The sequence below is a fragment of the Hyperoodon ampullatus genome (assembly GCF_949752795.1).
Source record: "Hyperoodon ampullatus genome assembly, chromosome: 13".
Taxonomy (NCBI): Eukaryota; Metazoa; Chordata; class Mammalia; order Artiodactyla; family Ziphiidae; genus Hyperoodon; species Hyperoodon ampullatus.
Genome location: NC_136926.1, coordinates 78923908 through 79212265, shown reverse-complemented (window position 1 = coordinate 79212265; position 288358 = coordinate 78923908). Strand labels below are relative to the sequence as shown.

Genomic DNA, 288358 nt, shown 5'->3' with positions numbered 1-288358 from the left:
AAATCTTAAAATTAGGAGTGTGTGTTCTCCAACTTTGTTCTAATTTATTCTAGCTATTCTAGTCCTTTTATTTTCTATTTAATTTGTGTATGAACTGGTTAGATTTTTCTTTTAAAAAATCATAAATCCGGGAGAGATTTGGATTGAAATTTACAATTAAATAATTTTGAGTTTTTAAATTTATAAACATAGCTTGTTGCTCCAATTATATAAATCTCAAATTTCTTTGACTAGTGTTTTGTAGTTGAAAGTACCTATATTCCCATATTTTATAGAATGTTTGGTGTTTTGCAGATGGTACTGTTTTTTAACATCAAAACCTAATTAATCATTACTAGTCTATGGAAATACAACTACTTCTATACATTGTCCAGTATCTTGAGAACTTGTAAAAGCCAAATAGTTCTAGGGTCATTTTTGCTATATTTCCAGTCTTCTTCCCATCCTTTGTGATATTGTTGTATGTATTTTAATTTTACGTTTGCTATGAAAACACACCACATCTCTATCTTTTTACTTTAGTTACTTATCATTTAGATCAATTAAACCTGGGGAAGAGCATGAATTTTTATTTTTATTTATTCCTTTTCCAGAAATTTTCTTTGTAGATATTCATGCTTTTCTCTGTTTTCACATACCTCTTATGTGAAAAACTTTCTTCAGCATTTCTTGCAGTACAGGTCTACTTGCACTGAATATTCTGTTTCATCTGAGAAAGTATTTATTTCTTCCTACTTTGTGAACTATATTTATGCTTTGAATAAAACTCAGTGTTAACATTTTTTTCTTATCACTTTAAAGGTAGTCTATTTTCTATTTGTTTGCTTAGTTTGTGGTGATATCAGCTAAAATTCTTAAATTTCTGCCTCTGTGTGTCTTTCCTCTGTGCCTTCAAGTCTCTCTCTTTATTTTTGATTATTTAGCAGTTTGAATATGTTCTGCTTAAGTGTGCAGGGATTGAGGCAGGGGCATGTTTTATTTATTTTTGTATTCATTCTCGTTGTTTTCTCTGAGTTTAGGGGAGCTGTGATTTGGTATCTGTCATTAATTTGGGAAAGTGTGTTATTATGTTTTAAAATTTTTTCCCCATTCTCTCTCTCCCTTCTCTTTTCAGAATTCCTATTCCACATTGGTTAGACCATTTGATAATATTTCAAATCTCTGGGATACGTTTATTCTTATTTTTTCTCTCTTTGAACTTTGATTTGAGTAATTTTGTCACCCTCTTGCCAAAGTCATTTATTCTTTCCTCAGTCCACTGATTAGCTTGCTAAACATTTATTTTTCTTTTTTTCTTTTCATTTGCAGCATTGCTACTTTTTTTCTTGTAGTTTTCATCCCTCTTCTAGAATTATCCATCCGACCTGCATATTGCCTACCTTTTAACCAGAGCCTTTACCATATTCATCATAGTTATTTTAAATTTCCCGTCTGATTTTTCTAACAGGTGTCTCATATCTGAATCTGGTTCTTTTGGTTGTTTTGTCTCTACCAGGTGTTTTTGTTGTTCTGTATCTTTTTCTATGACTAATGATTTTTATTGAATTCTGGACATATTCATAGACAGCAGAGATTGAAATAAACACATTTTAAGCTTGAAAATTGGCATGTCTTTCCTTCATTAAATCTGTAGAGTGAGTCATTGAGTTAAAGTCTTTAAGTGCTACTCTGTGTTTGGGAATAGTTGCTTCTATGGCTAGTCTTAGTGTACCATATGCTTCCTATTGCCTTTACCTTGAATGTCACCTTGTATTTAACTTGAGGGCTATTTGCCAGAGAGTTTTCCTCAGTGTCTTTTCTACGCTCATCTTTAGGTCTTCCCTTTGTGCTGCACCTCAGAGAGAGTTTGTCTCCATCCATGTTGTTTACCTTCCCTTAGCAGTAAACTTTAACTTGCAGTGTGACACATTTTAGCCTGATGGTGAGGGACAGGGTGGGGCAGGTCCTAGGTTGTTCTGAATAAGCCTCATTCATAGGCAGTAACTGTCTTCTTGGATCTTCGGGGTGTGGCTTTCTCAGTGTTTTCGCCCAACCCTAGTTATACGTTTTTGTTTAGCTTGTATTCTTGCTCTCCTCGTGAAATGAGGAGAGCAAGAATATTATTATTTTCCTGTTCCTTTTCCCCAGTTGAAATGAGTTTTTACCAGTTCCTAAAGTGTGATGTTTATTGCCATTCCTACAGGAGCCTAAGCCTTTTTCTATGCAGGAGAACTAGAAGAGGAGGATCTGGGAGCAGGTTTTATTTCTCACAGTGCCTGCTCTTCCTCTTCCCCAGCCACATGCCATGAAAATTGCTTCCTCAAGATCCTTGTCAAAAACTTTCGTGACATTTGTGCAAAGAAGCCTATGAATGAGTACAAACTTTGCCAGTGCTTTTTTCCCTTGGGGTTTTTATTCTATGGCTAGCAAACGTTTATCCTTCACAAATTCATTAAAAATGTTAGACAAATTTTTCTAACCAATGTCCGGCAGCATCTGGTACAGTCAGTTAAACAAGGCCTGGTGTCCAGTCTCATCTTGGAGAGGCACTTCTCTGTCCTTACATTTTTGATTAGTTGGTTGCTCTTTGACCCCAGGTCTCTAGGTTCAAGAAAAACTATAAATCTCAAGTTTGCTTGGCTGTTGTTTTTGCTTTTGAAAGAATGGGGGTGACCCTCTGCCCAAGCTTTCTACAACTCGTGCAAAAGCCAGAAGTTCACCTGGAGGCATATTACATTTAAAATAAAAGTTAAAGTTCTTTCCATGGTAATGGGAAAGTTGCCAGGTAGACACTAGCTAGTTATCCTTCTATTTTTTTATGGTAGCCCCTAAGCATTCATTTAAGAATTGTTAACATAATAAAAAAAGGTTTTAAACAGTTTTCCAAATTTCAGTTATACTTCTGACCATGGTGTGAAGGCAGTACTTAGAGAGTAAGGTTCATTGTACACTAAATGGATATACAGTAGAATGTCATTTGAAAGCTGCTGTTCATTGTGTGTTCACATAGATAAGCAATGCAAATGTGATGATGAAAGTGTCACTACCCCCAGGTTTGAAGAGTGCATGTCTGTAGGGAGACAATCACAGGAACAGAGAAATATAGTAAAAGGATACTGCATGCTATCATAATCACATGTATAAAGCTGTCCAGGAAATGTAAACAAGGGGAACTATCCCAGTATTAGATATTTAATTCCTTTGTCCTGTTGGAGCCTAGTCTAATATTAGAGTCTAGTCTCATATTAGTTGTACAGTTTAAACTGTGATAAGGCTTAGCCTAGAAAAGATTAGAGAAAAAATAGTTTCATTTTATCCTGACAAAGCTTGGGATAATTCCCGTCATCTCCTCTCTGTCTTCCTTGATCATGAGCTCCCTTCCTAATAGGAGTTCACAAAGGAACTGCCAGAGAAATAGAGGAAAAACAAAGGGAAAATGGTAACAGAAACAAACAAGAGAGTATTCTGAGAAGTGAGTCCAGTGTTATCATTATTTGGTTCTAGAACACATTTTGTACTGTAACCATTTTCTTATGACTTACAGTTGAAAAGTACAAAGCTTGCCCTGTTTTCCACACTTCTGGGAAGTCAGAATCCCCACGGATCATTCTGTAGTTTTCCAGAGCAAACAATTCTCTGACAGAAAATGCAGAGTATTGACAACAAGTTGATTATTTTAATAGCAACATAGAATGCCTCTCAGTGCTTTCTATGTGCTGATTATCTTTATTTGCTAATCAACATATTATTTCCTTTCATTCACAAAGCTTCTTAATTAAAGGAGATTTTTAAAAATGATATTTGAATCTACAAATCCTCAGCAGATCAAGATATTTACATTTCAGAAATGCAACATTAACATAAAAATTCCATCTTCATGTATCTTTCTGTCAGGATAAAAACTCAAAGGAAAATTGTAACTCACAGGAGAGTTGGGCATAGCAGGGCTTTAAAGACCTCACATATAAAAATCAATGTATGGATTGTGCGTTGTTTCCTCCTACATGAGAAATACAGTATGGAGAGTGTTATTCTTTTAAAAATCTATTTATTTCTGAACACATTGTGAAAGAAAGAAAAAATAAGATGAAAATCTCAAAAAAGGGAAGTTATTTAAAACTTATTTTGTGGTATGTATTTGTGCAGTGAAAGAACACAGAATTCTATGCCTCAGGAGTGCTAAGCAAGGAGCAGCTAAAAAAGATTTTTAAGTAATAATCACACTAACATTGCTGAATTTATGAGATATAAGTAAGGTAAATTTTAAAATAATATGCAATCTTTTTATGTTAGCAAAAAACGTGTACTTATTTTTCATGACATTTATTTTATATGGGTTTATTATAGAACGATATTACAACAAACTCTAATGAACATATGTAGTGAATCGTTGATGATACTCTCTGTTTTGAATTGGTTAAAAAAGATAACTCAGAAAAATCCATTGAAAAATAATACCTAAGCAGCTGAAGGAAAGATGGAAATTAAAAATCTACAGTGACACCATAGATAATTTTAGCTGCTCAAATGCAAGACACAAATTAGTTTGATGCCTTCGGGCATTCTTCAAGTCCCTATTTGCTGAACACTTCCTGGGTACCAGACCCTGTAAAACGTCTGGCAATTGTAAATATACAGGTAAGATACTTATTCACAATCTGATGAAGAAGAAAGATAGTAAATCAAAAACAGATAAAATTATATAATATTATATTAATATAATTATTAATATAATATGCAATTATATATAATATGCAATTATTATATGTAATGGTGAGGTATATTTTCAAGAACTAATCAAACTAGTACAATGTGTTATATGAATATACAATAGAAAATTCTGATCTTGACATGAGAGTTTAGGGAAGTGAAATTTGCATTGAATACTGAAAGATACATGATAGTAGGCACAGAGGAGAGCAAGAAGTTCTCAAGCACCGAAGAGAACCTGTGTGAGGATTTGAGGTAGAAAGGCGCTCAGCCTATTTGGTCAGCTGAAATAACATCATTATAAATAGGATGTAGTGAGTTAGGAGTATAGGAGTTAAGATTGTAGCTCAAGAGTTAGACGTCCAGGGGCTTCCCTGGTGGCGCAGTGGTTGAGAGTCTGCCTGCTGATGCAGGGGACGCGGGTTCGTGCCCCGGTCTGGGAAGATCCCACATGCCCCGGAGCGGCTGGGCCCGTGAGCCATGGCCGCTGAGCCTGTGCGTCCAGAGCCTGTGCTCCGCAACGGGAGAGGCCACAGCAGTGAGAGGCCCGCGTACCGAAAAAAGGCCATAAAGGCCATGCTGAGGAATTCTATCTTAAAAATAAAAAAGGAAAGCTCATTCACAAAAATATTCAGAAAAACATTAAAAAACGGCTAAGTAATCTGATTGAAATTCTATAGAAAGGGTGCAGACTATAAAGAATATCACTTCAAAGTCTAAAGTTTGTATTAAATATATTTATCACTGTAAAATAGAACTCTGATCAATGGAAAGGCTTTGTTTTGAGAACCTTAGTCTCCACATTTGCAGGTAATATAATACGTAATTTTCTCCATGAAATTCAGAAGGGTATGAATAAACAGCTTTATTCATCTAACAGGTTGATCTAAGCTGCTGTGAGAGTTGATATTATATTTCTCACATATAGACAATTCTGATTACTCAATATAAATTTCTAAAATGTCTTAGTTTCTACTTCAGTAACCATGGTAGGTAAATTCCTCCTAATAATCTTTGTATCATTTTAATAGACATACTGTATATAAGAATGTGGGTAGGGAAAGGCAGAGCCTCCTGGAGATGTAGACGTTAATATTCAACATCACCCAGTCACAATATTTTGTAATAAAAATATTTTTTGTGTCCGTGAAATTACTAATTTCTTCATGTTATTCTGAAAACCCTAATTATTAACCAAAATATTAAATGCTGAATATTAACCCTAAATACCTAAATACCAAATATCAAATCTTAAAATAGCTAGTATCATCTTGATTCTATTTAAAATTTAATTTATTGTGGCACATTATGTGCTAATACATAACTAATACATAACAAACAGAACTTCTGTCTGCAGTTAGATTGTAGAAGTTGATGACAGAACACTATAACAATTAACAAAATCAGATAAATTGAAAAACTTATTTTCTTAAAAAATGTCAGAGAGCCCTGGTTGCAAAGGAGCTTAAGGAACAGAAGTGTAGAGACGTACAGGAGCTGAAAGGCTGTTTTCCTGCCTGGAAGCACTTGAACTTGAGCAGGGGCTGGCACTAGGGCACCTGCCCTGGTCAGAGAGACTGTAGCTGGAAAAGAGAACCAGAGAACCAAGTAGACATACAGAAGAGTTGTTATTTTTCCTTCTGTTTACTCTGCTCCCCAAATCTTAGACTTTTGGGCCTTTCTTATTCGGGGGAAAATCTCAACTCTTAGCTGTTCATGTATGGCCTTTTCCTAACTTCTGTGTTCTCTTTTGAATCCCCAGTTGGTGGGTTAGATAATGCCCTCTTTAACCCATGTTTCACTAAAACTTTCATATATATATATATATATATATATTTTTTTTTTTTTTTTTCCCACTTGCTGCCATAGAATAATCACTCCTTTAAGGTCAGGGACCAACGAGTGAGGACTGGTTTTTGTTCTAGAGGATAGTTTTCTTGAGCAAACTCAACCTGCACACTATCTCCCTGGTGATCTGAATAGCTGTTCTTTCTTTCTACTCATCTTTAAATCTTCGAGCTGCTGCTTTATTTATTGTGGTCCCCTCGTGGTCCCCCTGGCCTGTACAGTTGAGTGCTGAAGGGTTTGGAAGCTTATACACTCAGAATTGTGTGCTCACACCAGCTCCTCTAGGGTTCTCCCAGCCAAGTTTCTAGCCATTCTGCCAGCCTCAGTATTTGTCATCTGATATTTCAAGCCAGTATGTCTTCCACTTTCTGCTGCTTAAGCTGCATGTGGGCTGACGAATGCACTCAAAAAGGAGCAAACAAGAAAGTCTCAGTTAAATTCTGTCCTTCAACTATAGAATCTTCTTGTGTTTTGGGCTGCTTTTTCCTTGTGTCCCAGGAGTCTCCCCGTTCATACACAGTTTAGCTTTGGAGGGAATTTCTAATCAGAATGATGTCTTGTCCCTTCTTTAGCTAACTTATTCAGGATCATAACTCTAGGGCCTGCAACAGATACCTAGTGGCCTATACTAGACACTCACTAAATATCTATTGACTGACTGGTTGTTCCCTGTCGATACAATGCAAAAGTCTGTCCAAACCCTGTGTTCTCATTTGGGAGAGATTGGTGCTATTTTATGGAATTTGAAGACGATTTGATAGGAATGCTAGAAAAAGAGAATGTTTTTAATAGACCAGAGCAAGTAACCTGTTTTACAATTCCTGGGATTAGAAGATAGTTAATAAGATCAGGCAAATTACAAGATTAATAGTTACCTTTTATAAATGTCATCATAGATGAGCCAAAGTATATGCTCTCCTTGCAAAAACCAGACATTCTTCAAACACTAAGAAATGGGTCCATCTGCAGTTCATACACTTAGTCAATGCCAGCTTTTAATCTGTTGTACTGTATCCAACTCTAGTTACTTAACTAAGAATTATATAAGAAAAATGATCAGCATGTGATATTGTATGGGGTTTTTGGTAATATCTCCTAATATCTACTAGTTTGGAGACTTTCCTTACAACTAACTTATATAAAATATTGGTTTAGAGACTTGGATAAACTTTTAGGTCAGTGAGACAAAGCAAAATAATGTTGCACATTTAATATTCATTTACAAAACAATAGAGAGTGATTATTTCTTTTTTACTTTTAATTATTTTATTGAAGTATAATTGATTTACAATGTTGTATTAATTACTGCTGTACAGCAAAGTGATTCAGCTATATATATATATATATATATATACACACATTCTTTCTTAAATATTCTTTTCCATTATGGTTTATCATAGGATATTGAATATAGTTCTCTGTGCTATACAGTAGGACCTTGTTGTTTATCCATTCTCTATATAAAAACTTACATCTGCTAACCCCAACCTCCCACTCCATCCCTCTCTCAATTCCCTCCCCCTTGGCAGCCACAAGTCTGTTCTCTATGTCTGTGATTCTGTTTCTGTTTCATAGATAGGTTCATCTGTGTCATATTTTAGATTCTACATATAAGTGATATCATATGGTATTTGTATTTCTCTTTCTGACTTCACTTAGTGTGATAATCTCTAGTTGCATCTATGTTGCTGCAAATGACATTAATTTCATTCTTTTTTATGGCTGAGTAGTATTCCATTGTATATATGTACCACACCTTCTTTATCCATTCATCTGTCGATGGACATTTAGGTTGCTCTATGTCTTGGCTATTGTGAATAGTACTGCTATGAACATAGGGGTGCACGTATCTTTTTGAATTGTAGTTTTGTCCAGATGTATGCCTAGGAGTGGGATTTCTGGATCATATGGTATTTCTGTTTTTAGTTTTCTGAGGAACATCCATACTGTTTTCCACAGTGACTGCACCAACTTACATTCCCACCAGCAGGGTAGGAGGGTTCCCTTTTCTCCACACCCTCTCCAGCATTTGTTATTTGAAGACTTTTTAATGATGGCCATTTTGATTGGTGTGAGGTGGTACCTCATTGTAGTTTTGGTTTGCATTTCTGTAATAATTAGTGATGTTAAGCATCTTTTCATGTGCCTATTGGTCATCTGTATTTCTTCTTTGGGGAAATGTCTACTTAAGTCTTCTGCCCATTTTTTGATTGGGTTTTTTGTTGTTGTTGAGATGTATGAGTTGTTTGTAGATTTTGGCAATTAAGCCCATCAGTCACATCATTTGCAAATATTTTCTCCCATTGTGTAGTTGGCTTTTCATTTGGGGGAGTAATTATTTCTGAATCCAATTTAGTAGAAATTTGATTTCTATTAATAGATTTATTAAATTTCACAAGGGTTAATTTCATGCTCTTCTAATATTTTATTTAAATGCTTATGATTGATTCACAATGCTTGAAGGACAGGAAAGATTTGAATTAAAATATAAAGAGTCACTATTATCAATTCAAGTGAAGATGAAACAACTTAAATTTCTTGGAAATTAATCTGAAGTTATAATTTTGTTTATAAATATTAAGCTTTTATTCAGGAACACGAGAAACTAAGAAAATTATATATGTACATATATTAAATATATAATTTTACTTATTTATATATATATTTAATATATGTATTAACTACATGTATAAATATTTTTTCAATGAGAAACAGAGCTAATAGAATTATTTAAAATATTAAGAGACCCCAGATAAAATCAATTTTCCTAAGTCATATTGTTTAGAATTTCCAAATCGTTTTTACAGGAATTTCTTGATTATTTTATTCAGTTCACATCATAGTAAGTATTGGGTTAAAACCTCAGTTTTTAAAATTCACTGTCTTTTTGACCCATTAAAAGCAAATTAAGTTTTTTGATCTCACATTCTCATCAATTAACAGGAATAAATATCACTCTCCATGGGCAGTTTTGAGAATCAATTACATTTACTTTTATAAGACACCAAACAGTTGATGCAGACCTTAGTGAGCACTGAGAATTTTCATTTGAATCAGTAAATATTTTATCATGGCTCACAGAGTTATTCACATATTTATAAAAAAAAAATCTTAGAAGTTCTAAACCTAACAAGAGTTAAACCTAAGTCAGTTGGCAAAGCTTTTCACTGAAAACACAGGTGGCAGAAGAGTAATTAATAACAACTTGTGTTACTCCAGATTGTAAAGCTGAAGGATTACTTACATGTACGTTGGTATGAAAATAACTTGGTTTACAACCATAAAATAAAAGAAAGCAAAATTTAGCTCAAATGATAATTGGTAAATGACCCATTCATACATTCAAATGATGAAACATCCAAACCAACAACAGTGTGTAGGACTTCTGTAAATAAATTTGGTAACCTAGGCCAACAAAGAACTCTCTTCTGGCTCAGTCCTACTCTCCGTAAATTCCATGGCAGACCAGTCTGCAATACACTGCATTTTTCTTTCTGTTTTTCAGTTTCTCTTGTGATTCATCCAACACAACCATTCATTCTTCATCCTTAATGTTCTTCTATGACTACTCAAACTCACATGTTTTGATCCAAAATTAGGGTCTCTCCACGGCTTTTAAGAAACTCTTATTTTCTATTTCCTCTTACTCTACATTGGAATAAAATTGTTCTCCAGTGGACAATTTGATCCAACCTATTATCTTCAATTTAATGTTTGAAGAATAGAAGCCCTTGACCTTCACTGTTTTTTCCTAAATAATATATTGCATTTATTTGAGAAAAAAACTAAAGTTTGTTTTATGTCTTCAGTGTTATGTAATAAAATTTCACTTTCCTAGTCATAAGAAATAAAATCCTATAAAAAGAAACTTTTTGATTATAACAGTGATGAATGCTATAAAAAATCACAAATGTGTAATGAATGGGATATTTTTTGAAAGTTCTTTATAAAATACAGAATGATGCAAGAGGATATATTTTTGACTGATTCATTTCCACTGGTACTCTCTATAAAGTCAACAGACATAATAAAAGTACTGAGTTTATGTTAACAGCATTTATATGAGTTTTTAATGATAAGTAGTGTTACTAAAAATATTTTCAAAAATAATTACAAACTCTAGCAAAATATTAGGAGGATAAGAGACTGATTCACTTTTCCCAGAAGTCTTTATTAGGTTCCATAGAGGAGAGCCTGAGACAGGGGTTTGGATAAATGTGTTTTATTGAAGTGTGGCAAGTTGTCCAGTCCACATATGTTCTTTCAGAACCTTGTTTGTATCTCATTTCAAGAGTTGAAATTAATTAAATCAATTTCCTTTCCCCCTTGAACCTGGATAGGCTTGTGGTAGCTCAAACTGGGAGATGTGGTAGAGACAATGCTTTGTGACTTCTGAGGCTAAACTCTGAGAATGCTAGAGCTTCTGTCTGGCTCTCTGTCTTGTGACTCATGCCTTCAGAGTGTTGAGTTAATATGTAAGAAGCCACCATGCTGGAAGGATTATGCAAAAACACTATGTAAAGATAGTAAGAGGTGTCTAAATGAGCATCTCTGTTCCAGTTTATAGTCATTTGAGTTTATCCAGCATCAGCAAGAACCAGCCTTGAGATGATTTTAGCTACTCAAGTCACGGGTGAATAGAACAGATAAAAACTGTCCCCAAGCCCTACCCAAATTTCAGTTAGTGAGCAAAATAAATGTTATTGTTTTAAAGCCACTGAGTTTGAGGGTGCTTGTAACACAGCATTATACCAAGAAGGCTGCTCTTCAAGCAAAGACGAAAGGGATTAAGAGAACCAGAGATATCTGAGCAAGGGTGAGGACCCAGGTTTGTCTACCCTTAGGCTGATCCAAGTGGGATGATGACTCTTGAGTGTAAATTACGCTGCATAGATGTCCCACCTTGAGGTGAAGAAGCTAACCCTTTTTACTCCCATAAGAGTTAGTCATTGGCTGAAGGATACCAGGTGTGGAAGCCTGTCAGATGAGCTGGGCTTTAGTTGGTCAAGGGAAATACTTTGTAGAAAGAGGCTCTATGAGCCATTAGCAACTAATGCTCACAGAATCTAGGGGTCCTGGGTCAGTCAACAAAAGCATCAGTTATCCCAGGAGACCACAAACTTGAGATGACTCTTATTGAAGCTAAGTAATAGCAGTGTAAGAGCTATCTCATAGAAATAAAATATCAAAATGTGGTAACATGGTGGAGTGAAAACACAGGGTCACAAGACTAAGACTTGAGACTTGGCTTAATATTAAACTTAATTCAAACAAGCTCTCCTTTCTTCTTTCATTAAACATCTATTGAGCATCAAAATCTGGCCGAGGGCTTCCCTGGTGGCGCAGTGGTTGAGAGTCCGCCTGCCAATGCAGGGGACATGGGTTTGTGCCCTGGTCCGGGAAGATCCCACATGCCGTGGAGCGGCTGGGCCCGTGAGCCATGGCCGCTGAGCTTGCGCGTCCGGAGCCTGTGCCCTGCAATGGGAGAGGCCACAGCAGTGAGAGGCCTGTGTACCATAAAAAAAAAAAAAAAAAAAAAAAAAAAATCTGGCCGAGAATTTCCATCTATGATTCAGCTTATATATTCAGCCACTTATTTGATGTAACTGCTTGAGAAGACTTCAAATACTTTCAAATCGAACACGCTCAAAATCAGTTATGGCATTCAGGATCCTTGATGGAAAACTCAGTCCTCTCTCACCGTTCTGTATTTCCAGTTGTTTAAGGCAGAAACGTAAGAGAGATTCTTGACACTTGCCCCCCGCCATCCCATTTCACCAAGATAGCTCTCATCTTTCCTTCTCTATCCCCACAATAGTCTCAACTTATGATCTCTCATCTTGAATAGCTTTTTAAATGGTTTCCTAGATCTCCACCTAGGTAATTTCAAATTGGGTATTTCCAGCATGCTTAAAACCTTAACAAGATGCCTCATTAATCTTTTGTGCATAAGTATAATCTTTGGCATGGCTTGCAGCAGGTACCTTCCTCTTGCATCTTTTGTCAGATCCAGCCTCCTTTTCTGTGAGTCTGCAATATGTGTTTCTTGGATTATTTTCCCAAACCAGCTTCTTAGCCCGGAATTCTCTTAGAAAACTTCTTTCCAATTCATCTTTCAAATATTGAATCAGTGGTGAATTTTCTCTCTTTCCCCTCAACAAGGACTAAGTCAAACCTCCATATTGTATCTGGCACTCTGTACCACCCCTGCATAGTATTTTTCAAAGTTGAAACTTTAATAATCTAATTGTGTGATTATTTGATCAATATTCATTTACTCCACTGGGTTGAAAAAACAATAATAGCAGGAACCAGGCTCATTTTTGTTTCCTGATGTATTCCCAGCATTTAATACTATTCCTGGCAAATGGTAAACATCCAATAAACATTTGTCAATGAATCAATCAATGAAAATGAGGTAACGTTTTCTGACTTCAGAAAAGTGTATCCATGGCTAATATTACTCTTCTTTGAGAAAATCAAGGCCACTTACTTTTTCTGAACAGTCATTTTATGTTCAGAAAATCCTATTAGTTACACATGCACTTAATGCTTTTCATGTGCAAATGGAGAAAATAGAGTACAGATGCTTTGCAATACAGGTTTCTTTCTCTTTCAGAAATCTCTTTGAATGCTTTAATAACATGAATTCTAAAAACATTACACATTAATATTTGAAAGTACTTAGTAATGTCAGGAATAATTATCAAGTAATCTATAAAAGCATGTAATTACTTTGTGCTGACATGGCACTTGTAATGTAATTGCTTGTGGAGGAAAAATACTTGAGCACACATAAAAAATGAAATTACAGAACCCTGGGTTTAAAAAAAAGACACAAAGGCTATTTGTTCTATGCTAAAAAGAATAATGTCATAAAAAGAGGAAAAAGAAAGAGTGAGATAGACAAGATAACAGTGAAAGCAGGCGTAGGAAGAGAAGACTAGGGAAAAAACAGCAACCCCCACAAAGAAAGAAAAATAATTTTAAGATCTTAGAATGTGCTCATTTTTAAAATTTCTGTATGAGACTAATTTCTCCCTTACTTTTTCTGTTTTTGAAAAAAAAACACAAGGGTACTGTCAATGAGAATGGAAGTATGATCTTCCTACCTTCTTCAAATACATATGTATATGTATAAATAACCTACAATATTATTTTCACATATATTTTGAAAACTCAAAATGATATATGATGGAAAAAAGCCAACAGATGACTGCATCATCTCATACCTTTCCAAGTAGGCTGAAAGAATTTGGCCTGTTGTGAGTCTTAGTTCAAATGAGCTACTCTAAATGCCTCATTAACATCAATAATGCAAGAGTGACACTGGCCCGTGCATCAGACAAAGTGTGATTGGGCAGCAGGGTCTTACTCTAGGGCCTCACTTTTTCTAATGCTCGAAGGCAGTGGAAGTATCTCATTTCTTCATATTGAATGTCTATGATACTTGTTTAGATTAGGAAATGTGATGTGTACAAAACAAATGGAAACAGATGGCAAGCCAGCATCTCTTTAAAAATCTGTTTGAAAACTAAGGGAGAATTCTGTTCTCTTTGCTTAAATACATTCCCATATCTCTCTAGCTTGGGTCATTGTTTGTATCCCAAATCAGCGAGGAGTTCAGTGTGATTTTTATCTAACTGTAGTAAGCACAACTGAGTTTCATTCTGCTTAACTGGACAAGAGAAAGCAGAGATGTTACAGAACCAAGGAATATCTGCTTGATGTTAATCTGGATTTTAGTGGTGGCTTCACGTTTTTCCCACGTTACTCACTTGTGGTAAATTGGGATGTTACAGCTTAGGAAAGAACATATTTTAGAGCCTCAATCCTGGCTGTAGAGCACCTTTCAAAATGTGGTGGGGTGAATCTGTGATACCAGGTTATGGCCAGAGCCCAGGACTTTAAATGTTTTAAAATGTAAAAGTCAAAAATTAAATGAAACCATGTATTACTCAGGGTCCATCAGTGAGGCAGAGCCAACAGGACAGGGGTTGGGGGAGGCAGGGACTAATATATATACACACAGACAGACACATGTTATATACACACGCATGTATATGGAGAGAGAGAGGAGATTATCTATCTATCCATATTATACCTAGAAAGATTTATCTTAAGGAATTGGTTCATGTGAATGTGGAGAATGGCAAGTCCAAATTCTGCAGGGCAGGTGGGAGACCCAGAGAGGAGCTGATACTGCAGCCTAAGTCCAAATGCAGTCTTCATTTGGACAACATGAAGGCAGGATCTTCTCCTCCTCATACCTCTTTGAGTTTTTTGTTTGGTTGATTTTTTGTTTTGTTTTGGCTGTGTTACGTGGCATGTGGGATCTTAGTTCCCTGACCAGGGACTGAACCCATTCCCCTTGCAGTGGAAGCATGGCGTCCTAACCACTGGACTGCTAGGGAATTCCACCTCTTTCAGTTTTCACCTAAGGCTTTCAACTGACTGGCTGAGTCTCACCCACATTAGGGAGGGTAATCTGTTTGACTCAAATGTTTACTTTAAATATTAATCTCATCTCAAAAAAAAAATACCTTCACAGCAATATCCTGATTGGTGTTTGACCCAATATCTGCGTACCAATGGCCTAGCCAAGTTGACACATCAAATTAACCATCCCAAGGCATGCTCCTTAAATTTTCAGGAAATGAAAAACAATATGCTACATTATATGTATTTTTATCACAATCTAGGGAGAGTGTGTGGCATTTAAGGCAATGAGTGGGTTACCATTGAAAATAAATCCTTTGATATTTAATTTTCATGTTAGAGATCCTTGATAACTACATGTCCAGAATGGGAAATAACATAAGAAACTGACTGCTTATCAAATAGCTGTTAGTTAGCGATGTCTGCCACTGACAATAACTTTTTTTTTTAAATTGAGTTCTGGGGAGAGAGTATGCTGTAAAAGTGTGAGGGAAATGATTTAAAAATTAAAAAGAATAATAAACACATATACCCATAACAGGTGTACTTAGCAACTGTTATACAAGCTTTATGCTTTAGGATTTAAAATTTAAAATATGTGCAGGAATACCTGAAGTCCCCTTTCAAACTCAATTCTTTGCAGAACTCCCATGCCAGAATGAGTCATTCATTCTGTTTGGTTGGATTCTTTCAGTCTGTTTCCTGTATTTTATATTCATACATATTTATTCTTAAAATATACCTTGTCTTGATTTATAGAAGCTATAATCTTTTGTTACAAATAAAAAATAAGATATATAAAAAAAGACATCTATTGGTCTCACAATTAAAACAAATAGGCTAGTCTTCACAATTACTCTTAAATTCTCTTATTCGTTGAATTCAGAGATTACATTGACCACTCATGGAGAAAAAATACATCAGGCCATTCATTAGTATTGTAAACAAAAAATAAATATGAATGTTTCATTATTTTGGAGTAGAAATGTAAATGCACATTGATCCTCATGGTGAAATTGTAAAATAAATTATGGATAAGAAGTACACTCTAACAAAAAGGTAATGTAATTTTCATCTTTATTTTTGAATTTTATTTTGTTTTTCTTTTTAACAAACTATTTTATTTTTGGGTGCGTCGGGTCTTTGTTGCTGTACGCGAGCTTTCTCTAGTTGCAGCGAGCGAGGGCTGCTACTCTTTGTTGTGGTGTGCGGGCTTCTCATTGTGGTGGCTTCTCTTGTTGCAAAGCACGGGCTCTAAGCACACAGGCTCAGTAGTTGTGCCTCACGGGCTCTAGAGCTCAGGCTCAGTAGTTGTGGCACATGGGTTTAGTTGCTCCACGGCATGTGGGATCTTCCCGGACCAGGGCTCGAACCTGTCCCTTGCAGTGGAAGGTGGATTCTTAACCACTGCACCACCAGGGAAGTCCCTGAACTTTATTTTCAACGACAAGCACTTAACCTAGAGACTGGAAGAAAATTAGAGAAAATAAGAATGGCTAGTAGAAAAATGGATAAAATTTGTAAATTGACATAGAACAAATAAAAATGTAGTAAAATCATAATTCTGTTTATTCCTATATTAAAAATATTTAAAGCACTAATATTTGCATATAATTATTGAAGAAAAAACTAAAAGTTTTCTTCTTTATTTTCATTATCTTACCAGATCAATTTTTTTAAGATGAAATTTTGATATACTCTCTAACCTCACGTAAAATCTAAGTATTTTTCAACTATCCTAATTTCTTTTAGTTTATGCTGTGTGTGTTGTGATACAGTACAGAGAGAGCGTATTCTACACAAGATGGCCTGCATTATATTCCAGCACGGCCATTTCCTCCTGTGTGTATTTCATCAAATTACTTAGTCTCTATATGCCTCCATTTCCTCATCTGTAATATGGGAATAACAATAGTAATACCTGGTAAAGGTGAAAATAAAATTAACATGCATGAAGTGCTTAACATAATGCCTTGTGCAAAGTAAATCCTTTAAAGTATCAGCTGTTAACATTCAAGCATTGCTAGTAGTTCTGGTATTTTTTTCCAAACTAAATACATATTCCCCAGCCTAGCATTGAAGTCCTTCCACGACGCTGATCCAGCTTAATCTTTTAGACGTTTATTATAAATATGCCTGTAAATAAACTAATGTTTGTTAGCTTTTATACTATTACTTGCTGGAATTACCACCACAGCATCAAATTACGGCTTAGAATTTAAAACCTCTACAGGAGCTTGCTGCTTAGGTAGAAAATTTTTCTAAATTATCACCTTGTTATCCATATGATGTTTGAAAACATGGTTAACAATACTAATATGTAATTAACATATATACACTACTATATATAAAATAGATAATCAACAAGGATCTACTGTATAGCACAGGAAGTCTACTCAATATTACATAATAACCTATATGGGAAAGGAATCTGAAAAAAAGTTGGTATATGTATAACTGAATCACTTTGCTGTACACCTGAAGCTAACACAACATTGTAAATCAACTATAATCTAATATAAAATATTTTTTAAATTGATAGAAATAAGAAAAAATAATACTAATATTTAATGGAATCACTAGTCATGAAAAAATTTAATATGATGAAAGAAACACATGCTTTCTTGTTGAATCAAATCCACACAATGGTCATGCTTAACTCACATACTTCATCCTTCATGAAACACAAACAGTAAAAACAGATGCTTTTTCACTTAGCCTACCCCTCTGGAATCATTTCCAGTTACAGTGGCAGATGTGGCAAAAGATTACGCTTATAAGGATGGATAAACCTGTGCAAAGGCATCTTAGTCAATAGGAACAACACGATTGTTCAGTGACCTCAAACATTTTGTCAAGACATTAAATATTCTCTTGTTGGTTACAAATGCATAGGGAAGTGAAAAAACAATAGTAAAATGTTTACTTTGTACCTTAAATTTAAAATAGTAGAATACTGAGAGCCAGATTGTTTTATTCTTAGTAAAATCTTTTTTTAAATTTTAATTTTATTGGAATATAGTTGATTTACAATGTATTAATTTCAGGTGTACAGCAAAGTGATTCAGTAATACAAATACGTATATTCATTCTTTTTTTAGATTCTTTTCTCATATATAGGTTATCACAGAATTTTTTTTTATTAGTTTCTGCTTTATAACAAAATGAATCAGTTATACATATACATCTGTTCCCATATCCCTTCCCTCTTGCGTCTCCCTCCCTCCCACCCTCCCTATCCCACCCCTCCAGGCAGTCACAAAGCACCGAGCTGATCTCCCTGTGCTATGTGGCTGCTTCCCACTAGCTTTCTACCTTACGTTTGGTAGTATCACAGAATATTGTGTAGAGTTCCATGTGCTCTACAGTAGGTCCTTGTTGATCATCTATTTTATTCTTAGTAAAATCTTATCCAGATTACAAAGTTCTTGCTTCCTTCTCATGACAGAACTTACATTTGGAGAGAGCTTTCTTTGGATCATTTAAATATTTTAAATATTCTATCTTGTGACTTTATTCTGGCTTATTCGTTTTACATCTTTTGCTATTCTTTTAGTTACTACCCCACAAATTAAGATATATATACATACTTGATTTACTGAAGTCTAATATAATTTAGTTCTGTTACCATTTGCCAGAAAAATACAATGTTTTCAGAGCATTTTAACTCCATTAATCATCTTCTCAAGAGTAAAATATGTCAAACAATTTTTCATATAATATCGAGTATTCAATGAACCATTACCAAGCTTACCAGTAAATAAGCCCATATGACTGAAAAAAAGGAAAAAAAACAGACCACTTGACATAACCCATAGGAGGTTTAGATATCAGAATACTCAGGCAAAGTTCTTGAAAGATGTATGGTTTATGTATGCCAGAAATTAGATGATATAATAAGGAATTACATCAGAGAATTCTATAATATAAAAAATATCAAATGGAAATTTAAAATTTGAATAATGCAATAAATAAAACTTGGAGCTGAATAGATGAATCTAACAGCATTTTAAAATAGAGAACAAATTCATGAACTGGAAGATCAGTGCCAAGCTGGCATTTTTCCAACAGTATGAATTTGCTTTACCATCTAAAATTCAAACACTGCAAGTTGCCACATTGGTAGAATAAGGGGGAAAATATATGCACTTAAATACATAAAAAAATGTATCCAGATATACAGTCTTGGATAAAAATCTTAGGATATTAAGAATAGAAGGCAATGTGTTCAATATTATTTTTTTAAAAAGAGACATATTTGGGAAATAAAATTACAACGGGGTAATTCAGTTGTGCTTGGCTCTCATTTGGCAAAAATATTGTACTTCGGCTAGTACCCAAGCCTCTTTTACCCTCTGTGCCTATAACTGAAGCTTAATTAGCATGAGTTGTTTGTGCTGTAATCCCAAACACTCCCTCTGGTGGCTACCTGAAGATAGAAGATGATTTACTGTCATATCTAAATCCAAACAAAAGATATATTTATGAACTTGGGAAAGATAATATTCTTAAAGTATATATAAATATCAAAAAATTTAAGTAAAATAGTGATTAATTTGACTACAGTCAATTTAAAAACATTCTGTGTAAGCAAGGAAATAAGAGCAAAATTTAATATCTAGGTATATTTAAAGAATACCTACAAATCAATGAGGAAAACTTAATCAAATTAGAAAATTGGCTAAGAACAGTAATAAACAATTCATAAAATGAAAAAAAAGTGAAGGGAAAATAAACACGTATTAATCAGGATAAATCAAATAGAAACAATGAAATATTTCTCATTCATCATTCTTGCAAAAATTAAAAGGTCTGACATTATCAATTTTTAATGAGGATATGGGGGAATGGATACTCTCCATACACTGCTGGTGAAGGAGTAAAATGGATCAGCCACCTTGGAAAACAATTTAGTCTTATATAACAAAACAAAAAAATGCGTAGTCTTACTAACTGAAAATACTTCTTAGGCAAACTGCATAAGCTTTGTCTCAATTTTCTATTTGTAAAACAGAAATAATACTGGCACCTCTTATAAAAATATTATGAGGATAAAATGAGTAATCACGTGCAAAGTATTTGAAATACAGTGCTATTATTTTATGATTATTATTATAAGCTAGGGGAAACTAATACATATGTACATGAAGACATTAATGAGTAAACATTGCTGGTGTTGTCTGAGTATAATCTAATTATCCATCGTTAAGATAGTAATATAAATGAGCTATAGTCTCATTATTTAAATATTTCTAGATTAATTCAACAAAAAGTAAAAAATTTAATTAATATATAGCTAAACAGGGCATTGAGGCTTAAGTGGTATGAGTGGTTTTCATTGGTCAAATGGCAGAGAAATCCATGTTTAGTATGGCACAATGCCAAAAACCAGAAAAGTCAGGAGAGAGATTTTATTCAGGTATTTGCAGTGGGAGACACCTCAGATCCTAAGATTAGCATATCTGGCAGGGTGGTTTTGTCATAGTCATTTACAGGGAGGCGTGGATAATTTTCAGGTGGACTGATTTACCATTGGGGTTATTCTGCAAGTAGAGGACGTTTCAGTCCCCTACAGGACTAGAACAGGATATGTTTTCTCTGTGTTTAGCTAGTTTCAGGGGGACAGACAATTCTGAATTTGTTTAATAATGATTTGGCAAAGAATGAGAAGTTGGCAGGTGCAAAGCACGTGCAGGAAAAGTGGTGGGTCTGTGCTGCCCTTGTCGGTATTACTTAAAAAACTTTTAAGTAGTCAAATAATACCATAAAGTGTGTATACACACACACAAACACCACTTATGTTTACATGTGAAATTAGAAAGGGAAGGCTGATGATTTTACACAAAATGTACGATAAGGAATGTCTCTGGAGCAAGGGAAAGGGAACGTTGTTTCTTGTATTAGATACCACAGGGGACTTCAGCTTTATTATTTATTTTCTTAAGAATAAAACAAAGTATTCATGAAAAAATCTTGCCTTTTTTTCCTGACCATTAAGAATAAATTTGAATGTCATTATAGTATTATTTTCAAGAGATGAAGGAAAATAAGTGGAAATAGAAGAAAGAGAAGTGAAAGTTAAGGAAAAACAGGAGAGATGAGGAAAAGATGAGCTCAAGAATGTCAAACTTGCTGAAGTGTTAGGTTAAAGGAGGAGAGGACTCTCTGCTTTGGTGTCATAAAGAACTGAAATCTTTAGTGAAATAAAGGTAACGGAGTCAGAGTGAAGTGCATCAAGGAAAGAGGAGAATGCTCTTCTTGCAGACCGGTTGCCTTCTTGTTGTCGTCACATGGCAGAGAGAAAACTCTGCTGTCTTTTCCTCTCCTTATAAGGACACCAGCTCTATCAGATTAAGGCCACACCATGATGACCTCATTTAAGCTTTATCACCTCCTCACAGGCCCTAGCTCCTAATACGGTCACGTTGGCGGTTAGGGTTTCAGTATACGAATTTGGGGTGGGGCACAAATATTTAGTCTGTAACATACCCTGATCACAAGAAAGATCAGTTAAATTGGAACCAGAATTCTTCACAAGAATTCTGCATTTTTGCTCTAATTTAAACTCGCTACTCACACAGTGCCTGGCACCTAACAGGACTCCAATGGCATTTGTTAAAGAATGAATCGGATCCATAGATGGAGGCCTTATAATTAAGTCGTTGCCGTGAAAACCATGTATAGTTGGGTGGGTCTTGTCTTATTTTATCCACTCTGACATACTTGGTCTTTTAATTGGTATATTTAGGCCATTTACATTTCAAGTGATTATTGATATAGTTGGGTTAATATCTACCATGTTTGTAACTCTTCTATTTGCTGTCCTTGTTCTTTGTTTCTCCTTTTCTCCTTTATTTCTGCCTTCAGTGATTTCAACTGAGCATTTTATGTGAACCCTCTCTTAGCATAGCAGTTACACTTCTTTTGAAAATTTGTAGTGGTTTCCTGGAGTTTGCATTATATATATTTAAGTAATCTACGTCCACCTTCAAGTAACACTGTGCTGCCTTATGTGTAGTCCAGATAATTTATAACAGAATATCCCCAACTCCTCTTTCCTGCCCCTTATAACACTGATGTCATTTGTTTGAATCATTCACATCCTATAATCACCCACTACATTGGTACTATTATTATTGTACAATTATTTGTTAGGTCAATTAAGAATAAGAAAAAGAAATCTTTTATTTCATTTTCCATTTCTACACTTTTCCTTTCTTTATGGAGATCCAAGTTTCTGACCTAACTAACTCATTTTCCATCTGCATAAAAATCAGTGTTTCTTACAGGGCAGTTCTAAGGTGATGAATTCCCTGTTTATTGGGGGGTTTTGTTTGTTTCTGAGAAAGTCTCATTTCTCTTTCATTTTTGAAGGATAATTTTGCTGAATATAGAATTCTAGGTTCGTGGGGTTTTTTTCTTTAAATGATTTAAATACTTCACTCTTCTTTCATGCATGGCTTCTGACAAGGAGTCCACTGTAATTCTTACTGTTTCTATATAGATAAGGTAGTTTTTTTCCTCAAAGTTCTGCAGAAACCACTTTCTCTTTGGTTTTCTGCTATTGGAATATGATATGCATAAGTACAGCTTTTTGGTATTTATTCTGCTTTGTGTTCTCTACGTTTTCTGGATCTATGGTTTGATGTATGCCATTGATTTTGGAATATTTTCAACCACTGTTACTTCAAATATTTTTTCTGCTCGCCCTCTTTCTTCTCCTTCTCGTATTCCAGTTATAAGTATGTTACATCTTTTCACATTGTCACACAGTTCTTGGTAATTCTTTTCTTTTTTTTTCCCCAATTTTTTTCTCTTTGCATCTCTGTTTTGAAGTCTCTATTGCCATCTCTTAATGCTCACAGATTCTTTCTTTTGGCTGTGTCTACTCAACTGGTGAGCCTATCAAAAGCATTCCTCATTTCTTTACAGTGTGTGTGACTTCCAGCATTTCATTTTGATCTTAGAGTTTCCATCTCTCTGCTTGTATGATCTAACTGTTCTTGCACATTGTCTACTTCTTCTATTAAAGCTCTTAGTATGTTAATCAGGCTTACTTTAAATTCCTTGTAAAAGAATTCCAAAATCTGTGCCATATCTGAGTCTGGTTGTAACACTTACTTTGTCTCTTAAGACTATGTTTGTTCTTGCTTTTCATAGCACGCTTTTGATTTTTGTTGAAAGACAGACATGGTGTATCAGGTAATAGAAAATGGTGTAATGAGTCTTTAGCATGAGATTTTATGTTGATCTGGTTGAGTTGGGCTGAGTTTAACATTTGCTGTAGCTGTAGGTATAAGAGGCTTCAATTTCTTTTTTGTGTTTTTGTGCTTGTCTCTCTGGTTATCTTTGGGTTTCCCTAAAACCTTCTTAAATAGAGTCTGCATTTTACAGATTTTACAGCTGTAATCCACCATTGATGTACTAGAGTCCTGTTGTTGTGGTGGGAAGATGCAGGGTTATTTATCCTATAAAATTATGATTAAACCTCCGTGTTCTATGTGGCCTAAGTTCCTTGGCTGTGACCTTCACAGTTGTGTCTTAGCTTTTTTTTCCCCTTATGTGACATAAGGCTAGAGAGGACTAGAGTCAGAGAAATGCCCTCTCTCACGTGGGATAAGGCTCTGGCACATTGTTGCTCCTTAGAGATCAGGCCTTAGTTATGGACAAGACTCTGGGTATATTTCACAAATGTTACTCTTCCTATTCCCCCCCACACCCCCGCCCTGCCACACCAGGGCCTCTTTCTTGTCTCTCACCGTGAGAACCTAGTAGGGTTCCTAAAAGTAGAACCTGTGAAAATGTGGGGCCCTACTTAAGACTGGGGCCCCCATATTTTCTTGTTCTCATGCTAGTCTACAATCAGCCTCTAGCAATCTGTCAAAATTAGCATGACATGTTCTTACCAGTTTACAGCCCCGTGGCTTCTGCTTCTGATAAGCTGATCATGGCTGTGATTCTCTGGAGTTGCCTGTGTCTCCAGATTTCAGGTGGTGGTTTGCCCTGTGACCCCAGTTTTCAGCTAGGTTCAAGAAAAATCATTGATTTTTAGGTGGTTTGGCTTTTTCTTGTTGTAAGGACAAGAGAAAAGACCAGTCATTCTTTGTTAGGTCTTTAGATGAATTCTTAACATCTTAATAATACAAATAAATCTGCACCCTGGTTTTAATAGAAATGAAAAGAATCTTTAATTTGTGAGATTTGAGGAAAAGGATCAAAATGATTTGTAACAATTTGGCATGGTGACTGAAACTTTAATGTTATATACGATGCTTTTAATGAAAAATTGCTGCAAGAAAGCCAATGTTCACTCACAGAGTCCCAGAGACTTAAAAACTGTTAAATCAGTCTGTTATAAAAGCCAGAAAAACATAGGTTCAATTCCTGGATCTGAGCAATTTCTCTGTGCCTCAATTTGTAAAGATTTCTAAAGTTTCAATTGTTAATGGCCATTTGACAGAATATATTCACTTACTTGGTCTGGGCCGTTTTCTTTTTTGGTTTTAAATTATGTTCCAAGTGCTATTTAAGCACTTAAAATATTCAAAACAGGCAAAAATCCCTGCCACCATAGGGCTTGCATTCTCATGAGAAGATAGAGAAAAATAAGTAAAATATGTGGTATACTGGAAAAGGGAAAGAAAGATCCAAAGGGGAAAAACGTAGGGACTCAATACTTGGGAATGCAGTTTTAAGTAGCATGACCAAGAAAGGGTTTTTTTTTTTTTTAATTTTGTGCTGAAGTATAGTTGAGTTACAGTGTTGTGTTAATTTCTGCTGTACAGCAGAGTCAGTTATACATATATATACATTTTTTCATATTCTTTTCCATTATGCTTTATCACAGGATATGTAATATAGTTCCCTGTGCTATACAGTAGGACCTGTTACATATATTCTATTTGTAATAGTTTGCATCTGCTAATCCCAAACTCTCACTCCTACCCTCTCCCACCTCTTCCTGCCTTGGCAACCACCAGTCTATTTTCTACATCCCTGATTTTTTTTCTGTTTCCTAGATAGATTTATTTGTGTCATATTTTAGATCTCACATATGAGTGATATCATATGATATTTGTCTTTCTCTGTCTTACTTCACTTAATGTGATAATCTCTAGGTCCATCCATGTTGCTGTAAATGGCATTATTTCATTCTTTTTATGGCTGAGTAATATTCCATTGTATATACGTACCACATCTTCTTTACCCATTCATCTGCTGATGGACATTTAGGTTACTTCCGTGTCTCAACATCGCTAATTATCAGAGAAATGCAAATCAAAACTACAATGAGGTACCACCTCACATAGGTCAGAATGACCATCATTAAAAAGTCTTCAAATAACAAATGCTGGAGAGGGTGTGGAGAAAAGGGAACCCTCCTGCACTGTTGGTGGGAATGTAAATTAGTGTATCCACTGTGGAAAACAGTATGGAGGTTCCTCAGAAAACTAAAACTAGAATTACCATATGATCCAGCAATCCCACTCCTGGGCATATATCCAGACAAAACTATAATTCAAAAAGATACATACACCCCTATGTTCAAAAGAAACGGCTTTTAAAAAAATAACATTGGAGTAAAAGCCTAAAGAAAATGAGGGACTCAACCATGCAGGTCACTGGGAAAAAAGTATTCCAGGCCAAAGCAAGAGCAAGTGCAGAGACTCTAAGGCAGGTATGTGCCAGAATGATAGAGAAACCAGGAAACTAGTGCTGCTGGATCTGAGTATAAAAGGAGGAGAAGTCAGAATAAAGGCAGGGTGGGGGAGGAGAGGAAACTGGCTGTCTCACAGGTTCCCTTGGGTCTCATAGACCATTTTAATATTGCAAGGACTTTAGTCGTGAATCTGAGTAAGACTGAAATCCATTGGAGGGTTTTGATCAAAGAACTGACATAACATGACTTCAGTTTCAATAAAACCACTCAGCTAGCTGTGCCTGACAGTGAGCAGAGAATTGAGAGGATGTAAAAGAAATAGCTTGAGCATCTCTTCGAGGAATGTTTCTAGGTATTTACTGGAAAATAGAGCTTCGTGTCCTATCGAACGCCATCATGGCCATGACAAAGGGTGAAAGGAGTAAACTCTGGGACTGATAGCAGTTGACTGGAAGGAGATGCAGGAAAAAGGAAGGAGTGCAGATAAGAAGTAAACACAGGCCTCCTGCACTCAGTTCCGCGGTCCCAGGAGCAGCATCATGACCTCGTGGCTGGGGTTAGAGGCTGGCAAAGGAGAAGAGGGGTCAGTGCAAGGGGACGTAGAGTATCCCAAAAGGAAAAAAGTAATAAAAAACATGGAGTTTTGCTAAGATATGAGACTGACAACAGCTGTGTTATTTTGATTCTAGTGCACTATCTTAGAATCATCCAGGCGCTTTTATACAGCATTAATTTTTTCTTACCTGCTACCTAAGACAGAGTTGTCTTGCTATTTAGTCTGAAAGTTCTTTAGTTTGTTTGCTTGACTAACATATAATTTTTATTATTCCCTGGGCCACTTCCCCAATGTTTTCGTATAAATACTTCTTTCAGACACATTAAAATGTGACCTCATTTTCAGATAACTATGCTTCTCATGTGTATCAGCCCAAACTGTTTAGTAATTCCAGAATGACATATTTTATTCTGGCTGCATATAACTTTAATTTTCTATTGTGATAAAAAAAACAATATAAATTCCTTTAGGAAATGTGTTCCTGGGAGAAGATAGAAACATAAGTGAAACATGAAACTGATGAGAAATGAGAATCCACTAAACATTTGCACATTGACTTGAGAGCACTTGCAGCTTGTTGCTGCATTTTCTAAATTAGGATTTGATATAGTGAGGCTTTTGAGATATCTTCTCCTGTATAAGAGCATCATTAAAGTTATTCACACTACATCTGAAGTCTTAGATTGAGAACCATCATCGCTCTGTCAAAGTACATGTTAACTAATTGGTAACAGGGGAATAGATGGTGTGAAAAAATACACAAGGTATTAAAGGTAATTTATTTTTTGAAAGCAGTTGTTGAGAGTTTGACATTACATTCAGTTAACACTTCTAGAGACTTTTAAAATCCTTCTCCCTCCCAGCCAGGACACAGGTTCTCTACTTTCACAGGCTTATGAACAGACATTGCTTTTTGATTTTCTTTCCATGCATTTGAATAGAAATTACAATCCACTGCTTGCTGTCTTTGCCAGATGTTATATCAACATTTTTAACAGCTGTGATGTCCTCTAGATACAAATTTAAAATTCCAACCTTTCAAAATGACAATTATTGTCAATATTTCAAACTTCTCTTTGGTTAGAAGGGAAGATCCCAGAGTAGAGTTAAAAATCTATCCTAAACAAATTCTGGGAGAGGAGAAAAGCTTATGCAATTGGCAGTAAGCACCATGAACGGAGGTTGTATTTCTTGTTACACAAAATAGTCTACCTTTTCCAAAGAGCAGACGTTTTAATATAATTTCAGCAGTTCCTCTGCTGGATGGTGGCCACCTTTTCTGTTAATAACACTTTCATAACTGAATTCTGATATTTAGGTTGAAAAGCAGCTGGAACTGGGCTTCACGGGAATATTTTAGAGGTTGGAAAAAAGTGCCCAGGTCTTCTGCCTCCCTGCTCCTGTGATCACGATGCTCTACCATCGTGGTGTCTAAAACCTAAAATAACTTAAAAATAGCAAATTATTATTTCTCATAATTAGAGATAAAAGTATTCATTGGCCAGATTTTAAATTAGAAATGAGTCTGATTATCTTCTTTCAGCAAGTAACTTGTAGCAAATGGAGGAAGGATCCTGAGCCTGAAAAGAAAGAGCACCGTGGTGGTATCAAAATAGAAATCAGGGAGAGGAAATAAACTTGAAATGAGTGATACCATTCAGATCATCAAAGGAGAATTAGCCATATTTTCTCACCATGTTGTGAGACTTGCTTCTGACCTCATCTGCCCTCGTAAGGCACCATAGTTCATTGCACATATGTTTTGATTAATGTAGAGCATAGACAGGTGTATGTATAAAAATATGTATGTATAGACTGGATAAACAACACGGTCCTACTGTACAGCACAGGGAACTATATTCAATATCCTATGATAAACCATAATGGAAAAGAATATTAAAAATGTATATATACATATAACTGAATCACATTGCTGTACAGCAGAAATTAACACAATATTGTGAATCAACTGTACTTCAATAAAATAAATACATATGTATATAACTTTTTCTTTAAAATTTAATAAACATAATTCAAAGTGACAAATTCACCTCAGTGAATACTATTTATACATATCAACACATAAAATTACAGAAAATGCAGATTTAAGTAGGGTGTGGATATGTTGGATTCAATTTATCATCACTAAATAATTGTGGAAAATAACAGAAATGGCTAAAGTGTATTGATCTTCCCTAATGCTGCTCACGTCCTCTGCCTGGTGTTGTAATATCAGCAAATAATTTTTCCAAGAGACAAGGCAACAATATTTTTTTTGCATCAGAGCTTAAAAACCAAGTAAACATCAACTAACCTTGCAGAGTAGGAAAGTAAGTAATCTAGCCCACACTTGGAGCTGAACTCCTAAAAGGCTACACCCTAGTAGTAGGGAGGGTCTGAATGAAAACTGCTATTTCAGGAGCTGTTGTTTGCCTTTATGATATATCAGTGGACCAGACAACCTCTAATCTTGAAATACAAGAGTCAAGTACTATCAGCACTCACAAGCATGTGGAAAAAATAAACCAAAGCATTATCTAGAGGAATAGAATGTTATTCTAGGGCTGATGCTATTCACATCTATTTTTCTTAAGTACAGTGTCTGGTATATAATCAAATATGATCAAGAACAGGTAGCCACATGACAAAATGAGCAAGAACCAATTCCCCCCGAAAAGAAGCTATTAAAAAAAAACTTGAAAAATTCAACAATTAACTAGAAATCCTAAAATTAATGTGGCAGATTTGGAGAAAACAATTAAAAACTAAAGAAGAGGAAAATACAATAACAAATTTAATAAATCAATGGATGAGTTTAGCAGATTAAAAATAGCTGAAGAGAGAGGTGTAATTCATGTGAAGACAGGTTAGAAGAAATTATGCAAAGTGACTGGCAGAGAGGGAAGAGATGGGGAGAAAAGAGATGACTTGGAATAACTAGCATGTATTAAGTGGATTCCCAGGAAAAGGATAACAAAAATGAGGTAGAAACAATATACAAACCTTAAAATTTGTAGATTAAAAACACCAATTTTCAAATGCAAGAATTCCAGTACATTCAATGAAAGATACTATAAATAAATTCACAATTTATAGAATTTCAGAAAGTCAGATACAAAGAAAAAAATATTTTAAATGAACCCCTCTAAACCCAGATTATTTTTAGAGTGTTGAAAGTATAAAGTTCTCTCAAGGGCAGTAATGAAAGTCAAAAGACAACTTAACCTATGCTTGATGATAAATTCACCCAAATTCTTAGAGTAAGCCAATAAAATTTTATTTCTTGCCCACATCTCTATTCAGTTAGGACTGGATGAGTTTTCCCCATACTGTATGCATGCCACCTGGGATGCGGAGCCACAGAAAGGAGGGCAGAAGTATTCTGAAAGATGCTTTTAGGAACTGTGTCAGAAAGTGCCTTATTTCATTTTTGCTTGTTTCACATGGGCCAGAACCCAGGTATTTGGTCCATACCTAATTACGAAGGAGTCTGAGAATGTGGAAGACACATTATTTCATGACCCATAGCTCTGTCTCTAGATATAAGGTACCCTTTTGGTCATATCCCACAAACAGAATACAGTTAACTTCTTCTGGGAGAGAGACAATACAAAGTCACTTTCAGTCACTGAGTTCAGCTCAAAATCCAGGATCTATAAATAATGTCCTATCTTCAGAAAGTGAAAGAATTGAATAAAACAGCGTTATTTTCCCATAGCAATGTTGTAATCCAGCAGGTAGTACATTGATGTTTTCCTGCTATGTGGGGTTGGAGGGACTGCTAATATTATTGTCCTACTCTTGCCTGTTTTTTTTATTTGTTTGTTTTTGTTTTGTATAGTTCTCATCTTTCATGATTTTATACCACATTTGAAGACATTTGGGGTTAGGCCCTTTTAAAGAAGCCAAACATCTTTCTTAGTCATTTCCTGTCATTAGAAGGATGAGTCCATACAAGTTGTATAAGATTAAAATTTCATAGGCTTGTAGATAAAATACATTGTTCATTGAGGCTAGAATGTTTTGTTGTTGTGTTTGAAGGTCATATGATTAATACTAGAAAATATTTGAAGTATATTACCAAAAACTTTTCAATAGTAGCGATTTCAGCATATGGTTAAGTATCTGGCAAACCAGCAGTTCAAAATGAATATATTTTTTAAAAAAATATGATAGAGTACCTTATCAATAGATATAGGATTGGAAAAGTAAGAAAATATTTAGTTTATGGAATATTATAAAAATTATAATTTAAATATGTTGTAAGAGTAAATTACCTAAGGATATCTCATAAAAAGAAACTGTTACGTTTTTACTTCATCATTTGGAAATAGGGTGTACATAGTCCATTCTGATTCTACCACTAAAATGCAAGTGCCAATAGATTTTTATCGAATTTTTTTATTCAAGAACAAATCTATTCCATTACCAGTCTCTGAAAACACACCTTTTTTTAAATGTAAAGTATTTGCAGTGTATTAAACGCATTTAGTAAATCATGTACATATATATAAAATTTATGTAAATGTTCTCTTAGAGAAAAGTTTAGGAAACACAGGTGTTGCTATTGCTTCCTATGAGTTTCTATGAATATATTCATGATAAGGTCTCTGTGATTTGGGAAGAAAAACTGTTTTCTGGTTCAATTCAAGAATCTTGTGCCTTCAGGGTCTTTATTCTAACACATAATTACCTTGCTAATGATTAAGTAAAAGAAGTGTAAACTGTATGGTCATTTTAAAAAGTGTGTGCATGTGTAGGTATGTGTGTGCATATAGAAGTTCTTAATGAAAAGGAAATAACAACGACTCACCTATATTTTCTGAGAATTCAGAGGCCAGTAGTCTTACCAGGGTGCTGAAGGAGGTAGGAATATAAATTGGAAAATTGAAGTTATTTGCACCTTGACTGATATCCCTGAAATGCAAAGGAAACATAAAACATTTCCTCTTGCCCAAGCTGCCACTGGATGTTGAGGAGAGGATTTGGCATATTGTTAACTAACTTCCTGCTTTAATTATCCAAAGAGTAGCTTAATATCCCTGCAACTGCTAATCCAGCTGGCTAAATTCACTGGGACTAAAATTCATAGGTTTTAATGGTTCACCTCAACAAGAAATATCACAGCTCCATATTTTAATAAGAATAATCATTAACATTCACTGTAAATGATATCCTGGCAATATAAACTTTAAAAAATTTAGATTCTTTGTCATGAGAACTTGGCTATTTTAAATCTGCTTCTCAGTAATTGAGGCTCCTGGCCTTGAAATTGAGTAGTGTCCAGGTAATACCACTAATGTACTTAAATGTGTAAAAATGTATCTCATGCTTTCTACAAACCTTCTCATTTCATGAACGTAAGTGGCCTCATTAGCCAAGATTGCCATGGGCATAAAGCATCAACCCAGTCTAAAAGTGCACCTTAAAGGTTTTAATAATTCTTGTGCAGCTTTTGAGAATTTTAATGTTTTCTTTTCAACTGTCGTCATTCATGAAATTAACAAAAGAAATGAAGAAAACCTTTCTACAGCATAGGAAGAACAAGGTAGAACTCAGAAATTCATGCCCGAGTGTAAACATGGTTTCTCTGTCTCTTAACTAGAGATACTATTTTAAATTGTCTGAAAAAGATTTTAGAGGGAAACTGAGAGGCTGACTCTTTGAAGTAGCGTCTCTAAGGGGAACTCGTGAATAAAAAAGAAAACTCAAAAAAGCCTAAGGGAAATAGGTACATAGAAGTGACAGAATTTTACTACTCGCTCCCCATTTGTCATAACTTTTTGTCATACAATCCCATTAATAATAAATAATTGTTTCTAATTGAGATTCTATTGAATGATAAGGGAGCCTGAGTGTGTGTCCTATTTAAAGGGAAAAAAAACCCATAAGATTAATCTTTTGAAAAATCCTCAAACTGTGTAATCAGTCAGTGTTTAATTTACAAATCAAATTATTCATCCCCCAATTATCATGAGTTTGCTTTTAAAATGCATAAAGTGGTGGCATTCAAATTTGGGATGAGATCACATGTGCAATTCAGTGTTACATATGCAGGTGTCTTAGCTTCTCTTTTTACCAACTAATCTGTTTTAATGATTGTGAGGACCAGGTAACTCTCACTTTTAACAAGGTAGGATTACTGGCCTGCCATTTACCTCATAACTCAGCTCTGTCATCTACTCATTGCCTATGGCTACAATCCCATTATCAAATTAAAGGCTGTAAAGAAACTTCTCTTCTTTTAATAACTGTATAATCCTCAGGCCAATTATACACTATATTAATAACAGGCTTCTTTCTAGGTCACAGGAAGTCATGACCTCCCTGGGGTCTAGGTCCTTGAAATAAATAGGAATTTTTGGTAATGTAACGTCACCCTGAACAACCTAGCAAACTCTACTAAGAAGAAAATTCTTCACTTGTATCTTCTCTTCCGACACTCAGGTTATTTAAGCCTGGTGCCTAATATTTACTGAATCCATGAGCCAGTCAGCGAATAAGGCCAGAAAAATTAAGGTAGCTTTGCCTGACCCCAAAGCCCATACTTCTTCCCAGCACAACACAGCAAACACGTGGCGGGGCCTCCATCCTGAGTCCTGATTCATATGTCACGTGCTCAGCTGAGGGTTTGTTCATTTGTTCGTTTGACTCTTTCTTTCCCAAATTCTGAAAAGACTTTGCTTTCTCTCTTCTGCCCTCTAAGTTGCTACACGGATTTTTTTCTTCATTCAATGTTAATGACGTATGTAAGAGTTTTATTTTGTCAATGAAACAAATTCAAAATGAAACATTTATTTGTGAGGCTAGTAAATGTCGGATTTGTTAAAGTCACTTGTGAGCAGAAAAAAAGATAAAAGCAAAATCACTGAGGGGAACAATGGGACATTTTCCCTAACATGGTTGCGTGAGAGAAGAGTAGCTGAATTGTTGGAAGGTAATTTTGAGTCCTCTCCCACTAGTGATTTCTGACCCCCAAATTGATCCATCTCTAGAGTGCCTTCCATTGAATTTGCTTTGTTAAGGAATCCTTTCTCTGTTTTGGAAGCTGGGCCTTCCTGCAAGCATTGTGGTTTTATAAAGAGTGATCAGTTCCCTCTGCTCCATCCACCTAACCAGGTAGAGGTGTTAAAGGAGAGAGTCTGAAGACAGGTCAGGTAGGGAGGAGAATCCACGTTCTAGCAATTACTAACAAGGAGAACTTGGGCCAGTTGATCAATCCCTGTAAGCTTCAGTGTCCTCATCCACTAAAGCAGATAAATAGAGAAACTATCTCATTTTGCTGCTTGTTATCATATTACTAAATGTGATATACATACTGTGCAAAATGTTAATTTGAAAACATTGTGTAAGATTTTGTTATCTAGTCTACTAGGCAATGAGCTTAGAAAAGTGAAGGTAGCTAGCGTGCCTTCCCCTGAAATGTTTGCTGCTTATTTGGAGAGTCATACAAGTCTGTTAGAGGTTACCACATGGGAAGAGTTAAATGTTAAACAAAGGTTAGTTGAAGGATCTTTTGGAAGCTTATGGGTGGGGCACACTGCCTGTCTTTATGCTTATTGTGTATTTTGGGGAGCAGTGGTGGAGATGAAGAAGAGGGAAAGAGGAGAGGAGAAGGAGAGCCTTCTGGAAGGCTGTTTGAGAATGCAATCTTTGTTTATGAAAGCGATTATTTCCAGCCATGGTTTGCACTTAGCGCAGAAGTATCTGATATAAAATAGAACAGAATTTCCTAAAAGAGAAAATAAGCCTGAATATTTTATCTAGAAGTGACTTAAATAGGTGGGTGAAATGTAAGTAGAAAATTAAGTTTACATTATGGTTCATTTCATATTTAGTTGAAAAGTGCCAAGTTATCTTCTTTACAGAAACAATTGTCATGAATGTAATGATGAGTTTTATTAAGATAGAACTCTAATGCTTATTTAAACCTTCGGGGACTACATTGTTTAAAGAATATAATACGTTAGAAAAGCTCTCTTCCTTCTTTACCGACTTAACTCTTACTTGCTCTTAGAACAAGTTCATACATCACCTCTTTTGGAAAGACTCTCTTGAACTTCCTTACACCTCCACTCAATGGAGCCTGATTTATATGCTCACATATTATGACACTGCACTACCACTATTGGTTTGCTAATATTTCCTGCTAGACTTTACCCCATTGAAGTAATATAATCTATTCTTTTTCTTCTTTGCATTTCCATTACCTAGTACTTGACTATATAACCCTTAATAGAAGGTTGTTGTCTTAAACAGTGAAAGCATTAAAATAATTAAGGTACAATTTAGTGAAATGCATGTCATAAAAATCCTGGAGATTTGAATAATGCCCCTCCTCCCAAAGATGCCCAAGTCATAATCTTCTGAACCTGTGAATACATTACATTATGTTGCAAAGGGACTTTGCAGATGTGAGGAAAAATACAAAGCATGAGATGGGGAGATTATTCTGGATTATCCTGGTGAACCCCAGATGTGAGGAGGGGTTACTTAAACATGGACTAGGAGGGCAGAAGAGGAGAGTCAGAGGAAGCTGTAACTACAGAAGAATAATCAGAGATAGAATGTTCCTGGTTTTGAAGATGGAGGGAAGGGGCCATTAGAAACTGGAAAAGGCAAGGAAATGGATTCTCCCCTTGAGCCTTCAGAAAGATACTCAACCCTGCTGAAAACTTGATTTTACCCTAATGATGCCAGTGTCAGACTTCTAATCTACAGAAATGTAAGACAATAAATTTGTGTTATTTGAAGCCAGTAAATTGCAGATGATTTGTTATGGCACCAGTAGGAAACTAATACATTTAGCCACTCTGACTGTACCATACGCATGTTGATTTTTACTAAACATAAGGTCTAATATTACCTTATAATCATCTATATCCACAAAAATGTCATACATTGTTATGAACTTTAATATAACTTTCAAATCTCTTTTCTGTAACTTTTAAAAATTAAATATATTACATTGATCAAATAAAGTAATATTTTTTAAAAACTCAAATATTTACAAAAAATTAACAGTAGTCAATAAGTAAAATTTTGACTTTTTCTCAGAAAATGACACAAATACTAAAATACAAAGAATAAATCCCATTGCTAACACAGTTATGATATAAGATGGCTTGAAATATGCTCATTGCTTGTGTATTTAAGTAGTATATGATTACTTATAATAACTCAGTTATTATAATTAAATGAGTCAAATTATGTCGTTTATTTTAAAATCAAGATTCTTATTCTAATCAATTTTATAAAGTAATAATACTGATATTCTTACATGATAAATAAATAGCATAAAAATGTAGTACATATATATGTGTTTATGTGTGTGCTCACATCTATATTCTCAATAATTGCTTATGGATTGAATTACTATTTCTTACATACACACGTGTCTATTTCCCATCTATAACATAGTTTCTGTAAGTTATTTCACATCTAAATCATGTTAGACACTGTAGAAATGGAACAGTATATAATAATTGCCTTAAATCGTCATTTCATAACATACACAGATGTAATTGTACCAGAATAGATGTGAATTATATCTGAATACAAAATGAATAGTTGAGATTATTTTTATTTCCTGCAGTATCTATTAAAAAATCCTTGAATATACATGATACCTATATCAAATAAAAATATGCAGTTCAGAATATTTTCAATTAATAGCATTTTCCTCTAAAGATCATTTTTGATAGATTCAAAGAAAATCCATAGATATGAAATTGGCTCTAAATTATCAAGAAGTTTATATTTTGTCTGAGTTTATATTTTGTCTGAATTTCACATTTAATTTTTTTGCGTATTTGTCTTGTCATTATCAAACCTCTTAGAGATAGTATGATTCCATAAGAAACCTGTTTTTCAATCCATTTGTCAGAATGCTGATTGGATTGAGGTCTGCCTTCCTCTACACTCTATGCCATGTGAGAACTAGGATTGGACTTGTTCTGCTCAGCATAATATACCTTCTTCCTCCCCCCACCCACCCCCCACCCCCAGTAATTGTGACACAACTCTAACAGGAGCTAGATAAGAATTTTTTAAATACATGAATAAATAAACAATACATTGTAAAGCAGGATATTGAGAGTTTAGTAATTTTGAGTAATGAGAAGCCATTCCATTAAACTACCCTGAAATTCTGATTATTTACTACATGCAATTCTCAGACCTTTATCAAAATAACATGTTTATCATCATTGCCTTCCTCAATATTTTTTTCCTACTTCTTGGACACAGTTTGGGGTGAAAATGTGATTATAGTTAGTTTAAAGATAAACTGAGGCAAGTTGTTAAATGACTCAGCCAAGGAAAACCCTAATGTCACAACTAGGACTAGAACTCAGTTTTTCTAATTATAATAAAAATACATAGTTCTCTTTGAACTAGGTTTGTGTTTCTAAAACAGCCTGACTCAAATATTGACATGGGCATTGTCTTGGTTTTCTGTACTAGTACCAACTTTTAAAAAATTTCTCTTTGGGGACATAATCAAGATCCTGTCATCTTGAGATCTCAGATCTGAAAGAACATATAAAAACTGAACAGTTGGTTAAGGTGACATATTGCTAGGGCATTAAAACTCTCATAGCTCAGAAAACAAATTAAGAAGCAATACAAAAACTAATGTGTCAGTTCAAGGTAGAGAAACTAAAGAAATGTGATGAGTTCATCTAAATGGTTCCAACATCATAAATTCAATATTTGTTCAAAAGAAAGTTAATGATGGAATATCAAAAAGAAGAAATTTCTACTAACATAAAAGTTAGACTTATGTTAGAATCTTAAGATTTGATATTTTAATAAAATCCAAAAAGAAGACGTATATTAAGTTATGCATACATAGCCCTGAAACTTTCTACTTAGTTCCTTTTTAATCAGCTTTATTAAGGTATAATTTACATAAAATTCACAAATTTTAAGTTCACAACTTGATTAATTTAAATTAATATGTACAGTAGTGGAGTCCACACTACAATCAAGATTTCCATGACCCAAAGAAGTTTGGTTGTGCCCCCTTTGCAGGTAATAACCTCCCTTGCCCAGGCCCCTGATAACTACAGCCAAATTTATTTCCCTATACTTTTGCCGTTTTTAGGGTTCTCTATATATGAAACTATATCGTCAGTAGACTGTTGTGCCTGGCTTCTCTCACTGAATTTAATGTTTTTGAGATGCATCTATGCCATTGCATGTATCAGTGGTTGCTTTCTTTTCAGTTGGTTCTTATTTTCTGTGTTCTACCAACTTCCTTGTCATATTTTAAATAAATATTTTGTATAAAAATGCTTTACAATAAATGGTATAATTAATTTAAAATCAGTTGCTTTGATTTTAGCAACAAAAGAAAGATCCCTGATCTTCTGCCCCTAGTCCCTTTCCCACCCATAGCTAGGACCATAGAACTTTTGCTTTCATAATCTAGTACCGTTATAGGACCTTAAAAGGAAAACCTTGGTTCTTCTCTGATCTTGACCAACAGCCTAAATCTATGTTCTCTCCTTGGCTGATCTTCTTTAAACACATTATGCTATTCACTCGTATACTGAAGATTGACAAAATTGTAGCCTCAAATCTGTTTTCCTGAGAGTCAGACCCTTATCTATCTTCCTCTTGGTCATACCCACTAGAAAGTCCCCAGACAAATCTGTCAAGAACTGTAAAGTATCTAAAATTTTATCTGACTTGCAAGCTAACAAGTTAGCCTGTCACAATTTCATGGATCCTGGTAGGAGACATGAGACTCTGAGGTCAGAAACAAAGGACTTATTACTCATGGCAGAGCAGGGAGCAGGAACTTGAGGTTGTGTCAGTCCCCCCTCCCACTCAAGTCCCATCAGGCAAGGGACTGACCCTGGTAGATGCTGTACATACAATAGATTGTGTCACAGCTGAGACCCTGTGACCTTAGGAAACTGCATTTTTAAAAAAGGCCTGCAAGGAAACATGCCCAATCCTTGCCCAAATAGAATCAGTGATTTTATTATCCTAGACAACAAACAAATCTGTCCTGTGCCCCAGAAGAAGACACTATATCTATGTTTGGTGTGCATATATCTTTAAAAAGACAACCTAGAACAAGAGTTATTTCAGGAAGAGCAGAAATGTGAGAGACTCATGGAGAATTATCTCTCAACAATGTTAAATCTCAAACTCCCAAATGTAATGTCTTCCTTAATCTTTCAAAAATGATCCCCATCAACTTATCTCAATTAATACCATCCCCCAACCTAAAAATATGAAAATCTTACCAGACTTTATTTTTTCAAAACTCAAATACAGTTCCGGTCTCGTTCTTGGAAATTGAACTCTAAGTGTCTAAATATTTTTCAAAATTATCCCCTCCTCGGCATACTTTCTGTGTATGCTTAATTTGAGTCCTCATCATTGTGGTCCTTAACTGTTACAGTCTGGATTGGTGGTTCTCAAAATGTGGTCTCGAGACCAGCAGCATCAACATCAACAGAAACTAGCAATGTGAACCCTGGGAGGGGAGCCCTCTCTAGACCTACAGCATCTCTAAGGGTGGAGCCAGCACTCTGCTTTTGCAGGTCTTCTAGGTATCCTGAGGTATGTCCAAGTCCTAGAGCCACTCTATTGCAACATATCTATTCTTCCTTCCCTTAAATGTATTCTCCTGTCACCAGAGCGAGCCAACAAAAACACCAATCTGGCAATATCTTTTCCCTTTAAAACTTTTTAACATTTTCATAGCCAGAGGATAAAGCCCAGGACTCAGCTTAGATAAGCTCCTCTAGAAATCCCTTCTGGAAGCCTCCGTCTGAGGAAAACTCTCCTCCACACCCTCAGAGCACCTGGACATATTTTCAATAAAACCCTTAAATGTAGTTAGAGCTGAGGCTCAAGTTAGACACCCCGGGATTGAATATTTGCTATGCCACATACTGTTTGTATATCTTTGAAGTGACATATTATCCTCTTTAAACTACCTTCAGTCTCTGTAGAGTTGGGACAGTAATACCTGCCTCGGAGTGAATGTATTTAATTCAAATCCCTAAACACTGCATTCCACTTAATAAGCACACATGAGGTTTTTCATTACTTGTGAGTTACTTCAGTATTTACTATTTATAATAGTATTTTGATTACTGTGACTGATCATTATTATGGCAATTATTCTGGCAACATTTAACATATTATGTTGCAAGTAGAGGCTTACCTGACTCTGCTTTTCCAAGTCTGAGCGATAACAGTAACCTTGACAAAAGAGTGTTTTCAGTTAATGTTTGTGAACTAAATTCAGTAAATGTACCATCAACCAAACAACAAAATAAGCAAAATACCTATAAGATCTACATAAATAGAAGTTCATTCAGGGGAAGAGTAGTGTATATATTTAAGTCACCACAGGTAACAAAATTTCAACTTATATCGATTGAGTGCTTTTTATGTGCTACCCAGGAGAATACAAAAATGGATAAAACATAACTCTTGTCCTCAAAATGCTCAAGGCATGTGGGGGGACACATCCCAGTAAATAGATAAATTACAGTGACGTATTGTGTAACAGTAAAGTGCTGTTGAAATTACACAAAAAAGTTTGACAGGAGCACAGCCTGGGTGGGTAGGAATTGGGGAAAAACTGTACCCAAACTTGTAAACTAAGGTACTGCATATTGAGGATATCAAAAATACAAACTGGCGGCAAAATGGACGATTTCGTCTCTTGAAATCCTTTCTTTTTTTTTTTTTTTTTTTTTTTGCGGTCCGCAGGCCTCTCACTATTGTGGCCTCTCCCGCTGCGGAGCACAGGGCCCTGACGCACAGGTTCAGTGGCCATGGCTCACATGCCCAGCCGCTCCACGGCATGTGGGATCCTCCCAGACCGGGGCACGAACCCGTGTCCCCTGCATCGGCAGGCGGACTCTCAACCACTGTGCCACCAGGGAAGCCCCTCTTTTTTTTTTTTTTTTTTTTAAACTGCCCAATAAGGTTGGTGACAACAGCTTCCTGCTGCTTGGAGAAGAAACAACTCACCCAGGAAATATTTCTCATTCAGTTGGGACTGAGAATCGATAAAATCTTGATAAGTGCTGCATTGGGAGGTTTGCCAAGAGATATTTCTAACCGAACAGCACCTTCAAGAAGTAGGTCACGCGTATACATCTACATCAGGGCCAGAGCACTCTCTGTCCTTCCAAGAGTAGAACTCTTTAGCAGAGAGGGTGTCGTGCTTCCCCAAATAGACCTATTTTAACGGTCTGCTAATCAGCTCAGATGTGACTGAGGCTATCACACATCAGGCATAAAAAATTATGACTAGAAACATTGCAAATTGAATTATCCACCAAAAAATGAATAAAACCAACCTCCCCAATGAGGCTTTTCAATTAGTCTTATAATTTCAAAAACCTATGAAAACGTTGGATTTTCTGGAAGCTTGAAAATTGACTTAGTATCTATTTACGTCAGGCACTCTGAAGACCTGAGAATTTCACCAAATGTTTTCCCTCAAAATTATATGACAGTGTTATTGTAAACTGTGTTAAAATGGTGAAATGTCTGCATAATGCCTGAGTTTTATAAACGTTCTTTTCTTAAAATTGCAGGCTGTTTTGCCTCACATTAATTTTCAATTTGGAATAGTCACCACTTACCAACTAGACTTTCAAACAAACTTATTTCATATAAAACAGTGATTTTCTAGAGTAAGTAATTTTTTTTTAAGCTACACATCCTTGTAGAAAATCTGATAGGAACAAATTCCGAAGTACCCCTAACGTACAGCAGTGTATCTGCCATCTTATGTCACTTTTCGTAACCACACATTTTCTTATAAAAACAAATTCTGAATTGTGTTTACAAAGGGTTTACAAACACATACTGAATATTTTTGGATGACCAACTACAGGCAGGTGTTCAGTTACGTGTCAATTGAATGAAAGCTACCATCCACAAGTATCTCCTCATGTGGCTTAGGACGCACGTCTGCTAAAACAAAATTTTCAGGTTTCCATCCATCCTCTTGTGTAACTAAATATGTTCCTGCGTAACACTCCTGAACGCTTCTGGCCATATATTATCCTGCTGTCTCCCTCTGATGCTATGTTACTATGATAAATCATCACAGTGCACCACTGCCCTGGTGAGCTGTTGCTTCAGCACACCATTGAAGCTGTCACGTGGATGATGAATGAGAAAGGCATACTGATGATGTTTTACGCAAAAGACGGTGCTGCCCTGGGAATAAAATGTTTAAGAGGAGATTCAACATAATTACCCAATAAAAGTCAACCTGCACACAGCATGCTAGGAAATGCATTCATGGCTATGGTAAATGACTTCCCTTGAATGTGTGGTATTTCTTGTGCTACTGTCATAAGCCTCCTTCCCTGAGCTATAGATTGATGGAGTATAAACAGTTTTTAGTGGAAACAAAAGCTTAAAGGGTGAAATAAAAATTTACCTAAAATTCAAATGTTTAATTTAACTCTGAGCATCTGATTATTTTCAACTTTAGGATAATTTGCCCAGGAAGTTGATTGGTGCTGAAAATTTTTTGTTTTATAAGAAGAAGTAATAATCCCTATTTGTAATAACCATGCAGGATTTTCCTAGGAAAGTATCAATACCCTGGCTAAAATCAGAGATTACATCAGTGTTACACTAAACCCTTATGATGTAATATTCAAATGTTAGAAGACCTACCACCTTAATCATGACTGCTGGGAAAGTGTACCAAATAATTCATTTAATTAATTTTTTCTGGTTTATTAAGCCCACATGCTGTGAACCACTCTTTTTTTTCCCATTTTTAAAAAATTTATTGAAATATAGTTGATTTACAATTTTGTGTTAATTTCTGCTATACAGTAAAATGATTCAGTTATGCATATGTTTTTATATTCTTTTTCATTATGGTTTATTATAGGATATTGAAAATAGTTCCCTGTGCTATATACACTAGAAACTTGCAGTTTATCCATTCTATATATAATATCAATAGTTTGCATCTGCTAATCCCAAACTCCCTCCTGATCCTCATTCATCTTGTCTAAGGAAAAAGAACTTAAGAATTTAGGTTTATTAAGGTTCTCAGAGAACTGAAAGATTGACTCTATACCCAGTTCTGTATCCAAGTCAAGGCTAGATAAATATTTGCTGATTTGAGTTAAACTCCAAAATTATTTATCCCTTTATAATCTGTGATCTGTGCTCTAGTCCATGATGGGAAATGTCAAATAACCCAGTCAACTGAATGAAAAGTGCAGACAGTATTCTAGAGGGAGAAAGGAAAATTTTTGTTCTCAGTTTTAGGATGTTTTTATTCCAAATTAAGGCCTTTTAAAAGAAGTTAAGGGAAATACATTAGACCATCATGCAATCAGTTACTACTTTGCTTATCCTTCCAATAAAATTTAGTTGACATGAAATTTAATATTTGTTCATATTTGGTTCTGATTTTCTATGAAAAATCAAGGCTGGTAGAGGTATGTTTAAAGAGAATCATCAAAAGAACAGCTTTGAAACTTACATTTGCTGGAACTGTTAGAAAATGTAGACTAGTCTCAAAAGAAGCCACAAAACTTGTCTTTAGTTTTTGCTTTATTATTTTTCCTACCTCCTGGAATATTCTTAAATTAGTTTTTCTCTGGAAAATTAACAATTTAAAACATCTCAATCTTAATAGGGTTTTGGTAACCTCATACTCCTTTGTTTAAAAATCTTTACCTCTTCTGCTGAATAAAACTTACCATCCTGACATCCTGGAGGTACAGCTAAATTGCTGGCCACTTGTTGGAATAAACCTCTCTTGCAACCATCTGCTTTCTGGCTGAGGCCAACAAATGCTCAAAGTCAAATATTAACTCCTAGAGACTTGGGCTCTAGAGACATCTGGGGATGATTAGAAATAAAACACCCTGTGACATTATTCAATGCTGCCTTTCTGTTTGATTGTTCAATTTTTTTTTTTTTTTTTTTTTTTTTTTTTGTGGTACGCGGGCCTCTCACTGTTGTGGCCTCTCCCGTTGCGGAGCACAGGCTCCGGATGCGCAGGCTCAGCAGCCATGGCTCACGGGCCCAGCCGCTCCACGGCATATGGGATCCTCCCAGACCGGGGCACGAACCCGTATCCCCTGCATCGGCAGGCGGACTCTCAACCACTGCGCCACCAGGGAGGCCCCAATATTTTTTTTATCTGTAATAGACTTAGGAGGTCTAAAGAGCCGATTTATTTAAAAGCCGCTGGAGACAAAACCAGTTGCTTATACTTTTTCTTGAGTCTGATCTTCATGTTTCAGATGTTTTGGTAAAAGTCCAAGAAATGTAGCCTTAGAGGCTAAAGTACAAAATATCTAGGAATTGAATTCAGTCCACTCTGACCTTTCATTCAGTACTTTGGAGGACTTCCTAAATATCAGGCACTGTGTAACAAAAAAAATAACACAGTCCATGGGGCTGGTAAAAAGAACCACACCAAACTGATACATTTTTCTTATATTAAAATAAAAAACCAAAAACTGGAATTGGTTTTTCAGAGTATCTCCTAGATTAAAAGAAAGATACTAAATAACATTTGAAGGGATTAGTTGATACCACAATTATCTGAGAAAAGCAGTATATCAAATAATGCACATGATAAACATTCTGATTGTATAATAATGTACAGTTTTTTGTTTCATGCCATTTTTGTAGACATGGGCAGCTCAGATTGTATGAGAGTTGAAAAATGTTTATTTCCTTAAAATTTTGTCTACTTTCCTTAATTATTAGGACCATATGTTAGGAAAAAAAGAAGGAAATACATTTAAAACATAAGGGGAGAAAGACCACTTTTTATAGTAATTATTTGTTTATAAATATATTTCTCCACTGAACTGTAGTTGCTTAGGATCAAACATGTGTTCTTACTCTTTTTAAATTCTCTTCCAAGTCAACATCAGAAATCAAATAAATAAATCTTGAGTAAGTAGAAATATGCAAAAAAAATCATTAAAGACAAAAATATGAAGCATCAATACTATACATTCTATAATATTTATTTTTAGTATAATATATAGATATATCAGTAGATCTAGTTTTGATGAGTATAACAGTTTAGACATATGTAATTACCCATCACCATATATAGGTACTCAGTAAATATTAGTTCTTTCTTAGAACTAATATGGACACAGTTTAGAGAATGTAAAGCACTATAGCCTAGAATCATCTCGTGTAGGGCATTGGAGCACACTCTTCAAACATTGATTAGCATAGTGTAAAGGAACGAACACATACTTTGCATTCAGATACACAAGATATTAGTAACTGTTCCACTTTTGAAAGTGTGAATTTGGTGAATTTCTTAACATTTTTGAATCTCACAATCTTTATATCTAAAAGAGAAATAATAACGCCTACCTGAAAGTGTTGCTACAAGTGTACAGTAAGATGACTTTAGAGAGTATAGTTCTGGTGGGAAGGAGGTGCTTGGGGATGTTAGGTGCATCCCTAATTCAAGTAAACCAGTTCTATAGATAATTATATGTTTACATTGGTGTCACAGTACTCTGTTATGAGACTTTAGGTGAGGTTATTCATATCTTTGGTATTCTGTCAAAAATATATAGCTACTTTATATTTACATAGCACAAGTGCTAAATAATCTAAAAGTTAGTGACAATTCAGAGCACAAATACTAAATATTGGAGGGGGAAGTGGTCATAATTGAGTCTATGGAAATGAGGAATTGTTAAAATAGTTAACACATCCAAAGCACAAAGTCTTTCTATTATACTAGGAGAGCATGTGTGTGTGTGTGTGTGTGTGTGTGTGTGTGTAATTTGCCTTGCTGTACTTTGCAAGACTGTTTTAACCTGCCAGAACCTAAATGACTGCTTTTATATACCAATACACTCTTCCAGATATTATCAACTTGTTTATTGAGGTTCAAAACCATAATGTGATTTAAGTAAAAGTCTTTTGGTGAAAACTATTGAAAGGTAGGTTTTTACATAACTTTTATGATTATTGCAAATCTGAAAATCCTGTTTTCATAATAAGAAAATCTATGATATATCATTTGAGCACAGTATGGTGTGTTTTTTAGGAAGATGTCATTTTGAATATTATTACTCTGGCCTTATACGTATGTGGTTCAATTGAGTAAAAGCAAACATTAACAAAAATAATTCAAAACAGATTGGAATCTGAAATAGAAATAATGAAGATTGAACAGTGCTGCACGAATGTTATTTAGCAATTTGGGCTCTCCCTTTGTTTTTTGGGGTTTTTTGTTTTTTTTTTTAACCTTTTCTTGATGAGTCTGTCTAAAAGTTTATCAATTTTATTTGGCTTTTCAAAGAATAAGCTTTTAGTTTCATTGGTCTTTTCTATTTTATTCTTAGTCTCTATCTCATTTACTTCTGCTCTGATCTTTAAGATTTCTTTCCTTCTACTAACTGAGTTTTGTTTGTTCTTCTTTCTCTAGTTGCTTTAGGTGTAAGGTTAGGTTGTTTGAGATTTTTCTTGTTTCCTGAGGTAAGCCTGTATTGCTATAAACTTGCCTCTTAGAACTGCTTTTGCTGAATCCCAGAGGTTTTGGATCACGGTGTTTTCATTTGTCTCCAAGTATCTTCTGATTTCCTCTTTGATTTCTTCAGTGATCCATTGGCTGTTCAGTAATATATTGTTTAGCCTCCACATGTTTGTGGTTTTTGCAGTTTTTAGCTAAAGTAATAGAAGAATAAAGTATTTTCTGAATTATAAGAAAAAGGACATAAATAGAAAATGCCTTGTTATAATAATTCCAGCTTTTAAATTATAGTACTCCTTCTGCTTTTTATTGGGGTAATGATACTAACTTCTCTCTGATTTTAATACTAAGGAAAGAAATGCCTTGATATTTGTGAATGTCACTAATACTATATTATATATTCTATGTCTATCTAATCTAAAACAATGTAATTATCCATATACCTTGAAAAATATTTCTCATCCTTACCCTCATTCATCAGTATTTTAGAAATCATTCACTTCATAGTAAGTAGTAAGTCACATGACTATAGCACTGAACAGAGTTCGTTTCACTGAAATGAAAATTAAGTTATTTTTCAGCTTGATTTCTTGTAAGCCCACCCTAATGTTATCCTAATAGTCTGACTGATGATTCAGGCTATATAATTTTGTTTTTCCTGACTTCAATTTTTTTTTTCAACAAATGAGTCTTAGTATAAATAACGTGACCCAATATAGTACAACATAAGGTGGTTAAGTAACACTTTTATAACAAAAATACTTCATGTTAACTCATAATACGGTTTTGCTGTGTGGACTTGGAGTACAATATTGTAGCAATTTGTAAGCTCACAAAAAATTTGGGCAAAAATAGGAATATGTTACTTTTGTGGAAGAAGTTTTCTGGCAATGTGTAGGTTAGAGGGCTCAAAACACAACTAGTGAGCAATAACTACATGCAGTCTTGACTACAGATAACAACCATGCAAAGGGATTATAAAATGCATTCCTTTTATACTCTTCAGTTTGTTCTCCTTCAGAGCTATATCTTTGAGCAAAACGGTTTAATGCTCTGACCCTGCACTCCTATATGCTCCTGAGTCAACATCCTCATGGGATCATTGGAACATGTGGTTGCAGTTTTTCTTTGTGCTTCATGGAAAGCTTCCTGTTTACTTGTTTGGCTCTGGCAAACAGTGAGTTTGCCTATTTCATTTCTCACTGAGTGGCCCACTACGCTCAAAACTGAATCTTATAGAAATCATCATACAGTATTGAGCACAATTATCACACACACACAAATCCACATTTGACCACACAAATCCTACTGACTGTAGGGGTGGGAGAGTGGATAGTGGCAGTTAATAGACCCATGAAAAGCAACAAGAAACATTTAAGATGGTACAAAAATAATTTATTTAAATCAGGGCTACTGAAGCAAAGAAGAATAAGGTGTTGGGATTCTGAAGAGGCGAGGTGACTTTCTGAGGTAGTTCTTCTCCTGGAGCAAATGGTGAACATTGGCACAGGGCAAGAGATTAGGAAGTAGAGTTGGGCCACAATAGCTGTGACTGAGGACAGAGAAACTAGTAAAGCTTTCCGTAATCATGGAAAGTTTGGAGAGACAAAAACTCGGAATGTGGCATCTCTCAGAGACAGAATCAGTTTCCTCCACAAGTTAGTTACTGAACTCTGAAACCAGACAGGAGAGAAGATTAAAACTCTATACAAAGAATCTCTGAAAAGCTGTGTTTAGAACAATCTCTTGTGATGCTAAGACAACGATTACAACAAACGTATCTCAGGGAGCAGGGTTCTGATAAACACACAGGCTTTGAGCTTACAGGATGCCTGCAGCAGAGGGGAAAATTAGACTAAGCTTTACCAGAATTTACCTCACCTGTGCATTTTAAGCCTTTAATCAAAGGCAGTGATTTCCTCATCTACTCCCGTGGTGCTCTCTTGCTGCCTTTGGGACCACTCCTGAGGGGACTGGAAGACAGGTTGAGGAATAATTCATGTGTCTGAACATTTCTCTACATATGTCTCTTCCTGTTCACAATGCACTCTGGATTTTATGAATGTTCACAATTCATGCATGTCCAACACCAACACTAGCTGTATTCATCAGTGGAACCCACAACAGTGCACTGTTTTGACCCAAAGGGTCCTATTCACCAAGATGAAAATAGTATAAAGCGGTATATTTTACATTGAAAACTAATATATGGTAATTTTTTTAAATTTAAAGGCAAAAATCTTAGAATTAATAAGTGAACCTCACAAGAAGTTGGATACAGAGTCAATAGGAAAAAAAGAAGTCACTCACCAGGAAAAAAGAAAATCAGATTTTCAGTGATACTATTCAGAAAAGCATAAAAAATTATATATCAAAGACAAAATCTAAAAATGCTGCAGCTGTAACTGAGAGAAACTGAATAAAATCTAAATAAAAGGAAGAACATTCCAGTGGTCATGGACTGGAAGACTCAATATTATAAAGATGTCACTTGTCACTAAATTATCTAAAGATCCAATTCCAGCACTGTTTCTTCATTTTGTAGAAATAGAGAAACGAGATACATGGATCCAAAGTCCAAAAAAATTAAAATCTTTAAGGAGCCAAAACTGGAACACTTACAGCACCATATGTCAAGGCTGATTATAAAGCTACAGCAATTAAGACAGATTGTGGATGAAGTGGATAAATATATGAATGAAATAGAATAGAGTCCAGAAACAGACCCGTTCTTATTCAGTCATCTAATTTATGATCTTCCTGAAAAATAAATATGGACCCCTCTTCACATCACAAAAAATAAGTAAATCTGCACTGAGTGTTGATTTATATGCGACAGGTTGATGATGATGATAAAGATTTTACAGGCAAATAAGAGAAAAATCTTAGCGTCCAGATAACAAAATTTCTTAATTAGAACATGAAAAGTATTAACTATCTGGAAAAAATATAAATTGGGTTGGGTTCAGCTAAAGAACTCTGATCATTAAAAGTTACTGCTAAGTGAATAAAAATATAAGCCACAGAGTAGGAGGAGATATTTGAGAAATACATATTCAACAATGACGTCAATGAAGTCACATAATAGCTCCTAAAAATCTGTCAGAAAAGAGAGAAAATAACTTAAAAAATAAAATTTGAATATGCATTTCACCAAAGAAAATACATAAAAGCCAATTAATGTATTAAAATGTGTTCAATTTCATGATTGTCAGTGAAATGCACATTAAAATCATAATGCAATAATACCATACATCCACCTGAAAGGCCAAAAGGAAAGAAGCACAATATACCAACTGTGAGCAAGTAAGTGGAAGCAAACAGTACACTCCTAACTCCTAGTGGAAATGTGAATTGTCCTGACCACTTAGGAAGACTAGCGCCATCTACAAATCTGAAAATATATATGTCCCTTATGCACTAGCAATTCTCTTACGATAACAAGGATATTCAAAAGAAATGCACACCTATGTTCATCAGAAGACATTTACAATTACTTTCTTAGCAGTACTATTCCTAGCAGCCAAATTGGGAAGAAAAAAAAAGGCCCTAAATGGATGGATAATGTGTGACATGTTTGTACAGTCAATACTGTATTGCAGTGATGAAATAAACTACACGTTTCTCCAAACATGGATGGATCTCACAAACTCAGTGTGGAGTGCAGGAAGCCAAAACTCGCAGAGCACACAAGTGGCATGATTCTATTTATGTCAAGTCCGAAGATGGACCAAACTGTGTTAGAAGCCAGAATAACCAGGACCCTGAGAGGAGGGGACTCTTGGTCCCTGGTAACGTTCCTCCTCTTCAGGGTCCTGTGTGGAGGGGGTGTGAGCTTGGTGAAAAGTCACTGATCTGTACCGTTACGGTTTGCTCACTTTTCTCTGTTTCTCTGTTTCTTCAAAAACGTTTACTTATAAAAAATAAGCAAATACCTCCAAAGTGTTCTTTGTGCTGCAGCACGGGGGCTCAGTGTCCTTGGGAGCTGACTCTGGGTGGGGATCATCACCCAGGATATTGATGAGCTATTCTTGGGGTCACAGCCTCATGTGCTCGGGAGAGAGTGGAAGCCGACTTGGATGGCAGAGAAGGCGAGCTGAGACACCGGCACAGCGGCCCTGTGGCGGGAGCTTTGAGGCAGGACAGCTAAGACTTCTCCCAGCTGGTGTTGAGGGGGCTCTGACCTTCCTCCCCTTGTGGTGACCAGTCACTGCATGTGGGACGCCCCTGGAGGAAGACGTGGTCTGAGTGAGGTCGCTGCTGTGACCCAAAGCGGATAACAGCAAGATCACCCAGCTCCCAGCGCCCCTGTCTGAAGGTGGGGTGTGAATCTTCATTCCTGAAGGGGGCGCTGGGCAGCTAGTCACAGAGCCCACCGCACAGAAAATCCACCTGAGGGCTCGAATAAAATCAAGTGGGACAACAAAGGGAAATGCAACGTTCAATCATGTTAAAATACGAAGCTATCTCCCATTTAACCATCCTAAATTCTCAGGAAAATTCTTCCCTATAATGAAACCTAATCTCTCATGAGGCAGTTTGAAATTTATTTCAATCTAGCATCAAAAAGTTGAAGAGCTGCTGAACGAAAGAAAACTGTACTTCTCCCTTTTCAAGGCTGGCACCGTCATCTACAGCCCAACAGGGAAGATTTTAAATGCTGAGCTAAACATTTCCATTCAGAAAGACTTTTGCATTCTGTCTTAAGTTGTAAAGCTTTTTTTTTTTTTTTTTTTTTTTTTTGCGGTACGCGGGCCCCTCACTGCTGTGGCCTCTCCCGTTGCGGATCACAGGCTCCAAACGTGCAGGCTCAGTGGCCATGGCTCACGGGCCCAGCCGCTCCGCGGCATGTGGGATCTTCCCAGACTGGGGCACGAACCCGTGTCCCCTGCATCAGCAGGCGGACTCTCAACCACTGTGCCACCAGGGAAGCCCTTAACTTGTAAAACTTTGGAAAGCATCCAGTGGAGTAGCAACCTTCTTTCATTGGTCATGCTTCCCATAATAAGAAATGAGACATGAGGTTTTAATGAGGTTAAAAACTAGAAATATCACCCTCTTAAACAAATTACCAAAGTTTAGACTTAATATCTCCCAAATTCTAAAGTGAATACTTGGATATTTTTGTTGCAGAGTATGGCTTGGTTATAATCAGAGTTATGGATGAGGCTGATTAAAGGCCTATTATGCTTTGTTTCCTTAAGGTTGATTGAGATAGTCAGAATGCCTCAAATGCTTACTTTGTATTATGTATGCATATTAATTACTCTGTATATTATCATAAATCATCCTTCCCACTAATGACACACTCTTCACACTAATGAGTGAAAATGACAGGAGCAAACAAACTAATCTATAGCAGGAAGGCGCTTGATGATTTAGTAAATTAAATGAAGCTGAGACCTATTTATCTTTCTAACAACCATCTGGGTTATTTTGTTCCCTACCCCTGTGCTACAAATGCTGCCTACATCTTAGACCACAAGAAAATTCTGTTATTCTTAGACATTCTTAAGATACCGCCGGAAAGTAGGTGATATGTTATCACTCATAAAAGGCCAGGTTATGGTGTCAGTTAATTAATCAAACCTGAGCAAGACAGAACCTTGCTAAACTAAAGCCTTCCTGTCCCCCTAGAACTTGATGTGACAAAGGTCCTGTCAGGTAATTCATGCCCTTCTCTCGAATTTTACGTATTCCCAGAGTTCAGGAATGGCTTTCCACATTTATGAATCCTATCCCTATCCCGTGGTATGGATGTTGCAGTCATTTACTGAAAGCTTACACTTTGCCAGGCACTGTTCTAAGTGTTTACATTCATTATCCATTTAAACCTCCAAAAGCCCTATGAGATAGGTTTCTAGTCTTAGCCCTGTTTTAAAGGTAGAGAAATAAAGTACCTGAGAAGGGGCAGTACTTTGCTCAGGTGTCCCAGGAAAGAGAGGATGGTGGGATTGATCCCAGGCAGCTATCCAGGCAACAGAGACCCTATACCTAGTGGATGAACTACACTGCCCTTGCTGTAGTTTGAAAAGTAGTCTTCAAATAAACTTGACTGATCAAGAATATGATTTTCATTCATCCTGGTATTTCCATATGAGTTCTGCATAGTAAAAGAACATGTTTTCTGTCCATGGCGGTAGAGGAGGGAAGAATTGTTGTCACAGAGTTCTGCTAATGGGAGACTGTGACCTGCACACCACAAGGCTCGGAGATGCTCCAGAGGGATGTTCCGAGGCTTGGACCAATGTTGTAAATGCTCTGTTGCATCACTGTCATAATCATCATCCAGTGGCATTCTCTTTTCCCTTTTCAAGAGCACATGATCTCTTGGTTGATGAAGGCATTGTGATTTTTAATTGCCTGAGTTATTAAGTGTGCCTCAAAGTTCCTGTCCTGAACAGCTGCAGGTGATTGTACAGCTTGTACTTTTTACTTAGGAACTGCTGTCTGTCCTTTTTCCCAGAAAGGAGAGGAGAGATCCCACTGGAGCTGGGGCTGCAGCTGATGCCTTTCAAATGAAAAATTCAGAGCCTTAATTTTCTTTTTCTCCCAAAGCACTCTAGCATCTTCCACAATATTCTAGAAACCTCAGTCTTAAGGAAGGAAATTTAGAGAATTATACTCTCAGTCAAGACATAATATTTAGTATGATTTTTTTAGGGGGAAAATTACACTCCTACTTCCTGTATTGTCTCTGTGTCATCATCACTGTCTGGCCCCTTTTCCTGGGTTGGGTGCGTGTCATAAAGAATAAGATCGGTCACAAAATCAGTATACAGTTCCCATGCACATACTTAGAGTAAATTATATTGGTCTACATTAAGTGAAAGCTGTGCCTTTCTAAAAAGCTGAATTTCCATATTTAGAAAAATAATAAAATAAAAAGTTCATTTGATTTTCTTCCTTTTCCAAATTTAATACATAAGGAAAAGCAGTTTCTGATATATACATCATGTTTTCCTTACTGCCTAGAATCCAAAGAGGCTCAGAATCAAATGTAAAACTCAGTCTCTGAGGGCTTCCCTGGTGGCACAGTGGTTGAGAGTTCGCCTGCCGATGCAGGGGACACGGGTTCGTGCCCCGGTCCGGGAAGATCCCACATGCCACAGAGCGGCTGGGCCCCTGAGCCATGGCCACTGAGCCTGCGTGTCCAGAGCCTGTGCTCCGCAGAGGGAGAGGCCACAACAGTGAGAGGCCTGTGGACCGCAAAAAAAAAAAAAAAAAAAAAGCTCAGTCTCTGAAAGTAAATATTACTTTTAGGTGATTTATTTACATTCTTCATGTTTCTCTTTGTCCTGATTTTTTATTTTTAGCTTCTTGTTAAAACATGAGTTGAAATGTGTTTTAGAAAGAGTCAACGAATAAATAAATAAAATTGAAATATTTAGAATTAATAAGTCAATGGGCAGAAAAATATTCAATAGTACACTTTGGATATAAAAGTTGTACTTTGGTATGTACAGAGATCATAATAATTATACATTGCTTATATTCATATCCTGGAAGTAAAACTTTTGTTCTAGTTTAGTTGTAGATGCAGGCATAAATATAAATATGAAAACCACGCAACCCCCAGTATGTCCATTATCCTTTCACTTGTACTGTTATGTGTGAACTGCATATGCCAATTTTATTCTGAAAATACAGTCACTGTAGCTATAAAAATAAATTTCAGTAGATACAGGTCATTTAAGCAAACAAATATTGTATTTTTAAATTAGATTCACCTTTATTTCTACTCATTCTGACAGAAAATAATTTTTGCTTACTGTTCAGAGGAATAATGATCTACTATCTTCAGTGGGAAGAAGAACTCAAAACGTCATGATGGTGATAAAAGGAAAGCAGTAGAATCAGTAGTGGTATGGGGCTGAGGTTCAGTGCAGAGAGGGTTCCATGTGAGTCTGGTTGTCCACGGTTTGGGGGTGAAGATGAGGCTGAGACTAAGTCTTAGAAAGTGACTCCAGTTCAAGCCGATGAAATCAGGAATCCTGTCGGCAGAGTTGCCAAAGCTGGAATGTTCAAGGCTTGAACAGGTTCATGTGAGGGCACCGCGAGGAAATTGGTGTCAAAACAGTGTCTCACTAAAAGAAATGGCAATTATGTAAATAGAAATTAAAATTTCCCCTTGCTTCATACCTGCCCCTGGATCCAATTTCTTCTCCATTCATTTCTGCAGAGAAACAACCTCTTCTAATCTCAAAGTTTAATTGTCCCCCATGGTCTCTGTGCCTATGGAAAAGTGACAGACTCTCTGTGCCTTAGTTTCCTCATCTGTAAAATGGGATGGCTGTCTCTAACCCATGAGGTCCTTGCAAGATTCAAGTGGATTGATGCATGGGAAAACAGTACAGTGTCTGGCACGTAGGACGCCCTCAATAAACATCAGTCATTATGTCAATACAAAATAAAAAGCTCCATGAGCTCATGTATACTTATAACTACACCAAAAACTCTCTTTCCTCATCAAAGTCTAATGACATCTCTTGCTATGCAAACTTACTCAATTTTAAAGTTCACATCTCTCACTACCATTGTTCTTTAATCCACTCCAATATCTGTTGACTTCCTAGCATTCCACTTAGATTGCCCTTAGTAATACTATTGATACTCTGCATGTGACCAAATCCAGTTATCATTCTGTTCCTCTTACCTAACTTGGCTTCTCAGTGCCATTGGACTCAACTGTCAATCCCTTCTTGGCTTGAATGAAACGACCTATGTGTTCCGTGTTTTATTCCCCTAAAAATCTACTTTTCTAGGCCTGCCTTTTCTACTTGATCTTGAAATTTTGAGTATTTTGAGCATCTTGCCCTTTTAACAACATATGTGAAGAATATGTACCTATTATCTCTCGGCTGCGAAATTGCAGGACAGGACAAGAACTTTACAAAATACGGCTCTTAGACCTCTGTTAGATGCCTCCTTGGTGGTCTCCAGAAAGAAAATAGTAGAAGATGAGAAAAGGGGGTTTTGCTGTTCTTCACATCACCCCAGCAACTCAATCCAAAGCTAGCCCTCAGATAATTTTGGTCCTTCTCAGAATCCACCGCATTGAACACCCTCCCGTACCAGGGGTAGGAACCCTTTCTCCAAGACCTTCTCTCTCCTTTGTAACTTAGTATCTTCCCTCTGTTTGAGTTTCCAAATGGATTTCCATTTCCGTGACTGAATCCTGACTGAATCTTGACTGATAGACCATTTTGTGTTGAAAACTCCACACTTAGACATTCAGCCCAGAACACATGTATTTAACTTTTTTCTTCTTACAGCTTTACTGTGGTATAATTTATATGCCATTAAATTCATTCAATATAAAGGTACAATTCAGTGAATTTTAGTAAATTTACAGAGTTGTGAAACCATCTTCACAGTCGAATTTTACAACCTTTCCATCACCAGTCTACCCCACCTCCAAAGTATTCCTGTGTCCATTTGCAGCCACTCAATTTTCACATTCATTTCTAGACAGCTAATTTTTTTTAGTTTTTCTATAGATTTGCATGTTGTGAACATTTCTATAAACAGAATCAGACAATAGATAACCTTTTGAGACAGAATTCTTTCATTTAGCGTAATATTTTTTGAGGTTCATCCGAATTGTATTATGTACCTGTACTTCATGAATGTATGAATGACATACTTCATACTGTTCCAACCCCTGGCATAGTGGGAGTGCACGGTTGTCAGTGCACATGGTTAGGTTGGTGTTAAACTGTAGAGATTCATATGATTATTTTTCTGTTGATCCCAGGTGTCATCATTTCCAACTGGACTATTGCAGTGTCTGTGGTCCTTGTTCATGTCTTACCTATCTCTCTCTGAAGGAAACAATTAGAGTCACATTTATAAACTTCATATCACATCCTTTCACTCCTTGCTTAGTATCACCCAATGGCTTACTTGGAAAATTCAAGATCCTTACATTGCCTGCAAGGACATGCTTGTCTCGTTGTTTTTCCTCTTCTACTGCATTTTTTCCCCATCTCTTATTAATCCCCTCTAAGTTACCAAGCTCATACCTGTTTTGTGCCTTTTACTAGTGTTATTTCTTCCAATGAGATTGAGTTTCCTCTGTCTTTGCCTTATGTTCCTCGGTTCTCAAACTCAGTGTCACCTCTTCAGCGAGAACACCCCTGAACTCGCTAATCCAGTAGGTTCTCTCCTAGTTTCCATGATTTGCAAACGTGCCAGGCACTGAGCTTTGCAGTGGGCCTGTGATGGTGAGTGCCGATGTGGATTTATCATGAAAGTAGTAAGGCTTAAACTTCAGAGCCCCCTCATTTGCATGAACCCTACCCAAGACTCTTGGAAAAGCCCCAAGGATGTTCACAGGGTGAGATGTGTTTGCAAAAATTTAACTGCAATTGGTTTGGACAAAGCTAAACCTACATTCTGGTTTATTCTTTATCAGGCAGTCACTAATTCTTCAAGCTATGCCATAGTAATAGCCATGGACATCTATATACTTTTTATTTATTTACTTAAAGAGAACCCGTAAAACTCATACCTACTTGGGATGAACAAACCTGTCATAGGTGACGCTTTAAAGTATATAGCAGTACAGTTTAGTGAAAAAGACATTAAGCAATGAATAATACATGTTAGTGCAAAAATTACTGTGCTGGAGAGGCACATGATATCATGAAGTCTTAAATAGGGAAGATTAAATCATTTAAATAAATCTGTCAGGTAAACATAAGAGGAAGATTATCATCAATTCTTTAAAGATAATGAATCATAGATTGAAAACATTGTTTTACTAGAAATCAAAGCAATACAAATTAAAATAATAGATACTATTTATCTATCAAATTGGCAGGATTGAAGGATAATATTGATATTACATGATGGAGACATATTTATATGATACTTTCTCCCAGAGTTGGGAGGAAATTGGCTGTATGTATCATGAACTTTCATAGGTTGTATAGACTTCGAGCAGTCTACCAAGGGTAGGAGAAGAATTTATATGCAAAAATCATGTATTTCAATGTTATTGTTTACAGTAGCACAACTTTAATAACTGAATTCAGTAATGGAGAAATGGTTAAACAAATTGTGTCAATCCATATGATAGTCAATTCACATTTTACTTTGTAAGATTAATTAAAAAGAGAATATGCATTATGTTAGGCAAAATAAAAGGATTGAAAACCTACATACACAGCATGATCTACATTATATATAATTACTGGAGACACATGTACCAAACTGATGATGGTAGTTATTTTTAGGCAAAGAAGTAATGCATCGTTTTTCATTTCTTTTTTTAATTTTCTATATTTCAAATTTTCTGTAAAATATTTATAGGCTAGGACACAAACACTATATCATGTAAGTACCTTAAGCCCTTTTATTAGAGAGGACATGCTCAGAGGACAGGCTTCTTGGATGGAAAGTAGTCTGCATCCATTCAGGAAGCCAGGTTGAAAGAAGACAGATTCATCTTGAGGGATAAACCCTGCCTTCATCAGAGGTTCCCTTCTCTGATATTCAGATGGTGTCTGGCCATTAGCATGATGCTTAAAGATGCTGACAAGAGATGTTTGAAACAAAGTTTTTGCATTGTTAATGAAACTACAAGGGCAGAATCAAATGATTCAGTGGAACTCGGGATCTTGGGAGAGACCAATAATGAACACTAAATTTTAATGTAGTCCACAGTAACACTGAAATGCATCATTTCATTTGCCGTTAATCTGATAGCTACTCAGAGGTCTTTAAATTCTTAGGACAGGATGCCATTTAACGACAAGGACAGGTGACTTTAATTTAAATGATCACACTAAAACATGGCAGGGGGAGAAAATCAGGGAGGGATATATGCGAAGAGATATGGGAACTTTAGAGGAAATCATTAGAGGCAGAAAAGCAGGGAAAGGAATGTTTTTCACAGAATTTAGCAAGCCAGTGATACTCCAGTACATGTTTCAGATACGACACACCTTTTTGAAAAAGTAGTCACAGTTTTCAAATTAAGAAGTCTTTTACAGATATCTGACAGGAAACATTATAATCAGATTGCACCAAGGTTTCTTCCAGTATTTATTCAAATAAAAACCAAATCTTTTAAAATCACAAGAGAAGCCCTGTGAAGGGAGCAATTCAGGGTGAGATCTGAGTCGGAACGTAAATTGTCAGAAACTGGCAGCGTTCAAAAAATAATTCTGCAACGTCTCCTGTAACACATTTCACGGTAACAGAATACTGTGAATTTCAAAGTTACACTTTGCAGCCCGGGTTCAGGAGCCAGCCAGGTGGCATAGTAGGATGAGAGATGAATCCAAGACCCAGGGCACTATTCCACACTGAACTAAACGTTTTGAATTGATTTTATTTTTAGCTTTGTAGTTAATGTCCCCAAGAATTCAAAGGCAGTGCTTCCAGCTGAGAGGAAAATAATCACCCCCTCCTCCCCCCGCTCCTCCCATCTGCCCCCCAGACAGGGCATCTGATGCAGCCTCCAAGCCAGGCGCTTTCCGGAATCCCGTCGACCCCATGTCGTGCCCGCTTCCTGAAGCAACGTTATTTGTTTTGCTTTTGCTGCTTTAACAACTTCCCACCAACATAGTGCTTTAAAAATCCCACAAATGTATTACCTCGCAGCTTCTGTGAGTTTGAGTGGATTCTCTGCTTAGGGTCTCACAAGGCTGCAGGTGGTGTTGGCAGAACCGGTTTGTCATTGGAGTCTGAGGGGAGAAATCTGCTTCCAGGTTCATTCAGTCATTGAGGTTGTAGGACTGAGGTCTGGGATTCTTGCTTGCTGCTGGCCAGAGGCCAGTCTTTGCTTCTAGAAACTGTCCCCATTTCTCTTCATGCTTTCCACGTGGCTCCCGCCAGGAGTGGGGACGAGACCCTCTCATGCTTCAAATCTGTCTGATCTCTCCTTTTGCCACACCTGTCTGACTCCAACTAGAGAAAATTCTCTCTTTATAAAGACTTTCGTGGAGACCCAGATAACTCAGAATAATCTCACCTTTTAAAGGCAGTGACCTTAGAGGACTTCCCTGGTGGCACGGTGGTTAAGACTCCACACTCCCCATGCAGGGGGCCGGGGTTCGATCCCTGGTCAGGGAACTAGATCCCACATGCATGCTGCAACTAAGGAGCCCACCTGCTGCAACTAAGACCCAGTGCAACCAAATAAATAAATAATTAAATAAATAAATAAGTAAATAAAGTCAGTGACCTTAAAATAAATAAATAAAATTCAGTGACCTTAATTACATAGGCAAAATTGCTTTTGTCTTGCAAATGCAACATATTCAGAGGTTCCAGAGATTAGAACACAGACATCTTTAGGGAACCATTTGGCTTATTACACAAAGAAGCTGGATGGGTGCCAGGTAACTTATTATTGGCTTTCTTTTTTGCATGTGTACACTGAATTTACAAATTATTAGAATGAATTGATGGAATTCAACCAGTCCTATAATGGTCTGTGTCTTTTCAGAATATCTTTAATTGCTTGGTCATTTAGGATTTATCAGAGCTTTAAATTATAAATTCATCAAATCCATCAGAGCCACAGGATTTCAAAGAAAATTTTACAGCATTTGCTATTTCATTTATCAGTGTTTTGACAAAACCAACAAGCAAATCAGCTGACAAGAATCATTTCTTAGGTGCTGCTTTTCTGTCATTAAATTTAAGAAACCAAGTAAATATCAATAACCGATATTTTATTAATTTCTCTCTACCATAAAACACAAAATCTTTTCCAAATTAGTTAAAATACATTAGAAAAATGGCTAGCATGTATTCAATTTTAAAGTTTAAGTCTATTTTTGAACACAGACCATTTCTGTAATGCCAGACCAAGCCTCCTGAGAGCACATATCATGCAGGTTGGACCAGGCATGCTGGGACATATAATTTTCCTGCTAATGTGGGAAGGTCTGCCCCTTACTCTGAAACTGGCCCAACTCTGGGAAAATCTGAAACCCTTTGTACCAAGTGTCTTAGCATCAATTCAGCCTTGCTCACCACTCCAACCCTCTGTTCTAGTTGTAATTGAGTCTCTGCTATTTTTCCTCTTTGAACAAATTATGCCTTCAAACTAAGTTATACAATGACTAAGACTTCAGAACGTTTGCTCATGCTAGCATCCTACCCACATGAATTTCCTATTATTGTTATAGCACTTGACCACCAATGTAGTGACTTAAAATAGCACTAAATTATTATTAGTTCTGGAGGTTAGAAGTCCAGAATGGGTCTCACTGGGCAAAAATCAAATTGTTAGCAGGGCTGCACTCCTTTCTAGAGACTCTAGGGAAGAATCCATCTCCTTGCCTTTTCCAGGTAACCCTCATTCCTTTGTTCATGACCCGCCATCTTCAAAGCCAGCAAAGGCCAGTGATGTGACACTTTCTCAGAGCACATATCCCTGACGCTGACTCTGCCTCCCTCTCCCACTTCCAAGGACCCTTGTGATTATATTGGACCCATTAGTATAATCTAGAATAATCTTCCTATGTTAAGGTCAGCTAGTGAGCCACCTTAATTCCTCTTTGTCATGTAACATAACACATTCACAGGTGCTGGGCATTTGGATGTGGGCAACTTTGGGAGGTCATTATTCAGCCTCTATACGAGTGTTAGAACACGTTATGATAATGAAATTTTCTTACATCACCATGAATAAGATCATCACCTGTAGTAAAAACAATGTATTCAGAGAAAAAAATATAAAAACTAAAATTTATGTTAAAACTCTATCACAATTCAGTACTTTGTTTATAATCATCACAATATCATCACTTGGTTTTTCTTTCTAGCTTAGAGCAGCATCCTCTTCAAACTACACCTCCAGCTTATGTACCTCAGCTTCTTCCAACACATGTGAGGGAACAGACAGTTGTCAATCATGAACTTTGTAGATATCACTTTTTGGTAAAAAAAAAAAAATCAAAACTGGACAGTTTTTTTAATATTACTCAAAATGATTAAATTGAACAACTCATTGGGGATATTGTTTTTATCCTCCTAATCCCAGATATATTCCTTTTTCTGCCATTGTTACCTTTTAAACTCTGAACCACTAGATGCGGCAATGATCATCTCTCACGTATGCCTGAAGCTAATATTTCATCTCATTCTCTAAGGGAAGGCTAACAATACCTTTCAGAACAAAGACCATTCCTTCTTACTATTAGCAGAGGAAGAAATCAGTGAAGATAATGTTTTACACAGTCTATTTGGGGTGGGAGGGTCTGGTTTACACTGACCTTAGGAATAGGAATATAAAAAGAGTCACATTTGAACTACAATTCACATATGCAATAAAATCTAATAATCATTAAAGTATAGGCCCAGAGCACCACTGATACAAATGTGGGTTATTACACACGGTATAATCAGCAAAAGACAATAACGACACTAAAATTTTAATAATTACATTTAACCCGTGGTAATTTATCATTTACAAAAGTAAAAATAGAAACGTTCTGGTGAACATCTGAAGATTGTAATTACAAAGCACTGATAGCAAACCCTGAAATTTTTAGGAATTCCTCCTACTGTATTTGTCTATCTGTTCATTCAGCTGTCAGCAGCAAGCGTCACAACTAGAATTCATAAAAGAATATTGATTTCGAATCCTCAGTAAACATCTTTAAGCACTTAAAAATTAACATCTGGTTTAAGTAAGCTTTAACAGCTAATTTTAGATTTACTAAAGAGCCAATGGTTATAGGTAAAAATAAAATATTTGTGAATATATTCAAAAAAACAAGAAGAATTTCTATGTTTGGCCCCCTTATGGCCTGCTCACAGGATATTCATTGCCAGTGGTATACAGATAAACTGGGACCCTGAAATATAATAGCCCTGATCTGCAACATTTACTTATTTCTATGATGACATACTCTCGCCGGTGCTGATTCATACTGTCCACATGCTACCCATGTGACCTCAAATGCTGTCGCTGAGCGGGTTGCTGAGAACACAAGCAGGCAGTCTGCTCACCTGAACGGTTTGGAGCCGGCTCCTGTAAACTGCAGAGTCCAGCCAGGTATCATACTTGGAGAAATATTGTTCTGCAGTTAGTGTATATCACTATCAAGTTCCAGTGTCAGAAAGACTTGGATCAATAGTCCCAACTCTCTTCTTTGATATCACACAATTGAACACTGTCTGTAAACCAATTAACTCATCTTTTAAGTGAGAATAATACTACCTTCTTAATAGTTTTGTTGTGAAGATTAAATTATGTAACATATGTGAAGCCATAATATCTACCAGATGCATAACAAATATTTATCATCATTGTTACGGATCTGTTCTAAAGAAACAATACTGACTCAGATTTAGCATGTTAAAGACAATTACTGCAAAATACAAGTCACTTAACAACATAGCATGGTATAGAGAAAATTCCTGTAGTTTCAAGACTAACACACACTCATGTACACATAGCCCAGCATCTCCAGTAGAACCACTATGCAAGTGCCTGTAGTTATAAACTGATTTCAATATTCAGATATAGAAAGGGATGATGAATATAAGAACATAGTTATTTATAAGCATCTTGCCTCTGACTAGGTAGTCTGAACTGTTGCTCTAAAACATGGAAGTTTTACTTAGCAAAAGATAATTGGATTAAACCATTCATAAACGGTTTTCTAAGAATCACTAAAAGAAATAAGATGTGAAGTTTTTGAAGATACTCTTTTATATGAACAATCTCAAACACACACAATATTTGTTTGAAAACATAGTCTACATTTCATGAAGTTGAGTGACTTGACTTTGCTTGAAAGCAAATTGTATTTTGTTTCGTGAAAGTAATAGTGTGACATTTATAAATTTTAAATGATCCCTATTTGAAATTTGGATGTCATGCATATAATTATAATATATAAAATATATGTTACATATTATCCTCCATGCTCTATAAATATATTAATCTGGATTATATATAATCATTATATATGGAATTATAATCTGGATGCTATAATATGATATACTAAAGTGGAATACAGTGAGCATAAAAGAAGCAGTATAAACAAATACTTATTTGCTTGGTGAAGAGCAGGAAAAATGTGTTGTTTTTTTCTGGAATCTCATTTTGTTGGTCTACATTAATTTCTTTTTCTAAAAATTTTAATACATGACTTGTAAGGTTTATTTCATTCCATAAGGACTAGTCCTGATACTGATAAATGAATAAAGCTTAACATCAAGCCTTTACAAATTTTCCCAATATTCTTAATGGCAACAATCATGTGTATTTATATATATGTGTATCCATCACAATCCAAATCTATTCCATTTCAAAGTTTGAATATTGAGTTCAGATAGTCTATTTAGAGTGCAAAAAATATTGTTTCATTGTCTTTTATTCCTAAATTTCAGATAGCAAGTAGTGAGACCTAAAGATATCAAGCAACTCATCTGAAAATGTATTTGGTTCCAAATTTGAATAGTGATTCCTGGAACTACAGGTAATAATAATAATAGCCCATATTATTACTTGCTATGTGCAAACACTCTGTTAAACACTTTGTATCATTTAATTCTCATTGAAATCTTATAATTTAGCGATTATTACCGGTACTATGTCATAGATATGAAAACTATAATGAAACAAGGTGAAATACTTTTTTCTTCATAATACAGACAAGTGATAGAGCTATGTTTCAATCCTTAGGTGTGTGTAACTTCAAAGTCCATAATATAAAACACCATGCTAAATTGTCTCTAGTTTCATCTGAGATCCTGGGTCAGTCCCATTCTGTGACGTAAGCCAAAAGGTTCACATCATGTGCTAATATTCATCTATTCTACACTTGCTTTTAAACACCAACTATGCAACAATTAGTGCTTAATTGCATTTGACAGAGGCCCTGCTCTTCAGATGTTTGGGACAAAGTATAGAGGTGAGAGATGAAGTCAGGTTGAAATGGGAATATCTTCATCAGATATCAGAGATAGTTCAGAGGTCTCCCAAAGGAAGTGACTTTTCAGCTATGCTTTGAAAGATAAGTACAAAATAAGCAGAGAAGTCATGGTAGGGGAACATTAGGTAAACAAAACAAGAAATACAAATCAGAAACGTTTGAGATGACCTGACTCACTTGCAGATTGTTGCTGTCAAGAGTCGTAAAAGCAGCACACTAGAGGTTTCAGGTAAAATATTATTTAATATAGAAAATAAGAGAATTACAAAACTTTGGAAGAACTAGATGAGCTTCTGACAGGGCAAAGGAAGTGTCTAATGATTTCAGGAAATAAGAATGCCACAACATTTGCATGAAATTTTTCACGAAACTAATACCAGTGACTTCAGGTGAATGCAGTACTTCAGTAGATATCTATAGCAGGTATCATAGTCATTATTAAACCTCTGTTGTCTACGGAATGTCACACACCTGGCAGCCTATGTCAGAAGAACATTGGTGTCCCTGCTTCTATTCCTCCAGCCCTATCTTGCACCAATGGCTTACACTAACAGTTTACAAATGGTGGTGTCTGAGAACTGTAATTTCTAGCCTCTGAGCTATAGAGGAAGGCTTAATTACTAGTGTGGGCATGATTCTCAGTAACAAGAAAAATCACCCAGCACAGAGGTCAAAGGGTGCATGTGGAGCGGTGGTGGGAGAAGAGGTACAGAAGCAGCCAGTGATGTTCGCCCATTAGGTTCTACATATGAAAATGTTTTATTTATCACAGAAATTAGAAAAATCCTTTGAAGGATTTTATGCAAGAAGTTGCCATGATCAGATTCACATTTTAGAGAATCATTATGGAAACAAGTTTCAGGTTGAATTGGATGGGCTGGGGTTTGGGAATGGATTGGATACAGGAATATTCATCAAGACATTATTACAGTCATTTAATAAGTAAGAAACTGAAATAAGATATCATTCCTGGTTATAGAGAAAAGGTAAAAAATATTCCAAGTCTTATCGAGAAAGGATATGCCTGAGCTGGGGATCAGTGGGGGAAAGGAAGAATCTCTGGCAGCTCCCAGTTTTGAGGCTGTGTGTTGGGTTCAGGTGTGTTCCACGTGTCTCTCATGCAGGTCGTGAGACTGAAGATGCTGCGGCTACTGGGACATGTTCTCTTGACTGATTAAATGAGCCACACAGGCCTATTTAAACCTCTGCTTGTATCAAGTCCTTATCATATTATGTTGGCTACATGAAGTCACATGACTAAAATCTTAATTAATAGTTGGATCATACATACTTCTAGTTAGTGAAAAGCACTGAAAAATCACAGGAAAAAAGTAGGGATGTATAATTCTACAGGAAGGAAGTGAACGGGTCAGGAAAATCTGACAAAGCCCTCCCAGTTAGCTCTGTAAAACAGCTGCACTGTTCCACGTGGCCATGCTGGGGCACCTTTCCAACAGCCCTAATGATACTTGACACGTCAACCATGTTTTTTGTTTTTTTAAACAATATGAAGAGTATTAATTGAAATCGACCATTTTAACAAGGTTTTGTTGGTTGAAAATCAGTTGGAGTAAACTTCATAGTCTTCTTAAGCATTTTTGTCTTGTATTCTAAATAGTAGATGTTCATTTACTTTGATAGGCATAGATCACTTTCCAAACAGCAAGTAATCTGTTAACTTTGTCTATACTGTTCTTTTAAACAGATCACTTTACATTTGATTTACTCAAATTCATTAATTTTTTAGTGTTTGGTGGTGAGGTTTTCGTTTTTGTTTTGGATCTTGTTTAACCAGTTCTTTACCATGTAGAACATGATGACAGTCTCTTCTCAAAGTGGTATTACCTACATAGTAATACTTGTCACATTTAGGGTTCTATCTTTCTGGAGTCAACAGTAAGGATTAAGTTTTATTTTTCTCCTCTTAACAAACGAGTTTTCCCTAAACATGCAAGAGTTCATGCTTTCCTTTTGATTTGGGGCCACTCTGTCATAAACCAAAATCTTGTAAACTTACATCAATACTTCCAAATCATATCTGTTACTCTTCTGATTAGAAACTCCAAGGCTTTTATACAGTTTCGATGTATGTTCTTTAATGTGGAATTTATTCCAGAAACATCTATTGAGCTTCTGTTTCAAAACTGTGTCAGAATTAAGTACTCTCTCTGCCATTGTGAGCGTCGGGTATGACTGCCATTGAACAAATAATTACAAGCTAATGGTGTTATTGAAAGGAAAAGACTCAAATGCCCTCGGAGTGGGCTAGGGGTGCCTGTGGAGTCTGGGGGGGAACAGAGTTCATTGCAGGAGGGACATTGCACCCGAGAAGGCTAAGTAGGAGTAGAATGTGGCCAAATGAGGGACAGAAGACATTTGAAGCAGGTTTTAAGCAACTGAAACACGGTTTTGAAGGGCCTGGAGTGGTGGACCACTTCTCCAGTGCACTTGAAGCAAAGACAAGGAGAGGAGGTCTCCCATTGTACAGAACTGAAGGATGGCTTCATCCCTCGTGGGCTCTGATCTCAGTAATTCAGCTGTGCTTTACATCTCTGGCTTCCATGACTCATGAGGTGTCAGACTTTCCCATTTCAAACTAAAATTCACCATGTTGGAGGCCAGATACTTGAATTATGCTGAATGTTAATCTATTTTATTCTTAATACCTGTGCCTCTAGTTATATGTTCCTTGCTTAGATACATCTATATTCACTTTGCCATTTGATTCTCTACAGAGCAGTTAAAAACACGTTTTTTTTTAACATCTTTATTGGAGTATAATTACTTTACAATGGTGTTTTAGTTTCTGCATTATAACAAAGTGAATCAGCTATATGTATACATATACATATATCCCCATATCTCCTCCCTCTTGCATCTCCCTCCCACCCTCCCTATCTCACCCCTCTATGTGGTCACAAAGCACGGAGCTGACCTCCCTGTGCTATGCGGCTGCTTCCCACTAGCTAGCTATTTTACGAAAAACACCAGTTTTAAGTACTAAATTATAGGACTGTATAGGTTTACAAAAAATTTGTGAAAAACATTCTAGGGTTGAATTACTTTTAAAGTAAGCTTAACCATGGTTAACATTTAGCCCTTAATAAATTCCTGTGGTCATAATGAATAGGGTAAACAAAGCAATGATAATTCAGAAATCATGGAACATATATAATGTTAACAGATATTTGAATCCCAGGGCCAGATATAACTTAGAAAACTAGTTTATACATTATTGTTCAGCTTAGTACATACACTGTGTGTTTATAGTTTAGATTCTAGAGAGACATATGTAGATAACCATCAACCACATGCATCCCTTTAGCACATTCTTCTTTCCTCCATTTCTGTTTCCTCTGCTCAGTGATCAATCAATTGCTGCTCAGTTCAGACACAGAATCGAGCACCAAGGGACCATGACTGCAAAGCAGTGTTAAAAGTTCATGAATCATAGCAGCTAATTCAGACCTTCATACATGACAAAAGAAAAGAGACAGCCTATCCATAGTTTTCATATTATACCAGAGTGGAGGACTAACAAATATAGACAAGTGTTTGATGTCATGCCAAGCATTTATTTTTCCTATCCATGAAATTTCATAGACGGATAAGTTAACGTTTTATGTTGCTATGGCAGTCTCTGTAGAGCTGTACACAAAATGCAATGTGCATCCAAGCCATACACAGGAGAATTGAACTTGTGCCTTTAGAGGGAGAGGAGGTAGGAAATGTGGCAGTTGGCCAGAAGCAAGGGTATATGAGAGTAAAATTACAGGATGAGGATTTTAGAGACTTAAGGCTGTGGCAACATTTAGACAATATTAATTGTGAAACGAGGGTAAAGGAAAAATCCATCCACTGGCTATATTTATACATCATACATGAAGAAATTGAGACAGTTTAGTAATTAAAGGAATATTTGAGCTAAAGTCAAACATGAAAACCAGAGGGCATAGACTAAGGACAGAAACAGTGCTCCAAGGATGTGAATATTTTCTTTTCAAATGGGAGCAACCACCCTGTAGTGGAAATGATGAGAAGCAATTAGCATGAAGAGTTTTCAAATGCTGTTAAATGATCACAGCCTTTGAAGGAGTCATAAAGTTTTGATCATTATAAGGACTATATACAGCACTTACATATTTTCAACACAATTTATGGTCATTAACTAGTAATTAGCAGAAAAGGTTTCTCACTCCGGGGAAATAAATTGAAATACATTCTTTGCCCTCCTTACTGTATAACGTCTCCCATGTCACTCCTCTTAGCTTGCAGTGGATTTAATTCCTTGTTTCTCTCAGTATCTAGTGGGGATCTAAAGCTTTATGTTTTGTAGTATTGTATTTACAGATGATTTAAAACATCCTTAAGAAGTTAGTATTTAAACATCATTAAATATTTAGTACTGAAGGGATGTTAAAAGTTAGCTTCTGTTCTATGAGAACAGCATTAAAGAACACAGCAAAAACTTATTAGAACCAGAGCAGAACCAAAGTAAGAGAATCAGGAATTGAAGGCTTTTTCTCGAGGAAAACTATGGCTAATGAAAGTATACTCATCATTGCCTTGCAAGTCAACTGCTTTTATTGACAAGCACATAAACTCACCACAGGAGGTATTGAGGGTTATAGTAAGGAGGGAAACCAACATAAACATTAAATCTCACAGTAATAATTTAAAGTAAGTATTATTAAGTTAATTTACAGGTGGAAAAACTGAGACTAAGAAAGGTTAATTTAATAGTCCAAAGGATAGGGTACATGGATGTCAGAACAAAGATTCCAGGTTTATCTGATTCGAAATATCCTTATCTTTTTTCACTACATCGCCTGTACCACTTTGTTACATGCATGAACAGTGTCTAAGGCTGTCATGCTCTAAGGATTGTACTTCCTGAAGAAAATAGCACGTCTCCAAATTCTTTTAATATAAACTTCAAAACAAGTATTTTCCAAAATGAGTGGAGTAACGGAATAAGGAGGGAAAACCAGAGTCATATTGCTGTTGAGAATTCTGCTTTGTGGCAAAGCATGGGGATTTTCTGATACTGCCTTGTGCTGTTTCTACAGACAGGAAGACAGAGGCACATTCAAATAGAAAACTGGGGTATTATATGGTGCTTCGGAAATGATTAGCCAGCTGCCAAGGGTAATTCACATCTATTAATTCTTGAAGTGCCTCAAACATGACTTAACTCTTATTATTGTCTTTGTAGGTTCATGTTCATGCCATGTATCTAAGGCGATACTCTGATGGATTGATCAGAGTTCCCATTTATATAGCTATCATTTCTCAGTATATTGAAAGCCACTAAGTATTGGAATCCACTGTATTGACTTTACCATTTTATTACAGTATATTGAATTGTATTCTTTGAGATTCTCATTTCCAAACAGTGAAAGGAATAAATATAAACTATGTCTGACAGGTAAAGAAAGGACAGAGGAGATCAATCCTCTTGAACTTGTTAAAATGACCTTGAGGCCAGCTATTATCTTAAAAAATTATAGAATAAAAATTATTATAAAATTATAAATTACACATTAACGATAGTATAAATTTTTGTCACTGTCACTAAACAACTCTCTTTTGTACCTTCTCATTTAGGGTGTATATATATCTGTATGTGTGTGTGTGTGTGTATAAAACATGTATTATTTTAAATTGAACAGTTTTCACTATTAAAGTTATTGCTAACTCAGTATTTACATACACTCTGTATAGGCTGAGAAGTAGGCAAATGAAAAGAATTAATATTAGGATGAAAATATCAGTTACTAGCCCATTCTTTTTTTTATTACTGAATCACATGTTCATCTTTACTATGTAATAAAAAACAGTTTTAAAATAAAAAAGACAAATAATGAACAGTGTTAACAGTATAAAGATAAAAATCATACAAGCTTTTAAACCGGTGCAGAAAAAATCATTTGACGAAAGTCAATACCCATTCATTAAAACCTTAAAAAAACTACTGTACTTAAAAAATAATAAAATAAAAAGAAAGAAACCATATTATCTGATAAAAGAGATCTTAAATGCAACCTAAAGCAAACACTGTACTTAAAGACAGAATGTTGAAAGCTTTCCTTATGAGATTAACAATGAGACAGCAATAGCCACTATCGGTATCTCTAGTCAACAGTTTACTGGAAGTCCTGGTGAGAAAAAACAGTAAAATATACAGAAATTGGAAAAGAGAAAATAAACTGATAATTTGTTTTGGACTTTCTGCATACATAATCCTATTATTTGAAAATCATTAGCCCATTCTTTTGCTTAAAATTTTCAGAAAAAAAAAAGTTTAAACTTACTTTACAAAACATATTTTGCTGTATCCTCAGGTGCATATCCTAAATTTGATATCATGCAGTTTCCTGTTGATAAAGATTGTGACCATATCCTTAAATTGGACTGATCCAAGGAGTTTTGTGTGGGGCATCCGTTGAACAGACTCACAAGACTAATATTTGAATAAAAGTAATTAATCAGTGGTAGACATTTCCCTAGGTACTTCATTTTACGGCAGTCTCAGGCTTTTTCAGTAACAAAGTAAGATTATTTATAGCAGTGGTTCTCTAATTTTGGCTTGATCAGAATTGCCTAGAGGGCTTGTTAAAAGATTGCTGGAATTCACTTACAGGTTTTCAGATACATTAGGTCTGGGAATAAGGTACAAGTTGATGGGGGATGGAGCAGAATTTGCATATCTAAACAGTTCCCTATAGAAGCTGTTAGCTTCTGCATAGTGACCATGCTTTAAGAACTGCTACTCTAGAGGAAGTTACTGAAAGTGTTCAGCCACTGGAATATTCCATAAAATATTTCATAACAAAATATACCAGACTTGTCATAGGAAAGTAATTGTGAACCCATATTCAAAAATATGATTTTGTTTTTATGAATAATTCACAATGTAATTATTTCAAAAGACTTCACCATTAGGTGAAGACATTTTATGATGCAAATGTATCATGTAAGTATTTCTTTGAGCTGATCACACAGATAAATCTATTCAGGCCATAAGGTAAGCTAGACCTCATTTGTTTAAATTAAGCAATGAGGCTAAAACATTGGGATGCATGAAATGCAGAAACCCAAATTGTATTCTGTTCAACATTTATCATTATAGAAAAAAATAATAAAACAAAAGTGACAGTTGTTTATTTCAGCTCTCTCTGAGATTTTTTTAACCTTATAAACTGACAGATTTTGACCTTTGTGACCTCTTGTATGAATCACCCACTTCAACTCCTTGATGGGAGATAAAAATAGTAGAATACAGAAAATAGATCAGACACCGGTTATAAGCAGGCCATTTCCTCATATATATTTGAGAATGATCAATATGACAGGACCTGATAAAATAAGACTTTCTCAGCTTAACTTTTTTAAAATGGAAGGAAGTGATAGATTGAAGCAAGACAGACATGTTTCAGTAGGGGAAAATATTAATTTGATAAGTATATTGCTTTAAAGTGAACTTCTATTTTTTTGTTTTGAAACTCTGGAGTAGCAAGTTAATGAAAGAAACCTGATAAAATCATAATTCAACTAAAGGATGAAAGAAAAACATAAAAATTCCCTTTGACCAAATAAAAGGCAAATTATGGATTAATTATCCAGGAACCAGACCCGAAACAGAGAAATAATGTTTAGGGCCCAGGACACACTTAATGTGTATCATTATTGTGGGAAATATAATTTAATGCCCTAAACAAAGTATAGTTAGGAAGCTTCTGTTTGATTTTCTTTTATTATTGTGTTCCCCTCTTCCTGCTACTGGTGATGATAGGTTTTTATAGTTTGAGGTTGTAGTTATGAATTCACTTCCTCAGAATCACCCAGCTCCCTTTCTATATAGTCCTGCACTATGAAACCATGACTGACGGTGATAAGGGGAACAGTGTAGAAGACATTTGGTAGCGCCAGTGCAGATATATCTGGGACTCACTAGATATATATTATTCCCCTAAGTTGAGGTGGGCCATAGCAGATTAACCATGGATGCTAATTATTAATTCCCAATCATTTTCCTGAACCACATGGGAATGAAGTGAGCCATGGAAAACATCAAACTGTTCAGTTGTAATAGAGAAGATAATCAATGACTTGAAACAAATGCTAATGATAGTCCTGTGAATAGATCCAAAGCTGGCATCTGGGGAAATGTGTGCAGATGCAGTAAAAATGTACAGTGTAACAATTCCAGGAGTATTAGAGAGTAAATTCCATGTCTTGAGTGGCAGAGATGTTCAAAATAAGTATAGAAACCACAAATGAATTTATATCTCAAGTGTGGAAAAATGAATCAGCATAATAAAAACATAATACCATGTGTAGAAGAGTATGGCCCTGGGGGCCTTTGGATGGCAGGACTGAGAAGCGTGTAAAGGAAAAAGAAAGTATTGAAATGTTTACTTAGGTCGAAATGACTGCTATGTAGGTAAAATATACATGGATTCATTACATGGCAAGAAGGATAAAAATTGTGCAAATCAAAACTCCTACTACTGCTCACAATGGAGTAACAGTAGTGGAGACTGGATTTACTCTCCCACCTGAAACAATTACAAAACCAGAAAAAAGATAGAAAGCAATAGCTTTCATGACATTACACACCAAGCAATGAAACACAATGATCTCTGAGAGACAGAAAATAAATTATGTGAACTGCAAAATTTCCTTGGACATTTCACCAAAGATACCTGGATAGCAAAAAAGCACATGAAAAATGCTGAAGGTTTTTACCCATTAGATAAGTGCAAAGTAAAATCACAATGAACTCCTACTTTACATCAATATAAATGTCTGAAACTATTGTAGTTCAATTATATCTCAATAAAGCTATAAAAGTGTAAAACTATTAAAAAAGTAAGTAAATAAGTCTGTACATAAGATATTGCAAACATGACATACCTCTATTGGAAAATGTCAACTTTTTTTGGAGGGGTGGGGAGATTAGTTGTAGGAATCCAAAGAGTTATAACCGTAGCTCAGAAAGTAAATGCTTTTGGTTCTGCAGAACTCCAAAAAGTTATCTCTCCAAAGAACAAAACTTTTGGATTCATGAGAATGAAACTTACCTTTATGACTAAGAATGTGGAAGCCACGTTTCAAAAATAAATTATATGATATAATTGGAAGGTTTGGGAAGGAAAAAGAATTAGCAATAACTGGAAAGTTAATAAGAGCAAATTAGATCAGTCCTTCAGTTTTTTCATATGACAAATCATGCAACCCCAGCTGTGTGCAAAAGGGTAAGACTTGCCTGGCAAGTTGCCATGTCTAACTGTAACACAAAAAATCTCTGCACTTTGGTTGTTTCAAGCCATTCTATTAAAGGTGTAATTGCTGAAATCTTCAGTGCCATTCATTCTTTACAGAGCATTAGTCACTGTGAGTTTGATTTCTAGGATCAGCTTTGGAGCCCTAGCATCCCATTCTTTGAAAGGTTTGTAAAAAATCTCTTATTGCTCTCAGGAACAATCTGTGGTATATTGGACAATAGGGGAAAACTGTAACATCAGATGCTTTGATTACCACCTAGAGTTACTTTAAATGTGTCTGCAAGAATCATAACCAATAACGCTAATTAATAGTGTATATTTATTAATTGAAATACAGTGATACTCTTCAGGAGTTCATAATATCTGTTAAAATATTTGGGGATGAATATAGTATCTTGAACTCAAAAAGCTGAAGTTAGGTGAAATATATATAGAGAGAGTTTGTAAATCTCTTTTTCAGCGAGTGTACTTCAGAGTACAAAGGGAGTCTTTTCTAAGTCCTAATTTCCTTGTGTATCATTCTGAGCAGAAGAACATTAATGACAAGAGAGGCAAGCATTTATGATGGAAAAAGACAGCTCTCCAATAAATTGTGTTGGGAAAACCGGACAGCTACATGTAAAAGAATGAAATGAACCCATTTTCATATACCCTATACAAAATAAACTGAAAATGAAGTAAAGACTTAAATGTAAGACCTGAAACCATAAAACTCCTAGAAGAAAACATAGTATGCTCTAAGACATATGTCTTACTAATATTTTTTTGTATCCATCTCCTCAGGCCAGGGCTACAAAAGAAAAAATAAACAAATAGGACTACATCAAACTAAAAAGCTTTGCACAGTGAAGGAAACTATCAAAATGAAAAAGCAGCCTACTGAGTGGGAGAAGATATTTATAAGTAATGTGTGCAATAGGGGTTAATATCCAAAATATATAAAGAACTCATACAACTCAATATCAAAAAAGAAACAATCCAATTAAAAAGTGAGCAGAGGGGCTTCCCTGGTGGCATAGTGGTTAAGAATCCACCTGCCAGTGCAGGGACACAGGTTCGAGCCCTGGTCCGGGAAGATCCCACATACTGTGGAGCAACTAAGCCCATGCGCCACAACTACTGAGCCCACGTGCCACAACTACTGAAGAAGCCCGTGTGCCTAGAGCCCATGCTCCACAACAAGAGAAGCCACCGCAATGAGAAGCCCGCTCACGGCAACAAAGAGTAGCCCCCGCTCGCCGTAACCAAAGAAAGCCCACGCGCAGCAACAAAGACCCAACGCAGCCAAAATAAACTAATTAATTAATTAAAAAGAAAAAAAGTGGGCAGAGGATCTGGATAGACATTTTGCCAAACAAGTCATACAGATGGCCAACAGACACAGGATAAAATACTCAATATCAGTAATCATCATGGAAATGCAAATCAAAACCACAGATATCACTTCACACCGGCCAGAATGGCTATCATCAAAAACACAAGAAATGGGCTTCCCTGGTGGCACAGTGGTTGAGAGTCTGCCTGCCGATGCAGGGGACACGGGTTCGTGCCCTGGTCCGGGAGGATCCCACATGCCGTGGAGCGGCTGGGCCCATAAGCCATGGCCACTGAGCCTGCGCGTCCAGAGCCTGTGCTCCGCATCGGGAGAGGCCACAGCAGTGAGAGGCCTGGGTATGGCAAAAACAAACAAACAAACAAACAAAAAAAACCCACAAGAAATAAGCTGTTGGCGAGGATGTAGAGAAAAAGAAACCCTCACACACTGTTGGTGAGTAAATTGGCACAACCACTATAGAAAACAGTATAGAGGTTCCTCAAAAAATTAAAAATGGGAAGTGTATTTTCAAGAAGGAATCTGGAGTGAGCTGATCTTTCTCCACCTTTGTTAAGTTCCTGGCTTTTAGCCAATAGGGCTGAAGTACAATGAAAAATTAAAGCTAAGGGCAATGGTTTTTAAGTAATATTAGGGCAAATCACTGCTTTTCAGTGGACCTTAGGACAGGACAATAGCCCTTGTTTTAAATTAAATAAGTAGTGATGGGGAAAAAGGAAGTGAAAATTATTAGTGGTTTTTAATTAATTTTAATTGCTTACATTTTGAATAGTAGTTTAGTATCCAGAATCTTTTTTCTCTTGCTGGTGTTGAGGCACAGCCAAATTTCTTCTATTACAAATATTAACAGTAGTATTTACATCATTACTATGATTAATACAATCCGTGGGATTCTCTTCTGCTCTTTAAAATGAAAACTTTTTTTCCATTTTTTTAAATTGAAGTATGGTTGATTTACAATGTTGTGTTAGTTGCAGGTATACAACAGGGTGATTCAGTTATGTACATATTCTTTTTCATTATAGGTTATTACAAGGTATTGAATATAGTTCCCTGTGCTATACAGTAGGACCTTGTTGTTTATCCATTTTATATATAGTAGTTTGTATCTGCTAATCCCAAACTCCTAATTTATCCCTCTTCTTCCCATTTCCCCTGTGGTAACTGTAAGTTTGTTTTCAATGTCTGTGAGTCTGTTTCTGTTGTGTAAATAAGTTCATTTGTATCATTTTAGATTCCACATGTAGGTGATACCACATGATATTGGTCTTTCTGTCTTACTTCACTTCGTATGAAAATCTCTAGGTCTGTCCATGTTGCTGCAAATGGCATAAAATGAAAACTTTAAATGAACAATTTTCCACTCTGTTTTTCTCAAGGGATACCTGAAAATTTTAAACATTTTAATGCAAAATACTTGGTTCATGGGAAACAAAAGGGAGTAACTGTCAAAAGTTATAGCGCCCTACCCCTACCATGGTCCAGCAACACTTGCCTATGTAGAACTAACAGCATATCTGAGTTCCAGGATATTTGAAATTTAAAATCTTTCAGCTTCATTAGTAATATTAAAAACATAAACATAAGGTTGATGTTATCAACTTTTTCCCCTTATAATACTTAGGTAAGTAGCTTTAAATGAAAGACTCAACAATTCCTGCTTGATAGCTGACCATAGCAATAAAATGGCATGGAGCTATTTTAGAAATCACCATCGATTTGTGAGTAATTTCAACCTGGTTTACTGCACTTCTAGAATCAGGCCACAGCTCAGACTTTCAAGTGACATTTCCTTTCTGCTTGTAGGCTGCAAGTTGTCAGTTTTAACATTAGTCTCCCAAATGGTGCATTTATTGACCATCAAAGACACAAGATATTCAAAGTCCTGACTGATAGTTCATAGTTTTCCAACACTTGTTGGAAGTTAGACCAGTCCTTTAAAAAAAAAAAAATGATAGATAGTAGTTGCATATCCCTGTTTAAGAAATCTACCTTTTTGATCAATCCTTGACATGACAAATGTTAACATTACAAAGAGGTTTTGTCCCCCCATAATATATATCAGTTTTTGAACTAATAAGTTTTTTCCAGTGCTTTAATACAATTATATACAAACCATAGTCATAAAAACAAGTATCATAAAAATATCGAAGTCTAAGTCATAGGATAGAATGAAGACACACCAACTCTTCTGTTACCCTATGCCATTTTTATCTTTTTTGCATGAAGATACAATATCCTTCACAGCAAGTGCAAGGATTTTGGATGACTCTCCATGTGTTTGTTTAAAAAATCCTTTATATTTGCCATCCATTATTTTTGAAAGCCAAGAGCATATACCCTGAAGCACTGCTTTTGCAAAGGTACAGAGGAGAAGGAAAGAATTATTCAGAATAAATAAGTAATTGCTATTGAGAGCTGCTGATATGCCCACCATGAGCTATGAGCATGTTAAATGTATTAACACATTGATGCTAATAATGGTTCAAGATCATTAAATAGAGACATTTAGTCATTAAAAGCACCATGCAATAAGAAGTCTCCCAGGAATAACAGGTCTGAACAGTTAAATTTCTAATCTGTAGAAGTTTTCTTTGCTGTTTAATTGTTGCCAATTTTTAATCCTATTTTTCTTAGAAATAACCTTTCTGACTCCCTCAGGGAGTCTTGTTGCTTATCTTTTAGTTATGTATTTTCCTCTGCTTCTAGAATTCTAATTTTAAAGCCCTATTTGGTTATAGCCAGTGAACAAGTTCTTCTTTATTTATCTGAAATCCAAATTTAACTAAATGTCTCTATTTTATCTGGTTGCTCTAGTTCAGAAAAAAGCTGCAGGAAGGGTAAGGTAGACTACTGAGTGTGGTAGACTGATTTCATTAATGCCTCCACTTCTTTGTCAGTGACTTTTATCATGTGATTTTGGTGTTTCTCTAATAAGGGCAGAGTGCATTTCTTCCCACATGTGACTCTTTGGCCAATAGAATGAAGTGGGAATGACAGAGCTGCAGTGCAGAGCCCAGTCCTCAGGAGCTTGTCTATTTCTGCCTCCTCCCTTGTGTCTCATACATCACCATGAAAACATGCTGGAGGATGACAGTGGTGGAGCCAGGCTGAAGCCTCCATGTTGCCCCAGATGAGGCCAGCCTAGATCACCCGACAGCCACCTGAACCGAGACACAGCAGCAGTCCCACATAAGATCAAGGGGGAAGCCTAACCAAAGTCCATGTATAGTCAGGTACTAGAGAAATTATATGGTGGTTTGGCACACAGAATTATTGTGGCAATGATATCTTGCACACTGGTTTTTAAAATAATCTTATTCGTGTCTAAGAACTTTGGGCATCATTCCATAAATAATGACTCACTAGGGCCATGGAGATTAAAAATGGAGGGGACTACTCCTTAGAAAGTTTTGGGGATATTTCTGATGAAATAATAAGGACCCCCACCTAGACTTTATTTCATTTTTATTGAAACTAGAAGAAGAAAAAATACACCCATTTCTTCCACCCCCTGCCTCTTATAATCACCAATCTATTCTCTGTATCTATGAGCTTGTTTTTTGTTTGTTTTTTAGAATCCGTGTATCTAAAGAGAGAGCAGGTGGTATTTGTCTTTCTCTGTGTGATGGATTTCACTCAGCATAATGTTCTCAAGGTCCATTTGTGTTGTGGCAAATGTCATGATATCATTTTTTATAGCTGAGTAATATTCCATTTTATATATACATGTGGCAGGATTTCTTTATCCATTCATTTATCAATAGATACTTAGCTTGTTTCCACATCTTGGCTGTGGTACATAATGCTGAAATGAACATGGGAGTGCACATATCTTTAGTGTTTTCACTGTCTTCCGATAAATACCCAGACGTGGAATTGCTGGATCATACCGTAGTTCTACTTTTAATATTTTGAGGACCTGCATATGGTTTTCCATAGTGGCTGCACCAATTTACATTCCCACCAACAGTGCACAAGTGTTCCCTTTTTCTCCACGTTTTCACCAACACTTGTTATTTCTTGTCTTTTTGACAGTAGTCATTTTAATAGGTGTGATGTTATATCTTATGGCTTTGATTTGCATTTCCCTGGTAATTAATGATGTTGAGCATCTTTTGTGCACCTGTTGACCATCTCTATATCTTCTTTGGAAAAATGTCTATTCAGATCTTCTGCCCATTTTTAATTGATCTTTTTTTCTTTTGCTATTGAGTTGTATGAGTTCTTTATACATTTTGGATGTTATATAGGCTTTGAAAGTGTAAAAACATTCCTGGGTAAAACAGAATTGGTGACAGATTTGATAAAGAGGTAAAGTAAAATAAGGAGTTACAGGCAAAGTAAAGGATTTCGTCTTTGACTGCATGAATGGATGATGATATTGTTATTAAATGAGTTATGAAAAATGGGAATAACAAGTTTAGGGCATAAACTATGATGAAGGTAATATGGTTTTCAACAGACATTTTGAATCTGAGGTGTATTGAGGCATCTGGTTTTAGATGATGGGTTGGAAGAGTGGGTCAAGATCTTAAGATAGAGAATGAGATGGAGACAAATTTGAAACCTTAGTGTAAGTGTAAAAATAAGATACTCCAATGAAGAAAAAAGTGATTGCTGAAGGAATATTGAAGAGTACATTATTTAAAGAGGCAAGACAGAAGGAGAGAGCTAGAAACACAGTGAAGTAAAAAAAGAGGTTGTGATGGCAAATAAGTCTATGAAAAGATGCTCCAAAGCATATGTCATCAGGGAGCTGCAAATTAAAACAATGAGATACAGCTACACACATATTAGAATGGGTAAAATCCAGAATAGTAACACCACCAAGTGCTGATGAGAATGTTTTTGATTGTTATGCTTTCTTGATCAGTTGATTGTTTTACTATTATGAAAAGTCTCCCTAACTCTGGTAAGACTTATTACTTTGAAGTCTGCATTTGCTGATACTGATATCAATGTACAAGCCTTGTAAGCAGAAAACTTACGTGATACATATTTTTCTATATTTTTCATCCTATATCTATTTTTATAGTGTGCATTTTTATCCACATCATATAGTTGTTTCTTGCTTTTTCAAAATCTGGTATGAAACCCCCTGACTCTTATTGGATTGTTTTTGCTGTTTATATTTAATGTAATTTTTATGATATTTGGTTTGTCAACTACCTGTATACTTATTTTCCATTTATCACTTCCTTTTTCTTTTTGTTCCTCTTGTTATTCCTCTTTCACTTTTCCTTGGCTTAATTGACTGTTTTTAGCATTCCATTCCTTTCATCTTTATGCTTTTAAGTCACATCTACTATTTTACTATTAACTTTCAGTGCTTTCACTAGTTTGACAATATTCAATTTTATCAGATTTCTTAATTTCAAATTTTAATTACTTCACACTTTACTCAGTGTGGTCCTTTTCTTTCAACAGCCAAATTCTCTCTAGTTTCATTTACTTGTTTGTATCTTCAAATGATGACTTTTCATGTATTTCTGGCCTGTGTAACTGTTATTGGCAGGAAGATTTTTTTGATATAAATTACTCCACTATTATCAGAAATGGAAGTCCTCATTTAGTGTTATACACATTATAACATGGATTAGAATCTTAAGACTACCTAACAAAACAGCATTATCAAATATTTCTAGCATGTTATTAGAACTACTCCACAGATTTCATGTGTAATTAAACGTGTGTATTTATATGTTGTTATGTTAGATCTGGAATTCCCTGCTTTGATACTCATGATTGAATGAATCTTTAATCACTCAGAATGTTTATTCAAATTATGTTAGTAGCCTTGCCTCTTTCTCTGTTGGGTTGCTTGTTCAAAACAATAAACTTCAGGTATATGTTTCATGCAGCTCAGAAGCATGTCTTCATGTTTATTTAGTGGAAGAGATTACAAAGTAGGGCATCTTCTCTTTCCTGAAGAAATTTGCCATGTAGCTGAGAACATCAAATATATTAAGCCAGTTTCAGATTTTTTAACCCAAATAAAATGTACAAGGAGAGTGCAAATTTATTTGTCATAAGGTTTAGTAAAGGGTACAATTTCTATTTTAAATATATATTCTATCATTTTTTTCTTTTTTTTTTACTCTAAATCAAAGTAGTTTTTAAGCTAGGACTTCTGAAGATCACTCACTAGTTAGAATTTCTATAAAGTAACTTAGGATCCATGCAAAAGACATATTGAAAAAGCCTTTTTAAATTTAAATGAGGACTTCATCTCTTTCAAATGCATTCATAGAAAATTTTCAAGACCACTGAATTGGAAGTTCATATTTTGGCATATTCTGCTGTTTCTGTGCTCCATGGGTATACGTGGATTTGTTTATATGTGTGTATTTGTGTGTGTGGAAAGAATGTGATATAACCTATGACCTCTATGGTTTTTTCTGTTAATCTTCTGCTACAATTATCTTGATTAAAAAAAAAACTCAGTACATTTACTATGCATTTACCTTTTGCACTATATCTAGATATTTAAACATTATTACATGGTGATTATCAGAGAGCTAAATCATTTGCATGGACAAATGAATTTTAAAATATTCTATCCAAAATTGAAATATACTTAGTGGGTAGAGCCGTAATCTATAAAACGCAGTTTTCCACTCTAAATAATGGACTGTCTGGGTACTTCTGAACTATTCTTTGTACAGCATTTGCCATTATTCTTCAGGTTGATGTGAATTTCTTCTACATGATTATCTGATTTGTTTATAATGCTGCACCATCAAAATTCAAGCACAGTTTCAGAATACAGTTTGCCTCATGCAGCAAACTCCATTGCTCTTTTACACATTTTGTAGCATGAATATCAAACTTATTTCAAATTAATTCAGCTCTTCACTGACTGGAGTGTGAAAATTTCATATAAAAGGTGAAAAAGCACAAGACAGCAAAAGACCGCTGGGTCATGTGAACCACCATATATTTTCCAGTTGCTAAGGGGACAGGCAGCCTTGTAAAACTAGCGATTGCCCTCGAAATGGTCTCTTTTCATCCCTCTGTGTATTTTATGCTTATTTTAGAGGCTAAAAAGAGCTGGATTTACTTGCTTGTAGAATACAATTTATATTTTAGTCTCCTGTGTTCAATTTTACATTTTCCAAAGCGTACTAAATTTAATAAATCTAAGTTAACAGTTCTCCAATGAATACAGGCAACACAACATCCTATTTCTGAGCTGTTAAGAGGTTTTGGCACAAACTCTAGAATCATGACACTGGGGCTGTATAAACATATTATTCAAAATGTCTTTCTGTTGCTGGCAAATGATGTGCAATTAAAAATTAAATCATTTGGGCTTCCCTGGTGGCGCAGTGGTTGAGAGTCCGCCTGCCGATGCAGGGGACACGGGTTCGTGCCCCGGTCCAGGAAGATCCCACATGCCGCGGAGCGGCTGGGCCCGTGAGCCATGGCCACTGAGCCTGCGCATCTGGAGCCTGTGCTCCTCAATGGGAGAGGCCAGAACAGTGAGAGGCCCGTGTACCAAAAAATAAAATAAAATAAAAAAATTAAATCATTTGATTTTTTTTGAGGTTTAAGTATAAAGCTCAAAAAAATACAAAGCACATTTAGAAATTGAAGGTCAAAGACTCAGGATACCTGCAAAAGTACTCAAAGAAATACATTACTACATTTTGAGATAGCTCTATTCTATGAACCCCTGGATTACATCCTGTTTTTCTGCACAAAAATAATAGGTACTCTACTTGAAACAGTATGTACTTTATGTGGAACAGAAGTCTTTAAAAGGGACCCATAACCACAGCTTCAAAACAAACTTGAAAAACAAAAATAGAGGAGTTTCTTTTGTATTAATGTAGAGAAGTGCCTACAAAAACAAATATTCATGTAAGATCTTTTCAGTGTGGTGTGAAAGTTTATGCCTAAAAGTATCAAAATTCCATAATAAAAAAGTTAATTTCATGAATGCCATTAGATAAATCTCTTTCCTAGGAATAAAAAATGGAAAGATATCTTTAGGGACTTTTTAACAACTATTATTTACATGATACCCTTTATACTCATGTGACCCAATTCAGTAAGAAGGGGTGTGTTTGCTTTTTTTTTTTCTGAATTATAATTATCTTAGTAACTTGCAAAGGGGTGATAATCTTCCATCCTGTAAAATATTCCATTGCTTGCTATTCAAGACTTGACTCTTGGTCTCCAATTTGAGTATATAAGTATACATGGGCAATGTGTGCACATAAACAAGTACATACATACACATACATACATTAGGAGATGAATATTTGGCATCTAGCTTCTCTTCTTTCACTAGTAATTCAGGCAGTGTTTAAAACCTTAAAAAAAAAACTTTCTAAATCCCAGTAGTTTGCATAGTATAAGTAAAATAATGCATTGAATATTTCAGTATCTGCAGGGTGGAAAAATAAAACTAATTCTCAATATTTAATATTTGAAATAACTTCTTAAGTTTCCTTTTATTTCTTTGTTCAGGTGATATTTTCTATTTTTAATTCTTTTCTTAAAGGTAATTTCCTATAGTTCAGAAATTTTGTTTTCCTTGAAGACAATATCCAAAGCTCACATACTCTCAAAGGCTTCGAAGCAGTAAATACTTTTCTTTATCCCCACATTTCAACTTAGTTATCTAATTAATCCATATTTACTTTCCATATACAATAAAATGAATGAATGAGTATCAAGAAGTTTAAAATAATAATACCTTTACTATCATCTCTAACCTTGGCAGGGCAATAGGAAGAACAGAAATAGACATTGTTCAACCTATATTCTCAGAAGAAAAGGAATGTTTTAATTTTTAAACAATTTACAAAGCCTTACAGTGTCCTTGACTCTAAAATGCAATGTAATATCACACAAAGTAACTTTTATTTCTCTGTGGGTATTGCCTGTAAAGCAAGGCAAAATTCTTTGAGAAGCAAAATGAAAGGTTTGAACGGCACTTTTTCAAGTAAAAAGTAACTCCATCACTAATATTTCCCATCGAATGTATCTCCAAAGAGAGTAGAAGATGAGGGCAGTTAAATGCGCTGTTGTATTTTAATAGAAACTTATTTCTCTTGGGTGGATCTCAGCTCTTCCTTTGAAGCTTCCCAGCAGTTCTTAGGCTCTACTCTGTCTTCTGCTTTGCTTCTGAAATAGATGAACTCAGACAGCTTTAGATTATCACCATCCCTAAATACTTTATTAATAAATTTATCACACAGTGGTTTACTTCTTTCAAGAAGATGTATATATTTGGAATGTCAGGGTCAATAAAATCCCGAAGAGAAATCATTTCTTTTGGAAGTCTGATTGTTTGAGTTTTTATAGATTTGAGAAGAAAGAGTTGTCACTCAACAGATAGGGTCTTTTAAGAGTTCACAGAATCCGTGAACACAGATTTTTAAAACCTTTAGCCATACAAAACCAAATATTTAAGCACAAAAGGCATTAAATAAATATCTCAGCAATTTAAAATGTAATATTAAAACTGGAGTAGTCAGACAGTGATGAGTAGTCATTTAGGCTTTCACACTGGGGCTGTCTTTTGATAACTCAACATAATCCTTAAAGACATGTCAGTGGACACATGCAAAATAATATATTCTCTTTGGGGCTTCGTTTTGGTGGTCGGTGTAAAGAGTTTTTGGACAGTACCATCCTAGGATCTTTGTCTCTTCCTTGCTGATAGAAATAAATAAAGGAGGCAAGAATGCAGTTTCTACTTTTATAATTGGCCAAATAAGTAATATATTAATAATTGCTTTATTATTGTCTGGAGCTGAAATTTCCTCCAGAATTTCAAAGATGTTTCTATCAATACTTTTCTAGACATACTTTTAAAAAAATGTTGTAAGAATGCTTGGGCTAATGGAAAGAGCCTTTTCATTTGTAATGGCTTTAGAGTTAAATGATGTAGGTCACTCAAGGTGCTCACCATGATCTACCCCACAAGAACTGTCCCAAATGACCACCAGAAATAATCATGCTGTTAAATAAGCCACGAAGAGAGGTTACTTCCATTCGTTCACCCATTTGACTTCATTTTTTCAAAGCAACTCAGGAAAAGTACGATTTCAGTTTGGTAAGATTTCTGTTTATTTAGCAAATGAAGTGCCAGCTACTGTTCTAAGTACTTTATAAGTATTAACATATTTAATTTCTTTTAGCATCCATATAAAACAGATTCTATTGTCATGCTCACTGCATAGATGAAAACCTTGAGCCATAGCGAGGCACATCCCTTGCCCAGAATCACTCAGATAATTGGCTCCCGACCCAGAAGCTGGTTCTAGTGGCTGTACCAAGCGGTACCATGCTGTCTCTCCTAAGGACTGCTTCTGAAAACTCCATCTCAAGGGGTGTGTGTGTGTACAACTGGTAACCCTAGTAGATCAGGAATTAGAAGGTCGATGATACTCATCTTTTTTACAAAACTATATTGAGTGTGGTGGGATTTAGGAAGGTAGGGAAAGTTTTATTTGATTTCTGGTCATAATCAGTAAGTTCAAGGGTGCTGAGCCCTCACTGCTGCCAAAGTGCTTATTCCATTTCTCTAATCCTTCCACGTTTCCTTATCCCTAGAAATCGACTTCTTGCCTTTCCTCTCCTCAATCATCAAGATGTCTCTCCCCCTCCTCGTTTTCTGCTGATGACTTTGCTCTCTGGTTCTGCAAGAACGTCAACAATTAGATGAGAGCTGCTACATGTTTCCACTAGACATCTATCAAGCTACCTCCGTTGGTAGCAATATGCCCTGTCTTCTTCCTTGTCTAAGGTCCAACCTTTATGCACTAGACCTGTTTTCCTCTCACCTCAGAGAGAGATATCACTTGAATTATCTCCCTTGCATCAGATTACAAAAATATTTCACTGTTGTCCCATCTTTGAAAAACTCTCCCTTGACCCTGCATTCTCTTCTAACTGCTTCCTCATTTTTCCATCGCTGTCTGCAATATAACTACTGTTAAGCCCTCCAGCCAAAGACCACCAGTAATAGACCTTTAGTTCACCAAAGTTGGGTTTAATTACTCATTGCAAAGGAGAACAACCAATGCAGAGTTGTTGAGTCTCTCAGTAAGAGGATGTTAGAAAAGACATATTATTGGAGCTTGTGTGGGAAAAGTTCAAGAAACCAGGGCTTTCTATGAATTAGATGCTATCAGGAAGTGAGGATAATTCCGTGAGTGACTATCTTAATCTTATCTAAGACATAAGGAATAAAGGGAAGATAAAGCCATTGGGTACATTATGCCTACTGATAATATAATCAAGTGTTAAAGAGATAATTTAAGCTTCAGGGAAAGATATTTAAACTTATTAATAGTATTAATTTCATATAAAATTATAATTACATCTTCTCTTTTGCCAGCCATTAAAACAGATAAAGTATGGGACCTCCCCCTGCCCCATATTATTGTATTTAGTTAGAGTGTACTTTGTCAAATTTACCCTCTGATCATATATAATAATTTAAATTTCTTAATTATTTTAATATACAAAATGTTTCACTCACATACTCTGGCTCTATCAATTAGGAGAGTTGGGTTTTTTTGTTGTTTTTTTTTTTTTTTACATCTTTATTGGAGTATAATTGCTTTACAATGGTGTGTTAGTTTCTGCTTTATAACAGAGTGAATCAGTTATACATATACATATGTTCCCATATCTCCTCCTTCTTGCGTCGCCCTCCCTCCCACCCTCCCTAACCCATCCCTCTAGGTGGTCACAGAGCACCGAGCTGATCTCCCTGTGCTATGTGGCTGCTTCCCACTAGCTATCTATTTTACGTTTGGTAGTATATATATGTCCATGCCACTCTCTCGCTTTGTCACAGCTTACACTTCCCCCTCCCCATATCCTCAAGTCCGTTCTCTAGTAGGTCTGTGTCTTTATTCCTGTCTTAGCGCTAGGTTCTTCATGACATTTTTTTCCCCTTAAATTCCATATATATGTGTTAGCATATGGTATTTGTCTTTCTCTTTCTGACTTATTTCACTCTGTTTGACAGACTCTAGGTCTATCCACCTCATTACAAATAGCTCAATTTCATTTCTTTTATGGCTGAGTAATATTCCATTGTATATATGTGCCACATCTTCTTTATCCATTCATCTGATGATGGACACTTAGGTTGTTTCCATGTCCTGGCTATTGTAAATAGAGCTGCAATTACAATGAACTTCTTGGGAGTTTCTGTGAACTCTCTCATTCACAGTGGTTTGTTCCTCTGTTTAGTGATTTTTAATCAATCATTCATATTTGATTGAAAATCATCCGGCAGCTAGGGGTACACATGGCCTCTAATGATGTTGGCCCAGCACTGGTTGACAGCTGCCCACAGGCCATCTTCAATGTCCCTGTTTGTTTATAGATCACCTTCAAGGTATTTAGCTTTTTCTTTAAGCAATTTTTTTCTTTCTTTTTGCAAAGGTTTAGGTATTTTTGGAATTGTCCACAGTCTTGTGAGCCAACAATGCAGTAGAGGTATAGGAATCTGCAGAGTGTGATCCTCAGAAGATCTAGTCTGCCACATTGCTATGACATTGTCCATTCTTAGGACAATGAACCCCCTAAAGAGATGATAGGCAATGGGGTGGAACATAGTGATGAAGTGCTAGATCATTGGTGATTAAAAACATTTGTTTTCTCATTAAACAAAGAATTTAATGCCATTTTCCCAAGTAGGACTTTTTTTTTTTAAAGAATAAAGAAGTCTCACACTCTTCGTAACTAAACTAAAGCCTAATTAAGATGAGAGAGTCTGATTGTGAAGTGAGTTTCAACTCTCTTCTTATCCTTCCAAACTAGAACACCATTTTTTTGAATGTTTTCTCTTTCATCTCTCCTACCTACTTCACGTTTCCTTTTGGATAAGTTACAGTTATTCTGGGCTTCAATTTTGCTTCATTAAATAAAAGGTATAACATTGCCTTTCTTGGGTAATTCACAGGTTTGTAAGAAACTTGAAATCACATATTGTGTTGGATTGTTCTGAAACGTAAAATGACATATCTATGGGACATTTTTATTAAGATAATGTTATATAAGAATCGGTCACTCAGAAAAAAACATCAAACTTGAATCACAGTAGGACTCATTTTCTGTACCAAGTTGTCAGAAGCTATAAATTGGAAGCCAAGTTGGCACTGACAGTCACAGTTGAGAATGAAGACTATAGAAGTAACCATTGTAGGGTCTCTCAGGTCTTTGGAGTTATCAGGATTTTGGGAAATTATTTTCTTCTATAATAACTTAATCTGCAATGTTTCTTAACTTTTTTAACACAACAAAGCACACATCAAGAAAACGTGGCAACAAAGTGAGCACTTATCACTGCCTGGTCTCTTGACGATTCATATTCATTGTGCACTTTGTACACACATATATACCAGCATCCTTCTGAAATAGCTCTTTATTTCCTATATCAGCTGAAAAAAAATCTCAAATCCTTAATACTCTAGAAGATTGTCTGCCTGAAAGGGAGTGCTTGAGCTGAACAAAAACCATCTCTTCAGGTTCTGACATACATTCAAACCTCCAGTTTGTACTTAATGTCTCATTTCCAAGGCTAAGTGGAACTGGATTTTCAGGATCGATTTTGTGGTCAATCGAATTAGCCTTTTTGAAACTCTTTTATTTTATTCAAGTCACTCATATAAGCAGAAACGTTGTAGAAAAAAATAGATTATTTTAAACATAATTATAATAGAACCTCAAAAATAAGCACTAATGGGCTTCCCTGGTGGCGCAGTTGTTGAGAGTCCGCCTGCCGATGCAGGGGACATGGGTTCGTGCCCCAGTCCAGGAAAGATCCCACATGCTGTGGAGCAGCTAGGCCCGTGAGCCATGGCCACTGAGCCTGCGTGTCCGGAGCCTGTGCTCTGCAACAGGAGAGGCCACAACAGTGAGAGGCCTGCATACTGCAAAAAAAAAAAAAAAAAAAAAAAAAAAAAGGCACTAATAGTTTCATTGAATTGTATTTTACTTAAGTGAATTTCTCATGTCTCTAAATTTTGAGAAAGAAATTCTGAAATCTGTGGTAGAGAACAGCTTTACAAATGTGCAGTATATTTTCAACATGCCCACGTAATTTAATTGTAGATGTTGGATCTGATAGTCATAATTATCTTAAAAAAATTAAAACAAAATGTTAAAAGCCATTAGCTTCACTTTTACATTTAGCTTCAAATTGTGTGTGTGTGTGTATGCTCAGTATATATAATGCTCAATATATGTAATATATGCAATTTGAAGTCTAATATATATTAAACTTGTATAGTGAGTTCTTCTTCCTTTTTTTTTTTTTTTGCCTTTAAAATTATTACCGGTAAAATGCAATTGCTATATAGTTATCTGATCTGTTTTAAACAGTTGATTACTTTTGAAGTATTGGTCATATTTAACCTGCTATATACATACTCCAGATCTGGATAAACAAAAAACGTAGTGTTCATTAAAAAATACAGCAAGTAGCAGTAAGGTAGTGAATCATATAATTTTTCCTGCTTATAAAAATATAAGCCATTAGCAGCATAATTTCATTAATTAATGCAATGAAAATGTAAGAGTTAATTTTGTGATTGTATGTTGTATCAACATTCTCAGTAGTTACATAGCTACTAATGTATTTGTTTATAATGCTTGTTCATATGTGCTTTGAATGACCAGACAACCAATAGCTAAAGCTGAGGTATTCATTTTATGAGTAGACTATCACTGACAAATCAGTAATAGTTGTGCATATTAATTTTTAATCTCTGATGGCTTCTTATAAAAAGCTAAGCTACTGGAAGATATTGAAAATGCTTTCGAGTCATGAAAACAAGAGTACAGGATGGTTTTCATGTTAAGTAAATATTGTACTCTAATTCTTTTAAGTGTATAAATGGTTAATTACACATATGTCAGTCAGGACTGACAAAATTATTGAATTCTCTAGAACCTCACTTTATTTCTTCTGGATATCTGGAAGATCACCTAACCTACACTCATTGTTTCATTGTTGTCTTTGAATAACCTTCTCTATTCCAGTGTATCTCTGATCTGTAATAAGGCTGGGATCATGTGAAGTCATTCATCTTCCACTTAGTCTTCCTTATGAGTGGGAAAGAATTGTGATTTGTATTCCCTTGCCCATGCTGATATCCTTAATTCTTATTAATGATGGAATTAGTTTGATTTGGATCCCAACCTTTAAAGACCTTACAAAATAACTGTTTTTGAGTAGTGGCTTCCATTAATCATACCAATTGTCTCTTTTCCCAACTTAGAATACTAATTGCATGTTTTTTCCCTTAATGCATATTTCCCAAAACAGAAATTATCCATGTTTACCATATAACAATAAATCTAATCAACCTTATTATATAATTTCCATAATAAAGCCTTACATTTTTACAGTGTTTTACAGTTTACACAGCATTTTCACTTAATCATCTCACAAGCCTCTGGAACAGACAGGATAGTAATTAACTCAATTTTAATCATGAAGATATAAAGGCTCAGGGAATTAGAATGGCATCAGGGCACAGCAAAAATGTGCTGTAACTGGCTTCTGACCCAGATTTTATAACCACAGACTAGGGGTGCTTCCTCATACACCAGTGACACTAAAAAAGCCAAAGCCTGGTGACATTCCACAATAAGTAATTCACACTCCATATTCTGTGCTAACAATGAGAGGGCATCGGCGCAATTAAAATAACAGAGGGGGTGGAGTCAAGATGGCGGACTAGGAGGATGGTGAATTTGCGTCTCCTCACAACTAGGGCACCTACCAGGCACTGGTGGGAGACCACAGACACCTAAGGGGACGGGAGGAACCCCCAGTGACCGGGTAGGACGTGGGGCTTGGGGGGAGTGAGTGGGGAGGAGAAGTGGAGGCGGGACGGGACTGGCACCCCTGAGGGGCAGCTGGGAGAGGGGAAGGGATTCCACGCCCAAAGGGGGAAATTGGGGGACCACTGGGAAGGCAGAGGATCAAAAGAGAGTGTGGCCAGGTTTCCCCTGCCCACTTGGGCCCCCAGGAGCCTGCTGAGATCCCAGGCCTGATCCTCTGCCCACCGAGGCCCCTTCCAGACACACGGGTCCTGAGGGAGTGGGAGGGAGGGAAGGGGGAGCGAAAGTAAAGGCCAGACCTCAGGGATGGCACCCCTGAGGGGCGGCTGGGGGAGGGGAGGAGTTCCTACACCCAGTGGGACCCACCCACTGTTAGGGGTCCAGCAGGGATGGGGGAGACCCCAGGAGAGACGGTAGGGGAGGGGCATGAAGGAACAGAAGGGAATGGGGTCAGTGCTTTCCCTGTCCACTCAGGCACCGGGAAGCCTTTTGGGCTCCCGGGCCTAATCCTCTGGCCTCAGAGTCTCCCTCCTGCTGCTCAGAGCCCAAGCCCCGCCCCTACACCCCCACCCAGGGACTGACCTCTACACTCGGAGACCCCCTCTGAGATGCCCTCCAACAGTGCTGGGCCTAAACCCCACCTACACACCCTCACTCAGGGTCTTACCTCCAAACTCCAGAAGCCCACACTCCAGGCCCTCCTTTCCACATGCCGCCTCTCCCCTTCTGGTAGGTCCTAAGAAGAGGCCCTGCCCCATGCTCAAACGTCATGGCACCCCCAGCTGCCTAGGTCCTGCCCCACCCAAAACCCCACCCCTGCCTAAGTTCCACCCCCACCCCCACCTGAACTCCACCCCCATAGCCAAGGGCCTGACCTCCTGTGGTGGAAGCTCAGAGTCCAAACTGCTGGACTAACAGAGAACCTCAGACCCCAGGGAATATTAATCAGACTGAGGCCTCCTGGAGGTCCTCATCTCAGCACCAAGACCCAGCTCTATCCAAGTGCCTGCAAACTCCAGTGTTGGACGTCTCAGGCCAAACAACCAGTAAGACAGGAATACAGCACCACCCCTCAAAAAAAAAAAAAAAAAAAAAAAAACAGAAAAATCTGTTACACACAAAGGAGCAAGGTAAAAACCTACAAGGCCAGATAAATGAAGATGAAACAGGCAACCTACCTGAAAAAGAATGCAGGATAATGATAGTAAAGATGATCCAAAATCTCGGAAACAGAATGGAGAAAATACAAGAAACATTTAACAAGGATCTAGAAGAACTAAAGAGCAAACAAACAGTGATGAACAACACAATTAACTGAAATTAAAAACAATCTAGAAGGAATCAATAACAGAATAACTGAGGCAGAAGAACGGATAACTGCCAGGGAGCAGAATAAAGAAAAAGAATGAAGAGAATTGAGGGTAATCTCAGAGACATGTGGGACAACACTAAAAGTACCAACATTTGAATTATAGGGGTCCCAGAAGAAGAAGAGAAAAAGAAAGTGTCTGAGAAAATATTTGAAGAGATTATAGTCGAAAACTTCCCTAACATGGGAAAAGAAATAGTCAATCAAGTCCAGGAAACACAGAGAGTACCATACAGGATAAATCCAAAGAGAAACACACTGAGACACATATTAATCAAACTGTCAAAAATTAAATATAAAGAAAAAGTATTAAAAGCAGCAAGGGAAAAACAACAAATATAAGGGAATCCCCATAAAGTTAACAGTTGCTCTTTCAGCAAAAGCTCTGCAAGCCAGAAGGGAGTGGCAGGACATATTTAAAGTGATGAAAAGGGAAAAACCTACAATGAAGATTACTCTACCCAGCAAGGACCTCATTCAGATTCCACGGAGAAATTAAAACCTTTACAGATAAGCAAAACTAAAGCAAATCCTAAAGCACCACCAAACCAGTGTACCACTAAAGCACCACCAAACCAGCTTTACAGCAAATGCTAAAGGAACTTCTCTAGGCAGGAAACACAAGAGAAGGAAAAGACCTACAATAACAAACCCAAAACAATTAAGAAAATGGTGATAGGAACATACATATCGATAATTACCTAAAATGTAAATGGAATAAATGCTCCAACCAAAAGACACAGACTGGCTGAATGGATATAAAAACAAGACCAATACATATGCCGTCTACAAGAGATGCACTTCAAACCTAGGGACACATACAGACTGAAAGTGAGGGGATGGAAAAAGATATTCCATGCAAATGGAAATGAAAAGAAAGCAGGAGTAGCAATTCTCATATCAGACAAAATAGACTTTAAAATAAAGACTATTACAAGAGACAAGGATACTACATAATGATCAAGGGATCAGTCCAAGAAGAATATATAACAATTGTAAATATTTATGCATCCAACATAGGAGCACCTCAATACATAAGGCAAATGCTAACAGCCATAAAAGGGGAAATCGACAGTAACACAATCATAGTAGGGGACTTTAACACCCCACTTTCACCAATGGACAGATCATCCAAAATGAAAATAAATAAGGAAACATAAGCTTTAAATGACACATTAAACAAGGTGGACTTAATTGACATTTATAGGGCATTCCATCCAAAAACAACAGAATACACTTTCTTCTCAAGTGCTCATGGAACATTCTCCAGGATAGACCATATCTTGGGTCACAAATCAAACCTTGGTAAATTTAAGAAAATTGAAATCATATCAAGTATCTTTTCTGACAGCAATGCTATGAGACTATATATCAATTACAGGAAAACTGTAAAAAAAATACAAACACATGGAGGCTAAACCATACACTACTAAATAATCAAGAGATCACTGAAGAAATCAAAGAGGAAATCAAAAAATACCTAGAAACAAATGACAATGAAAACACAAAGACCCAAACCTGGGGGATGCAGCAAAAGCAGTTCTACGATGGAAGTTTATGGCAATACAATTCTACATCAAGAAACAAGAAAAATCTCAAATAAAAAACCTAACCTTACACCTAAAAGCAATTAGAGAAAGAACAAACAACCCCAAAATTAGCAGAAGGAAATAAATCATAAAGATCAGATCAGAAATAAATGAAAAAGAAAGAAACAGTAGCAAAGATAAAGAAAACTAAAAGCTTGTTCTTTGAGAAGATAAACAAAATTGATAAACCACCAGTCAGACCCATCAGGAAGAAAAGGGAGAAGACTCAAATCAACAGAATTAGAAATGAAAAAGGAGAGGTAAAAACTGACACTGCAGAAATACAAAGGATCATGAGAGATTACTACAAGAAACTCTATGCCAATAAAATGGACAACCTGGAAGAAATCGATAAATTCTTAGAAAAGTACAACCTTCCAAGACTGAACCAGGAAAAAATAGAAAATATAAACAGACCAATCACAAGCACTGAAGTTGAAACTGTGATTAAAAATCTTCCAACAAAAAAAAGCCCAGGACCAGATGGCTTCACAGGTAAATTCTATCAAACATTTAGAGAAGAGCTAACACCTATCCTTCTCAAACTCTTCCAAAATATAGCAGAGGGAGGAATACTTCCAAACTCATTCTACTAGGCCACCATCACCCTGACACCATAAACCAGACAAAGATGTCACAAGAAAAAAATTTCAGGCCAGTATCTCTGATGAACATAGATGCAAAATCCTCAACAAAATACTAGCAAACAGAAACCAACAGCACATTAAAAGGATCATACAACATAATCAAGTGGGGTTTATCCCAGGAATTCAAGGATTCCTCAATACACGCAAATCAATCAACGTGATACACCATATTAACATACTGAAGGATAAAAACCATATGATCATCTCAATAGATTCAGAAAAAGCTTTTGACAAAATTCAACACGTATTTATGATAAAAATCCTCCAGAAAGTAGCCATAGAGGGAACCTACCTCAACATAATAAAGGCCATATATGACAAACCCACAGCCAATATTGTTCTCAATGGTGAAAAACTGAAAGCATTTTTTCTAAGATCAGGAACAAGACAAGGCTGCCCACTCTCACCACTATTATTCAACATAGCTTTGGAAGTTGTAGCCACAGAAGTCAGAGATGAAAAAGAAAGAAAAGGAATCCAAATCAGAAAAGAAGTAAAACTGTCACTGTTTGCAGATGACATGATGCTATACATAGAGAATCCTAAAGATACTACCAGAAAACTACTAGAGCTAATGAATGAATCTGGTAGAGTAGCAGGATACAAAATTAATGCATAGAAATCTCTTGCATTCTTATACACTAATGATGAAAAATCTGAAAGAGAAATTAAGAAACACTTCCATTTACCATTGCAACAAAAAGAATAAAATACCTAGGAATAAACCTACCCAAGGAGACAAAATACCTGTATGAAGAAAACTATAAGACACTGATAAAAGAAATTAAAGATAACACAAACAGATGGAGAGATATACTATGTTTCTGGATTGGAAGAATCAACATTGTGAAAATGACTATACTACCCAAAGCAATCTACACATTCAATGCAATCCCTATCAAACTACAAAGGGCATTTTTTCACAGAACTAGAACCAAAAATTTCACAATTTGTATGGAAATACAAGACCCCGAATAGTTAAAACAATCTTGAGAAAGAAAAACAGAGCTGGTGGAATTAGGCTCCCAGATTTCAGACTATACTACAAAGCTACAATAATCAAGACATTATGGTACTGGCACAAAAACAGAAATAAAGATAAATGGAACAGGATAGAAAGCCCAGAGAGAAACCCACACACATAAGGTCACCTTATCTTTGATAAAGGAGGCAAGAGTATACAATGGAGAAAAGACAGCCTCTTCAATAAGTGGTGCTGGGAAAACTGGACAGCTACATGTAAAAGAATGAAATTAGAACACTTCCTAACACCATACACAAAGATAAACTCAAAATGGATTAAAGACCTAAATGTAAGGCAAGACAGTATCAAACTCTTAGAGGAAAACATAGGCAGAACACTGTATGACATAAATCACAGCAAGATCCTTTTTGACTCACCTCCTAGAGAAACGGAAATGAAAATAAAAATAAACTAATGGGACCTAATGAAACTTAAAAGCTTTTGCACAGCAAAGGAAACCATAAAGAAGATGAAAAGACAACCCTTAGAATGGCAGAAAATACTTGCAAACGAAGCAACTGACAAAAGATTAATCTCCAAAATATACAAGCAGCTCATGCAGCTCAATATAAAAAAAAGACAACCCAATCCAAAAATGGGCAGAAGACCTAAATAGACATTTCTCTGAAGAAGATATACAGATGGCCAACAAACACATGAAAGGATGCTCAACATCACTAATCATTAGAGAAGTGCAAATCAAAACTACAATGAGGTATCACCTCACACCAGTCAGAATGGCCATCATCAAAAAACCTACAAACAACAAATGCTGGAGAGGGTGTGGAGAAAAGGGAACCCTCTTTCACTGTTAGTGGGAATGTAAATTGTTACAACCACTATGGAGAACAGTATGTAGGTTCCTTAAAAAATAAAAATAGAACTACCATATGACCCTGCAGTCCCACTACTGGGCATATACCCTGAGGAAACCAGAATTTAAAAAGAGTCATGTACCACAGTGTTCATTGCAGCTCTATTTACAATAGCCAGGACATGGAGGCTACCTAAGTGTCCATTGACAGATGAATGGATAAAGATGTGGTACATATATACAATGGAATATTACTCGGCCATAAAAAGATACAAAATTGAGTTATTTGTAGTGAGGTGGATGGACCTAGAATCTGTCATACAGAGTGAAGTAAGTCAGAGAGAGAAAAACAAATACTGTATACTAACATATATATATATATATATATATATATATATATGGAATCTAAAACGAAACAAAAAAATGGTTCTGAAGAACCTAGGGGTGGGCCAGATATAAAGACGCAGATGTAGAGAATGGACTTGAGGACACGGGGAGGGGGAAGGGGAAGCTGGGGCAAAGTGAGAGAGTGGCATGGACATATATGCACTACCAAATGTAAAATAGATAGCTAGTGGGAAGCAGCTGCATGGCACAGTGAGATCAGCTTGGTGCTTTGTGACCACCTAGAGGGGTGGGATAAGGAGGGTGGGAGGGAGACACAAGAGGGAGGGGATATGGGGATATACGTATGCATATAGCTGATTCACTTTGTTATATAGCAGAAAGTAACGCAATGCTGGAAAGCAATTATACTCCAATAAAGATGTTAAAAAAAAATGAGGCAGTTATCCAGATAGCTCAGCTAAATGCTCTCCCCTTAGCACCCAAATCCTTTTCCTAATTTAGATTCTTAAAGCAAATAAAATATTGCTCCCTTCAGTTTATCACACGTTCTAGTCTTATCGCCTAAAAGGCACTTGCCAAATAACAATAATATATTGGAATTAACAAGATAATATTAGACTACTTTTTAAAGGTCGCTTCAGTCATACTTTCCAATGTCCCCCCCTTCACACACACACACACACACACACACACACACACACACACACACACACACAAGCACCTGTTCTTTTCAGTTAAATTCTGAGTCAGTACAAGTTAGCATAACAATGAAAAAGTGTCAGAATGTCACACACACTGGTTGTCTTGTTTTTGCTTGAAAAAGTACTCCTGGAATTATACTTTACAGTGCCTGCCAAATCACAGCCTCAAATAACTTCCGTTTTTCATAAGGGCTAATCCTGCTCCTCTGAAACAATTTCAATTACACTCAAAATATAAATGCTCTTACTCCTTTCTTGCTCTTTTGATTATGATGATGATGTGTCAGCTAACATTACTGCGTTAGCTTTTCTTGCCAAATTTGCATACACCATGGCATATACACGCAATGTATATTAATAATTTAAAAAGAACTGACTCCGTATTTAAGATCAAATAAACTATATAGACTAACAAAGTGAATTTCCTTATCTATTAACTGTAATATATATTTCATGTGTCCCCAGCCATCACTGACCAGAAAGAGTTAAGTTGAAGCTTGCTTTTAATCAACTTTAATTAGATCAACTGTAAAGAAACCTTCAAATAGTGACTTAGAAACAATTAGGGTAATTAAAACAGTTTGTAAGTCAATAGATATCAAAATAACATGGAAAATATTATGATTAATATTTATAAGTAGTGCTTAACGTCTTTAAAATATTTAAACAAGGTGCTTTTTGCCTCTTGCAATATATCTAACTTTATTTTAAGCTCTTCTAGATTTCATATTTGAATATAATGCTAACAGTCTGTTTGCATGTAAATTTCTTTGGGCCTGTGGGCCATACCACAAATACCACTCCTCCCTTGTATACTACACCGTTTACATGAGAATTGCCAAAGACTGCTCATCATAGTGTAGGAGATGTAATTGTGCAAGAAGTTAAAGTAATTTAAAACATTCTCAGAGGGCAGAGTGAAAAGGCAACTATCATTACCTAAACATTATTATTTCTTATCTGTGTCTAGTAGTTATCTAACCGCAACTGCAGTCAGCCTCAGCTGAGCTTCCTGTCAAGGGAAGAAGTTGACCAGCTTAATCTAGGCCATTGCTTGTACAAAGATCTACTCATGGCCTCCACATAGCATCTTTTCCTCTTGTCTGCTTCCTAATTTTGGTGTGCAGCTGACTTTGGAATATCGCTTTAATTTAGAGATTGTTTTGTGTATCCAGAATCATAAATTAGGCTTGATCTGTAAAAGTCCACTTTAAGATTTAGTTTTCATATTCCTTATGCTGACTTAAAATTATGCAAGGATAACAATCCAGAATAGAGGTCTGGGCGTATTTCCTTGACCTGGACAGTAACAAGTGAAATGCACATATTTTTTTAAGAAATTAAATTGTCTAAAAATGCATTACTTAATGTATACCTTGAGTTGCCAATGGTGCTCCCACAGGGACAAATGGAAAATATGTAAATTTACTGACTTCCCAAACTGTTGTCTGCACTTGGAATTATTAAGCTATTGCTTTCCATAACGAAGTGGGTCCCCTCCCTCTCTCCCTGTAGCTCCAAGGATCTGATACCAGGAAATCACTACCACATGAGTCTATATTTAGTAGTAGGATAGGACATAAACTCCTTTCATGTCATCATTATTTGATACTCTATTCACTCATACTGTATTTACAACCATGAGGTTTCCTTTTATAAGTAAGCAGCAAAGTGTTGGTAAACATTTCACAACTAGTTCTACAGGGGAAAAAAACAAACAAAAAAAAAACGTAGTGTTTGGTGATTTCCATGGTGGCCTAAATATTACCACCAAGGCTGACCTACCGAAATGATATCACTAGAAGCAGAGGTGGAAAGACATATGCATAATTGGTACTTAGGAGTTGGTTTGAGCTGGCTCCAGTCCACCACTGAATTTTAGTGACTAGATAATAGGTATTTATTTAAATGCTTTTGGAGAATCTTGTAACAAGCTTTAACATTGATTTTTGTTGATCAACTGTTCTAGTCTCTGGGTTTACAGCAGAGCCTATCTCTCAAGTATCATGTCAGATAAACATATACAGCCTTAGATTTCAAAAGGAAAAAGAAAACTAAAATAACAACAAATTCACCACCATTACAAATAAGCTTAGCTAGAGTACTTCATATAAATTCCATCTCTATTAGGGACATTCTTCCAGCCATCTCAAGATTTCTTTTAAATACCATTGAATCAAGTTCAATATTGTATTGTTATCATTTTCCACACATAAAATAGCAATTGAACATGTGCAAGAATTTCAAATCTTTATTTAAATCTGAACGTTTTTCCCCCAATCTATTACTGGCAAAAACGAAATTTAAAAATATATATTTTATATATATATATATATATATATATATATATATATATATATTTAAAAGGAGAGAAAGCAAGGTGAATGTGATGTTCCTTTTCTAAAATACATTCAAACTTACATTTATGCAACAATCAGCAGTTTTGATATCATAATCTAAAAGTACTATTTTATCTTCTTGCAGACAAGGGGATTATTAAAAAACTGTATTCTCATCAGCTTGCTGATGTAACACCTATATAATTCCTGCACCACACTCTGATTTTATGAAATTGGGTAAGTGTACTATGCTTTACTTTTTTAATTTGAAAAACTTACACATGTGACTAAAAGTCATGAAGTATCATTTACCATTATAAAATTGATTTTTCATATGTAAATACAGCAAGAAGCATATCTAGTCATGAAACAATGTCTATAAAACTTTATTCAAATGAAAGGACTGTTTGCAGATAATCATATTGATTGAATTATTTATTTTGATGGAGCTGAAGGCCACTTTCACATACTTCATTTCTAAAGATGGGCTGCAATTTTACAGAATCCTACAGTTTCTCCTCATGTAATCAAAAGATTGATATTCTTGTTCTAGTGTTCGTCTTTCAGAAAGAAGCACTTTTAGAAACACAGTTTCCTATACAGTGTCCACTATCTGTAGATTTATTAGGAACCCAACAATAAACCCTTTTTTAAAAGGAGAAAAGAAAGAAAAAAATAAATTCATTCTTATGTGAATATATTCACATTAAACTAGTATTAATCTAGAAAATAATGTTAGGTAGAAATATTTTAGTCACAAAATTCTTCTTTCTCAAACACATGTGATCACTTAATTTCCCTCCTCACTTTGGCACATCTAAACAGGTATAGAAAGTATACATTGCTTGGTTAATTCTTGAGGAACATATTTGCATCAGAATTTAATGGTGGGTTTTGAAATTTATAACATTACATTGTTTAAGATATATTCAAAAAATCTGTCCTTTACTCAGTATTTTTACAGCAAAAGCAGGTGGGGGGAAAAGAAATTCTTGAAAGTCTTTGAAGCATATAGAATTTGTGACCTTGAAAAATCAATCTTGCATCAAAGAAAATCTCAATTCTCTCTGAAATCTTCCTTCTATAGTACAAATACTTTCTTTCAAAAAAAGTTTTGTAAATTTTAATGGCTCAGACAAACAACTTATATGTCCTTGTAGCTCTGTTTCTCTCTGAGACGTGAACAGCATCAGGCCTCAATTGCTCTACTATTTTTTTTTTTTTTCCATTTCCATGCTTCATTTCCTCCAAGTAGCTCAGACTGGAGAAAAAATCAGCATGTTCTGATGAGCTTAATATTCTGAGGCAGGAAGATGGACCTGAATTGAGCGGAGATTGGAGGTCCAAAATAAATATAACACAATGTGTCAAATAAAAAAGAAAAGATAGTCTCCTGTACAAATCAGAAGAGATAATAAAAAAATCAACGAATAGACAGCAACTTTTTTTCATACCTACACAAGCATCTCAAAACGACTGCTAACTTTAAGAATGATTTACCTTTTGCTTATTTGGAACATTTCAGAATTGATTTGCTAAACAATGGTTTATGTTGCCTTAAACCAAATTTTATTGGCTTGTATTGGAGGATTGGGGAGGATTTTCTAAGAATATTTATATTGCTAAATAAAATGTATTTGCTAACTGACAGCAATAAACTTCTGCTGGATGCTCTAATCTAGCAAGCTGAAAGCATCACTGTAAATTAAATGTGTCCCAAGTTTTGATATGCAAGAAGTTCCAGGACTTTTCAATCCTGGCGTATCATGTTTTATTCCCCCCCCCTGCCAGTACCATGAAGGTATGTACAGGACACCCTGGGGACACTGACAACACAGGGCAGTACTTACAGAGGTTAGGTGCCTTTGCAGGTATCTGAGAGTTGCTATCTATTCACAAACCACCGAGCATTTCTTTTTATCAAAAAGCCTTCAAATGCTCAGAGTCTGTGATCAGTGCAGTCCCTTGGATAAGTCTAATGAAGATATGCTTCACCAAGGCAGAGCCCTAAACGGTTAAAAATGGAGAGATATTTACAACCATTTCCTCTAGCAAGTGGAGTTCTTATTTTCTGTATGTAGTGGTGTTTTGTTTTGTTTTTTGCTTTTACTTTTCCTTCAGTACATTTCAAACTAACGTTCCAGGGCTATGAGTACAGACTCTCCTGGCCAGTTCCGTACATGTCTGCGAGTCGCTTAAAGCGTGGTCCCCAGTCACTAAGGTAGTCGTAATTCTGATCAGAGTTTGAGCTGATGGAATCTAGCGAGCTGAGCGATTCAGCCACCGAGCCATTTCCTTCGAAGGCGTATGTCTGCAAGGAATCGTAAGGCGGGGCGCAGGGGTCAATGTCGGCTTCCTTCAGTCTTTCCCAAATAAATTCCCGGAAAATGACATTATCTGGGATGCTTTTAAAAGTCGGTCGACTCAAGAACTGAATTTCTGGAGTCACATCTCTCCGGGTCTTGGTGTCTCTGAGGACGTTGAGGTTTCTGAGCGCGGCCATGTCAAAGGCTTCTGTGTCTTCCTCCCCCCCACCCTCGTCATCGTATCTAACGATGTTTTCTCTGATATCTCTCTCTTCGTCGAAAATAAGGGGCTCTTTTTTCCTTCTTCTCATCGTGACGATCAGGAGGATCAACACTGCAACAAAGAGACAGCAAAGGGAAAGTTTCAGTAAACTCGCCGGCCGCTCCCTCTCCCGGTGAAATTAGGCCTCTGATGTTGATTTCAGATTTTTCTGCCCTTTAAAGGGAAGTGAATGGGCCGCCTACTTCCATGGGAATTCACAGCAGTAAATGTGCTAAAATTGTTAAAACGCCTTTAAAATAGAACACTTTTTATACATCAAGAAACCCTTTTCCACACCTGTTCAGAATTGATGTCTCCCTCTTGAATGTAACCCCAAAGCATTTGACAGAGCAAATGGAAGGGCCAGGGGAGGATAAATAATTTCAAAGCCATGAAACACCAAGGGATTTTTTTGAACTCCTTAATTGCTGGAAAGGCAAAGTGACATTCATTAAATGTTTGGGGTCTAATTTAACAACTGCAATTTCAGAAGGAAATGGATTATAGCATTTGGCTGGGTTCTTTGGAGAAATGCCTAGTACTTGTCTATGAAACTCAGCTGTTAAATAAAATCCAGCATGTTCAGACCATATACAAACATTAAAAGCTTCTTTATACTAGAGTCCCACTTTCAGTATGAAACACTGAACTTGGTTTTTATGTATTATACCTAGAGAGAGAGTACAGGTTGTGAGATTTTAGCAGTAGCCAAAGTTTGACTGAAGAAATCAATCATCCCTTTAACATTAGGATTTCTTTTTCCTTTTCAAAATTAATAAATGATACAGCACATGTTTGTACTGGAAAGCAGAGAACAACTACACTGGCTACTCTTTAAACAAACTGAATATACTTTTGTGCCTTTTAATAAGTACAGTTGTCCCTCTGTATCTGCAGGTTCCACATCCAAAGATTCAAGCAACCCCAGACTGAAACTCTTTTTTTTTTTTTTTAATTCCGGGAAGTTTCAAAAAGCAAAACTTGGATTTGCTTCACATAGGCTACTATTTTATATAACATTTACAGTGAATTTACAACTATTTATATAGCATTTACATTGTACTGGGTATTATAAGTAACCTAGAGATGATTTAAAGCATAGGGGAGGATGTGCATAGGTTATATGCAAATACTATGCCACTTTATACAAAGGACTTGAGCATCCTTGGAGTTTGGTATATCGGAGTTCCTGGAACCAATGCCCTACAGATAGAGCTGGATGACTAGACACTAATAAGAAAGTGACTGCTCTATGAGTGACTGAATGCTTGCCGAATTGGGAACACATTAGATTTCATGGCCTGTTGAATCAAGTTAAAATGAAGTAGAAAGTATTCTTGAATTTTGGAATTCAAAAATATATAAATTAGTGAATTATCTTTAATGATCTGTCTACAAGTAAGTTATCTTTTTAATCATTTTTAATCACAATATTTTTTTCCTGCAAGGTCTAAGAGGCCCAAAATATACGCTAAGTGTACTATTGTTTGGGGTACATTACTCTCAGCATAGTTTTAAAAAGGACTTTGAAATATTTATATTTAAAATACATTTTAAGGTATTTCTTTGGCATTAAGAATAATTTGAGAATAAAAATATAAAACTAAGACATCAAGGTAATTCAGAGTAATTAAATGCAATGACTAGGGGTGAAGCATATTTCAGCCTTCAACTCAATCTGCTTTAAAAAACCAAAACTCTAAGGATTTAAACAAAATGATTTTATTATCAATGAAAAGTATATGCTTTCTTAAGTATGTGTCTATTTGTTCTCTATCATCAACAGGAATATGACTGACAAAGATATTTGTATGGGAGATCTTTGGAAATACTGGTAAATCAATTGTTTACTGGGGTACTTTTTTATTTCCTTTCCTATTTGACCCTGGCCTGTTGCTCCCCGATAAGCTTTATCCACAGCCTACAATTTAGAAACTTAGATACATTTCTGAACCTTCTGGCCACCTTCTCATGTTGCTATGGCACATAAGTGCTTAATTCTCTTCTTTCTTGATATTATTTACTACATTTAAATGTTATGAACTGGCTTCATCAGAGTAGGAAACGTAGTTCAAAAGCCAATGGTTTTGAAATGAATGAAATACCATCCATTTCCTGTCTGTTCCCATAAATATTCTGCCATGCGTCTGCCCTCCCTGCTAAGTGGATTCCCAACCCTGTCCCTTTTGATCTTCTGAAAATTAGCATTTCTACCACCCCCAAAGCCTTTTAGTTTTCAAGCTCCATGCTAGAATGTTACAACAAAGACATGTTTACAAAAGATTAATATGTTTCTGTTGTAACATTCTGGTATGAAGCTTCAAAACTAATATTTAGCTTTGCTGTCAAGGCGGCCTTGGGTAAAGGTCCAGTCTTTCCAAATATTAGCTGTGTGATCTTGGGCAAGTAACTTGAACTGCACGTAGCCATATGTGACAATTATAGCCAAGTTCAGGGCTCACAGGGTGGATTAAAGAGAGAAAAGAGATTGGGGAGTAATGTCGGTAGAAGTAAACAGAATGCCAGGCACTTGCCAGTGTGCAACAGAGAGGTTTTCATTGTTATCCTCTGACCCCCCAAGAATGTTAACTCAAAATTCTGTGGGGCTTCCCTGGTGGCACAGTGGTTGAGAGTCTGCCTGCCGATGCAGGGGACACGGGTTCGTGCCCCGGTCTGGGAAGATCCCACATGCCGCGGAGCGGCTGGGCCCGTGAGCCATGGCCGTTGAGCCTGCGCGTCCGGAGCCTGTGCTCCGCAACAGGAGAGGCCACAACAGTGAGAGGCCCACATACCGCAAAAGAAAAAAAAATTCTGTGAACACAGCAAGTGAAGACACTGTGTTTCTTCTTTGACCAAGGAAAAACAATGAACGAAGTTAGGTAACAAGCAAAGTAGAAGGTGTATGAAGTATGCATCAGGGCTCGTGCACTAAAGATTAAACTGGAGAGAGAGAGAGAGAAGGCAGTAAGGTGGAAAATGATGGTCTGTACACAGGACATATCATGTGACCCTCACAGCCGTTCTCTGGGGTAGGTAATTTCCCATTCAATGGTTGTCCCAGACATGTGAAACAATCTGTCTGGGGTCAGCGTATTGATAGTAACTCGGGGTGAGGTGTACTGTCTGTCTTCAAAGCCTTTGCACTTTTTATCACACTGTGAGCTTAGACCTTCCACAGAAGGTAACTGAGATACAAGCTGAGAACTCAGGTGACAATTGCTAGCTTGGAGAAGGACACATCAGGAAATCTGAATAAAAGAATTTTAGATTTATAGTTTCTGAAACTTTTTACATAGTCTCCCAGAAATAAGTGATTGCAACAGAAAGGTGGACCAAGAAAGACTTCTTGTTAAGAAATCAAACCGAGTAAGACATGGAATGGAGAGGTATCAGGGAGAATTGTGACCGGTGGGCAGGTGGAGGTAGGTGAAGATGAGAAATCTGTTACACATATTGGAGAGCAAAACTGAGGGGGAGCAAATGTCCAACTGAGTACAAAACACGGATGGAAGAAGTGAATGGGCACAAGAGTAATGAGGGTATGAAGAAGAGAAGAATTATATAAGAATTAGATGTGCTTTTCATTTAAGTCAGTGTCTAAGAATGCAAAACATTTCGAAGTTCTCCATTTTCTTTCCTCCCTATAATTACAATGGATCTTGTCATAGATATCTATATCTCACAATTGTTACATTCTATTGTAAGTGTATTTTCACATCACCAATAGTACATTTGCCTTTTGACCCTCAATTATAGTGTTTAGTAAAAGTGAAATGTTAGAACCCAGGGGTGCATCATCCCATGGGTCCAATACCCATTAAGGATATTAATATCTTATGGAGTTTGTCTTATTTCCCAATCTTGCCTGAAGCTGAGAAAAAATGTGAAGTGTTTTAGAAGGTTAGACAATTTAACATTTCAATGACTTGGGAGAATATTAATTTCTAACTGCTTGAACATGCTATAAAAAATAAATTTTAACCTTTACGTGGAACAAGTATTAACTTCTTCAGAGGTTATGGAGATAATCGCTGTATTAAAAGGAATATTTTCTGCCTAAGCAAGCACAAGATTATATATTTTAAGAGGTTTTATCATACATCTTTTCTATCATATGGACTATACTTCTCAGTGGAGACAGAAGGAAAGGTTTAGTTCTAGTTGAAGTCTAGACATGTAGTTGAATCGTGCTGGTTTGTGAATTTATATATCTATTTCACAATGATGTGCTAACCATTTTATGCATTTGGTATAGTGATACGATGGTGCACATAGCAGTAGATGTGAGACATTTCCTCATGGAACTTACAATTAAATGGGGTGGACAAATATTCATCACACAAGAGAACTGTATGTAAAAGCAGAACAGTAATAATTGTTCCTAAAGAGGGAAGTATGATCTTTTAAGACTATGTGTTAGGGGAAACAGGTTAGAGGAGGCCTTAAGGCAGAGTAACCAAAGGCTGAGGGTGGAGATGTGATATGGAAGAATATTCTCAGCACAGTCAACCAGTGAGCAAAGGTGTGAGGCCAACGTGTGGGTGGAGAGCAAAGAAAGAAACAGGAGGGAAGCCAGGAGACACAGGCACCAGCCAGGCCCACAAGCCAACTAGCGTTAAGGAGGGCACAATATGATCAGGTGTATTTTTTGAAAAAAATCATTCTGATTAGACTAAGGAAGTAGGGAAGAGTAGATGTGAGAAAAGAACTTAGAATGCATAATGTTGACCTAATTTCTGATTTTAGAATCCAGTTTCCTAATATTCGATGCAACATTCTCCAAGCATTCCAGTATGTAGGAAATAAGTGCTGGGCGCTGACAAAATATAACAAGAGAGGTTCCCTGTATCCAAGTAGCTCACTGTGTAGGCTATATATACACAGATAAATAGATTGCAAGTCGTCATGCATGGGTGAAAGGAAGCATGCAGACCAGGAGAGCACCAGTCTCCCAAACCTGAGAGAAACAGAACGGAAGATGGAGAAAAATTTAGAAGTTGATACTATAAGTTAGTGAACTCCTTTATTCTAACCTTCACTGTGGTGTGTGTCAGACACATATCCAGACAGTTAACCTGGAACATGCTTTTTACTGAATCACCTTGGCAGTATTTTAGTCTTATTTTCTTAACCCACTTCCCAGCGGCTAACAGTAGAATTATTTACCCAGAACTTAATAGAATTCTGCAGATATAATCTGATCACCACAAAATGGTGCCAACTTCTAAATGAGGCTACTTACATTAAAGAACATATTTAATGTAATGTATTACATTGTATTAACGTATTTAGTACAATGTAATACATTGTATTAACATATGTATTATGTGTATTAACATATTTCAAATATTGTTAGTTAATGTACTAATTAACATATTTCAAATATTGAGTCTGGGGTTCATTTTAAACCACTCAGTCATGTATACTACCATCAGGCCAGTTTTCCCCATCCTTAAAAATCTGTAAAAGGTTGTTGTTTTAATTTGCAAGACTATATGTAAACCTGTTAATCAGTTTCTTAAGATTAACCCACTGTTTATAGACTTCTTCCAAAAGGTTAGTGCCTGAATTTCATTTAATTCAACAGTATTTTTACTGAGCACAGACTTTCTAAAACTGTAAGCCCCATAAGGGCAGTGATCTTATTCTGCACAGATATATCTAGAGCACAAAAAACAGTATCTGATACTAAGATTTCAATAAATATTTGTTAAATTGACAAAGTATGGGCAAACTACTATGGAGATATGCAGATAGCTCTTGCCACTAAGTTCAATATTTTATATAAGAAAAAAAATCAATTATTATATAATGCAATTATATAGCATTATAATATACACTAAGAAAATATGTGTAGGAAGGTACAGCCAGGATGCTCAGAGAACGCAGAAAAGATGACACTAAGGTAAGACTTGAAGGATGAGCCAGCCTTCACCAAGAAACACTATTTGCTCTGTGGTCTTTATAAACATTCAGAATTTCTTGTTAGTCATAAAAGACTTGTCTAAATCTTCACTATTCAACATGGTAGCCATGAGCCACAAGAGGTGAACAAGCATTTGAAATGTGGCTATTGCTATTTAAAATGTGAATTGAGATGTGCTCTAAGTGTAAAATGTCCATGTGATGTTGAAGACTTAATTTGTTAAGTAAAATATATTAATAATTTTATTGATACATGTTAAAACTATGATAGTTTATACTGCATTATATTAAATATGTTATTAGATTTTATTTCACTTTTTTAAAATTTTTTGCTAATGAGGTTCCTTGAAAATTTTTAATTACATATGTGTTTCACACTTGTGAATCACAATGTATTTCTTTTGGACAGTTGATCTAAACAAAGATTTGGGAATACTAGAAAACTCTTAACTGCATATGGTCTTAAGGTATACTACTCTTATAATAGGAGATTTTATTACCAAATGGCATATTGAATGGTGAAAATTATTATACTACAATTATTATGTATTTATTAGGTGTAACTGAAAAATGACCTAAATGAAAAATTGCTAGCACAATCAGACTACAAGTTCAGTAATTTTTTATCCACATCAATGGGCAGGTAAACTTAGCTTTTAAATAACTTCTACTTCCCCCTGCCTGTTTCCTCCTCTCCAAAATGGAAATAGTACTTACTTCAAAGAAAATGTCTCATAGTAACTTTACAAAGATTAAGTGAGTTTATATTTGTATAGTACTTAAATAGTGCTGCATATAGTAAGTGATTTTGTTAAAAACTTTTTCTAAATTTCTATAATAAATTCTTACACAGTTCAGTTCCTATCTTTGTAGTCTTGCTAAAATTTGAGTCATATAAGTGGTGCACAGAAAGAAACATACATTTTACCATTCACACATGTGTGATTTTGATAACCCTCAGTTAATTTAGTTAATGTGTTTGGTATCTACTCTCTTCCATTTATTGGGTGGCATAATAATGAATAATAGAGATACCAGGCCTATTCATGAGGGGCTTAAAATATATAACAAAGGTAGTAAAATAAGCAGTAGAGTGTGATAAGTACTATTCACTGATTCCCCAAAATATTTTTCCTCCTAGGTGCCCTATGCTAGGCCTTGAAAATATAATGGTTTTAAAAAGATAGTAAGGTCATTACTCTCAAGGTGCTTTTATATTTGAGCAAGGTAAACATTTACTAATTGTGATATGTGCTACAAAGGAAACACACAGGTTCATGATAAAGATTCATGGGCATGAGGAACACCTAATTTAATCGGTGGGTGAGGACATTCCCTCTTTGAAGGTAATACTGAGCTGGGGCATAAAGAATAGTATGAGACCAACAGGTGAAGAGAAGCAGAAAGAAGGTTTCAGGAACATGGGGGCATGTTTGAATCTCATGGAAAAACAGGCCATGTGGCTCTCCCTACTGGGAGAGTGAAGGATCAGATAGCCTGATGCCATCAAGAGGTGAGAAGGTGTCAGAATGTGCCTTGCTTTGTGGGCTGTGGGGAACATTTGGATTTCATGTAAGTATATGTGACACTTCTGAAATACTTCGAGCAAAGAAATTATGTTTTAAAAAGTGAAATGATAGGAAAAATACAGGGGTACTAGTGCATTTGTGCTGTGATGACAGATGGATGTCACTGGAAATGACATCTAAGCAAAAGATTTAAAGGATGAGAGAAGTCAACTTATCATTTTGTCTGGATTTATGTGCTGTGTAATCAGATATATCAGATCCCCAGTAACAGAGGGCCAAACTTTGAATGTGCACTTATGAACCCACTCTATTATTTGTAGTCACAAAGAATAAAGATTTGTAAGTAATAAAACTCAAGTGTATGATTGGGATAAATTAGATATCAAATATAGCATTTTAACTGAAATTTAAACTGAATTTTAAAGTATCCTTAGTCTCAACTGCAATAATTTTTCTCTCTTTAGACTCTAAAAATCATATATTTTTATCTTTTTTTTCTGAGCCCATGTATAACTCCAGGGCTATTAATCTGAAAATATAATCTAAATGCTTTTAACCTGTGCCATATCAATTTTCCAGAAAAATTAGAGAAATAGGCTGGATCTCAAAAGGCCTAAAACTGTAGAATGTTATGAAATGGGAAAATTCAGGTCCAATGGAAATACTACTTATGGATAAATGACAAAATCTAATGTTCTTTTCTACTACTGAGTACATCTAAACATTCATGGATTCATTCAGTATGCATGTATCATAGGCCTTCTCTATTTCACATCAGCATTTTATGAGATGCTATGTATACAATGATGAAATAATGCTTGGTCATTGCCTCCAAAAGCAGGAGTCCACCAGAGGAGATAGACAAACCAATCAGCCCATGAAGGATGCTCTAAGACTGTTTTATACAAGGTGTTATGCAGCCCCTAGGAACAGTACCTAACTTGGACTCAGAAGCAAAGGAAGTAAGTCTTGACTACAAAAAAGGAGTTACTATTTGTGGATTCTGGGGAGAGGTGTTCCAGGAAGGAGGAGAAAGGCATATAAGAAGAGGTAAAACAAAGCAGGATGAGTCTGAGAAAGTGCAACTCTGCAATTTGACTAAAGTACACTGCGAGTAGAGAGACAAAAGGCTGAACTGGGAGGGAGCAGTTAGGTCATAGACAGAACGTAGTCTGTAGACAATGGCAAGACACAGAAATCTTATTTTAGGCTGGGCATGATGCAATCACATTTGCTTTTAAAAAGCTTACTCTCTCTCTGGTCCTGGATTGGAGCTGACAGAGACTGGGGAATTTACCATAATTCAGGGGCGGAAAGATGGACAAAATCAGGTGCAACATCAAGGGAGATAAAGACAGACAGATTCAAGAACCAAAGTAAAATTAATAGCACTTAGGGACTGATTGGCTATGGAGGATGGAACACACAGAAGAGTGAAGGCTGACTGATAACACTCAAAAAACACTTAAGTAGGCACTAAATCAAGATAAGAGATAGGAACGTAGGACGATTGTTCAGTGTATGATAATTTCAGATTTCTCATGTCAGCAGTCCACCAGAACAATGACTGTACCTATCTAGATCTGCTGTTTAAGATCCAAACCAGAGATTTGCAAAACATCTGCATATATGAGATACCGTTTTTCATGTCTCAAGACAGGAAGAAGTTTAATTACAATTGAAATTGATCCTTCCTTTTCCCAGAACAAGTATCACAAAATTCCTCTCCATTAAACATGTGAGTTAGAATGATTTCATTTAAGGCTCATGTGAGACAGAAAAAACTGACCTAAGTACAATGAATATTTTATGCCCAAAGGCAATCGGTATATTTTGGTTGTAATGAAGCATAATCTCATTATTTAACATACTCCCAACCTTGAGAGAACATGGTTAGAACTGTGTAAGTGGAGGACATTTTAAATTAGACACTCAGAGTTCACCAAAGACGTCCTAAACAAAGATGGAGTTGCCATATCCACAGATCTACAGGTGCTTCCAGAGACACACAGGTCTTTCAGATTAGAAAATACATAGGGAAAAATACCTTATAAAGGACATCCGGAAGGCAGTCTGGGCTGTGTTTGGGTCCTGGGTCTGACACCTTATAACATTGTACATGTCTCATACAAAAAGTAGGAATAGCAATAACAATACTTAATAATACCTGCTTAGGAAATATGAGAATTAAATTAGGCAACACTTGTAAAGCACTTAGTATGAACTTGTTCAGTGTAATTCATTGTTTAGAATGCTTGCACTTGTTTGAAAATAAACACATCTGCTATCATAAATTAGCAACTGTAGTCTGCCTGTTATTACCACTAGGCCTGCTATGTCAAATATGTTCTTTCATTACAGATTATGATGGGGATTTATCTTTTACATATTGCCCTCATTTTTTCTCTGCAATTTAATATTTTTTGCTTAAGTAGCACTATCACTTAAAAAACCAGGAAAATAGTTTCCTGTTGAACCAAATCATGAATGGTCTCCACAGTTAAGAGCAGAGCAAATACCATTTAGGTCTTGGTAGATCAGGGAAGAAAAGCGAAAAGATGCATGACAGCTAAACATCCAGCTGGCTACCCTGGACACACTGGAAAAGCTTGAATTCCATGTAGTAGACAGTGGTTTCCACAAATGCCTTCTCAAACCTGGAGGTGGGCCAGTCTAATTAATCCCCACTGTGTCTGAAGAGCTAGAGGGGATTTTATAGGACTTCAATTACTTGGACCTAAAGGTTGAAATAGGGAAAGAACAAAACTTAATATATAGTCAATTCAGTGGCAGTTTTAGTGAACAGGAAAAAGCTCCTCTGTACAGACTAACAGAAAGAAACTAGCTGTAATATTCTCTGAATAGATGTGCAATATTTAACACTGACACCATACATTAAAACAAAACAACTGAAATAGTTTCCAGTTATTTCTGGAAAAACCACTGAAGTAATTATTTAAGGTCAGTCATCCATAGATTTTGGGTTTTATTTTTTAAGTGCTTTCAGCCTGGTAGGAAAAAAACTGGGTATATCAACAATTACAAATTTTACTATGACAGGACTTCCCTGGTGGTCCAGTGGTTATGACTCGATGCTTCCAATGCAGGAGACATGGGTTTGATCCCTGGTCAGGGAACTAAGATCCCATATGTTGTGAGGCATGGCTAAAAAACTTAAATTTAAAAAATTAAAATTTAAGTATGTGAAAATGCATAATGAAATTTTTGTTGGAGTAAAATAGTTATTCAAGCCTTAGATTACTAAATTATCTTGCCATATATTGACATTTTTCTACATGAAAAATAATTGAGGCACCTGCTTGATAATTTTATCATGAACTTTGAATATGAAAATAACATCTCCCATTCAAGTGTACTCAGTGTAAATAAAGGAAACCTCATGTTCTGATTTTTGGATCATCTCTGAGAGAATTCAGGTGCAAATAAATTAGAGAGGATGACAGCAGGAGTAAGAAGGAGAGAGAAATCAGAAAAGAATTCACCCATAAAGTTAGAAGAATACAAATACAGGTGAAGACCGACAAATCCAATTTCACTTCAAATCTTGAGAAAAAACAAAACTACATGTGAACAGCTTTTAAAAAAATACTTTCAAGGTGTATTTCTTTTAGTTTAATCCAAAAGTAGTGATTGAGAAAAGGAGACCTAGAATCTGATGACTTACTTAACAGCCACTAAATTGTACCTCCTTTTCCTCCTCTGTAAAGGGCTGGAAATGATTTCTGTGATGCCTCCCAGGAATATTCTGAAACCTTCAGTACACCCCCTTCTATGTTACAAGTAGCTTTGTCACATCAGTGGAACACAAACTTGGCATGTAGTGAAGCATGCTTTTTTCAGGCGTCTAAAGTGCAGATGTGTCCCCAGTTTCACTCTTAAATTGAACTTGATCCTCAAATTCTTCTCCCCTCTTCACCTTGCTTTTTTATAACAATATTTGTTTGGAACCCTGAAAAGGAATGAGTTACAAACACTGATGCCTAGTGTCTAGAAATGAGGTGTTGTAAAAAATGAGTCATTTGTGCATCAGAAGTCAGGTTCATACCAGGCTGGGCATCCCATCTGCTCCCCTGAGTACTGGCTCTGGCACCTGTCATAAAAACCCAGAGCCTATAACAGAAGAGACAGAACGAAAAGACTAAAAGGTCCTGGTTATCTGCTCTGAAAAGTTAATCTGGTACCAAGAGACTCCTTCTGAACTGAAATGCTAACATTTGAACATACAGATTACTAGGCAGAATCCTTACTGAGAAAAGGAAGCTGTAGACAGAAGCACCGGGTTCCAAACTGTATTTCAGTACAATAGGCTCTGTTTTGACTTGTTCTTGTAGACTTGCAGAAACTTTTAAAAAATGAATAAACTATGGAACATAAACATTTGATTTTTAGAAGTCCAAGAAGCATTCCTCAACTAGTGTATCTATAAGGAAAATGCTCAAATTTAACAAAAAGAGTAGTCATACTTAAAACCCCCCAAACCTATGACTTTACCCTGAAATATATGCATGTACACACACACTCATATCTATCATATGCAAGAAGGAAGTCTATTACAACTATTTCACTTACTTTCAGTAACAGCTACGTAATTATTTTAAATGAATTAGAATCACCAAGAAATATAAATTGCAAGGAATGCCTAAATCACAGATGAAAGTATTTTCCAAAATGAAGTAGGCTTCATTAGAGAGACACCCTTTAAAAAAATGAAAAAAGTTAACTGCTGTGCATGATTAAATTCTAGGTAATACAATTATATCTTACTCCTTTGAAGTAAGGTATAATCTAAACTGTCTGTGATAAGCTAGTCAAGTTCAAAAGGAGTCATCCACACATCATCTACCTATGTCCTCTTTGGACATAGGGCAGGTACCAGTCCCTCCCCCCCAGGAAGTCTGCACAAGTCCCTGGACCATCCTCACCCACCAGGGGGCAGACACCAGAAGTAAAAGGATAGACTATTAATACAAACTTGCAGCCTGCGAAAAGGAGACCACAAACACATAAAACATTAAACACACCAACATTCACATTATAGAGGTCCCAGAAGTAGAAGAGGAAGGGCCTGAGAAAATATTTGAAGAGATTATAGCTGAAAACTTCCCTAATATGAGAAAGGAAACACTAAAGCTCAGGAAGCACAGAGAGTCCCATATGGGATAAACCCAAGGAGTAACATGCCAAGACACACATTAATCAAATTGACAAAAATTAAATACAAAGAAAAAATGTTAAAAGCAGCAAGGGAAAAGCAACATACAAAGGAATCCCTATAAGGTTATCAGTTGATTTCTCAGCAGAAACTCTGCAGGCCAGAAGGGAGAGGCATGATATATTTAAAGTGATGAAAGGGAAAAACCTACAATGAAGAATACTATATACCCAGCAAGGCTCTCATTCAGATGCAACAGAGAAATCGAAGTTTTTACAGACAAGCAAAAGCTAAGAGAATTCAGCACCACCAAACCAGCTTTACAACAAACACTAAAAGAACTTCTCTAAGCAGGAAAGAAAAAAAAAATGTGCCCACAACTAGAAACAAGAAAATCACAAATGGGAAAGCTCACCACTAAAGGCAAAAGTACAGTAAAAGTAGGAAATCATCTACACACAAATATGATATCAAGACCAGCAACCATGAGGAGAGTACAAATACAGGAAATGGGAAATGCATTTGAAATTAAGAGGCCAGAAACTTGAAACCTCCTCTCTCTCTCTCTCTATATATATATATATATATACACACACAAACACACAGACATATATATATATATATATAGCTATATCAAAACCTCATAAAAACTGCAAACCAAAAAACAAGATACACATTAAAAAAAAAGGAATCCATACACACTAAAGATAGTCATCAAATCACAAAGAGAACAAAAGGAACAAAAAAATCCTAAAAAAAATTCCAAAACAATTAATGCATGGCAATAAGAACATACATATCAATAATTACCTTAAATGTAAATGGATTAAATATTCCAACCAAAAGACAGACTGGTTGAATGGATAGAAAAATAAGATCTGTATATATGCTGTCTACAAGAGACCCACTTCACATCTAGGAACACATACATACTGAAAATGAGGGTATGGAAAAAGGCATTTCATGCAAATGGAAATCAAAAGAAAGCTGGTATAGCAATACCCAAACAAAATACACTTTAAAGACTGTTACAAGAGACAAGGAAGGACACTACATAATGATCAAGGGATCAATCCTAGGTGAAGATATAACAATTGTAAATATATATGCACCCAACATAGGAGCACCTCAATATACAAGGCAAATTCTGACAGCCATAAAAGGGGAAACTGACAGTAACACAATAATGGTGGGGAACTTTAATACCCCACTTACACCAATGGACAGATGGTTCAGAGAGAAAATCAGTAAGGAAACACAGGCCTTAAATGACACATTAGACCAGATGGACCTAATTGATATTTATAGGACATTCCATCGAAAAGCAGCAGAATACACTTTCTTCTCAAGATGGACCACATCTTGGGCCACAAATCAAGCCTCAGTAAATTTTAAGAAAACTGAAATCATATCAAGCATCTTTTCAAACAACAATGCTATGAGATTATAAATTTACAAGAAAAAAACCCTAAAAAACACAAACATGTGGAGGCTAAACAATATGTTACTAAACAACCAATGGATCACTGAAGAAATCAGGAAATAAAAAAAATACCTAGAGAGAAATGACAACGAAAACATGACGATCTAAAACTTATGGAACACAGCAAAAGCAGTACTAAGAGGGAAGTTTATAGCAATAAAATCTTACCCTCAGGAAACAAGAAAACTCTCAAATCTAACCTTACACCTAAAGCAACTAGAGAAAGAACAAACAAAATCTAAAGTTAGTAGAAGGAAACAAATCATAAAGATCAGAGCAGCACAGGGAACTCAATATTCTGTAATAACCTTTATGGGAAAAGAATCAAAAAATGAAAAAATATATATATATCTCCATTCTTTTATATATATATAATAAAACAGATTCACTTTGCTGTACACCTGAAACTAACACAACATTGTAAATCAACTATATGCCAATAAAATTAAAAAACAAACAAACAGAAAAACACCACAAAGGAAAATCTCTATCTTCTCATCTAGGTTATCCAGCTACTATAAAATAAATACACAACTTACCTCTTATTCATATGTTTTGAAACCTGATAGAGAAATAATAAGCACTTTGCCATGGTTCCATATTTTTCAAAACTTACTTAGTCCCTTATACTCTAATTAGACTTTAATTGGGAATTATTTGCCATTTCTAATGAATTTCTAAAAGTTTTGGTGATCTATGTGAAGCTATATGAAAAAAAAGTTTATTTCCTTCTAGATTTATTTGGTTAGCTGAAGTTTTAGAAGATAATAACTTCCATTGTTATGAGATCATTTACACAGTGTATTAGTGAGTATGTCTTAGCTTGGTTAATAGGTTGAGAACTTGCTCATTGATAACGCTTAAAATTTACTGAATGTTCACTAGATGGTTGGCACATGAATTATCTCATTTAATTTTCACAACAACATTATGAGTCTAGTTCTATTCTTTTCCCCTTTGAGATTGAGAAGCTAGCCTAAGAAGAAGTAATGTTCCCCTGGTGAACTAGTACATATTGGAGGCAGTCATAAAAGCTAGGTTTTATCGAACTCCATAAATCTTGTTTTTAAACATTATACAATTATGACTCCCACTGCTAAATTCTGCATTTACAAAAATATAAATGAATTTACAAATTATATTAAACCCCAGGAAAACACAGAGTACGGGCTCAGATGCAAAATTAAATGCTTATTGTCCTTGCTGTAGGAAGGTACACTTTGCCCTCACAGAATGTAAAGGAATAAACCCATTACCCAATGACCATGTTGGATACCTCCCAATTTTTAAAAGGATGCTGCATAATCTCTTATAAAACTGCAGTTCTAATGTGAGTTATAAATCTAACTTAACCACATAACAAAGTAATCATGGAAAAGTACAATTAAATGTAAATTCTTCTTGGAAAATTTTGCACTGCTGAAATTTCAAACCTTTTAAGATTCACAAATAATTATAAAACCCACCTTAAATCTTTTCTTAAGAGAGGTAGGATATAAAGCCATCATTTCTTTTTTTTCAAGCCCCCATATTCATTGGTCTTTTTTCATTATGTATTTCAAACACACAGGCAAGAATAGAGACTAATATAAAGAATGTTCATGTCTTAAGGAATTAAATATCATAGATTCTACCTAAGGCCATTATTTCTAAAATAAGCATATTATCAAAGCAACATAGAAAAAATTCTCTTTACTCTAATACAGTTCCTGGAATTCTAAAGCAAACAGCTGGGAGATATAGTAAATGTTTTAAAAATCTTGAAAAAATTCAATTTTAAACATAAGCCATTTATCTTCACTTTTAAAAAAATGAAATTGATAATTTTTCTGAGTTATCACTGGAAAGTCTGGCCAATGATCATGGATTGCTCTGTGACCCAAATACCATGGATTAGAATATCTGCATATGTTCTCAAAAGGTATGAAGAGGAAAAGAAAAAAGTTCTGACCTATGGTGTTGTGACTGCTCTTACAAAGCAAGCACTGCAAACGGTACCTACCCAGTAACGTCAGGACACAGGCCAGTATTGCGATCAGGGCTCCGGTGCTGAGGCCAGCAGGGAGGACGTAGGCCTCGGCGTTGCAGGTCTGGGCTACCCCATCTGAATCACAGTCACAGACACGGATGGTGAGGGTGTTGGTGCTGCTAAGTGAAGGTGATCCACTGTCCACGATGAAGACTGGCAGATAATAAACAGATTGCTCCTGTCTCCGGAAGCCATTTCTCCTGGTGAGAATTGAGGCTGTGTTGTCTAGAGTAAAGAAAGCAAATGCATGGAACACAAGATTTCTGATGGACTCTGTCCCACCAAACTTTAAGGACCTAAATGTAAGGCCAGACACTATAAAACTCTTAGAGGAAAACATAGGCAGAACACTCTGTGACATAAATCGCAGCAAGATTCTTCTTGACCCTCCTCCTAGAGAAATGGAAATAAAAATAAAAATAAACAAATGGGACCTAATGAAACTGAAAAGCTTTTGCACAGCAAAGGAAACCATAAACAAGATGAAAAGACAACTCTCAGAATGGGAGAAAATATTTGCAAATGAAGCAACTGACAAAGGATTAATCTCCAAAATTTACAAGCAGCTCATGCAGCTCAATATAAAAAAAAGACAACCCAATCCAAAAATGGGCAGAAGACCTAAATAGACATTCTCCAAAGAAGATATACAGATTGCCAACAAACACATGAAAGGATGCTCAACATCACTAATCATTAGAGAAATGCAAATCAAAACTACAATGAGATATCATCTCACATCAGTCAGAATGGCCATCATCGAAAAATCTACAAACAATGCTGGAGAGGGTGTGGAGAAAAGGGAACCCTCTTGCACTGTTGGTCGGAATGTAAACTGTTACAGCCACTATGGAGAACAGTATGGAGGTTCCTTAAAAAATAAAAATAGAACTACCATATGACCCAGCAATCCCACTACTGGGCATATACCCAGAGGAAACCAGAATTCAAAAAGAGACATGTACCAAAATGTTCATTGCAGCACTATTTACAATACCCAGGAAATGGAAGCAACCTAAGTGTCCATTGACAGATGAATGGATAAAGATGTGGCACATATATACAATGGAATATTACTCAGCCATAAAAAGAAACGAAACTGAGTTATTTGTAGTGAGGTGGATGGACCGAGAGACTGGCATACAGATTGAAGTAAGTCAGAAAGAGAAAAACAAATAACCATATGCTAACACATATATAAGGTATCTAAAAAAAAAAAAAAAAAAAAAAAGGTTCTGAAGAACCTAGGGCCAGGACAGGAATAAAGACACAGATGGGAGGCTGGAGGAAGATGGCGGAAGAGTAAGACGCGGAGATCACCTTCCTCCCCACAGATACATCAGAAATTCATCTACACGTGGAACAACTCCAACAGAACACCTACTGAACGCTGACAGAAGACCTCAGACCCCCCAAAAGGCAAGAAACTCCCCACACACCTGGGTAGGTCAAAAGAAAAAAAGAATAAACAGAGACAATAGGATATGGACGGGACCTGCACCAGTGGGAGGGAGCCATGAAAGAGGGAAGGTTTCTACACACTATAAGCCCCTTCGAGGGCGGAGACTGCAGGTGGAGGAGGGGGAAAGCTTCGGAGTAGCGGAGGAGAGCACAGCAACAGGGGTGTGGAGGGCAAAGCAGAGAGATTTTGGCACAGAGGATCGGTGCCCTCAGGCACACACCAGCCCGAGAGGCTTGTCTGCTCGGCCGCCAGGGCGGGCGGGGCTGGGAGCTGAGGCTCGGGTATCGGCTTTCAGTCGGAGCGCAGGGAGAGGACTGGGGCTGGCGGCAGGAAGAGACCCTGAAGGGGTTAGTGCTGGCCCGGAGGGAGTCCGGGGAAAGGGTCTGGAGCTACCGGAGAGGCAAGAGACTTTTTTCCCCTTTTGTTGCCTGGTGCGCGAGGAGAGGGCATTCCCCTCGCTCCCCTCTGCCTGAGTGAGCCAGAGCCCCCGAATCAGCGGCTCCTTTAAACCCGTCCTGTCTGAGCGAAGAACGGACGCCCTCCGGCGACCTACGCGCAGAGGCGGGGCCAGGTCCAAGGCTGAGACCCGGGAGTTGTGAGAGCAGAGACAGGGAAATCTCTCTGTGCAGCCTCGGAGGCAGCGGATTAAAGCTCCACGGTCCATTTGATGTGCCCTGCGTCTGTGGAGTGCATGAATGGACAGCGAATCATCCCAAATTGAGGAAGTGGACTTTGAGGACAAGATTTAAGACTTTCCCCCTTTTTTCCTCTTTTTACAAGGAATTATCTCAAATTAAGGAGGTGGACTTAGCAAGATTTCAGACTTTTCGCCCTTTTCCTCTTTTTACAACGAATTATCCCAAATCGAGGAGGTGGACTTGGAGAGCAAGATTTTTGATTTTTCCCCCTGCTCTCTTTTTGTGAATGTGTATGTGTAATCTTCTGTGTAAGAGTCTCTCTGTATAGCTTTGCTTCCACCATATGTCCCAGGGTTCTATCGGTCCGTGTTTTTTTTCAATAATTACTTTTTAATTTTAATAACGCTACTATATTTCATACTTTATTCTATTTTACTTTACCTGCTCTTTCTTTTTTTCCTCCCTTCCCTTCCTCCCTCCCTCCCTCCGCTCCTCCTTTCCTTCTTTCTTTTTCTTTCCTCCACCCCTCCCTCCCTCCCACCCTTCTTCTTTCCACTTTCTTTTTCTTTCCTTCCTCCCTCCCTCCTGTCTTTCTTTCTTTCTTTCCTTCCTCCCTCCCTCCCTTCTTCCATTCACTCTTCCTTTTGCTTTCATTCCTCCCTCCCTCCCTCCTTTCTTTCCTTCTTTCTTTCCATCCTTCCTCCCTCCCTCCCTCCTTTCTTTCTTTCTTCCTTCCCTCCTTTCTTCCCTTCTTCCTTTCTTTCAATCTCTCTTTCTTTCTTCTACTAATTATTTCTTTCTACTTTTTCTCACTGTTATTCTGAGCCGGGTGGATGAAAGGCTCTTGTTGCTGCAGCCAGGAGTTAGTGCTGTGCCTCTGAAGTGGGAGAGCCAACTTCAGGACACGGGTCCACAAGAGACCTCCCAGCTCCACATAATATCAAGCAGCGAAAATCCCCCAGGGATCTCCATCTCAACACCAGCAGCCAGCTTCAGTCAACGACCAGCAAGCTACAGTGCTGGTCACCCTATGCCAAGCAACTAGCAAGGCAGGAACACAACCCCACCCATTAGCAGAGAGGATACCTAAAAACATAAGGCCACAGGCACCCCAAAACACACCACCAGACGTGGACCTGTCCACCAGAAAGACAAGATCGAGCCTCAACCACCAGAACACAGGCATTAGTCCCCCCCACCAGGAAGCCTACACAACCTACTGAAACAACCTTAGCCACGGGGGACAGACACCAAAAACAACGGGAACTACGAATCTGCAGCCTGCAAAAAGGAGACCCCAAACACAGTAACATAAGCAAAATGAGAAAGCAGAAAAACACACAGCAGGTGAAGGAGCAAGATAAAAACCTACCAGACCTAACAAATGAAGAGGTAATAGGCAGTCTACCTGAAAAAGAATTCAGAATAATGATAGTAAAGCTGATCCAAGATTCTATTTCCCAGATCCAAAATCTTGGAAATAGAATAGACAATATGCAAGAAACAGTTAACAAGGACCTAGAAGAACTAAAGATGAATCAAGCATCGATTAAAAACACAATAAATGAAATAAAAAATACTCTAGATGGGATCAATAGCAGAATAACTGAGGCAGAAGAACGGATAAGTGAGGTGGAAGATAAAATAGTGGAAATAACTGCTGCAGAGCAAAATAAAGAAAAAAGAATGAAAAGAACAGAGGACAGTCTCAGAGACCTCTGGGACAACATTAAACGCACCAACATTCGAATTATAGGGGTTCCAGAAGAAGAAGAGAAAAAGAAAGGGACTGAGAAAATATTTGAAGAGATTATAGTTGAAAACTTCCCTAATATGGGAAAGGAAATAGTTAATCAAGTCCAGGAGGCACAGAGAGTCCCATACAGAATAAATCCAAGAAGAAATACGCCAAGACACATTAATCAAACTGTCAAAAATTAAACACAAAGAAATCATATTAAAAGCAGCAAGGGAAAAACAACAAATAACACACAAGGGAATCCCCATCAGGTTAACAGCTGATCTCTCAGCAGAAACTCTACAAGCCAGAAGGGAGTGGCAGGACATAATTAAAGTGATGAAGGAGAGAAACCTGCAACCAAGATTACTCTACCCAGCAAGGATCTCATTCAGATTTGATGGAGAAATTAAAACCTTTACAGACAAGCAAAAGCTGAGAGAGTTCAGCACCACCAAACCAGCTTTACAACAAATGCTAAAGGAACTTCTCTAGGCAAGAAACACAACAGAAGGACTATACCTACAATAACGAACCCAAAGCAATTAAGGAAATGGGAATAGGAACATACATATCAATAATTACCTTAAATGTAAATGGACTAAATGCTCCCACCAAAAGACACAGAGTGGCTGAATGGATACAAAAACAAGACCCATATATATGCTGTCTACAAGAGACCCACTTCAGACCTAGAGACACATACAGACTGAAAGTGAGGGGATGGAAAAAGATATTCCATGCAAATGGAAATCAAAAGAAAGCTGGAGTAGCAATTCTCATATCAGACAAAATAGACTTTAAAATAAATACTAGAAGAGACAAAGAAGGACACTACATAATGATCAAGGGATCGATCCAAGAAGAAGATATAACAATTGTAAATATTTATGCACCAAACGTAGGAGCACCTCAATACATAAGGCAAATACTAACAGCCATAAAAGGAGAAATCGACAGTAACACAATCATAGTAGGGGACTTTAACACCCCACTTTCACCAATGGACAGATCATCCAAAATGAAAATAAATAAGGAAACATAAGCTTTAAATGACACATTAAACAAGGTGGACTTAATTGACATTTATAGGGCATTCCATCCAAAAACAACAGAATACACTTTCTTCTCAAGTGCTCATGGAACATTCTCCAGGATAGATCATATCTTGGGTCACAAATCAAGCCTTGGTAAATTTAAGAAAATTGAAATTGTATCAAGTATCTTTTCCGACCACAATGCTATGAGACTAGACATCAATTACAGGAAAAGATCTGTAAAAAATACAAACACATGGAGGCTAAACAATACAAACACATGGAGGCTAAACAATACACTACTCAATAACGAAGTGATCACTGAAGAAATCAAAGAGGAAATTAAAAAATACCTAGAAACAAATGACAATGGAGACACGACGACCCAAAACCTATGGGACGCAGCAAAAGCAGTTCTAAGGGGGAAGTTTATAGCAATACAATCCCACCTTAAGAAACAGGAAACATTTCGAGTAAACAACCTGACCCTGCACCTAAAGCAATTAGAGAAAGAAGAACAAAAAACCCCCAAAGTTAGCAGAAGGAAAGAAATCATAAAGATCAGATCAGAAATAAATGAAAAAGAAATGAAGGAAACAATAGCAAAGATCAATAAAACTAAAAGCTGGTTCTTTGAGAAGATAAACAAAATTGACAAACCATTAGCCAGACTCATCAAGAAAAGAAGGGAGAAGACTCAAATCAATAGAATTAGAAATGAAAAAGGAGAAGTAACAACTGACACTGCAGAAATACAAAAGATCATGAGAGATTACTATAAGCAACTCTATGCCAATAAAATGGACAACCTGGAAGAAATGGACAAATTCTTAGAAAGGCACAACCTACCAAGACTGACTCAGGAAGAAATAGAAAATATGAATAGACCAATCACAAGCACTGAAATTGAAACTGTGATTAAAAATCTTCCATCAAACAAAAGCCCAGGACCAGATGGCTTCACAGGCGAATTCTATCAAACATTTAGAGAAGAGCTAACACCCATCCTTCTCAAACTCTTCCAAACAATATCAGAGGAAGGAACACTCCCAAACTCATTCTACGAGGCCACCATCACCTTGATACCAAAACCAGGCAAGGATGTCACAAAGAAAGAAAACTACAGGCCAATATCACTGATGAACATAGATGCAAAAATCCTCAACAAAATACTAGCAAACAGAATCCAACAGCACATTAAAAGGATCATACACCATGATCAAGTGGGGTTTATTCCAGGGATGCAAGGATTCTTCAATATACGCAAATCAATCAATGTGATACACCATATTAACAAGTTGAAGGAGAAAAACCATATGATCATCTCAATAGATGCAGAGAAAGCTTTCGACAAAATTCAACACCCATTTATGATAAAAACCCTGCAGAAAGTAGGCATAGAGGGAACTTTCCTCAACATAATAAAGGCCATATATGACAAACCCACAGCCAACATTGTCCTCAATGGTGAAAAACTGAAACCATTTCCACTAAGATCAGGAACAAGACAAGGCTGCCCACTCTCACCACTCTTATTCAACATAGTTTTGGAAGTTTTAGCCACAGCAATCAGAGAAGAAAAGGAAATAAAAGGAATCCAAATCGGAAAAGAAGAAGTAAAGCTGTCACTGTTTGCAGATGACATGATACTATACATAGAGAATCCTAAAGATGCTGCCGAAAAACTACTAGAGCTAATCAATGAATTTGGTAAAGTAGCAGGATACAAAATTAATGCACAGAAATCTCTGGCATTCCTGTACACTAATGATGAAAAATCTGAAAATGAAATCAAGAAAACACTCCCATTTACCATTGCAACAAAAAAGAATAAAATATCTAGGAATAAACCTACCTAAGGAGACAAAAGACCTGTATGCAGAAAATTATAAGACACTGATGAAAGAAATTAAAGATGATACAAATAGATGGAGAGATATACCATGCTCCTGGATTGGAAGAATCAATATTGTGAAAATGACTCTACTACCCAAAGCAATCTACAGATTCAATGCAATCCCTATCAAACTACCACTGGCATTTTTCACAGAACTAGAACAAAAAATTTCAAAATTTGTTTGGAAAAACAAAAGACCCCGAATGGCCAAAGCAATCTTGAGAACGAAAAACGGAGCTGGAGGAATCAGGCTCCCTGACTTCAGACTATACTACAAAGCTACAGTAACCACGCACATATGGCCAACTTATCTTTGATAAAGGAGGCAGGAATGTACAGTGGAGAAAGGACAGCCTCTTCAATAAGTGGTGCTGGGAAAACTGGACAGGGACATGTAAAAGTATGAGATTAGATCATTCCCTAACACCATACACAAAAATAAGCTCAAAATGGATTAAAGACCTAAATGTAAGGCCAGAAACTATCAAACTCTTAGAGGAAAACATAGGTAGAACACTCTATGACATAAATCACAGCAAGATCCTTTTGGACCCACCTCCTAGAGAAATGGAACTAAAAACAAAGATAAACAAATGGGACCTAATGAAACTTCAAAGCTTTTGCACAGCAAAGGAAACCATAAACAAGACCAAAAGACAACCCTCAGAATGGGAGAAAATATTTGCAAATGAAGCAACTGACAAAGGATTAATCTCCAAAATTTATAAACAGCTCATGCAGCTCAATAGCAAAAAAACAAACAACCCAATCCAAAAATGGGCAGAAGACTTAAATAGGCATTTCTCCAAAGAAGATATACTGACTGCCAACAAACACATGAAAGAATGCTCAACATCATTAATCATTAGAGAAATGCAAATCAAAACTACAATGAGATATCATCTCACACCAGTCAGAATGGCCATCATCAAGAAATCTAGAAACAATAAATGCTGGAGAGGGTGTGGAGAAAAGGGAACACTCTTGCACTGCTGGTGGGAATGTGAATTGGTACAGCCACTATGGAGAACAGTATGGAGGTTCCTTAAAAAATTAAAAATAGAACTACCATATGACCCAGCAATACCACTACTAGGCATATACCCTGAGAAAACCATAATTCAAAAAGAGACATGTACGAAAATGTTCATTGCAGCTCTATTCACAATAGCCCGGAGCTGGAAACAACCTAAGTGTTCATCATCGGATGAATGGATAAAGAAGAAGTGGCACATATATACAATGGAATATTACTCAGCCATAAAAAGGAACGAAACTGAGCTATTTGTAATGAGGTGGATAGACCTAGAGTCTGTCATACAGAGTGAAGTAAGTCAGAAAGAGAAAGACAAATACCGTATGCTAACACATATATATGGAATTTAAAAAAAAAAAATGTCATGAAGAACCTAGGGGTAAAACAGGAATAAAGACACAGACCTACTTGAGAACGGACTTGAGGATATGGGGAGGGTGAAGGGTAAGCTGTGACAAAGCGAAAGAGAGGCATGGACATATATACACTACCAAACGTAAGGTAGATAGCTAGTGGGAAGCAGCTGCAGAGCACAGGGAGATCAGCTCGGTGCTTTGTGACCGCCTGGAGGGGTGGGATGGGGAGAGTGGGAGGGAGGGAGATGCATGAGGGAAGGGATGTGGGAACAGATGTATATGTATGACTGATTCACTTTGTTATAAAGCAGAAACTAAAAAAAAAAAAAAGAAAAAAAAAAAAAACACAGATGTAGAGATGGACTTGAGGACACAGGGAGGGAGAAGGGTAAGCTGGGATGAAGTGAGAGTGGCATGGACATATATACACTACCAAACGTAAGGTAGATAGCTAGTGGGAAGCAGCCGCTTAGCACAGGGAGATCAGCTCGGTGCTTTGTGACCACCTAGAGGGATGGGATAGGGAGGGTGGGAGGGAGACGCAAGAGGGAGGGGATATGGGGATATATGTTATGTATAGCTGATTCACTTTGTTATACAGCAGAAACTAACACACCATTGTAAAGCAATTATACTCCAATGAAGATGTTAAAAAAATAAATTAATTAATCTAAAAAATCTTTATCTGACTTAAGTCACTCTCCTTAGCTTCTTTTGACAGAGAGCCATATTTCCAAATATTGGTTCATGTGAATATGTTTTAATATATTTATGTCATGCTATATGGTTATATCCAAAGAAACAGTTATAAAGTAAAACTGAATGGGAAAATGTTTATACATCATTTATTACATTACCTGCAACTTTGTAAAAATTACATATACCTTTTTACTAATCTTAACATTTCAAACCATATGCTTATAGAGAAGATAATAAAAATTAACAGGTTAAGTATTTTTGCATCATCATCAGATAGAATAGGTGAAATTTCCAATCCATCTTTTCTTGGACAAGTTCCAAGCCCAATATAGAAAGAAGTAAAATAAGCCACTCTAGTTTTAATTAAAATGAGTATGCATAGATATTCAAAAGAGGAATTATTGTGTAATTTTTAAAAATTCGTACTGGTACACAGGGTTACCAAAACACCATGTATATAAACATTTTGTCAGTGATAAAATAGGTCATTTGTGTTTAATTTATAATATATTCAATATTCTGTTTCATCTAACCTATTATGGTAATTATGAAACTTTTAACGGTGATCAGTAAGTCTCTATGACACAACTGTGATTTCTATATCAGAAATAGATTTTTTAATCTGCTAACAATTTGTTCAGTTAACTTGTCTTAATTAATTAATAATGGAATTTATGTGATTTTAAAATTTAGAGCAATGAAAATATAATGGAAAAGAAGGAACACCAGGACCATAGTTTTACCCAGTGTGCTTTATCCAATGACATGAAAGAATGAACAATACTCTAATGAAAGAACAAGCTGAAATCTGTTCTGTCTCGAACAGCACAGAACAGCAAGCACACATGAGACTGGAATTATAAAGTGTAGTAGGAAGAAAAGTGTTTGGTTTTCAGATTCCAGCTGGTAGGATTTTATGTAAACAAATCTTTTATTTTAAAATGTATGAATTCAAGAGTGTTCATTAAAAAAACTACACATGGAGTTGTTGAAGCATATTGTCTTGAGTATGTTTCTGTACCCTTGACACACACACCCCTTGTCTTTGCCTTCCAACCATTCAGATGTTATACATATTTATGACTTGACACACAAAGTTTTCTCAGAGTTGTTGATTTGTAATCTAACATGCCTGACATCAAATCACACACACACTGACGTTCTTTCTTCCTATTCCTTATGTTTTCCTCCAAGATTCCCACAGATGAGGGAGCTCTAGGCTTGCCCTTGGGGAAATCTTTCAATTGTGTGGCTGTGTCAATGTCCTGGAAATCCAGCCATTTTAGTGCCTGTGCTGTCCTACAATCATGGTGCTAGTGGATGATAACAAATGGGGGAAACGTTCAGACCCTTCTTGGGAAAATCATAAACTCCCCTCTCTGCATTTGTGCTGGATGACTGCAAATGCTGAGAATTGTCCTTTCCAACTATGATTAAGTCAGAGAGTTTGGGATTACCCACATAGAGAATGTGCTTCCTTTTATGTTACTACGGGGAAAAGACAGTATCCTCCTTTAGCAGAGAGCGGGATCAGAAACATGTATTATTTTCAGATTGAATTTCTGAGGCCAAAGTTGAATTTCCTGCAGTAAAATAAGTGGTGACTTCAGGCAAAAGCACTTATAATGTCCATCTTCTGAAAGCAAATATTTTTAGATAAGCCAGACTTAACTAACAAATTTATTTCTACATTTTGTTTATCTGAAAGCTGAGTAACACATTCAAACTGGAAGAATTACATTTCCTATATTGTTGGGGTATACTCCTTTCTCTATACAGAGAGAGAGAGAGAGAGAGAGAGAGAGAGAGAGAGAGAGAGAGAGAAAGAAGAGTATTCAAAATTAGACAATAGATAGCAAGTTCTCATGCTTCCTTTGAAAGTTTTTACAATTGTCTATATACTGTCTCTATGTCTAGAAGTGTATATATATATATATATATATATATATATATATATATATATATATATGTTTATATAATTGAGCAAAACCAGAACCTACCTATAGGTATTTGTAAAAATGACATTTATAAAACTGATTAAGAGTGTTTATCTTTGAAGCAGAGAAACGGCATTTGGGATGATAGGGAATTCTTTGTTCTTTTTTAATTTTATATTTCTCTCCATAAAGAGTATATTTGTTATTTGCAAGGATTACTTTTATTTTTATGTTAAAAATAAAACAACTGATGTTGGCATTGAAATATTAAGTCAAAGTTGATTTAGGTTGAAATGTGTTAAGTCCAATTATTTTCCTAAACTTTCAGGTTATGCCTAGGTAGTATAATCCTTGTTAAGGCATTTAGCTGGTCCTCAACTGATTAGATACTCTGGATGAAGAGCTTGGTATACAAGTAAGGAAGCAAATGTCTAGAAGTAAAGATAGAGAGAGATGGAGCTGGCAAATGTCTAGAAGTAAAGATAGAGAGAGATGGATCTGGCTTCCCCCCTTCTTTGGATTTAGGCCTAAAATTATTTAAGTAGCAGTTTCTTCTTCATGACAGCAAATCCATAGATAAAAATTACTTGAGGGGCTCACTGCCCTTTAATTATGTCCTCGCTGGTATGAAGAAAAAAAAATTACATAATCAGCATTCCTGAGTGAGAAAAAGTACTTGCTTAGAAAGCTTCTACCTGTTGCCTCCTCTGACGAAAAAAATTATACCTTACCTTTGTTATCTTTCAATGAGAAGTTGTGGTTATTCGTTGCATCCATTGTTAAGCTGAAATAAAACTGGTGTCCATTGGATGGCTCATCTTTATCGACAGCACTGATTTTCTGGATAACCTAGGAATAGGGAATGTAAAACTTAAAAGCATGTTGGTGTGCTCAGCTGTTTTGTGAGGCAGGACAGAGCAACTTCACACGGATGATAAATACCATCTTCCTGACTGAGCCGTGTGAGGAGAGGGGGCAGGCGGCGGCGTCAGGTGTACTAATATGAACCCAATCTAAAAAGGACTCTGGGGCTTCCCTGGTGGCGCAGTGGGTGGGAGTCCGCCTGCCGATGTGGGGGATACGGGTTCGTGCCCCGGTCCGGGAGGATCCCACATGCCGCGGAGTGGCTGGGCCCTTGAACCATGGCCGCTGAGCCTGCGCATCTGGAGCCTGTGCTCCGCAACGGGAGAGGCCACAACAGTGAGAGGTCCGCGTACCGCCAAAAAAAAAAAGGGCTCTGAAAATCAAATCATGTCCTTTTCAAAATTCATATTTGAATTTACTTTTGTGAACCTCAGAAATAAGCTGTGCCAACTGATTATACCATGTCGATAAACATCACAGGACACTGAGAATATGGATGAGTAGACCAAACCACAAGGAGATTACACTACACTTAATTCTTACAACTTGAAGATACTTAAGCCCCGCGGTGTAATGTGGGAAGCGGCCCAATCGAGCTTAACATGCTATATTTCTCCTTAAAAAAGCCTAAGCCCTTAACCGTTTAGCACGGCTTTTACAACGTTTACCTTTTCTTCCAGAGAATTTTCATCATGCCAATTAAACAGAATTTGAAAGTTCCTTTAATATTAGTTTATGCTACACATCAAAGCGTGAGTTTTGCTGAAACATGCTGATTATATTTTATCTTAAAGCTGGCAGGATTTCAAAGGCAACCGCCGCTGGGCATCTTTAAAGGAATCACGAACGAGGAGCGTGGTATTCTGGAGACTCTCACCTGGCCTGGCTGGGCATTTTCACAAACGGTGGTCTCATAGTCCATGGCAAATTCAGGGGCGTTGTCATTGATGTCAAGTATAGTGATGGCCACATAGCCTCTTCCTATTTGAGATGGATTCTCTAATAAACGGGAAAACATTTTATCATTTACAGGCACACCTCATTCTATTGCACTTCACTTGAATGCGCTTTGCAGATACTGTGTGTTTTACAAATTGAAGGTTTTTGGCAACCCTTCATCGAGCAAGTCAATGGGTCCCATTTTTCCAATAACAGTTGCTCACCTTGTGTCTCTGTCACATTTTGGTAATTCTCATAATATTTCAGACTTTATTATTATTATTATATGTGTTACGGTGATCTGTGATCAGTGATCTTTGACGTTCCTAATGTTCCTTCTATAATTTGCTGAAGGATCACATGACAGTTAGCATTTTTTGGCAGTAAAGTATTTTTTAAATAAAGTGTAACCTTTTTTTTAGACAAAATGCTATTTATTATATACTTAACCGATTACAGTATAGTATAAACACAACTTTCATATGCACTGAGAAACGAAAACATCTGTGTGACCCCTTCATTGTGATATTCACTTTACTGTGGTGCCTGGAACCGAACCCACAATATCTCCACAGTCTGCTTGTGCTCAGAGTAAAGCTATTACTCCAACCCCATCTTACATAGGAAACTCATATTTAAAACGATTAGAATCAAGCAAAAATATTTGCCTCTCTAAAGCACAATCTAATAAGGAAATGACTAAGACTTGAATAAAATCTAGAACCACAACACTGTAGACTTTAAAGGGAGCAATGGAAACTCTGATCCAAATGTCATACACACACACACACAGTGACAAATAAGCCAGGAATTTCAATATTCTTTGATGCTAGAGCTGATTTTTGTATGAATATGTGTATATACTATGTACCTATTACATATGTATATAACATGAACACAGTATAATTATGCATTGTTCTCTCAATGTTTTTCTTATCAAGGACCAAAATTAGTTCAATATGAAAATGTAGAAATCTGGGTGTCTTGGTTAGAGATCAATTTACTATTTTTTTTGTAAACTACGGGACCAACCCCATGTCAGCATAAATGCAGCACAAAGTATGACCACAAAACAAGCAGAAGCCCTCTGAGGGTAACTCAGGCCCATTATTTTATGGTAACCTCTTTTCACTAACTTTGTAAGTATTAGCGAATAAAGTTAGAGAATACAAATATTTTGCAGCTTGAAATGAGAAAATTTCAAAATTTTGCTGAATTCAAACACCTAGTAAAATTCAAGTCAAAACTGTAAACTCATGCCAACCCATTCTCCACTCTCAACGTCCTCCATTCTAATTTAATGTTAAACCTTACAACTTACGGCTCTCCATTGCAAGGACTGTGATATTATGAACAGCATTTGTCTCTCGATCCAGAGATTTGGCAGTTGTAATAACTCCACTGTTGGCATCAATATTGAAGTATCTCTCCAAGTCTGTGTTTCTGTCAATTGAATACCTAATTGAATGTTAAAAAAAAACACTTCAATATTTGTTTGATTATAATTTGCTGAATTTATTTCATTAATTGCATAGCCAATCACCAAATTCTGCTGACTCCACAATCTGTCATACTAACATAAAATATGTCTAGTTTAAAACTTCACCAATGTTCCAGTTGATTCATAACCTGCTTGTCAGTAATCTCTGCTTTTCTGTCCAACAGTACAAAATAAAGACAGTAGTATAATTATCTTCACAGTGGATTTGAATATGCCGTTACAAACTCCACACTGTGGCTCCTAAAAAACATTCTCATCAGATTTAGTAGCCCTGGCCACGATTAGAGGTCCCTCTAAAATGAAAGTTATGTAGACATCTGACCCATTCACATATACTTAGAAACATCTTTTGTCTTCATTACATCAGGTTGGTCTTAACCTTTCTGTTTTTATATTGCTCATTTGGGGGCCTTGACCAGGGTTCCACAGACATGTTTCAAAGCAGAACCCCTCAGTGTGGAGAAAAAGGAACCCTCCTACACTGTTGGTGGGAATGTAAATTGGTACAACCATTATGGAGAACAGTATTAAGGCTCCTTAAAAAATTAAATATAGAACTATCCTGTGGTCCAACAATTCCACTCCTGGGCATATATCCAGAGAAAACCATAATTCGAAAAGATACATGCACCCCAATGTGCATAGCAGCACTAGTTACAATAGTCATGACATGGAAACAGCCTAAATGTGCATCAACACAGGAATGGATAAAGAAGATGTGGTACATATATACAATGAAATATTACTCAGCCATTAAAAAGAATGAAATAATGCCATTTGTAGCAACATGGATGGACCTAGAGATTATCATACTAAGTGAAGTAAGTCAGACAGAAAAAGACATATATCATATGATATCACTTATATGTGGAATCTAAAAAAGTGATATGAATGAACTTGTTTACAAAACAGAAGCAGACTCACAGACTTCAAAAACAAACTTATGGTTACCAAAGGGGAAAGGTGGGGGGAGAGATAAATTAGTAGTTTGGGATTAACATATACGATATAATCAACAAGGACCTACTGTATAGCACAGGGAACTCTACTCAATATTCTGTAATAACCTATATAGGAAAAGAATCTGAAAAAGAATGGATGTATGTATATGTATAACTGAATCACTTTGCTGTACATCTGAAACTAACACATTGTAAATCAACTATAATCCAATATAAAATAAAAATTTTTTAAAAAGTAGAATGCCTCAAATTACATAAATATTTTGGTGTGTAAAGGATTTTCTCAAAATATCTCTATCTAAATATTAGTAAATAACTACCACTCTACTTGTATTCTTGTTCAATTATGCTATTTTTTGATTCATATACAAAATTCACCCTTCCCTCATTAATGACTATCTTCAAATGCCCTTGTCTTTCTAGGTGGGTGAAATAAGGACTCTCATTTAAAAGCAAATAATTACACAAATGAACAAACAGATAAACACACACCTAATTTCAGAAAGTATTCTCTGTTTCCATAGTAGTTCAACTACTATTATTAAATAGAATCATCTACTACTAGTCTGCTATATAACAAGATGCAAGAAACTTAAAAAGGAAAGAGAAGGCATAGGAAAATGTTACAAAAAAACTGACCACAGATCAACAAATAGTATTGTCTTTGTGAAGCAACAGGTATTTGAGAATATTACAAAGTTATTTTTGATGGCTTCTGTTTTCTTGATGGCATAGGAGACAAGGTTGTCAACTAAGGAGAAGAGAGGAGGTTTGAGGAGAAGAGAAAATTCCTTTTTTTGAGAAGAGACAAAAATGCATATACTAGGGAGAATATAATAGAATAGCTGAGCATTGTGGATTGCCCCTTTGAGATTTATTTCCATTGACTTAATGTAAAACCAGTCATCCCATCTGTCTGTCTTGCTTTGTTCTCATCTATGTATTTGAAGATGCATTAAAAGGAGAGGGTTGGGTTTAACCAGTGATGGACAATGAGAGGAGAAGAGGGTTAGGAGGATGAGGGTACCAACATGTGAGTGATGATAATGAAGGTCCACGGTCTCTAAGTTTGTAAGAGAGAACTGAGGAAATAAGGGAAGGCAGATTGACATCGAGAAGATTCTGGTAGCACCAATCGGTGGTGGGACTTTACCAGGATGCAGAATTGCTGGAGTGGGAAGTAGCTGACAAAGAATGAGATGCCTGAAGTTGATTTTCAACAGTAGTAGTGTATCTATGAGAGTTAGCAAGCCAAGGGTATGTTCATCAGAATCTATGACAAAACTGAGGCAGAGAAACAGATCATTAAAGTCAAGACGACCAAGAAAGTGAGAAGCCAAAAGTGACGGTGGGGAGAAATAAAATAATCTGTGTACTAAAATCCTCAACAAATCAGTGTGATTACTATATATTTGATGGTTGATAGCAACGTGAAAGATTTTGAGTAAAGTATGGTGATGCATTCTACAAAAGAGTTGAGAGTTTGAAAGGGAAAAGAAAATTAAATAGTTTGAAAATGGCAAAGGCAGTACAAAACGTACTCACCCTCACCTCCAGGATCTGTGCTACATGAGATATGAGAGGAAAAATAAATCTTGAGTTTCCCCATACCCTCTACTTACCATCCTTTTATTGTAGCTAAGTATCTTTATTCAAATCAAAATCAAACCATTCTACTTGAGCTATCCATCCTATCTGCTGACCTCAAGAATGTTTTTCCTGGGATTTGGATCCTTTTCCATCTATATAGCTTTATTTGAATCAAAAACGTGTGTTTTCTATTTTAAAAAACAAATTTCTTCCATTTGTGTCAAGTTCATCGTTGGCCTCCATATTGTCAAATCCATTGTTCACTTTTCTGTTCTTTTATTACTTTTTATCTCATTTAAATTTACCTCAATTGACCACTGATGACTCCTCAAAACACATTCTCCTTCTGCCTTTATTAATACCACATATTCCCTGTTGTTCTCCTACCTCACTCTCTGCTCCTTTCAGTCACCTTGGCTGGTTTACCCTCCCCTTTGTGACCTCTGACTACTCGCACTCCCCCAAAACCTTTCCCAGGGATTCCCTTCTCTTCTTGGATAAACACTTTTCCTTGCAACTTACAGGGTCCTATCGCTTAACTCACTTCTATATTTTTGATGACACCTACATTTATATAAAATCTCCTTGGCCAACCAAACTTACATACTGAATTACTTACTTAGTCGAACCACATAAATACACAACGTTCACTGAAATGTAACGTGCCCAGACCGATGTTGTCTCCTAGCAACCCCCAAACCTCCTCCTCCCTCACGCGTTTCCACCTGAGCAAATGACACTACCAGTCACTTGCTTACTCAAACTAAAAACCTAGATTTGTTTTTCTTTCTTGTCCCTGCATCCAAGTTGTCAATAGTACTTGACAGTAGATATCATTCCAAGCTACCGCCTACTTTAGCCTAGACTTTGTATCATTTTACTCCTTATCAACATACTTCAATTTTTATTGTCTACAATCTACTTCCCACACAACAGCCATGCAAACAAGAAATGAGTTTATTTAATGTTAAAAATAGACTTTAATTTTCAATTACATGGAAGACCTAGATTTTCTCTCTGAAATGTTGCTTTAGTCAAAACATTATATGCCAATATTTCATAGTATTAACGTATTCTCTATGTATGCAACGATTATACATATATAAGTATTTAATTATATGTATATATATATATTATATATATATATATATAATCCAATGGTAATAGAATAATTAATATTAATGTTTGACATGAAGATTATAACTCAATACCCACGCACTCATGCATCAATCGAGACAATACTAAAAGCCTGAACTGTTCATTTTTTTTTCAAACTACTATGGTAATGTTTGTATATTCAGGAAAAAACAGACTTTTAGATTCTTACAAAGCAAAAAGGCCTTGAACTTGGCATATATCTGTCTTAATGAGTTCATGTAATCCCCCACTGAGCTAAAGTCAATAACTAAAACATTTGCCTCTATTATCAATAGTCTCAAAACTCCCAGCATTCGAATAAAGGATATTAAACTTGAGAATTCATTTAATATGTTAAATATCTCCAACCTCCGTTCACCTCATAGAAAAACCCCTATATCTTGTGGGGATGTAGTTATCACCTATGCTTCTATAAATTTTGAGAAGAATGGACACCAAAGTTTCTATCATCCAAATATTATTTCTAAACCATAAACTCTGTAGCTTCCACTTATAACTTGAGTGTATCTTTATTTTTTATTTCTTTTAAATTTTTTTCTTCCAGTTTCATTGGGATATAATCGACATACAGCACTATATAAGTTTAAGGTTACAGCGTGATGACTTGACTTACATACAACATGAAATGCTTACCACAATTCAGTATATTTTAAAATATTTATAACTCTTGCTTAGCTTTCACTAAATAGCCTCATATATATGTATTTGGTATTTCGTGAATTATTCTGATATTCTTATGTCTCCCTTTCACTCATTCATACATTCAGCAATTAATCTGGAGGACCTGCATGCGTCGCTCTATCTCAGGAAATACAGTATATAAACAAAATATTTTGAAAGGTAGCAATCTATAATAAGTATTTAGGAGAAAACCAACAAATTGTTATTCTCAGTGAAGGAAACTGGGACAGGTGTGGGAAGAGACTGAGGAATTATCTTGAGAAGAGGTGGAAACCTGGGCAAGGATCAGGAGTAGACAAACCATGGAAAATAGTCACAGTGGTCATTATATTTCTTAATCACAAGGACTTGAGATACCCCCAGTATTAAAGGGGTTCCCTATTTTCTACCAGCCCCTCTGGACATGCAAAAAACGAGAATTTATGTGTGAGACATTAGCTAATGATAAAGTTACCTGAAGGAGGGGAAAAAAAATCCTTAACCAAGAGAAATAAAGAAAATACGGGCACTTTTTAGAGTGAGTGGGGGAAATTGTCTCTGAATTAGAATCTGGGAGGGCTGAGTGAGCCAAAAGAGAGAAAGGGTTCTGAAGAAGCTGGGAGAAGCACACTCTTTGCAGCTCCGGATCTACTGGCTTAAGGACAGAGAAATACAGTTGCCTGAATCAATTAGAGGCTGAACAGGAAAGAAAAAGACTGGTGTTTCTCTAATCATGACCCAAAGTTATCTTTAAAGCAACTTCTGCTGCAGTTAGTGGTGTGCACGCTCACAACGACCCCTCTAGTTTCTATAAATTACAACCTAAAATACTTGACCTCTTTCACTGTAATGTTGGAGTGACCAATGAAAGAGAGCACTTCCATATTTTTGCAGCACTAGCAGTTAAAGCTTCTGCCCTCTCCATTTTTATGCAGACACCTCCAAATCTCAATAACCAGCCTCAATCCTTTTTCTGAGATTTCCTAAACTACTCCAGATACCAGCAACATGTTCAACTAAAGCTCAGAATATCCAAAAGCAGATTCATCAACCTGTCCCTCCCTCTAAATATACTGAGAATGTAAAACATATACATTTTTTTCCTAATCCTCAAACAGCTATGTAAGGTCATGTGTGACAGAGACTTTTACTTGCACACCTAATATCCACTTGCCCTTAGTTCTTATTAATAGATCCCTGCTTTTGTTGGAGGCAACCATGTGTCCAGCTGAAAAACTACACTTGCTAGCCTCCCTGTAGATGCAGTGTCCTTACAGCTAAGGTTTAACAAATGAGATGCAAAAGAAAGTTGTGTTGAGCATCATTGAAAAACTCCCTCAGGATAGGACAGAGTTGCTAATTCAGCTGGCATTTGATTTTTGCCCCTTCCCCTCTATCTCATGTGGGACATGAACACAGTGGAAAGCAACCCAAAAGTCACCTTGTAAATATGAGGTGATGAGTGCCTGACAGAAGAAGCCAAGCCCATGATGACATTATCCTGCCAAGGTGTCAGTCTTTGATTGCCTGGCTCCAGACTTCTCATTGGTAAGTCATTAGTGTTAACCTTTGTTTCAACCAGCCAAGCACAATTTCTAACTAAGGCAAGCAGGTACCATTATTGCTGTATGTCAGTATTGGACTTTTAAAGTCTCACAGCTGGTTGTTGATGGAACCAGGATTCAGAACCGTGTCTGTCTGAACCATCTTTCCAGTATATATCACATCGCACATAGAGGAGCTTTTAGTCTCTACTACCTACAACTCTAGAATTCAGCCTATTTTCATTTTTTTTCCACTGCTCTATCTAAAACTCTAAGACAGTTACACTGATGTATTAATTGATTAAATGACAATATGGTGTGTATCTCCATTGAAGTGCCTTTCCTCATGTTGGCCCTTCTTTACTCCTATGCTTCCTCCTTCCAATTACTGTAGTCCTACAACTCCTTAAAGACAATCCTCTGCCTTGGTAAGGCACCAAGCCTTCCGACTTACTTCAGAAATTGAGCCTTTTTAAGAAAGCCTGCAGTATACGGGGCCCATGGACTTCACTACAAGCTCCCTGTGCTGCACCACCACGAACCACAGACTGGGCAATATTTATAGCCACAATCTTGCAGCAAACCTACCGTACTAATTTGGGCTTTTCATTCGCCATTTGTACTCTTCTGTTTCTTTATCTGTAAAATGAGAAAATTTTACAAGATGATTTCTCATTTCCAGATTTAACATTGGATTTTTTTAATAAGTTTTCACCTAAGATCTCTCCTCCAGCTAGATAACAAGTGGGTTGGGACCGCATCTTATACATCTGAATATCCTCAGTGTTCTGTGCATCTGAAACAAAATCAATCCCCTAATAAATGCCTGTAGTTACCAGTGCTGCTGTTCAATAAGCTGCGAAGATCAACTAAAATGGCCCTCTCCATATTCACAAGTAGTATTCGTATCACCCAGCTATGGATATGCACGTTGATATTCACAAATAGAGTATGAAGGTGAGTGGGCTACATTAACACAAATGCTACTCCCTATATGGAAAAGGTAACATAATAAACACCGACAAATCTGATCAATAGAAATAACTGAATCATTTGAGTTGAAACCTTAATCGCTTAAGAAATTTATGCACATGTGCATGTATGTGTGTGTGTGTGTGTGTTGCTATGAGCAGTGTACAGGTTTTGATACCGAACTTGCTAAAATCCTAGAACCACATTTTCTAACTAGAGTCATGTTTATTTATAACAGCGGAATGTTAACGCTTGCCTTATAGGGCTCTAATGGGAAATAAATTACTTCAAAATAAGCTATTGAGTTCAGTACTTAGTGGTGCCACTGTCTGCAGCCTCACCCCCTTCTTCGGATAACGGCAACTCAATTTTCCCTTGTGGATTTCAAGCTTCCCGATCTCATGCAATCTTGATGGGACTCACCATGAAAATGCCCAGAACTTCCTGGGTAAGAGATGGACACGTGTCCTAAGACAGGACTAAAAAAACTTTCCAAGAAATGTGAACCTTAAACAGAGCCATGAGGAAAAAAATGTTGCCAGTGGTGCATCCACTGCCATGTTCAGAGGAGGCTGTCAGCTCACTCTTGCTACTCGTATTTAAAGAGAAACCTTCCTCCTCTCTTTTCTGAAGACTGGCTGTTCAACCTTCCCTTTAATTCTGTGAGATAGTCACATAATTTAGATTAAAATAATATGTACAAATACATGCATGTATACAAGCCACTTAAAGTACACACTGAATTATTCAAACACCCCACGTGTGCTCAGACTAGTCACACTACATAATGTAATATCTGATACTATTTTATCCCCTTTTTTCTGAGGACATACCATACCAGGAATGCCAAAAGAGCCTGCAGGTAAATATTATTATCATCCTTGTATCCTTGAACATAAATACAACTCTAGCTCTGTATTTGGATTGTTAGAAATGCTGAAAATGATCTCCATCACTTCTTAATCACCCTTCTTCAAATCTGATCTTACTTGTAATAATACATTTCAATTCATTGGCTGTTTTAAGCACAGGGACTTTGGGCTTGCTGTGTTACCTACAGAATAAATGTGATTTCATAAGACAGCACTAGACTCTTAGGATATAACTACATAAAACATAAACAGACCTTATGTAATTCTTTGGCTTGTCCAAATCCTGCCATCCCTCAAAGTCCAGCTTATGCTTACACTCCTTCAAATGAAGTCTCATGTCCAATGACCTTGGAGTGATTAGTATTTATCTCACAATTTGCCCTCTGACAGAGCTGGCACTTTTCCCCCTTGTATTGTTTAACTATTATGGAATCTTATTTCTTCAGCCAGATTGTAAGTTCCTTGAGGTGAAGGGAAATGTTTTATTCATCTTTGTTTTTCCTGTATTTTCCCAGTGTCGTGCACAAAGCAGGTTCTTAATCAATATATGTTGATTCACTGATCAGCCTATGGATGCTGACATGAAGAAATAACAGTCCTCTGAACACTAGGCTGTTCTTATAGTTTTTACCATCTTACTGACGAGAAACACAGAAGCAAAGCTTTTACCATTCATAAAAATGATCAGAATCAGCAGAACACAATCTGTCCTTCCAAGTTCAATAGACAGAGCCTGATATTTGGTAGTTGGGGCCAAAATTTACATGAAATGGTAGGCAACTACATAAAAAATAAAAAGCCAGAAACATGCTGGCCCTCAATTACCCACTTTTGCTTTCAGAAAAATCTCTTTTTTTCCTACATAATCTCAAGTATTACCTAATTTCCAGCTTTGGCTTCTAGTTTTCATATCAGGAAAGACGAAGGCAAAGTGTACATGAAATGGTGGGCCAGGTAAGCCCTCTGGATAGTGGGCAAGCCATAACAAGACATACCAATTCACAAAGGTGTTATATTCTGGCCAGCCACTGGGCTCCGGGTTCATTTAACCTTTCAATCTACTTTTACTATACTTCTAAACAGTCAAATGGAACCAAATGGTAAGGTTCCAACAGTAACGTAGATGCCCTCATCTTGTTTTAAGGAAAGGGCAGATGCAAAGAGCTTTTGGTTGGTACATTAATGGAATAGGTAAAAAAAAAAAAAAAAAAAACTAGGCAAGGCATGGGTCATATGGGAAGAAATCTCAATTTACCTTGCTGGAGGCAAGTACATGTATTTCTTTCTAGAATTCTAATCTCTTGCCCCATATATCAGAAAATATTCCAAATGTAAATGGCATATGCTAGATTTCAGTATTACACTACAAAGAATGTCAATGAATTCAAACACTAATTATCCACCCTCCTGTACTCTTTTACAATTCAAATACTATTGGCCTAATTTTAAACAATTACGATGAAACAAATACTGCTTTTCCATTCCTCTAAGAACTACGATATTCCTAAAGGTGCAGAAGCACAAAGCTCACAACTGTAAGAGTCCTCAGCTTCCATCTCAGCCTGGAGATTCACTTTTCCTAGGACCTCGGCAGACTGTGTGATCTACTCCTCCACTGGCCTCTGTTGAAGAGGGCTTACATTTTGAAAGTTACTTGAGTGCCCAATGCCAATACATGTTTATGTCCATTAAACGACTATGTAATATTTTCTACATATTGGAAAATATGTGAATACTAACCAACGTTCAATACAGATTGCCAATACAGTTGCTTGTAAAATGTCTCTCTTCATTGACTTTATTGACCTTGAAATTAAAATGCCATGAAAACAATAAACTATAATAATAGCGATGTACAATGACAGTACATCCTAACAGTTTAGGCATGATTGACAGTTTAAAAGCATCAGTTATTTTCCCTTTCTCACTTAATCTTCAAAAACCTTGGGACAAAGCAGGGATTAAGTGTTGGTTTTCCTTTTTACTGGGTTATATGGAAACTTATGAGGCTAAGTGACATCCCCTAGGATACTCAGAAAACAGCAGTGCTGGGAAGAGAACCAGTCTTCTAGAGAATGTTACTGCTAGGAGTACCCATCAACTCACCAAACTACACCACGAGGAGGCTGGCCTCTTATAAGAGATCATAAATGGACAGGAAAAGAGAAATATGTGAGAGACAAATTCAGAAGCAAATAAACTATGAGTGATTGTTCTGACCTTATGAAAAATAGTGCAAGGCAAAGAAATGTTGCAAGAATACAAGCATTAAGCCTAAGTCAAGAAATTCATTTTACAAAAGCAAAAGAAATATTCACACACACACAACATAACATTTCAGTTCACTCTGAACAAAATCTCTCCCTATTTGTGCAACTTAGAGATTAGAAAAGGATGTAAGAGGTACTAACCTGAACTTTCAAGGTCACCTTGATTAGTTTTAAGAAAATAAAAATGAGGTAAAAATACAGCACTGGCCAGCTGCTCTTTCACTGATGGAAGTCACAGAGATCTTCACCTCCAAGATTAGCAGAATGAAGCCATTGGCCCTTTCTCTGTGCCTCAGGGAGCAGACACAGAACTCACTTCACCTCTAACTCAAGTCACTACCCACTTGGTCCTACTCTCCCTTCTCCTTTCCCAAGTTATTATATAACATTGCACTTTTTCCAAGTAAAATATTATTAAAAGTGAGATATTTACACTGAAAGGCTTTAACAGGATAATACACAAGGAAATGGGTAAAGAAAAAAATTTAAAAATAAGATTAAAATATCAATACAATAAATCAAAATTTTCTTAAACCCTCTCATTCACTGAAGTACTGAATTACGATACGTATTAGTGTGTCTCTTTATTTTTCCAGATCCTCAATTTTATGAAAGCATTCTCTCTTTCTCCCCAGTAAATTAAATGATTTAAGCAGAAGTCAGACTACCCTGAGTAGCTGATCTATGACTACGATTGTACTGTGGTTGGTTGTCCTTGGGGGAAAGGAGACAAGTATGTCACTAGAGTTGCAATGCTATAACAAAACCCAAATTCAGATTTGTGCACATCAGTGGGACTCGGTAGATGGAGCTGAGCTTAAGTCAGGGAGCTGTTTGACAATGAAGCCTGGGCTATTACAGGGAGGAGGCAAAGGCTTATTCCATCTGAGTACATCTGTGACCCACAGATATTCTAGTGCACAGAAGGCTACATTCTTAGAAATGGTTTATGACCACTGCATTAAGAGTAAGATAGCCTCCATATAGCCTGAATTTGTTGTAAAGACAGAGAAGCAATGAGTACGACTTCATTTTTGGAATAAAAATTGGTTTATACCCATTCTTTACTAGGCTATGATATTACTGTCAAATAAAAGAGAAGGAAAGGAGAGTACTAATTACATATACACACACATATATATGATTATTATTTACATGTAAATAATAAAATGATATTTAATATTATTAAATGTGTGTAATTATTTATATAAGTAATAAGCCTAAATCGCTTATTATTTTAGGAGGAAAAAAGATTATGAGCTCTTCTTAACTAAAAGTCATTGTCTAACGTATAGATATTTTTCTTGATACTCTGTAAGCAATGTCCAGACTTAGTTCAGAAGTTAGCTCAAAAGCACTTAGCATCATTAAATATCAGTTAAATCTAAAAGTTAAATCTGTTGTTAGCTTTTGTAATCAAAATCCAAATCATGACACTGAAAAATATTACTTACGAACCCAAATTAAGACATGAAACACAATGTAATTTCTGGTATGTTCTATATACTCATTTAAATATTATTAAATATTTACTTAAAAAGACATGCTTTATCATATACACACACACAAATACATGCATATACAAAAACATGCCTGTAGCTCTCAGATTGTAAAACTATAGTAAAAAGTGTGAACTGGAATGTTGTGATATTTTGAAACGCTTACATATCATCATTCTGTTAGTGCTACAGAGTTGGTTATAACAATGTGCCTACTCTCTCTACAGGACTATTGAAAGGACATTTTTAAATAGTCCTTATATATAGATACGGTATTATTTTATTTTTTATAAGTGGAATTAAGAAACTAACAAACATATACTATCCATATAGACCAATATAAAAAAGGGTTTGTTGAAAAATTAACCCCTAATTTAATTGTGTATAAAATTAGTTTTCTAACATCTGCATTTATCCTACAACAAGGACATGCATCACTTTCTCTCTGAACACAGTTTGTGTTGAAAGAGCTCAGGATAACTGGCTGAACAGGCACATCAGCTCTGCTTGTGGATGACAATGGTGCCTAAAGATACTGCCACACAATAATGGCCTTGGATAATCAGGTGACACATTTTCGAATTACTAAAATGTTGCACTGTTCTGATGTTGTTTCACTTCTGCAGCTATGGCTCAATACGTATACAAAACTGGTTTTTCTTAGCTATGACCCCAAAGCATCATAACGTAGAGACATGAGTTGTGAATAAAGGCACATTGTTGCAAAATTACAGAAGAGGAGGGCAATGAGCTCTTACCTCACAGGGCTGTTGGAAGAATCTGGGTCGTGAGCTGCTACGGTCCCAATGATATTCCCAACTTGGGTAGCTTCTGACACCTCCATGGGGTACAGCGGTGAGGAAAATACAGGGGGCTCGTCCACATCTTCCACAATGATCTTCACGGTTGTCGTGTCGCTGAACGGTCCCAAGCTTAGAAAGCGAGGGTCGGCATCTCTGTTTGCAGCTTCTATCCGTAGCGTGTAACTTGTTTTGGCTTCAAAATCCAAGTCCTATAAAGAAAGTTGTTAGGAAAATTAAATTAAGGCAAAGCAGAGTCTTTTCATTCATGCACATCAATAAGCATAGTATGGACTCAGCCAGGAAAATGCACCATCAGCATTCAAAAGTAATAAATACTAATGCCAATCAGAATCCTTGCTGCTTTCTGGCTCATAGACAATGGTAAGTACCTTTGAGCTAACTTAATCCACTCTGCCACCGTATGCTGCATGGGCAAATGCAGGTCTTTAGAACATTCTTTGAATGACAACTGATATGATTTTAGAATCTTTTCCAAGAGGACCTCGAGGTAGTATTCTTCAAGCATGTAATTTAACTGCAGTATCCAGGGGTGCACATTAAAAAGGAAGAAAAATATAACTTTCCATTGAATTTCTCATTTACAAGGTCATTTTCATTGATTTGGGGGACTCCTTTACAATCCTTAACTTTCAAGTGTTCCAAATGCAGCTGTAGCAGAAGAGGTGGCATATCGAGGTTATACAGCCTGAACACATAGTTGATTCTTCTTGATGAAGCACCCACTGTTTCTCTCTTCAGTATTCCGCCATCAGTATACACTGTATCTCTATTTGTATTAGAGGGTTGACAGTTATATTCTAGAATCACCATTCTGCAACTTTTCAACAGGATTAACATGCTAACACTTTTCTCAAAAACAGTGACCCAAGTCAAACTATATGGTAGCTTAAAAAATTGTAAGGGCAATTAAATGTTGTACTAATGAAGCACCATCTGTGAAAAAAGAATTCTATGCCCAACAGGTAGAACTTGTCTGTGACAATCACATGCTTCTCTTTCTTCAGGGGGTACAGAAAGTCCCAGCTTGTTGTGACTTTCAATCTCAATCTCACCACTAAAAAACTGTCCCAAAATATTTGTTACATTTAATGATATAAAAACAAAAACTTTAGAAACCAGTAGAAATACTAGCACATATAAAGCATAATTTACTTGTCATTTTTACATGTTATTTAATAAAAAAGCATTAAGAAAAATGGGCTAAAATGTACTGCTGAGAATTGTAATCTAAATTTATCCATCGTGTGTATGGGCATATGTGTGCTATATATGCTATATGACAAAAGGTACATACACTTATATAAAATATAACAACACATATATATAAAATATAAAAATATATACCATATGTGTGTTGTGTGTGTTCCCACATAAATAGGACATGAAGAGATTCCATGGCTCATCTCTTTTTTTTATATGAAAAATATGTAAACCAATACTCAGAACAGTTTCACAATATCTAGGCCAGAGAGAGCTTTACTCAAATGTTTATCTGCTTAACAGCTGTCTCATCTAGTAGATTGTAAGCTCCAAACTGTTTTGTTCAGTACTAGCATTCCCAGAATTTCCTGTTCTGAATTTGGTACATTGAAAGAACTCAATACATTCTTAATGAATTAGGAAAAGCTAGAATGTAGCTATCCAGGCCTCAAGAGCCTCAAAACGGAACTACACCTTTGCCCCAGAGAATCCAGAGGGCTCGAGTGGGAGGTAGAGGAAGAAAGAACCAGGTATATTGTTTTTCTTGACTATAAAAAACTTATGATTACTGTGGGAAAACCAAGTTTTAATTCTTATCTGAGGTCTCACATGAAAATCCTGGGGCACGTGCTACACAGCGCCATAAACAGCACCTTATTAATAAAATCAGTGATATTTTTATGAGGCTACCTTTTTTGTCTATTATCTAAAAATATTTCTACCCCAATGGTCTTCAACCAAAGGTAAGAATCAGAACCACTCAGGGGAACTTTCTAACACATTCCTGGCTCCTTCCAAGAATATTTTGATTCAGCAGGCCCAGGATGAGTCACAAGCATATGTATTTTGAAAAGGCTCTTCAAGTAATTGTGCTGCAAATCCTCTTCTAAGAAACTTGACCTCTTCATTATAATTTTCTGGGGCCTATACATGTAATCCGGGTTTTGGGTTCTGCTAAAAATAAAACAAAGCATTCTTATTTACCTAAATGCATTTACTTAAGACACTCTAAACATACTCACACATAGCATGAATATGAACCTATTCAGTTTGTAGTCTTTTTTATTTTTATTTTTCGGCCACACCATGCACCTTGCAGGATCTTAGTTCCCCGATCGGGGATTGAATCCGCGCCCTCAGCAGTGGAAGTGTGGAGTCCTAACCACTGGACCTCCAGGGAATCCCCTCAGTTTGTTCTTATAATATTTATAAAACTGATAAATTAGGAGAGAAATATTACTTTTATATATTGTGTCTATGTAAGATAGACTATATTAAAAAAAAAAACACCCTGTTTACCATCTTCTTTTCAATTGACTCAAAGCCACAACTTTTAAAAAAATTTTAATTAATTTATTTTTGGCTGTGTTGGGTCTTCGTTGCTGCGCACAGGCTTTCTCTAGTTGCGGGGGCTACTCTTTGGTGCAGTGAGCAGACTTCCCATCGCGGTGGCTTCTCTTGTTGCGGAGCACGGGCTCTAGGCGCGTGGGCTTTGGTAGCTGTGGTGCGCGGGCTCAGTAGTTGTGGCTCGCGGGCTCTGGAGCGCAGGCTCAGTAGTTGTGGTGCACGGGCTTAGTTGCTCCGCAGCATGGGGGAATCTTCCCAGGCCAGGGATCAAACCCGTGTCCCCTGCATTGGCAGGCTGATTCTCAACCACTGTGCTGCCAGGGAAGTCCAAAACCACAACTTTTAAGATATTCATTCAGGTTTACCAAAGGGACAGCTAGTCCTTCTGTATTCAAGTAAAAGTTTGACTGACTTATGAAAGAATAATTTACATTTACTGCACAAACGAATGCAATTATTTTGTGGCAACTTGTTTTTTTTAAATGTGTCTAAAAGGCAACAACATGCAGTAAAGACATCTGGATGCTGCCAAGTCATAAAGAAACACAGGATCATGTGTGATGATTGGTTGCCTAAAAGCTATTCTGAAAATCGAGCAATAAAAGAATTCATATGAAAGCCTATGAATCAAGATTCCAGAGAGAAGGAAGTGCCACACAAAATGATTTTCAGAGCAAACCAGAATAAGCCAGACTAATTTTCAAAGAAGGGTGTGGTGTGATGGATAGGATGGTTAAGCAAATTGAAGAAAAGGCTTTTGCAATAAAATATTAATTCCTGTTTCTCTTTCTTATTGATTTCTACAAAAGCAATACATTCCATAACTATTAGATTTAATGAGCAAGGTTATACTCGGGGAAAGAAAGTTAAAATAATAACTGGGGAAAGACAAAGAAGAGGGAAAGGGAAGGAGATAAAGGTAAAGTCTAAACAGATTCTATTCAATACTTGAAACTACATCGCATTAGAGACTAGATATATTTGGAAATTTGACCAAAACACAGTTCAAGCTCCAGCTCACAAGAAAATAAATATGTAGGATTATTAAGAACCTGAAACCAATTACTGTCACTTTGACCCAAACTAGTGATGCCACAGAGAAGTTGCTTTTTCGTCTGTCAAGTGACATCTATGTCAGAGATGCTGAAAGAGAAAGCAGCTTGTTGGACATATTCTTTCCTAAACTATCAAATAGGGTTGTTGAAATTTACTGCCATCAAAGGATGATGAACTTTAGGATTAAAACAGTAAGCATTAGAACTAAGACACTGGTCAGCAACATTTTCCTGTAAAGACCAGATAGTAAATATTTAGGCTTTGCAGGCACCATGTCCTCTGCCACAGGTAAATGGACTAACTTGGCTGTGTGCCAGTAACACTTCCTTTACAGACAGGAAGTTTGAATTCTATTTAACTTTCACATATCTTTTTTTTTTAATTTTTTTCAGTCACTTAAAAATGTAAAACCATCCTTAGCTTTTGAGCTGTCCAGAGACAGGCAGGCAGTTGTTTGTCAATCCGCGGTCTAAGGAGCCCCAAATAATAAGCTTCTCTTTCCAGATTAGAGGTTCACCCCTCTTCCTCTCACCTTTTTTTTTTTTTTACTACAATTAAAATGAACTATTCACTATAAACCTCATACTTTGTCCCTTCTAGTGTGTATCACCTGCTGCTCCCTCCTTCTCACATAACTTGGTCTGCCATTTTTCTTACTGAACTCTTTTGGAGGCCAGCTATCTTCTTCTTTATGAGTGATCTCATAATCCCCTCACCTAAAAATAAAACTTCTTTATATTTGTAGAGAGCTAACTCCAAAAAAAAGTTTTACACACATCTTTAATGTGCATTTTAAAAGACAGAAGAAGGTTGGTATTATTGAAACTAAGTAGCAAAGAGCTCCAGTGAAAGCCCAAAATTTTATGTGTACTTAGGGGCAGACACACTACGTGAATTCCAAGCCACATCTGTCCACCACCCATGCCGTGTCTGCTAGAACAAGCAGGCACTGTTCAGACTCTAAGAGCAATTAGGGCCTCATGCTGTATGGCATCATCACATCTAGGTATCTGCCTACCTCACCAAGTAAGTAGGGTTGTTGTAAATTATTTATAAATTTAAAGCATCTGGAACAGTCATGGACACAGAGTAATTACTGTATAAGCATTTGCTATTACTACTATACTATTATTAGTGCCATGATTTCCGGCTAGATTATGAGCAAATCAAATGGAAAGTAAAGATTATGTCTTTCTCTTCTGTTTCACCCATGACACCTCAGCCTATATCTTTGGCAAAGTCAGTTTATAATATTCATCTATTACATTCAAAACAATTAACTATCATAAACAGGGGAGATCCATCAGTTCCCCCCTGCCATTTTTAGCTTCCTCAATAGTAAAAACCTAAGTTAAAATATCATCTTGAATTCATTTAATAAAATCATTACACTGCATTTTTCTTTCTGCATGTAGCTCACCTTCTGGTCTATAGCCAAACACTCTTGTTAAGCTCAATGACCTCCTTTAGATCTTGTACTTTGGGCCAATGCTGTTGTTGATGTTTCAGGGACTGATCCAAGTTACATCGTTCAGGAAATTCTTCCTTCTGTTCCTGTAACCACGGCATGGTACCATTGGGGCTGGGGTGTGTGTGTGTGTGTGTGTGTGTGTATGCACGTTGACACTGTCTATGTATATAGTGTCTTATGTTTAATACTGATTTTGTACAAAAGCACTGAGACCATTCATCATCCTTAAAAGCATTTCTTTCTCTGGAGCTTCCAGCTGTCTTTGGGATCAAAGCATATACTCTGTGGCTTTCAATATCCTCCCTACTTGATCAAATCAATACAAATCATTTTTCCTATGTAAATGGGCTTAAATGAAACTGTACCAATGGAAAAGAACCCACAATCATAACTTTCCCTTTATGATTAATTTATTCTAAATAAATCTACTACCCAGAACCTTAGAAGTAATGTACAATCTTGGACAAGGTGTCTCAGCAAAGAACAATTTTGTACATTTAAATACAATAAGAATTCTGAAGTTTTTCCCTAAGTACTTTCCAAAAGCAAAAAAACGCCATTATTATGTACAACTGCACTACTGCCTTTATTTCCACCCCCGTCCCTGGGTTATGCCCAAGAAGGCCTTATTATCTCTGTCAGCTTGACTAAATGTAGACAGGCTTCTTCCTGACTCTAGGCCCCTGACCTACCTTTTCTTAGAACCAATCTTCAGCAAGAGTCTTGCTCCAAGTTACAAAACTACATGCTATCATGAAAATACAAGAAAATTTACTTTTCCTTTGGGTAAAGCAAACACAGTGTCACCTACACCCCTGCCCCCATTACACACACACACACACACACACACACACACACACACACACACACACACACTCCAGCTCTTAAAAAATTCTCCAGGCCTTTGTTTCACCTGAGTTTACACTGAATTCTCATCTCTCTCTCCTAACTGCAATATCCTTGAGGTCTGTCTTACTTGTTTAACTCTGTCCAGTGACATTTTTGCTTTCACAGCTACAAGTGATTTTATCAGCAGCATGCAGCTTTTACCTGTCTTGAAATTTGTGTGAATCACAAAACCTACATCCAGATTTGGGCAAGAAGTTATTTTTTTATAGGGAAGAGGGAAGAGAAAGATGTGTTCTAAATTGTTTTATATATATATATATACACACACACACACATAATTGTTATATATATATATATATATATATATATATATATATGTAATAATTATGTATATAATGGCCCACATTGAAGCCCTCAGAGAGGCTCAGGTGTGAAGGGGAGAAGACCTCTGGAAGTTTCGCCAGCTCTGTGGGTGTCCTCTACAACGGACTGACCCTTTCATGTCTGTCTCACTATGCTAGGCTTTGAGATCTACGAGAGAAGCCAAATGTATAATCTTACAGAGGTAGGTAGGTAGGTTACCAGTTGTTACAAGTAGGTAACCACTGTCTTAGATAGGACAGAGGTTCACTGACTGCTGAGTGAAGAAAGAAAAAAGAAAAAAAATCTAAGAATAAATTATTTGAATGAGAGTCATTATTTTAACTTTCAAAAAAACCCATACTTTAACACAGCTGCTTCTCAGGTGCTTGATACAAACATTCACATTTTGCAAAGATCACTTCCACTACATAGAAAGTATCTGGTGCTCTACAGGTAAACTGGGACCCTGAGAAAGGGTCCAGTTTATGAGTAACTGCAGAAATGTTTAAGCCTAAGACATTAAATTATGTCAAGCTATTAGGAATAAAATAAGGATACAAATATCAGGAATTATTATTTCCATTATGTAGCTCCACGAGTGCCCTCTGACCTCCAAGAGTACTTACGTTAACATTTTAACCTAGATATAAAGATCACTGAACATTTTTTAAAAAGCAATTCAAGCAGGTATCCTAACACATCTCTGTTTTGTAACAATTTTTAAAAAAAATTCTATGACCACCAACTAAATGCACACACATTTCAAATTGCTAATTGCACTTGTCTACAAAGAGGCAGTACCATAAACGGCTGAACGTATTTCCTATGAACAATACACATTTATATAGTCCTTACCCTGTGCAGGTTATAGTTCTAAGAGTGAATTTAGGTAGGCTGTTTGGATTCTATAAGCAGAAGGTAGAAAACAAGCCTTGCCAATGACTATATTCCTGCCTAGCATCAAAAACCTGGTTCACAGTATAGCTCAGATTGATTCCCTTACTGTGCTGAGGCCCATATTTCCCACCATGCACTACTGACTGGACCAGGAACTTCCATGAAAGGGTCTCGTTTTCAGGGAAGCTGAATCCAGATTATGACCCAAAGACAGTTTAGTTTATGTTTTCCTGGGGACCTTTATCAAATAGTGGCAACTATTAATTAATCTTGATCCACACAATTACTTTGTGAGTAGGATCTACTTATCACAGATAAGTGGATAATAAGATAATCCACTTAGCACAGATATCCACTTATCACAGATCCAGCTGTGTTAGGATCCACTTATGTATACACAGCTGACAGTGGAGAGGAGATTCAAGTGGAAGTCAGCAGATCTGAGATTCACCCTTACTTTTGCCACTTCATGTAAGTGTAACCTGAAGGTTTCTTAGTTTCTCTGGAGCAGAGCTGGGACCCCAAATCTTTTTTCTTCTCTCACAGTACCCACAATGTTTTATAGCTCCTCTCTTTTCATGTATTCCACCCCCCCCCCCCACCATCACTCCTTGAATCTGGGTCACCTGGTCTTGCTTCGATCAATATAATGTGGTGGAAGTGATGTTGTGTCGGTTCCGGAAATCAGCTTCAGGAGACCATGGAGCTTTTGTTCTTGCAATTCATGGAACAAAGCCAGGTTAGCTGCTGGCTGCTGGAAGGCACACTTCCAGCCTCTCTTGTCATTCCAGCAGACAGACAGCCACCTCTACAGAGGCAGATCCACCAAGCTCACAAGTAACTGACCTCTGACCCATGTGTGAGCCCTCGTAAGACCACCCTGCTGAGGCCCCACCAAACTGCTGACCCATGAAATCATGACCTAAAGAAATAATGTGTTAAAGCACCAGCTTTGGGATGACTTGTTAGGTAGCAGCTGATACAATCACAAAGAGGAAGAGAATAAAAGTGGGTGACTTCACTTTTTGACATGTGATGGCTGCATATCCAGGGAAAATGAACCAAAACAGACTTGAAATGACTAAATGAACTAGTGGCAGAGAGATCAGATCTAGACGTGGAAATTTCCTTGAACTCCAGGCCTTCGACTCTTATCATTCCCTTATTGGTTGTGTCCTGTCTTTACTATATAACATAGATTCCAGGATCCATCAATCCCCTCCCTCTACTGACAACATATGCAATTCTTTTTATTGATCTAAATATGAATTTTTATTTGCTTTGTTGATCAGTTATTTTTAAATTCTCTTAAAATATCTTAATCCTGGAAGAATACAATAAATTGCCTTTTCTGAATCCTTCTCTGCCCTAACTTAAATTTATTAGTTTCACCAAGTAATGTCTAAAGCATTCTTTCCCTCATTTTATATGCATGCTAGAGCTGATGTTCTCAGTCGTCCCTTTCATTTTAATTGCCATGCATACGATATGACCCCCAAACCTAAGTTTGTACTCTAGATCTCTCCTCTAAGCTACAAACCCTCATTCATGACCTTCTAGAAATAGTTACCTAGATATCACAGGTAACGCAAATATATTGCAAACCATTTTAATCACCTCCACACTCCCATTCTAAAGGAACAGCACATTTTTCATCTAGCTACTCATACTAGAATCATTAGTTTTATCCTTAAATTCTCTCTCCAATTTTCCTTAGGTAATCACTAAATCCCCTCTTAACTACTTCTTAAATATCTCTTTCTTGGAATCCTACCCATTGAAACTAATCTAGGAAACAACACACCATGGAAAAAGACAGAAATAAGGAAAACTGTGCATTATCTGTGACTTGTACTAAGCGAAACAAAACAAAACAAAAAACCATGAAGGGCTCGCTGGAATATGTCTTTGACATACACATATTCTGAGAAGATTGCTCTGATAACTGCCAAAATCAAAGAAAATGGAAAATACTCCTAAGGAACAGGGTCTTCGTCTCTTTGATCAACTTCCTTCAAAGAGTGTTGCTATCTTATTTTTTTAAGACCCTAAATTCATCTCTAATCTTGACTATTCAAAAATGAGTAAACTTATACTCGTTTATTATACTCAAAATATGTAGAGAAGAGTCTATACACATGCACCCATGTGCATGATGATTAAGATGATGTTAGGATCCACTTATATATACATAGTAACAATAGGTTGAACACATTGGAAAATATAATCTTAAATTCAGACGTTCACTAAATTAGTTATTGTTTTAATCTAAAACAAAAATCCAAAATGTATGCTTTTTCACAGTCAAAGGAGACACATATCTTTCCTCCATTTTGAGAAATGTGCACCCACAGCAGCAGGATTACTTAAATAACATCTTTGAAAGAAAAAAATGTAATGAAAAGAAGAAAAATAAATTGGAAATATTGTTGGTTTCATTTTCCTCTACCACACATCAACAGCATTTATGAGATACTGAAATACATACTTGACTCTGGGAATTACTGCAAGCAGCAGACAAAGGACACGTCTCAATAACAAGACAGCAAACCCAGAGCTCAGAAATCTGTGCAGCTTAGTGGAAGTTGGACAGGACACGGCATATTCTAACCCTTCCTCTCCCACAGGGAATGGAGGCCATGTTATCAATACCTCCCCAACAATGCTCTATTATTTGATGGTTTTGACTTCATTCAACCTTATTTTAGGGTATGGAAAATGAGGAGGCTATGAAGATAGCACAGCAGAATGGGCCTGAAGAAGCTTAAATATGTTCTTTGACAGTATGATATCAGCCACCATACAAGTCATCCCTGTGCCAGAAAATGGATGTGTACTTATCCTTCAGAGGAAATGCATTTTGAAAAATGCTCATTTTTTACTGTACTGTAACTCTATGTAGTAATGTATTTTATAGAAGCAAAATTCCATTAGATAATCCCAACTGAGGTCTTACATTGAAAACTGAAGTACATTAAAGGTAAGATTGCCATACCTCAAAGGAAAAACAGGAGACTAAATTTCCTACATTGTAAATTATGATGGGGAAATGTAAACAGAAAGAATTCTAGGTAGAAAGAAAGGCAGTTTTCACTCACATGGGATAATACTTATGTTTATGCTTGGTGAATTTTGAGGCCCTATGTAAAACTGGTTTTAAAGGTTATCATCAAATCATTCATAACTGGCCACAGAAATAGATTGTACTTTGCTTTAACGGTTTAACACTGTGGTTTTGTTATCATTTTAAAAAATACCTAAAATATATATGCATGTCTATTCTTAATGTATAGAAAGGATAATTGAATTCTGAAAAAATAATTCTATGGTAACATCTATACAAATCTTTAGCCTTGTGGATTCTGCATATTTGGTCATATGCAGAATTTATATTTCTATATAAGACACTGGAGCAATAATAGCATACCTGAAGATAACTTTTTACAATTCTGTACTTCTTTTTGTTTTTCTAGCATATGTTTTAGAAAAAGATTGTTTTTCTGTTCTTCTCTCCCTGCTCCCAAGTTCACCCTATGCAAGTACAGCATATGCAGATGTTTCAAAATATGATAATAATTTGCTCAAACTGGAATAAATCTCATTATAACCAAGACAGTGCATTGTTTATGAAAAAGCAATGGACTAAAGTTTTATTATACTATAGAGTAGAGAGAAAATAAGTTCAGATGATTATCAAGCATGGTTCACAGGTACAAAATAACTTAATTCCAATAGAAATGACTAGCTAGAGGAGCCGGAGGAAGATGGCGGAAGAGTAAGACGCGGAGATCACCTTCCTCCCCACAGATACATCAGAAATTCATCTACACGTGGAACAACTCCAACAGAACACCTACTGAACGCTGACAGAAGACCTCAGACCCCCCAAAAGGCAAGAAACTCCCCACATACCTGGGTAGGTCAAAAGAAAAAAAGAATAAACAGAGACAATAGGATATGGACGGGACCTGCACCAGTGGGAGGGAGCCGTGAAGGAGGGAAGGTTTCTACACACTACAAGCCCCTTCGAGGGCGGAGACTGCAGGTGGCGGAGGGGGAAAGCTTCGGAGTAGCGGAGGAGAGCACAGCAACAGGGGTGTGGAGGGCAAAGCAGAGAGATTTTGGCACAGAGGATCGGTGCCCTCAGGCACACACCAGCCCGAGAGACTTGTCTGCTCGGCCGCCAGAGCGGGCGGGGCTGGGAGCTGAGGCTCGGGTATCGGCTTTCAGTCGGAGCGCAGGGAGAGGACTGGGGCTGGCGGCAGGAAGAGACCCTGAAGGGGTTAGTGCTAGCCCGGAGGGAGTCCGGGGAAAGGGTCTGGAGCTACCGGAGAGGCAAGAGACTTTTTTCCCTTTTGTTGCCTGGTGCGCGAGGAGAGGGCATTCCCCTCCCTCCCCTCTGCCTGAGTGAGCCAGAGCCCCCGAATCAGCGGCTCCTTTAAACCCGTCCTGTCTGAGCGAAGAACGGACGCCCTCCGGCGACCTACGCGCAGAGGCGGGGCCAGGTCCAAGGCTGAGACCCGGGAGCTGTGAGAGCAGAGACAGGGAAATCTCTCTGTGCAGCCTCCGAGGCAGCGGATTAAAGCTCCACGGTCCATTTGATGTGCCCTGCGTCTGTGGAGTGCATGAATGGACAGCGAATCATCCCAAATTGAGGAAGTGGACCTTGAGGACAAGATTTAAGACTTTCCCCCCCTTTTTTTCCCTCTTTTTACAACGAATTATCTCAAATTAAGGAGGTGGACTTAGCAAGATTTCAGACTTTTCGCCCTTTTCCTCTTTTTACAACGAATTATCCCAAATCGAGGAGGTGGACTTGGAGAGCAAGATTTTTGATTTTTCCCCCTGCTCTCTTTTTGTGAATGTGTATGTGTAATCTTCTGTGTAAGATTCTCTCTGTATAGCTTTGCTTCCACCATATGTCCCAGGGTTCTTTCGGTCCGTGTTTTTTTTCAATAATTACTTTTTAATTTTAATAACGCTACTATATTTCATACTTTATTCTATTTTACTTTACCTGCTCTTTCTTTTTTTCCTCCCTTCCCTTCCTCCCTCCCTCCCTCCGCTCCTCCTTTCCTTCTTTCTTTTTCTTTCCTCCACCCCTCCCTCCCTCCCACCCTTCTTCTTTCCACTTTCTTTTTCTTTCCTTCCTCCCTCCCTCCCTCCCTCCTTTCTTTCTTTCTTTCTTTCCTTCCTCCCTCCCTCCCTCTCTTCTTCCATTCACTCTTCCTTTTGCTTTCATTCCTCCCTCCCTCCCTCCTTTCTTTCCGTTCTTTCCATCCTTCCTCCCTCCCTCCTTTCTTTCTTTCTTCCTTCCTTCCTTCCTTACTTCCCTTCTTCCTTTCTTTCAATCTCTCTTTCTTTCTTCTACGAATTATTTCTTTCTACTTTTTCTCACTGTTATTCTGAGCCGGGTGGATGAAAGGCTCTTGGTGCTGCAGCCAGGAGTTAGTGCTGTGCCTCTGAAGTGGGAGAGCCAACTTCAGGACACGGGTCCACAAGAGACCTCCCAGCTCCACATAATATCAAGCAGCGAAAATCTCCCAGGGATCTCCATCTCAACACCAGCACCCAGCTTCAGTCAACGACCAGCAAGCTACAGTGCTGGTCACCCTATGCCAAGCAACTAGCAAGGCAGGAACACAACCCCACCCATTAGCAGAGAGGATACCTAAAAACATAATAAGGCCACAGGCACCCCAAAACACACCACCAGACGTGGACCTGTCCACCAGAAAGACAAGATCGAGCTTCAACCACCAGAACACAGGCATTAGTCCCCCCCACCAGGAAGCCTACACAACCTACTGTAACAACCTTAGCCACGGGGGACAGACACCAAAAACAACGGGAACTACGAATCTGCAGCCTGCAAAAAGGAGACCCCAAACACAGTAACATAAGCAAAATGAGAAAGCAGAAAAACACACAGCAGGTGAAGGAGCAAGATAAAAACCTACCAGACCTAACAAATGAAGAGGTAATAGGCAGTCTACCTGAAAAAGAATTCAGAATAATGATAGTAAAGCTGATCCAAGATTCTATTTCCCAGATCCAAAATCTTGGAAATAGAATAGACAATATGCAAGAAACAGTTAACAAGGACCTAGAAGAACTAAAGATGAATCAAGCATCAATTAAAAACACAATAAATGAAATGAAAAATACTCTAGATGGGATCAATAGCAGAATAACTGAGGCAGAAGAACGGATAAGTGAGGTGGAAGATAAAATTGTGGAAATAACTGATGCAGAGAAAAATAAAGAAAAAAGAATGAAAAGAACAGAGGACAGTCTCAGAGACCTCTGGGACAACATTAAACGCACCAACATTCGAATTATAGGGGTTCCAGAAGAAGAAGAGAAAAAGAAAGGGACTGAGAAAATATTTGAAGAGATTATAGTTGAAAACTTCCCTAATATGGGAAAGGAAATAGTTAATCAAGTCCAGGAGGCACAGAGAGTCCCATACAGAATAAATCCAAGAAGAAATACGCCAAGACACATTAATCAAACTGTCAAAAATTAAACACAAAGAAATCATATTAAAAGCAGCAAGGGAAAAACAACAAATAACACACAAGGGAATCCCCATCAGGTTAACAGCTGATCTCTCAGCAGAAACTCTACAAGCCAGAAGGGAGTGGCAGGACATAATTAAAGTGATGAAGGAGAGAAACCTGCAACCAAGATTACTCTACCCAGCAAGGATCTCATTCAGATTTGATGGAGAAATTAAAACCTTTACAGACAAGCAAAAGCTGAGAGAGTTCAGCACCACCAAACCAGCTTTACAACAAATGCTAAAGGAACTTCTCTAGGCAAGAAACACAACAGAAGGACTATACCTACAATAACGAACCCAAAGCCATTAAGGAAATGGGAATAGGAACATACATATCAATAATTACCTTAAATGTAAATGAACTAAATGCTCCCACCAAAAGACACAGAGTGGCTGAATGGATACAAAAACAAGACCCATATATATGCTGTCTACAAGAGACCCACTTCAGACCTAGAGACACATACAGACTGAAAGTAAGGGGATGGAAAAAGATATTCCATGCAAATGGAAATCAAAAGAAAGCTGGAGTAGCAATTCTTATATCAGACAAAATAGACTTTAAAATAAAGACTATTAGAAGAGACAAAGAAGGACACTACATAACGATAAAGGGATCGATCCAAGAAGAAGATATAACAATTGTAAATATTTATGCACCCAACATAGGAGCACCTCAATACATAAGGCAAATACTAACAGCCATAAAAGGGGAAATCGACAGTAACACAATCATAGTAGGGGACTTTAACACCCCACTTTCACCAATGGACAGATCATCCAAAATGAAAATAAATAAGGAAACACAAGCTTTAAATGATACATTAAACAAGATGGTCTTAATTGATATTTATAGGACATTCCACCCAAAAACGACAGAATACACATTTTTCTCAAGTGCTCATGGAACATTCTCCAGGATAGATCATATCTTGGGTCACAAATCAAGCCTTGGTAAATTTAAGAAAATTGAAATTGTATCAAGTATCTTTTCCGACCACAATGCTATGAGACTAGACATCAATTACAGGAAAAGATCTGTAAAAAATACAAACACATGGAGGCTAAACAATACACTACTCAATAATGAAGTGATCACTGAAGAAATCAAAGAGGAAATTAAGAAATACTTAGCAACAAATGACAATGGAGACACGACGACCCAAAACCTATGGGACGCAGCAAAAGCAGTTCTAAGGGGGAAGTTTATAGCAATACAATCCCACCTTAAGAAACAGGAAACATTTCGAGTAAACAACCTGACCCTGCACCTAAAGCAATTAGAGAAAGAAGAACAAAAAACCCCCAAAGTTAGCAGAAGGAAAGAAATCATAAAGATCAGATCAGAAATAAATGAAAAAGAAATGAAGGAAACGATAGCAAAGATCAACCAAACTAAAAGCTGGTTCTTTGAGAAGATAAACAAAATTGACAAACCATTAGCCAGACTCATCAAGAAAAGAAGGGAGAAGACTCAAATCAGTAGAATTAGAAATGAAAAAGGAGAAGTAACAACTGACACTGCAGAAATACAAAAGATCATGAGAGATTACTATAAGCAACTCTATGCCAATAAAATGGACAACCTGGAAGAAATGGACAAATTCTTAGAAATGCACAACCTACCAAGACTGACTCAGGAAGAAATAGAAAATATGAATAGACCAATCACAAGCACTGAAATTGAAACTGTGATTAAAAATCTTCCATCAAACAAAAGCCCAGGACCAGATGGCTTCACAGGCGAATTCTATCAAACATTTAGAGAAGAGCTAACACCCATCCTTCTCAAACTCTTCCAAACAATATCAGAGGAAGGAACACTCCCAAACTCATTCTACGAGGCCACCATCACCTTGATACCAAAACCAGGCAAGGATGTCACAAAGAAAGAAAACTACAGGCCAATATCACTGATGAACATAGATGCAAAAATCCTCAACAAAATACTAGCAAACAGAATCCAACAGCACATTAAAAGGATCATACACCATGATCAAGTGGGGTTTATTCCAGGAATGCAAGGATTCTTCAATATACGCAAATCAATCAATGTGATACACCATATTAACAAGTTGAAGGAGAAAAACCATATGATCATTTCAATAGATGCAGAGAAAGCTTTCGACAAAATTCAACACCCATTTATGATAAAAACCCTGCAGAAAGTAGGCATAGAGGGAACTTTCCTCAACATAATAAAGGCCATATATGACAAACCCACAGCCAACATTGTCCTCAATGGTGAAAAACTGAAACCATTTCCACTAAGATCAGGAACAAGACAAGGCTGCCCACTCTCACCACTCTTATTCAACACAGTTTTGGAAGTTTTAGCCACAGCAATCAGAGAAGAAAAGGAAATAAAAGGAATCCAAATTGGAAAAGAAGAAGTAAAGCTGTCACTGTTTGCAGATGACATGATACTATACATAGAGAATCCTAAAGATGCTACCGAAAAACTACTAGAGCTAATCAATGAATTTGGTAAAGTAGCAGGATACAAAATTAATGCACAGAAATCTCTGGCATTCCTGTACACTAATGATGAAAAATCTGAAAATGAAATCAAGAAAACACTCCCATTTACCATTGCAACAAAAAGAATAAAATATCTAGGAATAAACCTACCTAAGGAGACAAAAGACCTGTATGCAGAAAATTATAAGACACTGATGAAAGAAATTAAAGATGATACAAATAGATGGAGAGATATACCATGCTCCTGGATTGGAAGAATCAATATTGTGAAAATGACTCTACTACCCAAAGCAATCTACAGATTCAATGCAATCCCTATCAAACTACCACTGGCATTTTTCACAGAACTAGAACAAAAAATTTCAAAATTTGTTTGGAAAAACAAAAGACCCCGAATAGCCAAAGCAATCTTGAGAACGAAAAACGGAGCTGGAGGAATCAGGCTCCCTGACTTCAGACTATACTACAAAGCTACAGTAATTAAGACAGTGTGGTACTGGCATAAAAACAGAAAGATAGATCAGTGGATCAGGATAGAAAGCCCAGAGATAAACCCACGCACATATGGCCAACTTATCTTTGATAAAGGAGGCAGGAATGTACAGTGGAGAAAGGACAGCCTCTTCAATAAGTGGTGCTGGGAAAACTGGACAGGGACATGTAAAAGTATGAGATTAGATCATTCCCTAACACCATACACAAAAATAAGCTCAAAATGGATTAAAGACCTAAATGTAAGGCCAGAAACTATCAAACTCTTAGAGGAAAACATAGGTAGAACACTCTATGACATAAATCACAGCAAGATCCTTTTGGACCCACCTCCTAGAGAAATGGAAATAAAAACAATGATAAACAAATGGGACCTAATGAAACTTCAAAGCTTTTGCACAGCAAAGGAAACCATAAACAAGACCAAAAGACAACCCTCAGAATGGGAGAAAATATTTGCAAATGAAGCAACTGACAAAGGATTAATCTCCAAAATTTATAAACAGCTCATGCAGCTCAATAGCAAAAAAACAAACAACCCAATCCAAAAATGGGCAGAAGACTTAAATAGGCATTTCTCCAAAGAAGATATACAGACTGCCAACAAACACATGAAAGAATGCTCAACATCATTAATCATTAGAGAAATGCAAATCAAAACTACAATGAGATATCATCTCACACCAGTCAGAATGGCCATCATCAAGAAATCTAGAAACAATAAATGCTGGAGAGGGTGTGGAGAAAAGGGAACACTCTTGCACTGCTGGTGGGAATGTGAATGGGTACAGCCACTATGGAGAACAGTATGGAGGTTCCTTAAAAAACTAAAACTAGAACTACCATATGACCCAGCAATCCCACTACTAGGCATATACCCTGAGAAAACCATAATTCAAAAAGAGACATGTACCAAAATGTTCATTGCAGCTCTATTCACAATAGCCCGGAGCTGGAAACAACCTAAGTGTCCATCATCGGATGAATGGATAAAGAAGATGTGGCACATATATACAATGGAATATTACTCAGCCATAAAAAGAAACGAAACTGAGCTATTTGTAATGAGGTGGATAGACCTAGAGTCTGTCATACAGAGTGAAGTGAGTCAGAAAGAGAAAGACAAATACCGTATGCTAACACATATATATGGAATTTAAAAAAAAAAAAAATGTCATGAAGAACCTAGGGGTAAAACGGGAATAAAGACACAGACCTACTTGAGAATGGACTTGAGGATATGGGGAAGGGGAAGGGTAAGCTGTGACAAAGGGAAAGAGAGGCATGGACATATATACACTACCAAACGTAAGGTAGATAGATAGTGGGAAGCAGCCGCAGAGCACAGGGAGATCAGCTCGGTGCTTTGTGACCGCCTGGAGGGGTGGGATGGGGAGGGTGGGAGGGAGGGAGATGCATGAGGGAGGGGATGTGGGAACAGATGTATACGTATGACTGATTCACTTTGTTATAAAGCAGAAACTAATAAAAAACAAAACAAACAAAAAAAAAAACGCAAAAAAAAAAAGAAATGACTAGCTAAATGGACATAGGAACTCTATTATCCAAATGTGAAGTAACACCCTGAGATACACATCATCAGAACAAATATACTTATGTCTTTAACAAAAAGCTCATCAACATCTTAGCAGTGTCTGGTTGTAAAGGTTTTCCTATAGTCAGGAGAGCCTGGAAAACCTATGAACAAATGGTTCATATTTATGGACTGTCCATAGCATTCTCTAGTTTATCTCAGTGGAAATTTTAAAATATTCTGAGAACAATGGAAGGAGGCTTCATTTGTCTTCTTTCAGAATTTCTTGGTTTTAATAAGAATGCTCTTGTGACTCAGATTCAGAAATCCATTCTAGATTTCACAAATGATTCTCCTATTATCTGGTCATGAAAAGAATACTGAATTTATGGGACTCATATATGTTTTCTCAGACTCTGCTCACTCGGAGGGGTCTCTGGAAATGTTTTAGCTGGAATGGAATATAGACCCCCATTTACTGAAATCTTGAGAAGTAGAACTGAAAATCAAAATCCTGTCCTTGAGTGTCATAAGTAGTTGTTAGTTCTTAACAGAGAGAATCAGCAAATCTTCAGAAAGGACTTCCTTCATTCTGAGAAAAACACTACAAAGAGAGTTTAGTTAAAAAAAATGTAAACAAAGACACACTTCTGAAATTGAGAATCAAGATACTGTTGCCTTAATGATGGAAAAGTGCTTGGATTTGGGAATAAAGATTGCCTTTGTGAGATCACACTGCTTTAAGATGAAAGGTTCAGAGATACAGGCAAGAGGGATGGATATTCCACATACAACTTCTAGTGGGCTGAAGCCGTACGGTTGGATTGAAGACCAGAGCTCATACACATGTTCTCATGAGCTATAATGAAGCTACTGATTTGTAACTTACTTTTGTAGTTCTCATTACTGAAAGCCCTCCTTAATTCTAATAATTTTTCAATAAATTTTTAGAATTTTCTAAATCTATAAACTCATTGATGATTATTTTACCACTTCCTTTCAATTTGTTGTATCACTCTGTCTTAATCTCTTAGTATAAAGTAGCTTCTTTTCAAACTAGTTGGAATAATAAAAATAAAATAGTGTTGAGTTTTGAACAGCAATTTTTTTTAAAAAGGATAGATTTAAAAATTAAAAAGCTCAGGAACAATGAAAATAGTTTTGGAGTGAAGCAATGATAACCAATCTTAGGGTAATGCCAAAGAGAGTAGGAAAAAACATGAAAGACAAAAGACAAAAAAACAAAGAGACAAGATCTATTATGGATCAAGAAGGGACAAGAAAAGAAAAGACTTTAAGGCTTTAAACTTAACAGTAAAAAAGGTGTGCTACTTGACTGTGGCCAGGAAAGTGATAATATTTTAAATAAATGTTTAAATAAATATCATTAAAATTCAGTGCTTTGAAAAGAAATGCTTTGAATTAGAATTATCACAGTCCCAACAATAAGGGTTCAAGAGAAATTAGCAAACATAATTTTCTATTCCATAGCATATTTTATTGTAGCTGAAAGTAAAATACCTTGTAATATTTATTATTTGTAATCCACTCTCATTTGCAAAGCACTGTACATATATGTAACAGTGGCCTTGCAAAAGAGGCATAAAGAGACCATTCACTTACACTGCCTCATCTCGTGCCAGCATCCCCTCCTCCCACACTGTGCTCCAGTAAAATGGCCCTACTTCTAGTTCTCTGAGCTTAACGTGCTATCTCATATGACAAAGCTCTGCAGAGGTGGTTACTTGCATAAGAAAGTCTCCCTTCCCCTGTCTACCTGGGGAATAGCGTTATCCATCTACTATGCAACTCCTTTCTCAGGTCATGTTCAAATCTTTGAGAGACTAGGTGGGACAGACTAGGTGGGACCGACCAGTTGGCTGGCAAATGGGCCCTGGGCTCTCTTGGACACTTCTACAGAGACTTAGATATTTGCCCAAATCTTTGGGACCACAGCTAAATTTATGAAAAAAAAAAAAACCCATGGTATTACATTTTTACTAGACCAGCTCCCAACATTGAAGGGAAACACATGCGTGAACACACACCCTTCCTTGATCAAGAAAAACAAATTGTGGTACAGACAATTTTACTTCCCCTGTTTAATTATTTGGTTTAAAGAAGGAAGAATGGGAGCAACACTCCAGTCTTAAAAGATGAGCAACAGGGCTTCCCTGGTGGCGCAGTGGTTGAGAGTCCGCCTGCCGATGCAGGGGACACGGGTTCATGCCCAGGTCCGGAAAGATCCCACGTGCCGCGGAGTGGCTGGGCCCGTGAGCCATGGGCACTGAGCCTGCATGTACGGAGCCTGTGCTCCGCAATGGGAGAGGCCACAACAGTAAGAGGCCCGCGTACCACAAAAAAAAAAAAAAAAAATGATGAGCAACAGTAAGTGGGCACAGGAGCAGAGCATAAGTGAGTCCTCCAGGAGGGAACGTTTGAAGACCGAGAAGAAAATTTATGTTGCTTCTAGGAGTTAAAAGTGGCTTAGTGTCTACTCTAGATCTTTGAATAAAACTAGGAATAGTGGGATATGTATCTGGTAAATATGTCTAAATAATTCTAGGGGTCCAAAAATAGCTCTTAGATGTCCATGTAAGGAGTTGGAATATGAGCCTTATTTGAGGTTTTCAAATGGGAGAAGCCCTGGATTAATACAAAACTAATACTAAGGTACAGTGCTAGGTGTAGTCACTGCACATAAAATGTGAATTCCATTTTTGAATAAATTAATAAAAAACTTCTCAAAAATTAAAAAGTAACAGTACTTTTTCATCTAAAAACTAGATTAACCTCTAATACCATAAGCAAGTTTTTCAAGTGAAAAAAATTCACTGATCACTAAAGCTTGAACTGCAAAGTAAATATTGGGGTGGCCAAAAAGTTCACTTGGGTTTTTCCGTGAGATTTTACAGAAAAACCCAAACAAACTTTTTGGCCAACCCAATATATCATTTCCATTATTTTTAATTAACTCTTCGAGAAGCCACTTTTTATGTTTGTTTATTTTAATATCAGTAAGAACTCTGTGTTGGGTTGGTTAGGCATTGGAATATATGAGCAGAAAATGCAAAACTATAATTTTTAAAAAGGAGTTTGTGGGTGGAGGGAGCTTTGGAAATAAAAATTAGGCTGATGTATACCACGTAATTACCTCGATATCTATTATTTATGCAGAACTGTGTGGAGAAAGAGGGTAGGAGGAAAGTGTGAAGCAACATTTGCTAACACTAAAGATTTTCAGCGTGAAGAAAACTAAGAGGTGTTATTTCCACTTATTTCTATGTAGATATTATCCGACTTGGTTCTATGCTTTATAGAGTTCAAAGTGAACAAGATTCTCTTCATTAAATATTAAATATTTTACTGGTTATTTATGCCACAACAGTAAAATTGTAAAATTTTCCACCGTCATTGTCTCTCAAGATTTTCCTGTACACTGAGTGTGCTTAATTATCCAAAGGCAATCACTGACATTATATAAGAAAACAGAGGAGGAGAAACAATAAAAATTAGACAGTATTCATCTATTAGAAGCCACTGGAGAAAATAAAACTTATTTTCCGTTGTCAATAATTTAAACAGAAAATAACACAATTTTGATCTCATATTTAGCATAAGAAATTATTGAAACATTTAGCTAACTTCCCATATAATGATAGATTGATAAATTTTTAATTACCAATTATTGGGCATTTATTAGGTACAAAACATCACTCACTTGGCTGTGCATGGGTAGAAATCTCTAGTATCAAAAATTTTTTTAATCCATTAATCTAAATGCTTATGGGATTTGGAATGTTCTTGAATCTTAATTCATTAGACAGAGGACAACAATGTCTTTTTCAATACCTGAGAAAGCTTCAACAACACACTAAATTTCAGTCTAGTGACTGACCTCTCTGTGACACATTTCTGCATTTGGACAAGAGTTTTCATCAACTAAAAGTAGATCATACAGTGCTGTTAATGAAATATATTTTGGTTTGGTCATTGAATAATATTCTTATGAATCTAATAACATTGTAATTATAATAACGAATGCATATTATATATTGAAAAACAGTGAAGATCCAGAAACAATTACTGTTATCATTTTAACATTTTCCTGCAATTTTTATTCTACATAAATGAAAATTTGAAACAAAGGGTCTGTAAAATTTTGGATACTGCTTTTTTTATGTAATATTTTATACAATCATTTCCCATATTAGTTAATATGCTAAGACAATGTCACCACATCATTTTGATGATGTACAAGATTCTACAATTTGGAAATATCAAAAATTAACCATTTTTTTCTTTTGTTGGACATTCTATAATGATTCCATATGTTCACTGTACTTAATAATACCTTCATGAGATTTGAGAATTAAGAAGCCTTTAAATTACTCAAGATAAGTCCTAGCAGATATTAATCACTACCTAGAACAGTAGTAGTAATTATTTATGTGACTTTTATATCATTGTAAGTTATCATTAATTTTTACCTCATAGTTTTTTTAATGAGTTTTATGCTGTGAGATTAAATGCATTTATCCAGTTTTCTTAGAGCTTTTTTTAAAAACAATTCTCTAAAACTTCTAGAAATAATATCAAGGAATTGAGTATAAAATTTTTCTATTACTGAATCAAATATCTCATATCAAATACATATATATTTGTATTTATATATTTCTTCAATGATTTATGCTCTCATTATAATATATGAAATATACGTATGTGTTCAATAAAATAATTTCAATATATATTTAAAACTTCTGGAATATGAGCAGATTGATTTCAGATGAATCTCTGAAATCTTTGAGCAGCCTTGCACCTTAGTGCATTCCCTTTATTTTAGACAACAAAACAAAACATTTTACCAAGAGTTGGCCTAGCCTACTTTTTAAAACTTTTTTAGACAGATTGTCACCAGCTGAGCTAAAACAGCAGCTGTCCACTGGAAATAATTGCAGAAATGTTTTGCCCATTGACCTGAAATCGAACATATGTCTTCCTATAACAACTAAAATATAACTTTCTTTATTGATGTGTTAATTATTGAGGAGTGTTAATTACAGAGTTATACACCTGGATTGTTACACTGGCATAAAATCCCAGTATCTTGAGTGTGGGCATTTTCATATATGTTTTAATTTTTAGTATTCCAAACATTTGAGAAAATAAGACTATATTCTGGAACAATTCCATTTTTTTTTTTTTAACATTTGTCAAGGATCACATCTGTACAGATCAAAGGGAGTTAACAGCTCATTTTCCCTCATATCTAATCAGTGTTGGGAGCTAATTTGGCAAATAGTCTTTATTTTGGATTATAAAGATTTTTTAAAATCTCTTTTGCACTTATTTTTTAAGGGATTATGATAGGCTTCACAACTTTCCATGCTCTGTTTATATAAATTTTTCAAATACTTCAGTTAATATAAATATTAAAAAGGAATGGCTGATAATGTAGCTAGTCTACAACATTTCAGTTTCTATTCAAGTTTACGTATATTATTTTCATGTATGTGGAGTGCTTGTCTAGTTGCTTACAAGGACTTTTGGATGATTTTAGGGTTTCATTACTAAAATAGTCAACAAAGAAGAATATTCGGGGGGGCTGAATTGGGAGATTGGGATTGACATATATACACTCCATGTATAAAACAGATAACTAATGAGAACCTATTGTATAGCACAGGGAACTCAACTCTGCTCTGTGGTGACCTAAATGGGAAGGAAATCCAAAAAAGAGGGGATATATGTATACATACAGCTGACTCACTTTGCTGTACAGCAGAAACTAACACAACATTGTAAAGCAACTATACTCCAATAAAAATTAATTTAAAAAAAAAGAATATTCATCTCGCCAAGCAGGTCATTTAAAACAGCACATCTGCCAGTATGCTTTTCTGTTACAGAGCTTAGATAAGAGCTGTGGGTTTGCTCAGAGAATAGAACTGATAGAGTGTAATTACACGTTACTCAATTTTCTCTACAATCCTGACACGTAAAAATAAATGCACAGCATTTTTTCCTAAAATTAAAATAACAATGGTCTCATAAAGCCATTCAATGTGTCTAACACATTCTTCCATCAGAGCAGACAAGTTTTCTCAATAATCTCTATGATATTACCTTCACAGGAAACAAAAATAAATATTACCTTCTGTATAGTAATGATTCCTTCCTGTGAATCTTTGTCAACAGAAATCTTGAAAATCCCAAATCCATCACCATCCACAATTTTGTATTCCATTTCAGCATTAGCTCCTATATCCGCATCAGCAGCTTTAATTCTGGCCACAACGGAAGCCACCGGCAATGATTCTGGGACGTTATACTGGTACGACCCTGTGAAATTAAAAACAAGAAATGAACAAAACCTTACACCAAACTAACCAATAAAAATTTAATTATTTGGCTATTTTGCACCATCTTTGCTTAATTTGTTTTTATTTTTTGATAAAGAAGATAACAAAGCAATGAGACAAATGACAAATTTCATGCAGCCTCAAGAAATTTCATGGAAATAATTAGATAATAATCAATAAGTAAGAGCAGAAACAGATGGCCTGGGGAAAGGCATGAGGAGATCCTCCATTCCGGTATTTCTAGTGCTGAGAAATATGCTACTTTTAATAGTAAAGATAAATTTCAAATAATTATAAATAGACTTAACATTGAGTATTAACTATAAAGAATTAAAATGCAATTAATATAAATATTGAATATTAAAAAATTAAAATAGTATAGCTTAGGCCTCAAATGGGCAAAAACCAAGCCTAAATAGTTCTGATTACTCAATGTTGGAATTTCCATAATAGTATCTTCTGCTGCAAAAGTTTCAGAAAACTGGACAAGGAAGCTGATGCAAGTCAATATTAGTCTTCTTTTAGCTCATAAATTTACCGAGGATAAGAATTATTCGTGTGAGTTGGATGTAGAACTGATTTGGGGCACAATGGTACAAGAGCAGAGGCAATGTTATTTGAACAGGAGGAAAGAGAAGCAAAAGAAAAATAGTAACTTTTTTAAACTTTCTTTTGTAAAAACTCTTCACCATCCCTCAACTCCCCCCTACCCCCCACCTCAAAAAATAAATAAATAAATAAAAATTTTAAGAAGCCAGTTTGGGAGGCAGATGAAGTACGTCAACCATCCCTTTGAAACTAGGAAACACCCTTTCACCGTTTTCCTCTAATCATCTACTTTTTCCTGCTTCCTCCACCCTTTTCCATTTCCTTCTGGCTGCTAACAGTGGTGCATTTGCACTTTCTTATGAAGAGAAAAGAAAGGATTTTCTTTGAAACAGAGAAAGGAAAATGTATCCATATGAAGGGACCACATTCTAGGCTAAGAATGACTGCTTTTGCAATTTTCTACATTTTATAAGTTGTTACTGATTTTAAAAAATGATTACAACACCTACTTACTATTTTTGAGCAACCCTTTCACATATCTACAAGTGTCCTTAGGAAAATCCAAAAATTTCAAGGTTAGAATAGTAACTAAATGGTAGAGAAAAATCCCAGCCAAAATGAAAAACCTAATGACATATTTTTGACTTCCTTCACTTTAATAAGTAGGGGAGTATCTAGTAAGCTAGAAAATCCATGCTCTATCCTATCAAATCATGACAACTGAAACCACAAAAATTCTAAGTGCCAATTCTTATCACTGTAGTTAAAGAGAAACAGCTAATTCTATTATCAGCCAAATATAATCGCATTAATTGTTTTGTTTTGTTTATTCTTCAATCCTCCTCTCCTCCCCATTGTAAGCCATCAAGGACACAATTAAAGAAAGGTTCTTTTTTTTTTAATGTTAAAGTTAGTGTAATTTTCTTTATTTTGCCAGGAGGTATTGAAATGTCTGCTGTACAATATTAAAAATATGTAAAATAAAAATAAAACAGCTAAAGAAGCAGTATTTGAAGGAAAACATGGTCGCACTCATATTTGCAGAGTAAGTGTCCTTGTTTAACATTATTAGCTTTAAGATCTATTCATAAGGGAGCTCAGTTCCCTATTTCTATCAGACAAGCATTTAAAAACACTGTAGTTTGTATGATTTCCTTATTTTCTTGAGTATTCTAAAGAAATACCACACACATTTACAAAAAAGCAGAAAAAAGGCAACTAAAAGAGAGTGAGATGAAATGCTTTTTTACAATCAGGACAGCTCTACCTAAGGAAATTATTTTTTTCCTCTTACTTGTTTAAAACAAAAGCCACTTTGGTCAAAGAAACTAAATTGAGGGCATGCGGTTTTCTGGTTCTTTGGACTGATTTCTTTTGAAATGCTGAGCGTTTGTATAAAAAAGATGTGGTAGGTAGCAGAAGGAATGTTCAAGGTACATGAACTGGTTAAAAAAAAGTATGGAATGAAAAGTGAAGTTCAGGACTCTTTTATTTTTATCTTTAAAAATAAAGCGATATTTTTAGCGTAGAGAATTCACGAAGCATATTTGAATGTTACTAATTGGCAACAACCTCATAACTTACAGAATGTAAAGAGTAGCATGTCTTTGAATAAAAAGATTAATGCATAAACAAACTTCATAACTGTCTAGTATTCAAAGTGTGAACAAAAGAAAAAGCATATTATATTTAAGATAGAAGTAATACAAAGATATAATTACTTCTATTTATTTTCATTACCCTTATTATTCCATATTACTGAATTAAAAATCATGCCTCTGATAAAACTGGGGGAGAATGTAGTTAAGATAATTATTTGTTTGAGAAGTATTTGGAAAAACTCCTTTTTAAAGACATTTTTATAATCCGGCAAGGAAAACTAATGTGCTTGCAACGTGCAACAGAACAGCTTACTTCGAGGAAAGCGAGGTGGGTTGTCGTTGACATCAGTTAGGGTCACGGTGACTGACGTGGTTCCAGAGAGTCCTCCGTTTTGACCAACCATATCCTTTGCCTGAATAACAAGCAAATACTGGTCTTTAGCCTCTCTATCCATGTTTGGAAGGGCGGTCTTGATGACTCCTGTAAAATTTCAAATCCCAGTAAAATGCATCATGAATCACTGCATTTATACTAGCGAAGAACACTGATATAGGTAGAAAATAGCTCGAGTTGTGGCCTTTTGCTTTGTTTTTTTCCTTTTAATAATTGCAATGCATATTAAAGGCCAAAGGGATATAATAATTATATACAATAACACAAACACAGAAAACGCTGTAATGTGGAAGAGCAGAGAGAGAGGATTATCTTTAGATTTTATGGAAATGTATGGTTCAGGAAATACCAACTTACAATAAATAAAATATACTCCTCTAGAAGAATGGGCAGTGGCCTGTACAAGTATATGACAATGAACCTCTCTTTTTCTCTTTCACCCTCTCCAACAACTTAATTCCCAGTGATGTGAAATCACCACAAACCTTTCAGCTATGGTCCCTAACTCTCTTCCAGCTACTACCTCTTTTCCAGCAAAATAACTATTCCATAAGTAAAAGGAATGAGAGTTATTTATGTTTAATAAACAAAACACCATTCCAAACTATGCTGCTGGATGACTTTATGCTGTATCTAAAGGTCTGAGAAAAAGGACTATAGATGAGAATGACTGTGTTAATGGAAATCAAGACACTAAAACTATTGATGTGTTGTATTGTTTCTTTTGAACCAACTGCATTTAATATGGATACCCTTTAAGACTTCAGAGGTATGAAAAATTGATTTCTGAACTTCATGTTGCTTGGTAAGAAAGCTTGACTCAATCATTGCTGCGCTAAATTAGTGGTTTTATATTAATAACTATATAATTATTACATAAATAGATTAGGTAATAGTATCTTTATGGGATAGAATTTAGTTTATGCTATATGTAAATATATAAAAATGACATTATATATTTAATATAATATACTTAGTATATGGACAGAGATTATGTCAAATGAAGACCTATGTATCCAATATTGCAGATCTCGAAACTAGCAATATGAGGCCATCTTTGCTAATTAGATACCAGAAGGAGTCTAGAATCCTACTTAATCATTTCTTGTACTTCCATCATTTCCAATGAAGACGTCTTACCTACCTACCTGGAACCCTTCTATCGACTTCGTTTGAAACATGTCTAATCATTTTATTAAACAGATTCTAACTTTTAGAGTTTAAGTCAGAATTTACATCCCCAATGACTCAGATGTGAGGAACAGGAACTCTGGTTTCATGGACTTCTCAGGGGCAAAACTGGGCTGTTTGATAAAGGATAATTCTTTGGGAGAACATAATTGTAAACAAGTTGGGATAAATGTTTTTTTCCCTCATGTTCAGCATAAAAATGTTTTTATATCCTCCAAATTTACAAAATGTTCTTTAAAAGCTGCCAATTTAAATTGTTTAAATGCTGATTCTTCAATGGACACATGTAAAATGGTCTGTGTGTGTTATATTTCAGCCCAAGTATAAGTTACAAGCCTACATTATACTATATCAGGCCTGCCCTATTCTTCACAATATTCTACAGTTCCGTAAATATTCTAGGAGTGGGGAAGAGATGAGAAAATCTTTCAATAGTATAAGAATAACTTAAACAATATGTTACTGGTTCTCAAGATTCCAAGCTGAGTAACACTCACACCATCTTAAGCAACCTTATTGTTATTTAGTTCTAAGCAGTAGCTATCAAATACATACACATATATATATACACACACACACCCCAACAACATATCAGTATCTTAAGCATTTAAATTATACTTCTCTGAGTAGGCCATTTGTTGTTATTGCTGTTGTTTTAACAATCACTTATTCTAATACACTATACTGGACACTGTTGCTACAAGCAGAGCAATACAAGGTCTCTCTAAGTAACCCCTTCACTGAACTCTTTCAGTTATCTACACACTGGTTATAGTTAATCTCTGAAACATCACAATGACAATCAAAAGAAACATAGTCATATACCCATTTGGTTCACTGATAACTGTCTGAGACATAAATATTCTTCTTAGAGCCATAATGATTCTATGAACATTTCATGTCTGTTCTTCAATACTTCCCTTAACTCTAATATATAAGGCATTGAGTACTGACCTCAGTAAGACATGCTGTTACCAAGCATAACAATCTTTAAGAGTTCTGGGACTTACATCTCTCTTTCTTTCTTTCTTTCTTTCTTTCTTTCTCTCTCTCTCTCTCTCTCTCTCTCTCTCTCTCTCTCTCCCCCTCCCTCCCCCTCTACCCCCCACCTTCCTTTTTTTCTTTGATGTTAATCATCTTTACTTGTAATACTTTTTTATACATTGAGCGTTGACAATCTTGAATATTTGACTAATGGTGCATTTCATATAGATCAAATATTAGTGAAGTTCTAGCAAAATTTCTTACTCATTCATTTTTAATTTTTAATTTCTATTCATCTCTCATTTTCCTTCCAAAATCAACATGTGTAAGTGAGTTTGTACCCTTGCACATGTATTATGATGGAGAGAGGTCCATAACATGTCAACTAATCAGCAAAGAAAACACAGCCGCCTCATCTTCTCATGGTTTTGCTCAGCAGCGTTATTTGAAAGAAAACATAGAATTATCGGGGGACAAATGTGGTAGTGAAAGTTACTCACTTATTTTTCACACGTCTAATTGTCTCTTTACAAGTGATCCTAAATATAACACTCCTCCAAAGCAAAAATCATCACAAAGTTTGCAAAGAAATGCAGGTGGCAAAGGTAATTTCCAAATACCTCAATTATTAAACATATTTTTTACAAGAATGAAATAACTGGGAGAGAAGTGAATTTAAATAAGAACATTCAAACATAATAGATTTCTAGTTCTATGGCTTTTGCTAGCTTTTTACTTTTGAGTATCAACTGTCTACATTTGGAAAAGAATTCTCATACGTTAGATTTGATCTGCATTTTGCTGTATATTATATAGACACACACACACACAGCAAACGTCTCTGAAGTGGTAAAGGCCAGTCTTGTCTAATCATAACCTTACAGTTCTGTGAGGTTTTCATGGGAGATGATAATATTTAATTTTAATAGTCAATAATTCTAAGCCACTTATGATGAGAAGAATATATCCTGTAACTCTTTAGAAAAGAGACTGGCTCAGATTTTAGGCTTTCTGAATAATCATTTTTCTATAGATGTATATCTGACCAGTAACCCAGAACTTTTTATTTATTTATAATCCATGTCCACAAAAAAGTATTGTGTATGAAATATAAATTTATCACTAGTATTCTGCAAAAACTGTCTAGTTTTTGGTCTGGGAATAAATTTTCAGATGATTTTCTAACCTCCTACCTGCCATCAATGTTTTGTTTTGCTTTTTAAAGCATATTCTGTTATCATGGAATCTCCTTAAGACTTCAGATGTGTACATTTCTGAAGTCCATTCTGAAACTCTGGATTAGACCCAGGAGTCTAGGCAACCACATCAGTCAGGTAACACAGGGCTGGGCTATTCATGCTGTCAGGTTCGAGATCCATTAGATGTACAGGTGAATCTCTTCCAATAAGTTTGTATTCTTTTCTAAATTTTCTGTCTAAGACTTGTATTATTTGGTTTCTCTACCTCTAAGTGAAGCATATAACAGAACCATAAAAACATGGAGAAGAGCCAAAAATAGTAGAGATGAAAGCTTCTGGATCATCAAAGGATTACAGAGCTGGCATCAAATAAAGAGTCGCTGAGGAAGGGACTGTCGTTACATCCCCTCACTCTTGTGAGAGGATGTCCTGAGGAAGCCCTGACAGGAGTGAGGGTCCTCTACACCATGAGCCATGCCACAGGATGGAACGTGCATGAAGGGTGTATTAGGGACGAGGGCTTTGTTACAACTGTATTACTTACCTAAAGCTAGGATGTAACAAGTATGCATGTAATCTCTAACGCAGGCACCATAGAGTCACACCTCTATGTCTAAGAAAGAACTCCTAAATGACAAGTGATATTTGACATTCCAACCATGTTTCAAGGCCAACCTCATGGCCTTGTGGTCTGTGCAGTCACACACTGTCCCCGTGTTTGGTTTCTGCTCTGCTGATGACATCTGAAATCCTACTAATTTTAGACCAAGAAGCCTGCATTTTCATTTCAAATAGCAAATTATGTAGCTGGTCCTGCCATATATGAAATAGATTGAAAAACTGGATCTATTTGCTTGTAGGTTACGGACTAGATAAACACATTAGAATAATTCTCCATCTCCCTGTGAATTTGGGGACATTATGAAGATAGGTGATGAGAATCTTTGCAGTCCTTTTAATGCTACATTATCTTGTTTCTAGTGCCATTCTCTTTGATGGCTGAATTGTCAACATTGTTTTTTGTAGCTACTCACATCCTCGCTTTGTGGACTGAGAGATTAACGTAGAAAATACACTTACCCTCTGGTCATGTGGCCTGTAAGTGTGCCACAGATGGAATACATGCTCAGAGATTTTAGCCAGGCTAAGTTAATGATATGTGATTAACAAATAGTAATGGTTATTACTAATATTACTTCTTTTAAAAAAAGAAATTAGAAGTTAAACTTTCAGAGATGTATTTAACAGTGATTTCCTAGGCCTGTTTTATATAATCTTGATTTAACATATTTTCAGCATTTTTCCTGTCAAAAGTTTTACATTCTTCTCAAAAGGCCTTAGATTTGGAGATGTGGGAAATAATGTTATTTCTTACATAGATAAGAATCATACACCAACAAAGGAAGACTACCTCAAATTGTCTACACAGCTTTTCATGTTTGTAAGGCCTGAAAATTCTCCATCCATTTTTGTCAGAAAAATAGAATTCCATTTTTTTTTGCCGGGGGGGGATGCATTCTCTCTATTATGATAGCAGAGAGGACACAACAATTCCTAGAATACCTCTGCACGAATGATTATAAGAAAGAGAAGTCCCAATGATTACCATGATTACAGCATTAAAAACTGTTAACCAAAACAAAATTAAATGAAACTTTACCTCCTGTAATACACGGTCCTTGAGATTGAAAATTAAAATTAAGTTTGAAGTACTAATCATGTGATGCCATGACACAGACTATTGTCCAGTTGCTCAATAGGTGAGGTCTTACCTACACAGGGCCTATGAAACACCTATTATCTTACAGCAAAGCTAAAATCACAAGCCAATCATTAGTAGCAGCAAAATATTTAACGCTTTGGATTAGTACATGCTATTTTTGAACAGGTTATATAATGCAGGAGGTGTACAATTTGTGAGCAAATTGTCAGAAACTTGTCAATGTCTTTCTAGGCTGCAAAGAGTAGATATAGAAGGGAATGGGTGGGTGTCTGAATTTAGGTTGTCAGATCTATCATTAAATCAACCACAAGCACAACTTCTACATTCCCAGGATTCAGATCATAAACCAGATACTTTCATTTACTTCTCCTTCAATACTCGCTGAATCAGAACTATTTCTCCTCTATCAGACTTTCTAGGCAGCTTCCAGACTTTATCACAACATTGGTAAAAAAATATGCCACGGCCTCTATGAAAATTCTAATGAATGATGAGCTCACAGCGAATTTACTGGTCTGTTTTTGCACAACTGTCATTCTCAAAAGACACTTAAAATGTTTATCCCCCACAGTGATTTGAGAATGATTTGATGTTGCCATTTTTTATAATATGAAAAACAGGGTAAGTGGCATTAAAATATTCATTTAGGATCATAAATACTATCAAATTTTCAAAATCACGAACTTGCTATTTGAGGAAGAATTATTCTCCATGATAAAGGCAAAATTATTAAAATATAGAGAAATTTTGGATTTTCACAGTGATGAAGAAAATCGATGGCTCACACCCACCCATCTTCGCACCTGCCCACACTTCCCTATACCCAGAGCCAGAGGAGCAGAATAGATAAAATATTATTTTATAACCAAGAAAATAGTGCTCCAAATTATAGTTTTAATGGTATATAAACTATTTCATCTTCAGAGCAAAACAGAATATCTAGCCAAACAACCACATATTGTATCCAGGCAGTTTTGCAATTCATAATTTTTTTTTCTGAAATTAAAAGTCATTTAATTTAGTTTTTGATTTAGCAGATCATCATCCTAATTGTTATGTTTCAACTAATTCCCCTTAGAAAGACCAGCCCCTCGAAGGGCAAGCTGAACCTCGTACATATTCTACTGCACGGCAAGGAGATTTTGCTTAAGATTTAAATTTTACTGTGTGTAATTCCTATGTGAATTAATTAAAGAAACAAAGCAAAAAAGAATTGAGATGAATGATGAACATTTCCTTATATAGTCAAGAGGTAACAGCTGAAATAATTTTCAATATCTAATATTTTGTTTAATTTTGGTAGGAATACTGACAAATGTAATAAAATATTCTTAAAATGTGCTAATGTCTCTATAAACAATATGCTGTTTATTGCCATGGTACACATATTGAGAGAACCACAGTAAAAATAGTGTCTGTTATCAACTCCAACTATATTGAATAAAAATAACTATTATTAATTCTATGCCAAGATATAAATGATGACTTTACAAAGAGGGTTGCATGTCAGTTTTTACCTGTCTTTGGCTCCACTGAGAAGTATGGCTGTCCTTGCAGGATACTGTAGACCACTCGGGCGCTGTTGCCATATGTAGGATCATCAGCATCCGTTGCTGTCACTTGTACCACTGAGGTCCCTACGTGCCAATCCCAAAACCAATGAATTAAAAACTCCCAAATGCCACAAAACGGAAGAACTCACAAAACGCTAAAGATTCTACACTAGATTTGTTTTTCATTTTTAATTTTTCTTATTCTAAGGTACACGAAAAATTGATATCATATATTTTTTTTGCCTAAGACAAACCCCAAAAGATGATAAATGATCATTCATCCTTCAGAAATATTTAAGGGACATGAAAATATATTGGCAAAAAAATAAGACTGATGATGCAAGTTAGGCAGGGATATATATTCAGAAGTGGATGGGACTCAAATTTTAGGCATCTCATCCATCAGGGTTGGGTAATAAATTTTTATCAAGAGCAATCTCTATAAGTCTCAATCACTGTCTAGAAGGCAGCATGACAAATACCAACATCGTGACACTGAGGTAACCTCACTGCTATAGCAAAGTAAAGCCAGACGGAAACTGAAACTTCATTAACTGCATAAAGAATATTCAGTTGATACATTTAACTGGATATTAAGTGGCTACTCTGTCTCTTCCTGTAGTAGTTTTATTTTTCATTTGGTTTCACTAATTGATTTAAAAACAAAAGCATGAAATGAAAGTTTAAACCAAACCCTCCCAAAGCAGAAAAAGCATGGCAACTTGAAAAATCACAACATTGGTTGTTTTTCTACATTTCATATGATAGAATGTCATATTGCTTCTTCCTTTTACTATGCATTCACTTATTCCATATGGAAAGCATTTAGTGTGATCTGTTCTTTTTATTTCCATTTGGAATATCATAAAAATATTAGCTACTCACATTTGCTTAGTTTAAATATTTAAGCACATGCTATTTTATCATTTATGTCCTAGCTGATGGGGATGGGACAAATCCCTTTCTGTATTCTTTTAAGGTTCAAGCTGGTTTCTAATAAATTCTTGAAGATATGGCATTTTTAGTCTAACATCTCTTTTAGATATATTACTATGTAGATCTCCCTCTCTAAACGCCTTAAATAAGTTACCAATGCCCATCTTATTATAAGTCTATTCTCTTTTCCAGATTACGATTTCTCTTACCAATTCTATTTTCTTTCAGATTGGGTGGAAAATTTGAATATGTATGTGTGTGTTGTGCATACACACACACACACACACACATTTTGTAAATTCTGAAGTTTTTTTTTTTTATTTGATAGACTTAGGAGACTGTGCTCTATGGATGCTTGGTAGGACCAAACAGTGAATGATGTATCTTTAAAAATCTTTTTAACAATTAGATTTTGACTATTTAAAAATGTTAGAATCAATGACTTTGATGTTCTCTATTTCCTCTATAAGGAAATAGAGAACATCTTTACAGCACCATCGTTACAGCAATATTTATTCTCGTGATATGGTTAAGTACTGATTTCCTACTTCACTGGAAAAGAAAACACCTTGAAACAAACAAAATAATGAAAACTATACTTCAGTAAATTTTGTAGTGTATAATTTTTTCTGAAGTGTTCGTTAAATAATTTACTATACATACACACGCACAGGCACACAGACATATACAAACACACACGTGCACACACACACACTTGTATTCTCATGCTTATCTATGCTCTTCTGGCAACAAATAAGAGATCCCAGGGACTTATGAGTGTGTTTCAAATCTTAGTTAGTTCTCAATGAAAAAAAAAAATAGGCCTGAATAATAAATACTGAAAACTTGTGTTGTATATACCGTACTATTCAGTGGCTACTATAACTATTTGGTTAGAATTAAACACTTTGATAATCTGGCACTATAAATCCATAGGATACATTTAGACATTTATTGTTCTTAGCTCAAATTTTGATATTAACCAAGTGACCTCAATTAGTGTCAAGTAAATCCTGAAGACATTGAGAAATCATTTTCTAAAATGTTCTGAACCTGTTGGAATCAAATAACTAAAATAACTTACACATGCACATAATAATCATGCTGTTTGATATCAGAGTGGTACCACTGGAACCAAAACTACAGTGCATTATTCAGCCTCTAGAACAAAAAGCTCAGTCATCCAATTTGCACTGCTGGGTTCTACACAGGAAAGGAAAACCTTAGCAAGCCCATGAAGAATGCCCAAAATGCCCAGGAGAATTACGGCATTGAACTGAATTGCTTCAACACACCTCAAAACCTCCTGTTTTTCTAAACCTTACTACTTTGGGGAGGACAACGTGCCTTCTCTTTTTTCTAAAACCTCCCAAATCTTGTTTTTGCTGGTGTCATCATCGTCGTTGTTTTTGTTATTAAACAAGAGCAGCAGGAAGCACTCTGAAGGAGTGGACAGCATTGAGAAAGTGTGAACAAGCCTGTTTGGTCAAAGAAATATTTACACAGGAGATAATTATAGTGAGATGCTGCCACTGCAGTTCAGAACTTTTCCTGTCCGCAAGCATCGATTCCTCTGGCTTATTTTCAGTTCGTATTTCTTTAGCAGCTTGAGCCATGGTCCCAAAATAATGTTCCCTCTCCAATCTGACTGGAACAGAAATTTAGGGTCACTAAATTGGGCACATGTAATACACATCTTTGCAATTCCACTCCCCTGCATAGCAGATGTGTGGATCGAAAGCTGGAATGAACGCAATGACTTTTACTTAAAGTAAAACAAATCACAATCGATCAATCAATCAATCAAAACAAATCAAACTGGGTAAAATTTTCAAGTAAAAGACTTGAGTTGAAATACGTGTTAAAACACAAGTTCGATTATTATTTTAAATAAACTTCCCCCTTCAATACTATAAACAACAGGAAATAAAAGATATAAATCAACTGGTCTCTATCCCAGCCCCATAATTTTTTTTTTTTTTTTTGTAAGATCATCCATACCTAAATTACATACTGGCTGAAAACTATTCCAAAGGTACCTAAATAAGTGGAATTTAAAGGATAGTTTAATAGTATTTGAAATACAGTATATGCTAAAGGTAATTAATTTACTTTCTATTTTTCCAGTAATGGAGCAACGTCAAAAGGCCTTTGAGTAAAACAGCCTTCATTATTTTATTTTATCTTATTATTTATTTGTTTGTTTGTTTGTTTGTTTATGGCTGTGTTGGCTCTTTGTTTCTGTGCGAGGGCTTTCTCTAGTTGTGGCAAATGGGGGCCACTCTTCATCACGATGCGCGGGCCTCTCACTATCGCGGCCTCTCTTGTTGCAGGGCACAGGCTCCAGACGCGCAGGCTCAGTAATTGTGGCTCACGGACCTAGTTGCTCCGCGGCATGTGGGATCTTCCCAGACCAGGGCTCGAACCCATGTCCCCTGCGTTGGCAGGAAGATTCTCAACCACTGCGCCGCCAGGGAAGCCCTATTATTCTTTTATATATCTCACACTGAGTATCACTTTACCATTATTATAAATTCAGTATAAATTTTCATGCATTTAAATTTCTGGAGACATCACAAAAAGATTAGTGGTGGCAGGTGGATGGACATTTACAGGTTCAAGCATACTCTATAAGCAAATAGACCAGCTCATCCTAATATTAGCCTAGCTACACTGCTGGCCTCGCCTGATACCCTGGCCCCAGAGAGATGCTTAGAATAGTGAATTCTTATTTTAACATGGGGAGAAAGAAAAAGAAAAGTAATAGATCATCACAGGGCTGTGTCTAGAATGATTTTTTTTTTGGTTTGATAGTAATTTTATTGTTTTTTTTTTAACTTCTTAGGCATAATTTGAATCATGTTTTAATTTTAAATATTAAATTGAAAAGGGATTGTAAGACCTATGTAATTTCTTGAAGACACTGAGACAGGTGTGTAAAAGGAAGAATTTCCTAATTTTCCGTATACATAAAATAATGTGTCAAAAAATAGAATTTGGATACTGGCTACTAACACATCTCAAACATTCCCCTCACACTAAATGGCAATGTCTACACAAATGCGAATGTGATTTCTTCCCCAGTATTTATGGTGATCTAATTTTAAATACAAACCTCCTCAAATCAGATGGTACAAGACCAACTTGCTCTTTACTTACCCACAGGAGACATTTCGGGAACTCCGGCCGTGTACGGGCCGTCCAGGAATTTAGGTTCGTTGTCATTGATGTCCTGAATCTTGATGACGAACTCCGACTCGGGCTCCACGGGCTTGTTGGTGAGCCGGTCCAGCGCCTGGGCGCGGAGGGTATAGTAGGCCTGCTCCTCGCGGTCCAGCCTCTTGGTGGCATGAATATCCCCAGTGTTCTCATCAATAATGAAAATGGAACTTGCCCCTTCGCCTGACAAGATGTATTTGATGGAACCATCTCCTTTATCAACATCAGAGTGAAGCTGGTGAAAAATTCATGTGAGATGAGATTAACTTACAAGCGAGTCAGCGATATGGAGATATGTCAAAATAATTCTTATGTCAGGCAGCAGCATATGAAATTTTACTGTTCTTGGAAAGATAAGCTGACGCATTTTGTGCACAACGGAAACGGCTATAAGAATGTGTCAGCTTGCACTTGTGAGCAAGACAATTTCATTTCTTCCTGTAAACAGTCTCATTTCCAAAGGCATTTTATACCATTCCCAAAGTTAGGCACTCGTTGTACCGTTATTTTTGATTTGGTCTGTCCTTGCTAGCTTTAGCCATCTTCTTTGACCAGAGCAGACATTCAGTAACCATGCATAATTGGTTGATTTGATCGTATTCCAAGCAAAGGGACTTGCTATAGAACATCTGTAACTTTAGGTCTAATATATTGTTTAATCTGCTTAGAAATCGCCACATCCTTTAAGGGTGCCCGTCCCTCCCAACTCCCACAACTTTGCAGGATTATTAAGGATGGATGGATGTCCAGTCACTAAATTGGTCTCCAAATCCTGTTCTATATTTTAAAATTTGAAGCTGTAAAAGAAAAATTACACTGCTCTCTGAAGTAGGAATTTTAAATCAATATGTGCCTGAGACTTCAACTGAAACCTTTCTTGAAATACCAAGAACAGCATTAGATTTGCATGATTAACCCCGGCTACGGCTCAGGGGCAGCCCCTACTGATTTGCATTTCATACCTGGAACTGTCCCTTCTGTATGTCGGAACATTATGTTGAACAGAGGAACCTGAGGAAACTCAGAAATAATTACATATTTCCCTGAACTTCATAACCTGAGAAATACACTGCTCAATCTGTAATTTCAACCATCTTTCATCCTCTATAACTGCCGTGATTCTGGACTGCAATTAATACAAACGCAAAAACCCAATTTACCAAATAATAAGGCTGTTCACTGCCTTGCAGAACTACGTTTGCATTCTTTGAAATCAGACAAGGTTCAAAAAATATAAGACATGGGAAACTTAGGCAAGTGGATGCCCAGTCCATTTCCATCCTTAGCTGTTGAGGATACTGCTTTTGTACCACAAATTCCTCTAAGTGATTCTTCCATCGCACTGTAACAGCTGTGTTTATACTCGGCTTCAGAATACTTAAATACCTGATTTATCCTTTAGTTTCTGTAGTTTTCAGTTAGGACGAAATGATACAAAAAATTAATTTCTGGCACAAGTTTTACTTTAGCTTTGTTCAGTGTGGAATTAACTAGTGAATCATCACTCTGCAGCATGATTATCCAGCATACGGAGAAGTTGTATTCTTGAAAGGTAATGAATTATTTAATTTTCTTAAGTCATTCTCAGGGTGACTATTACATACATATCTCCCTGTAATTTAAGACGAAGCAAGCTAAGAATTACTATAGTTTGAATTACTGAGCACTCCCTATGTGCCGGGAACTACTACTAATGTTCTCTACACAGTAACTCATTCCACGCTCACACTGACTGACTTTATTATCCCTTTAACAGATGAGGAAACTGAGGCAGAGAAAGTACTTTGCTGGTCATGCTGCCAGCTCTCCATGGCAGAGCTAGGAGTATGAAAACCATTACGCTGGTGGAAAGCCCATCCTCCACTCCCTACAATGGGGATCCTGCCTCTGGGTGGGGGAAGCTGTGTCCTGTGAGGTGAGGACATTAAAGTTGCCACAAAGGAGAACTCAGGGCAGAAGCGTACAGACAACCACTCCCACCTGATCACTCCCTAAATCTCAGAGACGCTCAGTGTTTCCAGGGGTTTCCATCAACACGTTTTACGATGTACCAGAAGGGACCTTTCTTGACGTTACAGAACAGCAATAAACCACACTCAACAACACAGAGCAAAAACTTGAGTCTGGAGACAAATGCAGATGATAGGTGAAAGTAAGTTGCTTTTAAGCAGCTGATACCTCAAGTAGTCCCCCCTACACACACTTCTCACAGTCATTCTCCCAACCCGTCCTCACCCTTGATGACCACAGACACACAGAAGCTATACACAGGCTGCGTCTTTAATCAAAGGTTTGCTCTCTCTCTAAATATCACGAGGGGCTCCAATTTATAGGACCAGCCCTTATGATTCGTTTAACTAATTCCCATCAACTGACTGCTGTCTTCACAGCGTGGGGACACCGTGTGTTCCTGGGGTATTCAGGTAAGGGAGAGAGGATGCATTCCTTTCAATACAGAACACACACGAAATCCTGACTCATCTCCAGCCTGAGCTCTGAGGCCATATCTGACGTTACGCACTATTGATAGTTGTGCTCCACTGCTGACAGCGTAAGAACTTAAAGGTAAAAAAGGTTCATACTGCTTGTTTTTCCACTCCTTCAAGGATCAGAATTCTTCTCTTCTACCTCTAACTGCCACCACCATCACTGCCTGCCCCCAACCTACACAGACACACCAACACATCTATTGCAGGAGCCCTGCAATCTACCACACTCCCCATCGCTGACACTTTTCTCCCAGCTGGGACCATCACTAGGCTTGTAACCACTGCCAAAATTCACGAGCATAAAACTACTATGAGTCTCGCCTCGGTGTCCTTGCAAGGTTAGTGGAAGCATCTGCAGTTGAAAGTGGAGGACCAACTCTGGAATGTTAAGATGGATACATAATTATCAGATGGTGCAGACACTGAATCTGTGAGGCTACACCCACGATACTAACCTTAATACATGGGGTGAAACCCCATGCTGTTAGGAAAAACTATTATCCTTCTGTGTTGAAAAAGCATGCTCAGAAAAGAAAAATGCTGCAAGTGTAGAAGGACTGAATGGCATTCATAAGTTAAGACACGTGTCTCTGTAGCCCCACACTTACCCCCGTCAAATGCACACACACAAGCACACATACACTCGTGCACAGTCTTTGTCAATGATGATTATGGAATAGAGTAGGAAGTCCCCACAGTGAAAACCTCTGGCCAGGAAAAAAAAAAAATTCTGCGGTCCCACAATATGGTAAGTGAGCAAATAAGCAATAAATGAAAAACACAATAAAAAACAACGATTTGCACTCTATTTGGGGCAGAGTAGAATTCATGTTGTTATGTCTATTTCACTTGCCAATATCGTTGTAAACATGATCTTGTAATTCATCTAAACAATAATAAAATCTTGATTAATCACCAGACAAAACTCACTTGTACTGTGTCCCTAAATCCTTTTCGAAATATTTGTTGTGACTCCAAAGTAAATATTTACATTAAATATTTAAATTTTTTGTTGTCGTTGGCAAATGAGCACAAACAGTAAGGAGCACAGCCCTCTTAGCTGAGTCCAGCTCGTGATAAGGCAAAAGAATAAGCAGGGAGGAGATCCAAGTATTATGCGAATCCAATGTCACTATGCCAGCACTGTGTACAGTAACAATGTAAGAAACATGAAACTGTTGGACTGAGTTATAACCTACACAGGCCAGGATGCAAAGCATACTTCACATACACCTAAAGTATATTCTGTTTAGTCATCTGTTACGGCTCCTCCATCCCCCGCTCGAAGGAATACACACTCATTACCTCTAGCGTATCAACCCATTCTCCAGTCCCTCTGAACAATCATCCTAACTTGGAATCTTCAAATCTTTCACTTGGGCTATCACAAAACTCCCCAGTTATTTTCCACTTTTAATAATTCACATCATCAAGGCTGTTATAGTGCACGTCAGAAATGATCTCCCTAAACATGCACTGAATTGTGTCACACCCCTCACCAAATAATTGCTCCCCATGGGCTCTGGGTTTAACTCCAAATCCTAAGCACTCGGCTCCATGTGGCCATGTGCCACCTCCCCAGTCTCTCTTTCCTACCACATCCCAGAGGGCCCTCTATGTCCCAGGCAGGTGGGTCTAGTTATCACTGCCTGAGCAGAGCAAGCATCTCCATCTTTTCCAGACACGTCCTCCATCACCTTACTCACCAACTGACAACCAACTCTACTTAATCCAAGTTCCCTCTTACTGAAGCCTTAACAATCCTAGTTTTCCCACATGGCGTGTTGTTTGAATTTCTATGACAAAATGCTTTTAATTCTGCTTTATAATGAAAATCTGGTTTAGTTGTTTTCCTACCCAATCCCAATCCTGTCTTTAATTATAAACTCCTTAAGAGCTGACTTCTTTTTATCACCATATTCCACATTCTCAATAAATTTGTTCCAGTGAATTTAGTACATTTTTAATCCACATTGTAAAACAGGGGTGCTTGTTTTATTTCAATTTCTATCCTTTTCAGTTTTAATAGCATTAAGTAAAAAGAAAACAAACTAAACAAAAAAACATCCTGTATCTCTGGTTTGTCCTCCCCAATCCTCTGAACCGCCGAGATGGAGTTCAGATACCTCGTTTTCTATGCCCAGGGTAACTTGCGAATTGGTACCTTTGTGCTCCCCAAGAGACAGAGCCCTGGAGAGACAGACATGCTTTCTTATTCCTGTTTTCCTAGGTCTTATACAGTACTTCTCTCACTCACACTCACACACACACACACACACGTGATTAAGGAGGGTTTGATAGACCCTTGGATGTCCTCAGATGCAAGAACCTCATGTCCTTGATTAATTTTTTTATCCACCATTTATTTTTTAAATTTAAGATCGTAAAGAGCAAGACTAAAAACAGATCAATGCACTGCAGTTCTGACAATTTTCTTACATTTATTTAATCAACTAGGGCCTGATATGAACTACCTGATCTAGCACTTGCGAGCCACCTGCTTAAAAAGTCTGAAAATGGAGAATATTCCTCAAGTTAGCAAAGACGGAGGTAAAAAAAAAAAAAAATCAGTTCAATATATTGACCAACTTTTCTTCCCTCTATGAACGTCTTCAACTCTGCTTGTTATCTGATCTTCCTGCTGATCTTGTCTTTACTCTCCTAGTTCCCCTCCTCTATAGAATGGAGATAGAAATGCCTGTACTTGGACTTCACTGAACAATTGTGACAACTGCTTGAGATATTGCAGTTGGATGTGATTCGTAAAGATAACTTACTATAATGTCAGGATTGTACTTTGTAAAGCAGTTATACTCCAACGAAGATGTTAAAAAAATTTTTTTAAATAGTTATTCATTAAAAAAAGAACAAATACAGACATTAAGATGAAACTACTGGGACAGAGATAACGTTTATCATGAAAGTCTTGACACTAAAAATATAAAACAAAAGCCTCTGTGATCCTCACTGAATATATACGATGGAAATAATTAGTGTTATATTCAATTTTTCTATAATGAACATTTGAATGAGAAAAATGCAAAATGCATTATTATATAAATCAAGGTTTACACTGCTACTACATTTGTGTACAGAAATGGAGTAATGAGGGCTGAACAAAAAATACACATATGTTCCTTTGAACACCATGTTAATCCATCTGAGAATGATTTATACTGAATATTAGGCAAAAGATTTCTAAGGTAAAGTTTCTACCACTGATTTACTTATTATAGATTCTTGATTTTTTTAAGTTTAAAAATATATTACAGATTGTTAGAACGCATGCATTTTACTTTTGCTAAACTTGTACAAGGTTAAAATTATAAGTATAGAGGGCAGATTTAAACAATAATTAGCAGAAATAAAACTGCTTGAATATACACATTACATGCAAGTTTTCTTTTCTCATTATGCTTTTTAATAGATATTTTCCACATGCCACTGGATACCATGTAATTATCAAGCTGCTGAAGACATATTACAGATGAAAACAAGTGTATGAGTAACTTTTTTTTTCTGGTTGAAGTATTCCTAATTTATAATTATCATTGTGGTCCAGGGTAATGGAACACAATTTACTTGTGAAGCATCTTTGAGGAAGATGCGTGGTTTAAGAAGTATAGGTATTAATTATTACACACAGAATAATAAAGGAAAGGGAAACAATTCAGGAAGTATTTAGGTAAGGTTAAAACTGCCAAGAAAATCTCATTTCTTTCCTTTTTTTTTTTTAACCAATAGTAAATTTTAAAAAGGAGGGACTACTATGATTATTTTTATCCTCAGGAAAAGTTCACGTTAACTCAATGGCAATAAACCTTCATTCTGGGGTCTCAGTACATACTGAGTAGCAGTGGTACAGATGCTGGGTCCATGCAAAGGAACCAGAAGCATGGCTACTGAATCTCCACTCCGCTCCTTATCCTGCTGCCTTGATCACACTTAAATCCCAGTTTATACCTGGTTATAGATCAGCATCCTAAATGTCCACCTAGCCTTGAATCTTGAAGTGAGGATAAAATGAAGTAATGCATTTGGAAGTATTTTGCAAAATGTCACTTTCTATCCATATGTAAGTCCACATAGAGTTAGCTGTACAATGGAAGTACCTGCCTCTCCTTAGTGGGGGAAATCTTGCTTTTGTTTGAAAAAGTTCTACATTTCTGGCTAAGGCATGGTTACTCGGAGCTTCACGTGAAGAGCCATGTCTTTTTCACCAGGGACTGACTGATAAGAGTTCAGAGAAGCATTTTCCATTCCACACAGCTACGTGCAACTCCCTAAAGAAGGCTCCACAGCACTCATCTTGTCCTCTCTCGGGTTGCTGCCTCCAGGTCACATCCAAAACTTTCAGCCAACTTAAAAAATCTGCGTGGAGTCAAATTCTTACTGATCAAAACTCCCTGTGGGCTAATTTAATCGTGAGAACATCGTGTCTCCGATTCACGGCTCCCATCTACTGCCTCGCTCACTTCCTTCCAAACGCCAAGTCGTAAACCAGAAGCAGTTAGAAAGCAAACCCCTGGAAAGCTTCAGCTTTCTTTGCAGGAAGAAGAAAATTTTGCTTTTTCTGCAAATATATGTCACAGGAGGCCAGAGCGGTGCTATGGAAAGAGCAGTCCCGGGACTGGGTGCTTCAGTCCAAGTCACGGTGAGTGTGGAAACTGAGAAGAAGGGCTTAGCAACTTTCATAGTCATTTTACAGCGTAATTTAATGTCTCCTGAGCCCAATAATAATAATGAAAAAAGGGGGATTTAATTTTTTAATCTAAGTAATTCATTTTTAATGTAGCAGCAAAATTATTAGGAGGTCAAAACGAAGTATGTCCTGAGTGCTTAAAAACCAAGAAGCTTGCACACAAACAGCAACAATATAAAACTTGGTCCTTCACCACAGATCAGTTGAGAAGAACTGGATCAGTGGAGAAAACCTTATGTGAAAGCTCTTTTGAATGCCTGTAGGCAGTCACCAGTCTAAAACTCTTTTCCTGTCCTAATATCAGGGAAGACTAGAAGACACTGGCCTCCATGGAGGTACAGGGCATTCTGAAGAGGCCATCCTTAAGATGGGCACAGATGTTTTGCACACGGCATTCTGGAGAAGGCATTCACATATATGTCACAGAGAATAATAGCACCATGTAGTTGCAAAGTATTTCCTGAAGTCTTCTGCACTGTATGGCCTTGTGAGTTCAAAATTAGAAACAGTAACAGTTAAAACAATGGAAATATAATTTTGAAGTCTACTTCTGGGGGAGAAAACTTCAACACTCATCTGATTTAAGAAGAGAATATTCTATTTGCAAACAAAGCAACTGACAACAGATTAATCTCCGAAACATACAAATAGCTCACACAGATCAATATCAAAAAAACCCCAAACAACCCAATCAAAAAATGCGTGGAAGATCTAAATAGACATTTCTCTAAAGACGACATACAGATGGCCAACAAACACAAGAAAAGATGTTCAACATCACTAATCATTAGAGAAATGCAAATCAAAACTACAACGAGATATCATCTCACACCATTCACAATGGTCATCATCAAAAACAATCTACAAACAATAAATGCTGGAGAGGGTGTGGAGAAAAAGGAACCCTCTTGCACTGTTGGTGGGAATGTAAACTGACACAGCCGCTAAGGAGAACAGTATGGAGGTTCCTTAAAAAACTAAAAATAGAACTACCATATGGCCCAGCAATCCCACTCCTGGGCATATACTGTATCTGGAGAAAACCAAAATTTGAAAGGTTGCATGAACCCTGATGTTCATTGCAGCATTGTTTACAATATCCAGGACATGGATGCAACCTAAATGTCCATAGACAGAGGAATGGATAAAGAAGATGTGGTACATATATACAATGAATATTACTCAACCATAAAAAGGAACAAAATAATGCCATCTGCAGTGACATGGATGGACTTAGAGATCGTCATACAGAGTGAGGTAAGTCAGAAAGAGGAAGACAAATATCGTATAATATCACTCATATGTGGAATCTAGAAAAATGGTACAGATGAATTTATTTGCAAAGCAGCAATAGAGTCACAGATGTAGAAAACAAACTTATGGTTACCAAGGGGGGAAGGGAGGGTGGGATGAATTGGGAGATTGGGATTGACACATATACACTACTATATATTGAATGGATAAATAATGAGAACCTACTGTATAGCACAGGGGACTCTATTCAGTACTCTGTGGTGGTCTAAGTGGGATGGGGATCCAAAAAAGACTGGAGATACACACACACATATATATATATACGTATAACTGATTCACTGTGCTGTACAGCAGAAACTAACACAACACTGTAAAGCAACTATACTCCAATAAAAATTAATTTAAAAAAAAGAAGAGAATATTCTACCCTAACTTATCAATTCTGATACAAGGATAATATACATCCAGTGTGGCCTGATCGACCAGTGTGGACAAAGATATGGAGAAACACAGAACATCACAGATAACACAGACTAGGATGGGGAACAGAGAACAGCAGCGCATCCAAGAGGAGAACAGACAGTGCCGAGGCCATTCAACACTTACACTTACAGGTCGGATCTTGAGGGCTGACAGTTAACTCTAAATTCACAGTAACTATGCACATGTATTTGTAAGTTGTAATATCTATTTGGTAAACTTGGTTTCAAATATTCTTCACTGGGTATTTAGTGTTTATCTAGTTAATCCCTTCTGACATCTTTTTTAAAGTTACAAGTTAAAAGTATCCCTTTGGCAGGTATTAAAAGTACCAGGTTGAAAGCACCACTTCAGCTCTGACCTGGGCTGCAGGGATACAACTGACATTACCCTTGGTGCCCAAACCAGACTGTCCTGGTAAAATAAAGTTTGAATCAGGCCTGTTTCTGTCTTCTTCTAGACACTCAACATCTGTTAATCATCTATTCAAAATAAGTACGGAGTATATCCTACAGGTCAGGTGTGCGGGTGTGTATGAAGACAGAAAAGGACAGGGTGGCAGAGGCAAGCCCAAGGCATTGAACTAAATAGTCGCCATGTCATGAGACCATCTACGGAGGCGCAAACTGTCAGAGCACCAGGTTGAACAAACAGCTGCAATTCTGATGACCACAAAAAAGCACCCACAGAAGGCTAAGGAATCATATAACAGGGACACCAAACCAACTTCAAGGGTTCAGAAAAGTGCTTTTTAAATAAAAGATATTTAAGGGGAGACAAGAAGGCTAGTAATGAGTAGGATTAGTCCAGTCATGAAGGGCAGAACTTGATGTCCAGGAAGAAACTTTGCTGAACGACGGAATACATTCCTTTCTATGGATAGTCAGAGTGAGTAACACACAGGATCCACTGGTTTATAATGCAGAATAATTTTTCCATATTAAAATGTTTATAATGCAGAATAATTTTTCCATATTAAAAGAGGCATAATGGTATAAATATATTTTACAATCTACATTCTGTCATCTGCTTAATTAAAAAATTTTAAAAGACTGCAGAACAGTTCAGTGATCTTAACCTGCTGTTTGGCTAATGTACTTATTATTTTTTGTAGTGTGTAGGTCTCCTGCATCAGAATTACCTGGGACATTGGTTAAAAATGCCAATTTAGGGGCTCTATCTTAAATCTACTGAATCATAATCTCTTTGAGTTGGAAACAGGAATCAAAATTTTCAACCAGCATCCCAGATCGAAAAATTTTGGTCGAACAGATAATACCCCTCACACACAAACCTGCTTATGTCAATAATATCACGGTTGAAAATATAATAGTTAATCACTTTTAATTCATTTGTATTTATAACTTCTTCTATATAAGATTATTGAATAACATTTTCTCTGTGTTTTGATTTATTTATATATTTTACTTAAAAGGGAACTGTCCCTCCTCTAACTACCAATGATACAGGGAGAAAAGTACACAGTGTATAATTTACATATCCACCAAATAGGATGTGGTACTTTAAACAACAGCTATATTTAAATTTTAAACCATTTTAAAATTATATCAATTTTCCATGGAGGGGGCCAACAATTTTATTTTTCACAAAATTCATGTTTCAGGAAACCTTAGAAGAGTGAGAAGCTTATTTGTGGACTGTTAGGTGGAAGTATGTTTTGATGATGTAAACTTACAAGGTATTATGAATGTAAACTGCATTTTCTATACATAACCAGTGCATATTATGAAGATGCAGGGATGCTCTTAGGTTCTAGGCATCCCTCTGGGACCAGAAGGATAAAAGAAGAAAAACAAAATGCTCTGCTTATATTTTACAGGAAGTTAGTACTGGTCAGAGGCAGAGAGAACATTACGGTGATGCAAGAACTATAAGCAGCAGAATCCGTGACACTGTGTTCGTTTACTATATTTCCCCCACAGAAACGATGCGTGTCTGCTCACAAAAATTAACATTTTCATCTATCACATGCTTATGATAAAAAGATTGGAAATATAAAGCAAACAAAGAAAGTGAGAGCGGAAAGAAAATATTTATGATCTCAAACCTCAGAGGTTATTCTCACACCGGAGACTCCCCTCTAGGGGATCCACAGTGGGTCACCCAACCCACCCCCCGTTCACCCCAAGGGCTGCAACACTCACGTCAACTGCTGGAAGTGCTAGAGTCGGTCTGCTCTCAGCCCTTTACCACTTGCTGTAGGAAAACACTATTTGGAGAGAGATGCCTCCTCTAATATCATACATACAGCTTCCTGGGGCAGGTAGAATACACAGGACCAGGGACTAGAGTTACAGTGGGAATGTCCACGTTATCTTCACTCCTACTGACCTGCTTGGAGACATGTGCTTCCATTCCAAGAGCGAGGTGATTCCTCCAAGTTCATGGTATCCTCTGCCTTGTCTCTGGACTCCCCGCACCAAGGGACCAATGCACAAGGAGCAGCATTGCCATCCTGGTAGGTGTAATTGACCTTGCTCACCAGGAGAGGGCGGGCTTCCATTACACCATGGAGGCAGGAAGAACAGGCTTAACATCTGGGCACTTGGCTGTCTCCTGACACCCTCTTGCCCCATTCTGCTGTGAAAAGGACGAGCGCAAAAGAACCTCAGCCTGAGGCAGGCTGGGTGATGAGACGAAAATGATGAGTGCTGGCTGTAACCCGGAGACGGGCTACAACACCAGGGGCTGTAGGTCATCCTACTGACCTACTTGTAAACGCTACCAAGAAAAGAGGTCAAACATGCTGTGGTGGAGCTGCCCCCGAACTGATTACCTGAAGCAAATGGATGTGAGTGGGACAAGAGGGGGCCTCTAGGGGAAGTCATGGCAGCCCCCCCGGTCAACTTCCTACCTGACCCCATGAAACACCGGGACTGCTAGGTGCTGATGCTTCTCAGCTAAGTTCTTCCTAAACACTGTCACTCACTTCGGGGATATTTACAAAGTTGGCAAATTGCAAAAACAACAAAGAGAGCCACTTTGCCAAAGGTACTATTGCTTTTTCGGGGGCACCCCACAGCCAATGAGGGGCTGATTTAAAACTTCTCCCGCTCCCCTGATCCAGGACAACTCTGAAGAGCCTTCCCAGCCCCACAGATCTTCAAAGGTTAGCCCCCTTCTAGGTTGCCACTGAACTGCAGTTCAACTCCTCCCCCTGCGCAGCCCTACTGCCCTCCCTCCCTCACAAGTATTGATTCTGAGAACCACGCTAATAAATCCCCTACAGGCAAATCCCCATCTCAGAGTCTGTTCCCTGGATGCAGGTAACTCACTCAGTGACTAAAGAGTGGCGGAGCTTGGATCTCCGAGGACATCTGTCCTCATGCACACCACGCCTCCTCCTGTAGGGGCACAGGAGGGTGAGAAGCACATTTGCACAATTTGGTGAGAGATGTATATGTATAGACCAGAAGCAGAAGCCACCGAGGAAGAAGCTTCAGGGCAGAAGCTTCACCCCAGGCAGAATGCCGCTTGTTTCTTTCAGTCCACACCTGATACACTCTTATTTTTCCCATGCTCCCCAAAGCTTTGATTTTTACAAACTTCACACTGTGCATGAACCAGTCACAGGGGTAGGGAGGACCCTCTGTGGGGTTTTTCATTTGGAAAGAGGAAGAAGCAAAATGGCCTTAACTCACTGAGCCCAGGAGCCAAATCTCAAGGCATTTCTCCTTATACAACCCCCTCAAGTTCTCCACGCAAGTGTCTTCTGTTCACCCAAGTGGGGCGATGCCCAGACCTACTACAGAATAGTTCAGTTAGAATATGTGTCCATGGGCACAGGCTTTTATTATTATTATTATTATTATTATTATTATGTTTAAAAGCTCTCCAGGCCACGCTATTACATACCCAACGTAAGGACTACAGACCTAAAGAAAGAAAGGAATCCAGAAGGAGCTGAGAGGGAAACAGTCTTCCATTTTACTGATAATAGCATTTTGAAAAGCAGAGGAAAATAGGTTTATTAACTAGAAAAAGGAGTGAAAAGAAGCATGTCTGCAGAGCTTAGGCAGTAATTTGCCTTAAAAAAAATCTCTGGCGTAACTGCAATAAACACGAAAGCTTCCTAAATGAAAAATAAACCTGTTTCCCATGTCAGGACCTTCCATGGGATATGTAATTGTCTCATCTAACATATAGCAGGTATAAGAAATAAGAAGGCTATATTTTGGCTCAGGTGACCTAAGAAGAACTAAGACACATTTTCTCTTCTCTAAAGAACAGTATCATTTAAAAATAAATCAGAAAAGCCAAGTCCCTGCTGAGCCTTCTCAGCACCCAAGGCAACCACAGAGGTGTCAACACCCTGCCTTCCTGCTGCTGACAGTCTGGATTTTAGTGTTTAAAGCCCTAAAGATAAAAGTTTCTATAAAGAAATGTAATAAAGTTAGTAAAGCTATGGGAACGTAGGGGAGTTTGATTTTCTCCTGTTAATCTGTCTCATATCAATTTAATTCTTAGACCAGCCAGAAGAACCTAGAAGGATAGATGAAAATTTCTTCCTCCTGACACCAGCTCACAATTTGGTTAAAATAATTCAACAGAAGTAATTAGTTTTTGATTTAAAAATCTATGTCAAGAGCATACATAAAGTAACTTTAAAGGGTACCGCAAAACAGTCTGCTACCTAAACACATCGGGCAGGACAAGGGTACTTATTTTCAAGAAAATGTTATTAATGATACTTATAACGTCTGATATCTTAGGCACAAATTCAATTAGCGTCACTTACAAATATACACACTAAGAAAACCCATTGTTCTCTCTTTGAGATTTACAACATTATACATTTTCTCTGCTCTTCATCCCATCACATTACAGATACATGGTTTAGATGTACTATTCTGTTTCAATCTGAACCACCCGAAACTCCTTGCAGCAGTGCTGAGATGATAATGATTTCCTGGTAGAAGCCTGCTACTGAGGGATATTAATACAAGGAAACATTCCTGGAGGGCATCATTTTGGGTGGGTATTTTCTATTTTGCTTCTATTAGTTAAAACTTCCTTTGCTGCAGACCCCCCAAAAAAATAAAAATAAATTTAAAAGTGCCAGCTGAATCTCCCTTCTTTTACATTGTCTGTGGTTTAAAAAAAAAAAAAAAAAAAAGTCCATACCAGAATAAACATGTATGGTTACATGTCAAATATAAAACAATTAGTAATCACTGCCACTAGCCTATTCTGGATTGCAATACTATGTGAACCGGGACCACTTTAACCATGATGAAGTGATGACAGAAAATTTTCCTGCTGGTGATCAGATCCAGTCTAACTCAAAATCCTGTCACTCTTGTTAAAGAATGTAGCTCCTGTATTCCTTTCTGTACCCTTGCACTTCTTCGCTTTATATTTGCAATCCTGACTTTTAGCCACCTCACTTCACATATTGTTTTATAGCTCTTATTCAAATAGCTAATAGTGAGAGCTAATATTTATTGAGTGTAATTAGGTGCCAGACGCTGTGGTAAAAGGGCTTTTAACTCTCCTAACAAACTTCTGCAGCGGGCATTATTGGCCTAATTTTATACACGAGGAAAGGGTTATTTAACAGGATTAAGTGCTCTGTCTAAACTTACATAAAAAGGTCAGACTTGAATCTACATCTTGCCAACAACAGAGTGTATGCTACCCAGTCTCATCTGTACCATGCTGCCCCCAGCCTGTCTCCCACCATAAGCGATGAATGACCTGAAAGGTCTTAGATTCTTGCATTCCCCGATATGAAAAACCCAACAATTAGTAAGGCAAAATGTCAGCTTATAGCTCCTGAACTTCTGAGTCCCTCCCCCCCCATGCCTCCTGGTCCTTTGAGCCTTGCCCCTACACAGCTGTCAATTCCCAATGTTCTGCCTCAATAGCCCACCACCTGTCATTTTGTCTCCACCTCCACCCATCTCGGCCCTGAGTCGGGATTTCATTATTTCTCACACGATTTAACAGCAAAACAAATCATACTGTCCAAAAACACTCACAGACTCTCGACAGGTCTCCCCTCCTCTAACACAGAGCGTTAGGTGACTGTCACAAGCATCTCACTGAAATACAACAGTTGCGTCACTCTCCAGCTCAAGATCATGGATGGCTCCCTACAGCTTTGCACAGTAAAGATCAGCTTAGCATTCAAGGTCTACAATGGCATGAGCTCAATGACTGTAAAGTGCACCATAATCATTTTTCTACCACAAACGAAAAAGAAACCTGTATGTTATCATTTTAAGATGTCATTATTTGTACCGGACATCCCAATTTCTGAAGGTAAAATGTGGCGGGGGGGAATGCATCTTATAATTGCTAGAATGTGCTGTTCTTTGGTTCTTATCTCCTATTTCCTACTTGTCATTCTCCCATAGTCTTCCTACACACCCCCTTCTGCCCTGGGATGCGACAGGCTTTGCAAAGCGAGACACATTGCCTAAGGCTTTCTACACCAAATCCATCCGATTTCATACCAAAATTATTCCCATTTTGCATATATCTAACATGAAAATCAAGGAAAGTCAAGTAAAAGTGAAAAGAGCACATGAAACATTGAACATTATATGTTACTCAAGAAAACATGATGACACCAGCTTCAATAAGTGACAGGATTTTGTTTAGTTCTGCCACGGCATGCATTTTCTCCAGAACATCTTTCAAGATGATCTTATTTTTATTTTTATTTTTTCAAAATCAAGTCTGCATTGCAATCACACCGAGTGACAGTCTCCTCTGGTGACAAGTACAGTGTGATGAATGAGTTGTTGTGAGCAAGTTATAGTTACCACCACTAACGAAAAACCTCAGCTAATTCTTGGAGTGCCCATCTATAGACCGGACTGTGCCAAGACTGTAATACAAGTTTTTAACACAGTGAAAACTGTTTCTGTTTTGTAATGAAATGGAAATAAGTGTATTCGCTGTAATTTCTCCTATGTATGCATATTGATAAAGGAAAAAAAGTCTCAAACTTTGTGGGATGGAAAAGGAGGCCCCCACCCCTTCCTTACAAACACTCAAGTTATGAAGGATAATTGTTAAATCCCTCAGCACAAATAAAAGAGAAAGAGAAATTAGAAGCTGGATGATTCATGGAAGAAGGGGAAAGGAAAAACTATTAAACCCTTGAAGCAGGGTCTCAGAGGTGGGATAGCCAAGGACGGAGCTTCGGAGGAGGACTGGTTAAGTGCAGGACTGGTTAAGTGCAGGACTGGTTAAGTGCAGTGCTGAACGGCACTCCCCATGGCTTCACATAAATGTAATAGCGATATATTGTTTTTAATGTTGCAAAATGCTAGGTGTAATTTTTTATGGAAATCAGTAAAGAGCTGAGTTTTGGTACAGGCCAAACAGAATCGGCCTGCATGGATGAGAGGGCCTCTGGAAACCGGTTAACAATGAAAGTAGTGAAAAATGCTCTTATCTGCAGCTCTAGAGGGCTCATAGCTACAAGACTACAATGCAACTCTGCTGCCATGTAAGGGGATAAAAAGCTGAAAAATGTATTATTCTAGAATACAGTATTATTCCTATACTTATCACCTTAGGAAGAAGAAACACATATTCTCCCATCTGCATTGTATTTGTTTGTTTGTTTGCTTTTTAATATAAGGCGAGAAAACTAAAACATAAATGACACACAGCCCTAGGGTGAAATACCGCCTACTGTTTTTACCTATGACCTTCTCTGAGGGGATAACACCACAGCTTTTTCCAGGTTGAGGTATCTGATTCCTTACACTTGTACTCTATAGACACTGACTTCCTCTTGAGCCCCAGAGGGCACATCAGTTCAGTCCTCCAGGGTACAGAAACCAGAACACCCTGCCTTTTCCTTTCCTGCTTCTTTTTTTCCAGTTCTCTAAGATGTCTTCCATATGTTTTGCCACCACTCTTGAGCAAAGACTGGCTGCAGCAGACATTCTGGTACTCTGTGGAATGCAGCTAGAGCTTCTAAGAGCCATTTTTTAACACACAGAATGTCAGCCTCAGGGGCACTTAAGAAACATAGCTAATACACCATTGCAAAACAAACAGTTAATGTCATTTTCAAAACTCAGTATCCAAGTACCATATAAACAAATCAGCATACTAAACAGAAAAAGGTTATTTAGTCAAATGCCATTTAATTAAAAGCCAGAGATATCAATTTAAATAAAGGCCAAAGAGAAACAGACAAGGATTAGGAGAACTGGAGAATATATACAACTATGAGGGCAGAAGGAATCCAAACTCATCAAGTTGTGTCTGTTTTCTCAATAGTTCTCTCATATTCTAAACAAATTATAAAACTAGTGACAAGAGTTTTGGGACAGAATCCTAGAGTAGGCGTTCAATTATTATTATTATATATTTGATCACTTAACATGGCCCCTAAGAATTCCAGTGGAATGTCTGGCATCAGTCTAAATAGACAGTGTCTGTGACCAGAACGTTTGGGGCCAGGGTTTGGTCCCTCTGCTTAGTAGCTATGTATATAACTTTCTTTCAGCTTTAATTTCTTCATATATAGACGTTAACTAATGATAATGTTTCCCCCAACCTCAAAGAGGATCTGTGAGACTCAAGTGAGATAATTAAAAAAAAAAAAGTGGCTTACAAACTACAAAACACTAAATAAAGAGCAGTGTTTATTATGTTAGTGCTATCTGATTAAGAACACCACATATAGAGTCTCAGATGAAACTATTTTACTTATCTGTATGTATATATGTATGCCAAGAGCAAACTGATTAGAAGCGTAACACTGAAACATACACATAAGCATGTATACACATATGTGTGTATATATACACACATACACATACATACACATACATACACTCATACCTGTTTTATGTTTCAAATGGAGAAGATAAGCAAAGGGACCAAAAGACAGAAGTGTCCTTTCTAGTCTACAGATTAGATCCTCCTTAAAGCATTGTACACATTTATAAGGATTGTTGCTTCAAAAGCAAGAAATTAATGAAATCTTCAAACATTTTTTCTTATTTCTGAAAGCCCTTTTAAAAAGAGTTGTTTTTTTTCTGTTCCATGTCTCTACATAATGTACTATTACATATACCTACAGTGACGCATTAAAGTATATGATGCTTTGTCATTTAGTGGGTGCATTTTGAGCTAATTACCTTTCATAAATAGCCCACAACAAGGCTTTTCTACAAAAGGCACTAAGATCATTTAGAGCAAGATTTTAAAAACGATTTCTGACTAGCTGGGTGAAGAGGAAAAAAGCAGTTAGAAGTGGGAGAGAAGCTAAACATGAGTGTATTGTACCTTTCTTTGCCCTTTACTCACAAAGGGCCCTGTTAATGACTAAGCTTAAAAGTCAGCTGCTTCTTCATTGAGTCGTCAGTCCTACGTGCTTGTGCTTCACCATCAACCAGGTTCAATGAGTTGTTTTCCTCACCCACCTCCCATGTTTAGGGATTTGAATGATTCATTAACGAACATCTCCAGGTGGATATCCCTCAGGCAACTTCAAATTCAACACCGGCAAATTGCATCTTAATCTGCTATTTCCCATCCTGAGCCAGAAACACTGGATTTCTCATCCAGGGTACAGCACTTACTATGTGGAAGCACCTTTGCTGACGCTGTGGAGGCAGCAGTGAAAAAGTAAAACTCTCTTCCCTTTTCTGCACCCCTCCCAACCCTCTCAACCCCACATTTAATTGGAAACATAATGACTTCACCTTCGAAAGAAATGTTATTCATTTTACCTTTTTTATCCTCCTCCCCACGACCTTATTTCAGTCCCCACCACCTCTGACCTGAAATACTTAACCACCACTGAACTGATCTTCTGCCACGAGTCTTGACCCCTTCAGTTTAAAACCCTGTGACACAAGCAGAGTTAGCCTTTCTGAAGCTCAAATAGGCTCGAAGCCATCCCCCAAAGTACCAAAAGACAGACAAACAAAAACTTCCTTAGCAAGTATATTAAAATTTCATGATATGGCTCTTGATTCATGGTTGCCTCTCTTCTCCTTTTTGCCCTATTCTTTGGCCATCTGAATCCCTTACAGACCCCTTAACAAACTGTATTTTCTCACATCTCCATGCCTTTGTATTGGCTACTCCTTTGGGACAAGGAATCTTTTCCTCTTGTCCCATTTATTTAGGGACTGCTTTCTCATCCTTCAAGGCTCAGCTGAAATATTACCTCCTCTTTAAAGACTTGTCTGATCTCCCCAGGCTTCTTTTAGTGCACTTATTTGTCTACTGCACATTTATAAAACCCCCTATCAGACAACACTTAGATTATCTTTAAGTTTCCTCACTGTGTTGTGACCTACAGAAAGGCCAAGAATCATTTTCTGCATTTATATCCTCAGTACATAGCCCCATGGGTGTGCAGCCCATGTACTTCATAAATACTTAATCAGAGAGTAAATGAATGCATGTCCTGAAAAATATTCATGATGACATGACTTCTTATAGGACCATTACAGAGCCATGAATTTCTCCTTTTTTATAGCTCCTTAACCCCAAATTTGGTTTTCAACCAGGCCCATTTTCTTAGCTACATGGAAAATCTGAACTTGGATAGGGTGGATCTGTCTAGAGTCTTATTAAAAACTTTGACTGTCATGAACTGACTAACCATCCGGGGATGTTTTCCATCTTAAGAAAAGCCAGTATAACTCCGCTTCTCCTTCTTCCCTAAGGACACACAGAAATAGCACTATGTTATTCTCTAGATTACACAGATGTCTAGCAAATGGCATCGTGAGAAAGGTCTGTCTGGTCAGTGAAGTGGTGACTTCCAGGAAGCTGTGACCCACTAGAAACTCAAGCATTTGTACTAGTTGAGCAGAGCAGCAGATGGCCCCGATGAGCTCTGAACCGGATTATCTCTAAATATACCTGCTCATACCACTCAGCATGGCTTCTAGCTGCCAAAGTGAACTCTACACATAACGTGGCAAATAGGGTTCCTTCCTTCCTTCTTGCTTCCCTTCTTCCTTCCCTCCCTCCCTCTTTCCTTCCCTCTCCTTTCCCCCACCCCACCACCACTTTCTCTTTCTTAATTTCAGATTTTGTGTGTGCGTTATTCAGGATGAACAGTTTGATAAAGCCAGCGTAAATTTAGTGATGATGACCCCAAGTGCTTTCCTGTTTTAAAACTGTTTGGTAGGGCTTCCCTGGTGGTGCAGTGGTTAAGAATCCACCTGCCAATGCAGGGGACACAGGTTCGAGCCCTGGTCCGGGAAGATCCCACATGCCGTGGAGCAACTAAGCCCGTGTGCCACAACTACTGAGCCTGTGAGCCACAAGTACTGAAGCCCGTGTGCCTAGAGCCCGTGCTCTGCAATGAGAAGCCACCACAATGAGAAGCCTGAGCACCACAACGAGTAGCCCCCACTCGCCACAACTAGAGAAAGCCCAAGCGCAGCAACGAAGACCCAACATAGCCAAAAATAAATAAAATAAATATTTTTTTTAAAAAAGCCTGTTTGGTATTTAAACCTCTTTGATGATTTGAGCCAATAATATAGAAGTTGGTATACAGTCCAGCAGAAATAGCTCTAAGTAATGAAAATTCCACTGCACCTGAAGGTTTTTGAGGAGTGAGAGTCACATGCATTAGTGGTACTTAATAAATGTTCATTGAAATAACCATCTATTATTTCAGGTGCCCATTTTATACCCAACTCTGCACCAAACCAGCCACAGTCCCGACAGTTTAACTTTAATACGTTGTTCACTTGATGAATCTGGATCGATTCCTGATTTATACAAACTTGTTTTGTGTGTGTTCAAACGAAAGACAGAGTAAGGAAAAATACTGAAAAACCAAAAATCTTTAGAGCTAATATCTACCTTTCTTCTTGCTTAAGATTTTAAGGCAAGATTTCAGTGCTTTCATTTCACTAAGATCTATCCCACTAAAGAGTAAAGGTGATTTACGCTTCTCCATTCTTCACACTAACTGGTTACTTCCTCTGCCTTGAGTTTCACTAACTTATTCAGGAAATACATCACCCATACATCTACTGAGTGCAAGAGTCCTATTAGTCTCAGTCGACTCAGAAACTGTAGTTTCTTAGCTATATTCATCTGTGGAATATATTTTAAAAATACTTATATCAGACCATCTGCTCAGTGCTGAGAATGCAAAAATGAAAGACAAAGATCCTCCCTTAAAGAGTTCACCCAAGAGAAGAGCCAATCCCTCAAGCAGGGAATTATAGCTCTGCCTTTTTACACTGCTGTCCTTGCCTTTATGTATCTGGACAGCCCATCCACTCTTTTATAGTGTAGAAATCAAAATTAAAGCAGCTCTACTTTTGTTTTTCTTCTATCTATACCCTTATCACTTAGTCCCAATCTGAAATTTAGACTAAAAGTTCTTGAAAATGTGTGACTTGTATTTGATAACCACTCTACATCCTCATGTTTGTAAGAAAGTTTCTGTCATATCTTGTGGAATGAATGGCAAATACTAAGTAAATTTTTGTTAAATTACATTGAACTTATACCAAAACGACCTCTACCAGTGAAACAGAGCAGGACCCTATGGTCCTTCCCCACCATGTCCTCCACCTGCCTTTTGTCTATAGAAAAACTTTAGCCAAAGAATAAATTTAATCAGAAAAGTGAGAAAAATGCAGAAGCAAAGCAGAGCAGTTAAACAGGACAAAATAATAATAGTTTAGTCATTCAGTAAAGTCAAGGACCTTTATTTCCTCCTCAAGGGCTAGCCATAGGCCATATCCTTTGAGTCATTTTGTACATACTGAAACTCCCACCAGGTGGAAGAAGTTAACTACATGATGACCAGAGTGTAGCCATGACATAAGCCACAATTCCACGAACTGGACTCAAAGAAATGGAAACAAATCCACTCTGGAACTGAAGATTAACTATACTCAAAACAATCAAGATGACTCTGATCAGACCACTGCATGACCAATTTCCAGACGACTGTCAGAGCTGACTGTGCCCTTTCTGCATGTAGCCCCCTCCCTCCGCCTATACACCCCTGAAACTCCCCTTTAAAAGCTCTTACCTACTGACTGTCAGAGGAGCGTCAGCCTTTGGACACGAGTCCACCCTCTCCCCTCCGGGTGCTGGCCTCCAGAATAAAGCAACCTTTCCTTTCCACCAACCTTGCCTCTCGAGTATTGGCTTTTGAGCAGTGAGCAGCCTGACCCCACTTTTGATAACACCAACAGCAACAGAAACAACGCAGAAGTTAATAACCACCTCCCTCAAATCAAAGTTTCAGTAATCTTCCTTAGACCACTGAGCACCTAAATATATGTTGTGTAATTCAATGAATTTAAAACATTAATTAAATGAAATGTTTTGCAAGAAAAGCCCTTTCTATTCATATAAACATGCATACACACACATACATATCAAATTTCTACTAAAATTAAAAAGACATACTTTTTGGTAAAAATTTCCTAAGTGTTTCATGCATGACTTTCAACCTGCATATGTCAATAAATGTTGCTAATGATAATGATCCTTAATTTGTTTTGATAAAAACACTTAAAATGTAACAGTCTTTTGGCAGAAATAATGAGTTTTCATTGATGGGCATGAAACCAAGGAAATTATTTGACCCAGAGAGTTATCAATGCTTAAAGCTATCCTTGTACAACATGATTTTGAACAAGAACCCAATCCCTTCGGAGACATTATGTTAATATATTCAATTAAACATTTTTCAGTAAAGATTTCTTGTTTGCTATGCAGAGGTGGGTTTACTCTGAAGCTAATGCACCTTAAGATTTTAGGCTCCACAATTGCATAGGCTATTTCTGAGACCCAAGGGACTGGGGGGAAATGGTTGGCTTAGCAATGTAATTACAATTTTGTAAAACATCCAAAAGCAATTGTTCCATTTTTTTCTTGTGAAGCTTTAGGACCCACAAAACGTGTACCTTTTTCTGGTTATCACCTTTTTCAATGTTAGGTATGCTCCTGAAACATCATATATCATATCAAAATGTTGAGCTTGAAAAATACTTCCTCATCCCTCCCTAGTATACAGTCAGGTACATTCACTGTAGAAACACAAGCCTGAATCTGTGTTAAATGCCACGGTGAAAATTTCATCATTACCAATTCACGTTATAACCATGTTAATGGGAAGCATTAACTCAGATTTACTACCACCATTTACTTCATGTCAGGTAATATCTCTGGGCCTAGGGAACCAGACCCTACATGCCAATACATGAGAATCATGTAGCTGCAATGAACACCACAGTTATTTATAACACATTTTAAAGTGAATGTTCAGTATAATATGTTACTTTAAAAAATTATTTTGCTCTTTATGATCAAACATTCGTTTCTTCTATTTAAAAGTTTAATTTTTTTGTAATCTTTGTTTTATTTCCTTGCATGGAAAATAACTCTCCTTCTAAATCAAAGTACTTTACAGTCACAATGTTCATGCTTTTTCTTAGACTATCAAAATCAGAGTAAAATACTCCCTTCATAATATACACAATGAACTCTAAAACCAATGACCCTAGGAAAATTATATATATTTGGTTCCCTAAACACTATTAGACATTTTTCTATTAAGTCTTGTTACTTGAGTTTCTTTCCAAGGATTTTAGATGTTCTCCTACATATTATATAACATCTACTACACTGGGAAGAGCTGTCTTGGAACAATGGCTAAGAATATATTGTTAATGTATTTTCTAAAAGCATTGAGTTTAAGAATGAAGTTCTTAAATGACCAGAATTTGCCTCAACAATGACGCAATGAATTCCATGTTATCACTTTAGCCAGACATATTTTTACTAAATTACACTGAACACAGTATATAATCTCTACCAGATTGCTGGCATATTTTAAGGAAATGATCCAGTTTTCATGCTGTCTCTATAGATAACTATATGTTATATTTGTCCCTTTCATCTGAGAATTATCCAATACAAATATGTAATTTTTACATGACATATTAATATGGCACATATGCTTGTTTTGTGTACGTCACGGTTCTCTAATAAATAGTATCATAAAAATTATGTTACACGCAATGTATTGGATTTGGTCAAATCATAGTTTAAATGCATTGCATTGTAAGTGGATCACTGCAATAAATTAACCAACTTCTAGTTAACTGAGGATCAATCCAAAAGCCATTCATTGAACTGTAGTTACTGCAAACATCATAAAAGAACACAAGTTCAATTTCCTAATTGTTTCTCCGCCTGTCTGTCTAGTGAATAGGTTGCTCCAGAAGGGACTTAAGATGGCTTATAAGGATGCTAAGTACAACAAGATACTAAATAAATGAAGCAAGGCAACACTAGAATAATAAATGTGGCAATACAAAAAAGGTTCAGTAATAAGAGGGAGTCAAAAGATGCTACCAGAACTTCTTGTCATGTTGTTCTTTTTGGACGATCAATTAAACTCTAAGCATCCGGAGAGGTCATGGGCATTACCTCTCCAACAGTCGTGAGGACGTGTTTCTAAGGACATTTTTTCTTTTAATATATTTCAACTGCATTGTCATTATATCAAAGAACACTTTACTAAAAGCAATTACACAGGGGCCAGGTGGGCTGACCCCCTCCCCCTTCCTCCCTGCGCTCATATGCTACTCACTCCAAACCAGCCACAGCAGCCCTTTCTAGTTCCTCAGACAGATCAAGCCACCCTCCACTGCTTGGATTTACTTTCCCCAGGTGTCCACTTGGCTCATCCTGCACCTCCCTTTGGGCTCTGAAGAAATACCATGTTCAGTGAAGCTGACCACTCTTTAAACAAATTACAACCTCGCCATGGACACTCTTTATACCCATTCCCTTATGCATTTTTCTCTAGATGATTTGTCAGCATCTGTCACGCTCTATTTTTATTCACTTGATCTTGCCAGGGCTCCCCGCTAGGATATAAGCTCCACTCTACTCTTGGTCCCTTACTCCATCTTCAGTTTCAGCCATTATCACTACGTCCTAATAGTCTCTGCTCAGAATTTCCACCAAGAAAGCCTGATAAAATGTGGCGTTGCACAATTGTGAACACTTTGCAAAGTCTAAGTCAGCGATCCTCAAGATGTTTGCTTCAACCCACCAAGGTCCTCTTGAGGGGCCATGAAGAGATGGGTTAGAATTTCCATCTGTACCACTACATTTTCCATAGAAACCCTTTGCACCACAAAGGGCTTAGTTAGTGCTAGAGTTAGTGCTAGTACCTGACTAAATTTGGTATTCATAAGCTAAAGCTAGGATGCAATTATCATTTATAGACTCTAACTCAACATTCTACAAGAAATCTGGTTGCCATGATACAGTGCAGTGTTTTTGCCAATCTCCTATATCATATATGCACATGCAATGAACTGAAAATTCTGCTTTCAGAAAGGATGCTGTATTATCTCCTACATTTTGAGCTTTTCAGAATTTTCAACTATTGATGTTCTTGCTTTGTCATTATCTCACTGTTAATTTATCTTCATCGACATCAATTTACTTTTTCCTCTGGTTTATTTATTTAGGGGGATTAGTTACCTAATAATTGGATGTTAGAGTGTCCATGCATTATGGTCCAAAATATGACTCATACATATCCTCTTTGCTAAAGTAGATACAGCTTAACTTTGTTATTCCTAGATTCTGTATTCATGAATTCACCTACTCTTTGTCATTTATTTGTTTGTAGTCATTTGTGGACATGTGCAAAGCAGCAAAAAATTTGAGTCTCCTGGTTTGCCCATTCCTAACCAAGGTTAAACACTCTGTCTTTCCTGTTTCAGCTCTCAAATTGTAAATAAGTGCTTATTTTGCAGTCTATTTCGTGCCACTTTTTTGTGTATTTGTGTGCTTTTTATTGGTGCTTTTGCTATTTAAAGTGGTCCCCAAGTGTAGTGCTGAAGTGTTCGCAGGCACAAGAAGGCTGTGATATGCCCCAGGGGGAAAAATACGTGTGTTGGCTAAGCTCCGTTAGGACACGAGTTATAGTGCTGTTGGCTGTGAGTTCAATGTTAATGATCAACCACATATATATCAATATATATATCACATAAAAGTTATATGTTATATATAAAATAAGGTGTCTTTAAACAGAAACACACGTAAAACAAGGTTATGTGTTAATCAGTTGATGGAAACGTTGTGACCAGAGGCTCACAAGAACCTAACCTCTAGTGTCCCCCAGGATCAATGGCTCAGTATTTGCTCATTCAGTGTTCATGGCAACTTTGTAGAACATAATTACCATAAATAGTGAGAATCAACTGTACAAACATAACCACCCATCCAAAGGAAAATTTTGCTCCATTTTAACACTTTTGTTATCCTTATATTTCATTTCTACCTACAAGTAGAAATCAACCAATAGGATACTTAGAGACCAAGGACATTTGCCCTATTTAAGATAGGACCTCTCCTTCTTAAGTGGCAGACAGATATTAAAATGTGGCAGAGGAATGGTAAGGAAAAGAGGGAGAGAGGGAAGAGAGGAAAGGAAAAGGGAAAGGTGAAAATGAAAAGGATTTGAATTGCACATATGCTGTTATGTATTTCCTTCCGATAACATCATCTTTTAAAATACCTAAAAGGTTGACTTGTAAACACAAAATTATTTTTTTGTAAGTGAAATAGCTCTAAATTTGTACCAAAAAACCACACTCAAGTATATAAAATGCTCAAGGTAAAAACAGTTATCGTATGTACATTTGCATATATTTGCATGAAATTTATATGCATGGTCAGATTATATTCATGATATTTTAGAGAAAAATATAAATGTTGTTAACCTGATTTCTTATTTAAATTGAAGTTTCTCTTCTCAATTACATTTTATCATCTAGTAACTGTGGTTGACATAAAACTTAGTACATGTATATAAAATGAAAGGTTGAACAGGGCCAATCTAAGTAAAGGGCACTAAGCACCACCATCACATCTTTCTGAGTATTCAGTGTCAATTCTCTGATAAAATGGCAATGGTATAGCCATAAAACAGAATTAAATTCGAGTTTGGCAGATGTTCCTCTAAAACACTACAGAGACTGTCAACTCCTCCCATTCTATCTCCATCTTGGGCAGTTACTTATCTATATTTTATAGCTCCACAGACTTCCAAAAAGTATTGGTGAGGACCATATGTGACTCAAGTGGAGACCACAAGTAGTACAACTGAATCAGTGTCAGAGATTTGGGGAGGAAAATCCTCTTATTGGCTTCTCTGCCGAAAGGCCAAGACTAGAAGCAAGACAACTGAGGATGCAAAATCTAAAGACGAATGCATTCTCAGTTTTAGGCAAGTGCTAACCTTGACCTTGTGTTTCCCTGAGCAAGAGCCTTCATAAGGGTGAGGGGCATAGGGCACAAAACTTAAAGCGGTGCTCATTCTCATTCGTGTAAGTTCTGATGGTAGAGAAATATGAAGGATGGCATGTACCCCTGGGAAAAAGAACACACCAGTTTCTCTATGCAGTTTTTTCCCATTTGGGTTTTGTAACTTAGCCCATCATGTTCATGTGATACTGTATGAGTTCAGGGTAATGAACTTTTGAATCAGCATGGCACCAGCTCTTGATAAAAATAATAATGCTAGACACTTAGGTAAGCTTAGCATTTTGTTGTAGATCAGCCAGCATGAAGTAAATACAAAGGAAAAGTCATTGACTCCCTGAAAAATACAGATTAAAATCACTAAATGGCTGATGACACTAAATGGCTGTTGATCAAAGCAGAAACAAATATGAGTGAATTTAGCTTCTCTATGCAGACATTGTTACAAAACCAACAAAAGGGGCACTCATAATATTCTTAGGTACACTTATTTTTTAATATAAGAATATGGTACACTTATGTACCATATTTTTATACATGTGTTTTAAGTTGAATAATAGTTATACTTTGGTGGTCTGTGGGAGCAGGGTATGAATTATTAGAATTCTCATATCATAATGTAGGGGATAAAGGAGAAAGATTACCCCCAAGTTATGGGATCAAACTGTAGTGAAGAGTTTGTGAAGCCAGAATATGTATTCTCTCCACTCAACTAGATACTTCTATTTAGATGGATAGATTTGCTCCAAGCTGAAGAGTTTTTCTTTTCACCTAAAGGCAAGGCTTACCATAGAGATCATATAATAAGCCTCCTATGAGCTTTTGGGTGGGTTTAGCATTCATTTTATCTAGAAACCTTGAGGATTTTCATGTTCAAATGTATAGAATTTGCCCTTAAACTCATGCGGCTTTCATTTGGATATAGTCAACTGACTTGATTATTTTTATACATGAAGAAATACTTAGCTACAGAAACATTTCTTCAGCTTTATAATGTAGAACTGCATTTTAGGAAGCCCACCTCCCTTTGTACCATACATCCTTTGGATGATTTATTTCAGCATCCTGTCTTTCATTTTATTTATTTTTTAAAAAAGGGAAAATCATCTCCGGCCTTCTTTTTCCCTCTGGCTTTTCTTTAATTATACTGTAGAACACCTGCCTACCTGAACGAATTCCTCTGCAATGACAATTCCTAGAAGACTAGCAATATTTCCCAATATGGACCCTCTGTGTCCCTCATTCTGTGTGTAAGTAAGGCTATCAAAATTGCAAAATATTTGGTTTCTCCTTATTTATCTTTCCAATGACACACATATACCAAAAATACCTGTTTCTACAAATATTAAATTATATCAAGATGTTCAATCCCCTTTCTTCCCTCAAAATGTCAGAATTCCACTACTCCAAAAATGTTAGGCAAACAGTATTCATTCTCAACAGATGTTTAAATGCTACCATATTTGGAACAAAACTGAATTAATCAAACTCAGTTTCTGAATTCAGAACTTTATGGCATATAGGATGGGTAAAACTTAGCAAGAGGTTTGAGCCAAACTTCAGACTAAAGGAAGTTCTGACCTCAGGCATAATCTTTAAAAAAGAAAAAAAAAAGGAAAGAAAGAAAGAGAATTAACTGAGAGATTAACAAGCAATCCCATTTCTCTAGCTCCATTAAGCATCACTTTTCTTCAGCAGAATCCTAATGGCACTGGAATCTCTTGTCTCCTGGGAAACTCTCAAAGATGTCATTAGCTTTCTAGATTTGGAAAGTATCTGAGAATAAAACAATCCTCTGTGTGTGTGTCCTGCCCTTTCTTCAAATCTGTGGTTTGAAAAGCTGTCCTATGGAATTTTAAATCTGATTTGATTCTGAATATGTAAAATTTAAAACAGCAGCCAAATCCTTAAAGTGTTTTTAGGGTATGTATCAAATATTACTCATCAATAATGACCAAGAGAAAGAGATTGTCCAAGTGTACTTCATCAGTAATTACCAAAAAAGAGTATATGTGGTGTAAATTCTGTTCCTAACCTAATATTGTATAAACATAACTAGTAACTGCTTTTCCCATCAGAAGTAACTGTTATTTAAGGTTTAGTATTTTATACATTTCAAAGTATTTTAACAGACATTGTCTGTTGGAGGTTCTGAGTCAACTCTGTGGTGATGGGAGATTCAGCACCACCGTCCCTTCATAGTAGATGAGCATACAAGGAAAGGAAATGTAAAGGACTTGTCTGTGGTCATAAAATGTGTCAACGTGAGGGACGTTGCTTGGGTTTCTCCTTGTTTTCTCCTTAGACTATAGGTTGTTTTGAAACTATGCTTTAAAAAGAAAACACCTGACTCAGGTCAACTATAGAAAGTAGTGATGGAAAGCAAAGTAAAAATATGTATCACTATTAACAATAACAGCTAACCCTTCATGAATGTTTCCTATGTGTCAGAGATGAAGTACTTTCCATATTATGTTATTTAGTTCTAACAACTGTATTACATAAGACCTATTATTAAACCCATTTTACAGAGATTAAGTTGACAGAAGCTGAGTACAGTTAACCCTCCGTATCCACAGATAATGCATTCTTGGGGATTCAGCCAACTTCGAAACCCACAGATAAGGAGGGCCAACTGTACTAGGCCATTTTATATAAGGGACTTGAGCATCCTCAGATTTGAGTATCCTTGGGATGGGGGAGGGGGGGTCTTGGAACCAATCCCCTGCAGATACTGAGGGATGTCACTTCCAAGTAAGTGGTGATGGTGAGGCTCACGTTTGGATCTCCTTGCTTTACGAATCTGAGTTAGGATTTCACGACTAACTAGGCTAAACTCCCTCTCAATGCACTGCCATAATCTACCAATTCAGTACCATTTGTACTAGGTAATATATCCAAGGGTGAGCACGTAAAATGCAAAGTGTCACATAATTTCCAATCCCCTACGAGAAAACAAAACAAAAATCTTCCCTCTTATTTTTCTAAAGCGCTTATTTGCAGGGTTTAATCCCCATTTTCTTTTATCCTCTACACGTTTCTTATCAGACAACCAACTGAAATCATGCTGCTATCTTTTGTGTTGAACATTCCAGAAAGCTGCAAAATAACCAATCTCCTTCCCCCCATCCCTTCTATCTTCATTTATTTCCTTCAGTTGGGTTTACGGCAGGCTTTAAAACAGTGCTAGGGCCATCACAGGAATTCTGGGGATGCTTAAGTCTGTGACCCTAGGTCATCAGGGTGGGATAACTATCATTCAAAATCCAAACTTGTCTCCTGGGCCCCATGTCTTTCCAGTGGACTAGACTGTGGCCTCAAAATAGGCTGAGAAACAGCAGTAGCTTCAGACACTCCCAATACAGCCCTGAGGAAATCATGCTCACTTGGATGCATCAGAGTCAGAAACATGTGGAAAACGCCGTGTCCAGGGCCCACAGTCTGTACGACATGTTGCTGATGCAACAGGCTGTCTCTCGGCCTGGAAACCTGTCTATGCCAAAGTATTCAGAGCTCTTAAAATTGCCCTAAATGTACTCTCGAACTTCTTACCAGAACAGTGTTTGATACTCTAGTTATATAGGCTGTATTTATGCAATGTTTAGAATGACATATTAATAAATAAAGCAACCTATTAAAAAACAAACAAAAAATCTATGGAAAAGGCTACTTTAACTTTTAAAACCAAAGCAGAATGCTGAGACACCTGAAGGAACGAGTAAGAGAGAGCAAATACCAGCAGCGTGTGCAGGAAGCTTTCAGAATGTGCTGAGGAAGAAGAGAGACTAAGCTCCTCGTTTACCATTTTTTTTTCTGAGGAAAACAATATTTGGAGAAATTGGTTTTGGCTTTCCTAGTTAACATTCAATTTTACTATAGCTTCCTCTTAGCATATTCACTAGTTATTTTATGATCATATCTATTCAGTCCAAACCCTAATTTTTTCCTACATTGTTTTCTTCAAGAGATAATAATAATGCTAATAACAACAATAACAGGTAATGCAATCCTGTCTTGTGTTAATGGCACAGTTCACATTAAGGGAAACAAAAGTCATGATTTTTCTCTTTTGAACTGATTGGATTGGTTATAAATTATCGAGGTTGAATCCTGATCATCATATTTCAGGATGTTGAGAAACATCACTGAGTCTGAGGATTGTTCTGGAAACCATGTCATAAGTGAAATACCTGAGTTAAAGAGTTCTTTAGTCTTTTCAAGCACTCAGTTTAAATGGGGAGAGGGGATTACCAAGCAGCTGCCCTCAAATATTTTAACAGCTAAATATAATTCAAGTTCCTAAAAGCAAGAGTTGTCCCAAAGCTTAATATCATCTCACACCACCACTCATGGCGTCCCATGATTTCGTGCTTCCCATGCAATCAACAGCCATCCGTCCTGAACGTCCAGGCACGACGCTTGGTCCAGGCATGATGCTTGGGACTGGACGTGACCCCGTTCCTCACCAAGCTGACTCACCTTTGGAAATACACTCCCTCCCTTTTACACTGTTTTATGCTTTCATATTTACCCTATCTTTCTCTTTATGCTCACCATGGCCTTGTGAGGTTACTGTTGTTCCTATTTTATAAGTGAATGACATGAGAAAAGGAAGTATCTGCTTGAAGTCACATCATTGTTAAATGGCAGCCAGTACGCAAACCCAACTCACGTGACTGTGAATTGTGTGTTTCCACCACACTTCCTGTCCCGACTAAGAAACAGACCTGAGGCTGCCTGATCAACCATCGGGGTACTGTACAAAGAATTCCTGAATTTAGAAAGAGACCAGAGCAAATGAGCTTTAAAGTTCCAAGCAGATCTACTCTGAAAAAGAATTAAACTTAAAATAAGAATATATTATTTTTCTTTTTGATGAAAATATTTGATTTTGGGTTGGCCAAAAAGTTCGTGCAGGTTTCCCTTGAGATCTTAGGGAAAAACCTAAACGAACTTTTTGGCCAACCCAATATTATAACATTTTGAATTCAATATTAAGGACACATGATTTGAAAAAAAAAAAAAATCATTATATGTGAAACCGAGCAGGACCCTGTAGGGCTCCTGGGCACAGAAGCCTTTCTGTGTCCCCTGTTTCTTGTTTGTAGGGAATAGGCTTCAGCCTCCATGACGTTCCCTGAGTTCCAAAGGGCAGTTTCAAACAGTTGCTAATCGGGGAAGTGAGGGGATACAGAGACAAGGGAGGAGCAGTCAAGAAACAATAGTGCAGCCTTGGGGCAGGGTCCTGGTTCCATCTCAAGGGATACACATAACAATATCTTTGAGCTCTTCTGTAGAAACAAAACCCCCAACAAATGCAAGAAGTTAACTACTTGATGAAGCATTCTTCATTCCAGAGATGTCACAATTTGATAACCTTCAGAACCACAGAAGTTCATCAGGAGACCACCTGAGGCCAGATTAAAGGAATGCAGGCCCTGCAGACACCCTGATCCTTTTCAGCAACCCCACCCTTGAACCAATGCCATAAAACACCTCACCAAATCCACCTCCAGATTGGGACACACAGTTTTGAGGGCATTAGCCCACTGTGTCCCCCTTTGCCTGGCAAAGCAATAAAGCTATTCTTTTCTACATCACCCAAAACTCTAGCTCCAAGATTCTATCTGGCACTGGTGCACAGAGGCCAAGTTTCAGCATCATATGTGATATTGTGTATCTCATGACCAAAATTACACAAAATACTTTTTCTTTTTTTTTTTGCTAAATTCCAAGAGAGGTCATTGCTTGAAAAAATAATAAAAAGAGCTACTGCATGACTGTTGAAGCCTCTGAAGTAGCTTAAACTCCTCCCCCCACAAAGCTTCCATTTCTCCTGCACATTCTCTAGCTCTGGATAGAAAGTTAAAACTAGAGGGCTGTGGAAAACTGGACTTGATCAGTGTGCCCAGAGTTTACAGAAAAATCAAACTTAGACATAAGTCAGAAGGCATAGACAGTGTGAAGAAAGTAACACTGAAAAAAATATATATATATAAAACATGATATTAATCATGTGAATATTAGTTCCCTTTTGTTTCTCATCATAAATCCCACTGTGAAATCTTAATTGGATCTGAAACAGAATACACTTCTTCCTCTGACCCTAACCCTGACTCCTCACTCATTTGTATATATTTTCCATCATCAACTGTATTCACATTTCCAACAAATGATCTAATCAATGGGAAAAAACAGTCTTGTTTCAGATCATTACACTCCACAACTGCTCTCCCAAATTCACTGAACACAGCGTTGTGTCATAGCCAGAAGTCTATTTGCAGGTGTTACAATGATTAACCAAAAAGATACCTTATCCTTTGAAATAAGGCTTGTATTTTTACTTTCAACGTCAAGCTTTGCAATACTATCCCATCATTCGACACGAATCTTTGTAAAAAGCACTTTTCCAAGGTTGTGTATCTACTCGACAATTCAAGTTACTTTTACTTTAGACATGGCTCTGTGTTTCTTTATATAGTCCATGTATGATTTTAGCGTTACAAATAAGCTCTCTACATGTGCTACAGTCATGTGATTATTTCTCATCTGTTTCTCCAGTAATCATCTTTAACTATTGATGGCTTCACTTTTCTTAGATAGAATTACATTGAATCCCAATGACTAGAGCTCACCAGTATCTGCTTCTCCTGAATAAGCAACATGAGTTAGCCACCTAAATTCAGCTGTTATGATTCAGCTGAGAAAATTATACAAACTGTTAAGGAGAGAGTGTATGAAATACAGAACTGAGTTTCTCAGATACATTATGAAAAAGAAAATGTGAACTTTTACTTCTTCATTTCCAAGAACCAAGTGCAGAATGTGTAATCTCTTACTCTCCACACAGATTCTGCTCCAGTGTGGACCCTTAAATGACTCACAAATCAGAAAAATCTAATTTAAGTATGGTTTGACTAATTTCACTAGTGATCATCACAAATCTTTCAAACTCACATCTGTTGAACATTATGTATGTGTTGTCCAAATCTTGATTGTGTGTTTTCAGTTAAATACCTTAAAACATGTCAGCATTTTAACTAAGAAGACAAGTAAATACCCTAAGGGAAGCATTCTTATCAGATAATTGTGCACTGTTTACACACAAAACTTGCTGGAATGATGTTGATCATTTTGGTTCTTGTAATTACCATTCCTGTAACACAGCCCCATTTTGAGAAATTACTCTTCTGCATTTATCTCACAGAAGACAAGGATTCTAGCTTAACTAGAAATGTAGATGGCCTCCCCATACTATCTTGGTTTTCTCCCCCCAGATCATTTGGGCACTCTGTTATTTGTTGGTGTGGTGACAGGAGAGACAATAATCCTCAGGCTTTTGGTCTGAGAAGACCAAAGGCTGGCTGAGGCCAACATGAGTATTTTCCTGACCATTTCCTTTTCTCTAGCTATTATTTACTGGAATGTGTTCAGACCTTCTCTTATACTGAAATGTTAAGCCATGAGGTACAAAAGTAAGCTAAGCGGGCTTCCCTGTGACGCAGTGGTTGAGAGTCCGCCTGCCGATGCAGGGGACACGGGTTCGTGCCCCGGTCCGGGAAGACCCCACATGCCGCGGAGAGGCTGGGCCCATGAGCCATGGCCGCTGAGCCTGCGGTCCGGAGCCTGTGCTCCGCAACAGGAGAGGCCACAACAGTGAGAGGCCTGTGTACAGCAAAAAAAAAAAAAAAAAAAGTAAGCTAAGTTGATGCTTGAGCCTATCTTGCTCCATCTTTCCACACCAGCTCACTAGAGTACTACACTGCAGTGTAGGGCCAACCAGCTACCAATGCTCCTAATCTCTTTATAATCCCTTCAGGGATGGGCTAATGGTCTTCCCATTTGTTTGAAGGTGTACTTTTATCAGTGAAAACTCCTTAAGTGTATTATATATTTCATATACCAAAAACTAGAATTTTTTAAAGATGAGATTATTTTTAATTGAAGTCCTAAGTATTTTCTTTCTAGAGTCTCAACAGTTTATTTTTCCATACCCTATTCTGGAAATTTCTGTTCTAGGGTTCATTTCAAATATTTCTGTGTCCTGGCTTAAATACCATTTTAATCTCTCCATTATCATGCCCTATTATTCTAACTATGTTCAATTTCCAGATTTACTAAATTTTAGGAAGTAGTATGCAATAATTTGAGAGCCCTTGTAAATGTATTTATCCTCTCTTGAACATATGCCATTTTAAAGGTAAAGGTTTCAAAAACATATGTTAAGAGGCCTTGATAATAATGCAACTAAATGACACTTTGAAGAAAAAATTATTTTTATAGACGTAAAACATCTTATTAACATTTTTCCAGAAATTTAGTTTCCAGATTTGCCATCTAACTCTTCTGAATTATTTCTCTAATGACTGTCCCATTACTCTACTTATTGTACTTCCAAATGTATCTTTTACCTCATCTCCAATATAAGAACTCCTCCTTCCTAAATCACAAGGCTTTTCTGAAGATTAAACAGTACTGTGAATCAGAAATGTTATAGGCTCTACCAAGAATCATTAAGAGAAATTCTCATTACTAAATCTTTCAAACATTAAATAGAATACTATTATTTAGACTTCAACTCTCTTATGAATATACTAAAATGTAAGACATTCTATTGCATTCTCTTGAGCTACTTCTTTCACCTTAGCTGACTGTACCTATTATTTTCCAAAGCAATGTTTTATTTACAATCATGAGGGTTAAATATTTGTGGCACACTGTACAGTATAAAACAGTTCTTTATATTTTGTAAGCAGTGGGAGAGAAAGCACTTATTTAAGTATAGATCAGTAGACATCCTGGAATCCTAGACTACAGAGAGTAGTCTTGCATGGTTCAGAGGAAAAAAAAATCAATTTCTCTGAGACATCCTAAATTGATGTGCTTTTGAGAAACAAGATCAATTACTACATAAAATTATGGATATTACCTGACAGCATTTTAGATTTAAATTCCATCCACGTTTCAGACAAACCCACAACCTCATCCTAAAAATGGACAGTGGACCTTAATGAATCATTCAATACACATCCCTCAAACCAGCAGTAATATTTATTCGAATCTATAATGACAGCTTAGATAATTTTATACCTCCCTTCAGGATTTTGAAACTTTTAGATGTTTTTTCAGCAGAACATGGCAGATACCCCCTTGACCAAGTGATCAAAGACAACATCAGCATGAATGAGTCCTATCAACATCCTGTGCCTCCTGACAAGATGCAGTGAGGAAGGTATACCACCACTTCTGTGGAATTCTTGCCCAAACTATTGACACATCACCTGACACGTCTCCAATAGAAAGAAGCATGAAATTAACCCAGATTGTGAGAGACTCTACCAAATTACTAGTCAAGAAGGACAAGAGATGACTTGAGGAGACAAGACAAATGCAAGACACCGTACTGGATTGGCTTCTGCCAGAAAAGCCACTTTACTGTAACAACTGGAAAATTCTGAGTACAACCTGTTGATGAGTAAAGAGTACTATACCAATGTTAATTTCCTAGTTTAAACAATAGGTACAGTCATGTACGACACTAGCATTCGGAGAAGCTGGGTCCTGGCATGATACGTCCCAACCTATATGTAAGTCTGAAATGATTTCAAAATATTTTAAAATTTTACCTATGTGATCTCTATTTTACAGGTGAGAAGACTGTAATTTATTGCTCAAAATAATGAGGAACTTGCCAGTATAACCCAGAGTTTCTGCTTACTTATCTTTCCACTATATAAAGCTTTCCACTATATAAAGCACCCAATATAGTTTTAGAAGACTCTGTCCTACTGGGGTTTTTTGGGGTTTTTTGTTTGTTTGTTTCATTTTGGTTTTTTTAGCCACGCTGCACAGCATGCGGGATCCCAGTTCCCCCTGCAGTGGAAGGGTGGAGTCTTAGAACACTGGACCGCCAGAGAAGTCCCCTGTCCTACTTTCTAAGAAGATATGCACCCCCCTCCATTTTTTTTTTTTTTTTTTTTGGCTCTGATAAGGAGACTGGATAAAAGGATCATGAAATCACAGAGGTTTTCCAGGTATCCTCATGCAAGCGTTTGTTCACAGATCCATGAATGAGTGCCTCTGGTTTACCCACCTCCACAGCTGTAGATCAGCTGCAGGACTGACTGTTCTACATTGCCATCTGGTTACCTGCTTGGCTTATCAACCAGACTGAATGTTATGAAAGAGGAGAGTTTATTTCTTTAGACTCTTTTATCTAGCACAGTCCCTAACACAGAGTAGGTATTTAATAAGGATTTGAAGAAGAAGAGAAGGAAGGGGAAGAAAGGAAACACAGGATAGGCTGCACAGCATGCAAAAGATTTTAAGCATATTTATACAAACTACTGTTTCTCTCCAGTGATCACAATCACTATGACAGATAATCAATATAAATCAGACAAAATGATTAGGATGAAATTTCTCCCACTCTAGTACCCAACTATGTATGCTGAAGCCAGCAAAGGCTCAGTGACTGTCCTGCTCCTTATCTAATTCTGTCATTTATCTTGGTGACTTAAGACACCGCTGCAGATTCTGTGACTCCATATCAATGAGCACAGCACAGAAAGCTGACCAAACAATTATAGTGCACTTACTATAGAAAGGCCCCATATCATCCTTTTAGTTGGTTATCTTGTCTTTGCACTTAAAAACTCAACATAAATACAATGTAAAAACACAATGGGTATAGACTGAATTTTTCTTTTATGATTTTTGCTTTTACCATCACCAAATGGGTAACAAGTGTGTATAAACACACACATTAAAGAAGACAGCATTTTTAAACGATTTTGGTCAACACAGACAAACAATCAGAAAATAGAGCCAATCTAGGTTATCTAGTTTGACTATAATTAGGTTTATAACCATAAGTCCCTATCCTCCAACTTTTAGTTGTGTAGTAGCACATGTAAAGTACTTGGTAGCTAACTACAACCTTCATTTCTAACCTAAGATAACTTTGAAGAGAAAATAAGCAATATTAAACTGAATTAATGGTAGGTGTCTGCATTTTAGTGGCAAAGCCTGATATATTTTATTTTCATTATGGTTTTGAAAGAACATACAAAGACTTGGGGTTGTTGATTTTATGTGGAGAAAATGCATTTACTACTTTATAGTTATACCAGAGTTCTATAAGAGCTAAAATTAGCTGCCAAAAAAATATTTCTAAGGGTCTGAACTTATTTGCATCCCACAGAGCTTATCCATGTCCAAATTCCCTTTGAAGCCACCAGGAGTTCCACATTTCTACCAGCAAAGTAACAAGAAGATAAAAACAAGGGTCTTCACAATTCACTCTGGTTATAAAAATGTTATGAAAATGGGTTTCCTATGCATACGCAAGGAAAACAAACTATTTGCTTTCTTCTAAGACTGGAACCAATTTCAGGTAATCTACATATTTAAGAGGATGCTTTTGCTGTTTTTTTTTCCCTCCAAAATCTATAAAATGTAAATTTTACCATGATATAAATGCTCTTCCCTAAGTACTTAATATTTGGGATTATTTTCTTTTTGTGTATCTAATATGAATTAGCCCCATTAAGGAATCTCATTTGTAACCCAATTCTTTTAAGGCAACCTCTTTTCAAGATGAAAATTTCTTTTCTGGAACACTGAACAGAGCTTTGGTGATCAGGAAACAGAGAATCTCTCGGTGAGAGATACGGCTGAGGTTTAATTAAATGCATCAAATATGCTCACCAACACTTTCAAGCTAGGTGAAACTGAGAGCAGAGTGAATCCTGTACTGCATTCCTCTGTCTTTGATTTTGACTAGGGCAATAGGCATAAATTCTCCCTGAATGAGGAGGGAAGAAAGGGGAGTAGCAGGAAAGGCAAGGATGTTAACAGCCAGAGAAGCAGACTGTGGAAGAGGAATGAGACACACATTTCAGTGAAAGTGATGGCCTGGAGCACGGCAAACGGCTGGCAGCCCATTACAGGGAGCAGAAATGAAAAACACTTACTACCTGGAACTGAGGCTGGGTGGTTTTGTAGAGAAAATTTTTTGTCAGACGGTTAGGGGACATTAAGGGAGAAATGCCAAGGTGAGGAAAAGACTGGACTACAAAAGTACAGTGTGATGCAATCAGATGGCTAGAAACTGCTATTTCCTATGCACTTGGAGAGCCAAGTCAGGGTGATACAAAGTCACAGGGAGAAAAGGATGGCCCCTCCACTTCATTGCCCCTGTAAAGGGACAAGAAAACAGGTATGGCAGCAATTAAGAAATACTTTTAAGGAAAGGTGCACTATTATTCTTTAAAACAGAGCTCCATACAGCACGGTGACTCTAGTTAAATCTATCATACTGCACATTTGAGAAAGTTGCTAGGAGGGTGGATCTTAAAAGTTCCCAACGCAAGAAAAAAATTTGTAACTATGTAGTGACAGATGTAAATTAAGACTTATTGTGGTCATCATTTCTCAATTTATACAAATATCAAATCATTATGTTGTACACCTGAAAATAATATGTCAATTATGCCTCAATTAAAACAAAAAGAGCTCCATCAGAGTAATGACTGATGACACCTTCCTTATGTCAACACATTTAGACTCAGCAGTTTATCAACTCGTATCACAAGAAAACGATGGGATGCTAATGATAAAGCTCAGATCCTAACCTAATCCTAACAGAAGTCTGTGCCCTGGAGGCATCTTGGTGAGGGTTCTAGAAGCACTCCTGGCCCTTTCCACCAGACTGTTCTACTTTGGTCTTGAGTTATCACGTTAAACAAACTCAGTAAATTGGCTAAAATAATAAGGTCATAAGCCATCTTGTGACCTCTATATCTCCAATGTCTAAAACACCAAATTTTATTTAAGTGTAGAATAATTTAACTGATCTTGTTGGGCATCAGCCGTTAATATGGTCTCCAAATTTGAAGGCTAAAAAAAAACCGTTTAGACATGATTTGTCTGACATTTAAGTCCTTGTGTTTAAGGACTGAATCATTTACCCACTAATCATATTTTTGCCATAGTTTTATCCTGTACAAATATAAAGACAAGCTGTATTTCCATTCACATCCAACACAGACCACTCCTCTAAAATAATGTCTACTTCCAACTGAAGGATCACAAATATAACAATGGACACAACACAATAGATTATTCACAACCCAGTTAATTTATAATTAAAAGGTAGTGAAATAAATATCATGATGTCTAGATTAACGTATGTTCCAAATATTTTTATCTCATTATTTCTCAGTAAAAAAAACAAATTACGGACATCATTATTCCCATTTTAAAGATGAGGAAGCTACAGTTTAGTAATTTTAGGCAACTTAACCAAAATCATACAACTAGTAGGAAATACCTGAGTCAGCAATAAAACTGAAGTCAATTTGACGCACACTATATGTATTCATTATGTGATTAAATAAAGCCACCGAGTTTACCAAGGTCATCATTTATATTTTCCAAATTACCCAAATAGCTATGTTTTGTCAGGAAGACTCAGAGTGTAGCCATCTAACCAGCATAGGTTAAATATGCATCTGTGAAAAGTAATGATTAGGTTCCTTCTTTTCTTCCCTTGCTTATCTGCTTATCCATTCTTCCACTCTTCATCTAAAATTTTCTGTTCTCTCAGTCCTGTAAAAAACTTCTGGTCATAGCCATTACCTCCCCCAAAGTAAAAAAAAAAAAAAAGGAAGATATATCTATTGTACATACCCAAGTGATCAAAACTGTGCTGAAGTCAAAATTATTCCTATAACTCGGCCTATTCAGACCACCAACCTAAAAAAGACTCATCATCTCAAACAACCTAAAGGATTCACGTTCTCAGCCACCTTTTCTAAAGCGAATGTAAATTGCTCCTTTTAAAGCCTTTCGTTTGTCTCCTCTATAAATTCTGTTTCCATCTCAAATTATTGTATTGCCCCCTTTCTGTACTTTAATCAATTAAGAGTTTTTTAAAACCTATTTCCATCCTGAACATTTTACTGTGAAGGGTAGTATTGAACTCCTCATACACGGCGTTCAAGAGATAAGCACAAACTTGTTTCCTGCCACATAAAATCTGCTAAACGATTGTCTCTGATTAATTGAAAAGGAGGCACAGAATAGGTGCTACTAATCAAGGAACCACACAACTTCTCTTAGAAAAATAACAACAGCACATAGCCCAGTACCTTCACAGGCATTTAGAATTTAAGTAAACTAGAGACATGCATTCATAACTTTAAACTGACTTACAGGGATTATTTCGATATAAGCATTTTAAATTGTTATGGTGAAGGGTACAAAATTTAAAATAAGGTTTTTTTTTAAATTTTAAATTACAACTGATTTCAAAATGTCAACCTCACCCAAGCAACTCCATTTAAAACCAAATTAATGGAAGTATTTTAGTCGTGTTTAGAAAATTTGACACTTGTGCAAAAGCGTGATTTCACCTAATAACTACAGATCCTTTATGAAGCAGTTGAATTATTATAGACCTGTCCACTGAAAAAAGTTTGATGAATTTCTCAAATTTTCATTAAAAATGAATGAAATTCTGAGCTAGATTCTTAGTCACTAATATTGCATAAGGTTACTGCTTTCACTTGATTTACAAGAAAACAAGAGAGATGGAGATATTTAATACATGTAAAGTGTAAATGATGGTGCTACTGATAACAGTAGAATGGCTATGAAAAGAAATATATACATGCACCAAAAAAACAATTGTGTACATCCTTTCTTAGGGCAGAAAAATGCTATGACCAGGCTAAAAGAATTCCTAATCCACATCCCCAGAAAACTTTAATGTATTCAAATCCTTTTGTTTACAATATAGTATCAGTATTTGTACAATACAGAGGCTTTCAAAGGAAAACAAGAATATATATAATAAAGATTACCTTGACTTATGTAGATACCTATCAAGAAAAATAGATTTTTCACCCTTACCTAAGGTCTATTCAAATGAAATGATGACCCATGGAATAAATTGCAAAGATTCTTCCTCAATCATTCACAGTTGAAAATATACTCAGGGAAAAATTCCTCAGTTTGCTGTGCTTCACTTTATCAGGAATAGATGCATAAAACTGACAGTGAAAAGCATAAATGCAGATGTATAGAGGTCTCGCCAACACACTCCACTTAGAAACCCTCTACCAGTGAGCAGCATCAAGTTGAAAAAGCTCAGGAAATCTTCACAGACATGAAAATAATCAAACCTGCAACAGACTAGAAAGTGGGAACACGGTACCAGGATTGTCGGGGAAAGGCCACGCCCCCTGAAGCACCCTTCAGTTCAAAAGGAAGCCCCTGCCCAGATACACAACCAGAAAGAAGCTGTGAAAAAAAAAAAAAAAAATCTCCATCTGGCTACCACTTGGCCACCAAATAAATACACCCCAAACTGCCCACTGTTGGTCTAATATCACTTTTCACGGAACGTTCATTTTTAACCAAAATGTAATTTTAAAAAGCAAATCTTAAAAATCCATTAAAACAAGACTACCACTAAGAAATGTAGGTTTGAACTGCTCGTGATTTAGAAGCAATAGGCACAATAATTACACTTCGCAATTTTTAACTGCAAGTACCAGAAAAGGATATATAAGCATAAAGTTAGTATGAGCATTATTCAACCAGTAGCCCCCAGAAAGAAGCTCGAAAAGCAACTGGCTGTAAGAACCCACGACTCTTCATTTATCAGTGAACATTCTTGCTCTAATCTTGGACATGACAGCTTTACTAACATGCCACAATCATGGTAAACTCGGCCTCTGTAGGATGCTAACCTGTGCCTAGGAATAAAGCAGCACTCCCTAAATTGTGGCTACACGGGATGAATAACACCTGGATTACAGTTTCAGCGTGGCTAATGAATGCCAGAAACCTCGCAACAGTTCGTGTTTTCCATCCCCAAAGCAAAAATTAGCAGTTCTCCATTCAACCACAGACATTCACAACAATCATTTGTGACTTCGAAAGGCCAAACGCCCTACCTTTCCTACATAGAGGGGGTCTGAACCCATGTACTCCTCCAGCACAAAGAACTGATTCCACACCCAGCTGCGCTTGGTCCGGGACCTCCCTGATTGGAAATAGGGCTTTGATCTGGACCTGGAGAATTCTGCTCGACTCATCCCAGAAAAACACGGGACAAGAGCTATTAGCTGCAGAAAATGGCAGAACTCCACTTTGCCCAACTTCATCTTTTTTTTTCTTTCTTTTTCCTGTGTAAGAAAAAAACCTTGACAAGAGGAAAGGCACAGTTCCAGTTGGCTTAGTAGCTCTTGCCTTCGGCAGGGTGTCAGCTGGGAGTCCAGAGATAATAATTTGTAGAGTGTTCGGTTGGGAGAGGTCACAACTGCTGTATAACCTTCGCCAAAGAATGGTGTAATAGGTACCTATCAGAACAAAGAGAAGAGCTGGTGTCAGAAGCCGAAACACACAGTAACTTTTAAGTTCCTTGCACTTACTAACTGACTCTTGATCTTCCCAATATATCATTATTGGTATCATCATTAAAATATGAATCATAAACATAGATATAAAATTGCACAAACTGTTGCCATATTCATAAATGATATAAATACTGCTGATGCAGAATTATCCTGATTCCATAATGCAACCTTAAAATTTCGTGGCTCTTCTAGTGCATCCTAATTTTGAGCGTATGATTTAATACAAATGGAGCAACACATCAGTTAAAAAATCATTTTAATGCTGGCGGTTATTTTTCTTTTCTATTATAGTCAGTTTCATTCGTTGGTATTAGAATATGAAAGCCAAGCAGCTCAAAGCAGGGATTTAACCAAATGGAAAGGACATATGCTGGCTTAAATCTCTTCTGTGAAACTGTAAAGAGAAATAAAGAGGTATGAGGTGCTTCAAAACTGGTTGATTGATTCTGAGTCACAGAACACCAGCTGTTTTGACATGTTCTGATTTGATTGTGATCAGCTGAAAAGCTCAGTGGTTTCCAATCTCTACCCTTCAAACTTATTGTCATGTGTGCTGTGTAGCATGTTCAGTTATTCTATTGAGCTGCAGTTATTTGCTATTTTACAAATATTTATTGAACCTCTTGCAGCATGGCTTGTACATAGTAGGGTCTTTCTCCATCAACATTGATGGAGTTGAATTATATTGATCATCAGAGGGCTGAGAAGACTCTATTTGTAAGCCTGATTCATAGTCCTATGCACCCAGGAGGTGCCTTAGCAGCAGCACAGAGAAAATCTTTTACCCTAAAGTCTAGTTATTTGAGTTACAGAATTCTGATTATGCAAGAGATATACAATCAGTTTACAAAACCAACTTCCCAATACACCCCAAAACACAGAGGAATGAAAATGTATGACAGTGTTCACTTAAATCACTGCACTGCACGTTGGTTTATGAATTCATTTGACAACCTATAAATAAATCAACAATGAGATAATTAAGGTGAAGGGTTAACACTTTTTTTTTGAGGAAGAGGAGAAAAATAGTTTTAAGAATATGAAGCCACACGATAGCTCCCGATCATGCAGAAAATACACTATCTTTATGCTAACTTTTCCACCCTTCTACCTTCTCTCCTGTAACAGCAACGTCTGCTACTCGTGAAATGATTTCTGACGGTCAAATTGCTTATGGAAAATGCCCTATAGAGTACAAGAAAGGTGGAATGTACTAAACATGTTAAAATAGTCCACACAACTGGAAGAAACAGGTTGCATGTACTGAGCTCTATTCAAATGAACATATTCCTGCTAAAGATACCTCTGTAAAGCTGTGAAATTCCAAAGGACATTCCAGAATAACCCACGTAAAGCTATGATGTGCTCTGAGAACCCCCAGAAAGGATAAACTATTATTGGAGCATATTAACTGCAGTCTGTGCACTGAACACCGTCTCCCAGAATCCAGATCTCTCCTCTGATGATCAAAAATGAATTTGGTCCATTTAGAAATCACTCTAGAAGGGCGAGCTGTTCTACCCTTAGAATAATAAGCAAGATGTAACTTGGGGTCATTGACTGATATTCCATTGGAGGCCCCTCAGTTAGGTTGGAAGTTCATTGTAGGTTGGTCTGAGCTAACCCACCTAAGAGACAAGTTACCTGTTTCAGTTTACCTGTAGTTAAAGAAGTCAAGTAAATACTTAAACTAGGAAATGTGCACTTGTGTAGGGATTCGTCTGTGATGACTGGGAATCAGGACCAAGGTACTCGTGGTGAGTGGCCTTTAGTAGGAAGCACAGGGATGGGCACGGGGCCCCCTTCACAAACCAGGTTCCTGGGGATGGGGGATGGGTGGGTTAGGGTTGTGGTGACCGGACTGAGACCAGCACAAGAACCCTTCAGCCAAAGAACATTTCCAGTTTCACCACTCTCCTTCCTCAAGAGACAATGAATTTTCTCATAAAAACAAGGCCATAAATGCTTTGGTCCCTAAGACAAAATGTTTTAAAATGTGATATGGCCAAATGATGTTATTTAGCCTACTCTATGGATTAAGGGAAATTGATAACATTGTTTCAGTGTGAAAATGTACCCAACCTCTAAAAAACTAAATAGCAAATGGACTTTTTGGAATTCTCGATTTGGTGAGTTGTTATAATTAAACACTGGTAAAGTCTGTGGGCATATGTCTCAGACAAAGATTCAAATTCTGAGACTGTCATGTCTTAGCTATGTGATCTTGGACAAGATTTTTAAATTCTAAGAAGTTCCAGAGATGAATCCTCAAGTCTCCCAGTTATAAAATGAAAATGTTAATAATTTGATCTAATTCATAGGATTAAATAAGCAGATCATAAAAAGCTAAGGATGGTGCCTGGCACAACTAAAAGCACTATATATATATACATATATATATATATATGCATATATATATATGGTGGTTTTTTGTTTTTTTTTGGGGGGGAGGGGGCCGCACCCCGCAGCATGCAGGATCTTAGTTCCCTGACCAGAGATCAAACCTGTGCCACCTTCAGTGGAAGTGCGGAGTCTTAACCACTGGACCACCAGGGAAGTCTGTGATTTTTTAAGTTTGAAACTAGTTATGTTAAAATTAAAGTTAGTCTGTGAAGTGATGTTAGTTTTCATTTTAATGTAATCTATAGCAAAATGTTTCAAAAAATTCTTAACACTGAATGAAAACATTCTTGATAGTTCTGGTCGGTGCCAGAGAACTAGGCAGACCGTAAAACAAAGCATCTAGATGGATACAAACAATGGCAACAAAAAACTTTCTTAAAACAAGAATGCAATATTTTCTTTCCTTAAGCCATGTCCTCTGTTATTATTATAAATCAAAGATTGGTATCAGTATTGGAGAAATCTATTTGAGCTCACTCAGGATGTTCACTGATAAGAAATATAATCTGGACTGGGAAGAGGGTCACCAGACCCTCCATCACTTGCTGTAATGATCTTGGATCCCTCCGGGATTTCATGTTCCACATTTGCAAAATGTGGGAGCTCAACTATATTATCTTATAAAGTCTGTTTGTTACAGGTCTTAATTATATAGAATTGCTTTTGGTGCCTTTTCTTTTTCAGTTGTGAAAAAGTACACATTGTTAATAATTAAAGGGTAGAGAGATTAAAGAAAGCCACAGGAATGTAAAAGAAGCATTTTGTGTATTTATGAAACTTAGCATGAATTTTAATGTGAGATGCTTTAAGTTACTCTTCTTGCCTCCTGATTATTTCTCTTCCATACAAGATTGTGGAGTTACAGAACTAGCTAGAACATATAAAAGAACGGAGTGATAGAAAATGCAGGGGACACAGGCTCAAGCCCTGTTCGGGGAAGATCCCACATGCCGCGGAGCAACTAAGCCTGTGGGCCACAGCTACTGAGCCTGCACTCTAGAGCCCACGAGCCACAACTACTGAGCCCACGTGCCACAACTACTGAAGCCCGTGCACCTAGAGCCCGTGCTCTGCAACAAGAGAAGCCACACAATGAGAAGCCTGCTCACCGCAAGGAAGAGTAGCCCCCGCTCGCCGCAACTAGAGAAAAGCCTGCGCACAGCAACAAAGACCCAACACAGCCAAAAATAAAAATAAATAAAATAAATAAATTTAAAAAAAAAAAGAAAGAAAGAAAATGCCATGGGTTACTTGAGTCACTGAGATGATAATATCTGCAAAGGAAAGATGCCTGAGACTTCTGTACCTTCTTACTTAAATCAGGGCCTTCAAAAGCAGTTAGAATTAATATAAACCTTGATGAACAGGGATGTTTGCCCCATCTTTGGATCCTAGTATCTCGAACAGAAGTCGGCATTGTAATTGACATTCAGAAAATATTTACAGAATGTTTCTTTTCATTATAATCACCCTCTTTTTTTTTTTTTTTTGTGGTAACACGGGCCTCTCACTGTTGTGGCCCCTCCCATTGTGGAGCACAGGCTCCGGACATGCAGGCTCAGTGGCCATGGCTCACGGGCCCAGCCGCTCCGTGGCATGTGGGATCTTCCCCGATCAGGGCACGAACCCGTGTCCCCTGCATCGGCAGGCGGACTCTCAACCACCGCGCCACCACACCCTCATTTTTTAATATGAAAACTTAACCATATAATAAGTCAAAATATAAAGTCCTTGGTTACTCTACCATGTTTATAAGTCACGATCACTTTGAGAACAATTCCATTATATTTCTTTGCAAGATTTGAAGTATTTGCCAGGCTCTTGAGGCAAATTTCCTTTACCTTTCTGGAAGGTCTACACGAACGTACAAGGATACTTTAACTGGCTTTGTGGATGAAATTCTCTTTCATGAGGCAGATAAATGCCTCTAGAATACCCTTTGTGCAGTGTGCTTGTAAAATCAGAAAATCATGCGTGAATGAGTGTGATCTGAGTAGCGAGTTTCGTAAGACACACATCAACATTTTTGGTAGCTACGAACTCTGCCAGGAATATACACCTGATAACAGCAGGGGGAAGCTGTGTGGTCAAGGGTCAGGTGTCCCCAAATCCTTGCCTTGCTTTCCGGTCAGATCTAGTTTGCAAGGTAAAGGCCAGTACAGCAGTTCAACCCAGCTCATCCTGTCCAGGTTAGGATGTCATGAAAGAAATGAAGGGCCCTGAAGCATCATGGAAAACCTTCAGTTATTTGTGGTCATCAACGAAATAATCAAGACTTGAACTTGAGATTTCCTGTCGCGTAACCTCACCAAATAGGCTTCCCATCTTCACACAAATGTCAACATGTCTAAAGGCACCACAATAACATTTTTTCCACATAAATGAAAAAAGCACCCAACCAATCACAACTGTTGACTTTTTTCGCAATGGGTTAAACATTGCCTCACGAATCTGTGCCCCAAAGCAGAAACCTGCACCCTTCCTTCTCAGACTTCCACATTGTTCATCTTCTCCCTTTCTTCCGCCTCCTCTCCTACCTGAGTTTCATATATAGGCGTTAACCAGGGGAAAGTCACATCAGAAGCCAGCAGAGACCTCTGTGCCCAAGCTGTGTCTTGTGTCATGTCTCCTGTGGGAAAGCTTAGGAGAGTGGCCCTCTGGAGGTCGCAACTGCTGACCTGGTAACTATTACCAGCTCAGAAAAAAAAAAGACAGCGCAGAAAAATAATGTGTTGGTGTACAGTTAAGTAACTTCTACAGATCTGTGTCAACTTCTGGACAGTTACAAATGGGTACCATTATAACTTTGAGGACAAAAACAATAGGAACAGGTTATATCTGAGGAGAGAAGAACTGAACAAAGGCCAACCACAGATGTTTGAAAGAACACCAGTGACTGCTTCGGGTCTGGTAATTAATCTAAAATCTAAAAAAATCTGGGTTAGATTTAAAACTATTTTTTTTGCTCTAGTTTTTTTGCTAAAATTTATAACTTTAAAACTATTTTTTTGCTCAATTTTTTTTTGCTAAAATTTATAACTTTAAAAATTTATAACATTAGTTAGGTTTTTGTTTTTTGTTTTTTTGCCAAACCAAAAATAAATGAAAATCACCAAAAGTAATACTGTGATCAAGGCGCAAAAGGGAGGGGATATGGGGATATATGTATATGTGTAGCTGATTCACTTTGTTATACGGCAGAAACTAACAAACCACTGTAAAGCAATTATACTCCAATAAAGACGTTAAAAAACCCAGGCGATAATACTACTACATATACATAATGGGATTGGTTGTGACAAATAAAAGAGTTAATATACATTAAAAAAAATACTGTGATCAGCACAAAACACCTTAGTCGGAAGAATGCAAAAGGAAACCTCACAAAGGAAATCTTCAACAAATTGGAGCAAAAAGGAAAAAAAAAAAAGAGAGGGGTGAGAATCAATCAAGCAGTATTTACTAAATCAACATAATTTGTTGACCTGAAATCACTTTATCATGCTACCTTTTTGTTCCAATTATTTTTGTTCAACTAAGTGGCAAAGAATTCTTTCCAAGTAGATAGTTTATTATTCATTTAACCTTAATACCATTTTACCCAAACGGATTCATTATTATAAAATTTTCTTGGATTTTCTGCTCCACTTGACACCTCTGGGAAACTACTTTAAAAAATCAGATCACCACATGCCGCGGAGCGGCTGGGCCCGTGAGCCATGGCCACTGAGCCTGCGCGTCCAGAGCCTGTGCTCCACAGCGGGAGAGGCCACAACAGTGAGAGGCCCACGTACTGCCAAAAAAAAAAAAAAAAAAAAAAAAAAAAAATCAGATCAAGTGACCATCATGCTCTTAATCAAATATTTGTTCAGAGTGAAAAACAGTGACTAAAAATCCCTTAATAACAAAAAATGTGTTTTTATGCATCAGCATACCAACTGTTAATCAGCAAAAGGGCAAATCTTCCAGAGCCTGTTACATCTAAATTAAAGGCAACATGCTAAAAACATGACAAGTAGCCTAAAATGTATCCTGTTCAGCCACTCACATTAACATATAACCATAAGAGTAGCATAAGCACATGCCTAATTACCAACTAATTTATACTTGCTAAACTGCTTTTTTAAAAGGCACACAGAGCTATCTGCCTTCTAGAATTAATTTGAGCTATAAAATATGACTATCAATTATATTAAAAGGAAACATATTACTACTTTAGGTTTTGCAGCACTTAGTCAAACTGGAAGTGTTCTTTGCAGTCCAATATAAATAAACAGTGGCTTACCTAAGTTAAAGACTTTATACCATCAATTTCTCTAAATTACAGGCAAGGAACAGATGCTCAAGCTCTGCGTGTCTGGAGTTGCATCAGACACAAGTCTTCTGAAACCATTTTGAAATATACTTAACTGCATACCACACTAACACATAGTTTATTATCTACTGGTAACCTAAAGACGATTGGAAGACATCCTACCTCTCGGTTAAAAATGGGTCTAGTTCACAATTATGTGGAACACGACAGTCTCAAAATAAATTCGGTAATTTGCACTTGCTATGAAAACAATTGTAAGAATGACATTTGAGGACTGCCAGTGAAACAATCCATGAGAATCAGAAAAATCCACAATGGATAACTGCCAAACATCTCTAGAACATAACTGTTATTCCCCTAGATGTTTTGCTCGCTGGTCTATAAAACATAGTAGTACAAGACATCACAGTGGTTAACAATAACGAAATGGAAAACAAAATCTTTCTGTGGGCCTGTTGGGAGGAAACCGTCATTTCCAAGTCTGCTTCAAAGTTGAACTACATTTTGACAAGCAACATATTTTTAATGAATCCTTACGAAAAGTGAACAACATGCATGTTTAAAAGTGGAAATGATACCACTTCACAGCAGTGGTCAGAGGGCACTATGACGACATCACCACGGCTTTAAGAACAACCTTCTATAAACTAGTTCTTTTGTATAGTCTGGCAAAAGCAGCCTGTTCTTTTGGGGATACTCCTTGGGTATTTAATGGCATTATTTAAATTCAACAGAGAGACTGCCTCCTGATTTAATGTCTTCATTAAAGACCTTCATTTGCCCTTAACCTTCCCCAGGACAGCAGCCACCTGTCACCACTGAGGTCCTCACTGTGATTTATCTCTACACACAAAGTTAGAGTAGTCTGCTTTGTAAAAAGGATAAATAATACTTGTTCATTGTTATTTTTACTTATTTTTAAAGCAGACCCACTTAACACATGTGGGGGAATGCAAAGGGGAAAATGATCTGTTCTAATCTCTCATTCATGAATGAGCAGGTGCCATGAGGTTACAACAGAGAGAAAGGAATCCAGGACAAGGAGCATTTCAAGAGCTATGGCCACACTTTAGTTGCAACTGTCACACACAAACAGAGAGCTTTTAGAGATGATGTCTACGGGATGGAGAGAGAGCGCGTCACTTTAGTGCTGAAGAATAGTAATCGCTTGGTCCTTCTGAGTGTTTATGTTGCGGGGGTGGGGGGGAGAAGGAAGGAAGGAAGGAAGGAAGGAAGGAAGGAAGGAAGGAAGGAAGGGAGGAAGGGAGGGAGGGAGGCAGGAAGGGAGGGAGGGAGGGAGGAAGAAAGAAGTCCCCAAACCCACTGCTCCTGATATTTGAACATTCCTCAAGGACCACAAAACTGGAATGGGCATTAGAAAAACCTAAGACAGTCTTTTCTTTCTTGACTAACAAAACCAAAGTCTACAGAGTCCTAGTGAAATGGCCAAGGTCACACAGCTAGTTACTGATAGGACTGGGCATGACTGGGATTGCAAAGATCATTTAAGGTGTTTGTTAAATATTTCTCATTCTGATAATGAAGATCTTTCTAATTTATTACCTTTAGAATTTATCATCTTCTCCAAAAGCCAAGAAAGGTAGATTTGATCTTCCTCACATTTCTGAAATAACCATGAGTTTGAATTTTCAAAGTAGGAGACCATCAGGTTCCGTCCAAAAGGGTCAGGACGGAGTAAGAATAAGAGGGGGAAAGGAATCTCTTGCTCGGGATTGTATGTTTTTATGTTACAGAAAATGGAGAGTGACCAGTACCCAACTTTAAACGTGACTTTTCCCTTCTAAACATCTCTGGCGATCAATAATAACAACTTCCTACTACGCTGTAACACTATGGGACTTAAGTATCTCCAGTGAAATGTGAATAATAGTCCACTGACTGTTTTAGAAACAGGGTACCAACTCAGGAAAATATCTTAGGATATAAGAATGCATATTGTACGGTAATTTAGTTGTTGCTATAAATCCTGTATTTTGAGATGCTTCTCTGTTCCTGATGTACCCGTTAGAATCATTCTAGATTTAATATTGCCATCTCCGGCTTTTACTATGGAAATATACTATCATTTGTTTCATCTCTGTACCATTTAAAGTTTAGCATTAACTTCAATAATTTTAATGCTGATGAAACAGCCCTCTTCTTTTGTACTTAAAAGGTATAATTCTTTACATTTTAATTAGTGAGGCTGGGGACCCTCTGTGATATGTGACTTTTCACGTAAAGAAACTGTGATCAAACCCATTAGCTCCCTGGGCCACATGACATTACAACCACAGACCACAACCTCCTGCGGTTAACTGGCCTGAATATTCAGGCAGGGGTCCTGGAAATGAATCACATAGCCCCGTAGTTTGCATCTGCTTATGAGACAGGGAATGAAAACGTCTCTAAGTGGATTACAGAATCAATTTCAACTACACACAAATAACCTCTGCCGTGGGTGAAAGGAATGAAAAAGAAAGAGGAACAATAGTTTACAATTAACTAGAAGAAGCCTTATGTAAATTAAAAAGAAAGTGACAAAGCACAGTCCTTCTGAGCTATTTATAGAATATCTAAATGGTAAAATTATATTTAAAGGGCTTGTTTCTTTGTACTTTTACAACGTATCTCAGCGGGATCAATTTTCATTCTTAATTCACCCTTGCATTTACACTGAGCCAGGTAAGATTTACGTGACTTCAATAAAAGGCATCGCATTTCAGTAAACATTTAGCGAAAAAGTCAAAAAGAAATTCTACCAGAATGAAAATCTAGAGTCTAATCTGAAACGAATGTAAGGACATGCATGTCTGCATATTCCTTTGCACTGATAATTTTGTCAGTGAGGAGTCTTGCAGAGCAAGGGGGAAATATTTGCAGGGGTATCTTTCTGCAGAACCAGCAAATTCCCAGAGGAGGCACTCAAGTGCTGCCGGTTACAGCTAGATCTGCTCTGCTTGTCAGAGGCTGAGGAGATGGTCACACACAGGACGCTGATCACAAGCCTTCCTTGTCCTCAGCTCCCCTTTATCACCCAATTTAGAAGCAGTGAGTCCTTCGTGCTGAGAAGCTCCCCTCACTATCCCTTTGCAATTAACGAAGGTGTCTTAGTTATTTTAGAAGTTTCTGATACTGCCAATTTAAGAGAAGGCTTTGAAGCCTCCCAATCAAGTAACAAACCTTTTTGCATGTGAGAGAGAACCATGATGTGATACGAACTACTAAGGCAATAAATGCAAAACCTTATAAAATCGAAGGAGGAGGGAATCACTGAGGCATAAAAATTCACACACTGAACAATTTATGGTACTTTACAAAAGATTTCTAGAAGATTTGACAAAGAAAGTATTGGGCTTGACACAAAGATGTATTCACTTCCTCACATCAGTATACATTCTGAGAAGTTTCTATCAGCTTTGCCCTAAAAAACAAACAAACAAACAAAAAACTAAAATGCTGAATGATAGGGAGACCAATAAAGAAATCACGCCTTAGGAGACACAGTGGGTGGATTTTTAGATCTAGGAAGGCTGAACAGTGGCCGACTCAGGATGCTCCCCGTCCTCTCGCCTTTACTGGATACTGAAAACTAGAGTCAATTCAAGGGTAAACTGCAGTAATATAGATGCTTTACAATTACCCTTTTATAAGAAAGGGAAAAGCTCTGTGCTATTAGATCAATAAAAGTGGACTTACGAAGAGTTGTGAGCCTGTCAGCTGATTGTTAACACAATTCTAATGACCTACTGCAGCCCTTAATCACAAGATCTCACGTTGTAAGTGCACAAATGCCCTTTTATTAAGGCTGCAAACCTTAATGACTTTTAGCAGGTTGATGGTCTGCTCTGACGATTCTTTTTCTTGCCACAGACAGGCTTCCACAGCTAGCTTTACCAGGTAAGGCTGGTTGCTACCTAATTGCTTCTGCCACCCTACTCCACATTAAACACTAGCATGTAAGCCAGACTTCCACAGAGTTGCCAGTTGGACTACCTGCCTCAATTCTTTTGCATTTTAATTCATACTGTCCCAAATAGCCCCCAAATGAAGAAAACGATTCTTAATATATTGCCTTTTACATATAGTAACAAGAAAACAGCTTCTGTAAACAAAATCTAACCAGTTCTTGCAGAAAGCAGTAAATTTGGTGAGTTACTCAAAGGTTTCCAATGCAATTACTTTATTCCTCAGTTCTTCACTACCAACTTGTCTTTATAAAGACACACTGAAAACTATTTAGATGTCGCTGGCAGTGTGTCAACGCAAACTTTCCTTTAAAAAAAATGGCTACTACTGCCCCTACACTCTTAAAATACACATTTTTGTGCTGTTAACCTGATTTTTTTAAATGCATACTTGTCACATAGCTCAAGCCATATGTTCACGTTACTTACATTTTTTCTATTTTTTCCCATAAAGTTTTGTCTACTTTTGTGTGAAAAATAATCTGAATACCTGCCTGATTACAGGAATTATGAAGGCGAGTCTTAAAGATGTTTCACTTAAAAAGTGATCCAATAAAGAGAAGATATTTCTTGCAAGGTAAAAGGCGTCTTAAGTATATTCGTGGTTCAATTTTCAGATCTCCAAAGCCTTGAGACAACCAATCCTTGATGGTTTCTTCACAGGTTCCCATCTTCCCACTGCTGGGTGAATTCAGGGCCAATCTCTACTCACCTGAACTGTATCTAAGAAATCCGTAAGATTAACGATCTAAAACGTGAAGCCAATAAAGACAATAGGGGCTTCCTCGTGCATCCACGCTGGGAGGCTGAATACCCGCAACCAGCCGTGGACCAGGTGTGCCCACGAAGAAGTCCACCAAGCGTTCAGAGAAGCAGGGCGCCCTTTGAACGACGCACGCCTTGGGTACAGCCGGGCGGAGGGGAGGCAGGATGCCTAGTAGAGGCCAGCCCTGCGGATGCCCGGCAGCAGCAGAATAATAATTACAGGAAAAAGCAAAGCACCCTTAGATGAGCTCCACCTTTCCGAAAGGTACACGGAGTCTACGCAGATGGTCAGCTGGACTCCCGCACGCTCAGGCACACACCCCCTTGCAGTCTCAGACCGCGGCATAAGCTGGACGCCCCGCCAGCGCGGAGTTTTGCCCCTATCCATCCCAGGTCAAACGAGGGTCCCTCGTGCTCCTCTTTGAGGAGAGCGGACCAGATTGCGTGCACCGCTTCACCTGGAGAACGCTGCGATCTGCTCTCTCCCTCAACTCGCCAACTCGCGTTGCACCTGGTGTCCATCAGCACCGGCTTTCCGGGCCCCGCGCCCCCAGGCTCCGCCAGCCCGCCCTGCCCGGCGGAGCCGCAGCTCAGGGCCACCGAGCAGTAACTTGGGGACGCCAGGGAAACTCCACACGGATCCCCACGCCTGCCTCCCGCCCGCCGAGAAGTCCCGCTTCCCCAGGCGCACGGCGAGGGCGCGCTTCTGCCCGGCGGCGCCTTCCCCGACCCCCCAACTCACCTGGGGGCTCGCTGCCCTCTCCGCGGCGTCCGGCGCCAGCCACCCGGGCGTTGGCATCCGAAAGGGGGCGCGCTCAGCAGCCGGGCGCCCGCGGGTGCCTCGGGACCCAGTGCGCGCAGCTGGGCGCACGGAGCGGACCCGCAGCGCCCGCTCGGCACCCGCTGCGGCCGGCCCGGCGCGGGCGCCTTTTCCAATCACAGCCCTCCGCGCGGGGCGCGGGGCGCAGGATGCGGGGTCCCTGTCCGGGCCCCGGGAGGCTCAGACGCCAGGTCCGGAGCGAGCAGGCGCGCGCGCGTCCGGAGAGAGGGCGAGAGGGCGAGTGGGCGGGCGCAGAAGAGGAGGAGAGGGCGCGTCGGGGCCGGGCCAGGTGGGCGGGAGCGGAGGAGGAGCGGATGGTCGGCGGCCGGCGCCTGCAGACAGCGCCGTGCGTGGCGGGACCCGCGAGCTGCTGAGACTCCGGCACCTCCCGGAGCCCGAGTGAGGGCTCTCTGCGAGGAAGCCGCTCCGCCGCCGCGCGCGCACTCTCGCGCGCGCACCCCCGCTCTGCACTCCTCCGCCGCCCTCCTGACAGCTCGGTGCAGACCGAGTCCTTCGCAGGAAAATCCAGAGGAGCGGTGAAAGTAGGAGGGGCAGCAGCCCATCCATCTCTCGGCGAGGTATTTTGCATCGGCAGCGCGGAGCTGGAGGAGAGTTTTGGGAATTTTTTCCAGCGACCTCCCCTCCCCGCCCGCAACCTGTCGCGGAAGCCGTGATCAATTGAGCTCCTGAGGCATGAAGGCAAAGTCATAAAACTAATCAGAACTTAACAGTTTTCTTGCGTGATAGTTTTGCCCTTTCAATCTCCTCGGACTGGCCCAGTTCTACTTTCTCTACTTGCAGACAATTTCCTCCCCTGCTGGGCTCTCTAATGCAAAACTTCCGAGGCGTGCGATTTACGCGCAGGGTGGGAGAGAGGACCCTTGCCAGGTGGGGAAGGGGCTCTGGTCTTTTTTTTAGGACGCGCCACAGCCAGTAGAGTTGAGCACGCTTCGTTTTCCTTTTGGTGCTTGATTCAGCCTGATGACGAGATGGATGTTCTGTCGTAGGGGTTAGGAAGGTTGAACAGATCATTTCCAAGCGCATTCGTTTTCATTTTTCTCATTCTATCAATGGAACTTGCCCTGCGTCTCTCATCCATCCTTAACAGTGATTCTCCAGATACCGGTCATGTGGGCATAGGCTCGTCCGTGTAAGCACCTCTGCTTTCTTGCTCACTCGGGCACACTTGCCCTCCCCCCAATCCAGCTCCTCCTGTCCATTTAGCTCGCATTTTCCCTCTCATCTAGTTAGTATTTAAAATTGAATTCTATGTTAATAATTCTAACAGCAACCCTTTTTAAAGCTTCTATTCATTTCCAGATACCACGCATGCTATGCTATTTACTTACAGTTGCTTCATTTTAAAAGTTATATCTCCAGCCCCAAACCTCTCCAGCTCCAGGTCTGCCTGGATGGCCATTTCACAGTCCATTTCCATTCAACTGTCAGCCATCACCCAAACTCGGTACGTTTAGAACAGACCTCTATCTCTGCATAGGTACCGCCTTGGATTTCCCAGTATGTATTTCTCTTTCAGCTCCATCATCATTCTCCAGGTAGCAAGACATTAAACCTTGGCTTCATCTTTGAGGACTTTGACAGGATTTTCTCTGTGAAAATCCTCAATTATTCCAGCTAATATTACACAATCTAGAACTTTTCATTTTTCTGGTGGCCTTACATACATTTGTCTTCCTTCATCTAATGACTTTGCTTCTGGGATGGGACCTATCCTTATCATTGTTCTGGACCAAACGCTTCAGGAAGGCAAAGATTGATATTCAGTATGATTAACACACAGCACATGTTCAACCCTTAGCAAATATTTGTTGAATACAGAAGTGAATGTTTGTATCCCATCCAGCATTAACACAAATCTAAGCCCACCGACCTGTTTGTAACCAGTTCATTAACTGCCTGGATCTTTCATCTGTAAGAGATGATGTGTGATCAGGAATCAGGTACTGTACCATATTTATTTATTATCTTGTTTTAATCAATGGCCACCACATAAGAAAGGGAAAAAATTGGAGACCTTTTTTGAAAACGATATTTTGGTCATACTGTTTCTAAAATTGTCCTCAATTTTTTTATTTTCTTGGGCCTCTGCATAAATATTGATCAGCAGTTTGGGCTTCCATCCTGAACCAGATGTTTCCATGCTACTTGCCTTCTTTTTTGAAAAATATCCTTAAACTATAACCTTGACACAGATTCTAGAAGGGGTGAGTTAACCAGAATACTAGTTCTGGTCTGTTCATCACAGAGGAAGGTCGAGGTTCTTCTCCACCTAGAGAGTACAGTGTAGAAGGCAAGGTAAGAACAGCGGATGCTTCAGACAGTAACTGAGGGACACCCTTTCGTTTGGGGAGGTCAGGGATGGTCTCTCTCTGAGGAAATGGCACTTAAGCTGAGACATGTTGATGAGAATGAGTTAGACTTGAGAAGCTCTGAAGGAAAATGGCCTGCACCGAATAAACAAGGACAAATGTTTGCAGAAGGAAAGAGTTGGGTATATTTGAGAAACAGAGAACACAGCACAAGGGGGAGAATCAAGAGGGGTTATGTTGGAGTGGTGGGCAAGTGACAAGTCCCGTCGGGCCTTCTAGGTACCTGGGCAGTGTTTGTATTTTATTTTTAGGAGGAAGCTCAACATTAGGAATGACAAATAAAGGAATTGCTCCACAAGTTTACACCGTGGTCAAGTTCAAGGACAAGACGTGTTTTTTCGATCCTTTCTCCTCTTGCATCCTTTTCCTACAACTTTTGGTTGATTAGAGAACCTTGTTTTCTTAGAAACACAAATAAAAAGTCACTGTACTAGATAAATCCCAAGATGCTACTGAATGTCTAAGATTCCATGAAATACAAATGTAAGTCATGGACCTCCCTGGTGGTGCAGTGGTTAAGAATCTACCTGCCGATGCAGGGGACATGGGTTCGGGCCCTGGTCCAGGAAGATCTCACATGCAGTTGAGCAACTAAGCCTGTGCGCCACAACTACTGAGCCTGTGCTCTACAGCCTGCGAGCCACAACTACTGAGCCCACGTGCCACAACTACTGAAGCCCGTGCACTTAGGGCCTGTGCTCCACAACAAGAGAAGCCACTGCAATGAGAAGCCTGTGCACCTCAACGAAGAGTAGCCCCTGCTCACCACAACTAGAGAAAGCCCACGCTCAGCAATGAAGATCCAATGCAGCCAAAAATTAATTAATTAATTAATTAAATAAATTTTAAAAAAACAAATGTAAATCATAACTGCATATGCTTGTGAAATTTCATGTTTCCATATAATTTTCAAATTTATGTTTTAATATTTCTATTCTTATATATAACAATCTTTTACAAATCCTCTCAGTTGAAGGTTTCATTTCTTCACTGTCACATAATGCTGTACACAAATTTGGTAAATGTCCCCCTTTCTTTCCTACTTAAAAAAAATCCTCTCAATTTACTTTCATTCTTGACTAAATCAATAAAACACCTGTACCAGACCTGAATTTTGGAGAAGGAGGAATCAAAAACGGCAAGAGAACTTTGCCATGATTTCTGTTGGTGTGGAGAAGTACTTCTCTACATGTTTTATCTCCCAAAGCAGATTTGGTGCAAGTACAAAGTTTCTGATGAGATTGCTGATTCAATTATATTCATATTCATTCCATCCTGATCTTACTCTAAAACTAGAGATGTGGCTTGAGTATCTGGCAACTGAGGGCAGAAAAAAGCTAATCACTGAGATCTGAGTACTTCTAGCAATTCTGGGGAGCCCTGGGTAGGAAAACATAGATGTGACAGAAGGTAAGAAGCAGTTACATAAGGCAAGCTCTCAAAAAGTCAGATCATTTATAGTTTCCTGTGACAGTCTCTCCCAATATAAACATGTGGATACTAATAAAAAGGTATCTTCATTATGTAATGCTTAGAATTTTCCTGAGTATGTCTATATTCTTCAATCTATTTCATCTAATTAAGTATACTTCCATCTTCTAGAAAAGAAAGGACTTCGTAGGAGAGATTTCTAGCTATCTACAGTCATTTACTAACTTGGTAAATATGAACCCCTCCTGTGTGATCCTTAGTCTAGGGTTTGAGAACACAAAGAGGAAGATGTAGTTCTTATCTTCAGGAACCTTCCAACCTATTGCAAAAATAAGAAGGTGCGTAATCTCCATACACCGCGATGAGCACTGTGATCAGGTAGACACAGGATATCAAGTGTAGAAGCACATGACATGACAAAAAGTATCGAATGGGAAGAGAAAACGTTTGGATTGTACCATGAGGGCAATGAGAGAGCATGAGGAGTTTTACGAAGGGAAACTATGATGATGATTGTATGAGAAAGCAACACCCTGGCAGCCTCGCGCACTGAAGGTGAGGAAGTGTTTAGGAAATTACTGGAGAAATCCAGGTGAGAAAAATATTGGCCTGGACTCTAGTTGTGGCAGTAGTGTATGAAAATCCCTTGCATGGAATCAGGAAATATAAAGAGATTGGAAGATTTCTTGAATGCAGTTATCAATAACAGAGCATAAATGATCACTGAGAGAAGAGAGATGTGTGCCTAGGATTAGCATCATGAAATCACCCCTCCCCCACCCCTTGACCGCATCTCACTGGTGACTGTGCCCCTCGCAGGTGCTGGACTGAACAAATCCAAAGTCTGAGATGATACAATTTTGCTGCTTAAGGTGCTCACAAGGGCTCCTTGTTCATTATCCAAGCAGTCAGTCTGTCCAAAAATGAATACTTCCTTGGAGAGTACACTACTTAGTTAAAGGGCCCTGAACATATTCACAGAGCAAGGTCAGCATGGAGTAAATTAGAAAATGCAAGGTTGTCTACTGAGGAGGAGGGCAACAGAGCCACAGTAAGAACACAGGACTAAGATCTCATTTAAATCAATAAAAGTGCCAAGCATGGAAAACCTTGATAGCATAAGTAAAATGAGAAAGAAAAAAAAATCAAAAGTCCTTTGCAAACTCACATATCATAAGGTAGATGCGTCTCAGTGGGTGGTACTCAGATTTCTGAGGTGATACAATGATGCTCGTGAACCAGTACTGCGGTTTCCATTCACTTCAAATACACAGTACAGAGAACTTCCACAGCAAAGAATAAGATCTATTGGTTAAACAGAAAAACAAACAAACAAACAACTTTAGACATTTTAAATCTGCCTACCTGTATATCTTATGCTTTAGATTATAGGTAGCACACTCCTTACCCCAACTATTTAGAAAAAAAACCCACAGAAAGAAAATGAGAACAAAATGACACATGGAGGGGTCAGAAAGCAAGGGTGAAGGATTCATTTTCCCCTGTTCTAAGCAAAGGAAGTTGCCCAGACTATCTTTCCAGAATCCTCCAGATATTCAAAGCTTCTTCATGGGGCTTCAGAATATCTGAGATATTGTGGGTCATTGGTTACCATTTTAAAGAAGTAGAGCTTCCTGCTGCTACACATCAAATTTCTCAACGTTTTCTTTCTGACAAACAAACACAAACAGATAAACATCTGACTTGGATTTGGTATTAAACGCCCAAGCAAGGGAACACTTAGTTATTTAAATAGTGTATGATACCACTGATGTGCAATTGTATCTCTGGAATTACAATAGTTGGGACACAAATTACTTTTCAAAAAGCAGCTCAAATCAAAATTGTCAGAAATAATATAGCTAGGCCTGTGCTGTCTCTTGAATTATAGTTGTTCCATAAAAGCCTTCTATAACCGTCAGAGAGAAAAGTGATAATGCAAATTCCTGCTAAACATTGCTCTATCACTCTGTAATAAACCAGAGAATTTTCTGGAAAAAAAAAGTGGATTTTCACAATAAACTCATTTCAGAAATATTTATTGAGTGTGTGCTGTCTGCTGGGTTTGATGCCACAAATTGCAGGAGCTAAAAAGGAAAGTAATGCCAAGGCCCCACGGAATATTCCAGGCACATACAGAACTATAAAAAGGGGAGAGATGAGGCTAAACTCAGTAAGAGAACCATAAGCAGTGAGGTATGGGATTTGAAGAAGGAAGACACTTGTTACTGGAAAGTCTTAAAAGCATAAGCCAATATGACCTTTCACTTGGGTCTTGGCACATGAACAGGACTAGGATATAGACAGTAGGAGACGGCAGAATATCGGGAGAATATTCAAAGAACCTCAAACAGTCTCCAAGGAGCAAAGGGATTTAATAGGGGAATTTTTTTTGTTGTTTACATAGAATGAGATTCTTATACAGAATCCTCTGCTCACCTAGACAGAAAGAGGGCTCTCTAAGCATGCGTTCACTTGTTCAGCTTGTGCTGGGACACTTTCTCTGCCTGTGCACTAATCTGATTGTTCCCTGCATGCAGACTCAGAGAGCTGGCTTGCCCTGGGTTTTCCAGGTTTTATAGCTGGTGCCACTAAATTATATTTAGCACTCTCCTAACACACATAAAATGTGCATGTAGGAATGACCCTACTTCCATCAGCTGCATGGAACCAAGAGTACAGCTCTCTGGAGTATGTGACTTTGAGGCTAAACTCATATTCAGAAAGCAAATCCAGGAAGGGAAAATATGAGGAAACTATATCCCTTAGGAAGAAAAATTAGATGAAATGAGCCAGTTTCTACAAAGGAAGGTAAGCATGCTTAATAAAATATTGAAGAACCACCACCCTAGAAGATACTTGTGGTTAAGAAGAGCGGTAGTCTTTTTATGAACTTGAACTACTCCAATGCCAAAGGTGATATCTCAAGTAGTCATTATCTTTTTGAACTGCAAGTGATTCCACTTTTCACTGTTAGGTCTGAATGATTAAAAAGGGATACATCCAGCATCTTTCCTTCACTTCATTCCCATCTGGCAAAATGGTCACTCTACACCCCAAATTAACGAGGGCCTCTCACTAGAAAAGAGTCAATAAGAAAACTAACTTGATTGAGACAGATGTCATATATGAGGACCAATATAAACAGACCTTATGGACAAAATTTGGCATGATATTTTCTAATGCATTTGTGTATTTGTGTGAGAAAAAATTGTGCTGGAAATGAATCCTCATTATTTCATTTATTTAGTTAGGGCTTTTTACATTTAATACTGACAGGAAAATGTTATACTTATCGTGAGGAACTTAAAGATTTCCTTCCAAATAAATCTGTGGTTACGAATCATGGTCTGAAAGGGTTAATGGGCCTCAGTAAGCAACTGAATTACCACCAGTCACGGAGGATAATTGGGCTCCATACCTTATGCATGAAATGACCTACATAAGACCCCTTTGATGACACTTAAGCATATTCCCTCATTTCCTCAGTGATGAAACTAAAATTCAGGAAGGTTAAAGGGATTGGTTCATCATCTCATGACAACCTCAAGGTAGGGGAATACGACGCTAAATCCAGTAATGAAAGCATGCTGGCTAGTCCGCAGGGCAACATCCAATGCAGGATTCCAAAACCCCTAGACATGTAGACATAATTATTTGATATTTTGCATGTCAAATATCAAGAAGGATTTTTTGGTTTATATTTCATAGCTTTTCTAAGCATGAGAAAAGAATTTGGTTGTAGCCATTCTCATTTTTAATTTGACTTTTTTTATAGCTTGGACTGTAGTGGATTTATAATGATTAAAACTGAATATATTTTCACAAATAATTCTGTAGACGTGGCTTTCCATCACACCTTAAAATTTTATTTAACTACTAATGTAAATCATAATTCTCATTCTTAGAAGAAGAAGAATTGAATGAGTCTGTCACTTTAGGGGGAAAAAACCCTATATTTTGGAGGACTATAAAGTCAAATGAATAGCTCACCGCAAGAAAGTAATTTGATGTTAGAATCCATATTGATGGATAATCCAGTTCCTTTATTGTATGAAATATCAAGTAGTTCCACACAAAAGTGAAAAAGCTAAATAAGTTTATTTAACCCATAGTTAATGAATAAAAATAGCTCTATTACTTGTTAGAAAATTATTAGGTATTCTTTAAACATTTAAATATTCCCCTATAGATTAAGACAAAATATATCTTTCTAAATTGATGAAAGACAGCTCCTTAACCGACCTTGCAAATTTGACTAATTTGAGTGTCATGTGTGAGTGAATACATAACAGAGCAAGACAAACAAAGTTTTAGGTGTTTTAGTTTGTTTAACCAAGAGCACTGTAATCAGTGTTCCTCTGATTACATCCAACCTGCAGACAAGTTGGGCCCATATAGTGGTTTTGTTTGTTTGTTTATTATTTTTATTCATGTCTTCCAGTATTTGTTATTGGAAGATTATACATACATGTCTCTGTTTCTGACTTCTCGTTTTTTCTTTATTTTACAAATGTTCTATCTATATACATGTATATATATATTTTTTTTTCTTTTTTCTTTTTTTTTTGGCCATGCCGCACAGCTTGCGGGATCCTAGTTCCCCAACCAGGGATTGAACACAGGCCTCCGGCAGTGGAAGCACAAAGTCCTAACCACTGGACCACCTGGGAATTCCCTCTGACTTCTCTTCTACACACCGAAAGTCTGACACACGTACAATTTCATATTATAAAGTATGACTAATGTGAGGCCTCTCTGTTCCCTTGAGATGGGCATATACACTCCATTTTGCCACAGTCAGCTTACTCCTTAATGTAACTGTTGAGCCTTTGTAGGTGTGTTAGTTTACAATCCCTAATACTGAATGTAAGATATCTTAGTCTCCTCGCACTTCTGTAAGAAAATACCCTAGACTTGGTGGCTTAAACAACGAACACTTATTTCTCACGTGTTGTCTGGGGACTCCATGTGTGAAATCAGGGTGCTGGCAGGTATGGTTCTGGTGAGAGCCCTCTTCCTGGCTGTAGACAGACTCCTTCTTGCAGTGTCCTTGTGGCCAAGGGGGAGAGGTCTAGTCTCTTCATTCCCTTATTTGGACACCAATCCCATCATGAGGGCTTCACCCCAAGACCTCATCTAAATCCAATGATGTCCCAAAGGCCCTGCCTCTAAACATCATCACACAGGGGATTAGAGCCTTAACATATGAATTTGGGGGGAAACACAACATTCAGTCCATAGCATAAGATATGCAAGTAGGCAGATTTCAAAGTCTAAAGATTTTTTTTCCCATTTAACCGTTAGACATGATTAGGTCTTGTTATACTTGTGCATAGATGTTATCTATACAGTGTATTCAAACTGAATGGAAACCTCAGTACTAGCACAGCTGCATTCTTATATTACCTGGGAAACCTTAATACCACCCACTGGAACACATCTACTTTATTATATGTGAGTTGGCAAATGGCTTTTGATTTTTTTTTTTCATTTTACATATGCTATCAAGGTTTTCCATGCTTGACACTCATATTGATTTAAATGGGAACTTAGCATTTAGATAAATCTATTAGAATAGTAATCTATTAGAAGCAAGAATAGCAAAATATGAATCATCCGATTTCATGAAGACTAGTTATGAAACACTCAAGTAATTTTAGCTCCCCCTGTCCTAAAAGGATGGTTTAGATGCTAATTAATACCCAATTTATAAGGATTCCTTTCTTTGAAAAATATAGTTATTTCAATTATGCCCAGCATATGCTTCCATATTTATAACACATGATCTTTATACAGTATTCCTAAATTCTACTTTTTACACTGAATTTGTTTTTTTTACTTTGGGCTTAAAAATGGAAAAACTTGCTAATCATTAACGAGAGTCATATGAGGCATGAATACAATACTGTAATTTTATTTTTACTTGCACATATATGAGCAGATTCGGAAGTATAATAACGCAGTTAAACTAAAAGCAATATTTGTAAAGGCTTTGAAGCACAAAATTTTTAATTTGGGGATATAATACATTATACTCATTTAAACTAATACGTTTAAAGAGCATTTTAAACAATTATTAAATATATCGTGCATGAATGTACTGTGTTGGTACAAATATCAAAGGACCCATTATGTTTTTTCTTTTTTTTTTATGTTTTTTAAAGAAACGTATAAATTCAGATATTTTCAGAAGTATTTATATCTCTTTTTTATAAAGAGAACATAGATCATAATCATTGAAATCTACCCAAATCTATTATTCTCTAAATAGACACAGATCTAAATCTCTAGATTTTTCTTTCTATATATTTTTTCAAAATTGTGTGAAGGATACCAAAAACATATATCAAGTCAATAAAAGTTTAGATATTGGAATTCATTTTCATCTGTTGGCTTGTTTGTTTTAAGAGACAGAAGACGGCAGGAGGCACACACATTATCAGCTGCATCATATCTCATGTGTATGAAAGGATGTCATGGTAAAGAGTGAACAAAATTGCTCTGAAAAGTATCTTGCACAAAAATCAGGTAACTGTTCCTATATAAATTACCTAAATTTAATGCTTCCTGCAGCCCAAAGTTAGATAATTGGAGTCAGATGAACAGATCAAACTCATGGGAAAAGACATAATCAGTGTGAAATATTCATTTTGACCAAAAAAAAAAAAGAACCTAACAATTGTTCTCCAAACTGTCTGGAATTAGGATGAAAGTTAGTAAGGAAGCTGGAAAGTTCTCACATTTCTGATTAACTGAGCTTAAGATGGAGGTATCGAGAGAAATGACTTTTCCACAGTTCTTTAAGTCCATTAAGCACTAATTGGGAAAGATTTTTTTTCTGGCAGTGTCATCAGGAAAGAAGAGAAAACGCTTTCTTCCTACCCGTTCCGACAGAAGGCACACAAGGCCTTAACTGTGTATGGGGGAAACATGCCCACACTCCTTTCAGTTGAGGGCTTTTATATTACCCCTGTCAACAGGAACTCAGTCCCCTTCTGAAACTTATTGTCCCCGGCTAAGACCCCTGTGAAAGTCAACAGATGTTGCTAAGATTATACCAGCCTGTTCACTATCCTGTTTCATTTTTCAAGGAAGAAGAAAAAGAAAGCGAATGAGAGAAAAGAGACCCAGCCTTGCTTGACATCCTTGGACCGTTTTGCACTCGGGCAGATCTGTTTGCACACACTCTGCTGGCTGGGCAGAAAAGGCTGAGCCGATTCCATTCAGCTGGAGGTCACTCCTTACCCGGTGTTCAGTGGGTCTCATGCCTTTCACACGGAGCAGCTGCCTCTGACTGCCAGAGCAAATTGAGGTGATTCAAGCCACCAGCGGGGCATAACTATAACTTCCATTCACTGGGAAGGGAGGGAAGCGTTCAAAACAGACCAACTGGGGCTGCTCACAATAAACCGTAGGATTAGATTTGACACATTGGATATTAAGACATGGTCATATTGAAAAGTAGGCCACAATGACAAGAAATTACAAGAGAGTTATGTGAGTGACAATAAGGAAACACAGTACTTGGGCACTTATTAAGTTACACCTAATTATCAAATGCCCTATATTTCTGGGTTTTCCTGACACTTGAGGAATTCTCACTGTCACAAACTCCTCAGGTGCACTTGACACACAGGGAAGGCTGACAACATTTATAAAGCAAAAACATCCATTGAAGCAGGAAGTGATTTGAAGCCAAGTGATGGTCAGGCAAAGCTGGATAGATCATCTTCCAATTTAAGCATAGAATTATATGAGCAGTTTAAAGCTAATAAGATAGACTTGTTCCAAAAACAAAGCAGTAAAGGAAAATATGTTCAAATAATAACAGAAATTAATTATATAAAAAGCAGCATAAATTGATATAAATGACGCTATCATTTTTAAACACAGCTTTTGAAATGATTAAACAAAGAAATTTTAAAAGGACATGTTTCAAAGAACCCATATTTACTTTAGAAATAAAATATCCCTAGTCCATTTAGTAAGATAACATTAGGCAAACATTATCTAAGAATAGATGAGGTTCTTTTTCTTCTTTGATGTAATTATATTCCTTAATTTACTAGCATCAATTCCACATTTTTGAGTTCCCAACATGTATTATTGGGTTAAAGTTCAGGATAATTATTCCCTAAGTCACATTCAATCCCAGACCTCCCATTCATAGGTAGTGGTGAGATTTTTATATGTTGGAGTTTTTGCTTCAGAATATTTTTCTCCTTATCCCCACTAGAACTGCAGTTATCAAGAACAGGTAATATTCCTTGTTCATATTCAAAGAATTTAGTAGAGAATTTTGCATAGCATACACTCTCAGTCAGTAAATGAATTATGTTTAAATATTAATTTAAACTACTTTGGTATATAAAACGTCACAAAAAAAAATAAACAAATACAAATATATGAAAGACACTACATGTTTTTCCAGTGTCATAAAACATAAAGCATATTTTTCAAACAAGGTAGTCACCTCCTAAATTACAAGGGGCAAATTGTTTTGTCAGTGAGAACTCACTGGCCTTTGCTTTGCTAAACTGAACACTGGCCTTTAAGTGAATTCCATGGTCATTTAAATAAGGATTGGCTCTAATGTTTCTGAAAGGATGATGTAAATTCTGAGTGGTATTTAATACTGAGCTCTTCCTCCATGTGCCCTCTATATTTTGTTTCTACGTGTAGCCCTTTCCCTGATTGGAAAGTAATATATTCTTCAACTCACTCCTTCCCTAATATATCTTAAAACTATCTTATGCCAAGAAATTATGTCCCTAAAGTCTAGAATTCACATGGCTTTTGGAATTTGGTCATCAGTTCTTTTGATGGGTTAGATGCAAATAGAAATATTTCTTCAAGATATACATGCTGTGGGGTTCCCTGGTGGCGCAGCAGTTGAGAGTCCGCCTGCCGATGCAGGGGACATGGGTTCGTGCCCCGGTCCAGGAAGATCCCACATGCCGCGGAGCGGCTGGGCCCGTGAGCCATGGCTGCTGAGCCTGCACGTCCGGAGCCTGTGCTCCTCAAAGGGAGAGGCCACAACAGTGAGAGGCCCGCGTACCGCAAAAAAAAAGATATACGTGCTGTGAATAATGAAGATGGGGAATGATAGAATGGTATCTCTGTTTGGGAAGTTAATTACCCTGCTGATACTAGTGCTAATAGCTCCATAACAAATATAAATTCAGTGTATTGATCTGCTGGAGTCCAGTCCAGAGGGTGTCTGGTAACACAATAAAATTTACAGTGAAATTAGCAGCATGGAAGTTATTTTATGACTATAAATTGTTATTGAAAATCAATAAAGACGTTTGGCATAGGGAAAATGGAGCCAATGATATATTTAAGAAAAAAAACTTTATTAATGAACCTCTCAAACCACTGGGGGCAATATCAACTATAAATAGAACGGTTTTTCAAAAAAAGCAGGTGACCCGAAAAAGATGTATTAAACACTCATAAGTGCTTCTTCTCTCTTTTTTTAGAATAACATTCAAGGATTAACAACATATTTAACCTGTGTAATTCTAGGCAACAGGACGTGAATGAGAAAAAATGATCCTGGAGATAATTAGACATTCGTATGAGGGAGAGTAGCACGTGCAGTTACAGTACACTGGCTGGATAGAATCTCACCAGCTATTCCTCCTCATGCTTCAGGGCAGGAGCGGCTCACCAGATGGGTCAGGAAGATATTGCCCCCCTTGGTATAGTATTGTGAAATTAAGTGTGTTATGGGAGGTTTATTCCTCTTAGTGCAACATCTGGCACTGGCCACTGGACGAGATGCACCCTCTGTTCAGGATAGTAACTCCTATTTTTTCTCACTAAACTATTGCTTATGCCAGTTGAAGACATGATCTTTACCTTTATGTCATTAACTTCAATTCTTAAAGAACTTTGAGTTTTCATTGAACATCCAAAGGGAGGTTCTTTGAAAGTAGTTCTCAATTATTACTGAATTTGTGTTTGTCTTTGTTGAATCAATAATAATAATAGGAATACAGGTAAAGGATGAGAAATATCTGCCATGTCTATGTAGCCAAGACTAGCAACTTCCCATCAACATTGATCTTTCTCTTATTTGTGGGCATTTGATTAGTGTGCATTTGTCAGCCTGCCTTGAGCTGAAAAGGTCAAGATCCCAAGCACTCCTGGATGGAATGTGTGTGGGACTGATGTGTGTAAATTTCACCTCACTTACCTAAGAGGAAAGCCCTGCCTCTTCTCCTCTACCCTCCCACCTCCCAGGTCTGAAAAGACCATGTCCAGGGTCGTCTTGGAAGCTACATGGTGTTGACTTTAAAAAAATGCACAATGTGAGAGTTGCGAGTTAAGTTTTATTTGGGGCAAAATGAAGAATTTAGCGCTTTTCTGTATATGGGAAGATGCAAGAGTCTGGGTTCATTGAAATCATTCCTCCAATAAGCACCTCAGCTCTCTGGGGCCAGTATCCTTTGTTTTCACTTCCTGAGTTTCCTCAGGGCTCACCATAGGGAGTGGCTGCAGTCTGTTGGCTGCTATGATGGTAGGTATTCTTTTCAGCCCCGAGTTTCCTCAGGGCTCACCAGAGGGTTGCAATTGTGGATGAATGTGACATCCTTTGTTTACTGATATGGCAGGAAATCTTCCATTTATAAATATTCCATTTATCAGGGGTAAACATGGCAGAGCCCCTGTCGGACCTTGTCACTGGATGGTTTTGTTGCTCAGAACCTATCTTCCCTGAAACATTATCTGAAAGACAAATAAACTTCTATCTTTTTGGTCCGTTGCCTTTTGGGTTCTCTCCATTATCGCAGTTTGCCTACCTTAATGCATCAGCAATTTTAATTTTCACACGTTCTGTGAAATTCAGAATCTCTAAATAGCTACAAGGAAGCTTTCATAGGAACTCAGAATCTCTAAATCGCTACAAGGAAGCACAGTGTAAGTGTATTTATTCACTTTTAAAATTTAATGTTTGAAAATGTATTAAATACATATAACATTCAATTTAAATACATCCTACCCAATTTGTTTAAGTACCTCCTTCTTAAAGTCCTTTCCCTTCAAATTTGCTTCTACTAGACTGAGGTGCTCTTTTAATCCCATCATTAAACTGTACAGGTCTAGGACTATGTTGAAAGTCGCTAAGATTGGAAGACCCTTTATTTCAGGGAAATTGTAGTACCTATGTTAGAAGCCAAGATGCAGTGTACGCAACTTATTTCTTGGCTGTGATCTCTATGATTTACATTGTTGGAGTCGCTTATCCTGGAGCTTCTCTCTTTGGATTTGACCTTAATAATATATATTATAGAATCATTGCTATTGTGATTGAAAGCAACCTCAAACATGGAGCTGATTTTTAAGCAGCAGGAATTTGCTGCTGAGTTTAAAATTGTTTTCCTATATTTATTCAGTCACATGTATATGTTTTAACTTTAATTAATTCTATTTTAAGAAATTTAAAATGTGCTATTTAATTCCACATGATTTATAGCAGCTGTCTCCATCTATAAAGTGTGCTCAGACAAATCTTTTCCAGCAAATGAAGTCAGAACCCAGATATCTCACCTTGCTTACCTTGGGGACTTCAGTTTGACTGTTGTCAGTGATAATCCCCAACCAAAGATAATCAGGAGGGAAAGAGAAATCCGGTGTAGAAATAATACTGTAGGAAGTAGCAACTCTGACATCATATTGGGTTGGCCCAAAAGTTTGTTTGTGTTTTTCCGTAACACCTTATAGAAAAGCCTGAATGAAATTTTGGGCCAACCCAATAGATATTATATATATTATTTTATACATATATATTATTTTATAAAATATACATTTTCTCTCTACTACAGCCTTGTGTAAGCCCCTCTGATACTCAAAAATATCTAATGTTTCTGCTCTCCTCAGAAGCTTATGGTCTGCCAATAGGAGTCTTCACTGTACAACTGCACAAGTCTACAAGACTTTTGGAAAGGTTAAAATGACTTTTTTGAAAAAAACACCATTAAAAATCAAGTGACTACAAGAAAATCCAATTAGTACAGAAAATTATAAATAAAAAGTAAACGTTTCTCCACCCTTTTGATTCCCATTCCCTCTTCCCCGCTAGAAAACCACTTTTAACACTTCGACAATTTTGTATAGACCTGAACTTCACTTTCTCTCCTTAGGGAGTAGATTTCCTCACATAAGACACAGCAAATACAGAATAACCTAAACATAGCTGAGATTGCCAGGCCTGTAGGTCACCCTGAAGAGTGAAGTTTGCTTGTGCTCTGGCATGCCAAGTGCAGGAACCATAGGGAGGTGTCCCAGGAAGTTTTGAGAAGGGTCAATCTTAGATGACAAAGAGAAAGCTGTACCTTTTGATACAGGTTCATGTTAGATTCGCAAAAGAATCATAATGTAAATCTCAAGTGTAATCTCAAGATTGGTCCAGCAACCATATACCCTGGTTTTCCCGGAACAATCCTCTTCTACACCCATTGTGCTGTTCTGTGCTCCATCTCACTCTCAAATGTGATCTGGTATTGAACTCTGAACTATATGCTCACCCTGGATCTAGGACAGTGTTGCATGCAACATGCTACCATGAAGCTTATCTAATCCTGACCTTCACTTTGCCAATAGTGGCAATTATTGAAATTTAATTAAGAAAAGTTGTAATCAATGAGATGTAGGGAGTCTTAACGACGTTCCTATCTGTCTCCCAAAAGCTTCAGAGGGAAACAGCCTCATATTCTTCATAGTTCAAGGGTTGGCTCTAAGTCTAGGTGGCTTAGAAAGCTGATTTATCAACGTACCAGGAGCAGGAGGGGTCTCCTGTTACCTGAGCCCGAAAAGGATGATGCACGCCAGCTTATCAATTTATAATGAGCAATCTAATCGGAGAGGCAAGCAGACGCTCCACCTGCAAGCATGCCACGTGGGAAGCCACACTATAATCAGGCTGTTACTTGGTGAGCATGAAGTCAGAAAGAGGATTGTTAGTTATGTGATTTAAAAGTGTAAAGGCATCCTGCTAAAACAGACTCATGCGTGCCTACCCAAATAGCTTATTATTTGCTACCGTGCTTCCATTTCTGACTAACCTCTCTTATTATTTTACTTCTCTAGATATGTTAATCAGTTTTGTTTAGTTTTGTTTTCCCAAGCCCTGTCCCAGAGCTATTGTCATCTCTTTAAAATGGCTTCACTGATGTTTAATTCAATCCATCAAGTGCCATGGGGTGGGAGAGGGGCGTGTTCTGTCTGCTTCTGAAGTCCTTCTTTCTCCACTAACCTCACCCAAAGCAGTGCCAGAACTCTGAGCAGAAACATTTCCCAGTGGTTGTGAGATGGAGAGATGGAGGGTCATATCTTGCATAAAAGCCCAATAATTACAGCCACTTATTTTTACAGCATATGAAAATTAGGCTGTCACTTAGAAACAAGCCTGGCGTCTGAGTGAGGGGCACCTGAAACACTTTTGAGAAACAACAGCAAGAAAAGGGAAATATTAACAGTTAGCGAAAGCCGTTATAAAATATTGTCATCATCAGAGTGTATAAGAGCAAGTGGCTTCTTAAGATTGATGCAGGGAATGTGCACACAAATAAGGCTCTGCTCTATTGGCAGGAACTTCCTTTCATTCTCTGCATAGTATTATATCATGCCATATCCTACCACACGGTAAGTAAACATCGGTGTTTTATTGGCAGACAGTGTACATGGTGCATTTTTTAAGTTGTAGCATTTGTTCAAGAACTTCTTTTGTATTTGCTAATAAAGTCTACCTACAACATTAATGCTTCTATGATTCAATTACCTTTTTCTTTAAATCATTATAGAACCTCCTTTATATTTTGAATGACTCCTTAGACCAGCCAGGACTATGCTGTGAAAACAACTGATATTGACAAGCTAGAATTGATGGGCCGGGGGGGAGGGTTCGTATTTGCTTTTCATGTTGATACAACCCTTATCTGGGGGACACTCAGCATGTTCCAAATGAAATTCACTGTCCTCTCTTGAAACATCTAGTCTTCCAGAGTGACGGCCTCTCCCTCTGTTTTTGTCACCACCCATACGAGGAGCCTTGGAGTCACTTCTCCTCCTTGATTTCCCTCACCCATCACACCCGCTTGGGAAATAGCATTGCCACTCCTGTTTGCCTTCCTCCTTCCCAATCTTACATCAGTGCCCAGGTTCAGTCCTACTGCATCATCTCACTGCAGGATGAGGGAAGAAACTCCCCATTAGGCTCACTGACCCTATTCTTTGTATTTGCTTCTCTTTTTATCCCTTCTCCTGCTGCCAGTCATTTTTCTAAATTAGCTTGGATGTTGCCAGCATCTTCTCCCCAAAACATGTAGGGTGTCCTTATTGTCTAAGGGGACAGGTCAAACTTCCTAGCCGTGGCTTTCAAGACTCTCCACGCTCTGCCACGTCCTGCCTGGCAGCTCTGTTCTCAAACCCAGATGGGTGCCTATATTGACTACTTATTATTCCCTGAACATGGCCACATTTTTACGCCAATTAACTTTGCTCAGACTCTGTGCTCTCCTTCTATATCAAAACCCCATTCGACCTTTAAGTCTCTATTCAAATGTTATTTCTTTCATAAAACCTGCTCTGAACCCCCTGGTAAGAACTGTTTCTCCTGCGAGTCCACAGCACGGCATTGGTTTCCTATTACAACCTTTATGACTTTATGCTTTATGTTCACGTGTCTCTTCTTTCCCTGCCAACCATCAGTACAGCCTTCTTGAGACTGACCACGTGTAGCCTTTGAACACTTAGCTTTGCAAAAGGTCTGTTTGCAGTAAATGCTAGCTAGCAGATTATCGTAGGGATTGGAGAGGGAGCGACACTGACTTCAGACATTTTTTGCCCCTGGGCTTTCAATCTGTCCATGAATAATTAAAAAATCAGATGACCTTCTAATCCTGGGAAATTAGGGAGCTGGGTAATCAAGGTTTAAAGGAACACTGGAGCAAATGGAGGCATCGCTTATCCAACCTGGAAAGAGCCTCATTAGTCAATAATGTGAGTTATTTCACACCAATGCGCCAAACTTCTATAAGACTCAAAGATTCCTTTTATACTAAATGGTTTATAATGATCATTTGATATCCTGAAATGAAGTCCATAGATAATAAACCCATCATGTCATTTGTGGCAACATAGATAGACCTAGAGATCATCATACTAACTGAAATAAGTCAGAAAGAGAAAGACAAATACCATATGATATCACTTATATGTGGAATCTAAAATATGGCACAAATGAACCTCTGTACAAAACAGAAACAGACTCACATACATAGAGATCAGACTTGTGGTTGTGTGCCGGGGGTCGGGTGGGGCGGAGGGGGCGGGATGGACTGGGAGTTTGGGGTAGTAGATGCTAACTATTACATTTAGAATGCATAAACAACAAGGTCCTACCGTAGAGCACAGGGAACTATATCCAGTCTCCTGGAATAAACCATAATGAAAAAGAATATAAAAAAGAATGAATATATGTGTGTAACTGAGTCACTTTGCACTATAGCAGAAATTAACACAACATTGTAAATCAACTATACTTCAAAAAAACATAGATAATAAGCCCATCTATCCACTTACAATAACTAAAAAATATCAATATACTGCCCCAACAGAAAAGCAAATGAGATAAAAGAAAGCAATTTATGTTAAGATAATGTAAATTTCAATACATAAATGCTTGCAGTGAGCCCAAATGACCCCTACCCATGTCCCAAATGCCTACACCAAGAATCACGGATTTAGACGCATTTTGGAAGGGCAGAGGAATTGTTTCTTTTGGGGGATCTAGAAAATCTATCCCTGGCTTTGTGTGATGCACTCAAAAGAAACAAAATGAGGAACAGTTGAGTCAGTCTCAGAAGCAGAGGGTCTTCCCTTTTTTGTTACATTTAAGAGCAGAGAGGGAGCTGGTCAGCACTAGAATGGAGAGGATGGAGTCTCCTGAAGTTAGGATGACCAGAAAATCAGCCAGGAGCACAGCATGTCCAGAAACACGGTTCATTTGCCTTAAAGAATGTACTGTTACCTGCTTGTTTCTTCACATCTGTAGTCTAGCGTTAAAGCGGTCCTGGGGGTTATAAAATCAAGGGGAGTCTTTTGCAACTTTTTTTTTCTTTGAACTATTTCCTCAGAATCTCTTTTTTTTTTAAACCTAAATTAATTGCGAGGAAGACAAGTAGGAACAAAGTAACAGCCTAATACTATCACTACCAGTAGTGATGTTGAGTGTGTGAAAGAATTTCAACCTAAAATGGGGCTGCACAACCTGAAATGTGGACTCTCACGAACTTGCCCTCAGGTAAACAGAACTTAAGATCTGAGAGGCTGATTTCCAACAAAGGCCTGATTTACAGACCAAAGCTTATCACCTGACCAATGAACATCTATCAAGTATCTCTCGCCATCTTCAAGTCAATGCATTTACTGCTTGGAGTCTGGCTGGACTCCCCCGTCCTTGCACTCCTTGACGTCAATACAGCCCACCGCCAAACCCTCAACGCGGTCGCCTGTCACTTGCTACACTTGGCATTTCCCGAATTGAAACTCCTCTGCTGTTCCCAGGTACCCTTCATTTCCGGTACTTTGAGCTTGCCTCAGTTTACCTCTTTATGTAGGTTGACAAAGGTTTGGCATAGGTTCCATGACAGCATGGCACCTGGGACTTTTCCCTTCTTTCCCCACGGGGCTCTTCCCTTATCAGTGATAGCTTCCTAATAAAGCTTGAAATATAATTAAATTCTAGGGTCAAAACTTTTTAGAGTTGGTAAGTCCATTATATATATATATAATTCAACCCTCTCATTTCACATATGGGGAAATAAGTCCCCAAGAAGTTCAGTGACCCTCCAGCAGTTTTGGCTTGTTAGTGCCAGCGCCTGGCCTGGAACCCATAGCAACAGCCTTCAAGCCCAGAACTCTTTCCCTCCTGACTTAGTGCCTCCCTGAGTCGTGGGCAGCTTTAGTTCTTCCAGACTCTGCCAGCACACAAAGCCCTTACCAGCTGCCTTATTTCCTCAAATATTTTTTCTTCCCATGGTTCCCCTCCAGGCGCATTTCTTCTAGCAGCCCGCAGAACAAAGATAAACATAAAAAGCCATGAATCCTCATCTGAACTGGCCTCCAGAATGTATATCTTTCTTTTCCCTATATATATATATTCTCTACTTTCAATCAGTTCTCCAAGCCAGCTGCTTTGACTGGATAGAGAGAGCACTGAAATCGTTTTCTACCTTACGCTCTGTACTTTATTGGGCATGTGACTATTATTACTTTGAGTTTCCATTTATTCACGTGTAGAACAGGGTAATAATACTTGCATCTCCCAGAGTTCCTGAAGAAATCAAATGGTAGAACGAAGGCACTTTGTAAACTGAAGGACATTGAACAAGTACAAAATATCTACGTTTTCCCTACTTTGAATTTCATAGACATAATAAATGAACTCTGGAACCTTCCCTCAGTCATTCAATTTCTGGGTAATCTTGGGCAAACAGCATTTCCTCACTCTGCTGCTTTCTCACCTGATTAAAAAAAAAACAAACCCAATAAAAAACCTGTATTGCAGAATTAAGGGTTTTGGACTTAATAAATATGAATCGCTTAGTACAGACCCAGGCACACAGTTCAATAAATGGGACTTGCATGATTATAATTATTATTATTTCCCTAAAGCCTCATTTATTTTCTGGTTTTCCCTACCCATGTCTTGATACCCACAGCATTTCCATGATATATTTGGACGGGTCGTTTTGTTTCTGTTTTAGAATTGTATCATATTGACTCATGAAGTTGTTACTGAACCATCCTGTGAGATTACTTAGTGGCCATAAATGATGCTGCTTTATCCATTCTGTTGCAATAGAATAGTGGAAATGTGGAGTACAGCATGTCTGATTGCTGAATGCAATTTTCACCTATTTTCCCACACTTTTAATAACATACTTAAGCAAAATGAGATGTATATGGAAAAGTTGAATATCTTGCTTACTCACTATGTATCTTGTTACTAAAAATACCTATACCATAAAAGAAAGTAAAGGGAGTTTCTTCTGAAATACTTCATATTAAAGATGATATTTCTGACAATAAACACGACAAGGAAAATTGTAAAAGAAAAGAAACAATATCAGTCAACATTGATTTCTTTCTCCAAACTAAATATTTTAATTACCTCCGTACCCCTCTTCACATTTAAAAGAGAGTAGAGCCTTGCCTCTCTGACAAAAACAAAAAACAAACAAAAAAAAAACCCAAAAACATACAAAGTAAAATCTAGAACATCACTAAATAGTCTAATTTCAAATTGATGCTAACATGTTTGTGGTATTATCATTTTCAGTTATTTCCACAACATACATGGAAAAGGGAGCCTTCTTTAATATGCAAAACTATTTTTTAAAATAAATTTTTTTTCACATTGTCTATAGATCTCAAAAACCTGAGGGGATGAAACTTTTCATTGCACTGGATTTTCAGGCATTGAATCACTTAAATGGATATATTCCACCTGAATATAACATTTGTATAGTGTACTCATTTAAATTCTTCATAGTTACAAACATTTTCTCCAATCTAAAGAAAAACTAGACTAGGTGCAAATCCTGTAAGAAATCTGAAGGTAGCAAATGGCTCATCTGTTTTTAAACACTAAAGCTCACCCTTTCCCTCTTGAAACACTCCAGCTAAGGGCTAATTCCCCCTCATTCTCTTTAAATGATTGTAGATACTTAATGGCCACAATTATGTTGCTACATATGAATGTGGTGTTTGATGAATGTAACTCCAACAATCACAAAGCAACAGAAGTTAGGAGAAAAATGCAATAAACTAACAGATGAGATCTATCAGAGAAAACAATTTATTACAAATGGCAATGATAACTTGGTATTCTACTTTCTATTATACAAAGTAATGATTGTGTTTAGTCCTTAGACTGTGTGGGGTGTGTGTATGTGTGTGTCTTTAATATGTATAAAGATATTTTATGTAATTAATAAAAACATTATAGAGGAGGTATGCTAGATAATTAAAACTACACCTTAACTGGGAATCTGAATGTGAGCATTCCAATTTGCTTTAAAAACTGAACTTGGGAAACACTTTTAATTTGTCCTTATTTTACCTGTCAATTAAGTCAGTGTCCTCTTATAAAGTATGCACTTTTGCCCTGCCCAGGGGCCACCTCATAAATAACCATTGTTCCCATGAGTAAGAGAATTCCTTCCCCAGGTGAACTGGGTACTAGAAACACAAGGGCAGAAGTTCTCCTTGTGGCTGACACTTGTCCACAAGGCTACCATTTCCATCAGTGATTCTGCCATCTGCACTGAGCAGTTGGGGCAAACCCACCAGCGCGCCAGGAACTTCAGGGCGACCACCAGATGTTTCCTCACACAAGAAGGTCTACAAAGTCAGCTGTGCATCAACCCAAACAACCAGAAGACACACAGGAGACACACAGCTATGTAGCAAGATTGGATTGGTGAGAGGAAAAGGAGAGAGACGAGGCAATGACGTGAAAGAGTACAGATCCAAGAGTTTTTGCTCCAGGTTAACTCTGTGAATTGGACAATTCATTTCACCCCTGTTTCCATATCTTTTAAAACATGGATAGTTACATTTTCCTTGCTTATACATTAATGTACGGAGAGAAATGACAAATGTAAATAATATAGTAACTGGGAAAAGGTTAAATTTTTACAAATTGCAGGAAAAGATGTTATTTCTGCATTTTGCAGGCCACATGTTATTTTTCTCTTTGTGTCTTTTACATGTATGCATGCATACACAAACTCAGACTTAATTTCACAATCAGTACAAAACTGTAAGAAAATAATAAATTAAAAAATGTATTGATATAATTATCCCATTTTAGGAAATTATTTTTAAATAAATTAGTGGTTTTAAAAATATATTTTTTCGATTTTAAATACTAGGATTTGTATAAAAACAATGCTACCACGGCAACCACATTAGCAAACTGAAAAAAGGGAGAGACTTTCTTTTTAACTGTCTTGGATAACAGTGTGAAGTCTGTAAAGATATCAAATTATTCGTCAGTGTAAATGAATACAATTTTCTCACTTGACATTCTTCCAAATCCTCTCAGAACAACGACACTTCTATTATCTCCAAATCTCACAAGAAGACATGGTATTCCCTTTTAAGTAGAATTTCAAATATTTCCCTTCATACATTCATTCAGTTAAGCATTCATGCATTCTTTAAAGTTACTCATTGTACTCTTAACTTGTGACTTGGTCCTAAGTAGTAGAAGGACATTTCCCATGCCCCATAAGGGATGGCACCATCACAAGGGGAAAAAAAAAGTAAGTAGCATTGATTATGATAGGGTAAGGGTAGAGGTAAGCCAAGGTTTTGTGGGAAAACGGAAGTACTATCCCCAAATAGGTATATCTGTGATTATTTTCTAACAAACTTGTCATCCATATTAAGTCCCATATATTGAGAATAATTCTAGCTAGAATCTGTACCTGTCATAAACGATGAGGTCTTTATGGGAACTTGGTTTCCAAATTGTGGCTAGATTTTTTGTTTCCAATTGTGGCTAGAAGTCCCCTGGGGGTCTCTGAGACTTTCTCAGGGGTTAGCTAAGTCTTGTCTTTCTGGCTGTATATTTGTGTGAGGCTGGATTTTCTTCATATTCTTCAAACAAAACAACATATCTTAACAAGTATGATGCAAAGGCAAAATGAGACTCTCTGTGTCTTTTATAAACCCAGACATTAAGTACATGTGCAAAAATGTAAAATGATACAATTTGTTTCAAAAATATGATTTGACATAAAGTATTTGTTAACACGGAGTCGTTATTGTTTTTTAATTAGTTAATAAATACATATTTTTAAAATGTCTGCTTCAATTTCTACTACAGTAAATATCAGTATGTATAAGACACATTAATGAAAACTCTTAAGGTCCTCAGTAATTTTAAAAATATGAAATGGTTCCTGTCCTCAGGAGCTCATAATCTAATGTAAATTATTTAATCAAGTATGTGACTTTATATTTTTAATGCTTTTAAAAGTCACAATTCAGGGAAGTCAGCATTTCATAGAAGATAATTTTCAGTATTATTTGAAATATTACATTAGATGAACTAATTTGTTGATTTCTTGTTGTAGACATATGTCTGTACATGAAAGATTTCTAATGTTGTTGCATCTAATTTCTGATTAGCAGGTTTTTAAAAAAATTTTATTATATATATATTTTTTATTGGGGCAATATATATATATATATATATATATATATATAACACAAAATTTTCCACTTTAACCATTTTAAGTATACAGTTCTGCAACATTAAGTATAATCGCAATGTTGGGCAAACATCACCACTATTTCTAAAACTTTAACAACAACCCAAACATAGGTTTTGTAACTCATACAATAATTCCCTATCCTTCCCTCCCTCAACACCTGGTAACCTCTAATTTACTTTCTGTCTCTATGAATTTGCCTACATATTTCATATAAGGAGATTCATGTAATATTTGTCCTTTTGTGTCTGGATTATTTCACCTAGCATATTGCTTTAAGATCCGTCCATGTTGTGGCATGTATCAGACTTTCATTCATTTCTAAGGTTGAGTAATATTCCATGGTATGCACACGCCACATTTTGTTTATTCATTGTCTGTTAATGGTCACTTAGGTTGTTTCCACTTTTTGGCTACTGTGAATAATCGTGCAATAAAAATTGTTGTACAAGTAGCTGTTCGAGACCCTGTTTCTAATTCTTTTGGGTATGTACTTAGTAGTGGAATTTCTATGTCATACAGTAACTTTATCTTCAGCTTTTTTGAGGAAGTACCAAACTGTTTTCCACCACATCTGTAACAGTTTTTGTTTCCACTAGCAATATTCAAGATTCTTTGTCTTTGTCTTTTGAAAATTTGATTATAAGGTTTCTTGGTGTGAGTCTCTTTTCGTTCATGTTACTTGAAGTTCTTTGAGCTTTGTGGATGTTTATATTCATTTTATATTGAATGTTTAACTTCCTGAATATATATATCTTTTGTCTGTCATCAAATTTGAGTAGCTTTCAACCATTGCTTTTTCAAATACTCTCTCTGCCCTTTTCTCTCTTCTTCTTCTGGGACTCCCACAGTGTATATGTGGGTTGGCTGTTTGGTGTCCCACATTTCCTTTAAGTTCTGTTCACATTTCTTCAATTGTTTTTCTTTCTGTCCCTCAGACTTGATAATTCCATTGTCCTATTTTAAAGTTCTCTGATTCTTACTTCTGGCTGCTCAATTCTGCCTTTGAATCCCTCCAGTAAAGTTTTCATTTCAGTTATTGTATTTTAGCTCCAGAATTTTTATTTTAGATTTTGTATCTCTTTATTGATATTTCCATTTCCTTTATATAACATTTTCTTGATTTCTTCTGCACCTTTCTTTAGTTCTTTGAGCATCTTTAAGACAGTTATTTTATTTTATTTTATTTATTTTTTGGCCACGCCATGTGGCTTGTGTGATCTTTCCTGACCAGGGAACGAATTCCGGCCCCCAGCAGTGGAAGCGTGCCACTGGACTGCCGGGAATTCCCAAGACAGTTATTTTAAAGTCTTTGTCTAGTAGATCTGCCATCCAGTCTTTCAAGGACAGTTTCTGTTTATTTTTTTTTTTCCTTAAATGGGCCACATTTTTTCATTTCTTTGCATGGTTTGGAATTCTTTGTTGAACACTGGACTTTTGAATCTAATAATGTGATTTCTCTGGAAATCACATTCTCCGCCTTCCCCAGGGTTTGCTGTTTTTTGGTTATTTTCCAAATTTGTTTTTGTTTGCTTGTTTGATTATTGCCGGTTGTCTCTGTGCCAGGATCAGACTGAGGTATAAATACTAGGTCTTCGCAGATCTTTTTGAGCCTGTGCCTTTCTCTGGGCGTGTGTGATCACTTTCTGATTTTCCCTGTACATTCAGATGTTCTTGAATGTCCTAGCCTTTAATGTCTGGCTTCCAAAGAGGAAAAAGGAGAAACATGAAGGGGCAAAAAATGGGTGGTGGCCATTTACATACCCTGGAAATCACTTCAGCAGGAAGGTGAGGGACTTAACAACAATGGGGGTGGGTGCTACAAAAATGGCCACCCGTCTCTTTGTTGTTGCCTCAGTGAACAGAAGCAGCACTCACTGATCAGAGCACAGAGCCACCATATTTTGAAGATTGGATTTTTTTGCCAACCCTGGCTCATACAAAGTGTGTGCAAGCTTCTCTAGGATCATGTGTACAGATGCCTCTCAGAGGGCTGAAGGGTGGAGGACTGGTTACCTGAAACTGTTCAAAGAGTTGAAATTGACTGAAATTAACTTCAATTTTCCCTCCAAGACTTCCCCCAGAAATTTGCAAGCTTTCAATAGACTCCAGAGTTCCAAAATAGTTACATCAGACAGACTCTCCCAGTGCAATTGGTGTCTAGGTGGGGAGACAGCTTCCTGGTGCTTGCAACTCTGCCATCTTCCCATAATCTTCCTGGTACACATGTTTTTAATCCTTATATCTTCTTGATGAATTGACACTTTTATCAGTATATAATATCCTTCTTTGTCTCTTGTAACCTTTTCCCTAACAATCTATTTTGTCTGATATTGGTATAGCTACCCCAGCTCTCTTTTGGTTACTATTTGCATATAATATGTTTTTACAACCTTGCAGTTTTAATCTATTTGTGTCTTTGGATTTAAAATAACCCTCTTGTAGATAGCATGTATTTGAATCATTTTTTTAAAAAATCCATTCTACCAATCCTTGCCTTTTGGTTGGAGAGTTTAACCCATTTCTATTAAAGCAATTCCTGATAAGGAAGGAATACTTCTGCCATGTTGCCATTTGTTTTCTGTATGTCATACAGTTTCTTTCTTTCTTTGTTTATTTCTGGCTCTCATTTCCTGTATTAATACCTTCTTTTGTGTTTAGTTGATTGTTTTTGTTTGTTTTTTGGTAAATCTTTTGATTCCTTTCTATTTTCCTTTTGTGCATATTTTAAAAATATTTTATCTGTGCTTTCCATGGAATTACATTTATCAGCCCAAAGTTTTATAACAGTCCAGTTCAAATCGATACCAGCTTAATTTCAATAGCACACAAAATCCATGCACCTATACAGCTGTTCTTCTGCTCTCCTCTATGTTGTTATTGTTACAAAGTATATCTTTATAAATTATGTGTAAAGTAACATAGATTTATGATTACTTCATGCATCTATCTTTAAATCTTGTACAAAATTTTAAAAAATCTTACTTATTTTGTACTTTTCCTGGGAATGAAGTGTTTCATAACTTCTGTAATCTAATTTTTACAACGCTCCTCTTTAATTTGAGAGAAATCAGCCATTCAGGATTTCTCACTGTGGACTAAATCTATAATGCTAATTGCCTTGTCATTTTTTATACAATCAGGTCTTAAAACTGAATTGGTCATGAAGTGTTCTCTTCTCAGTTTATTGTCTATTAAACATAATTTCACACCCACTTTCAATATCACCTTATTATACACAGACAAGTCAACTGAATTATCAAGCACCATGAAAATCTAAATATTATCAAATAATAATTTTACATTTTAGAGAAAGGTATCTTTAACTAATTTTTTCAAGTTGTTAAATTGATAAAAGATTAAAAATAAAATTGCACTATTGTGACACCACTGATAATTATATCACTGACTTTCTGAATGGAGAGTATTTTATGCCTTAGTTTCTCCAGATTCAAATCAGTAATTATAATAGATGCCTATTTAAAAGGGAAGACAGCACCATCTCTAGACTAAAATAATCTTTTAATTCTAAAATCTTCTGATATATATATATATTGCATTTTAATGAGGCTCAATTATTGTTGTATTATGATTGACATTAAAACATTTACAAACTGAAAAAAAATTAAGAACTTGTCCCATATCACTTTTATTATATAAATCCTTTTCCTTTTGTTTTTTAACACTGAAGGCATATTGTAAAGGATTTTAAAGGCTAAGGCAATGTTTCAGTCAGGTAGACTCTCTCTCATGAGTTTTGTGACCATAGAGTTTCTCCTTCATCTGCTAGCTTCATCTTTCCCAAGTCCACAGTTTTCAAACTTTCAGTTATTCCTTTAAGTTTGTCAATAAATGTAGGCTCAGTCACCAAAAGGCTTCTACTAAAATAAAACTCCATGAATTTGGAGTTTTGTGGTTGGGGAGGTGTCTCTTCTGATATTCTTTTAGAATCGATTAGTCTTATTAGCTATTTGCCATTTGTAGAGGTACATAAAAGAATCCTGATTGAACAATAAAGGTGTGCAGTTAGCAGTTAATATCCTACCTTGGTGTCTGGCAGCATAATAGGCACCTAATTATATTAGATTTCCCCTTTTTTATTGTTTGTAAAGTAAGCACATACACATTCACATACTCAAAAAAGGAATAAAAATGGTATTACAAAACCTTGGTACATTCTTCCCCCAAATCCTGAAGTTTTAATTTTTATATGCAAAAGTAGTGACAGATATTCAACCTTTAAAAAGTAATAATACTATGAATAATATTAATGAGTTGTGAAAGGAAACTTGTCTATTCAAATAAAGCAATGAGCTTGATCCAGTAGAGGATACATGTGCACACCTCTGGACATTGGTGCTCAGCCCACTACAGAAGCATAAGAGCAGGCATAAGTCTTGTGTCGGTGAACCTTGGCAGAAGAAGCTCAAACCATCTCAGCTCTCTGGCCTGATTCCAACACTCTCCTCAGAGACGGCAGCTTGCTTGATCATTGACAAGGTGCAGAGTGCACTGCGTGTGGCTTATCTAATCATTCTGCATTGGGTGTATCTCTCGGCATACATTTCAAACTTAATTTGCACTTCTAATGGATAATTTATTTTAACTCTCACTTTTTAATTCTGAGCATATGAATTAACCCAAATGTATCAGAGCCAAATCTGAATAATTTCCAAGGAAAATAACTGTATTTCATATGAAATATATTAATATTGATAATATTTATAAAAAAATAATAATTACTAGAATAAGTTAGTGGCTCATAAATCACCAGTAGAGATGTAGACGGTGATTGTATTAAGCTTCCTGTTCTTTACCTTTTGTAATTATGATTGAAATTATTCAATTTGTTTGGAGTTCCGATCCTAATCCTCAAGTAAAACATATTTAAACATGAAGGATTTGTGTATTGATCTGTTAAGATGTGTCCTATGACTCCATTTTGGTTGCTTAACTTCTCTGAAATTCAATTTCCTCATCTATAAAGTAGAAATATTTCATCTCATTTATAATGTAGACAAGTTTCTTTAATCTTTCCCTTTGCACTGAGAGCCATTTATGCCTAATTTGTAACATCCATATAATGGGACATTATGGAGGAGCTTTTAAAATGTGAAGCATAGCTTTATATCCTCTTCAGGAACATGACCAAGATATGTCAAGTGGAGGAAAGGAAGTGCTACACAGACTGTACAGCAGACTGACATGGCAGTGCTGACTGACATGGTAGCCACAGGTCACTAGTCACAGGTCTCTTGGCACGGGACATGTAGACAGTTCAAATTAAGATGTGTTCTAAGTGTAAAACACACCAGTTTTGAAGATAATGTATAAAAGTAGGAGGAAAGAAGGAAGAGAGGAAAGAAGGAAGGAAGGAGAGAAAAAAGGATGCAGAGAAAGAAGGAGAGTAAAAAGAAGAAGAGAAAAAAAAAAAAAGACAAATAAACATAATCTCCAATTCTAGTTTTATCTCCCCAGTTGCTTGACCTCCCACTCTGTCCCTGTGTAAGACGGATACAAAGAGCTCAGGAAAATCACCAAGGGACAGTATGAAGCCAATCCCACTGCACCTTGGTTTAAGTGATATATTTATATTACATCCTGGTTCTGGAGGACAAGCCCCACCTCCTTCACCCTTAAACCACTGATTGAACTTCCTCTGCACACACCATAGTGTCCACCTGTCTGTGACAAAGCCTTGGTGTCTCCCTATCTCTTTGGGAGAAAAAGTTCCATCCAGATACTGTAGCTCCATGTTGGTACCCCTGCTCTCACTGACCAGGTGTTTCTGCACTTCCACCCACCCTGGGTCTGACACTGATTTCTCACTATCTCTTGTCCCATCTACGCCTATCATTTTATTGTCTGAATCGCAACATATTCTCTCAGCTTCTTCTTTCCAATGCCAAGTGCTAGTTTAAGGAAGAGATACAATACTGGTTTTACAAAAGCAAAAACTGAAACACAGAACTATTGGGACAAATCTTTTTTTTGTTTGTTTAGTTCCCTGCCCAGAGATCGAACACAGGCCCGAACAGTGAAAGCTCTGAGTCTTAGCCTCTGGACTGCCAGGGAACTCCTGGGACAAATCATTTTTTAAAAACTTAATAAAAATGAATATTTGCCTGTTTTTTTTTTGTTTGTTTTTTTTTTGGCCATGCCATGCTGCTTGCAGGACCTTAGTTCCCGCGACCAGGGATCAAACCCATGCCCCCTGCATTGGAAGCCCAGGGTCTTAACCACTGGACAGCCAGGGAAGTCTCTTGCCTGGCTTTTTAAAAATGTAGTTTGTTTTTATTCTTTTATTTTAAAAATGTAATGCACATATTTAATTTGATTATTTAAATAATATTGTACTGTGTTTCCCCATTACATTAAATCTTCTACAAGCTCATTGTAACAATTTTCTTTGTGGAAATTAGATTCTTTCTGTTTTTTGTTATCACAAATAACTCTGTAATATTTATTCTTGGGCATGTATCATTTCACGTCACTTATTACCATGATAACGTCCTAGTAGTTTAACTACTGAGTTGAAATCGCTAAGCTTCAAGAAGTATAAATTCTTATTGGTACATCCAGACAAAAGTTACACCCATTTTTACATTTACTAGACATGAAAACGAATGCCTGTATCACTGCATCTATTCCAATCTTGAATATTCTCATTAAATAATTATATTTCATTTTTTTAATGTTTGTTTATTTATTTAATTGTGTTAAGAACACTTAACATGAGATCTATCCTCTGGAAAACAATTTTAAGTGCACCATACATCATTGTTAACTATGAGCACAGTGATGTACAGCATATCTCTAGAACTTATTCATCTTCCAATACTGTATCTTCAAGACATTTAACTAGTTTAAGTCATTCTAAACCCACCACTTTTGGTGGGACTTCTGTCCATTTTTAACTAAGATCTACATTATGACTGTGCACAATGTGGCAGATTATCAGGGCCACTTGCTGAATTATTAAAAGTTTCCTTTGTTTCAGAAGGAAATAGTGCCAATGGAGTAAATTATTGATTTCCCCCTTTTTTATTTAGCCACTTGTACACTATATGAAGAATCCATAAAACCAAGAAAACTTGGGTCAATTACTTGGAATTTAGCAAATTTAACAATATACTTGAATAAAAGCCAAGGCCTGTTTACATTTTATCTAATTTTGAAGCTACCTTCCTTTAGCATCCATTCATAAAACTCTCTTCACTCCTATTAATGAATACTTTTCATTTAGAAGGTTACGTTGGAAGGGGTGTAAACTTTTATAACTAACAAGTGAAACCAATACAAAAAAGATTTCCTGTGAAGTAAATAGGAATTGTTTAGATCAAGTTACAACATTTAGACCAAATTTTTACAATGTAAAATGTTGATATTTATTTCTTGAATAGTCTATAAAAATATCTCATCATTTTATACTAAATCCCTTTCCAAATACTTTGTTCCACTTTGAAATATTCTTACATTTATTTAAATGAGTATCAAAGTTCAATAATTCACATAAGCTTTCATAATTCTTTCATAAACTATATGTAAATATGAATTTATGAGTATTTTCTTATTTGTAAACCAAGTGTGTTGTAGTCACAGAGAACTGAATATATACATTTAAACCATTTCCTCCAATAAATATTCATTTATTACATACAAAATAATTAGAATTTATCAAAAACTTTTTTTTCAAAATGTTTTTATCATGTCCTCAGAGTGATTTCTACAAATTGATATTCATTTACTATAGCCAAAATAATTAGAATTCATCAAAATTGCTTTTAAAACACTCTCAACATGTCATTACCAATACCTAAATATGTACCATTTTTATTAAAAATAAACCTAAAAAAGAGGAACCAAAAGCAAAAAAAATAAATTTTCATGTTAAAAAAGCCTACACTTTAATGGGTTTAGTCAACTTAGACAATTAATTCTATTATCACAGCTCAAATAGCTAGTTAAGTCCATGAAAAAAATTATTAAGAAGTCAGACAAAGAGTTGGCATTAACCATTGTTTAACTGCTTTTCAGTCCAAACAGATGAACCCCTGTAGAAATATACAATGACTCAGTTTTCTTGTCATTGACATGAACACAAGGGACTCATTAAATTCTCCATGAGCCTGTCAAGCCTGAACTACACAATTACTCAGACACTGCCTCCATTGTCCTTCCAAGGATTCTCTCCATTTGGAAGACACTTGACTTTTTGAGATGACAGGATCATATGCCATCAATTATTCTTACATCTAGAAAAGATTTTACCAAAAGAACTGTACTTGCTAAGTGAATGAAATGATTAAGAAAATTAAATAAATAATGAAATGGGTTTAATAAAAAATACTTTAAAAAAATGGTAACTAAAATGTAAAGTGGTAAAGTATTAAAAGAAAATGATCAAGAAGAACATATCTACACTTAGTATTATTAAGTATGGTACACTATTGCAAAAAAAAAGATAATTTTTAAGAGCATTTCTTATATACATTGTGGGTACATTGTACATTAGCAAATAAAATGTAATAACCTCATGTTGGAATACTCTGGAAAATATAAATACTTTGGAAACAAAAAATTCAAACTCCACTTTAACGATAATATATGCAGTGGGATATTGCACTCTTAATAACTTAAGAGTGATTTTAGGTAATGGTAATATATTTAAATGAAAATTGAACAATTTAATCAGTCATGCCCATATTTTGTTCTATAAGAAGCCCAACTACTGGAGTTTGAGACATTTCATTCAGAGGTTTGGTGCTGTACAGACAATATTAATAGAAATATCACTTACTATAAAAGAAAGGTGTATTTTCATCCTTTTTTTTACAATTGTTATTGGAGTATAGTTGCTTTACTATGTTGTGTTAGCTTCTACTGTACAGCAAAGTGAATCAGCTATATGTATACATATAACCTCTCTTTTTTGGACTTCCTTCCCATTTAGGTCACCGCAGAGCACTGAGTAGAGTTCCCTTTGCTTTACAGTAGGTTCTCATTAGTTACCTATTTTTGTATTTTTGTTGTGAAAGAAAATAACTTTGATTTGAATGAGTAAATAATCAGATTCATTTCAATCACAAATACATTTGCTACTTTTTTATATTTAAAGAAGCAGCTCTGCTTAAGATTAGTAGGCAAACTGTAAAGTCTCCCTAAATGCCTAATAAGATTCAGAGAAAATTTTATCTTATTCATTTATTTTTTAATAAAAAAATTCTGCTTCAATGATAAAAGAGAATATTTAAATTTGGTGACCTCTCTTTTAGTGGCATTATATAATAGACAATCAAATATTTCTTCCTTTTGCATTTTGCTATTCTTTCAACAATGCTCCACTTTGAGATCTTGTTAAGAAAAAAATTTTCAATACTGTACATACCCACACATTACACTTATGAATATTTATATTTGATTTCATAAATGACATATACAGTGAGGAGCACAGACATCATTTGAGAAAGTTTTGCAGTGCTTACAAACATTTAACTGATGGGTAAAATGCAATCTTCTCCAAAGCAGATGGTACTCCTACTTCTTATTTCTAAGCCTTCATAGTGGGATGCATTTTTCCCATTCTTTATGTCACCACTCAATACACCCACAGTCAACTTGAAAACAAAATCTAATCTGAAATTCAATTTTTATAAATGTGGGATTTATTCTGCAGCCTTAATTTTCTGCAATTTGCAAATATGTTGTTATTTAAATGTATGAGTAGTTATTTATTTTTTAATAAAAATGTTATAATAGAAATAATCCCATTGGTTAATGAAAATTTCAACTGTGTGTCTATAAACATTTGGTCTCAGATACTCCCAGTCCTCACATACTTAAGAACTAAAGTACAACAATATATAATAATGTCATATATATATATTATGCTTATAATATAAAATTAAGTAAAAAATATAAAATTAAATTCAAAACTATAAATAGAATATAAATATCTAACTATATAACGTGATTTAAAATAAAAGAGGAATACTTTATAGGTACTTTATAAATTAAATTTTAAATGCCTATGTAGAAATATTTTCTTATTGCTCTTTATATTAAACCCACAACTTCTAACTCTTAACTACAGAAAAAGTTACTAAAATTTATATTTTATTTATTTAAAGTTTATTAAACAACCTTTAATTTTAAAATGGTAGTTCTTTTATAATATTTTATTTTTTGAATGGACACTTTGATTATTCTCAACTTTTCATTATTATATATTTTATTGTAGTACTTGGACTGAACATTTTTGTGTTTGCAGCAAAATCATATTTCTTGCAATGAATGGTCTAAATATAAAGATTCTTTCAGGACAAGCACTGTTTTCACACCAAGACTATACTATTAACTATACTAGAAATGAGAGCTATTAATGGCTATCATCACCTAGATATTAGAGGGCATGTGTGTGAGGTTTCTATTAGCAGCTATTCCTTCTTGCACATTCCTTAGTTAATAAATGGTTAAATCTACCACCTCCCCAAATACTAGCTCAAAAGTCACTTTCTCAATTAGGCCTATCCTAACAACCCATTTAAATGACAAGTCTCTCTCTAGAATCCTCACTCCCCTTACTTTGCATATTTTTTTTCTATAGCCTTTATCACTTTCTCACATACAACATACTTATTATAAGAAACTAAAATTTCCCTTGATATTTATAGTAGCTACACTCCTGGAACTCTCAGTATATTACACACCTGCAAAAAGTGATGGGCTACACCTAAATCTAAGTTCCACACTCACATAATTGAAACAGATTTTTCACCTATTTGAATTCCAGAGAAACATTTGAAAGTCATGGTAGGAGACATTTTCACTGAGGGGACTTCCCTGAACAGTTTAGAACTTCTTGTTTCACTGATTTCCACCCAGCAGATGCCAGTAACATTCATCCATCCCCATGACAACCAACAGCCATCCCCTAAAATGTCCAGCCCCTCTTAGGTGTGGTACTGCTCCTATTGTGTGTCACTGCTTGGACGGGAAAGACACCTTTCCCTCTACAATAGGAACAATGTCTAAAAACATTGCTGATGATTTTTAAGTTTTGTGATAGAAAGTGGAATGTGTTTTCAAATGATAGGCACTATTTAACTTGTAAAGCAAGGTCCTGTGCTGAGAGGGAGGGAGAAATTGGGATAAATCTGAAGAGTTGAGAAGATATGGCAAAACCACTCCACTGTGTGGAAGAAGCAAGAATATGAAAGGAGGATGAAAATAAATACATACATGCATGTCATATATGTATAATGTCACATATATGATATATCTATATGTAATATAGATATGTGATATATGATTTGTTTTTATGCCCTTTGTGATTATATGGGGTTTTTTTGTAAAATGGTTCAGCAGATCTAGTGTAGAAAATGCAGATGTTGGGTCTATTCAACTCTGAACTTATTCCAGGTTGCTACAACTAGTGAGAAAGAAAAGCTGAGTTTATTCACAAGAATAAGGTCAAGGAAGAGACCCTGGAGTCTGTGCTGGAAAAGAAGCAACAGTGGAAAAAGGGGTTAGAGGAAGAAGGAAGAGGAAATTAGGGTTTTGAGGTCTCCGTGATGAAAATCAGGAGTTAAGGCAATAATGGCACATAACACTTAGAAGAACCAGACCATGTAGTCATAGAGGATAACTGATTTCATGATTTCAGAAAATTAAACAATCTTTGTAGGCAAAATCTTTCTCCAAATCTTAAAGCTACTTTACTCCTTATTTACTGTTCTATACTTTTTTTTTTTTTTTGAGCCTTATGTGGATTTTTGATTCTGTTTACTTATCTTGGAATGAAGAGTTGTCTGGCACATTCAGTGTTTCTAGAAAAAAAACTGTTATGGCTTACTTTGTGTTCACTCACTGTCCATTGGGTATACTTCTCAGATAGCATCAGAAAAGAATTTCTGGCCTGAAGCCTTACATTTTCATATTCAAGCAGGAATTTGGTGGAGTTTCTCTTGGCTCAAGCCAATGGAGTAAGAAAGACCATTTTAGCATAAGACACTTGATAGCATTTGTTTGTGTTCTAAACAGAAAGCTCACACATCACCCTGTTTAGTAGAGAAGATAAAAAGCAAGCAAACCTGGGCTTCTCGGTTTGTATACGTTAGATTGACGATAGAATTTCTAGACCCATTACTTGGGCCAGGAAATATTTATGTGGTATAATTCTACTTGATTGAGGTACAATGGTCTCAAAAAACTATGACATCTTTTTCTGTCACTATGCTAAAAGAATTCAGAAAACAACCTTTAATCCCCAGTAGGTATAACTAGCAGCACTCCTACTAATCTTGCCCCCAAAATTTAACACATTGGGCCAACACCTCACAGGATACCATTTGATCAATCTTAGTGTCTTTGTTTTCATTCTCCCCTTTAAAATCTTTATGCATAATAAGAGATACTTGAGACAGAATAGCAACAGGAAAGCAGGTAGACTATGAGCCCCTGAAAATCTTATATCTGTGCAGTAGGTGGGCAGCTTCCAAATTTTCTGTTGGCGCAAATTCTGGTCTCTTACCACTTGGAAGCTGTGGCACAGAACCAAATCATATTCATACCATCTGCTCCAATTGGCAAAGCTCATGTCAGCTGCCAATTGTGCTTCTCAATTCAGCCCCATAGGTCTTGTACTTCCTCTCAGATTATTGTAATGTTTTGTAGTTTTCAGTGTTCTTGTGAGATTTGATGTTTCTGAGTCATCGTAGATGTTTTAAAGAAAAGCTGGTGGAACCTTAGTACATTTTAAATTAAAATTTACAGGTATAAATGTCTCATTGAAAGATACTACATTTCTTCTTAGGTTGCTATTATTGTTTAACATGTGAACGTTACCAATTTTTATGAAAAGATATATTTTTTCCTCCATTTTAGTTTCCTTCTAAAGCTTTCAAATTTAGAAAAGTCTTTCCACCACAAGAACCAATAAATGTTTATCACTCCTTTGCCTTACTTTTGTTCATCTGGGTGTTTTTGTTTATTTGTTTACTATAATATTTAAGGTCAAGGATTCAGATATTGTTGGCTAAAATTGTATTCCCTGATTTATTGGCTGTGTAATCTTGGGTAGGTTACTTAAATTTTCTAAGTCCTTCTACTATGGATTATAAAATCTAATAGTTCCTGAGCTTTACTAACTCCTAGAGTTACATTTTAATTTTCAAATTACTTGACCTATCTGAAACATTTGATAGAATAGAAGATCCTTTCTATTGGAATTTGTTTTTATCTCCACTATAACATACCATCCTGAGCGTTTGCTCTCCAGATGCTTTCTTATAGTCTTTCTTTTCCACCCATACTTTAAATATTACTGTTCCCCAAGATTCTCTGTTGTTTTTTTCCTTCCTCTGTTTGTTCTTCCTGAGTAATCTTAGTTGCTTTTATGGATTGAATTTATCAGTACAAAGATCACAAATCCAAATCTTGACTTGCATTTCTCATTAGTATCACAACCTGGGTATGTCCCAAACTGAATTTACCTAACCCCAAAAAGCCTGCTCTTCGTATGACTATTATCTGAGGAGTCACCATCAGGCACTAACCTAAGAATCCTCTTTGACTCTTTTCTTCCCCATTTATTATAAATGAAGTCATTAACTCCTCCTACCTTGACCTCAAAAACGTTATTTGATCCTTTCTTACTTTCCAGCTGGACTATTGTAATAGCAAGGTCTCAGGTCTCCAAGCCTCCAGATGGAAGAAACCACACCATTCCTTCTCCACAAGGTCAAGATTCTGAGAACATAGTTTAGTTATATTACTGCATTGATTAAACCCTGTCAAAATGTCTCCTCCTCAAGTAAGAATAGCTTTAGTGTGGTTTTCTACAATCTACCTAAGAAAGATAGAAAGTAGTTATATGATTGAGAGAATACTATTGCTGTGGATAGAAGGTATTGTTTTCTGTCTGTTTGAGGGGGTTCATATGATGTTGAACAATTAATTACTAAAGAAAAATAACGATAAAATGAAATAAAAACCCTAAAAATCTGACATTATAGAGTAGATGAGAAAAGTACACATGTATTAATTAAGATTATAAGGACAAATTTATTCCAATAAAAGCATAAAAATAAAAAGTTATATGAATAGTTGCAGAGTAGTATTATGTTTATAAAATATAATCCAATAAACACTATTTTGAGCTCAATACAAACAGAAGCTCTGAAAAGTAATTTTAAATACAAAAAGTAATTTTTGACACAAAATAATTAATGAAAAAAATCACTTCATATATTGGAGAACAATCTACAATGAAGTTATGAGGGACTATTTTGAAATAAGAAGATTTGTCAACCCCCAGAAGAATGTGTAATTTTTACATTACAGCATTAGTAAATACTTATATCTGTCTAGAAATATATATGCTGAAAATGAACAGAAATATTGTGATAGGGTGGAATAATGGCCCTGCAAAGATATAATACCATGCCCTAAACCCTGGAATCTATGAGTGTGTTATGCTACATGGTGAAAGGGAATTAAGGTTGCAGATGGTTGAAGTTGGTAGTCAGCTGACTTTAAGATTGTCAGATTATACTGGGTTACCCAAGTGAGCCCAATATAATCATCCTGGTCCTGAAATGTGGAAGAGGAAGGCAAGAGTGTTGGTCAGAGAGATGTGGTAATGGAAAGGGCAGGAGAGATGGGCTGAGAGAAGGATTCTACTCTATTATTTGCTTTGAAGTGGAGAGAGCCATGAGCCAAGGAATGTGGGTGGCTTCTTTCTAGAAGAGAAATGAGTTCAGCCACAGAGGCAATGGAGACCTCATTGCTAACAACTGGAATGAACAAGGAAATAGATTCTAACCAAGAGTCCCCAGAAAGAAACAGAGCCCTGCTGACATCTTGATTTTAACCCAGTGGGACCCATGTTGAACTGACGACTTAGAGATATGGTACTCTCCTACTCTGAGTTCACCTCTATGTTAGCACATATTACAGTATATTAAACTGCCTATTTACTTATGTTGCCCGAGTCTGGTAAATCTGAAACATCAGGCATGTAGCATATTTATGTTTATATCACTGTACATAGCACAATAGTTACCGCATGGTAGGGCTCACCAAATATTCACTGACAAATAATATGAATGAATAATTGAACAAATGAATTCATACATATATATAGAACACCATAAAATTAATATTTTCCCTCTTCTTTGTTTTATAAATTTACATTAACAGGTTTAATACTTTCCTTATGACTTTTAAAAATTGGGTATTTATTTGTAAATTGCCTTTTCTTCCAAGTAGGTTTATTGGTTAAAGAAAAATGGTTATAAAGAAACATAGAAGGAAAGGTGATCTGTTATCATCATTTGTAATCTATAATGAATTATTTGCCCAACAAATTTCAACTGGAAACTTGAAATGTTATGATCACTAAAACTATTTGGTGAATATTAGCAAATTGGTAATCATGTATGAGTAGCACTTCCTGCCAGAATTTGATTTGTCCCAATAGGTGAATCAGTGATTCCTGTCAAAGAAAAAAAAATGCAGCCTAGGTATAGGCTATATTTTAGTAATATGATGGATATTTTATTTTTTTAATTTTAAAGATAATTTCCTGCTATACATACCTAGGATGTACGTATAGATCCACTTACTATGAAGGGAGGTGAATGATAAATTGGATTACAAATTGGCCATAATTTCTTGAGACTTGGCCCCTATAAATCATCACCTATATTCTTGTTTAGTGTGATGAGTTCACCTCTTTATTATTTCCCCAGTAAAATAACTACAAAACTTGAAGAAAAATCAACATTCATGTGATCAATTTCAAATGTGAATATTTTAATAATACAAATTCAAGTCTCTGTTTTAGAGAAAAAAGAAGAAGTACTGCTAATTTTTCAAAGTCATCCAGCTCTTCCTCATCTATGTCCTCAATTGGCATCAGTTTTTTTCCCACCAATGGAGACAGCGCATCCTAGATGCAATCTCCATGATTTCACCCAGTTAAAATGCTTCCTAATTCAGCTTTAAAAAGAGAAGAGCTAGCTCACTCTATTTGAATAAGCCCTGGTTTATTACAGGCAACAGAATGATCAAATAAAAGCCCAGCTGAATCTCAGTTATAGAAGAGATCTATTCATTTATTCTGTGCACTTAAGTGAAAGCTGTGTCAGCGTATGATAGTTTAATAATACTAATCTTGATAACCCATTATATTTTTATAACAATTATCTCTCTTTCTTTCTGTTAAACATACAAGTAGACTTGTTAATCCATGTCAGATTAAAAAACAAACAATTTTCTTTTCAAGAAGATTAATAAATTTGCCCTTGCTGGTTTTGTAATTAAAAGAGAAAATAGCATGCAACACAAATCAGATAAAAGCAAACACTGCTCTAATTCAATTATATATAAACAGGATTCATCCCTCAATTTCATCTAAGGATGCTGACCAGCAATTTTACTTCTGAGACAGAGATTGTGGATAAGAAGGATTAGACTTTCTCCCCATTGTACTTTATTTCTATGAATAAAACAAACTCAGTAATGCTCTGCACAATATATAAAAATCAATGAGTACTCTTTCTTTTTAAATCTATTATTCACCTTCTTATCAAATGGTAGTCCAAGTATTCCTCATTTATCATAATTAATCAGCTCCTGAAAATTGACTAGATAATGAATTTTTAGATAGTGGGCCTCTATATACAATTCATTTAAATGGGAAAAACAGTAATTCATTTCCAATCTATACAAAACCCCAAATTTCTTCATATATCTTAAAAACATTGTGAAATACCTATGTAAAAATCCACAGAGGAGCTGTAGAACACAAATTACCCAATTACTTATCAATGAATGGACTTTGGTGGTTGTTAATTTTTGCATAGCATGATACTGTACACAGCAACAAACACAAGTCCATTTTTTTCTAAACTGCAACAAATAAATACCATATCTACAATGACTATGTCAATTAAGATACAAACTCTATCAGTTTTGTGTGTAAGTGGTATGATATTAAAATTACATAAGGACAACAGTCATAAACTGTGATGGATAGTCATTCAAGTCTAATGTTATTAAGAATCAAAATATCATGATAATAACAGAAAAGGAATTCAAATAACCCTGAGCAAAACTGCTGCTTATTAATGGAGATTTTGTTTAAATGAGGTTTGGTAATGAGAGGACAGAGGTGAAGGAAGCAGTATGTGTATGGGTGGCAGGTTAAAGTATTGATACATGCCAGTGAAGAAGGCAGGGCAACAATGTAGGTTAGAGGTTCATCAATTACCGAATCCAAGAAACCCATGTACTCAAGACTATGATAACTCCAGGAATCCTAATAGCATAAGACCAACTTGTTATTACAGTGTATTTTTTTAATGTGATACATCTGCTCATATTATGATTATGCTCACTAACAAGATCTTTTCCTTTTTTTTTGCATAACCTAAAATTTCAACTAAATTTTTGGCATCTGTTATTCATAGCTACTCATCTTCCTCTTCCTCTGATCAGTGATGAGTATCAAAATTAATACATTAGGAGTAAGTTCTTTATTATTTGAGGCTGACACTTTTGCAACATTTTCACTGTTCACTAAATCCTTGCCCTTCCAGAAGATATAAGATATATTTAATTCTTTGAGAGTGAGCTGGTCAGACAGTACCCGAACACCTTGAAAACAAGCAAGAAAATGGTAAAAACACTTTCTCCCATTCTCTGTTCTTTGTTGTGAAACTTTTCTTTCAAGCCTGGATATCTCCTTGATGCCAAAATTCTTTTGTGAATCCTTCACTGAATCCATATTATCTCAATCAGCACCCTGAATCAGATACTGCTTAGAATATGCTGGGAAGGTTGTAAAGACAATTTGGTCCAAAACGTCTCAATAATCATGTATTAGGAGGCAAAAATCTCACTTCCTTATCACCTCCATAAATCGGTAACTCCTCCCTAAATCAATAAATTCTTGAGGAGTTGCCTATTATCAAAGACTGCTGCCTGTGAGATTTTTCCTTCTTGCAATTTCTCCAGTGTTAAATAACCTCCTTTCTCACTTACACTTTATAATTTGAATACTATATAACAGGCAGTACACTCTCAACGTTATTTTAAGGGCCCTGGAGTTTGGGGAGTTATACACCAACAAAGATTTTACTTCTATCTTTACAATTTCTACTCCAGAATAGGGTGAGCCTATCTTTGGGCCTTGAAGGAGCCAGTACTTTTAGTCGTCTTCTGATATGTTCAGAAAAGTCATTTATTTCCAAAGAGCCCTGTCTTATCAAATGAAAATATTTGCTTTGCAATGTAGCTAACATGTTACCAGGAAAGCATGGTGTAGCCTTATATTCTACATAAGCTGTTTCATCTGCGACCTTCAAATTACTGTCATGAACTACTTTAAAATCTCCCAAACTATCAGAAAGTTGCTTTGAAACTCAGTCCTTCAATAATCTCTGTTTTATCTTTTTTTTTTCACTTCTTCAAAGACTCTACAACACTTCCTGCTATATCAAGATTCTAAATGGCAAACACCCTGCCTATGGCTTTTTAATCTTCTGCAACAATGTTTATCTAGTATTTCAAAAATATTACACAGTGCTCAAGTATCCTAGTGAGAACATCCAGAAGGAACAAAACTCTCATAAACCGTATGCATGGCACAGCTTATGATTTTTAGGCATATCCTTCTCTCAATCAGCTTCCATACCAAATTTTCTTCTATTGAATGAGTTTTTCTAGGCTTCTCTGGCTCATCTACTTTCTTCCCAGGATTTTACACTTTACATAAGATTTTCTTTTTTTTTTTTAACTTAAAAATGAGGAGCCTGCAACTTCCCTGGTGGTCCAGTGGGTAAGACTCTGTGCTCCCAACACAGGGAACCCAGGTTCAATCCCTGGTCAGGGAACTAGATCCCGTATGCATGCTGCGAATAAGAGTCCGCATGCCACAAGTAAAGATCCTGCATGCTGCAACGAAGATTCTGTGTGCTGCAACTAAGACCTGGCAGAGCAAAAATAATAAACAAATAAACAAACGAATGAATAAATATTTTTAAAAAGAGGAAGCTATAAGAATGATAATGCACAACCACAAATAGAAGACGCAATCCCATCAGAAGTACAGCTGAGATATGACGGTAGGTATGACCTTCCCCAAATTCAAACAACTATTTGCAGCCCATATCCATATCAGAAGGAAAAATAAAACCCAAATGGTCCATTTTCAGTTCAGCCACTGAGAAGCTCGTCAGCAACTGGCTGGTGAGTAACTAGATGGCCTGGATGATTTCTTCCAATCCTAAGAATTTTCAATACACTGACCTTTGATAATCCATATAATCTGATATCTTTCAAATGTAAGGATTATAGGACTATAAAAAGCTCTGACATTTTTCCATTTACTTCTTTAGTAGCCAAGACAGCATAAAAAAGCATGCTGTCATATATTAACCCCAATGTCTTACCCTCCCCAAATTAGGAAAATAATATAGAAATAAAATTTAGGTTTATTCAATGAAAATTTTGCCCACATCTCCATTCATGTTCTTTCAAATAGAATACATATTATTTAAGATGCCTTATTTATGGTAACTGCTCACTTTGCCATGATTATATTTGCTTATTTAATTTGTAACATACTTATATCTTCTTTTTTGCATAGACTATAAACTCTTAGAAATCATGAATTATATAAAATTCTCATTTCTATCTTTTAAGGCACCTATTCCATTACTGAACAGGGAGTCAATCTTAACAGTCCTTGGTTTCTTTGTTTGAAAAAAACATGTTTTTTTGGACTGCATGATCTCTAATTCTCCATAAATCTAAAATTCAATGATTCCATCAATTATTTTAATCAATTTATTACTTTGTATGATTTTGAAAAGTTTTATAAGATAGAAGTTTTGAATCATTTTTTACAGAAAATAATAAAATAAATTTATACTAAGGCTGATCATTTGCCTTATTTCTCAATGACAAAGGTAAGCTACTGTTTTATATTCTGTTAACATTTGTTAGAGATGGTCTACATAAATCTGTTAAAGTGATTCACTCTTAGTAATTAAAATATGCCATAGCATCTTGTCTTCTATCAAGAGAAAGGGTAATTATTTAAAGGTATTAGGTATTTTTTAATGTTTTTAGTACTTTATAAACAACATGCTATAATGCTGATCATTTAATAACTGATGACAAAGAATATCATTGAAAAATCTTCATAATTCAGCTCATATTATTTCTTTCAAAACCAATTCTCTGTAGGAAATAATGCCAAACAACAACACTATAAAATATGATGGGATTCTTTTCAAGCAAGCCTACTCAGGAATGATATTTTAGGGGTTTTTTTTTCTTGCAATTGAATATAGCAGAAATTGATTGAATTTTTCTCAGTGCCTGTAGTGCAGCAGCTCAGCAATAATTTGCCAAAGGTTTGCAGTGGCTCTTAAGAAGGCATTTTATTTAACAACAAATGTGTAAACTTGATGTTATTCTATGCATTTCCTGTGGCTTTAAACCATGCCAATAGAGAAAATTGGAAGAGAGGGAAGTTATTAAGAAAAATAAAACTATATGATAGTCTTGTGAGTTAATTATTATGATCTTTTAACCAGTGAGGCTTTTTCATCCTCAGACTATCCAAATAATTGGTCTTAATCTCTATGTTACACTTTTCATACATGTTATTATGCATTATGCCATTCTGCATGATTTAAGGGAAAGAATATATGAATTGAATTCTGTCTCCCCTCCCAAATTCATATGTTGAAGTATTAACCCTCAGTACCTCAGAATGTGAAATTTTTTAGACATAGGGTATTTAAAGAGGTAATTACATTAAAATGAAGTCATTAGGATGGTTTCTAATCCAATATGATTGGTATCCTTATAAGAAAAGGAAATTTGGACACATACAGGTCTAGATGGAAGAAGATGTAAAGACATAGGGAGAACACAGCCATCTGAAAGCCAAGGAGAGGGCCTGGAACAGGTCCTTCCCTTCAGCCCTCAGAAGGAACCAGCCCTGCTGATAACTTTGATCTTGAACTTCTAGCCTCCAGCATTATGAGAAAATCAATTTCTGCTGTTTGAGCCACTCAGTCTGTCATACTGTGTTACAGCAGCCTTAGCAAATTAATAGAGAAAGTAAGCAATATTTGTATGATTAAAAAGGGTTTTAGAAACATCCAATAATGGATGAATGACAGAAATCCAGGTGGGACAACCTATCCCTAAAACATAACTGGATATAAAATGTTGCAAGAAGGATCTCTGTGGTCAAAGTTGAACACCATTCATACAGAGAAACTGTAAGTGAGCAAACAATCAAAGAGAACACAAAAAGAATGACATGGTTAAACTAGGGGAGCAAAAATAAAGATAGGATGTAAGTGATTACATTTATTAAGCAAGAGGAGATTATGACATTGAACTTAAAATAAATAGAAGTTTTACAAGTTCAAATGGGAATATGATCGTACGTGGTTGTAAACATAGCAGGAATGAGGTTGTAGGCATGGCAGTGCAGAGTCCTGTGGGCAGTAATGAGCTGGAAAGTTTAGAGAAGAAAAACGTTGCAAAAGTTGGTAGAAGGTAGAAAAGTCGGGAGATTTGAAAAGTGCCAAATCATTTATGCTTAATTTCGAAAGCAACAGGAAGAACCCAACAATTTGGACCCAATGTTGAGCTTTCTAGGCCTGACTCTAAGGAAGGTAATTCCATGGCACTTTAGACAGAGCTGGTGTGAAGGGAGTACAGATTGAAAATGAGTCCCAGGCTTCCTGTCTTTGCAAATACTGAACTATGAAAACTTGCCAGTGGGAGAATTTTTCATTTCACTTATTTCACTTGCGTTTTTTCCTTAAAATTTGTTGAATGTCAAACATAACGAATACGCCTTAATTTTTTCATGTGTTCATTAATGTCTTGGACCGCTAGCTAAGGGGGTACATTACATTACTGCTGTGTTCCATTTCATTTAGCCTTGTATGGCGTTTGGATTTTTTGGATGGAAACTGATGAACATAAAGAGATTGAGGAAGACAGGATGATGGTCTGGATTAGAGTAGTGGTTTTTAGTGCACATGCAAATCTCCTGGAAAGTTTGCCAAGAAGAAACAAAAGAAAAAAGAAAGAAAGAAGAAGCAGATTGCTGGACCGGGCTCCCAGAGTTTCTGATTTATTTGGTTTAGGACAGGGATCTTGAGAACTTGCAGGTAATGCAGATGCTGGTAGTTCCAGACAACTGAGTTGGAGAATACTGAGTTGGAGAAACAGAACTAAGAATGGAAAGCAAAGTGGGTAGGAAGGAGCACTTTATAAGTAATCAGATTGCTTCAGTTTTGTTCATTTGTTTGTATAATGGAGTGTACTGTGGGGTTTAATGGAATCTTCACTCACTATTGGTTCAGGAATATCATCATTTTCTTCCTGCTTTTCTTGTTAATGACTCTATATCCTTTCATCTCTCTATCTTCCCTTTATTTTCTCCTTCCTCTTCCTCATGGAAGGTCTTACTTCCATGCTTCTTTCATTTTACCTTCTTTTCCTAGATTTGTAATATTCAAAAGGAAGTGCCTCAAAAAATAATGTCTGTAAAATAAGAAATTCTATGTAAACTCACTTTTCTTACCCTGTGTTTTGGAAAAGAAATGTACTGTTATTCGTATCTAATTTGAAATTATTAATAATTGTATTAGTAAGCATGGATCAACTTCTTTTTTGATGATTACTTTTATTAGCTTAAAAGATGCATACATCTAGATGTGTTTTTAAGAAATTGGTATGTAATTAGAAGCACTTTATTTCAATCAAGAAAAATTATGCCATCATGTATCAGAATAATAATGCAGATTAAATAACATATTTAACAGTGATTATTATGTACTTCTGTGCCTTGTGGATACCTAGTTTGTACTTTTATGAACATATAAGAACATTAGCAGATAGTCCAGTGGTCTAGTAATGTGCATGGTATTTGATTCATGTGATTTTTTTTTTAAGGAAAGAATTGCAATATTCAGTAGGGGTTTAAAGTAGTATAAATAGCTCTGTACTTCTGGTAAATTTCTGTCCTAAATCACAGAAAAATAAAGTAACATTGTAGATGTTGTCTATTTCATTCACGTTTAAAGTACTCTAATATTTTATAATTTTTCTCTACAATTCAAGATGAACTCTCTTCCAAAAAGTAAGCATTATCTGAAGTTCTGGCAGCATTTGGTGTTGTCAAAATAATTTTGTCACTCTCTTGCTTGTTATATATTACTACCTGACCAACAGATAATAACATTTCTGAGAAACAGTGAGTCCCTTGTAATTCAGTTAAGTTCAATTAGTCATAACATCCCGTATGTTCTTGTAACAGGCAACTAGAAATAGAATCTACAGAAAACTCTATAATTCATGTTTCCTCTGAAAAGAAATTCAAGGCAGCAAGAAATTATAGTCACAAGTATTAAATGCTTAATTCTCAGGCTATGTCTGTCTGTGATATTTATACCTAAGTGCGCTAAAATATTTATCGGTTTGAATTACCTGCACTGTCTGACATTAAACAGTGAGAAAGCTTACCTTGTTTTTCTTGTATATATGTCATTATTAATTAAAGACTTCAATGGGCACATGAGGAGTAGCCAGCTTTCAGTTATTATCTCTAAAACCCAACAAAAAGCCTTAATTGGTAGTTGTGAAAAGATGTCTGATTAAATTGGGAACACCAGTAGTGAACTATTGGCTAACTGGATACATCAGTGTTGAAGCATTTTTCACAAAGGTTGTCTCTATTTCTTTATGGTTGATTTGGGGTTATTCAAATTCAACACATAAAATAACAACTGCAGTTTTGCTATTGATAGTATTTCAAGTCAATTCTATTTGACCTACTAATCAATTAATATCTTTGTCTAATATGGAAAAGATCCATGCTGAGATTTAACAGAAATTTATAATTACTATAAGACCTTTAGTAAAGTGTAATTGTGAAGAAAAAATCTAACACCGTGGAGTCATTTGGAAGATTCAGTAATAACTCACTGCCAAATTAAAGTTGGGGCCTTTTAGATGCAACTATTAGCTTCTGGAAAACAAATGGAGGAGAAATAGTTAAGTGTGACCTTTGCCTAAATCAATTCAAACTCATAAGGAAAACATGGAGATGGTACTGGGGCTTGTCTTGCTCAGAGAACTCCAGTTAATAAACTACTTTCTATGAATTTTATTGTTCTTGCAGTTAAGGACCAGTACAAAGAGAATAGCAAATATTTCTAAATTATAGAGCCAGTATATCAAGATTCTAGGATATGTATCTTTTAATATGACCTCACCAAACTTTTTTCATCAGCCTTTTAGCAAGCTGTTTCATGGGGAATAACATTCTTTACTTAAAACTATTTGTGTTTGAATATCAATCACATCATTATCATCCATAAAGAGAAATGTGAAGACATTGCTTTTAAGCATCCTGCTATGCAAATGAGACAGAAACAGGACCATGTAACTCACCAGAATGTAAGAGTAATTGCTCAAATTTGGTAGGATATTTGCACTTTGTGGTAGAAAGAATAATGTCCCTTGAAAGATGTCCACATTCTATAATCCCCAGATCCTGTATTTGGTTACCTTAAATGGTATTTTAGTTTCCTAGGGTTTCCATAAACAATTATCACAAACTGGGGGACTCTGAACAACAGAAATTTGTTCTCTTACAGGTATGGGGGTCAGAGTCTGGAATCAAGGCATTAGTGGGGTTGAATCCTTCTGGAGTCTGAGGGAGAGTCCTTCCCCATCCCCTCCCACTCTCTGTGTCTAATACTTTTCTGTTATTTATAAGGATACTCCTCACTGGAATTAGAGCCCACCCTAATCTACAATGATCTCATTTTGGGATATTTAATTACATCTACAAAGATCCTCATTCCAAATAAAGTCACATTCTGAAGTTCCAGGTAGACAAATCTCTTGGAGGCTACTGTTCAACCCACTGCACATGACAAAGGAGACATTGCAGCCATGATTAAGTCTCTTGAGCTGGATAGATTATCCTGTATTATCTGGATGGGCCCAATGTAATCACAAAGACCCTTTTAAGGAAATGGGTAAGGCAGAAAAGGAGACGTGGCAGTGGAAGCAAAAGACAGAAAGGAGAGAGATTTGAAGATTTATACTGCTGGCTTTGAAGATGGAGGAATGGGCTAGGAGCCAAGGAATGCAGATGGCCTCTAGAAACTGGAAAAGACAGGAAACAGTTTCTCCTGCAGCCTCCAAAAGGAACACCGACCTACTGCCATCTTGAATTGAGAACTTTTGAACTGCAGAACCCTAAAATAATGAATTT

The 288358-nt window shown here is 36.9% G+C and overlaps 1 protein-coding gene across 1 annotated transcript; it reads right to left on the bottom strand.

Annotated features, from left to right (window-relative positions):
* Positions 1 to 101018: 101018 nt before the first annotated feature.
* Positions 101019 to 225388, bottom strand: CDH7 (cadherin 7; the record flags this gene model as incomplete). Its single annotated transcript, XM_079717575.1, has 11 exons — positions 101019 to 101512; positions 117553 to 117804; positions 129111 to 129228; positions 130121 to 130242; positions 131504 to 131640; positions 143969 to 144222; positions 168444 to 168631; positions 171115 to 171282; positions 177810 to 177929; positions 181941 to 182235; positions 225179 to 225388. 11 exons carry the CDS (start codon positions 225386 to 225388, stop codon positions 101019 to 101021), a joined length of 2358 nt encoding a protein of 785 aa, XP_079573701.1.
* Between the last annotated feature and the right edge of the window lie 62970 nt (positions 225389 to 288358).